The sequence below is a fragment of the Anopheles funestus genome, chromosome 3RL (assembly GCF_943734845.2).
Source record: "Anopheles funestus chromosome 3RL, idAnoFuneDA-416_04, whole genome shotgun sequence".
Classification (NCBI taxonomy): Eukaryota; Metazoa; Arthropoda; class Insecta; order Diptera; family Culicidae; genus Anopheles; species Anopheles funestus.
The window spans coordinates 20,616,261-20,832,144 of NC_064599.1; the positions used below are offsets into that span (position 1 = coordinate 20,616,261).

The 215,884-nt window shown below is 40.1% G+C and overlaps 3 protein-coding genes across 20 annotated transcripts; 2 read left to right on the top strand and 1 right to left on the bottom strand.

Annotated features, from left to right (window-relative positions):
- The first annotated feature begins 9,220 nt into the window (after positions 1–9,220).
- On the top strand, positions 9,221–14,511 carry LOC125772243 (serine protease inhibitor 42Dd-like). Of its 7 annotated transcripts, none has more exons than XR_007419453.1 (6): positions 9,223–9,479; positions 9,590–9,795; positions 9,883–10,680; positions 10,758–10,899; positions 11,531–11,730; positions 14,132–14,256. XR_007419453.1 is itself a non-coding variant. In XM_049443724.1 (5 exons), the coding sequence occupies exons 2-5, from the start codon at positions 9,724–9,726 to the stop codon at positions 11,194–11,196; spliced, it is 1,188 nt and encodes a 395-aa protein (XP_049299681.1). In that variant the 5' UTR covers positions 9,221–9,479; positions 9,561–9,723; the 3' UTR covers positions 11,197–11,262. The 7 variants fall into 7 exon arrangements, 5 of the variants coding, with proteins under 5 accessions (XP_049299681.1, XP_049299677.1, XP_049299679.1 ...); XR_007419452.1 differs by lacking the exon at positions 14,132–14,256 and adding an exon at positions 13,787–13,909; XM_049443724.1 differs by lacking the exons at positions 11,531–11,730; positions 14,132–14,256 and adding an exon at positions 11,021–11,262 and having other exon boundaries at positions 9,221–9,479; positions 9,561–9,795.
- Positions 14,512–38,498: 23,987 nt separating this feature from the next.
- LOC125772230 (longitudinals lacking protein, isoforms F/I/K/T-like) lies at positions 38,499–127,417 on the bottom strand. Of its 5 annotated transcripts, none has more exons than XM_049443698.1 (8): positions 127,286–127,417; positions 94,850–95,100; positions 94,445–94,717; positions 94,174–94,327; positions 92,883–93,512; positions 92,607–92,696; positions 68,387–69,079; positions 60,826–65,801 (listed from the first exon to the last, which is right to left on the bottom strand). In XM_049443698.1, the coding sequence occupies exons 2-8, from the start codon at positions 95,021–95,023 to the stop codon at positions 64,303–64,305; spliced, it is 3,513 nt and encodes a 1,170-aa protein (XP_049299655.1). In that variant the 5' UTR covers positions 95,024–95,100; positions 127,286–127,417; the 3' UTR covers positions 60,826–64,302. The 5 variants fall into 5 exon arrangements, with proteins under 5 accessions (XP_049299658.1, XP_049299657.1, XP_049299655.1 ...); XM_049443697.1 differs by lacking the exon at positions 127,286–127,417 and adding an exon at positions 100,562–100,934; XM_049443701.1 differs by lacking the exons at positions 60,826–65,801; positions 68,387–69,079; positions 127,286–127,417 and adding exons at positions 38,499–41,560; positions 100,562–100,933.
- A 2,068-nt stretch (positions 127,418–129,485) lies between these two features.
- Positions 129,486–210,717, top strand: LOC125770599 (myb-like protein Q). 8 transcript variants are annotated; one of them, XM_049440372.1, is made up of 11 exons: positions 129,486–130,073; positions 131,833–132,587; positions 146,845–147,493; positions 147,562–147,726; positions 199,581–200,363; positions 201,069–201,210; positions 201,611–202,285; positions 202,350–202,534; positions 202,625–203,082; positions 203,181–203,490; positions 204,887–210,717. In XM_049440372.1, exons 3-11 carry the CDS (start codon positions 147,263–147,265, stop codon positions 205,346–205,348), a joined length of 3,411 nt encoding a protein of 1,136 aa, XP_049296329.1. In that variant the 5' UTR covers positions 129,486–130,073; positions 131,833–132,587; positions 146,845–147,262; the 3' UTR covers positions 205,349–210,717. The 8 variants fall into 8 exon arrangements, with proteins under 8 accessions (XP_049296329.1, XP_049296336.1, XP_049296335.1 ...); XM_049440379.1 differs by having other exon boundaries at positions 201,668–202,285; XM_049440378.1 differs by having other exon boundaries at positions 201,069–201,204.
- Positions 210,718–215,884: the final 5,167 nt, after the last annotated feature.

Sequence of the window (215,884 nt, forward strand, 5' to 3'; positions counted from 1 at the left end):
TCGGTATCGTAGAAGCGCGTCACATGGTTACAGTGTGGGTAATAAGTTTATGCGTACTTTCAATACCCGAATTAAATCCATCGTTTATCGGAGACAAACTAGTGGCTTTAAGCTCATTATAAGTTCTGGTGATTAAAGGAACGATAGTGTCGGACCGGAATAAGTTAATTCACCAATATGCCTACCACGGACCAGCCGACTGGTTCCACAGCGTCCACTGGGGATAAGGTAGTGGTTCAACCTGCCCCCATAACGGATCGACAGTTTCGCAGGTTGAAGAGAATTTACAGTGACTGTTTGCGTAGTATCGATCAATTTAAAGAATTTGTGGATGATTACAATGCAGAAAGGCACAGCGTGCAAGTACAAGTGCAATTGGAGCAGCTGGAGGACGTGAGAAGCGAGTTCATTAGTGCGCGAAGACAATTACTGCATGAAGACGATTGTGATGAAGATGCCTTAGTGGAGGAATATAAACAATTTAATAAAACCTTTATCGAAGTAAAGGGATTTCTTAAGAGTAACTTGCATCCGGAAGCTATAATGATGCCAGCAGCTAGTAGCACAATATTGCAAACATCTACGTATCGCCCTAAAGTACGGCTACCGGAAATAAATTTGCCTTCGTTCGATGGTGACGTCACAAAATGGCTAACCTTTAAGGACCGTTTCACATCCATGGTTCATGAGGTGGTTGAACTTTCAGACGTAACCAAGCTGCAATATTTGTTAACAGCCTTGAAGGGAGACGCAGCTACTTTATACGATCACACTCAACTCATAGCTGAGAATTACGATATTACGTGGAAATCATTACACGAACGCTATGATGATTCCAAGCGTATAAAAAGGGAACATTTTAAGGCATTATATCAGTTGGAACCAATGAATGGATCGTCGGTCGAAGAATTATCGCGTTTAGTGAACGAGACAAAGAGATTAGTGAGAGGCATGGAACGAACAAGTGAACCGGTAAAGCATTGGGACACACCGTTAACGTCGCTCGTGATTTATAAGTTTGATCCTAAAACGCTTCTAGCATGGGAGCAACACTCGGCTGACCAAGAAGCTGATTCGTATAAGGAATTAATGATTTTTTGTGAGAAGCAAATCAAGATCCTTAATAGTTGTACTATGCGAAACAAAACGTCAATTGATACTAAACCAGCAAAAACAGTCAGTGGTGTGCGAAATCAAATTCCTCGGTCGAAGAAAGACAATGCAACATCGTTAGCGTGTTCCGTTCAAATGACGAACCCATCAGTAATTGTGTGCCCGGTGTGCAAGGCTGATCATGTGTTATCAAAGTGTAGTTCCTTTTCAACTATGGACCGTTCGCAGCGACAAGAACAGGTTAAGGAACATAGGCTGTGTTTTAACTGTCTGAGGAGTGGTCACAGTATTAGGTTTTGTCGATCGCATTCGAGGTGTGAACATTGTAAAAGAAGACACCATTCGTTACTGTGTGATAAGAATGCATCTGCTGTCAGTGAAACGCAAGTCGTCCCCATTAGTGCAACATTACAGGACGGCAGTAAGCAGGAAAGGAAAATGATTTGGTTATCTACGGCACAAGTGTTGGTGTCGAACTGGAATGGTGAACCTGTGCCGGCGCGAGCGTTATTGGATATGGGCGCTCAATCTAACTTCATAACCGAACGTTTAGCTCAACAGTTAAAGTTGCGGAAGACGCGAGTACAGAAACCTCTGTTTGGAGTAGGAACGGTGGCCTTGACCTCAAGCAGTACAGTTACAACTACGGTCAAATCAGTAAACTCCTCACATGCGGCCACATTAGAGTTCCTCGTGCTAACAAGTGTCACCGCAGACTTTCCTCCAAGGTCAATAGATGTACAGCAATGGAACATACCATCAGGGTTTGTATTGGCTGATCCAGGTTTTAATAAACGTGAGAAGATTGATCTACTCCTTGGTGCAGAGATATTTGCTGAGCTGTTGGAGCAAGGACAACTAAGTTTAGCGCCGAACCTTCCAAGGTTATTGAAAACCAAGCTTGGGTGGATTGTAAGTGGAAAAATGATTACGAACCCCGAAGACACGAACCAATATGATCTTGCCTGCTGTAGCGTGATGGAAGAACGCTTTAACAACTCGATGGATCGTCTCGTATCGCTCGAAAATTTGCCAGAAGAAAGGATTCCGTCAGAAGATGACATCGCATGTATGAAACATTATGAGGAGACAACTCGGCGTAGTAGAGATGGCAGGTACATTGTAACTCTTCCTAAATTACCACAGTTTTCAACATTGCTTGGTGAGTCACGGGAGATTGCCTTGAGACGGTTTTTGGCAATAGAGCGAAGAATGAGAAGAGAAAAGGAACTTAACGATGCTTATAAGGAGTTCATGCAGGAATATATAAGCTTGGGCCATATGTCCTGTATAGGCACATACTCGGAGTTCGAGGGGAAGAGTTCGGAGGTGGCATATTATCTTCCACATCACGCTGTGTGGAAGGCTGGAAGTTCAACGACGAGATGCAGGGTAGTCTTCGATGCATCTTGCAAGACGAGCTCAGGGCGATCACTGAACGATGTCCTGATCACCGGACCTCAGATACAAGAAAACATCATATGCATACAGTTGAGGTTCCGGATGAAGAAGATTGCTGTGGTGGCGGATGTGGCGAAAATGTACCGGCAGGTGCTAGTAGATGACAACGATAAGGCATTGCAGAGAATCCTGTGGAGAGATCATTCTGGAGAACAGCTAAGAGTGTACGAGCTTAAAACCGTGACGTATGGCACAGCATGTGCACCTTTCCTAGCTGTACGTACGCTACAGCGTATTTTTGAAGACCACGGAAGCAAGTACCCAAAGGCGTTAGCATGCAAAAGGGATTTTTACGTTGATGATTTGTTGTCAGGTGCAGATTCCGTTCAAGAGGCTCGAGAAATGGCGGATCAGTTAAATAAGTTAATGAACGAAGGTCAGTTCTGCTTACGGAAATGGGCATCAAATCATCATGGAGCGTTAATCGGTATTCCCAGTGAGCAGCATGCAACCGGCAGTCAGTTAGAACTTGCCACTGAACAAGACTCAATTTCAACACTAGGATTGGTTTGGACTCCAAGCAAAGATACTTTAAAGGTCCAGGTACGGGTACCAAGCGAAGTAGAAGTCAAAACAAAAACACATGTTTTATCATGTATCGCTCGATTGTATGATCCGTTGGGATTCTTGGACCCGGTCAAGATGAGAGCGAAGCTCATTATGCAGACGATATGGGCATTGAAAGATGCGGAAGGAAAACCTTGGAGTTGGGATAAGGAGCTGCCAAAACCAATAAGTCAAGAATGGTCATCATTTGTTACCCAACTGAAGCTGTTAGAAGATGTGAAAATACCACGATTAGCAGTATCCAATTCCGCCGAGCAATATCAGTTGCACATATTCTGCGATGCATCCGAAAAGGGATACGGTGCGTGCTGTTATGTTCGTAGTCTGGCAGCGACAGGAACAGTTGTGGTTCATCTATTAATTTCGAAGTCTAAAGTAGCACCTTTATCGCAGAGAATGACCATTGCTAGACTTGAATTGTGTGGAGCATTACTTGGAAGTAGATTGTATAGTGTGGTGAAGGAGGCGTTGGTAACCGATGTGTCTTGCTACATGTGGACTGATTCTCTCACGACATGGCATTGGATTCAATCGCCACACTCTCGTTGGAAAACTTTTGTTGCCAACAGGACTGCAAAGATTCAGGCGTTAACCAGAGGGGTAGAGTGGAGACATGTTCCTGGTAAGGAAAATCCAAGCGATTTGGCATCGAGAGGATGTGATCCGGAAGAATTCTTGCAGCAGAGTGCACTATGGTGGTCGGGGCCTGGTTGGCTTTCCCAATCTGAAGATCAGTGGCCAGAACCTCCTGTGGGTAAACTGACAATTGTAGAGGAACAGCGTGCAACCACGCTGTTAGTAATGTCCGAGAAAGAAGAGAGTTTCTCAGATCGAATATTTTCGCGATATTCAACATACGCGAAATTGAGAAGAGTGATTGCATATTGCTTGCGTTACATTGCTGCTTTGCGGAAACAAAATCATCAAGGGGAATCAACAGCGCTGACGTCTGAAGAGCTAAGGCATGCAGAAGACGCAATTTGTCGTATCGCTCAACGAGATAGTTTCGCCGAAGAACTGAAGACACTAGGTACGGGAAAGAACATAGCTACAACATCGTTGCTGAAAGGATGCAATGTTACAGTAGACGACAAGGGTATCCTGAGAGTGCAGACCCGTATTGGAAATGCAAGGCTTTCAGAAGACGTTAAGTATCCAATAGTAATCGCCAAACGTCATGCGTTAGCGAAACTGTTAGCCGAACATTATCATGCCGAATTATTGCACGCTGGACCACAATTAATGATAACGACCATCAGACAGCGATTTTGGATCATGGGAGCAAGATCAGTAGTGAGGCGAGCTTACCATCAATGTATAAGGTGCTTCAAGTCCAAACCGAAGTTAATTATACAACCCATGGCTCCTCTTCCGACTACACGTGTGAATAAGGCGCGACCTTTCGCGATATCAGGAGTTGATTATTGCGGACCGGTAATGATAAAGGCACATCACCGACGAGCAGCACCAACCAAGGCGTTCATAGCAGTGTTCGTATGCTTTGTTACACGTGCCGTGCATCTAGAGTTAGTTTCTGACTTAAGTACTGCAGCGGTTTTAGCGGCTCTTAGAAGATTTGTTTCACGGCGAGGAGCAGTATCAGAGATCAACTCTGACAACGGAACAAACTTCAAGGGTGCCGCGAATGAACTTCAGCGGCTGCATGAGTTACTCCAGTCGTCAAACCATAAGGAGGCAATCACCAACTGGACGGCGGAAAGAGGAATAAAATGGAAGTTCATCCCTCCACGAGCCCCGCACTTTGGAGGCTTATGGGAAGCAGCTGTACGTTCCATGAAATATCATCTAATCAGAGTCCTGGGTACAGCTGCGGCAAGCTACGAAGACCTGACAACACTGCTGACGGAAATTGAGGCGTGCCTCAATTCACGCCCACTCACTGAGTTATCTGCGGATTCGACTGATTTAGAAGCCCTTACTCCAGGTCATTTTCTAACCGGTTCTCATTTGAAATATATTTCAGAAATTGACTTGAAGGACATACCAGAAAATCGATTGAATCATTGGCGTGTGATGCAACAAAGGCTTCAGCACTTCTGGTCGCGGTGGCAGCGCGAGTACTTGCAACAGCTAAGAGCAAGGACAAAATGGCACAACCCCGCTGTTCCGATCAAGCCTGGAATGCTTGTAATACTCCATGAAGACAACATGCCTCCGATGAAGTGGCCGCTAGCACGCATAACTGAAGTACATCCAGGCAAGGATGGAGTCGTCAGAGTGGTCACGTTGCGCACTGCACAAGCGTCGAACGTAAAGCGTCCTGTGGTTAAATTAAGCATATTACCAACGGAAAATTAGGGGGTAAAGGGCAGATAGCAGGAACTAGAGCGTCTCGTAAGAGGAATCTGAGTGAATTTAAAATATCGGAAAGGGAATTAGGTTGCAGTAAAATATGAAATTGATTACTTACTTTAAGTTACAACTCGGAATATTAGTTGTTATAACGCCGTTACGAAATAATGAATTGAACTCAAGATTAAGTAAAATTACCACTTAAGTAAAATAACGGATTTTAGGTGGTCGGAATGTTGGATGTTTACATTTATACTAAGTTATGGGAGATGCTATAATGAACTTTGAATTAACGAATAACAAAGAAGAACTAGAATAAGAACAAAATTTAGAGAGAATAAACCAGTCCGAGTAGAGCAATCATTGAAACCACACGCGTCCCTAACAAGCACCCTTTAGAGCTACGAACAGGTCCTAAGTTTACTTTCATATGGGGCTTCGGTGCTGCTAGAGAACTGTGGTAGGTAAACATTATCCTTACTCGGAACATCCGATCAATAAGATATGATTGAAGCCTCAGCCAGGATTTTCCTCTTACTGGAAGTTCAAGCATTTCAAGCCTCTCCAAGAATATATTATGAAGTGGAATGATACTTGTTTATGCTTAGTTCTTCATTTAGAATCTACTATTTAACTACTTATATTCGTTCCAAAGAGAAGAGTAAAAAAAAAGATCTTTTTTACGAGAGCATTCTAGAAGGATGTAAGACAAAAGCTTGTAAAATAAAATAATGATGAATGTTTTCTTAAACCTAGTCATATTGCTTTTGAAGCTCATCAAACATCCTTGTACGTTTTCATGTTTATTACTAAAACCGATTGAAAACAGCTTGTCGAATGAGAAAAGAATGAGAACACTTACAAAACACTCAAACACGCATAAAGTGTGCACTAAAGCGTTTTACACGAAACAATAAGAATCCGGAATAAAAAAAGGCAAACGTAATGCAATCAACGAATGTACCGATACTTGTGCTTATTCTTAACAATGAACTTAAATCACGATGCCATAATATGTAAAATGATTTTTATGTCCTTTTTTTCGTTTCACTCCTCAATCACCTCGCATATCCTTATTGTTTGAAATTTAAAGGTTTCCTCACGATTCAGCATAAACACATTTACAGCTTTCACTCGTACTCGGCTTACAATTATTTGCCAAATTATCGCAATCATCGTGTGAGCTCGTTCGCACGCCGTTTCCCTTGGTTGAGTTTCATTTCCATCACATCAACGCTAACGATACACACGTATAAGCGTGCGTGTAGATGGGGATGGAATAGCCAAAAATCTTGGTCCACACGCGCAAAACGGGAAGCCAATTCCCAACTCCTTTTGTTTGGTTTTAACAAACCAACCCCCGGATGTACGCGAACGAAGATACAAACAAAATTTTGACAGAAAATCGCTTCAAGCCGCATCGCGGCACGCTCGTTCCCTCGGATGATGTCTTCGCTTTCTACACTCCATGGGTAACATTTAATTTTATCTCACTTCTTACCAGATGATCTAAACAATCCAGACCCGTGGTTCGTCTTTGTTTTTGCGCGAATCGGAAAGATCTTTTGCAAACATCCTTTGAATGTGATCCGGCCCCCCTGCCCTCACTGGTGCCTCGGCCGGTTTAACATTCGGCGGTATTGTTTTTGCTCGTTATTCTTCCACGGGGAGATACGGTGGAAAATCGCCACGTTACCGTGACAACCGCACCAGACCATGCGCTCTAGCTGATTCCACCAACAGCAATAACAAAAGTAACGTCTATTGATGCTGTTGGCTATGAGACACAAACGCAAAGCAGTGTAGATAGGTACATCAATTGCTGGCAATTAGGCTGCAAAAGTTCGCTTTGCTAAATTTACAACATTCTTTCGTACGTACGTACATTGTTATAAGCGATATACAGAGCGAAACCGAAAGATTCATCCCTACTTCCTTGTGATAAGTGGAGCAGACAAGAAAAGGTACGGTCTCGTTAAGAAACTGCAAAAACTGCGCTTGTTTTGATAGCGGCGACTCTATTCTGGCCCTTGCCTATATTTCCTGTAACGTAAATTAAAACTTTTCCCAAAACTTTTCTTTTCGCTCGTTTTCATTTTTTTGGTATTGGGCGACACATGTCCTGCTAGCGTTTCTCACATAGGGATACATGTATCTACTTTCATCAATGTGTGTAGAAAATATATATATTTGTACATGATTGAAGTGCAAAGATTCAAAAAAATTTCAAACACATTATACAAATCAAAAAAATATAAAACAAATACGGAATTAATCGTCCTATAGCTTTCTTGACACATAACCAAGCCATCAAATTCGTGACGATTTTTATTTTGAAAAATTGTTGTTAAATTTTATATTAAAATACACTTAATTTTCGAATGTTTAATAGGTTTACAGGTGGTTTGCAGGTGTTAATAGGTTCACCTTTTTTGTAAAAAAAAAGATAAAATTGTAGTCATGAAAAAAGCAGGTCAAATACACCGGCCGATTAGAAAAACCCTCGCAATAAGTAAAAGCATCGTTTCAAAACGATGGCTTGAAAGCTGACATTGTACTAGATGATACCAAATACGTAAGGCTGTCTACACATGAATCCGCGGACGCCGCGGTCCGCGGAAAACACGTATAACTTGTATACCAGTTGGGTCCGCTTGGCTGTCAAATTCCGCGGTGGGCTGTCAAACCTACCGCGGCACCGCGGAAACACAGTTTTGTTGAACATCAACAAATCTGCGGAACAGCAGGCGCCGCGGTAGGTTTGACAGCCCACCGCGGAATTTGACAGCCGAGCGGACCCAACTGGTATACAAGTTATACGTGTTTTCCGCGGACCGCGGCGTCCGCGGATTCATGTGTAGACAGCCTAAGATCTAGATACTTTAAGGCCAGACCCAAAGAGATGGATGTAAAGGACTCAATGTGTGAGCCTTAGCATTATTTTCGAGGAGCTTCAACAGAAATATCGATCACACTGTTAGCAGGACGTTTTCAATAGAATCTATTGGACGAGCCGCATCCCAAATTTCCCTCAAAGGAAGAGGCCAACATAAGCGAAGATTGCGGAAAGCATCCAACTTAGATTCGAGCTTTTTAGTAAATAAACTTTAACAGGCGTGAAGTTACCTTCCATCAAAGGTACTTTCTAAATGTGGAAATGGCTTGAAGAAATCCATTGAAAATGTGTGAAAATCCATGGTAATCTTTGAATAACAATATTATTTTTTAATTCTCAATCGAGGATTCACGTATACCTACATACATAAGTCCTCTCAGTTGCATCAATTGTTCGTTCAATATTTGGAATGATTTGATATCCAATTGTGGAACACCGAAGGGAACTATCAACGTTGCACATGGCAACATGCGATATCTGTTAACATCTCGAACTAAATTCTTTTTATGAGATGGATGCAACCTTCGAAGATCAACTGCTATTTACTAATGTAGTAACATTTTACTTTTGTAGTAACATGCTCAAGATCTTTTTGTATCTTTCCCGTTTGCCATAAAGAACTATTTACATTTCGACATTGTGCATGACGCAAGTGAAATTTTAAATGTTTTTAAATAGATTAATTTCTAAAATATACTTAGTATTTATTCATTTCTACTAAATGTGATTTTTGGAAAACTGCTCGGTGAACGACCATTGTGCAAAATTGTGCAATTTTGGAACCACCGCTATAAACGAAAGTCCCCATGGTACAACATAAGACGTCACATCGCAGCATAAACAACAAACAAACAAACGAACACAGCGCCCGTTCATATGCTGTGCCGCTTATCGCGCCATTCGGCTTTACACAGCTTTTGGTGTGCGTTTGCTTTTAACATCATCCGTTCTTCTTTTCGTTTTCAACATATTCTACATAAGCATAACTCCTGTGTAGCAGTATTGGTGTCATTCGTATACGCGTCCTAAAAAAAGCTGCCAAATTTGCCGGGCCAATCACAAAACCACCGGCATACCAAAATTCGATATCACCAACTCAACCATCGGACCGATGAGTCATCGTACGCAAGTAAGTGAGTGTGCATCTACATGCACACGCCAACTCCCACCATAGTATATAGCGCGTATGTTGAGCAGCATTCAATTCCAGTCCCAAAATAACCTTCAACCCGCTCGCAGTGTACGGTTCACGACGATTTAGATCGCCACTCCAAGCCCGGACTGTGTTGTTACTACTATTGCTAGCCAGTACGCAATCGATTCAAGCACAGTTCACTAATCAACCGGAAGAAAACAACCAATTGTTACACACCATGGCCGATAGCAACAATCTCGATGCGCAGTTTGTCGGACAGTCGAACAGCTTTGCCACCAAGCTGTACCAGGTGAGTCACATTCCGTTTCGTGTGGACCCGTTCTTCCAAACGTTTTGGTGCAGTGTGTGAAGGAACTTTTTGGTTACTGTTTTACAGAAAATAAGTGCACAAAATGCCGGAGAAAATGTGGTCATTTCACCGTTCTCGATCAGTGCGTGCCTTTCACTTGCCGCGATGGGCGCATCGGGCCTTACCGAGGAAGAGATGTATTCCGTGCTGGAGTTCGGCACGCCGAAGGAAAAGCAAACAGTGGCCGACAATTATCGTCGCCTGATGGCACGGCTCGCTACCGACAGTACGGTGAATGTGGCGAACAAAATTTACGTGATGCAAAACTATGCCGTCAAGAGCACGTTCAATGCAATCGCCACGGACAGCTTCCAGTCGGAGGCGGAAGCGGTCAACTTTGCGGAGAGTGCAGCTGCCGCCAAAAAGATAAACGGTTGGGTGGAGGGCAAAACGAACAACAAGATAAAGGATCTCATTTCGCCGGATGCATTGGACGAGCTGTCACGGATGGTGCTGGTCAATGCGGTCCATTTCAAGGGTACGTGGACGTACCAGTTCGATCCGAGCCTGACGCGTCCGATGCCGTTTTGGTTGAACGATAAAGAGTCGCGCAACGTGCCGATGATGAACATTAAGAAACATTTCGCATACAACAACTTCGAACAGCATGGCTTTTCCGCGCTGGAACTAACGTACGGTGGCAGCGACATGACCATGCTGATACTGCTGCCGAACGGACGTATGGGGCTGGCCGCGCTGGAAGAAAAGCTGCCCACCCTTAATCTGGCCGAACTGACCACCCAAATGCACAAGCAGGAAGTGGAAGTTTTTCTGCCCAAATTTAAGATTGAATTTTCACGCGATCTAAACGAGGATCTAAAGGCGGTAAGTGAGAAAAGTTATTGAAAACGCTTCAAAACCAATTTTTTTACATGATTTCTATTCCTTTTCCTATACTACAGCTCGGTATGGGCAGAATGTTTACTGATTCGGCCGAATTTCCCGACTTGTTGGAACAGAACGAACCGCTCAAAGTGTCCAAAGTCGTCCACAAAGCGTTCATCGAGGTAAACGAGGAAGGCACGGAAGCAGCTGCAGCCACAGGTAAGCATTTCGCTTTATCTTTGTCACTTAAAACCCCCCGTACGGTTGCTACACCCATCGCATGCGTCCTCCAGCCATCTCGCTCCTCTATCATTCTTTCGGTGTTCCTTTCTTTTTGTAGTGGCCGTAGTACGCGTCAAGCGAGCCCTCATAAATCGGCTCAAAGTACGCCTAGACCATCCGTACTTGTATGTGCTGCTGATGGGCAGTCCACGCCAGGCAGCTTTTATCGGCCGTTTTATGAAACCCGATCCATCTGACCACGTCACGCGAGTAGATCGCCACGATGAATTGTAAATCGTGTCACCGCGTCCATTCGTTATCTACAACCAGCTGCAACCCTAGGGCTCGATTATTTTTTTTGTAAGAGAAGGCACTATATGCGCCATTTGTTATATTGGGTTGGCTGTTTTATCTGCACCCCTTGCCGAATGCATTTCTGCACAGTAATGTAATGGTTAATTAACAACCAGTTGCTTGTTCGTTGCTGAAATAACACTTTCGTATTTTCCGTCCTCCCGTCCCGTACTAATCCGCTGTGGCATTCGGTTCCCAATCCAACTACAAAAGTTCGTCTTTCTGATCGTTTTCCGTTTTTTTTTTCATCTCTCCCCCACATCGCCGGACATAGGTATGATCATGATGATGCGCTGCATGCCGATGCATCCTTACTTCACGGTTGATCATCCGTTCGTTTACTTCTTGAGACATCAGCAGATGATCTACTTTGTGGGACGCGTCGCGAAGGTTGATGCCTAGAGACGGTTAGCGATTGTACGCTTCTTTTGTTTCGATAGACTGTACGACTGCACAGCACACGTGATACACACAGTTAGTATTAATCGAAATTTTATCTCAAATAAATGAAAACATACAAGTGTGTAAAACCCCATTTTTAAATCTGAAGCTTCTCGTGTATTTGCAAATTGGGGTTGGGAGTTCACTTTGTTGTTATGTACCCGTCATTCCGACGGGTGACTTTGCAGACATTATGTGTTGCCTGGCCCATAAATATATAATCCTTCCCCTCCCAGAAACGGAAGCGTTGTTAAGCGCCTGGTACTTATCGATCTGATTTTTTTACGGCCCTGATTCGGTGGATTTCCTATAAACCCAGTTTACATGTGAGTGATGGTCGCGCACTGCCACAATTGGTGACGAACACATTGCACAACAATGCAACCTGCACGGGGAACGGATGCTTTTTCTTTAATCCACACACGAACGCTTAATCTCGGTTGACTAATGCTTCGGGCTTCGATAAGTCGTTTGTTTGCTGATGATACTAGCTTTGCCGTGTGCAAACTTATTGGTCAGTGCATTTGTTGTCTACCATGTTCGGAAAAATTAACACGATAGAAGATGGAGAACATCACCTTTTTGAATCTGGTTAACCTAAATATGGAACTACACTTTTGATATTAAAATCAAACAGAATGATCTCATTCACCTAAATGGAAAACGAAAAAAAAACCCATAACGAGTTTCTGAGGGCGGTGCAACACATCACTTACAGCTTAATTGGCATTTGAGTAAACAAATAACTCTCGCGCTGTTGTGCTGGTTTTTGTTTAATGGTTTCTCAGATCATTTTACCCCTCTAGGTACCATCCTAAACCTGATCGAGCATTTTATTTTTAGCTGATTTGCTGCTTTGTATGCAACCAATATTCAGTTCCGAGGTAGATCGCGTGTTTTACACTCACAAGGTGATTTGATTTCAACACAAAATCATTGTCTGTCTGGCAAAACAGATGGTTTAAGCATTATCAGCGCTGTGACACATTTGTTATCGTCGATGCTTCACATACACATTCCAAATGCGTCACACGTAATTATAATGTATGAATCAAACAGTGAGATAAGCGTTGTTTTATCAGCCGACAGTTCATTAATTTGCTGATAGAATTTCGATAGTATTCGTTTGTGGCGAAATAATAACAATCTATTTCTTCTTCTTTTGTCGAACTATAACGTAACCTGAAGAGAAGTCTTGTGGCATACAATTTCTAGCTTTCTTTGATGTTATTACCCACAGCAGTATATTCACAGTCCTCTTGTGTAAGCGAGTGCCTATGCCTGTTGCTGTTATGTATGACCTGCTTTTCTTTTGCAAAAGAACCCAGAGAGAAGCAATAGTTCCTTTGGGTATTGATCGGAGAAGAAATTTCGATATAAGAACTTCAAGATATGCAACTTCGATTTTGAGGTATTTCGGGAATCGACCTCAGTGCCGAATCTCACCGATTGCAAATTGTTCCTAATGTCTAGGAAATGCTCCAATGTATCTGTCGATTTGCTATAAGCAGGAATTGTCTTCTTTTCATAAAATCAAATCCCCATAAGTAGTATCGTTGAAATATATGAACTGCAATTCGTCCAGAATCGACTCCAAAGATTGCTGGAGTGGATCACTCCAACTTCTCAGTACAATCGAGATACAAGGTCATTTGCTTTTTTATAGAAAAGATATTATAGGGATCAAACAAAAAAAATGCCGCCCATAATATGGAATGCGGACGTAGATAATTCTAGACCCTCTGAATGAAGTCATATCACCATGCCTTCCAAAAAATGGGTATGCTGATATGCTTAAAGAGAAATATATGGGCGTATGTCTTCTAACATTCAACAATTTAAACATCAGCAATGGATTTTTCCTGAGCATGAAGATGCCTAAAGTTAATAAAAGATGTTTTCTTTGGGGAACAAGCAATAGAACACTAAAAACTTCTGCTTAATGATGCTAATGTCTATCTGTGTGTTTTTGCTTTGTTACTTTTCGCTTTACATTAGTGCATGTATACTTTAGCCATTTTTTTCCAAATGAGCCTCACCTTTGCCGAACGATGAGATCATTATTTCCAAATTTTGTATTTCCTTTTAGGCATGATTATGGCGACTTTCTGTATGATCATCTCCGAACCAGTGAAATTTGTAGCCGATCATCCATTTATTTACGCGCTAATGTCGCCGGAAAAGAGTGTCTTTTTCATTGGAAAAGCATGTAAAATGTTATAAAATAGTTTGTATATAAGTTGCGGAAGTCAATTTTGAGAAGCAATGTTCTAACTGCAGCGAGCAAGTACACGCAAAGAGTGGGACTACTTTTTTGTGAAATTAACTTATAAAACAATATGCGCTAAAATTAAATCAATTTCAAAACGTAATGTACTCAACTAATTTAACCAAAAAAAAACACGCTTTGTGTTTATTTTTATCATTCATACAGCTATGCTCATAATGACCTGCTCGATGATAATACCCATGTCCATAACATTTGCGGCAGATCATCCCTTCCTGTACGCGTTGCGTGATTCACAAGGAACAGTTTTGTTTATGGGTAAAACGGTTAAAGTGTAAATCGAAAATCGCCAGAATTAACTTCAAACTTAGACCAAATATTAACACTCGCGAAACTTGCACAAACGTCAGCAGCCTTAACATACAACACGCTTGAATTTAATGTCTATAAAGCATGGCTCGAAGCCATTCAAAGCTACCTCTAATGTTATATACACGTCACCACAAATTATGAAAGTATTTAAATTGATTTTAATGTGATCATTCTTGTACCAAGCTGAAACGAATAAACACAAATGTTGGACTTGACAGGAATATTTGCTGTCTTACTACGCATGATGACACTCGTAGACTCAAAACAGACAAACATTAAAAGTAAATGGTAAAGGTATAGACACAGGTAAACTACGTTGGAATTCACTATATTTTTGGGTAATAAATTTCAATTCACAACAGTTTCATACATTTGTGTATGCTCCTCTAACGGTAACATAATCCAAAAAGGGGTCCACCAGAAGAAGGAATAATTTTCCTGAAATTGTGATTAATGTTGCGGTCTGGTAAGGGTACAATTAGGATTCCTTCATTTACATAAGCTCCAAATGCTCTCCCCCCTTTAGTCATTCCAGTTTTACTGAGACCAATCGAATATTATTAACATACTTATTCATTTCTTACGACGAACCAAGCTCTGGTTTACTGACACGAATTCGTTTCCGTATACGAGTACGCTTACAGGAAAGAAAAATATTCATTCGTTTATTACTGCCATGAAGGCTCAAAAGCTTTATCATGCCTTTTTGCCTCTATGAAGCAATGACCTATTGATCCTCTTTACAGACAGACGCATTTACGTTAATGAATGTCTAATCCTAATAGTAAATAAGGTGTGTCTACGACGCCACGCATTGCGAAGATTAGCTTTTTAGTTTGATCAATATTATCAGTGAAGAAATGAGGATCTTTAAATCGTAGATAAGGATAAGAGAAACCATCGTTACGTACCTTACGGCACATTCATGCGAAGAACTCATATGTTCTTCAGTCTTCCAATTTTAAGTATGAAATATTTCATTTCCGAAATCTGAAATTGTTTAACAATTTCATAGGAAAAACTTCTAATAACAATTTGATTTAGTATTGGTCGCAAAACAAATTATCCAAATTTCGGATTCTAGTATTTCCACACCTGTGATACAAAAACTGAAAAGTTTTAACACATTCCGCTTGGTTCGGTGGTATTAATTAACTTTTTTGTGTTTTCATTTCGGGTTGTAACCTGTCCATGACAAGTTGTACCGCATTATTTCAGTTTGTTTGGTAAAATCGAATTTACTCACTCCCGTATGCATCGTGACCGTGTGTGACATTAACTGAACCATGAATAAAACTGTGCAAATGAGTTTTCAACAACTTTTCTTGGAATTACATTTCATTCATCGCATGCATTACAATGTAGCAAGGGAAAATTGTGCAACATGGCTGGGAAACAAGAAAAACTGTTTGCCAAAAAAGCTTACACAACGAAGAATATGTGTAATTACTATTTCGTATACAAAAGTTATTTTTAATATGTTTCCAGAAATGTAATAGAAATTTGAATAGAAACTGGTTTATATTTTCGATTACTTCCGTTTTTGAAGTTTTGCTTCCATTACGATGCAAATCTGGGTATTGTTGACAGCAAAGAAATATTCCTTAAAGGAATTTCGATAAGTTTTTTATCTTTGAAAACGAAACACAAGGTCAGAAGGTTGGGAAGATAGAAGTTTGTGGATATTTAGTTTTTTTCCGGAATGGCATACATAATATCCATTATCGAAGGACCTGCGTCCAATAGCTTCGGGGAACGTAATATGATAAGATATGGAACAACAATAATTAGAGAGATTATCATTAGCATTTGGGTTCTTAGGTTCAAAGCTGGTCGAAGATCGGTTACGATCATACATTAAGGAATCCTGAGAAACGTGAAAAGAATTTCAAGTTCCAATAAATAAATTCAGCCATTCGGACATCTTTCGTCTTTTCTCAACCCTGGGTGGAATCGTGTGATATTTTCACATGGGACATATGTTCTTTTCTCCCAACTTAAAACGCATCCTCATCATGGCTTGGTTGAGTTTTATTTTTGTTCGTTAATGTTTCTGCATTTTTCCTGTGCACACAGAATATATAAACCACCTCATGATCGCTTTCTGTTCTTTTTGTTTTTACACGCTGATTACAAAATTTCGTAACCCGAAACCCGGGGATCCCCCTTCGAACATATTTCGAATTAGTAAAAGTGATACAAAAAAAAAACACCTCGCTCGCACCTCTTTTCTTATCTTCATCATTAAATTTGCATCCTCCTTCGTCTAATTCTTTACTGGTACGCATAACACGTGTATTGCAGATGAGTGCATCTTCTAATGCGATAACTTCGCACCGCATTCCTTTCTCCCGTTTAATAATATCAATCCAAAATAAAAAAGACATACACCCTGCTGTGCTGGAAGATCGTCATATGTAGTGGGAACGCTTAGTCGGTTCCTTACATATGTGCTGTTCAGTTGTGCTGTAAATATACGGACTTTTTTCCTACCTCTACTGTGTCAGCTTTTACTGAACTCTGCCTAAACAGTCTTCCGGTTGCAACTGTGAACATTTCTTGTTGTTTTCTTTTGGTTTTTGTTAATCTTTTTTCTTGTGTTTTGAACATTACTGAAATTACTCTTTCCATAGCTGCTTATCGTCCACACTTTGATACTATGGAACTTGTGTTATATTTAGGAAACATTTATATTTTAATTGTTCATCTGCTTTTGAAAAACCGTTTTTTCATGTTTCTGTGTTTTTTTTCTTATGTTTTTCTCTGACAATTGGTTCGATATAGCTTCTCTTTTCTTAAAAACAGCTTATAAAATGTTTAAAAAACACACTTCCAGTTTGATTTCAATTACTTGTTCAATTGTTTTTTTAGCTTTGCCAAAAATTCGTTTCCTGTTTTAGATATATTCTTCTCCACCTGTTCTGTATTCTATTTCTGTGCAACAGCATAAAGCTGCTTTTTGTAGAGTTTCCTCCATTACTTTGTAACGTTTACACCTTTTACTTTCACAACTGCACAATCGATTTCGATAAAAGAAATAACGTTCAGCAGATTATTAAATAGTTTACGCGCAACCCTTTACATTCTCCATTTTGTTTGTGCCTTTGTGTTGCTTTGTCTAACGCTCGTGTTAGCTTATGAAGCTTTTACTTATCTTCTTTCGTTCCTTTCATTCGCTCGCTTTACTGTTTCTTGTTTTCTGTACACTTCTTAAAAAATAATGATGATCTTTCCTTATCATCACACTAGATATTTATACATACAGTTTGCAAACTTCCTGCAATTCGCTTACTTTTAGTCATCCTTTGTAACTGATTGTTGCGATTGTTTTTTCCCTCCCCATCCGCTCCCTTGGGTTTGTAATGGTTTTTTTGTTTTTATTTGGTTTATTAGCTCTTTGTTTAAGTTTAAAAGCTTGATTAGTAGTACTGTTTCCAAAACATCTCCACTAGGCTTTGGTAGCATTGGTAAAACAGGTTGTTGATTGATTGTTTCTTGTTAGACTGCAACTTGTACTTGTGTTATGTGTTACATCGTATCGAGCAGTTATATAGACTAAACGATTAGAAGCACCTGTTTGTGTTGTGAGTGTTGCGTGATGTGTACTGTTACTTGTATATCTCTGCATTTGAAAACTGTTTTCTATTTCATTAAACAAACAAACAAAACAAAAATAAACAGTCACCTCAATCAAACCATCTACCAGGAGACGGCACACGAATAACTTGTAACTTGTAACGATACGATCGTTAATAACGATATCTTCTTTTTCCCTGTGAGTTGGGTAGCACTGTCTAGTGTCAGGTGTGACTCTCTTTCTCTCTCTCTCTCTCTCTTGCCCTATTTATCCACTAATGAACTAGATCAGTTTGTGGTACGGCTTTGTAGTACGGTGTAACACATAATAATATAATAGCAGCACATACCGTGAAACAGCTTTATATTATTTTCCATCTCATTGCTGTCCATTTATTGTTTACCTATTTTTGGTGAGTTACTATGCAATGAAAACTTGCACTTAAAAAAAACGAAGAGATGGCTTTTTCGGTTTACTATTTTTAAAACAAAAATACCTTAACGGTTGTCATACGGTTTTGTGTGTTTGTTTGTGCATATTATACACATTTTGTCGCACTTTTTTCTTTTTCACTGCTCCTCGTACTACCCATATATTAGTTATGACTTTGTGTTATACTTTGGCAACATTAGTAATTGCATTACTTCTAAACAAAACGAAACATTAAAAAAAAACAAATAAACTAAAGATGCATCATTATATTACGCTTAGATAGTAGAAACAGTTAATAGCAAAATAAATGACACTGGATTACAAGGAAATAAATAGTATCCGCTAACATTAGTGAACGTAATTACGGTGCTGCTGGTTCACGTTCACGTTCCCATTCACTCATTCGATTCCATCTCGCATTTTTTTTAATGTTAAATGTGTTAATTTAGGTATATGTATATATATTTAAATGTATACCGATAAATTTTGATTGCCAAGAACGAACATTCATATAGTAAAGTGTGCGTGTGTTAATTTGCCTTTTCATAAAAGATCATTTTCATTCGTTTTGCTGCATTTTTAGCCCCTGTGTGTGTGTGTGTGTTTTTTTTTTTTAATTGATCCCTCCCCCCAATTGGTTCCTGAGTAATATTGTATATATGTAAACCACACACAATTTTGCTTTGAAAACTATTTTTCCCTACCAACTTTTTTTTGCCATATTCAAAATCGTACAATTAATTCTCTTTTTTTCTTCCATCGGCAATACGTATTTGCAACCTTTGAAGGATGCATTGAGTATCGTGTAGTAGTTCAACAAAGATGACATGCGATTTCACTTCCGACAGTACTTAATGCCCGATCCGACGTAACCACTTGCTTCCTGTATCGATTTCTATTTTACTGAGTATATATGTAAGATGCTTTGTACTGTTAATGATTATTGGAACTGGTGAGTGATAGTAAGCTGCTTGTGGAAAACGAGTCTTGAAAACGTAAAATGCTTGAAGGCGTTAAAGAGCACATTTTGCTCACACACCACGAGATGTGCATTTAAGTGGCCACGTTGTTTTTTCATAAATGCAAAAAAAATTACTTTCAGTTTTCTGTGTGTGTGTGTTTTGTAAAAATGGCCAATTGTACAATAAAAAAATAACATTCTCGCTAAGCTTCCCTATTATCGCTAGAGTGTACTAATGATCAATTCTGTAACAGTGGTAGTATTAGTAGTAGTAGTAGAGGGTTACGCACTTTTGGGCATTTTCATTGCATCACAGTCGAATTTGTAATGTAGAACATGTTTAACAATGTTTAAAGGATTCATTTTAATTTATCCTTACGCTATTGAATGGTTTGTTGTGTGTGTGTGAAGGGACTTTCAAAACTGAATTGAACCTAATAGAGTACGGCACACAGTTAACACCGTCTCCGGCCCGTTTCTGATTCGCATGGCACACAGGTTGATGTGGTAGAGTTTACATATAAAATATAGTACACACGCACGGAGTATTCATATTCACCATTTCCCTTTTGCATTATGGCATCATATTACAGATATTGTGGTTATACACCTATTCGCTTTGCTTTAACGTATGGCAGTTCCGGGTTTTTTGTTGTGTAATTGCTTTTCAACAGTGATAAAAGAAACGATTAACAAAACATTACAAAACTTTATCATCCGATCACATTGGTTGGTTATTGTTGTGTGTGTGTGTGCGTTTGGTTTTTTTGTGAGATGTTTCGATTACTTTTCTCTTTCTCTTTTGATTTGAATCCTTTTTAAGAATTAGCTCGTGATCTGATCCTGAACACTACACACAGTTCCTGTGTTTTTTATCATTTGATGAGAAACTAAAACATCCTTGATTCGAAGCTCACAAAATGCTTAATGAATCTATTGAGAAGAGTCATTCATATCTTATATGAAGAGTGATTCGAGTCATGAGCAGACTCTTTGAAGATTCTTTCACCGAACCGTTAGAGATTGATGATTCTTTAGAGATTTACGAATCTATGAAGATTCTTGAATCTTCACAATGGAGATTCAGATGCTCTCCATTCGGGTTTAAAGATTCATTCCGATTCAACACTTTATGTTTGTAATTTGTTTTCCTTTTTTGTCTTCCGCTCTTTTGGCACTCAGTTTCCAATTTCCCTCCTCCCTGTGCAGACAAAATGGTTGCACCTGTTTTTTTTTGTTTAATATAATAATGAAGAGAGAAGAAGAAAAAAAACCCTAAATAATTTCATCCTTTTTTCCCCCACTTAACCATGGGCGCCTCAAAGTTTTCATATCGTGATGTACATTCCCCCCTAACGTGTATATAAAAACAAATATTATTACATTGTACGACCATAAAACTTGTATAGGTGTATAAATAGCAATGTATATAAACTATTGTATCATGACACAACACGCGGTGTTTTTTCCTTTCTTTGTTTTTAGTTTTGCAACATGGGGCGAGTTGTCCCTTCTCGTGCGTCGGCCATCTCTTAGATGCGCACGTGTGTTGTAATGGTCTGTGTGTGTGTTTGATTATTTTTAATTTCAAAATGTTTGCTTCGCATACAAAAACGTTTCCCTGGCCATTTGGTTTGTTAACGTGTGTTTTAATTATTTTGTTAATAGATGTGGTGTTACTCTTTGGCTTTCGGTTGTAATTGTTGTTTATCAGTTTTTTGTTCGATTTGGTTAGTTTCCCGCTGATTGTTAGATTGCAGCATCAATGGAGGATCATGTTGCGTTTGTTAGTAAATCTAGTTGTATGGTCCGTTACGCATACTTTACATTTTCCTTTCTCTTTTTGCTTCTTCTTTTTTTTGTTAATGCAAAAAAAGGACACTTTGTTTAGTGTACTGCCAAAGTTGTTGCAACATGGCGTTTGCTGACTTTTGCCGTTTTATGCTGTTTTTTTCTTCACGCTACACACGTGTTCCTCTTTCGTTATGTTTCGCCTTACCTCCTAACCATCCTAGTGACGATAAATAGCACACTAAACGCTAAAGCAGACACATACACTCACACGCAATGTTTGTTTTTTTTTTAAAGTACGTAACAGCAGAGATTTAAAAAATAAAAAGTTAAACTTACGCACAAATAAGATAGACTAAACCTACACACGACATGGGGCCGCAGAACAGCAGCCACTTGCGCAAACTTGCGCAACTGATTCGCAAATAATGATCTTATCCTTATCTGGAGAAACCTACTAACTCAATGACTGGTTAACCGTTTTGTTTTCTTTTGGAAGCTCCGTAACTGGAAGCGCCATTTTGAGTGTGTTTTTATTCGTTTTGGTGGATTTATATTCAAGTTGTTAGCACCACTTTCATCATTTCATCTTGTTTCACTTAAACTGTATGTTTAACATAGCATATGGCTTTGTTTTTGTTTTTTGTTTTTTAATTAAACCATCCACACGAACAACACACTCGTGTGGCGCGCGCTTGCTTTACACAGGTATAAATAAATAAGAGGAAAATATTATTAAAAATGAAAAATTTGCTAAAATCCTTACGAGAAGGAAGAATAAATAGAACTTTGTAGTACAAACAAAAAAAAACACTACGTAAAACAATTCGAACAAACATAAATACACCCAAAAACGTGATGCGTGAACGCGCTGAAAACGAGCGTAAACGTAGGTTCGTCGCCACGGTTTGTCCGACGATCGGGTGGCGATCGGGTATTCGCCTATCCCACCACTGTTGGTAGTGTTGTACTGCGGGTTTAGGACACAGTTTTACAGCTCCCAACCGTTGCCACTAAGCATTAACGTTGTCTTGGTGTTGTTTTGCTCCGATTCATTCTCTCCAACCCGTACCACCGTCACCGACGACTCCTGTCAATTCCTGTTGGACACTTGCTGTTGACTGGCCTGTTGTTGTTGCTGCTGTTGCTGCTGTTGTTGCTGCTGCTGTTGCTGTTGCTGCTGCTGCTGGTGGTGTAAATGATGTTTGCGCTTTTCACTCATGTGTAACCGCTTGATGTGCTGCTCGAGGTTCCATTTGCGCCGAAACTTTTTGTAACAGAACTTGCACTGGATCTTCTTCTCCACGCCACACTCGTGGTTCATGTGCCGTAGCATGATGCTGCGCGTCGAGTACCATTTGCCGCACTTGAGGCAGGGAAAGTTTTGTCCATTTTTGCGTGCCATCAACCGTGCCTGGTTGAGCTGTCGCGATGGATCACTCCGGCCGTACAGATCGTCCGTCAGCGAACCGAAGTTGTAATAATCACTCCATAGCTCTGCAATTTGTAATCCAAACACACAGACACACACCAGATGGGTGGCCAAAATAGGGAAGAAGACAGTGTGTGTCGGTTGGTGTGATTTTATGTTTCACAATCATAAAAAAAAACATTTATATTTCACATAGGAAAATTTCGTAAAGAGCAGGAAATTGGGAGAGAAGAGAAAAAAGATAGAATTTGGAAGAGAAAATAAAAAGAAATATTCTTTCCATTAGCAAACCATTAATCAGCGTACTGGGTGGGGGTGGTGTTGGGGGAAAAGTGGGGGGGTTGGTTTTCCGGTTGAAAGGTTGGAGGAGCTGAACAGGGGTTTGTATAATCCTTTTTCAAAAATTTCAATGATCAACGAAAGATAGATTGAATTGAAAGGAACGTAAAAATGAAACCAAAACAAAAGAAAAACAGACAAAGAGCGTAAACAAAATGAATGCATTAAGAGTTGCAGGCGTAAAACAGGGGAAGAAAGTTTTTTTTTCAATGTCATTCAATTCTATTAACATTCTGTTGTATTTATATGTATAGATCGTTAGTAGTGTGGTTTTTATTTTAAATTTGTGTTGAAATTTAATCAATCATCATTTGCAATTAATGTTATCTCCATCTTGCATTTGGCATGTTAGTCAACATTGGTGTTTTATGTACAAGAAAAAAAAAGGAAAAATAAAATAAACGTATGCGCTATATGCAGAAAAAAAAATCAAACACACAACAAACACACACGCAGGCAGGCACAGTAAATTTAGATATGATAACGAAAGAATAACCAGTTTCTGTTTTAAATCCGCAGCACAAAAGGAATGATTATAACAAAACAAATAAAAAAAAACAAACAAAACACCGAAGCAATTGGAAAATGCTTTAGAATGAAAATTAAAACTGTCCTTTAAAACATGTTGAGCAATTGAGCAAAAAGGAATATTTGTAGACACCCCCTCAATGCGATTCTTCTAAATCGATTGCCCAATTTCACTCACTCACTCACAACTATAGGTTGCCCCCCTTCCTCATTCAGTGCTGACTGGAACGTATGCTAGCGAAATTAAGGACGAAAGAAATATACATATTTTTTTTAAACATTTCCTTATCAACACACTATCTCCCAATGGCGGCGTGGTAGATGAAAGACATACGATTTAATACCGGCGCGTTTCGACCTGAATGGCGCTGGGGCTGTTTAATTAAACAGCTGCCAAAGCCGATGCATCAAGCATGAACGATTAAAATGTGTGTTTGGGATTGTTTTTTTTCTCTTTTTGATTGATTTATTTTATTTATATGCACACTTAAACAATTTAAACTACACAACAAAACATACAAACACACACAGCAGGACGGGGAAAAACACAGTCACAGTGGACAAGGAAGGGTTTTTTGAAAGAGAGACAGGACGACCAGGTGTACATCGAATTGGAACACATGATATAGACACATTAGATTTCAGCCAATATATTGTGATGATTTCATAAATTGTGATGATCGCTCCAGAGGTTCCATTTAAAAGGGTACAAAATTAAACTCAACTTTTATCTCCGCTCGGTTTCGTTTTGTCCTTTACGCTGTGGGGTTTACAACTGTTCAATCAACCGTTCGTTGAAGATTGTTTTTTTTTTGTGTTGATTTTTGTGAATTATTTCCAGTGCGTTTGTCCACAAGGTTTGCCGTACCACATACCTGTAAGAAAAGAAAAAAGTAATGTTAGTATAATATGAACTTTTTCCTAGTAAATTGTGTTGTTGTGTATGATACATTTATTTACGCCAGCTTCACAAGCATTTGAAGCAATAACGCGGTAAAATTTTACCTGTTTTGTTTATCTCTTGCTGTATCATAAAAGAAGAGAGAATAAGAACCTGAAATATAATTACAAACTACACGTACGAATCCGTACAACAGGAGTAAAACAAAAAGCGACACATGATTTACAAATCTTAGTTATTCTATTTCATTATCGTCTCACTCGCTCACTGTAGGATGCTGCTCATTAAAGTGTGTGTGTGTTTGTTTTGCGTTTTATACGCATGTGTTTCTTACAACTCTGTATCTCTGTCTCTCTGTACAATCCTATACACAAATTTGACGCAAATTTGGTAATGTCTATGTACTGTTCTAAATTCTGTTTCGTTTTTTCAGGTTCTAACACTTTTTTTGTTAACAGCTGTAGGAAAAAACGGAAAATAAGAGCGACTTTTCGCGAGTGAAACTTTCTTAAATTCTGTTCCTTAAATTTGTTTCTTGTTTTTTTCTCCCTTCTGTCAACTTAAGCGATTATCTTGTCCTGCGTAACAATCTTGTTTTGTTGATCAACAATTGTTTACCACTCGGTTTTACCTCTATTCACTTGTGTGCGTTTTAGTTTTACATTACATTTTGTTTTGTTTGCATACTCGAACTTTTTACTTCCTCTTTTTACACGTTTTTTTTTGACATTTCATATTGTAGGTTTTTTTTTTGGAACAAAAATATTAAGATGGAACAAGGAGATAGGGACCAAATAAATGCTTTTACAGTATATGAACGAATTTTACTGACCGTTTTCAATCTTTCCATTTTCCCCTTTGCTGGGAATGGGTTTTGATGATCCCCGTCCCACTCTTCCTTTAGTAGTCGTTTCTTTTTTATTGTCCTCACAATTGAACAAACGATTGGCACAGTATTTGATTAACAACTTATTAGCATCGTTTTGTGTTTTTTTTTACTTTCTATGTATTTATCCGTATGGTGTAGCAACAAACAAACGATCATCTTCTCATGCTCAAAGCATTCGAGATATTTCGATAAAAAAAAACCATCAATCAAGCCAACACTGTCACACTATTAGTCAATTAGAAAAAAATAAACAAAAGTTATATTCAAACATGTTCATCAAAAAAAAAGGAAGAAAGACAAAACAAAAGTATTCACAAGCCGGTTATTCAAACCTTTGCACCTTGGTGGTGATTTAACAATCCTAACACTTCCCTCAAAACACTATAGTTTCAATATAATTCTGAAGTTTGCCACAAACAAACAAACAAAAAGAAAACGTTTCTACATTTGAACGGAACAGACGAGAAAAAAAAGATGCAAATAACACATTTGTTATCGCAATCGGAAAACTTTTTTTTGTTATCGAAAGCACTCATTATCTTCTTTGCCTTGTTACACATTGATATAATACTAAATGCACTCATGTTTACAGTTTGTCCTTTGTTTTTAGTTTTTTTGTTTGTTTTTCATTTAGCTTTACAGCATTCAATCGCTCTACCTTCTATTTCATCTCGTGTACTGTGTGTTTGTCACTTTATTTGCGTAAACCGTTAAACTTATCTTAAACGCATCGTAACAATTGTCTTGTGAGCAACTTCGTTTTGAATGCTTACATGCTAATATGCTCCATTTTTTCCTTCTTATCATACTAACGCTTGCAAAAAAAACGTTTGTTTTTTTTTTAAACGCAGCAGCAGCTTAGCAACTAACAGTAAATTTAATCTGTTGTTTATTTGCCTTCTCTTGTTCATCTCTCACTTGGACATTTTTTGCGTTGTTTTTTTTCCGCCCACGTTGTTATGTCACAGGTTTTCCGTTGCTTATAAACTAAAAGTTACAAAATACAAAACTAAATTGAAAATTTGTTCACTTGTAAAAATCTGTGGTGCACGTTATGATTGAGAGGGTTTGTGGTTTTTGTGTCTGTGTGTGAGCCTTCGTATAGAAATAGTTAAAAACTATGTAGTGTTAAGCTTGCTGCCATTTCCGCTTCTATCACCATGTGTTGCTGAAAAAACAAACAGCATCCTTTATTTTGCAATGGGATTTTCTTCCTGAATCTCGGCGCAATAAGATGCGGAATTTGTTGGCTGCTCTGTGTGCAGAGGAACCTTGCTGATAATTCGGCATTATCGTGCAATAACTACCACAACAATGAGGTAGTATTTAGGAAAAGTAAACTTACATTAACGCATATAAATCAAGCAGCAGAATGTGTTGCAGGATTGTAGAGTAGATCTCTTCCTTCTAACTTAAGAGTGCATACAGATCCGGTTTGGAAAAGAGGGCGCACACACACACAGTAGAGTGGCCCTGCAGATCAAATCCCCTGACACAGAAGTTTTTTTTTTGTCGTTGTTGTTATTGTGTAGCTTTTCTTAATAACAACCTAAACGTACATTAATCATAAATGAAGATTAAGCTACTCCGCAGGAGAAAAGTAGTATACTGTGTCACGCATAAATGGACATTTAATGATGCATCAGCGAATGCTCAGAATCACCTGCTTATGGCACTGGTTAAACTGAAAACTGCTGTTTGGCGTTAAAATATTTCAGTATGAAATTATGCCCTTCTAGGAAAATAATAGTACAGTAAATTCTCTACCATCCAACAGTGGTTTCCGGGAGGCAACAAATTTTCACTCTCGTTGAAATTATCAAATAATTAAATTGGAACTATTTTCACGGTAGTTTTTAAAATGCTTTCTGGATACAGTTCTAAATTATGGACAGAACAAAAAAAAATCCCTTTCACATTCAATCAGTTTTGATAATTATTTTCCCACGATCTGTCTATTTGCACAAGATAAAAAAAAATCTTATTTCAATGGAATCAGATAGCTAACGGATAAAAATCAGTATTAAAAATTGTAATGTCATTGGAACAATTATGTTTTTGCATTTTACAGATAAAAATACAACCTTTACATTCATTTCACAATTCAAGTAATCAGTATTATTGCAAGATAAATATTTTAAAAAGGAAAATTACAATTTTGAGAAAAAACCAGTCTTCCATTTTAGGATTAAAGAAACATGTAAAATGAACCATAAATTGTCTCGTACAAAACTATAGACGGGTTATTAAAAACACGATCAATAAACTTCTTCTTCTTGGCTTAACGGCCTGTACTAAGGTCATGCCGGCCATTTCTGGCTTAGTAGACTTATTTTACCACGTAGCCGGAGAGTCAACTATTTGCTACTTGAGGACGGTCATACACATACACCATCATAGTTGCCCAGTTTAAAAAAAAGAACCCTATTAAACCCTAACAATCATTTTGATAGAGAATTTACCGTACACATATTTACGATCAGTTTAGTTTGTGAAGCGTACGCGCACTCGCGATCATAATTATATCTGTTTTTTACGCAGATCAGTTCTTGCTTACTTTGTGCTAGTAGAGTGTATCGCTTACTTAAGTTGTACAAAAGATCCTTCTCTTTTTTTTTTTGCTTGTTTGCTTTAAACGTAACGCCCTTAAATTCACGCGTGACACTCCTTTGTCGCGGCAGAGATTACCTTATCCGTATCGTTGTGTTTGTATGTTTGTGTACGTGTGTGTGTGTGTATCGCGCATAGATTGTGTACTATGACAAACAGAACTATTACAAAAGGGGGAGGTAGTTTACACTTTTCATAATTATCCTTTTATATTTTCTTTATCGCTTGTCTGCTTTAAATTGTTTTGTTGCTACGCTTCATTTCTTCATACATTCCTTCACAGTGACAATGATATGCGGATGATCTTCTTACCTCGTACGAACAGAACAGATTAAAATCATACCTATTTTCATCAAGTCGCATTATCGGGAGACGCATGCAAACTATCGTCCAAAACTTATTAAAAACAAAAAGTACTAATACTTGGAATGAAAGAAGAAACGTTAATTCTAAGCTAGCAATTAAATCAGTGGATAAAAGACACTTAACACGAATGTAGCAATGCGTTATCTAATTATGTATAAAGCAATTAATAAGTAGGTAAGACGCATTCAAAGTAGGGTACAAAAGATTTAAAAAAAAAATTAAACACAAAATGAAACGTGAAACATAGAGAAAAAAATATAACGCCCATACTCTCGCTCCCTCCCTCTCTCTCGCTTTCTCTTACTTTTATCAGCATTTCAATTGCAACACGTTGCAACAAATCGATCAGACCCTTTTTGCAACGAGCATGCAAACAAACACGCGTATGATTAAAGTAATTTCTTTACGATTTCTGCTGATTACATTCGCTCTTCGTCCTGCCCATCGACGGATACTTCATCACCTGGCCCTGTGGTTGTTCTAACTGCTCAGATGATTAAGTTCATGTTGGTCGGAAAGTTGTCTATGAAGTGATGAAACTCCAGCAAACCATCGCGACGGTGACGCTCCATATGCTTTGGCAGGTTGCGACGTTGCGTGACAATCTTCGGACACAGCGGACACTGCGCACCCTTGCCACATTCCTTCATGTGTCCGCGCAGTGCGCTAAGCTTTTTGTACTTTACGCCACACTGCGGACAGACGTAACGTGTTAGGCCATCGTCCATGATCACTACCTTCGGTTCCAGCAGTTCGATGCAATCTACAATGTATTATCCAAAACGCACGCAACAAAGACACACACACACATATTGGACAAAGATGCCAAACGTTTTTTTTTTTTGTTTTGGCATGCAGCACACAAAAACGCACGCACAAACAAACGTATGAGCAACCCCCCGGTGGTGAATTCGTGTGTGGCAGGAGGCGTAGTAGTGGTAAGCCGAAACAGAGAGGAAGAGAAAAGAGAAGAGAAAGAAAAAAAACGAAAAAGAAAATTTATGATTAGTTTCTGCAAAACACATTCGTTCCATTGCATTAGTGTGTTTGTTTTGTTTTTTTGGTGGAAATATATGAAAAGCTAATGTAGAAAACCAATAATTTTGAACGTAAGAAGAAATTGTATAACAGAAAAAAAGTGATTTAACGGAGAAAAAAATATATATAAGCTACAGAGTACCTCAAACAATAATTTTAAACATCTAAATAACTTAATACCGAAATCATGTTCGAACAGGGATAACGGGAGATAATATTAGAGGGATGATCACACTAGAGTTGATAGATGATAAGAAAAAAAGAAAAAAGGAAAAAAAACAAGAAGGCCAATCGGTTTAGAATGTAAATGTAGAATAAGAAAAAGGAAGATGGAAAAGGGATAACGAATGGGCGGAAATTGAATAAATAAATAAATAAGTAAATAAATAAATAAATAAATAAATAAAACAAACAAAAACATAACAAAACGTAACAGATAAACGACAATAATCATAATTACCTTCGGACTGAAGCACAAAACTACAAGTCCGAGTATAAGGTTTACATTCGTAGCTAGAACGAGACCAAAGCTAGAACAGCGCTACAAAAGACGGGATAAAAGTATACAAAAGAAAAGAACAGCGAGAAACAGAATACAGCATACGGGAAAAAGGAAGAAAAAAAACAATACTGGCTAAAAAAAAAAGGAAAAAAGAAGGGGTGAAATTAAAAGGAAAAGGGGCTAAAGAAAACACATTAAACCAGCAGAAAACCTGGCTGCAGCTACACAGTTAACAAAGAAAATACAACCAGCACACGGTCCCGCAACGAATGAACATATATACGAAATGTGTCATATAAAACATTTGTCATCCGCTTACGAGAAAATACGCACTCTCCCTCTCTCTGTCTCTCTTTTTCTCTTTCATGCTACTAAACGTCCATGTAACGTACTTGCTAAAGGTAGTATCCGCGCACTAATCCGTAGCAGAATCCGTCATGCTCGGACAAACTTTTGATCACTAGTGAGATGAGACGGATCGAAAGATGGCTAAACAAGTGTGAAAATGTGACGACATAATAGAATGAAAAACAAAATAAAAAAAAATTAATAAAATAACTACCACCCCATTAATTTTTTTTCTACCAACTTTCATTCCGCATAAACGAAATGACACACATACACACACAGGTCGTCTGTGTAAAATCTAATGAGATAAAGGTTTAAAGTTTAACAAAAAGTATCCATTTTACTATAATTCACCATCACCAAAAATATTTCCAACTAACAGCATTCACGCAATCGTGTGTTGAGAGAGTAATATGTTAAGCGAACTTCAAACAGTTGGGTCCCTAGAACACAACCCGTGGCACAGAGTATTTTTAAATAAATTTCTATTACTTTTTCCATCTTTTTTGTTGTGTTTTGTTTTTATCAAACACACAAACTGTGTGGTGATCATTATACTTTTATTTCTCATTTCCTTTGCCCTGCATTTTAGAAGAAATAAATAAACCCTTTTCATCCATTTTCATTTAGTTACAGTAGTTTCTGCGGACATCTTATTTAATGTTTCACTTGTATGCTTGTACAAGCAAAAAAAAACGCTGTAAAACGAATAATAGGGCTAATATGCTTTTTGATTAGTAACTGTTTAATCGTATCACATTTTTAGTGGATTTTTCTGATGATTACTGGCCGAACAGAAGCATCGATTAAACCACATCGTTTAGGTCCTGATCTCGTTAAAGCATTAGTGTATGAATAATATGTACATTTTTTTTCTTCGCTATCCATACATAAGTGTTTGTTTTTGGTTTATGTGGAATGTAACAGCAACAAGCCGGATCAAAAAGACAAAGAAAATCCCTTTTCCACAATTCAATCTGCTATTTTTCTTTTTTTTTTTTGGCTAACGTTGTACTAATCCCCGGCTATACACTATTCCTTTTTCCTTTCCCTTCCCCAACAGTCTGTTTAGTAAAAGCCAGGATTTTCCTTGTGCACATTCAGCAGATGTCGGTTCAGTATGAATGCGTAGGAAAATTTCTTGTTACACTTCGGACATGAGTGGCGCCGGTCAGCGTTACATTCATTGCGCAGATGTCGAAGCAGCGAGTATTTGATTTTGTACCTGTAAATAATGAGAATTTGGGGGAGAAAGGGCGGAATGCGCAGCAAAAAATCACATGGCACACACACACACGATGGTACAGCAGATGCGTAAGTAAATGCCGAAGGTTTGTAAAGATGGTGCGCGCACAAGCAAGCAAGCATGAAAGAAGAAGAAAAGATGAGAAGAAGAGAGAAAAAAAAACACAAATAAACATTTACACATTTCGCTGTGAAAAAGGGTTTTGGGGGGGAGGAGGAGGGGACCCAGACCCCCCTCTACTCTCTTTTCAGATGGAGCTGGATCAGCTTTTCCACTCCCAGGGTGACAACCGGTTTTGGACACTGGATGGTTTAAGGAAAATAGACACATTCTTCATCAAAACTCTCGGTGGTGCGCACAAACGTAAGGCCCCATTCATATCACTCACTTCTGCTTCCCACGGCAAGGTTGAATTATGGACAGCTTGCGCAGGAAGGAAGAAGCATGCGATTGCACGGGCACTTAGCAAACGGCGAGTTTTCCGGGTTTTTGAGTGGAAGAATATTTACTCTTTTCCATTTCACATTCCAGTATGTCGACCACCAGTGCACATTGCCCATGTGATGTGGATCCCGCTGGACTAGCTCTTAAGAGGGGGAAGCGACAATAAGAGAGAGAGAGATTCGGGGAGTACTTGGGTTAGGGGCAAAAGTGGGGGATGAGCAACTTCTCTCATACTTTCGATCACAAGAATCCGCCGGACAGTGAAAGTAGCCACGCTCGTCTGGACGACCCACCAACAGGGCAAGATCATCATTTAACGAACTTTGCTGGTGTGGTGGAAGACTTCCCCTTCCGGTCACCGTTGCGATGGACGCATCGTACGAAAGCCCTAACGTTTCCTCACACAGCGCCGACACACCACCGAACTGATGCAAATGGGCACCCAGCTGCTGTTCGAGCGTTTGCGCATCGTCGGGATATTCGCCATCCTCATTGCCGGTGCCGTGATCTTCGTTCACCATCACGGAAGCAGTTATCTTTTCCTCTTCCTTCACTATATCCGATGTTAGCAGCTCGGCACATGGGATGTCTGCAAAAAAGGAAAGAAAAACAATATGTTAGAAAAAATGGTTATTAGATGATAGATGACACTGTTTCCCAAATTCGCCACGAGAGCGATTCCAAAGCCCAGAACAAAGAGAGAGAGAGAGAAGGAAAACAAATGATATCAACATAGGAAAAGCCTATTAACACAAAATATCAAAGTAATATGAATACATTCAACATAATGCTGGGTGGGAAGGTAGGGAGGAAGGGTGTTGGATAAAAGGGTTCATTTTGGCGGGGAAGGGTTGTATGTTCAGGATTAAAGAAGATCATGTGCGTTTGTTGTAGATGTAAATGTTTGGGAGCACTATGGTCGGGGTGGAGTCTTTGAGTCTCAGAATCTGATCTTTAAGAACGAAGAAACACAAAAGACCAGATCACACACACACTCTCACACATACACGCATAACATACTCAGAAATGTTTATCCTTGGTTTTTTTTTTGTTGGTTTCTCGAGGATCAAACATTATTAGCAAACAGTGCTGGGTATGTGTGTTGAAAAACGGCTCACATCATGCGGCAACATTCAAACCATCAAAAACCATTCACAACATACAAGGAACAGCGAAACAGCGGAACATAATCTTGTAGAGTGTATAAGAGTACGTGGGTTTAATGTACGTGATGGTGTTCCAGTTTGGTTTCGCTTTTGTATTTTCCTTATTTATGCTCTCCCGGCGGTCACATTTGGGATTTTTTTTTCCTGTTTGTTGATGTTGTTCTTGTGTTTGATTACGTTACGTTTTTTTCCTCTTTTATTATTCTCTTTTCAACAAATGTTTCAATATCCCTTTTCCAACATTCAGATTCGCACAAGCAACTATATGTATATGGTTTTTTCGCTTTCTAAACTTTTCCACCGGCACTCGATCGTGTTTTTTGTTTCTTCTCCCCCTTTCCGCTAAATGATCTGTCGTTTCCTTTCTCTTCCTGCTTAATATGTGTATATAAATATATAGCTATGTATATATGTATATATATATTTTTTTATTTTTTGTTCCCCCCCAAATCATACATACATATATCTATGCCAACGTGTTGTGATCGATATCGATCGATCGAGGTTTTCACATTCAAAACGTTCTTTTGGTCGACTTCGACTAGTAGTGCCAGTTTAGAGGTCGATCGTTCTTCGCGCGTATGCATGTTACATTCTCTCTCTCTCTCTCGCATTCTGTTGTATGTGTATATATATATAATATATAAGATGTTTCACTTTTCTTGTAATTAATAGATTTATCGTTTAGTTCCTTCTTCTTCTTCTTTTGTATTGTTTCTTCGACTTTTACACGCCCGGCGTTTACTCTTAAAGTCTCGAGAAGAAGAAGAAAAACAACAGGTTAATAAACAAAATTATAAATGATCATTAGTTTTGGTATAAAATGTACACTACTCTCACTAAACCACCTGCCAAGACGCAGGTTTGCAAAAGCGCGCGCGTTAGTTTTGCCGTTTGATTCGTTTTCTTTTTTTTTGTTTTGTTTTGCTTTCTACCTTTTGTTTGCATCAGTTCACAAATTTAAACATATTTGCATGTCTGCCACACGTATCTGCGGTTTCGCTTCCTTTGCTATCGGCCTTTCATTAATAGTGCATCCTTAATGTACGTTTAACTTTTAAGCAATGATGCACGAAGTTATCCCCGCAGACGTATCTCTCGACACTTTCCATCTCTCTCTCTCTCTCTTAGTATGGGTTAATGTTTGTCTTACACATATTTCACCAGATGATAATTATCTTTACCGTAAAGATAGTGTTTAAGCTGGCGGTGCTAAACCACATGATCACGCACAGACAATCGGGTTTCTTTTTTGTTCTTAACATTTTTTCTTTTCTTATTTATTTGCCCGTGTACACAAAATTTGCATATTATGCAACTTTGGTGGCAAATGGCACCCCAAAAGTCCTGACACCCAAAAGAGCAGAAAATAGAAGAAAAAAAAACACATATGGCCGACTTGCTTCATATATCCTCGTCTTTGTGGTAACTTTTGTGTGTATTTCGTTTCACAAGTACACTGGACAACAACAAAAAAAAACACTTAAATTTCGCTGCATGGTAACTTTCCTATTGGCGGGTAGCGGTTATATCGCTATAATTCATTCCCTTCCTTTACGGCAGATAACAGATAACACAGAAGTAAAAGGATAAACATTAGTACTGAATTATTATCCTTTTCTTTTTCGGTAACTTACGGTTCACTAGTAGATATTCTGCATGAAATCTATTTATACTTCCCTCGTCCCCCAAAACAACTAGAGGTCCAACTAGGTGCAACTTATCTGTTATTGGTGTAACACCCATACGGATCCCGTGAGTTGGACCATTTGCTTTAGCATTTAGCGATCTGTCGTTCTTTGCACGACAGTCTTTAAGGAGATCCAATTCGTTGGTTTTCTTTTGTTTTGTGTACAATGGCGTTACTATGTCTGCTGATTTAAGTAAACGTGTCCCTCTCTTCCCAGGCAATGCATGCAAAAACTCAACAACAGTTGATATAGTTTCGTTTTTTGTTCCTAGTGTAAGATTAGTTTCCTTCCAACGCAACATCATACACACCAGCTCTGACACATATTGGTTACTAAACGCAACACTTAACCGCCATAGAAGCGAGCGTTCCCTTGACTGCTACACCTTCTAGGCCAATCGATACAATTCTCTTTACGCGTCAAAAGCGTCACTACGTTCAACCATAAAATGCTTTCACCTTTTTTCGAGGTGAGTAAAACAAGTTTCGCTTTTAGAATTATTCTGCTATTCCGAATGCAACTGTCATAAGATTCGACGGGAAATATGGATTGTGGTGAAATTAAAGTTGACTAAAAACAAAACTGGGGCCTTTTCTTGCTCGATTCACAAAAAAAGCACAACGATCATCACAAACACACTGAAGCTGTTGTCGAAGTGCAATCGAACAATTAAATCGTTCGTGATTTCCTCTTCTTTTTTTTTCAAACAGTTTTGCTTTGTTTTTCCTACTCTACACTCTTAACTCTTTTTTGTTTGTTTGTTATGCTTTCTTGTGCAATATCTTTTGTTTTAGATATGCTTGTTTTTTGTTTTGCGACATGCTCAAAATATACTTCCACATGTGTGTGTGTGTGTGTATATATATACATATATAGATATATTCGTTTTCGTGTATGTTTTATACACCTTTTTACAGATTCGTCTAAACGTTGAAGCTCACACATTTCGGCAATGATTTTGTTCTCTTCCCCTGCTCTATACATATATAATTTATCCTTATGATTCCTTCGAGCCTACGCCTAGCTCCTGTGTTTCACGTTTGTTTTTCATTATTTTTTTTAGGTTTTTTTTCGTAATAACAATAACGATCACAAAAAATCACATCAATATTTCCATTCACAGCGCAATTATTTTTCCTCCATTTTTAACCTTCTTACACTTGTTTGCTCTTTTTGTTGTTGTATATTAACTTCTTTTCAGTTTTTTTTCTCTTGTTATAACCGAACGGTAAGAATTCTTGTTGCGTATCGTTTCGTAACTCAGTATTGTGTTTGCATCGGTAGCATCGATCTCTAAAGTTCTCACACACGATTTATACTTTCCAGCATAAATATTAAAAAACAATACCTGCATACAAAGAGTAAAATAAACTAACAAAACCGAAACACTCCATAACTTTCATGCAAGCAACAAAAGGCCGCCCAAAGATCGCGCTGCTTTGGACAAGCGGATTTGGACGAAAGCATTTCGTTTTGCATCACAATTTGCACGGTAGTTCGTGTAGTTCGTGTTTTAAGTAACTGTTGCATCTACCATGAAGTTTTGCGATAGTCTTACAGGCCTTTCGGGCGAGAACGTGTGTGGCCATTCCGTGGTCATTGAAGTGTGATCTATCTATGGTTTGTCTAGTGGTGTGTATGTGTTATGCCTGGTGGAAGCAGAATCCTGTCCCTGCGAGGGTAGTGATGGTAAGAGAACCCCCCAAAAAACACCATATAAGAAGTTCGAATTTTGTACCGAATTTTTTGTCATTTTCAAACATTTTTGTGGTTCTATGTTGAGAACTAGGATTGGGAACGTCCAGATGTTTTGTTCCCCCCCAGTTCGTGGCAATGCGCTTTTGTGTGTACTTTTCTTCTTAATACACAAACCGCCATTTCTACTGCCGGGAAACAATGATTGCTGGTTGCCCTCTATTTACAACTAATCGAAGTCATTAGTACACATACACACGGATGTAAAGATCGTGCGGGATCGTTTTAATGTCGTATCTACAACAATTAGGTGTCGACTGTTTCGTTTTTTTCGTTTTTTGCTAGTAAGTATTATGCGAGTTAATAATATATATGTATCCCAACCGTGTATACCTCACCCATTAAAGATCACTTCCACTCCTAAACCTCTGACCTCTTTCATTACAAACATGCGAATTAAATTATTGGCGATCGGGTCTAATTCTAAGCTTATCGTGTGTGTAATTTAAAGTATTCCTTCACACATACGCGCACACACACAGACTAAAGTTAACCTTACACCCACATTCGCATACAAACTCTATCTCTCGCTCGAAAAAAAAAAATTAAATAAAGAACGACTATATTCTTTTGCAAATATCACAATCCAATTATTTTCAGTTTTTTTCTTCCTTTTTTCACCATCTTTCAACGGCATCATATCCCTTTCATTCGGATCTTCCCGCTTATTTACCACTAAATAGGGGCCTATGCTTTTCATTCAATAAATGCATAAGCTATCATTCCTTCATTTCGTTATGTTATCTAACAGCTCTTAAACACTACATTTCGCTCAATTAGTAGGACCCGCTCCCGGATATTTTAGAATTCCATTCGAATCCAACATAATTGTGTTTGTGTTGTGTCCTTCCCACCAGAATATAAAGTGCTAACAAATGGTAACCATGTTTCTGTTATTTTTTTTCTTTTACTGTACGAAAGACTTCTATTCGGTTGGAGAAGAAAAAAAACTCTTGGGACATTGAGAAATAAAATTGCAACAGGTGATAATAAGGTAAGGTAAACGCACATAAAAAAACGTATTTTGAAATTTTAAAACTCAAATATTTCAACAAAAATAAAGTGATTTGGCGTTCAATAAAGGAAACAAATGAGAAGAAAATAAAAAAAAAAACAGACCAAGAATCAACCAAGCTACATCCTGATGTATGATGTAAATACATATTTTTTGTTCTAATCCTGTCTCCCCCTGCTTTTGTGTTTCGCTTACATTACATCTTACATCTTCATTATTGCACTGCAATGTTCAAAATCACATGCGGCATTTCTGATTCGCTCCGGGACAGAAAGTGGATTTCCGCCTGATTCATAATGGGATTTTTCCTTTGGTTCTTGGAACGCTGGAATCCATTATGAATCCTTTTACCGAAGCAATTGTGCCCGTGTACATTCAATAAATATCCTTATCCATTTCCACACACACGCGCACTCTCGTCAAACTCAGACTATTTAGCACAGTCTACGTCTAGTATCACTCGCGAAACACAATACCGATTCGATCCGAATTGTCACAAAATCAAAACTCATCAAAACATAAAGGAAGCTGATTTTAAATCTGTACCACACACACACACATCTACGGTTTCCGTAGCTTCGGTAATAAAGCCCTGCCTCTCGTCCTATACCCGCGTTATAGGGACTATGTTTATTAATATTGTTAACCCGTTCCTAATTAGTGTAAGTGCGCGTGTTTTATGTTGTGTAGTATCGTATCGTTTATCTGTATCTATATTATCATTCATATCCTGTACTATTACTATGACTCTCCGGTAACCCTGTTATTGTGCAAACGAGATTAACAGTGATCCAAATTAATCATCCTTTGCCACCACACGTGGTGAACTATGTTGGGGGGGTGTGTGTACGGGGAGGGGTATGTATGTTCTTACTTTGCTTTGCATTAACAATCCAGCCGTAGTTTCACTGATCACCTCACAAGATTATTGGTAAATGCGAGCTTGGCTCGCGCCCTTGTTGTTTTACTTGTGGTTTTATCATTAATACGCTACGCATGATTAATAATAGTAAAAAACAAAACGGAAAGAACCAAAAACTGGAAGAAAAAAAAATCCTTTATCCAAAAATCTTTTTCACTTGCATATTTGTTTTCGACGTGCATATCTGCTCGGTTTTGCCCATCTGATAAAGAACTGATTTAGTGTTTTTTTTTTTGCTCTTGCGGGAAACAGAAAACTCTTACTCGTATATTTTAAAAACAATGACTCGAATTCGTTAGCTTACTTGCCCGGTTGGGCATTATTTTGCATGTCGCGTAACGCGTGCATGTGTTTGTGGGAGGGAGAAGGGGAAGGTAACAATTATTTCAGTATATTTTTATCAAATATAATTCACAGTTTTAATTTGTAAAAGAAGCAAAAAGTTGATACAGTTTGAAACCAAAAAAAAAACGCGTATCCACTGACTTTTAATTTTACGAATAATTCATTACGGTTTGTGCTTGCAAAACAAAAAAGCTCAAGAATGATGTGAAAGCGTAGTATTAAAAAGAAAACGTTTAACTCTTTTAACGAAACAATGATATTCGAAACTAGTACTGTGTTACACAGTGTACATATGGCGGCAAAAAAAGGAGGGAAAAAGCAAATTCACTAGACCTGTTTAAGAAAACCGTAAAATAAGAATGTTAAGTAACTGACCCACCTAAAAATAATGCATATATTTATATATGTTAAACCCCCTGCTGTACTGTTACTAGTAGCGTAATTAATCGGCTGTGGCGACATTCGCTTCATTTTCGCCATCAGTTTTGTCACACTATTTTGTTGATTGTTTAGGCAAATCTGGATGCCTATTAATGTTCGCCTTATATTGCACGGTTAAGTTCATGAAAGATGCGCCTTAATTTTGGTGTGTTTGTGTGTACTTAGTACCAGTATTTAAAAAAAAAGCAGCTCGTCCCAATCACTCAAGTTCAAATTTTCACTTTTCATACTACTTTTATACATTATACATACGATCGTATGTAAACTAAACTCTGTTCACTTCTGATCAATTTTTGTTACTTGTTACTGTTACTTCACTGCCCTGCAGTATACTACCTATTCCTCTCTCTCGTCTTCCCTCTTACACCTAACGTACGATCGTGTCGCGTGTTCTAACGATGCTCTGCTGCTTGGCACATGAGCCCCGGTAGAGCGATGCACACTATTTCCTTCATATACGCACACAGTTCAATAGTTTTCAACTCTCTTTGTCAATCCAATTTGATTAGTTCAATTTTACATCCAGCTAGGATTGTGTTACTTCATTATAATGTGATTTTTAATCCACTCGCGAATCTGACTATAAACACGAAGACGAAGATATCCATCGCTGTCTGTCGGTCCACAAACACACAAGAAAAAAAAACGGATGTTTTCCAATGTGTTACACATCTGGCTTCTCTTTTTTGTCCGTGTTTCGTGTGTGTGTGTGTGCTGTGAACCTTTCCTGACACCAGAATGGATATGTTGGTTTTGGTTATTTCTGACTACAAACAATTTCATGTTACGATAATTTAGATGGTAATAATAATAATAATAATAAAAAAGGGGATGAAATAAAATAAGTAAAGCAACTAAAATATACAACGTTAGATAATGGTAACAACGGTTGCGCAGCAAATAGATAAGAGGGTCGTGGGAGGAAAAAAACCAAGATGGAAAGTTAGGGTCGCGCGCAGGGAGAATAGGAAAAATTTAACACTTATAACATTATTGGGTTGTTTCGCCACTTTTCACCCCGCAAAATTACTAGCTTTGCTGTTGTTTTTTGCGCTTCCATCTTCGAATGCTTCCACCCTGATATTCTACGTATTCGCCCTTATTACACTCCAGGTGTTTAGTGGAATTAGGCTGATAAGAATACAATCCGATCCGAGCTGCAAAAAAAAAAACGTTCGATCAACGTTCTCCCTTCACGATGAAGCGTTTTTCCAGACGGGAAAACCGGGGTTTTGCGAAATGTGACCTCCAAAACATTTCCCTAACACACCCACCCACCAACACACATCAACTTTCCCGCTTGTACAGAATGCATCACAGCATCACCACGCTCAATCATCGATGCTGATGGGTGCGCATATGCAGCACAAGGTTGTGCTTGTGCTTCGACTTTTTGTGACACACGGGACATTCGAACTTTGGCTCGACGCCACACTCGAACCGGATGTGTCTGTTAAGGCTGTGCGGCCGGGCGTACGAGTTGCCGCACCGCGTACAGGAATAGGTACCGCCGACGATCGGTGACGGCATTGCCATCGGTGGTGGCGGAGGCGTCGTCATGCTGATGCCCTTAAACATCGGCATGGGCAATGCGGCGGTCGTACTCGCACTGCCCGTGTTAGCCGTTGCGGCCAGCTTGATCGCTGTCGCTGCAGCCGCCGCAAACGATTCCGGTTTAACGCTGCTGGCAAACTCGCGCAGATAGGTGGCCGGCGTTAGCATGCGCAGATCGCACGGTTGCTCATCGATCGGTGGTGATTTGGGTGACAGCAATGGCAGGGCCGCCGTTTGCGACTGCTGCTGATGGTGTTGCAGTGCCAATGGTTGCGTTTGAGATTGAAGCTTCAGCGATGACACTAGCTGCTGCTGTTTGTGGGATGATCCTTCGCCCGCATCCACACCACCACCACCTCCACCGCCGCTGCTACCGATCGGTGGTGATGGTTGCGTAGCAGATAACGGAAACGTTACACCTACATCGCTCTTGATGTATTCGGCCATCAGTGGTCCACCAACGAAAGCGACTACCGCTGCTGCGGCGGCCGCTGCCGACGATCCGACCGATATGTTAGCGGGTTGCTGCTGATTCAGCGCCATGGCTATTGCTGCTGCCGCAGCATCACTATTCCCGGTGGCGCTGACACTACCGACACCAGCACAACTGTGGCTACTGTTGCTGTTGCTGGCGCTGCTACTGTTGCTGCTGGTGCTGCTACTACTACTCGCACTACTACTGCTGCCGGTGCAGCCCTGTATCAGTGCACCCTTGCTATCAACCACACTATTGCCCGCCGTGCCACTGTTAGCAATGGTCGTGACTGTACCAACGCTACTACTGCCACTTCCGAGGTTGCCGGATGCAGCAGCGTTTGCTAATACAGTGGCAGCAGCTCCATCATCATGACCGGGCTCGTTCCCAGGATCATCATCTTCATCCTGTGCTGTTGCTGCTGCTGCTGCTGCTGCTGCTGCTCCCTCCGTACCACCAACTAACGGGCGGCCTCCATCGATGTCACCGGCTTCACCTACGGGTACAGAAACTGAACAAGTAGAGTTATGGTTTAGGGTCAAACAATTTCTACCGACGTTTAAACATTTTGATTTTGTTGTTTTTTTTTTTTTTAATTTTATCCCTTATCCCGTAGTGGTAGTGGCATATTGGCAATTGCGTAAAAAGTAATTAATGTTTGAAGTTTAATGTGTTTGTGTTTTGAACCATTAAATGATTTGTTTTGTTTCATTTTATCTCTTCCTCTATTTCTGTCCTCTGTCTTTGTGCCTGGCTGTTTTATTAGTGATTTTTTTTTTGTATATTTTTTCATGACACACATGATCTTTTCTGCTTTAAAATGATTTCTTTTTTTCTTTTGTTCACTATTGATGAGTTTTCAATCAAGCAATTGTTTACACAGTTCAATTAGTAATTCCCTTCTTTGTTTTACTTCTTTTTTAGCATTTGCTTATCAATTTTCATATTTTCTTTAATTTTGAAGTAAAAAGTTTGCATTTGTTAATATTATTAGTATTTTTGGTGATTGTTTGTGTTTTTTTTTTGTAATCCAAAATACTTCTTCCATTGTTTGAGAAGCACAGCATTAAGAAAGATTTGATTCGAAACGAAACCACTTCATCGTAAATGGATCATTTGCGTCTTAAATGATATGGCCACGTTTAGTGTAACTTTTGCTAGAGAGTTATGATTTTGATTTCCTAAAGCTAACATTTTTAATACTTAAAAAACACCATAGATACATGTGATTAGCAAAAAGAAGGGAACAATAAAACAGAACAAATAAGCACACATAAAAGAAGGTACATATGCACACAGATATATTTTTTTTTAAATTTTACGTTTTTGTACGCAAACGCTTGAAGGCGTACACACTACGCAAAACAGAATTTAGAAATAGAAAAAAAAACTAATTCTGCGAAACCGGTGCACAGACAGACAGATATCCGAGCACACGGGAAGTGTCTACTGTTATGTTCTTACTCAAAACATCGTTTTTTTTTTTGTTTAATGAACGCATAAGTTGTACATCGCCTTATTATGATGTTAGGTGTGTGCGGGCGCGCCTTATCTATCGTTTATATTTATATTATGTCCAGTTTGTCTTACAACGAATATGTACTGCAATAGTAAAACGTGTGCATGTATACACCTCTCTGCTGTGCCATTGATCATGTGACTAATGCAACATGAAGGTGAAATATGTTCGTTATGCTTCGGGTGCGCGTTTTTAAATGTTTAGGGAACCAAAGAGAGCTTGCAACAAAGGGAACAAATTGCTAAACACATAAAAAGCCACGTGTATGTTTTTAACGCATCCACGCATAAAGGGCAATACACGCGCGCTCCCAATATTTATGAGGTTTTATCACAATTTTGTGTTTAAAAAAAAGCAGTTCCTCGTATTACATCCTTGCCTCTCTTACTCCCCCCATGGGCTTTCTTAAAACCTTGCGCCTTTTTAATCCTTCCACACACACGCACACACGCACACAGATACAGACACATACACATATATAAAACACAAACAAACAAATACATTTATAGCAGGATATTTAAGAGAGAAAGAGAAAACAAAAACTGAGATGTAAACCAAACAGCAAAAAAAAAGAAAACACATAAAAAACTTATCGGTAATACAGATGGAAAAGATCGCCTTTTAGCACGATTAACTTGGACGGGATGTACCCCCGCAAAAGTAAAGTTATTTTATAGTAGGTAAATAGGGAAAACCACATCTTGCCACCACCATTTAAGTTGCGTGTAGATTGCAATGAGAGCAGAAAATGCGATGATTTGCATAGAGAGACGCGTAAAGGATATAATATATAGATAAAAGGACAAAATGTGTGTGTGCGCGCTTGGTAGTGATTTTGAGATGAATATATAGCAGGGTGAATAGAATGTTTGATTTGTGTTGCAACGCTCTTTTTTTTTTTCATTGTATCTCTCTCTAAGTTATTAAACTTTAAAGCAGCTTTAAGTTTGCTTCAATTTTTTCCCCCCGATAAAGCTAATGTGTATAGTAAGTTGAAAAACAAAAGTAAGAAAGGAAAAACGAAAGCGCAATTGTGATGAAATTTAACATTTCACACACATATTCGCTCGTTCGTACCACGTAAAGTACACACAAGTACACGGTATAATCATTGATAAACTGAGCAGTGTTTAAAGATATTCGCAGCGCGTTCCAACAAAAAACCTGACATATTTGTATTTTATATCCCTACCAAAACATCAAATTACCTTAACTTTTCTGTTCTGTACTATCAGCGTATGTTGATTAATCTTTTGAATGTTTTTTTTTTAATTTTCTATTTGAGAATATTTCTATTCACACATTACACTGTTTCTATTAAGCTTTTTATAACACATTGTTCTGTTATTACTTTTTAGTTGCTTTTTTAACTGAATCTGCTAATCTGAACGTTCGCCAAACTGTTTGTTAATAGCTTGCTAATGAATTATGAAATCATATCATATAAATGAATTGCAGACGCACAAATTGCTGCCTGTGTGTGTACCGGTGTCGATTGTATAGAAAATAAGAACAAAACAGGACGAATGTATTTTTATTAAGGAATTCTACAACCAATACAACGATACAGCAATCTCTATAATACAAAAGTTCTCCCTCTCATTACTTCCTTATAACTTTCTTCTGACACTATTGCGACTGTGGCAATGTGTTGCATATTTTATGCATATCTAGCGTAGATCAACACGTTGGCTCTTATATGCTTTGTTTCATTCTCTCTCTCTCTCTCTCTCTCATTTGGGGTTTTCATTAGCATTTGTCCATACACGGGTGTAAACAGCATGCGTTGTTAAATTTTATATATATATTGCAACAAAACAGAAAAATCCAGTTTTCCAAGTACCGAGGACACTCATTTACGGCTCATCAAACATCTATTCTGTCCAGCACCGTTCGGTGACCTAAAATGAAAATGAAACATGTTAATAAAATTGAATAAACACTCATTTTTTTTCTTTTTTCTTCTTTTCACAACAATTACGAAACACAAATGTGGATTTAATACAGCAATAAGTTTTTTTTACCATTTTACCTTATATATGTGCGTTACTTTCCCATACTGTTAGTTAGCAATAATATATCGATCAATACAGTTTAAACGTTTAATTATACGAGACAGTTGCTTATTTGCGCAAAATGAAATGCAAACACTGCACTGTGCTTTACTTTATTTGTTTTATATCCTTTTCGCATCGCACAGTTACCGTTTCTCTATTTATCAGTTCTATGTTTTTGTTTTCTTTTTCATTAACTTCAGCAAACTGAACATATTATTTTTCCCTCCTTTCTTTTGTCTGTGTGTGTTTTTATATGTTTGTTTTCTTTTGCTGTTTTACACTACGATGCCATTTTATTGCTCTCACCCCAACATGCTTTTTTTTGTTCTTTGTTGTTTTCTATCTTCGATTTTCCCATTTCAGGCAGCTGATAAATAGTTCTTATTTCAATATATGTGTATTTTTACCATTTAATATTACCTTGCATTTTGTGTTTTTGTGTGATGTACAGGTGTACGGAATGTTTTCTTCCATGTTTACAGTGGAATGTTTGATATATCTAAGCTGTTTGTTTGTTTTTTCTTCGCTGCTGTGATGTAGCGTTACTTTGTTTTCCCATGCGGATGTATTGTTCTGTCTTGTATTACTCACGAAAGAAAGTTTCAACTACGATAGAGGTGTATCTTCGCGTCAGACAACCTCTTCTTGCATATTACAATCCGTGTTATGAAAAAAAAAGAAATATTGACGTGGCCTAATTACTCTATTTTTCTATACCATTTGTTTTCAATTATTCATCAATAGACCACACACCTTATCGTTCGGAAATCGGAAACGTTACATATTATTCTATGCAAACAATTTGTCTTACTCATTCCAATCTGCTCCTGCTCTTGCACTTGTTCGTGCTGCATGCGTACCTTCATATATTTGTTCAAATTTTTGGTCTACAACAAGTTTGTTTTTTTTTTTGTTTGCAGGAAAAGAAATTGTCTCCATTCTAGCTGCTTTGCTGCATTACTATCGTACTCTATCATACTCTTATGCACTATAATACAGAATACACCACACTTCATATGGGGTGAGAAATGGAATAAAGTTGGAGAAACGTTATCCAACGCTTTTGCTTCGCAGATATTTACACTGCTCTTTCTGTTTCGGTTTGCCGGAATGTGTAGTTACTGGGAATGTGTTTCATATTCACTTAAGGTAGACGTTCAACAAAATGATAAACAAACTAAAAAAACCGCGGGCGCGAAGAAAATACACAACTAAATCACTAAAAGAAAAATAGAACCGATCTTCTTCTCCTACCGTACGAAGAAACAAACAAAAAAAGTACTATAATTACATCATAAAGTTAAGTACATCCGACTAGATAAGTTAGTAAAACTGTTTATAGCTTTTTGCAATTAGCAAACCCTCTCTCTATCTCTCTCTCTCTCTCTCAGCCTTTACTTAGTCAACTTTGTTTTTGGTTGATAAAACAAACAAATATTAGAAATCTACATTTATATATTACGTTCCATGTTTTGACTACAGTCACCACCCAGTGTATGGCACGAACTGGAAAAATAGGGTAAAGGTTTTCCGTTCCCTCTTTTGGTTTGTTCTTTGTATGCAGCGTTACAATGCAATGTAAGTGTAAAAGTCTTCGAGTAATGGCAAACCGTTAATGGCGTTCACTTGTGAATGGGGTAGGGTTTCATCAATCCGACTTCCAACTACTGTCTGATTGCACATCCTGATATCCGATTCTTGCAGGATTACTTATCAATCTAAAAAGTACAACCTGCAAAATTTACTTTGCAAAAACCAATGCGTTTTTTCAGTAAGGAAATTGCTGCATTTTTCATCTTTTTTTTGCGGTATGATAAATTAAAAACTAAACTCTATTTTTTCATTTAAATTATCCCAGCCATAAGAACTAAAAAAATGAACAAAAAACGAGAATCCAATTCTATCGGATTGAGCAATATTTTTTTCCTCTCTCTCTCTCTCTCTGTCCTCTAAACATTTTAACCAAACAAAAAATAAAAGCAAAATTGTACAGTTGTTCGAAAATTAACGGAGCAAATAAATCTGAAATAAATAAGCAAACTAAATCAATACCTAAGTGGGAGAAATAGTAAAAGCCTCTATTATCAATACACAGCACAGCGGTGGTATCAATTTGCTTTGCTTTTCTCCCGTTTCTTCTTCTTGCTTATTTGTGTCCGTCCTTCTTCGCGCCCACAATATACATTACAACACTAGACAAAAAAACCCTTGCTGCGTTTACAAACACTAGTCCTAGTAGAATAAATAGGGCAAAAAAATATATTGAGCTAAATTAAACGTATTCAAATAATGCTAATCAACCTTTGTGTCCCTTTTGCCTCTCCGTCACACATGTTGCTTCGGCTCGCCACAAAATTATGTGATTGTGTAGTCAAATCAAAGCTAATCAAGAAAAACAACCCAAAACCATTAGTTAAGGGAGTTTTTTTCTGTTTCTTCTGTTTTTTTTTTTAGATAAACACTTACAACGTTGCTCGTGTAACATGTAAAAACCACATCACCCACCCCTCACTGTTTTACGGGCAAATTATTTGTAATAATCAGACCGTTTCGAATTGTTGACCTTTCCAATGTAGGGTGTTAAGCGCAAGTACACTGTGAACCGTTTAGTAGTAAATTATGTGTGCACGTTGTCCACCACCAATACCCGTGCCCGCTACCACACGGCGGATACGTCTGCGCGAGAGTCTCGTCCGTGGTGATTGCGTTTCATCATGATCTTCCGTTTCGACCTCCACTTCCGTGATGGCAGCGGGTGCCACAAGAATGGTCGCAGTTCTTGTACCGGACGAACCGATCGGTGACACGAGCGTAATCTCCTCCGCAGCAGATGTATCCGCCACGGTGGTGCCAGTGCTGCTAACACTACTACTGATAAACGTGGCTGAGCAAGGAGCGTACGAGGAGACGGAGGACGAAGAGGACGCCGACGTTGACGACGAGGTGGAGGCAACGGCAGTACCGCCGGAACCGGACGTCGTCGTCGCGGTCGCCGCCAGCACCAGCTCTCAGTTGGGTTTGCAGAACTTCGAGTTAAGATGGCGCTTCAGGTTGCTGTGTATATGCGTCTTGTAGCCACACATGCGCTCGCAGAAGTATTTCGGCGGCACGCCACATTCGTTCTTGATGTGACACTTCAGGCTATTCTTCCATTTGTAGTTCCGGCCGCAGCTCTTACACTTCCACGGCTTCGCATCGTTTTCGTGCTGAAACATGATCTTGTCCTCCTTGCGGCTACCCATCGAACTAGCGCTACCATTGCTGCTGGCACTTCCGCCGCCACCACCGCCGCCGATCGTACCACCGGACATTGTCGTTGCCATCAGTGAGCCGGCGGACGTGAGGATCACGTTGCCGGTTGATTTCAATGGCTTCATGAACGCAACCATACTGCCGCCACCACCCGAAGGGGATGACTTTTTGGCCACCATCATGCGACCGACCGTGGTTACCATCGGGGCAAGAGCTATCTTTGTGGTTGACTTTGATGTTTTGCAGCGCCAGGCCGGAATGGTCGTTGCGTTGGTGGTGGTAATATTTCGTGCAGGTTTCGTTACGATCGTTCCAGCCGTTCCATGGTTTGGTACTGGTTCAGCAAACGCGATCAGATCATTGTCGTGCCAGAAGTTTTCCAGCTTGATTTTGGTAATACCACCACCAAGCGAGCTACTGTCCTCTGGGTCTTCTGCATTAATAATAACGTACAAATACAAACGCGCAACCACACACACACACGCACAGCATCAAAAGGGAATATCATGATCGAATGATTAGTACGGATCGCAAGTAACACATTATTTAGAAACGTTTTATAAGTGCATGTTAATTGTATATCAATATCAATACGTAGTTACAATTTTGTAACCATTATGCGGATTAGTCAATACGTTTGTTAGTTATGTGTGTGTGTTTATATATCCGCGGGATCGCGTGTGTGTGTGTGTTTTTCAACAACATATTAAATATTATTTAATTTTGATGATTTTGTTGTTGTTTCGTTGTTTGTTTGTGCCGCGGCGAAGAAACCGTACGGTAAATACATGTGTTATATCATTTCATACACAAATCGAAGATAAATGTCCACCGGGAAGTGCGTTAACACGGTTTCGGTAGAGATAAATAAGGAAGAGAAAAGAGAAACAGAGAGAGAAAGAGAGAAAATGTTATGGTTAGTTGCCGTTAGTGCCAATAATACTATGTATATATATATTTAATATGTATAAGTTGATTTTACTACAATTATTATTATTAGTACGCATTCACTTAAATGACTAATTTCAGCACAAAAACAAGACAGAGAAGAAAAAAAACCAACATAAGCCTAAAAATGGTCAAACCACTCAAATATGGTGTAAACAATTTTACCAATTGAAGAAGAAAAAAAACACAAAACAAATTGATCATACACAAGGGTGTGGGCAAAACAAAAACACGGAAAACAATAAATTAATGATCACACACTCACAAAAAAACATAAATTGATTGTCGTAGACTGAATACACACACAAAAAACATACAGAATGTGCACAACATGAAACATGAATATGATAAGTAGAGTAAAAATAACACCCGATAATGGAGAGGATATTTCTACTACAGATAGGACACACCAGTCTCTCTCTCTCGCAGATGTTGAGATGATTTCAGTGCAAACGGAACTGCATTGATGCAATTAGATGCGAGCAGGGCAGAAAGCGACTCTGGACTTGCGCAACCGTATGTAATGTTTATTGGAATGGAATTTGATTGATATGATCATACACGATCACACTTTGCCCCTGTTCGAATTTGGTGAAATTTTATACTTTTTTTCCTTAACTCATGAGGATCCATTTTTTCAACCCTTACATAATTCCCAACAAACGCTAAATTTGAACAGTATTACCATTTTCGTTGAGTTTTTTTTTTTGGCTAACCACATTCCAATATGAGTCGGTGTTAGTAAAACAAATCGAGCTAGAGGTAAGCAGTGTGTAAACCGTAACATTTCCCTAGTTTCTTGCTGGTCCAGCAACAAAAAACCGAGAAACCTACAATTTGTGTTGGGGTTTTTTGTTTTATTTTTCAAACTAATTGTTAGCATCAATTACGGCATCCTACTGAACAGATGTGTTAATTGCAGCCACCATATATAGTAGATAAACCATCACTCGCTAGTAATAGTGTTGTTGAGGTTAATTCGGAAGGCAGTGGAGCTTGTGTTAAAATCATTATCCCTTCTCCGTCGACGTGTCGAGGGGGTTTCGTGTATGTTTCCGTTTACCTTCAAAATCATATTTCTAGCGAATTACTTCGTTCGTAGAATGTTTTTTTCCCGTTACGCTGCTAAAGGGGCGGTGGAATGATTGGTATACATTGTGTGCCTTTCTACAACACGTTGAAGATTTTGTGGTCATCCATCATTAACGCTCTTCATATCGCAATCAAAGTATGAACGCATAGTAACAACAGGAATGGAAACGAATTGCCAGGGACACTCCTTCGAATCCAGAGATCACCCAGTTTTCTTTTTCATTCACAAACACTGTTGCTGCCGTTATTCTCATACCTTGACATTCGATTGGGAAGCAATAATGAATGCGTTACTGGCACAAATTGTATACCAATCGCGCTGTACGCGCAACACCCTGATCTCCTTTAAGTTAGTAGCTTTGTTGCACCCCATTTCTATTTTGCACTGACATCTCTGCTGATAAAGATCCGCCGTCTGCCGTACCTGAAAAGAGAGAAAAGAAATATGTTAATAAAAGGAATTAAGAGATAGTGCCTTTAGCTCTGTGTCAAATGTGGAAGAAGAAATCATTTGATTGTTGTAAAAGGAGAAAGGAAAGGAGAGGATTGATGTTTAAAAATGGATTGGAATTTCGTACGGTAAGGTTAAGTCCTTGTTGTGAAAGTATCGTATTATCGTTCTCAATGTTCTGTTGTTTGTAGCTGTGATTAAAAAGTCTATGTCCTATTCGTTTGTCACTGATGAAGTTAATGGATGGATGATAAAAATGACGTTCTAAATGAAACTTATGATCCGGTTTTTCTTTCCCATTTCCTTGGAGGGGACAAGTGTACCTGGAAAGAAAGTTTATTGAATTCATATAAAATTATACATCACGTCGAATGCTTTTTTATTTTACTTTTATATTTTTATAATGCATAAAACAACTTACGGCCTAAAAAATGGTAATGATGTATTACAATTAATATAAAAAAAACATACGATCGTGTCAGTTACGATCGTTCGTTTCACTGTTCGTTTCTACTTTAACTACTATGGCTATTTACGCCCCCTAACGTAATCGTTGTTTGCTTTTAACGGCGCGCTGTTTTTGTATTGTGATGGAATGATATGTGTGAAAAACTTTTCTTTTTCTTTTGCTAATTCTTTTCTGCCTTGCTGGTGGTTTCGATATGGTACGTCTTTTTGCATTTCTGATGCCCTATCGCCCTCATAGAAGTATGGTGTGATGAAGAATTGTTCTGGCGAAATTGTAACCTCCAAAAAGACACTGTTGTTTAAATTTTGTGTGTGTTTCTTTTCCCTAAATAATTATGTCGGTTTGTGTGTGTTGCATTTTGCTCAATTGTTCATGCCTCGATCGACCGTTTTTAGTTAAATTAATGAGTATTCAGAATACGCGTACCTAAAAACAATGAAACATACAATAGTAAATAAGAGTTTAAAAGATAACCATTGCCTTGGAAGCAACCAACTAGAGTAAGATGGAAAAAAATATATATGAAGTAGAGGCACCCTTCTCTGCTGCCCGATACGAGGCATGAATATATTGCTTTACCATTCGTTCGCTTATGAATTATTTTGTTTTACTGTTAACGCAGATGTGTATGTTTTTGTTTCAGGGGTTTTAAAACTTTTCCCTTTCCTTTCTTTTACGCTGTATCGATCGCAACGCGGTTCTGTAACGCGATTACCACAATAATAGGAGTGTATTAAATATTTGTCTTTCGCATCAAATTTTCGCTAATAATAACATTGTGTGTTTTTGAGCTTCTTCAACGGTAAATGGTTCGTGAAATTTTGTTGTTGTTATCTGTAGTTTTGCAGGATAAATTCACAAGACGCAATTTGCTCCGCAAGATATGATCCGCGCATATGAGAAACTGTATGAAAACCGCTTAAACATGAATCCCATTTTACAAGGCCTGATGATCCCTCTAATCGCATAGTGTTTGAGATGCCAATTATTGTTTTTTTTTATTTGTTCCCTTTTTATAGCATTTATCGCACTTTTAACAAATTAAATAATGTGTACCGCTTAATTGAAACGAGAAAATGTCTAGAGGAGAAATGAACGTGATATGTGAAAATATGTCCTATCACCCGTAAAGTGTTAAAACAGATGACAATACTAATAGCACAAACCAGGATCAAAAATCGATCACAAACGCCCTTACAACTGTTCCTTATATTGTTCTGCCTGAGATGGTTTGTGTGCCGACTTTTTTTTATCTGTCGGACTAAAAGCTATGGTGCAAATTTGAAACATTTCTCGGCCGGACTTTTGTTGCGTTTTTGTTATTCATTTTTCTTCATCCCTTTTCTCTACTATGTTTATCTCTCTTCATCCGATCTGGTTTTATTTACAACAAACAAAATAATTATTTATGGCATACAACCGCTCTTTGTGCGTTTTTTTACACACTCGTCGCTTTTTTTTCTCCTGTTTATGCAAATTTTCAATCATTACCAAGTTTTAATAAAACGCTTTCTTATTTATGCAACATGACAGTATAACAAACAAGCAAAAATGGATTACAAAACGACATAAAAGTAACCACAACTGCACGCATTGCCTGCAACAGGACACGCATCTAGCGCGATTACTATTGATACGGGCTGAAGGGGGACATGTTGAAATTGTTGTTCACTTGGAACTGGTATGTTTCAACTACTTTACTCTCTTCGTTTGCTTACTACACACCACATTATTGTGTGTTCTTTTTTGTTCCGGCACGATCGTTCTCCCTTCGAGGGTTTACTGTTTTTCATTGATGCTATATAAAACGCTTCTTACAAATACTTAACACTACGTAACATCATAACGATCTGTCTTTCACTTTTTTCGCTCCCCGAATGATTATACTTTGTTTTGAAGTTTTACTGCACTTTTCTTCGCCACATTTGTGCATTTTGTTGATATCTCGGGAGGGGGGTAGCGTTTTGTCTTAATACTACGTATATTATTTCGATTTCACTGAGTGATGAATAATTGGCGGAGAGGTAATTGTGTAAGTGTGCAACAAAACTGGAATGGAAAATTTTGAACAACATAAAAAATGGAATGATTTTTTTTTTATAAAGGCTACAATCCGGTAGTTCTAGTGTTAGAAGTAAAGCAAAGGAATGAGTGAGGCAAAGCTCGGTCTTGATAGGTTACCCAAGAGGTCGAATTTAAGATCGAAAAGCGAAACAAAAACCACAAAACGTTCCAGCTAAACTACACATTTACACAACTATATATCATGGCAAACAAACGAAACACGCGCAGCGTCGTAACGTTTTCATACAACATCCTCCTCCCTTTACACATATCGTACTTTCTCCCTTCCTGTGTCCAAATGAACACGTGCTTTTCCTTCTTGTTTTTTGTGCGGGAATCGGTTTGGAATCTCAATAACGATGCGTCTGAATCTCCTGCTTAATAGTTGTTTCCGCTTTACTTTTCCACTAACACACCGCTCTGTGTTCGACACCTGAATGTCTATTGTGATCCTCTGTGGCACAACGTAGACTAATGTTTCTAAACATTGCAATGTGTTTAGACCGGTAAATCTTATGTTTAACGTTTTGCAAGGAGATTTTAACCCTTTGTTTTCCCTTAATCCAGATTAACGTTTAGATATCTATAAAAAAAATAAAACCTATGCAATGCAAATAACGAATAAAAGAAAAAAGGCACATATGGTAGGAAACATCTGTATACACATAAAGGCTTACACAAACAAACAAAACACAAATAGATTGATTTGTTTTGCTTAAATTTTAACGTATGTTTTCACACATCCTCGTTGAACTTGTTTGTTCTTAAATTCTTTATCTACTTTGTTTTTGTCTTGTGTTTGTTTTTTCAATTGTGTTCAACTTTTTTGCACTTTCGTTTTTGCAAATTTCCAACACTTTTCTAAACGTTTGATACTAACCTTTCATTTTTACGTTTTAGAATCGCTTTTTTTACATCAATAAAAACTTTCCAATAAACTATTGACACTTCTTACAATATTTCTCTCATTTCATCATCTTTTTTTTTGTTTAATTTGATGCTTTTTTGTTTTTTTTTTTGTTTCTTGTAGTTTAAAAACATTCTCATTCACTCATTGCATAAGGAAGAGGTATATAAAAATGAAACTAAGCCACAGAACTCGTTAATGCGCAAAGTTATAAAGAGCTGATGGAAAAGTATAAAAACAGAACCAAAGAAGAAGAAAAAACAGAGAATGATAATAAGGTAATAAGCCTACTCCATTACATAATTGTTGAGGTAAAACGTTGTTTCTTTCATTTTCTTAACAAAACTTGTATCGCACTATAAATTAATTGTTCGTAACTTTAAATTCCCTCGCCCTGGTTTTTCTGTAGGTTTTTTTTTCTCGTTAATTTGCCGCTATCGTACCGAGAGAAAAGATGTAAACATTATTTTTAAAAACGAGTTGTGTAAAACGGTAACAAATTTTCAACAAAACTTCCTGTGCATCTCTCGGCGCACGCGCGCACTTCCACTCTGATATACTAAATCTAACAGTGTTAATTATCTGAACTAGTGTGAGTTTTGTATGTTTGTCCTCTCTTTTTCTCTTTCTCGTTCAAACTCTGATTTCATAAAATCCACTTTAAATATGATTTAATGCCTATCACAGCGCAGCGCACGAGACTACAGCAAAGTGCGTGTAGCTGACAGTGTAATTTGCGTGTGTTGTAGTGTTTGCAAAAACAGATGGAAATGTTAAACCACATGTTTCACTATTTTTTTATGGTCGGTATATGAACAACCAGCGACCCGTCTTTACTACCTTAAAAATGCTTCCAATGTGCACATGGGTATGAAGTTCTCGAATTTTCGTCTTTGCTTGCTGATATGATAAAAACATATCTTTGTAAATGCATTATCTTCAGTTAAAAAAAATCCGGTACAACTTCATTACCTTTGTATAGTCGCGTAACTGTTTTCCGTAGAATGATTGATTTTCTTTTAACAAAACTTCAACGATTAATTTCGTTAGCTTTCATTGCCCGTTGCATTTGTTTATGGAGCTATATGAGTAAAAGTAGGTTTAAAAATATCTACACTGAATACTAAATACTGATATCATATATGTAAGCAAGATTTCATGCCAAAACTTTACTTTGTTACCCCCGCAAGGGGTTTGATTCAATATTGCATGTTTCGAAAATTTCAACTTAACAAAATCTCTCGTAAGTTATCGTCTTCCAAAGGAAATAAAGAGCGAATTCAAGAGCTTTGTTAAAACAAAAATTGATCAACTGTATTTACCTTCGAAATGTCTTTTCTTTGCGGATTTTTTTTTTGTAACCTAAGCATATCGACATGGTTGTAATAGAACGATTGTCTTGTACATGATATAACGAAACAAGATTAACAACAACAAGATAAAAGGGAATGTATTGAATTGAAAACGGTACCAAAAGTTTCATAAACTTTTCAACTGTAACTGCTGTTTTGTGTCTTTTTTTAATGCTTGTCTTTTTAATAGTTTGTATCATTGATGGTTTATATTTTTGTATTTGTAGTAATATCGTTTTCGTTGGTTCATATCCTATATTTTATGGAAATGGTAGAGCACGATAATATCTTTACAATCAGAAATCTCCATTTGCCAGCGGTGCATTGTTGTCCTATGCAGCTTATTAGTAGTCAAAACTGATAACCAACCAACTAAACACGATATAAAAAAATAATATTGTCCTAACGCACATTCACGCGCACCTCAAATGGTTCATGTTTCAATTTTTCAACTTGAATTACCCAAATTTTCTGAATTCATCTTTTCGTATTCGTTTTTTTTTATCAATCAAATTGCTTATGGAATGATTTAGTTCTTGACACAGAATTAGAATTCTTTACAATGATAACAAATGTAAATGTATACACAACTGAATAATTACAATTACTTAACCCGTAGTTACACACGATGTATGAATTATTTCCATTTGCTTTTTTGTCTTTTATCCCCACCGCGTTTGCTATCTGCAATAAGAAGAGCTTGTCTCAAGTTTTGCACTATCTGGAAGACTGGTGTAAAGTTTAATGTTACAGCGTATTGTGCATTATGAGCAAATCCCTGTTCTGCCAAAAACAAAAACCAGAAGCACTATATGTCTTTTTTCTGAGACATATGCCCTTCTAAAAAAAATACCCCAAAGCACCCACACGCAAAACGGTTAAGCGTGATATGGCTAGGGGAAGACAGTGACAGAGAATTTATGAGTACAGTTCATCAAACCAAACAATATACTGATGACTAAATGCAAACTTCAACTTGAATCCACTTCCTTGCGGATGCGATGTTTTCACGCTACAGCATATTTAGGAATGGCCGTCGACAGTTACTATTCCTATTTGAATGTTTGTTTTGTTCATTCCCTTCAAAATGGCAATGATAGCATCTCCATTACCAACATCTCTCGCAAAGATGTTGCGCACATCCGAGAAGTTTATCGACGATTCGTTCTATGTCGTTATTATTACAAAAAATATATATCTATATATATAAACTTCTATTGTTGCTCTCTCCCTAACTGTAATCGATTAGTAAAATTTTTGTGAAAAGTTATTATGGCTTCCGATGTAGTTCAAACTCCACAAACACACCCTCTTTTTATCCCTGACAAACTTTCTCTCCCGCTTGTAATGGGTGCTGTTTTTTTTCCTGCTGAATCAAAAACAAACATGTTAATGGCATTTTGTTCACTGTTTACCGCACGTCCCGGCAGCAAGCGGTACTCTGTCACTTAAATGTTTAATGGTTGTGGTGCTTGGGTAGCTTTCCTACCTTGCATGTCGCACGTTCCCAGGCGACATGTTCCTGCGAGTTGTTCGCTCCGCGGCCGCCATCCGAAACGCACTTATACACACACTCAAACCGTATGATTGAGCTCCAATTTCAAATTGGCCGGATCCTCTAGCGCTATCACCTTGTCGCCTTCCATCTTGAAGTAGCGCTCCTTGTGCATCCGCTCCATATGCCGGCCAATGTGCATCTTTTGCTTCGCCCGGTATATACAGTAAGGACACTGGAACTGGGGCTCCTTGCCGCATTCCCACTTCTGATGGTTGCGCAACGATGACTTCAGCTTGTACGTACGGCCACAGTCGGGGCAGGCGAACGCACACAGATCGGCACAGTGCAGCGACGAGACGCTCATGCTGTTGCTGCCACTGTTGCCGACACCTTCGCCACCGCTACCACCACCTCGATCATTGTTGTTGTTGTTGTTGCTCGTCGTATTATTGTTGTTGTTCAGCATATTAATGCCACTATTGCTACCGTTATTGCTGGTGCCACCCCCGGTACCACCGGACGATGACGAGGACGATACCGAGGAGAAGCTTTTCACGTTGACCGGACTAACGGAAGGATCGCGGGGAAATATCAACGGATTGGTACCCTCGCGCAGCGTAGTCACGAGTGGCATTGCACCGCCGGCCGCATTCAATAGTGATCCGGACAGACGCGCGTCTAGCTGGTCCCAGGTCAAGCCTGCTAGTTTTGTGATGCTTAAATCTTCCGCTGCGCACGCACACACCCATCCGCGTGATATGCGTAATACAAAGCATTCCAACCAAGAGGCACAGGCAACAATCCAACAGGGCGCGGCCAAAACGGTAACACACAACACAACGTACAAAACAAATATCACACACAAACACACGCACACATAAGGAAAACAATCGACATCACAAACACGCAACAAAAACGGTACAAAAAAAGTAAAAGAAAAAAAAGAAAACATCAATTAGAAAAGGATAATAATATGCTACGGGTGAAAAATGTTCTAGCTAAATTATATCTAACATATTAAGAAAAATGAGAGAAAAAAAGCAAAACTCAATTTAAGTACATCACAATAACACACAAACAAAATCAAAGGAGCAATAGTGAGAAAGAAAACTTAAAACGATCGATAAATTTAAAAAATGGCTCGCATTATCATGAAATTAAAAGAGTTTAATAACAGTTGGATAACCAAACAGAATGTACAACAAGAAAGTATTAGTTGATCATGGAACACCTTACAAAACCGAAAACCGATATAAAAAAAACAATGCAAAAAGCTTCTTCCTTTACTTTGACGATCGGATTCACCAATACACCACTGCTTACCCGCTAAATAGAACATGAAATCAATAGCTATTATTGTTATTGCCTTCATTGCAAAAGCCCTTAAAGTAAGTACACTATATATACAGCTTTGTTGGTTTTGTGTTTGCACACATTAAATGTTTTTCAGAACAATTAATTAATAATGTACATCACCTGAAATTGTAAGCAAACAGTGTATTAGTAAAGTTTTTCGAAAGCACTTTCTAAATGGCACATTAAGTTAGCTTGCATAAAGAAAGAAAAATAATTAAGATAAGCACATAATTCTATTCAGTAATTTAAACTTTTTTTCTGTTTCTATTCCATCATTCAAATTTCATTTGTCCTATCCAAATACAATGGTTTTCTCATGTTTCTTTTCTGTATGTGTATTTCCTTATTGGTCAAATGACTTAGTTTGGTCATATGCCTTACAATTAGTTACTTACATTTAGACGATTAGACAGTCCTTATACTACTGACTAAACAAAATTAAAAAACATACAACTTTTCACACAATTAACTGGGCAATCATGTATAAATGAAGAGTTTTTGCTATTTTTCTTAATTATCGCTAAGACTGTTGGTAGCTTTGGTAACATTACAAACTTATTTGGCACTCGGTTTTTAAACATTCCAATAGTTTGGTTGGTAGAATTTAATTCCTGTTTGGTCTTTTTCTTTTCACCTTAGAACCATTCCATTCAAACAGTTCTTAACCGTCAAAAATAGTGTTATACAAACTATAACTGCACAATTGAATTGAGTAGAAAACAAACATTGAAAATTAAGAATTATTTCACAACAAATTATCACACAAATTTCACAAAAAATAATGCGGTAATGCATTAATTTCTCACGCTTCATATAATAAATCATTATAAAATAGATAAAAAAGCAAACATTGTTGCATTAATAGGAAGAAAAAAAACGTAATAAAATCGAGCACTTTAACAAACTCACGAAAGTATATGTATGGAATTATCTCTGATTAGATATTGACAAGTGTTTGAATCTAATGAAATACTTTGAAGGAATGGTCCTAGATAGCGCGTTTCACCAAAAGCCTGCATAAAAATTAATGCTCCGGTGATAACACTCTCAAATATATCAAAACGATAAGAAAGAAACATGAATATACCTAACATGCGAGTGAGCTAACTATAGAATCTCTAAATTTTACCAGAGTTTCCACTTTTTTTAGAATATTCAACTTCTACTGTTCGAACTAATGTTGCTGCTAACGACACACAAGGCACTAACATTCTCGGACAACACGTCTGCTTCTAACATTTCCTCACTGCTATCATTACTTTCATCCCCAAACGGTACAATGGTGGTAGTAGTAGTAGTAGTAGCAGTACTAAGATCGTAACCTTTACTAACGATCGCTTGGTTACTATTTTCAGCAATACTAGCAGCGACCCCATCAGTAGCACCACCATCACGATCGTCGATGTTTTTATCATCGTTCGCTGAGATGATGCGTATGGGGACCGTCGTAGTATCGCTGTCGATAAGATTCCGAGCATCGTTACTTCTAACATTACTAACGCTGCTGTTGTCACCAACTAAATGGACCGCACTGGAAGATATCGGCTGGATATCAAACTGCAGATTATGCGACTGTGGACACTCCTCTTCGCCGTGCTTTATGCGGTTGTGCGTTTTAAGATTATGTTTGTATTTGGTAGCAAAATCACAGTGCACACAGTGGAACTGGGGCTTAACGCCACACTCTTTGCGCTCGTGCCGCTTCCAAGTGTATTTGGTACGGTACAGCTTGCCACACTGGCGGCATTTGTAAAAGGCCGCTTCTGTTGTAGCACCGACTTCACCAACAGTACTACCAATTCCACTAGCATAAGTGTGGGAATATTTATTTTCTAAATACTTCCACACCAACCAGGGTTGGTTTGTATGCTGGTGTAATGGGTACTGATCATCCTCGTCCTCATGGAAGCTGCTGCCCGTAGTGGTATTCGTTGCGAATGAGGACTTATTGGCTACGGTTGCAAATGCTGCTGCTACTGCGGCTGCTGTCATTGCGGCATTGGATGGGGTTTCTATGAAATGTCCTAGAAAAGAGGATTTATGGTTGTATTGGGAAGTGGGAAATTGGGTAGGAATAAAGGGTTGTGGTAGAAACAGAAACAAACAGAACAATATGAATTAGATAAGAATGGAGAGCATTTTTGTTTATTCCACTGAGCACCGCAATAACGCTGACAACAATATCCGCGATCGCTACTTGTTTGCCATGGTTCTACAACTTATTAAACATCTCTAGCCAGCTTCTCTCAAATTCACTCTTTTCCCCTTGTCTTATGGATTACCTGAAAAAGAAGAGAAAAGATTTATGTTAGTAAAATTGTTTAACAACAGCAACTACGGTACAGATAAAACGTCCAATACAAGCAAATGCTTTGCATTATTTTTCGTTCTTATTTAGGAAAAGGGAAATAGAGTAAGGATGCAGTTGGAAGGGATATATGAGGAAGATGTATTATGTTTCCATCGACACAGGCACAGACGTACATATGAAAAATAAAAACACATGATAAATGATAGCCGAACAAAAATATTCATAGGCACACATTCACAACAGAGCACATTGACCATTTATAAAATGTTTTCGTTCCGTCCTTTAGTCCACTTTGTCGAAACCCGTTTTTTATCAAACGTTAGGGATGTCATTTTGCTGATGATCACTTTCACACATGTTCGAATCCATTCATTCTTGCCATTCAGTCGCACCAAGCACTCACTTCTTCCGCACAGCGAAATGGAAACAAAAGGCTTGTGATATTTCTTCTTCTTTGGCTTATCTCTCTTATATACACACATACACACATTATTATAAGCGATTTTACATTAAAAAACTGAATACAATAAAAAACACACACACACCCCATCGGGTGGCTTTTGTTCTGTGATAACTCATTTTTCAGTTTTTATGTTTTGTTTTTCATATTATGTGTTTTAGGAGCCTTACGCAAATATTTGTTCCATTTCGTTTCTTCGTGTGATTTTTGCTGTACTATTGCGATACACAGAGCAAATCATGTTGCTGCCGTTTTTTTTTTCTTGTGTGTTTATATTACTTCTTGCCTTCTCTATTTAATCTACTTTGCATTCATTTTTGTACTCACAATAGAGTTGTAGTTGGATGTACCGGTGAATAGTATTACAAGATGTATTTTGTATTTCCTCCTAATGTTTTTTTTTGTTTTGTTTTCATATGTATTGTGTATGGTTGTGTGAGCGTGTGTGTGTTTAACTAAATCAGTTTAAATTTTTCATTATGACCGGTGTTTTCTTCTCCATTTTACCATTAATGTTATTACCTTTCTAACATGTTATGAGTTTTAAAATAGCTCTATTCTGGGTTCTTTTTTTTGTTAAGGTTTATTACAACTATTTGCACGTTTTCAATTCTTCCACGTTCGTGTGCCATATATTTCATTGCTGGCCACGACTCGACGATATTTTTGGCTTCGTTTTGCTGTTTGTTTTCTGTGTATGTGTTTTTTTTAATATATATAAAATGTATATGTACGCACGACAATTATTTTATACACAAAATAAGTTTCTGCTGTTCGCTTACAAACACACGTATTTTTAGCTGTGTGTATATGGGACACGAGCAAACAGTGGGACAATCTATAAAATTCTTAACTTTAATGCGCTTTTTTGTGTGAAACTAACAACTGATTCCAACTTCCTTTAGTACATCTCTCTTTGCATCACTTCATAATTTAATAACTGGTGCATTTTGTTTGTGTCCCTCCCTGTCCCTTTTTCAATTCATAATTTTCATTCGGCCAAAATATCGTTCTTTAACATTTTATGTATGTATGTTTTTTATTCACCGTCGTGTGATAAAGGATGATGATTTTGTTTTTCTTCTTTTGTATATAACACTGGCGTACACTAAATGTCGTAAATATTTGTTCTCTGACATCCGCTAAGCATCGCCCGTTACACCTCTCTTCAGCAGAACTAGAATCTAATTTGTATGTTTCCACATTAATTATAGCTCAAATACTTTGTTGCATTACTTTCTGCTCTAAAGTTTGACTGACGTATGAATTACCACAAGTGCTGCACAATTCATTATACTCGCGGTCGCTAATTGTGTATATCATAAATTAACTTTGAAATCAATCAAAACCAGTATTGCGCAAAAGGGGAAGCGAGACAAATCGTTTGTGTAATTGAATGCAACTTAAACATTAAAGATAAAATGCAGATGGCAATAGTATGCAATACTAATGATGAAAAACGAAAAACCTTTCGATAGTTTTATGTAGAGTTATGTTATTTAATTGTGTGTACTTCCTCCTTGTTAAAATGCAGGTTGTGGTGTACTAGTTGTACGATCTTCATCATTAAATTGCAGCAGTATCGGTGTAAGTTGAAATCACACAAACACATAAAAGCAACTCCGATGTATGATCGTCTATGTTCGTGACGTACGGTTATCGTATAACGATAATTAAGACCGTTATTCTTCTTAGCTCACAAAAAGCAACTCATTCAAATGCATTCAAACGATTTTCTGTTAATGCAACACACGCAAAAGTACATATAGAGTAGGGCTACAATTCAATATGGATTACATACTACACTTTAGTAAAAACTTTTATGCAAGAGAACTTCTTTGAAAGCGAAATGTGAGAGCAGCTAGAAATGGGACCGCCATTACATTACTCAGAAAACGCAAAATGGTGACACAAAATTGCATCGCAATAATCGGAAACTAGTAATGTTCCTCCTGTTCATTAGTACTTAGCGCACACTACATTCACACATACACACTTGTTTATACGTATAGAGCAAACATATGGATAATAGCAATCAGTAAAATACTTAAATTATGTTATGCCTTAAACCACTACTCACTTATCGTAAAAGAAAACTTTCGTTTAAATGTAGCACGACTATGACCGGAAATATGACCGCTCTCTTCTTTTGAGAAAAGAAAGAAAAAATATCCCTTCAAAAAGAGCATCCACAAACCAACCTCGGAAACAGTCGCCTTAATTTGGCTCCGCCGTTTTTTTTTTCTTCTTTAAAACGCTTTTTTATAATGATGGCAAAATCTCAAGTATTACACGTAAACATCAAGGAATTTCCTTAACTTTTCTAGGTGCTGCTGTAGCTAACATAAATGATAAGGTGGCACAGATAGGTATCGTATGCATACATATATGCCGGAAATATATAAATAGATAAACAAAAAAAAACTAACAGAGACAGTCGAGACAGAAACAAAAAAGGAGATAAAAATGTATGTTCCATATTTTCGTATGCTATTGTTTCCTCTTTTTTGCGTTAAATACGTAAGCAGTTGAGTCATAATGTTTAAAAACAAACAAATAAAGCACAAATATACTTGAAAACCCATCTTTTCAAAACCAAACAGTTTTATATAACCATGCATTTACTGCGTGGAGACATGGAAATTTTTTCGGTAAGAGCAATGATATGCTCGACTTAACAACACACGGTATCGGTTAAAATCTTGACATTAAGCCATTTCGATTAGGCAGCATCATATGAGAAATTGATCAAAACCGTCAAATACGGCTTGCCTATGACTGCGTACGGTTGAGATACAACATTTTTAACAAAACATTGAGCTTCGACGGAACTTCATTCATTTATCCAAGTGACGAAAGGTGGAATAGGATGGAAAATTTAAAACATTCCCATCAACACACAGAAACCTGTTTAACAGTCAGTTGATGAAGTGCTTGGTTCAAATATCACAGACGTGGAAACCATATCTGGAATGGATCCAACTCTCGTCGTTGCTAGCAAAAATTGTCTGTATGCGAATGCACAATCCTCAATCAACAAATTCGAATATGAAAAATTCTTCCTAAATAAATGAGGAGGAATAATTTAAAAAACCTATTTTGTTTCCTTCCATATTGTTGTTCGTTGTCTGACTTTTAAATGATGAAAGTAATAAATGAAGATGTCCCGACCGAATTCAAATAGGCAGCTCTCAATAGCCCCTTTTCGGTTAAACTCTAACGTGCATCGAGCCGTCCTCCAAATCGCAAATCAACTCGTTAAGACTCAGAATGTCAAGACCGCAAACGGCTGCAGTGCCAAACGAAAGCAAGAATTAATTTAAAGAATGTGTCTGGGCGCACAAAAACAAGACAGATCAATGCATTGATGCACCAATTCCTAAAATTCACTGGGGGTAGTCTCTGTTTATCGAAGGTAAGTAATAGAGATCTGGAAATGGCTTAGCTAAAAGAAGAGGGGAAAGATACGAGCAGACCGCAAAACGAAACATTAGTTGATCGGTTACATCGAATGGCGCGATTTGTTCGATCTGCGGCGGCTTTCGAGCTGCGGCATCTCGGCATGATGTTTGCGTATGTGCACGCCAAGATTGCCGCGCTGCTTAGCCTTGTAGCTACAGTACGGACACTGATGGGAAGCTTCCTTGCCACCACATTCGACGTTTTCATGGCGCCGCAATGTTGACTTCCAGCGGTACCGTTTGCCACAGTGCCTGCACACATACTGGCGTACCTCCCCATCGTCCGTATCACTTACCACCGTCGATTCATTTACCGTGTACTCGAAGTTACGCATAATGTTTGGATTGGCTAGCAGCGCAAATTTGCTATCACCTGCCGAAGCGTTCAGCAACTTTGTTCCGCCCGGCTGGCCACTATCCTTCTTCAGCTTCAGCATCTTAGTACTGTACTTTGTGATGTGTTCGTCGTCATCGTCATCATCCGGACCGAGGTCACCACTACCATCATCACCGCCCTCGTCCATCAGGTCCTGATCGTCGTCGTCACTTTGAGATCCATTGTTATCCACGTCCGATGACATTTTGCTCCCGGTAACGAGAGCCATAGCCGTCGTCCCCGTCGTCTGTTGCTGTTGTTGCTGTTGCTGCTGCTGCTGACCGGAGGACGTCAGTGTGGTAGCAGCGGCAGCAGCAGCTGCAACAACGTTACTAAAATTCGCCGTCACGCCGTCAGATAAATCAATATCCTCGATCACCGAATAGTCAAGATCGTCGATCATTCCCGGCGGAAAGTCGGCACTCTGGGACGTGTTCGATCCGGACGTTTCATACTCATTAACCGTGTACCGTGTGGTGACAGAACTGCCACGCGCACTAGCACTTATTGCTGCTATTGGGATCTGCTGTATGGCCGAAGCATTGATCGCCGTCAAACCAGGTGTTCCCGCACCGGTGATCGTGACGTGTTGCTGCGATGGTTGCAGTTTCCGAGAAAGGGAAAAATTTAAAAGCTGTCTCTCTGTACCGGTCACCGTAGTGGTGGTCGTCGTCGATGGAACTAACTGCTGCGACACTTCCTGCAGCTGTACCGTTGCATTGCTACCGGCGTTAGTATGCGATGGCGTTACGGTTGGGATCGTCAAGATCGGCATCGTTATGGTGGTTGACGTGATGCTAGCATTAGCCGGTGTGCTGTAAGGGTTCTTCGCACGCGAATACTTGATGCGGGGATGGCTCAACGGTTTACCGGGTGCACCGAGCGTACTGTGGGGCGTTAGCTTTCGTACACCGCCATCACTCTTCATTACGGTCGGCACAATAAGCTCGCTGGGGGAAGCATCCAGCTTGTGGATCGCAACCGGTGTTGTTACAATGGTACCGGCAGAATTGACGATTGATGCTCCTGCTACGGTGCCCGACGGGGACGACGAATTGCCGGTTGACACACGCTTGCCAACCAACGCCGTACCTACTGTGCCGGGTGATAGTGTAACGTTTCCTTTCGCAATAGTGCCGGACGTTGTTTTGATCGGCAAGATATCTACATTAGCCGTTCGATCGCCGCATTAACGCAAGGTACACAAGAAGCCAATGAATGATGAGAGAGGAAAAAAGAAAGAAAAAGAAGGACCATGAATATATATGTACTAAACGATATCTTCTCTGGTTTTTGGCTATTTGCTTCTCAACTCTATTGAGGGAGAAATTGAGAAACAAACATTTTTAGCACCATATCTAATATAATCTGAAGAAAACATATGTTACTTTCATGCACTGCCACACACACACACACACACACACACACACATTGCCACATTTTACAATCGTACAATTAAATGTCGAGAATGTTTAGCTCTCGTACACTCCCTGAAGCAACTTGAAAGAGCACAGAAAATGTCAACCGTAGTTTGTAGTGTGTGGCAGGAACAGATTTGGCATAATTTAATTGTGAACTATTCCATTCGAGAATAACATGACACAGAGCTATGCTTTTCGTAAAGCAAATCATCTGTACCAGGGTTCTTCGAAGGAATTATGAATGTACGTTGAAATTGTTGTTTTGTTTTCTAAGCAGGTATCTATATCTATGAAAAAAAAATCATTGTGTACGTGTGAAAAATGTTCTTCGTTTGTTTTAAGTGTGTGAAAAAAGGTGTAAGTGTTCAAATCAAATAAATAAAAATGTGAAAACGCGATGATTCAACAACAGCTTAACAAGCCAACACACGATAACATATGGGAAATAGAAAAACAAAATTATAAAAAAGTCACTCTTAATTGAAAGTTCTAAAAAAAAGATATATATTGATAGCCATATGTTAATCATGTTACTGCAAATACTTTAGAAAACACAGTCAGAGTAATAATAATAATTATAACAATAGTAGTAATAATAGATGTGAAAATAGTTATATAAGGAAAAGAAAAACAAATGTTAGGACCAATAAAGAAAAATCAAACTGCTTGTTTTTCAATTACTATGCAGGCGCCTTAATACAATATTATCGGAAAATCGAAAGAAAGCAAAAAAAATGCACACACCACACGAAAAGATTAATTGCAACGCAAGTATCGCCATCAACATAACCAAATTAATATTAGCAATCGATTTATCGTATCTCAAACATTCACTATTGCATGGCAAAACAACGAAAGTTTTTCTTCTGTTTTGTTAAATAATACTAATTGCACTTATCAGCTAGTAAGTAGTACTCGAGAAAATAATGTATGAACTAAACATTAGAAGAAAACCCAAACAGAGAAAACCCAACCCGGGTAAAATATTCGCAGATAAATAAAAGAACCGCAACACCACAGAAACCATAGAATACAACCCAATGGAAGAAACGCAAAATGTGTAAAAAGAATAAATATAAAACAGAATGCCCCAGCGATGTAATGTTTTATTTGCCCGACACAGGAACACCGACTAGTAAAGAAATTAATGCATTAAACAAATCACCTAGCACAGTAAAAACAGTGGTCAATAAGTGAAGTGCGAAAAACGGAAAACAGAGAACGAATTCGGAAATAACAGAAGGAGAGAAACAGAAAATAAAATACACAATAACGTTCAAGAGAGAAACGGGGGAAACCACCACAAAATTAGTATTAAAAAAAGGGGGAAACTTAAAGTTCCCGCACGCTCGAAACTATTCGAAACGCAAATGATTATATGAAGAGAGTATGTTATGAAAAGAGGTTTAATTAGAATGTTGAAGTACACCCGGCTTTTACTCATCGATTAGTAAGCAATGAGAGTTGCGCGACGTAGCCAAACATCATTAAACCATGATGAAATAACATTCGTCTGCAACCCCGCCACTCACCGATCAATGTATCAAAACCATAAACTGTCTATCCCGTAGGTAAAATTATTGTTAGTGAGAAAAGAATGGCTATCAAACTAGCAATATTAAGGAACATTTGCTTTACACGTTTCTTTATTCGAAACGTTTTGATCTTAAAATCAAAAAAGGAATTATAAACATATACTAGCACGTATCACATCACAATTAACTTCCTGTTCAGAAAGTGATAAAAATGCAATTGCATTTTTTTAAGGAACTTGTTCTCAAATAACAATATCACAAAATAAGGGTACAATTAATAAGCTACAGATGTTGGAAATATTGAAATCAGACAGAACAAAGTAACATGAACAAAACAATAGCTTCAAAGAAAGAAATAACATGATAAAACAATTCGATAAGAATGAAGAATGATATAACGTGATGTGAAGTGTGCTGTAAGTGTATGTTGTTCTTGAGCGGTCGTGTTTTTACCGCAGGAATTAATTTTACAAACAAACTAACGTTTGATAACTGCTAGCTAACGATCAACGATCGCGATCAAGTGTAAAGTGTAAAGAGAGAAAAAATACAGATGATTCATACAAAAAAGTAAGGGGGTTTTGTATGATGTGTAAAGTAAATTATCATACACCGCGTGTATGTCTTCTGGACATTTTCATATAAACCATGTAAGTGTTTCTAAGCGAATCCAAAAAAAAAGATCCAAGATGAGAGTTTATGTGCAAAACGAACGAATATAGAAGAGTATAGATTGGTTTGGCAATTTCGTGTGAGTGTATGTTTTGTGTGGTTTGTGTTTGTTTTGTATTACCGCACTCATCGAATATGTACGTCGTCGCCGTGGTGCCGTCCGGATGTAGTTCCGTCTGTTTGATAATCTTTTCCTTTTTCAGCAGATCCTCTATCCGCATTGCATCGATGATGGTTGCGGTGGTGGTGTTACCAGCCGCCGTAGTTCCACCACCTGTTGCGACTAAGGTCGCACCACGCATAGGCAACATTACTGTCGTACCGGTGCTACTGCTGGTCGGTGGTTCGGGCGAAGGATCTGGATCGGCCGTAAAGAGAATGTAGTTGTTGTCCTTTTTCGTAACGACAATGTTTTTACTCTCCAGCAAACAATCGTTCAATACGACCGGCGTGGCGTGTGTGATAAGTGTTGCAGGTGTTGCACCACCACCACCATCGCTCGGTTCGGCCAGCGTTGCCGTTATGGTCATGGTTGTACCGGCTGACGTACCGGAAGCCGTCGTACCGCACAAAACATTATTCCCCAGCATTTCATTTTGCTGTTCCCTTTCGGGTTGCCGTAATCGCATCTCTTCATGGTGGGTAATGATAGGAATATCACTCTCATCTACCAACAGTGCAGGTTCCGACGTTGTAACCGTAATGGTCTTGATCTTTTTCGCACCGGTCACATTTCCAGTTGTACCGTTTCCAGCCTCACTCAATGAACCACCGGCCAGGCGTTTCGACGACAGTATCACGACTTTGCGTTTGCCTGCAACGAAACAAAGATGGTTGAGATACGTTAGAAACACTTGATGCTTTCTTCGCGCCCATCGAGTATTGTACATCCAATTGCTACTTTCACCAATTCTACTTTATGTTCACTTTGTGTGCGATGTTTTTGTATGTGTTTTTTTGCGGTTTATTAACCGAATTGCCTTAGGATAATTTTTCAGTGTTCCATGAAGGAACTTCCTTTGCTAAACATACATATACTCTGCTTGCATGTGTCAGTTCAATGTTTTCCACGCACTTCACATGCATATGGAAATAATACGTATTTATGTGTTTTTGTTTCATTAAAAAAAAACTATTGAACATTAATGGTACAAAATGAAAATTCAACTTTTGTGTGTAACTTTTAAGTTTCCATTTATAATTTTTTAACATAAAACCACTATTTTCTTTACCCTAATAGTGCAAAAAACTATTTGGATTTGGTAACATAGAATTTGGGTGTTATTATTTATCCAAAAATACAAAGCTAAAGAAGAACGAACCAATATTTCTTGCAGAGCGCACAATTACATGAATGATCAAAAAAAAGGAAGAAAAAGAGAAAAATACGAACAAATTTTAACACAGATCTGGCAAAAGAAGCATATTGTACGACACAAACACCATCATAAATTAAGCTGACACATTTCGTGTATCCATCACATTGAGATAGAGAGCCCCATATCCGCTTGTACTAATAAACCGGTATTTGTATTCTCTGAAATGTAGAATAAAAACTGATAATACTTGCTAATATGAACAAATATGTACATCACAACACCACACACATACACGCCAAACAAGGGGTTTTAAAGAATTAATTTTTATTGCACAGTTTTATGTATCTCAATACTTTCCCCCCAAAATACCTATTTTGTTTGTTGATCTCTCTGCTCTAACTCCATAAACTTTTTTTTAATTTGAAAATTATTTTACAGAAAAAGAAAAATAAATAGCCACTATGTTAAAGTGTTTGGAATTATTTTTTATCAGACGTTTTTCTAGTTGCATTCCCACATTTTAAATCTCACATTTACACCTTGTTACTATTAATATTGCAATATCTAAGCTAATTTTGTTAGGATAATATTCTTTAAAAAAAATTAGTGCCAAACCATTTAAAGCAAAAATATTTCTAAAAGCCAATGAGATGAAAGATACAGGATTTTTCAATTGAATAAGTTAAAAATGTATATACATTAACAAAGAGAATAGAAACTAAATGTGGGCGCAATAATTTTTCATTTTTTAAACAGATATACATAAAAAACAACGATATTTAACAAGCAACTTCCCAGAAGCGATTTTATTTCTTATTAGATTCATTCATTTGCTTTTGAGAAACATAAAAGCTATTTAATATATGGCAAACTGTTTTTTTCTAATTAATCTTTTTTCAAACATCTTGAGAATGCGGTAGTAGCAAAACTAGCTATTAATATTTAAAAGAAAGCATTATAAAATTTGTAATGAAACTATAAGCAATTTGAAAGAATTGTTAACAATTGTATTACAATTTCTGGCACAATTACCTATCCTACCATTGACACAAAACCCGCAATATGTATTAATCTTGCTAACTCTTGGTGCTAGTTGGTGAAAAATGCAACACTTATATAGATTCTATCGGATGGCATTTCTTTTAGCAATATAATTTAACTTTGTTGAAGATCAAAATACGGGTCTGATCGTTAACAGTAAACCTCACCCATCAGAGGCCGTAAGGAACTCTGTTTTTCTTCATCATACCATACATATCAGAAAAAGGCATCAGTTTGAATGGAAAACTTTTCCTTTTCAAATTTTAACAGTAAAATCCAAATACTCCCAATGCAGTTCATTCGTTGAGATGCTTCCGTATACTTAGGAGAAATGTAGAAACGCTTTCCAAGCCAATTATCCTTCAGCAATAGGTTCAATCACACACTCAGATTATGGGTACCGGAAAAGAGAAAAAAGAAAATAAAAATGTTATTTCTCAGCAATATTGCAAGAAGCATAGGAAAATTATTTAAAATAAATAACAAGTTACATCGGTGTCTACAAAACATCTTACAATACAAACCCCTAGGATTCCACGGACGGACATCAGAGTCAGACACGATTCGCTTCGTAACCGATAACCACACACACACACATTTATGTACTACATACAAATTAAACAAAAATTTAAATTAGTAAATAAAAAATTCGTTTTAAGTACATAGCTTTGCTTTTTTTGTCTTTGTTTTATCAGCATCAGCTGTTTCCTGTATTTGAATTCTCAACCGGATGGCACTAATTATTCGACATTATACTATTTTGTTCTAGCTGCCCTCTCTCTCTATCATTCTCTTCATTTGAACGAATCGCGTCGTAATGTAAGTTTCACTTGTTTTTTTTTGGCATCAATTCATTCCCTAACGATTGCACTATATTACTGTGTTTCCTCATTGTTTTTCAAAAGGATGATTATCTTGATTCTACATTATTCAAACGTAACAACAACAACTGTCTGGCACAAATTCTACCGACAAAACGACTTAATGAGGTTTTTTTCTTCTCTATGATATATATCACACTTTCTCTACTAGGTATATCTTTTAAGGTGCGATCTTTCACGCAAGCATAGTACATACTTCCGTAACGATCGTAAAGAACAAAAAAAAACTAACCGTAAACAAAACGCTTCCCTTTTGGCTCTCGACCGTTTGACAATTCACAATAAGAACGATCGACATTTTATGTGCGTAAAATTGGCCGTATTAAACCAATGTGAGACCATTCGCCACCCCCCTAGCTAATGCTGTCTTCTGTTTCCTTCATATCAGTACATAATTGACCTAAACAATAAATAACAACTGTGGGTGTGTTCGCCACAAGGCGCCACCGATCATCCCCACAAATGATATGTAAGTTAACCGATCTTAACCGATGTGTGTGTTTTTTGTTTTGTTTAGTATTTGTTATACTAATTTCAGCACAGATCGAGCTGCTAATCGTAAGTTTACTTTGCAACCAGCAACTAGAACCTAAAACGACTAGAGCAAAAAGGGGTATAATCATGTTAATAATGTTTGCCTCGTGTACAAACTATACGGCCTTTGTCGCATTATTATCAAAACCGAAGTATATAGATATATGTTTTGCTTCCCTAATTTGTTTGTTCATTTTCTCTCGCTAAAGTCATGCTTTGTCCACTTGTGGTTGGCACTTAAACTGAACCCACAATGATCACTTGACGCAGCATGTTGTTGGGGTTGATGGTGCAGATACTGTTGCTGCTGCTGGCGCTGCTGTTGACGCTGCTAGAAGTAGTACTTAATGCAAACACCTGACTCCAGGTGACGTTTCAGGTGCGATCCCTGTGAGAACGCTTTCCCGCACATGACGCAACGAAATTTCTTCATCCCGCCACACTCGTACCTGCGAAATAGACAATTATTCGGCAACGGAGATAGAGACAAAACAGATGTATCACATTCGGTAATTGTTCGCTTATATGCTACGGGTGTAAACCTTTGTTGTATAGGTAGCTATATAACCTGTCCTCCTTCCCACATCACGAAAAGGGACACTCAAAAAACATTGATCAGTCAGGCTCTGGGTCAAGGCTCACCTGATGTGTCGCTGCAGCGAGCTGGCATCCTTGTAGTTTTTATCACAATCACGCCGCGGGCACTCGTAGCGCCCGACGGCATTCAGATATTTGGACAGATCGGAAAATTTGACATCGTACAGGAAGTCGTTCAACTGCAGAAGACTCCGCCGGCCACTGTCCGACAACGATGCACTGGTGGGCCCTCCACTACGACGGGCTCCTCCTGCTACCCCTGTCGTCCCAGCAACAACCGCCAGCGAGGACGACGATGAGGTCGTAGATGACGGTACCACCGAACCACCTGAATAGGCAACAAGAGGAGAAACGAATCCGGAGGAACACATGTTCAACAACTAAACCTTTTTTTTGTTTTGGGCGCAAAACACTGAACGTACACGCACACATACACACGCACGGGGAAAGAGTAAGTGTGTTTTAATATATGAGTTGGTTGTGTGGTGAGTTTTGTCTGTGTGTGGATTTGTTTCGAGACGATCGAATTTTTTTGTTTTTTTAGTTGTTTTCATTTCTTTTTTTTAGGGAGGATCGTGATTGATAACGCAAAAAACGAACAAGGGACACTATGTAAAGGATAAACACATTTTGAGCGAAACACGTGTTGAACACGCAACGACACACACACATTAATAGCACGCTACTTAACAATTAAATAAACACGTAACATATCACACACGCGACACAATGAATGAAACACATTCAAGGATATTAAACAGGGAGTAGTGGAGGTTGATCTTTGCCAATTTTGAACTATATATAAAATTTTGAAACAAAAACAAAATGGTCCCCATTAATCAAACCTCACTCACTATGCTCTTTCGTGTATCTTCTATTGCTCCCGATTATTGGGCACTATTAAAATATTTCTAAGCGTATAAGTGTACAACGTGTGTTTGTTTGTCCTATTATTGCGTCTGGCAAAAAATAATACATATATGCGTGTATATGTGAGAGACAAAGTTTTAATCTTTCATTTTATAAAAGCTACTTGTTATCAAGGGTTTTATGTTGTTGTTTGCTAGCGTATGAGGATAAAACTTATACAAAAAAGAGAGACACTAAATTGAAATGTATTCTTGCATAATGGACAACAACACTCAAACAAACACAAACGCACGACAGATCACATGCGCACCTAAGATCCGAAAACAAAACTGATCACAAATATATAAGTTATTTTTCCACCATTTTTGTTTTTGCTAAAAAGGATTTGCTCCTTTTCTTGTAAGCTTTTCCATTTCTTCCACAAAAGGCACACACACACACGCACACACTAGGCATTTGCATATGTAAGTCTGAGGGCGCGGGAAGGATTTGTTTAGCTTTCACAAAAAAAAAACACACAATAGATAAATCTTGGCTATTTTAATCACTCCACATAAATGTGAAATCAGCGAGAGGATAAGTGCGAGTGAGATGCGCTTGAATACGATTCGTGTGCGGAATACTTTTCTTTTTCAAGATAAATGAAAAATGGTATAAAGAATCTTGGGCGACGAACGTTTCGTATCGGCTGAAACTGAAGAAAGGGTAGATTAGTCAACTACTACAATATACTGCAATAACATTTTTTTCTCCCAGCATTTGCTTTTTTCTAACTTAGCAGAGCGCACGAAGAAACTTCTACGTTCAACACTAGCGAACCACACACACAATGTAGCGAAGAGTGTTTAAAATTAAAATAAAAGTCGGCCTCTGTTTTTCGTTTGGTTCTACTGTTAGTCACAATTTACGTATTATCGTAAAATAATTTGGCTCATATTTATTGGTATGGTTTCTCATTTACGACATTTGCGGAGTAATGGTGAGATGGCGCGGTTTTTTTTATATATGTCTAAGTATCATAAATGAAGACACACCCGAGCATACTGTGTCCAACTACTCTCTACTGCTTTAGTCTCCATTCTCATAGCAACACTAACGCTAAAATATCATTGATTCGTCCGATAGTAAAAAAAAATCTTGAGAACAAAAGATCCTTAAACTTATGACGTGTCTTGGCATTAGATGAAATTATCAAAAACCTTAAGTGGTACAAAAGATGGAAAAAAACGGATAAGATAAGGATAGTTTTGTTCCCTATCTACCTTAAATATAGACTGCTGAATGTTTCTCTCCTGGTACGAATGCTATCCACATCTTTTTCTATTCACCTTGGTGGGGAAGAGTAGTCTCTTCCAAATGAAAAATTTTCAAAGTGAGTTATAAACCTCCGCAAATCACTTGAAGCTAGTTTACCCCTTTCTTCATAACTAGTAAAAAAATATGGCCAACAAACGCGAATGATTTGTTTCTGCATGTATTGATGCGCGTCCTGAATATCTGACTTAAAATCTTATTACGCTAGAGCCTCCAGTGTTAATAAAAGAAAATACTAATATCTACTATATCTGATCACTCCTTCTTCGGTTTGTGCTTTTTCTCGTCTAACTTTTGCTGCTGCGTTAAATACTATTCTTTGATGCAATTCGTAACCCTACACATAGCCGATTGTGGGGGCGCATATTACGTTTAATTTGGTTTCATCAGGTGTCCTAATCATGTGCGCCAGATTACAATCACCAGCAAAAGAGACAAAGTGAGATCAATCTCTCGCTTGGATTGATTGTTGCTGGACACTGGTCCTGGACACCACACATTTGGAATAATGATCGTTTTCATTCAATTTTGGTAAAATTGATATACTGTTCTGCTTGCAAAGTACAATACAAAATAGGTACAACGAGGTACAGGAAAGTTTTGTGCAGAAATAGGCACGTTGGAATAGTAGTAGTTCCGTATCACTTTGGCGACGTGTCAAGTTGTTAAAAAAATGCAATGCGTTGCCTGAACTCCAATGCATTCTCGTCTCATTTCGCAAGACATGCGCGCTTTAAAACATTCTGAGGTATACAAGTTAAAAATTACAATTACACGTTTAAGGACATAATCTTCCAAACTTTGTAATAGAAAAAGTCTCCTAAAGGCTTTCCTTTCTTGGTGATGTAAGCCGTAAGAAAGAAAAAGGGCTTCGAGCATAATTTAAGTTACAGAAGAGGAAAATAAACTAAACGACCGTAAAAAGAGTTGAATAAAATGAAGTACACACGCATTACGTACATAAGAAATTCGCAACGTCCCCCTCCCCAAGGAAATTGGAACGAACGCGAAATAGGAAACACAACTGAAGATAGTAAAGGGGGTCTTTATATAACACAAATGGCACACTGTTTTCCTGGCTGTCCAGATATCTTTCGGGGATGCTCTCTCTCTTTCCTTCTTTTACACTACTGCATCTGGGCAGGTACGTTCTTGAGCGCATAGTCGAAGAAGAGATTCTTAAAGTTCTGGTACATCATCGACTGCGACGAGCTGACCGGTTCAATCTCTTCCTGCTTCACCATAAGCGTATCGACCGAGAACTTCTCATCGAGACTGTCCGTTGTTCCGTTTCCGATCCGATTTCCTTTACCTTTGCCCTTTGTCGTAGCTGAGGCTGCAGCGGCGGCGACTGCCGCCATCGTTGCCAGATCGCTGGCCCCATCATTAGGATCGGCTTCCCGTTTGGAATATTTTACCTCACCGCCACCTTCGTTACCACTGCCCGAACCTCCGCTGCCGTTCGCAGCAGAACCGCCCGGTTTCATCGGGCCCGGTTCCATCTGGATGCCGTGCTTGGAAAGCATGTGGCGCACCAGATGGTACTTGCGCCGGAACTTCGATTCGCAATGGTCACAATGGAAGCGTGGCGGTATCCCGATACATTCGTCGCGCATATGTCGCTGCAGGTGCCGCTTGCGCAGATAGCTTTTATCGCAAACCGCACAACGGAACCGCTGCATCGTTATGTCTAGAAAGTTACTGTACAGGAGGCTTGTCATTTTATAATCTACTTCAAACATACCGAACATTTGAGTGTGTTGTGTGGTGTTTGCGAATATTTTGCAATCAACGAAGACGGGGGCACACGATGATGATGATGATGGTCAACACGAATCAGCACCGACGTTTGATAATTATGCGAATGATGACGATCATGATGATGAAAGATGATGATGATGAGATCATTGTGGTTGTACACACACACACCCGCGTACACATACAAACCCCCACGGCAGAAACAATAATCAAAACAATTTGGTTTTGTTTGAAATGATAACAGGTCACGCGTACATAACCGGAAAAGAAAGATACCGAAAGGAAAGAGAAGAAAAAAAAAGACGAAATGATACCAACGGTTGTTGAGTTGAGCTTACAATTGAAACGAAAACGCAGTTGACTTATTTTATCTCATTCGATCTACACGCGCTCTCTACCCTAATCAAATACACTAAGTAGAGCTGTTCCAAAAATGAAGTTTAAAAAATCTATATCTCTCATGTTTTGCTAACCTAGATTTGGTTCTAGTAACCATCTAGTAACATTCCATTTATCGCAAACAGAACCATTCACAGGGTGGGAAAAATAGTTCCTCAGATAAACACAGATAAAAAAAAACTAAACAGAAGCCCAAATGTAACGGGGCCCCCTAACAACATACTAAACACAAAAGAAAAACTAAACTAAAACATAATCAACATAAAAATGGAGTACGAAACTAAACTAAATACGTAAACTATGGTATCTCCTTTTCATGTCATATACCGATGGGGCGGTGGGCAACAACAGTACGGCATGTATCAACAACAATTTCTCTCGCCAATACATAACATTCATCTTCCGGGCGAGCCAATTCTAGACAACACGATTTCTAATTGACGTTGCATATATCGTGCAATGGGTGACAAAATATAATACAATAATTATATAGCTACTTAATAACTTCAAAATAATAATAAAAAAAAAACAAAAACAAAACAAAAGATTAACATATAATACAACTATTTGATTTGAACGATTTTCACGATATAATAAAAGTGGAAGAAACCTATTGACCCATTTGTGATGTAACGAGTTCAACTTACGAAGACCAGACAAGAGATGAAAAAACGGACGAAAGAGAGAAAAAAGCAATGTAAACATATTTCGATAATAGAAATTTGCGGTGAAAACGATTATACATGTGTGATGTACGTTATATTACACATTTTTACTTTGAATTATAAGCCTATTCCATCGTTTCATTCTTAATTCGAGCTAAACGAATGATTTTATTTAAATTCTTCCTGATGCGCAACTGCATATTTGCGCACAAATTTGTTTTATAAATAGTTTGCTCTAGCTTAAAGGCGAATCCGCACTCGAAACAATTTTTTTTCCTACAATTTTTCACTACTCCTATCTTCGTGGGCTTTTCTTCCTTTCTACTTGAGCACTTAAGGAACAATTAATGTTACAGAAAAAAACATAAATAAAAACAACTGAAAGGTATTTTGTAATACCTTATACATCCATTTTCAATGATAATTAACAGATTTTCTTCACTAGAACCTTCAGACATTCTTCTTGTGAATGCCGTGCTTTTGTTTGAGGTGAAGTTTTAAATCATAGCGCCAGGAACACGAGAATGGGCAATAATCACACCGAAACCGTTTGCCGGATGCCGTACTGCAATCGCTAGCTGCGCTAGACTGTAGGCTAGGCTGTAGCAATAGGCCAGATGCAACCGTTATCCTACCACTGGTAGCAATACGGGCCGACCCGCGTGATTCGCGTTCGTTACGCAACAAACCTCCACGACTAGTAGCAAGAAGTGACGATCGTCCACCCGGTGGTGGTTGTCGCACCAAACTAATCTCATCGTTTTTCATAGACGAAGAGGAAATAGAATATTCGTTTCTTGCGCTTGCTAGTAGCCCGGATTTTCCATGGTTCGGCATGATCGCACGGATCCTCAATGGATCCAAAGCTCGATCACGACCTGCGACTTCTTTCGAGCACATCCAATCGTGTCCCGGCTGCTTCCCGCACTGCCCGTCCGTATGGGCAGACGATGAAGAAGCGCTTACACTAAAGCTACCACTACTATCGACACCTTCGGCTGATAGCAAATGCTGTTGATGCTGTTGTTGCTGGTGCGGTTGAAGTTGCTGCTGTGCTACGGACGGTACCGGTGAGGTAGACAACGATAGCAACAGCACCTCGGCCGGGGCCATTGGTATAGGCTCTTCCGATAATGACGATGAATCGCGATGGCGGTTGTAGGCGGACAGCATCATGCCTGCAAGTGCATCTATCGAAGAAAAATCAAAACAGTAAAAGAACACCCATACAATGGGGCTCGGAATAAGCAACGGAATAAGCACGTTGGGTATCAGAAAAAAAAACGGGAAAAAGGTTGTTAATGGACACCCGCCACGTGTCGGTCAAATATGCAACTTTTTTTTTATTGGCTTGATAACTTTCTCTATCTCTCACACTCGGTTCGGTTCGTTTGCACCAAATGTCCTTTTCGATAACCATCTAAAAAGTAGTTATAAGGCGCTCAAACAAAAGGAGTCGTCAATGTGTAGTGGAACTAGGATAGCAACATTCTAATAGAAATACAGACACCCAGGCGCACTACGTCCTTTTTTTTTAAATGTTTTTAAACAAATTAGATCAACAACAACAAAAAAATAGATATACCAACACAAGTGAGAGAACAGCGAGTGCAAATTATATGAGAAAGAAGAAAGTTCACCATTAAAATAAAAGAAACATTAGCACTAAAACCAAATATATTCATTGATTCATGTTTTAAAAAAAAGCCATAAAACACAAGTGGACACATAGATGGGAAATAAGTTATTCAAAATGATTTGCCATCATTTGCCATCATCCGCCCGCACAGAAGAGGTGTGTTGTGATTGTTTGTGAGTGCTCCAATTTTTTAGAAAACAAAAAAAAAAGATGCAAAACAGTTACGGATGTTCTTAAGCATTACCACCACGAGTTTACAGTATTTGCAAAGCCCTGTTTTCCTATCCTCGTAATTATTATATATCGTTCTTTGTACATACACAAGTATAATTTTTCACCTGTTGTTTTTCTCTATTATCGCATATATTTTTTTCTTGCTTAATCTATGTTGAGACATTTTTAAGGGGAGATTTAAATACAATAAAGTAATAAAGGAACCTTGGAACCTCAACGAAGATTTCATCCAGGGAGAGAGTGACAGGGATTTAAAGAGAATCGACACTAGTGTGTATACCCAAAGGGGATTTACAAATAATTGCTGTATAAATAGTAGAAAAAGAAAAAGACAATCGTTTTAGTGTAACTTCATTTTATTGCGCATTTAAGTCATTACAAAGTGTCTCAGCAAAACAGCTTTCCTTGCTACAGGTAACAACAGTCGAAGTATGAACGGCTATGCATTGAAAACGATAATGCCATAATATGGAATGATTGTTACGACTTTATGTTTTTTTTAAAACGGCATCATTCGCAACGGTATGAAACAAAAAAATTACAATTTTCGCGCGCTAATGATATGCATTCTGCCGGAGCAGAATTCATCATCATTCATCGTCTGCACGAAAACTCGAAGGTGTTGGACTAAGGCCGTCCTCGGACGTAACACTGCTGGCAACTGTCGTCGCCGCCGTTGCCGCCTCTGCTGCTGCCGCAACAGCAGCGGCACAATGTAGCCTCGTGTTTGATATATGCGCCTTTAGGATGTCCTTGCGCGAGAACCGTTTCCCGCATTTGAAGCAACCGAACTGCTTGGCCACACCGCACTCATACTTCATGTGTCGCTCGAGCGTGTACGACAGTGCGTAAGCACGAGGACACCGAGGACATTTAAACGCAGCGGATGCAGACGACGCATTGGTCGAGGTGGCAGCGACAGTCGACACGACCACGGTTGTCTCGCAACTTCCATGCTCATCGATCGGTTCGCCGCTACTGCTGCCACCGCAAATACTAGCGCTTCCGCCACATATGGAATCGTCGCTGTTGCAGCAACTAATCGCCGCAGCTGGATGTAGTGATGCTGTAGACTGGGAAATGGTATTGCTTCCCGAGTTGGACGCCGCCGCAGCAGCGACTGCTGCCGCCGCCCGCAACGTAGCGTCCAGTAGCCGGCGGGTGTTAGTACGCGGACAGACACTACTAAGCCCACAGACGTCGGGCGACATTAGGCAGGGAGTAGCACCATGTTTCATTGATTTGGCCATCATGGTGAGCGCTGAAAGTAGAAAACCATCGACACGGATTTCGCACAACCGATTCCCGGGGCGTGGAAAGAAAGAAGATCGAACAAACGGAATGATGATAGACCTGGGCTGATAACAACCGTAGAGAGAGAGGGGGGTAAGAGCAGCAGAAAACGAAACCAATTCCGTCACACATCGTGTGTGTTTCAGACGTTGCTCGATAATATTTCGCAAAACTTTAAAACAAACCGAAAATAAAAACTAAAAGTTACTTAGACACAAACTATATAGAAATGTCATGAAAAATGTTAGCAAAACGAGGATGTGCAAGACACTTCTTCCGGTGGAAAATGTTCTTAGGAAAATGTTTAATTATTTGTGTGTGCTCTTGATCCTTTAAACCACAATTAGCAATCTCTTCTATACCAAGCCTTGTATGTTTGTTTTCTCTTCCACATAACTAACTTGAGTCTACATACTTGAGAACCTGAGAAGCAATTGTGAAACCCATAATCTTTAATAACTTATGTTGAAATGTTATGAGAACAATACTTGATTTGCCACAAAAAGGAAAACTTTTCAAACAATTAAAAACTTTGAACCAAAAGAAAATATGGAGTGGGGGGGGGGGGGGTGTGACGGAGATGCAAACTGTGTCGAACAAAAACAATTTAAGCTGTAGCGCGCCCTATATACGTGAAGCATAAAAATCTTCAACAAAACATACACACACACAACAGCCAATTTTAACCATGAAAATATTACACCTTTTTCTCTCACGTTGGTACGAAACACAAAACAAAATTATGAATCTATGTACGCGCACCGAGCAATGCTTTCTTTGCACTTTTGTAAGCTTTCTTAACAGCAAATGCTGCTTCACAATTTCAATTGCTTATCTTTTCAAATTTTTAATAAGAATGATAGAATGAAATCTTTTATATGCTAACATATGTTTGAGGGAGCGGAAGGGGGTAGTGTGGGATGGAAACAGTTAACGAACATAAAAGCAACAGAAAATTTTTAAAAACCATAAAATGATCTGAATCACCTTGACCCTTAACAAAAACAAACTGAAACTGATTGATTTTTTTAAGGAGGATTAACGAATTTGGCCAAAACTCTATTCAAGCGGCAGAAATTGGACGAAAGAGAACTCTACCCTGCGATGGAACGAACAATTCAACGCAAAACAAACGAAACGAAAGAATCTCATAATGTGATATTACCTTGCTTTATTATGTGCCATTGAACAAACGCTTTAAAAACTTTGTTTGCTCATCAGTTTACTGAAAAAATCCTTTTTATTTCGATTAGCTTTTAAGATATTCGCACTTTGCGGCTAACTTGTAAGATGACACACGGCGCAATAGAATATTTGGAACATCAAACAGCTTGCTTTTCAAATGTGAAAAGATTTTACACACAAGTTCAGTGATTGTCCTTTCTATCTGTACGATCTCACTACACATAACCGTGTGATTTACGTTTAAATTGTTTGAAGTTGATTAAAACACCTAACTTTATTTTGTTTAGCCTTACACAACGAGGCCATAAACTTTTCTATCTAATGCTTTATGTGAATAGGGAAAAGTTTGCCCAAAGACAGCATCACATTTCGCGCGCAACAACGCATTAAATGACCATTTGCATGTAAAGGGTGTTTGCAATCATACCGGTGGTGTAAAGGCTACGCAAGGTATGAAGATTACATGCATAACTAACACTAGAGATGCAAATTGTCCACACATCGGTTAAACAAAACCACGCGAAGATCATATATATACGCATGTGCGTTCCTTAACCACCCTCCTTTATACTTATGCAAGCTTAAGCCATCTTTTCTATAATGATCAATAAATTTAGTTTCCGTCCGCGAAATGTAATGATCCGCAGCAGAGGCCCAGCAGCATCGCAATGGCCGATCATCGCCAATTACCAACCAACGCACACACCTCCCTGTGGAGGTTGTTCCTTTCTTACAAAGATTTTCAAATAAAAGTAAACATTTAAAGGTATGTTATTTATTGTTTGGGACTGCATCGGGTACTATAATGCACACGGCACGCTAAATTGGCGGGGTCACAACACCATTAGGGAGAGAACCAACCCCTTTTTTTTACTACACTACGCTTCGAATGCATATTTGCATACCTGATGACGCTAATTGAAACACAATTTACGATCGAAAACGGGCATAGTTTTCAAAATAAAAATCTTTTCAATTACCGGCGTCCTCATATTCCAATGAAAGCATTACCACCCCAACAGGTGATCACTGGCAGCGGAGGCAGTCCACTGACATGGAGACAGTGCGCTAATGCGCATATGAAACGCCTAGGCTTAGCGCGACAATTGCTGGCAATAATGAGCACGTCTCAAAAAAAAAAAAACATTCCTGGTGTGTCACCATGCAAAAGGATTTCAATCTTAATAAATTTACTGCAAGAAATAGACATCTGCATAGCGAACGGCTATAAATTCACGTGGATTTATGCACCTGTCGTGCACAACATGGAAGCATCCTTCAACATTAAAAATGTCACCAAACCGTCAACTAAATTGTTGCGATGACACACAATCCAAACGGAACTTAATCAATAGTGTACCTTGCAATTTCATGTACTTAGAAAATAGTTTCAAATGGTTGTGAAATGCATGTTTTAAACGATTTGAAGATAAGATTACAGATATTCATATCCTTCTAAAAAAGAACTTTCTGATTTTCCTCAAGAACTTTTCTTGTGTAAAATCTACAGATATTCGACGAGCTATACTGTTACAGAAGATCACGTATATTTGCGTATCGAGAATTTCTAAGAATGAAGAATCCGAGTGAAATATAGTTTATACTTCAACTTTATCGTGTCAATTTTGATAATATTCTGTAATTTGAAAGTTTGATTTGGTTTTGGACGAGTATTTCATGCGTCAACTTTGCATGTTGTTTCCCATAAGTTTGGTTGTAAACTTTAAGGGAAAAAAATCGATTCGATTCTAGCAGACTATATTGTGATGTCATATGTCCTATTAACGCCCAGTTTAACGGAAGTTTAACAAAAATACGCGCGTGTAAAATCTTCATTATTGCGCAAACAAAAAATTATATATATTTGTTTTTGGCAGAGAAAATGAAGATAAATCTTCAAAAATACCAACAATCATAAACTTTTGCGTAACGCAAAAAATTCTATATTTTTTAAAAATATTCAAAACAATAAAATAATGCAACAAGAGCAATGATTTGCACAAAAATTAAACAAAATTGCACCTGTAACACGAAATGATTGTAATTTTATGGCAAATGCATGGCGCTCTATACTTTGAAACTGATTTTACTTGCAATAAAGACTCTACCACAAATCTTTTCATTGCCGAATAAACTTGATGTTCGAAATATTCTATTGAAATGTGTACCATCGGTAACCATATCCAGTCTCGGTGAGTGTGAGAGCATCATGGTATACTTACATATATTGTGCCTTATTTAATAGATGCTCGTCGTCTAATTCTTTCGAAAATCAGAATCGAAACGGAATCCTCCAACGCCGTGTGTTAAACAAAGCAAAACGTCCATGTACAACGATGAGATCGTATCGCATACCAAACTTGCATTACCACATTCATTCATCCCATACACGCATGTCACCAACAACGTAAGTCACACAAGTCTTTCGTGAGAAGGAATTTGGAAGGAACTCAACAATTAACAGTGTCTTGTCAGTTTGTGGGAGATGCTTGCTGTATAATGATCGGCGACCAAGGTAAACACACCAACCAAATCAAATTGATTCAAGTACAATTCAAATATTAAAATAAACTAAAAAGTGATTTCGTTTGTATCACACAATAATCATTATTGTTCTTTACATTTAAAAGAAATTTAAACATCTTGATGGCTTTAAGTGTAACGAATAATGAATAAAGATTCAAAAGTAATATAAATCTTGAGATTTCATCAGTGTCTACGTCAAGTCGAAAGTACTGTAATATTTGTGCTATGTTTATGAACGTGTGTCCAGTAGGACTTGGAAAAAGGTTTCCAGTTTGAGTCAATTTTAAGTCAAGCAAAAGGAAAAAAATAAGAATGGATGATCAGGAATGGAGTGTTTTTTGGAGGGGAGTAAGGATTATATTTATGGAACAAATATAAATCATAAACTATCTTAAGTTTAATACAATGTTCCCATGCAACGATACTATTGCATCAGGAAGCATACTTACCTGCATTCTCGTTCCCTGTTTTCTTGCCATCGTTCGTATCTGCCGAAACTCCAACAGACAAACACTTTCACAACCTTTCTTTGCGAAGCCACAGAATGGAATTGGAAGGTGTATTCAAAAACGCATATGCCAAATAGAAAGTCGTATATACAAGTAATGCGGAAAGTAGACAAGAGGTTTATCTCTGATTTTTTTTACATACATTAATATTTTTGATTAAGTTTACACATGATTGACTTTAGACTTAAAATGAAAAAAACTGATACAACCGTGTAAAATTTCAATTTCGATTATAATTTATGTCAAAACTATAAAATATGTCGTACATTGTTTTCCCCCATCTTGGTAAAACAAGTAGGTTAAAATAACATGAAGAATACACCTCTTCAACGTCTTCATCCGTTCCGCAATATTTCGTACACCACTTTCAATTTAGCGCAAATCTTACCTTTCTACATCCTTCTTCCACTGTGCTTCCGTCGTATGCAAAGAACCATTTACCTCACTGCAAACCGGGTTTTATGCCGATTTGCAGCTACAAACCATAACCACAGGAGATGAATTGCCGCGGATTCTGCTGAGTAACGTTGATTTTGTGGCTGCATCCACTGCTGCTGCTGATGATGCGATCGATGCACACAACCGGGGCGGGTAAGTTGAATGACCCGCGTTCTTGAAAATCGACTCCATTTTCACCTTCAAAAACAATCACACAACACACACACACCGGATATACAACGAGAGCCACTAACACAATATCACACTGATCACACAGCACACTCTTTAAGGTATCGAACAAAACCAACTCCACAACGAAAAATCACCAACATGATCACTCTTTTCTGCCGATACGCACCAGCAGACACTTGTTTTCTTTGTAACACAAAACCGCACTTGCAATTTATTGACAGAACGATTCACGCGCCAGCACAAAAGCAGCATAAAACGGAAAGACGAGAGTGTGTGCAACACTCAAAATGAGATGTGAACTCATTTGCATGATTTTTTTTTTGTTGGTAGGCAGGAAACAGAAAGACCTGAACGAAGGTACGCGACGCGATCTTGACAACGAAAAAGGCATATGAGGTACCGGGGGTCGCGGAGCACGATCGCGGAATTTCATGATCAACCAAAAATCGGTACGCGATAAATACATTCACGAGTAACGCAAAGAACATGTGAAACGAGACACGATAAACTACAGGGAAATAACCGGTTACCGAAATGAACGCGCATTCGAACACGATCGGATGACCGCGGAGATTTGGGTTTTACATTTTGACAGATTTGACAGAACACAGGCACGCCACGGCGTTACTTACTCTACCACTACCTACACGAGCGACAGAGAAACAATGAAGAAACACAGTGAGAAGAACGACCAGAGACAGAGAAGAAGAAGAAGAAACGTATCCGAAACAACACCCAACGAATAGCGCCAATTCCTTCCAATGAAGATTAAACAACTACGGGAGAACTAAAATGCTAAACAGAATTGCTGCCCATATTAATCACACTCTTTAAACGTTAAAGATGTGGAGGAACATATTATTGATGCTATCACGCCTTTTTTTCTTGTAGGACAATGCCCTTCCTCTACCAAGGCATGCGAAGTGAAAACTACTTGATAAATTTGGTTATGATTATATATCAACCCCGATACTCTTTAGGCACTGAAAAACAATCAGAAGAGTATCGCAAAATACTACTAGCCACTAGGGACAATACAACTGTTATACAAACTGTCATACAACTCTATGGGGAATCGTCATTCGCATGTCAATACATTAAAATGAATGCAACGAAACCCCCACGAACAAGGGGTTAGTGGCTTAGTAAGTAGATAGTGGCTTTTCATCACAAATGTTTCTTTTCCCCACTTCCTCGATGGACGATGCGCTTTTGAAGCAAACAAAATGAAAGCAACGCCAAATAAACAAATTTGAAATCGAAAAACTAGTCAATTGACAACAGTTGCGACGCCGGACTCGAAACAACAATGTAATACACACACGCATACGAACAACGACCATGGAGTGGAAAACCTTACAAGAGCGAAGATTCACATAAGCGCTCCCCCCCAACGATTGCTTTGTATAACACAAAAGCAAAATCAACTAAAAATAATATGCGCTATAGGGAAATATGAACGATAGAATAAAGTGCGCGGAGAAAAGAAGTGTTGGAATATTAAAAAAAAAAGAAAAATAGAAACTAAAACAGATTTTTTTGTAAAATAATGAAACACAGAGACAGTAGTGGAAGAAGTGAAAAACAGGCATTGGGCGGTGTTTGTAATGAAAACAGCGGAAAATGGGATTATATTCGAACAATTAGCTTTAAAAAGAGAACAGATAATCGTGAATACCCTCCCCCTCTTTTGTGCAATTGTAAAAATAAAAACAATAATCAAATAAAAAATTACTCAACATAACACGAATTGCAATTTGTAAAGGTAACAAAAAAAAAGAAACATGCAACAAAACTTTTACAATGACAAGCTACAATATATGAATCAAAACGTGTGCTTTGTAGAGTTGTAAAACAAAAAAGCAATACTAAAACTAAACTACTTGCATGTAAGAGCGAAACAGATCATGTTTAATTTATAGGAAAAAAAGGAGAAGCGTATAGAGGTATAGGCGGTTTAGAAATAATGTAGGAATTAAAAATCATTTTTCAACGGCTCGCTGGGCGACTCTTTGTATAACGTATATCATACGTCGTTTCTACAAGCTATCTATTTTGCTTTACAAAATTATCTACGTATTATCTAAAACATGTTTCAAAATGATTATCTTCTAATCATATAGTTTTGCTACAGCACATTCGGTGAGGAAGCGCAAAAAATCAATTGTAACAATGTTTCCTTTTTAAAATGTTTAAGGATTAGATCATTGCATTCATATCCCAATCGTAATGGTCACCAATACCTTCACAAAGAGAGACCAAAACTAAGTAAAAAGCAATTGAAATTAGCAGCAAGTGCGCGCTCGTGTACATATACTTCCATCATCATATTATATTGTTCTCCATTCCCAAACTCAGATTTATTTCATCTGATGATTGATCTGGCGATAATGTTTTATGCAACAACAACAACAAAAAAGGGAAACAAACAAAACTACCCCGCGCAAGAGTGAGAGAATACACATCCACAACCTGCCAAACGTAGAATGGCAATAAAAGGAACGCGACAAACAGGCCATTTTTGCCTCAGAGGCACAAAACACATCTCGACTCGCAACCACCATCACCACCACCACACCCCATTATAAATAAAACGAATATATGACGCGACAGCGACAAATTTGCATCAAGGCAGGCGCCCCCCGGACATATTTACGATTCACCAATAAAACAAAAAATGCACCAAACGCTAAGATTGGAATTTAGTAAGCTCCCCCCATTCACCACGCCACACAGCTACCATTAGAAAAAAAACATCTCTGCGCTTTAACGAAAGCTTAGCACTAGGGCAAAGTGGTTTTAGAGTTGTGTCTTAAAGCCATATACAAAACATTCAATTAAATTAAAGAAAGCTATTAATGTGATAGATCACAGGACAAAACACGGATGGTGTGCTTTTTTCTTTGTTTGGGTAAAACAGTGCATTAACGGGGGGATATATTAAGGATAAATAAAAGTGTATAAAGGAGAGAGAAAAAAAAGTATAAAAACGAAAAGCATTTTCAGGTGAAAAGGGGATGATGAGTTGTGTATGATGAGAGGGATCGTTTGAATGGGAAGAATAGGGAAAGAGGGATGAGATTCTTAACAAAACACAGTTATACTTTTACTAAAATAATGCATTAAAAAAACAACTTAATCATATCATTAACTAAAATATCTCATGAACTAAAATAAAAACTTTTTCTAGTCACAATTGTGCTACGGCTTAACGGTATTTGCAAACACGGGGGAAAGGGAACAAGTTAACACAACACTACACAACCACCAAAAATAGATATTCATCAATTTTTCAATTACTAAATAAAACATTTTGTTAAAAAACTAAAACAATTACGTAATGTACACGCAAATGCGAAACGAACAGATTTTCGTTTTAGGTTGTATGAAAAAAAATTACAACAATCATTAAAATCTACTGATTATAAGGTTGTTTCGGGAGCATTCATCAAGAAGATGAAAGACCGTATAAAGTAGAAGCAAGAGAATCATTATCATTAGCTTAATAGGGACTGTTATATCCTGGTGTGACAGGAATCTGGTAAATATTTTGTCACCCACATCCTAACAAACAACAAGTGAAAATAAAAAGAAATGGAAAAAATGCCTATCAGGATACTCGGGCACAATGGGCCGGATGAGCGAACAAACCCTCATGACAGATACATCAAACTTTTGTTGCATGGCGCGGGAAATTGATCGCACAAACTTTGTACATTTTTTACAATGAAGTGAAGACACTGCAACGACTCCTCTGCATTTCTTGTTCCCCTCAACCTAAATTTATTGTGCGTCGTTTGTGGCAAAAACGGGAACGGAAAACATCCCCAAAAAAGGAAACATGGCGCCCTATACAAAACACACACCAATTGCAAAAAGTCAACGGGCATCAACAAAACGAAGCCAGATTACGGTTAAACGTTCGGGATTGTATTGCTGATCCGCTTAAGGAGAAGGAAGGACACAACCACTCAAGAATACCACTGAACCTGACATATACTTCCACACAAAGCTCATCTCAAACGATCCCCAATGCCATGTTGGGGATCTCGCTAGTGCAGTAACAATAAATAGCATGCAGTGCACAAAAAAGGGCAGCTGGTAAGTGTCACAAAAACTACACCCAGGAGAATTACATTTTATTTTCCCTCTGCTCAAGAGCAGTGCACCATCCTCATGATCATTCGCTGTTACCATTGTGATAATGATGATCGGATGCATTCTTAAAACGCAAAACTGGCCACACACAGGGGGGAGGAGTGTGAATACACCGAGCGTGATGATGGCCATCATCATCGGTGGGACGTGTATGGATTTACAATAAGATTTAAGCAAAGGAACACACACAAAAAAATCATCCGCCAGCATCAAGGCACGGAAACACACGTTGTGCGTTGTGATGCGAAGGGAAAAAGAAAAGGAAGGACAGTTAGTAGGTACAAGCGCAACTGCAACTGATGTGCGCGTCCGTGTTAAATGTCATTCCTACAGCGGCGATGGAAAATGTGAAGAGGACACCACCAAGGCAGCGCTTGCTATACTCGCTCGGGTGTGATGTGTTTTACTCCTTTCGCCCACGCGCGACCGAAACCGATCGAGGAGTCATAAATACAGTGTTGTTGTGAGGGATCAGACAAAGAGTGCATGGCTGCAAATAAAACACAAACGACAAAAAAACACTATCCACATGTTTTAAGAGCTCTCTAGCCCCCCACTTTCCTGATCGTCCAAAAAAGGTTGTGGACGCGGCGCGGATTGTTGTCGGGAGGTCAGTCATACGCGCGATTTTTTCTACTTCTCATTGCAACAGTGCAATATAAATGCAACGTGCTGTATTTTTATGGATTTTTGACGCAAGTGTACGAACGGACACGAGCGCGTGTGTGTGATGACTTTAACTTAACTTTGGCGAAGGTTATTAACACCGATCATTTATATCGCTGCATCGCCGGCTTGGTGTGAGACACACGCGATCGTCTCTCTTCTTGACGACGTGCGGTTTTTGTGTGTGTCCTTCCTGCTTCCAAAATGCAATATAATTTTTTAACTCGTTTTTTTTTCTCAACACTTTACCCTTTAGCATATTATGGCATGCAACACCAACTAACCCGAGGGTACACACCGGGATGAGGCTTTTTTTCTAAAATAAAAATCCAAACACAGTCATAGTTTGTGTAGTTCTTGCAAAGTAGCATTTGCGCTAGGATATAGACATTTATCTTCTTAATGAAAAAAAACAACAAATCTGCCATCTGAAAGCACACAAACCCCAGTATCATAATACTTGATGCTTTCCAAACGGAACGAGGTTCTTTCTCGTGCATTTTTCTGTGCATTTCGAACAAGGCCACATCTTGCCTGTCGTCGTCGCAATTGTAAGTAGCACAGCAATGTATTGCAACGACGAAGAAAAATCCGTGTAGGTGGACATTAAACACGTATATTACGCGACTTATAAAACATACACAACATTGCAGGGCTTTGGCCGTGCTGAGAAAACCACCATCTCATCATCGTTCTTCTTTGTGCAGCAGCGAGCGAGCGATGACGCACACACAAGCTACGCACCACCAGCAGCATCAATTCAAACTGCCACCCACCTTCGGAAGGGTGTACACCATACCATGTGTACTACACACATCCAACAGAAGGGGGAAACGAACTAAAGCCGATTTCACCCGTAACTAAGGGTGATCATGGAGAGGAGGTGATCATTGTCGTTAAAGAAGTACATTTTCTCGGTAGGTAGAAACCATCATATCGTTCCTATTGGGACATTTATACTCGACTGTCACTTGTTGCTAGTTAGTAAAAGGGGGGTGGGTTGTCCTTCTTGTGAACCATTACTGTGTGTTTGTTGGAAAAGAGACAGCTAACATCTTATTTTTCATAATGACAATTCTCAAAGCTAGCCTTACAAGCGCGCGCGCACACACCCGTCCCAAAGTGGATAAAATAAATTAAAAGCTCCTTAACTATACGCAAACGCTACACCATACACCATAATTGTTCACAACCGTCCACACATAGGCCACTAGAGCTAATGAGTATTCTCTTGCTTACTACTTATTTGTGATTTAGTTAACATTAACACACATACACACAAGGACAACGTTGCGTGTAATAGCAGCTGGAGGAGAGAGCGGGTTGAGAGGATTGTGTTGCAGAGTGTATTAATTTTGTTGGGAAAGGATTAATGTTTTGCATCGTTTTTACTTTGGTCATGGAAAAGCAAATGAAGTGGTGTAGTTTAGTAAAGAGAAGGTAATGAACAAAATTAACATTATTAATACTAAGGGGCAAAGATTAAGATTGTTTGAAATTGCTCTTTTGTTCTATTTTTGCTTGTGTTGTATTGTGATTATACCTTTATATATTTTGTTTAACAACGAAAAAAAAAGAGATCAATTTTGCAAGTAATAATAATACAAAAACCAAACAAACAAACTATGAGAGATAGAGAAAGAGATAACAAATTTACAATGTCTTTTTTTCTTTGGGAGGTTTTTCGGCTTTTTGGAAAGACATACGATCCATAAGACACTATCCAATAAAAAAAAACCACCGGTAAATATAAGCGCCTACCACCGCGACGAGAAATGCATATCGAGAGATTCAAATGCAGTTACGCTTAATAACTTTAATATTTAAATATTTAATAGCTTTATCGAAATTAGAGTTATAAGAGATATATTTTTTCTTTTATTCTAAAACACAATAAGCACAACATTTCTTATTATATTGATTTACAGTTTTATAAACTTTCTTCTGTAAATTTTACTATTTCTCGATATGATTTGCTCACGCCTTGCTAGGTAATGTAAAACGCACGAATATATGCTTGTTTTTAGCATATAGGAATTAATAGAATCATTATTTAGGATAGTTGCACGTTTTATGTATCGTAAATCTTGACCAAATTTGAAAAGATAGAAACGCTCGCTTACCTTGTGCGTCTCGATGTTGTCCACCGACTGCATCCTGTGCGGCAATAAACGCTTCGTTCTGCTCACGTTCCATCGGCCATTGTGCATACCCTGCACGATTATATGGATCCAAATTCATGTTTTCCCCCCGGTTCGTGCCAAGTGTGTAACATTTGACAAGAGTTCATGTTTTCCAGGCCGGATCGAAAAATAGAATAAAAAGTGAAAATTTTCATTAGCTTTACATTTAACGCAACGGTTTTTGAGTATGCGCTTGCTGGCACAACTATACATTACCTTGACTAGATACATCGCCACCGTGGCTCGGTCCGGGCTGGTCCAGTTCATCCATTAAATCTTCATCGTCCATTGTCAAATCCTCCACATTCTCATCCTGCACATCTTCGTATTCGCTTTTCGGTTCGATCATCATTTCGCCCATCGACGAGGTGGATATTTTACCGCGCCGGCTACCATCTCGCAGGTGGTGATGCCGCGAGCCAGACTTTACCGAAGAACCACCATCGCCATCGTGCTCATTGTCCGAAAGATCGTTTCCATCGTCGTGTTCCGTACCGGTGGCAACACTGCCCGGTCCACCGCATCGTTCATCATCGTCGGAGGACTGTGCGGCGGCAGCGGCAGCGGCGGCCGCCTGCTGTTGCTGCTTCTGTAGCTTCAGCGTTTCCGCGGCAGCCTGTTGAACGGTTTCAGTCTTTTTGAGTGCGGCGGCAGCGGCCACGGCGGCAACCGACAGCACGTTAGCGCTGCTGTTACTACCAGCGGCTGCCGTGGACGACGACGAGGACAGAGATGATGCGGCGACGTTGGCGGCGGTGGTACCGGTGACTGCTAATGCAGCCACATTCGCTCCACTGCCGGTGTGCATTGAATGTGATGAGGAATTTGAATGCTGGTCATGATTATCTGTATGGGCGGGAAATTGATCAAAGATGGAAAAGAAACGTAAACATTAGTCTCATGTTTAAATGTGGAAAATCAATGTGATTGAATGTAACAGTGTAAATGATTCAGCCGGGGTAATTCCGGTGTAAAAAGAATTATTTCGCAATTTTCTTTTTGTAGCAATTTTACTAATCGGTGGAAACTTAAGCTCGAAAATCTATCCGATAAAGAGAACAATGACACGAAAACAGCATAGATCTCTTTTCACAAGTACATTGCAGTTCCCTTACTGATATTGAGTCGATTGCAACACATTACTGATGAAACATTTCATCACCACTCGTAATCAATTTCGAAGAACTACAATAGAAGAAGCTGTAGGTAAAGGGTGCGTGTTCAGATAACAACCACAAACCGACATGGTGTTAATAAAATTAGGCTTTTCCTTCTCCGTATGATAGGGTGCGCGGAGTGTACCGAACACAGCATAAGAAACAAAAACCTACAGAGCCGTGAGCTTGGGCTGTGATCGATTCACACAAATTCTCGCAAAAGATAAGATATAAACACCAAACGACTTCAAAAGTTGCATTTGTCTGAAGGGAGCGAGAGCTTGAAACGGGGGGTAGTAGGGGGGGAATCACACACTCCGATTCCGGTGGGATTTTGTTTTTATGCTTACCTATTAGTAAGTTGTTCGTATCTACACTCCGTCTGCGAACTTTTTTACGTTTTCGCGACGTGGGACTAGATGATCCTTCCCGCGAACCGGACATATCGGACTCGTGCAACTCCGACTTCAAGCTCCTTTTGTTCTCAATCGTCAGACCAGATGCCTACAGAAAGAGAAGATAATGTTCAAAGAAAGAAAGGGAAAATATCACATGAGTTTAATGTATTCCTAAGCCAGAAACCTAAGGCGGCGAAAAAGGCCATTAACAACCGCGCTTTACCTTGCTAGCAGGTACGGGAGGCTGAAGTGATTTTACGGCAGTTGCGTCACCTTTTTGCGCACCACCGCCCGTGCCGGCCGACGAGCTACTGCGATTGTCGGACAGACCCTTAATCTGCAGCGATTCGGCCGCCTTTAACAGGGCAGCCAGCTGATCCTGGGAGATGTTTACTTCGCCACGGTACATGTAATCCATCATGGCGCGCAGTTCTTGAAATTTTACATCTTTGAGTATGAAGATTGGATGTTTGTCGTACTGTTGGGAGAGTAGGGTCTAAAAAATGGACATAAACGAGAAAAAACGCGAAGCAAATATTAGTTTAATGTACAACAGAAATATGCTTCTTTTAAACACAGATCACCAAAAATAAAATCGGAAAATAAAGAGAGGCTTAGTTGTACATACCGCAAAGTAGGGACTGCATGCCGACAGAACAACTTTGTGTGCCTTCAGGAATTTTCCTTCGGCCGCCAATGTACAATCGACCAGTGTTCCATTCTCCAGCAGTGTGTCGATCACCGAGATCAGCGTACTCTGGTGATTGTTCCATCGAAGACAAAACTGCTGATCATCGTCCATGGTGTGAGCCTTCTTTCAGCCGTGGACTGTGTTTTATGCTGTGTTAATTTTGTTTGTCTTGTTTATGCGTGTCGGTTCTGTAAAAAAAGACGGAAAAATGAAAAATGCATTAGTTAATGATTACCAGTCACAAAAAAGGTGATATTTGATTTAACAAGTTAAAGTGAGACAACATGAAACATGAGTTTCCCCCTAATTCTAAAACTTCAGAAACTTCGTAGGAACTTATTAAACTAACAAAAAATTACATTTTGCATGGAAAAAATGCAAAAAATGCTCATCACCAAATCACGGCATTGGAAAAAAAACCCTTTAAATAATCAATCGACTTCGAGAAAAACGTTCACAACTATCCCACACAACTTACACCTTCAGTTTGATGGAAAAGAAACAATTTATCTGTCACTCGTCGTTCGAGAAGCTTTTGTGCGGTCTTCCCTACACAGCCTACTTCAATGTGAAGAACGATGGTGAAAAGAAGGTCCAACAGCAAAAAAAAAGCGTCAGACAATCGATGGAAAAAGGGAATCGAGGCTAATGATCAGGATGGAAAGAAGGTTCGCGAAAAAAACATCACACCAAATTTTAATAAGGAAAGCGATGACATACCAAGGCATCGTCGCTGTGGGGTCTGTATACATACACTCAGGCCATTTATTAACGCGTAGGAAACAATGTTAAAGCGGATGGAGAGAGACAGAAGAGACAAAATACAAGTTAGCGATCCTTTTCTCTATCCGTCTCACGCACCTTTCCTTTTGTTTTGTGAACACACACACTCAAACCAATCATTTTCTCAATGCAAAATTTAAACAGACACAACTTCTGGACAGCATATTTGGACAAAAAACAGTGAGGAAATATTCACCACAAAAATGTCCGCCTGCGTTCTTGTGCGTGAATATTGTTAGTAGAACAAAAGGTTTCTTTTCAAGAGCACAAAAAAAACATAAGACGCGCGCACAACATAAACGTTTGGCGCTTTTCAAACATAAAATCGCACAGTACTACACCACACATAAATCATAGTGAAAAAAAGATCCCAACCTTACCAGCCAACCCAAACAGTCTCACCACACCCGTTTTTTTTCTTTTTTTTTCCTGTCAAGTGAAGAAAAAACCCGTGTATTTTTCGATTAAAGATGACGTACGCGATCAAACGAAGAAGAAGAGGAAGAAGCAACCACGTTTCACTCTCTTTACGTCGCTCGCGATCATTCCATCTCACTCATTACCCAACAACGTTCTATAACCCGCGACCATTCGCGGCCTGACACAGACGTGTGTGTGTATGCGTGAAATGAAAGCTTAAAAATATTTACTTGTGACCCACATAAAGGTATTTGATCCAACCAAACCCGATATTATACGCGGGGTGAAGAAAAACACGCACAAAACCCCCTTCCGATTTATGGGCATGGGGTGGAGAGGGTGGAGTTCATTAGCATGGAAGCGCGCACAGTAGAGGCTACCGTTTTTGTTGTGGTCGACGAATGCTCAATGCTGTCACACGACACAACAAAGAAGCGACGGCACACACGGGGGCCAACGCAAATATAAATTCTATACAACACACAATCGAAAGAAGAAAAATACCATTCAACCCTGAACACTGGATCAAGTTGTAACCCTGTATGAACCCCCCCCCCTGATGGATGGTTGTGAAATTGTTACACACGGTCAATTAACTAAACTTTTCCTCCAAAATAAAAAAAAATAAAAATCCGTCTTTAGAAAGAAATTCACCACACACAAATTCCCCACATGTACTAAATGATCACGTGTGGGATGTTGATGGTGTGATGATGAAAGCTCATCACGCGGGATTTTTCCACAGTATAAATGTGACATTCTTCCAATTGCAGAACTCACAAATAAATGGTGATCAACCAAAAATTTGTTCACCATTTTTTGGATCACTTTCTTTTAAAAGCGACTGTGCTCGATACTACTACTACACAAGCAGTGGAGCCATTACAGCATAAAAGTGCGTCCAAACGTCACAACGATGGTAATGGCGGCGGCCTGCATACACATCTGCCGTCCACTATTTCCACATTCTTGTGAAATACAACGAAGCTGTTGTGCGTGCTGCTGCTTCTGCTGGGGCTAAATTGGTAATCGATCGATAAATTATTGCCAGGTATGTGCGCAGCGAGGCGACGAAGTTGATCGATAAGAAATAAGTGCGCTTTTATGGCTCTTTTACGCATACATAAAGGAATGTGTGGAATGGAAAAAAAACATTTACTGCCACAATCGGATAGTTATCGGCACCTTGAAAATGTTTGTTAACGATCATGGTCTTTGTGTTGAATTTAATTCAATTTACAAGATCATCCGATGAAATGGAAATAATCATCGTCACCAGCTTAGTAAAATCTTCACGATCCTTTCGGGAAATCATAATGGAAAAACCCAAACTCACCACACGCACACGCTCGCGGTTATGTGGAATGAAAAGTTCATAAACCAAGAGGCTTGCGCGTGTATGTTTGGGCCGCCATTGTTACTACCTTCCACACACGCATTACAAAGAGGCACTTTTACGATCGAACGATGAAATATTCTTAAGTAAAAAAATAGAAAGACAATACCATCCATGAAGATCTTATGCCACACACACATACGGCGGCATGCATTCGCTTTTCCACACAAAAAGGAGAGTGCAAAATAAAGTGAAAAGAATACGTGAAAATGTACATCTCCCAGCACTTCTTGCTTTCTCGGGGCTACTTTCAGTTCTTCCCCACCATTGTTGTCTTCCATGGGTTGCCGGCAGCACCTTTATTACCGGAAAGAACGCGAAAGCGACTTGGCTCGCGAAAGAATCCCCGCGAGGCTTGCGCGACGCGGGGGGAAAAACCTCCCCCCAATCGGTGAGAGTGAGAGACAAGACAAGAAGAGAAAATGGCGACCCATATTGAAAGGGGTAAAAAATGGGAAAAGACGATAAGCCTAAATACAAGCATGACGACGACGATGATGATACGCAACAGCAGAAGCAGCAGCAGCCATCGGAGGGAAGGGAAGTGCTTCACACCATCCGGACACGCTTTTCCTACCCATCATCGTGATCGAAAAGCGATGCACGGAAACATCACTACTACCAGCAAACACACATGTTAAGTAGTATGTGCAAGAGAGTGACGCGCTTTTCTTCGTTGCCAAAAAAAATCACATTCACAGTTCAACAACAGTTGGCGGCTGAGAGCCAAAAAGGAAAAACCGAAAAACGTGGTCGTAAGAATGAAGGTTTAGAAAATGGAGAATCTGAGCATAAAAAATTACGACGATGATTGATCGCAATGTCGCACTGTCTCTTTCGCACGGTTTCACACTACGCAGCATAGTACACGGGAACAATATGCTGGAAATGGAAATGGCATCATTGTTGCCATGGTTTTTTAAAGGTGGAAGAATATTCATCTGTCAGAATACCATCTGTCAAAATATCATCTGTCACAAATCGACTAAAATTCAAAATTCACTCTTAGCGTCAAGCAGCGTTCATAAAATATTATTCATCTTCCTGTTTAGTGAATATGACGATCATTTTCAAAAAATAAAAAAAATACATTTTAACAAACAGAAAGTTAAAGGGCCCCTTTTAACCGCGAACAACCTTTCCCGCGCGCACACACACACAAAGCAATCAACTTGCAGCACTCTCCACACAAACCATATTCTTTGCTAAAAACAAACAAAACAGCGAAAGGTTAATTTCGCTTTATATTTCCATTTTTCCCCCTTTACGGTATTATTCAACTCAACCACTTTTCCCCTTGCTTTGACGAGTGTGCTTTTGTTTCATTCAAGCGCTTCTGCTGCCACCCGGCTGCTGTTGTTTGCTTGTGTGGGCCTGCTGTTCAATGCAACTGTCCGCTTTTCCTTTGCGTTCACCAAAAAAAAGCAGAAAAATAAGAACGAGAACAAATGAAAGAGACAAACGACGTTTACACTTGAGAAATGAGTTGAGTTGAGTTTTCAAAAAAGGTACCCTCTACACACCACAGCATAGAGTGTGATTCGAAAAGTACGTGGGTCGTCGTCGTCGTCGCGAGGCGACCAAGTCACACACTCTAGTATGTATGGGAAAGACCAGGCGCAGGCACAAACAAGGCTTATGAGAGATGGGGAGAACACACACAAACACACACACACATTCCATTTCAACCCCTAGCGGGAGCGATCGACTTCGTTCAACATCATCATCATCATCACCACCAACACACAACACACGCACCATCATCATCAACGTCGTTCATTCCTATCCCCTTCTCTCTCTCTCTCTCTCCATTGTCTGACCGTTCTTAAATCTGCCCTATTCTTCAATAGTCACCCTCGAGGCGCGCGCGTTTTGTGCCACACAACACACACACACAACCGTTTAACACAGCAGTCAGGCAAGCCCGTGACGGTGAACTAAAACACCACACCACCATTACACGACCGGGCTGTAGTATATATGGGGGGGTAGAGCGAACTACTCTTCTTTGGCCGCGGCACGGCTCCGGGGTGTCATATTGCTCTTGCTACTTCGATTTCTCCCTTGCGCTTGCTTGCCGCACCACATTTTTCCGACTTTCCGACGAGGTTAAAAGCGTTAAATGCGAACACACACACGGCCGCCGTAGGCACACGCTAGCACAAAAACAGCATACACATGCATCGACAAGCTTACCACACACACACACACACACACACACGCGCGCATACACAAGAAGCATAACCTTCTTTTCGAGCTCTATCGTTAGCAGCAACCCCCATTGATGGTGACAATATTAAATGATGGTGTGCAAATTTCTCTTGCCAAAAATACAACTTCCCATCATGCACATATAAAATTGAGTAAAATGTCATCACACAACAAGCGAAAAGAAACAAAAAAAAATCCCCGTATATCTGGTAAAGCACTTATTTTCGACATTCTAAAGAGCGTCATAAAGGAAGTCACGTACACATACTTGATTTTCCATCAAGATCATATCGCACACTATGTTGCTAAGAGAGGCCCACAAGCTTCTATGCTGACGCGACACAGAAGAAGAAGGGACCGAAGATGCAATGTCACTTTCGTTCTAGAACCTTCGCAAAAACGCAGTCGAAATGCAAATGCAAATCACACGTTTGTGTTTTTTCCCGTGCGTCACCATTAAGTAATTTGTAATCCGTATTGAGAGTATAATCCTTCCGATAGTAGTAAAGGCGCCGAAATAAAAATGGCTGTCACGCACACCTCGTATTTATAACGCAACACAAACACACAGTCTGCACTCCACAAAATAGAAAGAAACAATCAAGACGGCAAATAATCCACATTAGTTTTTCCTTTTTACCATGCTTCTATAAAAAAACGGGCACAAAACACACGGCAAGAGACGACCTTTTCTTCCCTCCACAGAGAAAAAAAAACAACAAGAAAAGAACCCACACACCGCATATCTCACAAAACCAGTGAACGTACAACACCTCCACCCCCACACCCTTTCTAAACGAACAACCGAAAATATATTCCAGAACGAGGAAAAACTTTACCTCACACGTTAAATATCGCATACGATCGCTTGGTCGGCTGCGTGCGCTTCCATCAAACACGAGGTGGTACTGTGCGCTGCTAATATACAAATATCGTTTGGCACTCTCGCTCTCGCTTGCAATACACATATAAACACACACACACAAATGCGCGCACGAACACACAACACTCTACCGTGGAGGGTCGGTACAGTTGTGCGCTTTTGTTTCGCTTTTTTCTTCTTCCTTTTTTTTGCTCTCTTTACAAAATATGTGCGCCGCACTTCACACGCCGCTTTCGGGGCCGCAACCACGAACCAAGCGACACGATTTCATGGACGCGCCGATGGCAACTAAAAGCCTGCTGCCCGACAACTCCATACAAAAGGCCCAAAACCGAAACACGCATCGCGCATTTTCACGCTCCCGCTCTCTCGCTCACTTTTGGGAGAGCGAGGCTAGTGCGAGACTAGTGCGTATGAGCGAAAGAGCACGCACGCACACACATACTCTCGCACGAAGGCTCGTTTGCACGGGTGTGAAAAAGATGGCGAACACTAAACGAAGAATGCGACGCAAGCGACGAGCAGAAAGAGAGTGATCAGAGAGAGAGAAATGAAATATTTTACTCATTTGCACACACACACTCTGAAACAACCGCCTACTTAGTGGTGATGCTTGGGCTTTAACAACGAATTGGCTTCCCCCCCCCCTACCAATCAATTTATGCGACCAACGCACACTACTGGGCACGTGAAATAACTACGCGACCTCGACCGCTTCGAGTTGTGCTGAGGGTGAACACCGGACAACACACCGACGACGATGATGATGATGATGGTGATGATGGTGACTATGAAGACGGCCCTCATCCGGCTGCACATATGTTGAAAAAGGAGGAAAATTGTACTAATGCGATCGCAAAAGAAACATTAAAAAAAAGCCTGTAAAGCCCGGCACAGTAGTGTGCGTCATACAAAGCACACGAATACAAAAAAACGCATGAGACGGCCCACGGGTAAGGGAATAACGGCAGGGGTTTTAGGCGAATCGCCGCCGGAAAAGCAGAAAAGTGCGAATACCCCGCATTAATGCTTGACAAACAGACTTACACACAAACACAATCTCCTTTTTGGAGGATCCCGGTACCATGCGAGTGCCATGCTACCACTTCTCGCGCCACTACCACCCTTAAAACGCCCAACAAAAAAAACTTCCCGCGGGCCCTACTAAAAACCACGGACCGATGGAAAAAAGGGTGATCGCTAGTCGTGCACAAACACAACCATACACCAGTTGGTTTTACCCCGCCGTCGATACCCAAATCGTAGTGTGCTTTGCGAAGGGTAGAAGCGCGCACACACACACAACACTTGAAAACGTTACTACGCCATTTTGGCGATATGGACGCCAAGCAAGCCACCTTTTTCGCTAAGGGAAACAGATCCTTCTCAATCATGTCTGCGCTTCAAGCAACCATAGTGTAGTGTGAGTGTATGTGGAAAATAATCAAAAACACACATACAACCCTCAATGTACACTACTCTTAGTACTAACACACAAGGCTAATCGATCTGTTGGTCCTTTTTCTTCAAACAAGTTCAGTCGAAACTACGAGCGAGGATCTACTTTTTAAAAATACAATCACACCTGAAGTTCTTTTCCAAGACTCATTTCCTTTTACGAGAAATTTAATTGGTAAATTGTCATCATAAAGGATCGTATCGCATCGGTAAGAATGACACAAAGAGCCATTTTGTTTCACCCAATACATACAGTAACGCAATTAGCAACCCAACTGCAAAAATTCCTGCCATGCTTAAGAATATTCTCGGTGCAATAATAATGGAGGAGATGAAGAAGTAAAATAAACTCCAACATCTCACACCTTTTCTACGCGTATATTCATTCCTGTAAAGAATTCAAAATGGACACAGCTCGGGACAAATGCTAAACGCAATAAAAGCTACCCATCAGATCCTCAACACATCTTCCCAATTGGATCCCCATTCCACGGTGACAGATGACGCAGGCAACATGGCCCTCATGTAATAATGTCCTCTTCTCGATGTTCTTGCTCATGACGCACACAAACAAACGCTGCTGGTAGACCTTTTTTTTGTTCAGCTACTACAACATCATCAGAAGGCATCATCGGTTCCTCTTCTATCTCTCTCACTCTCACTATGCTTGAGAAATACACTAAATATGCTTATGCGCAGCGTTTAGCGCGAAGTATTTTAAATGCAGTTTAGCGCTCGAATATCTTCTATTCTACGACTGAGATGTTTTCAATTCCAATGGTGCTAAATTCTTCGGCAGTAATTATTACACAAATGGGGAAAAAATTTCATTCATGGCGATACAGTCTTTCAACATCATATATAAGGAAAAACCATTCTAAAGACAAAGCTTTTTGGGGGAAAAAAACACAAAACAAAAGCAATTCTAAAATAACTATCCAGCTTTCTCATTCAAGTAAAAGGAACAAAAGAACGTTTGATCATGCTTGGAGCTTAAACAAGCTTCTCAGAAAGAAGGATTGCCATATTGATATAGTGGCGTAAAAGAACAAGCTTCGATTCAGTATGAAAAAAGGAAGGAAAATCAAATTCCTCTTTGTAGTGTTTCATTATTTCTTCTGTAGGTAGAAATGTACTCACTCACACCTATGTTCACTATACCTGCGCGAAACAACGTTTCGTTCCTTTTCTTCCCTATCTACCGTACTCACTCTCTTTCTCTCTTCCACACGCACACACACAGCCTAGAAGCATGATTCATCCTTCGACCGATCCTTTGTACGTTTCTCGTTTCTTCTGTAGCGCGCGGTTCTCTTCCCTCCTCTCCCTTCCTCTTCATTATCCTTTGCCTTCCTTTGCTTTTCACAACCTTCGACGAACACGTTAATGGTAATGGTGTGCGTGACCATACGCAACCGTACGGGCCCAGCTAAATGCGGCACAGCCATTATGTTCTTTTGCTGATGGGATCTCGCGTAGCCACTTTACTAACACTTTACTCTATTTTCCGTGCGTAACGCTAACGCTTTCCCATTCTAGAAACTGATGAAAACTTATTTGACTTTTGTTTTTGTTTAATAATTTATTTTTTCCCCCAAATGGTAAAGCATAATGAAGCTAACGATCATATACAGCAAAGAGATAAATTATAAATTCTAGTACAAATTTTAAAAATAATTTCAATGAAGTAAAACAAATGCTTTTCGATCGCTCAATCCGGTCATATACACATCCCCATCCAGTCACAAAAACCACAAGATCAACGCCTCTCCCCAATGCGTCCTGCAAAGCAACAAAAACCATCCTGATACAGCCAACAACAAAAAACATCCCCTTTTCTTATGGAAATTTTAAACCAAAAAAAAAACAAGTTGCTTCAAAATTTTCTACCTGCGTGACCCACAACCCCCCTGGTATTTTGCTTTATTTCTCTCCTTTTTAACAGCTTATTCCGTGTGCTGTGCTGCATACGTTTTTTTTTTGGGAAAGGAAATGTGAAACTTGATACGGTGGACCCGCCGCACATCTCAGGTCCAAGTAGTCAAAGGAAAAAACAAAACGGAAAACACACTGAGATGAAGCATGAAACGGAAACCCGGTGTGACAGAAGAGCTAGTGCATCATGCTCTCCCGCTCTAGCATACACATATGTTACTCTACTACTGCTGCTGCTGCTGCTTCTTGCCAAAAACCGACGATCCGCTACCAAACACACATTGGTTACAAAGAAAAGCAGGAAAGGAAAAACAAAACCCATAAATGTGTTTGTGTGTGTGTGTGTTGCAGGAAACTACACCCATCTGGCCGTGTGGTAAGGTTTTTCGTACGTGTGTATGCGTTCATGTTAGTCGATCGTCAGGAGAGAAAGGAAATTTCCATCGAACGTGTCTGCTTCTTAAGCGAGGAATGCGTCGGTAGAGGCTAAATTTACAAAAGAAAACAACAACCAAAAAAAAGCAACATAAAACATCCAAAAACCGAAGCAGAAGGGAAAGGGAAACGATAATATGATGAGCTTTTCATGGAAAGACCCCAAAACCAACCGCCCTCCGGGGGAAACTGGAAGATGGCGCGCGCACTGGAAAACCGCACAGGCACATGGGTAAAGAAGAGGCGAGATGAGGACAACAAAGCCATCAGCGGGTCAACTTTTACATAAGCGTTTCTTGTACCGTCAGGTAAAGAAGATTTCTTGCGAAGAAGATTGCAAGAAAGTAATTGGAAATTGAAAACAAACATGAAAATGTGACAGACAACACAGTTGTAAAATGGAATTATTCATTTCAACATTAACAATTGGAGAAAATGGTAAAACGTACTAAATAATACTAAACAAGAGATACTTTTAAAAACTATAAAAAACTACTTAAGATATAAAAATATTTAAAACTTTTCATATCATCGTCAGCGCCACAGTGAGTCATTATAGTGTCACGATCAATCGTTTATACCTGTAACCCAAACGAGGAAACGAACAGATCCATTCCCCACATTAACCGTTCTCCTTAGTGAACCTACCGAGATGCGGAAAAGAAGGAACACAACACTCCATCTTGTGTGGATTCCGCTGGAAAAAGGCTTTGAAGAAAAGGGGTAAAAAAGGGAAAATAAAGCAAAAAACTGCCCAAAAGTTTCGAAACTAAAAAAAAAAATCGCACACTACTATTTCAATTGACCACACACACTAAAAGATGAATAACAAAATGAAAAGAAAAAACACAAACGCACACACACACAAAAACCAACCACTTAGCTTCGAATTCGATCGCAAGCAGAAGAAAGCGATCCGAGGGAAAAAGGGCGACACAAAGCGAGAGACAGATAAGCAAAACGAAAAAAAAAATGTTTAAGGAAAAAGGAGCGCATAAGCGTTGTGTTTTTCGTTTTCTGCTCGAGATAAAACACAAACCCGAAAATGTATGCGGTCACATAGGCACACCAAAAACCCAAACGGGTGGTGGTGTTGTGCACAGAAGAAGAAAAGACAGGAACACCGAAAGAGAAGGCAAAATGAATACCGAACGAAAGGAGAAGCAAAAACTGCTTCTTAAGCTCTCGTTAAGCTTACTCGCCCAAAATAAAAAAAAATCAACACACAAAGGGGCCGAGACGAAAACAACAACCCACACACGCACATGTACACAGCATAGGCCTCCACGGGTGGGTCATGGGTCGTGGTGTAGAGTAGGGGGTCCAACGTCGTCGAAGTGACAGGACGGGTGTTGCAAAAGGACCGAAACGGGGTAGGTGGGTATGTTGAAGAAAGGAAGACACAGGAGACACAGAGGCAGAGACCCAAAAAGTAAGGATGGAGAGATATAGTATTGCAAGCGATTTGGGACTTCGTTTTTTTTTTTTTTGGTTTTGGTATGCTACGGCAAGATGAGATTTGTGTGTGGGTTGATGATCTTTTCCTCGAAGAGAGATCGATCCACCCTCCGCTGCGCGTTCCTTAATGCGACCACTGTAAACGACATATGACCAAAAAACCAACAACACGGGGTTGGAAAGAGATGTGGATTGGTGCTTGTGGGTTTTTTTTTGTGTACGTTCCCCAAACTTTACCCTCAATACCTTCGAAGAAAAATGACTCGCTGCTGTGCCTTTTTCCATTTCACCCCTTTTTTCCGTACACTACTACCCCACCCCAGCACAACACTACTATATTTGCAGCTTCTTTTCTTCGAACCAAACACGAAAAGCCTTCTTTTCCGCGCGACACCACTGCTTGACCACAAATATTTTTGGGGTCCCGGGGTAAACCGGGAAGCACAACATGTCCCAGAGGGCCGTGAAGTAGGTAAGTGCTGGAAAGGTGATATTTTGCGAAACAGCAGCACAAACCCGGGTATCAACCCGAGAGGTGTGCGCAGGTGTTGTGCGTTGTACGCCTTATAACAGACGAAAGCAAACGAAGGGTAGGGGGTTGAAAATTAAAAGAGAAAACAGACGAAAGAAAAAAAAACCACAGCCCGTCACACACATTCCTCTTTGAACCTCAGTGCTACTTTTGTGGGGAGACTTAAAATTACAAACAGACACCCCGAAATAAGAGTAGTGAAAAAAAGGCACCTGGTTTAAAATCTGGTTCTCTCTTTTGCCATTTCCTCCCGGTTAAAAGACCACACTAAACTGAAATCGATCCATCAATCTATAGCTCGTTCTTCGTCTGTTTCCGTCTTGTATGGCTTTTATTAAATGAAACCAGATTTAAATTTGCACTTGCAAAATTTGTTACCGATCTTAGTTCGTGGATCGGTTGTCTAAAAGGAAATTCCTTCTTTGCCTTTGACAGGAAATGTAAGCTTTTAAGTATAGCAGCGTTTATCCGAGTACGGTTTAACCGGATGTCCGTTTAACCGTGTTACATGGAAATGTCAGTTTCACATGAAGATCAATCCAGAATCTTTTTGAGTCCTGAGATCTCATAATAACCAATGTTGGACGTGGATATCTCCAATACTATTCTGGGAATTAAGGTCGTTTAACCGGACTTCTTTCAACCGGTACGCTGTTTTTCCGTGTTACTCGAAAGTGACAGCTTTGACAGATCTCTGATGCTTTGTGACAGATCATCTCCAAAACCGATGATAACATTCTTGACAAGATAATATTAAATTAGACTTTATGAATTTATTAATTTAAAGAAATCAAATGAATAATGAATTATTCTATAGTTATTCTACGCAGGTCAAAACTCAAAGAAAACACAATTAAAAACGACGTTATATTGTACTCGGAGTATCCTTTATGCCAAGAAAAACAGCAAATCAGCATAAATTGCAATCGAACGAACAGATTTCCTATATCGAGGGAAAACAGATCAACCACCATTATTAAGATGACGACATCGGAAGGACAAACCGACTACCACAAAACCATAATATGTAACCAACACAATACCACACCACCGACAGGATCGGTCCCGTATCCTGTTGATGGTGCTTGCTTGTATTATATGCTGCTGCGCATAAAATGGCTGCGTTTTCATTTTAATCCCCCCACAAACCCAACACGCACCCTTCTCCGTGTGTGAAAGAGAGCGAGATAGAGAGCAAGTAATGGGAAAAATATCATCATCGTCATCAGCGCAGCAATATCACCATCATCATCATCAACAGTGGGCATCGTGTTTCCACCGTACACATGCCATGTTCGTATGCGCATGAGCATTTGAGCGCATTTTGCAATCGAAGTTTGAATGTCTCTGTGTGCGTGTGTAGATCCTCTCTCCCTTTGCATACGTGACCTGATGCACACAAAAGAATAAGAAACAACAAAAAAAGCGATGCACAAGTAAGAAGAAAAGCTCCGGGAGAAGGAAAAACAACCAGCCAAACAACAACAAAACATGATGGAAAAAAGCATTCGTTGCGTATTTGCTCATTTACTGCGACTGTGTGCAGTATATGATATGTTTATTTTTTTATTCCCAACGATGATCACTTAAAAAAAAAGTAAAAAAGAAAAACCGAGGAAATGGAAAAAATAGCTTATCTTGTAGCTCTCTATGTGATCTTTAGCAGTAGATAAAGGTTGATGCGTCATACAGAAAAGGGATATCGCCTGTGCAGCTACACACAACACAAGCGCAATCTGCGTCATTGACCGGACGGTGTAACAAAAGACACACACAGACAAACACGAATCTCCCCCCTAACGAATGAAATTCGCAACACACAGGATCCGGACTTTCCGGAGTACGATCTCCCCCTTGATATTTTTCACTGCATGCGCGACGACGCTACGCACACAAACACGAACGGGGACGGAAACACACTCCAGGACTTGTGGTGGCACGAGGGGGAGAAAAGCTAGCGAAACGGAGGGGTGAGTAATATGAGTGTGTATTTGTGGGGGTTAGGTAAATGGTGGGTAACAACCAGGACGATGGAACAAGATCCAGGATCCGTGTTTTCCCGATTACAAATGCTTCACATGATGATGACGATGTTCGCAATTCAAACGTACCATACACACACATACAAATAAACAAAAGCGTGCTTAGCTGTATTACAGTGTTCCCGCAAGGATTTTTCATCGCTTCAGGAGATTTCCTTTGGAAAGGAGTCATAGCGTCAGCGGGATGCATATGGCTAACGGAGTGCTTGCGTGGAAACGAAAAAGTACAGTACCGACAACAAAACGGAAGCAAACCCATCGTGTCCGTGTAAAATGCTCCCCTATTTTACCTTCATTCTCCCCTTGCGAAATAAACAAAAGAGAAACTAAAACAACAACAGGGAAAAAAAGTAGGTACTTCCCTAGGAAAAGCGAACTCGTATTGACAATGCTGACAAACACAGGATGGGAGATAGACGCATCTGTCGAAAGCCCTTGGGTTTCCCTGTTCTGTTCTTCTTTTCTTTTGGTAGCGACACCACCACAAACCCGTATGGCAACACGATCCAACATCCTTGCGATGACGAAGAAAGCGTCAACTGATGGTTTGGTGTTTGTATGTTCCCCACAAGCACGAAATCAAGCGGAACTTGGTTATGCCACATCCGATCTTTCATCAATTCTTCGTTTGAAACTATGTTTTTTTTTTCAATTGATCTTATAATAATGTGTGTATTATTATTGAAAAAAGGATACACTGCCGTTGCAATGAAGTGGAAAACATTCAGCTTTCAAGAGGAAAATTCTAACACAACCGATCAAGATACATGCCATGGGATATCAATTACTTCTCTAAGAACATATTAATTTTCCAGAATTACTAAAAGTAAAATATACAATACATTAGCTTTGAGCTTTGGTGCAAGATCATGACATACGTTTAAGTCCTTAAGAAATTCCAGTGAACCAGACATGGAAAAAGGTTTGGTTCGGCCGTAGGACTGGTCCGCTGGTAATGAAACAAGTTGCAAAAGAAACATCCAATTACCAGTTGGTGCTCAGTATTACATCCACCCTTATACCACATCCGTTGTTGCCTATTTCTTCTTTAAATATCTCTTCTTCATTAGATCTACTTTTCTCGCTTGAAACTTGAGACTTGCATACTTTTCTCTCTCTCGACTAACTCGGGACTAACTAAAGAAATGAAAACATAATAAATATATTATTCTATTTAATGTCTGTAGTGAATTACTGGCAAGAATTCAAATTTAGTTAACCATTTGAATTTGTAGTAATTGTCGACCTTACAATGTTCAATTTTCTAACATAAATCATCAGAGATCCTAAAGTCTGGACCAACATGATCCATCAGCATAGTATTCATTCGTTCGTCAGTAACAACCAAGTTCACGAAGAACATACCAAGCACATCTGTGTTGTAGTGTTCCTCCCTATGGTTTCCAACGATACTTCATACCAGGTAAGTTCAATTTCACGACCCATTGTGATCCCCGATGCTGGAAGGGACACTCGGAGGAAACAACAAAAGGAACTTTTACCACGGAGCAATTCTCCGGATTTTCTCTTTTGTTCCCTTTTTGTTATCCAGATACCCCCAATAAAACCCAACCCAAAAGAATATACTCTCCCTGTGTTTTTACCCTCTTCCCCTAAACGTCATCCATCATCAGTGTGTGCGAGGGTTCCTGTGAAGCTTTATGAAAAATATAAAAACGAACTTACCAAACAAAAAAAAAACCGGGCAACGCTTACTATTCCAAAGGGGGCAACAAATCTGAAGCTGCACACCAGAAGACTGTGGGTTCTCTGCAACGGTATACATATGCATGCAGACGCACCCGCAGCAGCAATACAATTAGACGACAGGACAAGCAGGAACACGCACCACAGCGAATGGCGCTCCCTCTATTAACAATTTCCAAGAGGATCGTCCCCGAAATTGTATCCAAAATCACGTTCGAAAACGCACTGCTGCATCAGAGGCAAAGTTTTTGGTTGTGAAAGACAGAGAAGCAAACACACATTTTTCGTTTAGGTAGCAAATCTCCGCAACAACAACCCGGCAATATATCCCCCAGGACATATAATGTTCCCTTCCCAAAACCCAAGGCTCCGGATACGGGATCACTACAATACCCAACTGAAATGTGTACCTCTTTTCCCAATTTTTTTTTCGCTGTGTTCGTTTGAAGAACACCAAAACAACCAACAACAAAAAAAGAGAAGCTAAATCTGATATTGAAAATGCACCCCAAAAAGGAAAGCCTCGCTTGGTTCCAAGTGCACCACACCACACCAGACATAAAACGATTCGAACCGCACACTAAAAGGGAATGGAAAAATTTACAAGGGCGAGAAACAGAAAACCCGACCGTGGCAGCACACGTGATAAGAGCGTACATTTTCTCCCCGATCCTTGTCACAAGGATCACAGGACGTGGAACAAGCTAAGGGAAAACAGGGCCGCCATTGGCGCAGCAACGCATTAAAGCTGTGCATACTTCTTTTTTTTCCTTCTTCCTTCGATCGCTTTGTATCCTTCTGTACCTTTTTTTTCTCTTCTTGTTTTTGCTCTCCCGTTTCTATTCCATTTTCCTCTGCCCTGACACACTCCACAACATTGCCTGCCCAGCATTAGCTACCCAACAAAAATTTGCCCTTGGTCTATGCGCTCCCTCCAATTGCCATATGCATCGCAGCGTCCCTTTTAACGATCCATCTTTCGCGTCCTGTAGCGGTGTGTTGTGTCCTTCTTTTCTTCCCCTCTTACCCCATATCCTTCGCACACCACTCACAGAGACGCACAATCTCCGCAGTTACACATTTTCAAAATCACTGCTCCGGAATAGGACTGTGAAAGCATCACACAATAAGGGTGTGCTGCATTGATGCGGTGCGGTGCGCGGTGCAACTGGCTGCTTACGAACAAAGCTCCACAAACAACTGGAAAGGAAATATGCTTCACACGCACACCACCCAAGCTTGGGTTTCGAACCCCTGAAGCCAAAAACGGGTGCCGTCGTTCGTCGCAAACGACACTACACATCGGTACACGAACCCCTGTGTCTGCTTGATGCTCTCTAGCCCTTAGTTCCACCCATAGCACTCCACAGAGCGGAAATGATCCCTCCACGCTTGGAGAACACACACAAGGGATGGAAAAAAAGGATAATGCAGAAAAGGCCGAAGACCAAAAAAAAAACGCACATATGCTGCTGCTCCGCTTCGTTTTGGGCCACGGAATTGAACAGATGTTTGCTTTTCCACACAACAGGATATCGCGCTTGATTTTCCTTCTGACCGACCCCGCCGGGTGTACCAAATGTAGAAGCGGCCAAACGAAATGGTGAAAATGATCGCAATCGACTCAACTAAATTCGGTAGCGGAGGAGCCAGTGTGACAGGGTAACACAGCTGGCATTTGTTGGGAGGAAACTTGTTTTTGTTTTGTTTCAACATTTCATACTAGACGTTCTCCCCCCATTTATTACAATTGTTTGGATTTTTATTAAAATTAAACGTAATAAAAAATCACTTTATACTTCGCATGATGAAATATTTAAAGAATAAATAATAATTAAATCTAATTAAAATTGCAATGTCCATTCGAAACAATCCTGGGTCGGAACCAGTAACTCCAGTTAAAAAAAAAATAATAACAAAAACGGGTACAAATAATAATATTCCAATTCAACTCGAAAGAATGCAGAATTCGAAACCCCTGCAATAGAGCTAATAAGAACTTTGGTCAGATTTTAGCAAAGCTTTGCTAATATTCAAATCGCTTTTGCAAAGCACTCAATTAGGTTTTTCTTTTGTGTGCGTGGTGAGTTGCGATCTTTTTTGAAAGCCTTTCAGAATTTTCGAAAAGCTAGTGATCTTTTGCAATATCACTCAACAAGGTTTGCAATAAATTTTCCTCTTTTTCTCCAGAATCCGGGGATACTTAAAATTATTCTCCATTAGTTAAATGAGAAATTAATTTCGAGGGTTTTTGTTCGAGAAATGCTACAGCTAAAGGATTTTCAAAATTGCTTGACAGGGTTTGCTAGTATATTCTGTATATTTTGTTATTCTCGTAAGGACGATCACATCGTACAACTATGGGGTCTATGATACCTTCCACTAGTTTTTTTATATGGACTTTTACGTTTCGCGGCTTATTTGCTGCATGTTTTCCATACAAACCGCTCAGCAAAATAAGCCTGCGTATTTCAGATTAGAAAATTTTTCTAATGTTAGTTTCGATCAGCTGCTCGACAAATGTCAAAACAAGGCATTTTTCTAGCAGGTCTGAAACAGGTTAGGCCATATTTGATTCGGCTGAATGTTGATTGAATTTGGATTTAAAACAACAATGAAATTACATGAGTTTAATTATGTTCAGCTTTTTATGAAAAATATTACAAATTTTTACTTGTGCTATGCCTTTATTTCGAACTACATTTCGATGCTGTAATTCCTGTTTCGTCAAAACGTGGTTCTACAAAACTGCAGCCTAATGTAATTCTTTATGTCAAAATGCTAGGTCCTTGAGGAATCCTTGCATGATGATATTATTACCTGTCAACAATTTCCCGCTCGATTCTGCTCGATGTTTTGACAGATCCGGGCTAAAAATTTTAGCTTTCTAACTTAAGGTATCATAGACCCCTATATTAGGTATATAGAGAATTTTATCAAGAATCCATCCTTTAGAAAATTTACAAACAAAAAGAGAATTGCTAGACATAAACGACTTACGCAAAGAAAAGCTAAATTACAATCCTTTATTATTACATTCATCATTGACCGTGATTTCAGCGCGTTGCACAAAGAAAAGTAAGGGTGCAAAAAAAAAGCGCTCACACACATACATAAAAGCTCCCCCTTTTTTTAATTGTAAAACGGAAAAAGGCCATGTGTCACGGCAGTGAACGATTTTGCTGGCGTGTTTCGTACACATACAATAAAATCCACCTATCAACCTACAACGAGAACTGCTGAATGGCAAACATAGAAGGGAGAGAAAGAGCAAGAGAGAGAGAAAGGAGAGCTTCACATTAGCAGTTCTCATGAATGTACCACCCCAGAAGGGTGGTTTTTTTGTTGACGGGCGCCGCCGCCGCCGCGCAGGTTTGTTATTTTCCGCTAAAAAAATTGTAATTCATTGCGATCGTCAACGATGTCCTCCCTCCCTTCTAATCAACCTCACCTAGCTAGACTTCCAAGAAACAAGAGAGAGCGAGAGCGAGAAAAGGTGCGCGCGTGCATGAGCGTCCTCGTTGATATGCCAAAACACCCCAAACACCACCAACAGCACTCTGACGAATGCATCCGTACGGAGAGCTGCGTGTGATGCAGTGGCGAGCCTGTTTCGGTGTGTGTGGTTTTTCCTGGCCAAGTTTCCAAACTCCGTCCCCTTCTACGCTCGGTCACCCTACTTCACCCATCGCGCCCTTTTTCTTGCAAAACACACAACCTCTCGCGCTTCTAGAGACATTAATAGTGCAATTCGATCGCTCCCTGGCAAAATGCACTGCACACACACACACAGACACAGATTCATTCCGGTTGGAACGACAAGTCATACAAATTTGCTTTGGATGAAGCGTTGGAAACAAAAAATTAATCATAAAATTCCACTTCCAGCACCGCGTGTATGCTAAAGCGAATGTGAAAAGAAGTCGAAAAAAAAAAATTAAATGTTCCTCCAACCTCTCTCGAATCACCCCTCCCTCGGATGGTTCCCGGTTGGCTTTTTTGTAATGTGTGGTTTTGTGCCCTCGACACACACCGTCCGACTATTACCGATTAACCAAACAGCATAACACGCTAATGCTGGGCGAAGGTCATGCTACCTGCCTTCTCCCCACCAACCCATGATTCCTCCTTTCCACGCGAGCGAGTAGAGGGAGCTCGAGCAATCAGACAAACGTCATGTTTAGCCTTAGCCGTGAGCCAAAATGCACCTCAAACCCCCTCTTCCACAAAACACCCTGAACCATCATAACTTCCACTAAATACTACTACACATCGAGTGAATATTTGCTACCCTGAAAACTGTGGCCAGGCCCCACGGATTCGGGCCAGGCTACAAAATCCGGAGGCAGATGTGGCAAGGAGCCCGAGTACCGATGGAACGGGATCCAGCCAAGCTGCAGCACATCGTCGGCGAACTTTTTCCGGTGCAACCGCCCATGGAATGGCCCACGGCAACAGGATTGACGGACGAGGACACGGCACGGGATGCCGTTACCGAGGACGAGCTGGTGAGCATTGCAAAATCGCTCAATCCCCAGCGTGCCCCAGGAGACGACAACATTCCGAACGTGGCCTTGATTGCGGCGATGACGGCGTTTCCACGCGTCTTCATGAGAACGTTCCAGCATTACATCGATTCCGGCCACTTCCCCGTCGAATGGAAGAGGCAACGGCTAGTGCTGTTCTCGAAGGCCGGGAAACCACCCGGAGAATCATCGTCGTACCGGCCAATCTGCCTGCTGAGTGTTCTGGGAAAAGTATTGGAGCGACTCATACAGCGCAGACTTACGGAGCATCTGGATGCAACGGGCGGTCTCGCTGATGCCCAATACGGATTCAGGAAAGGACGCTCAACCATGGATGCCATCAACAGGGTGATTGCCAACGGAAGGGTTGCGCTCGACAAGAAGCGCAGGGGCGATCGACTGTGTGCGATGGTGACAATCGACGTGAAGAACGCCTTCAACACGGCCAACTGGACAGCGATCGGAGCAGCTCTGCAGCGAAGGAACACGCCACCGTACCTCCAGGCGTTGCTGCGGAACTACTTCACGAATCGCACGCTCCACTACGAAACGGATGAAGGAATGGTCTCGTTACCAGTATCGGCAGGTGTCCCGCAGGGTTCGGTCCTAGGGCCAACACTGTGGAATGTTATGTACGATGACCTTCTTCGTTTGGAGCTGTTCGGAAAGCGTGTGGACATTATAGGGTTTGCTGATGATGTGGCGTTCACCCTTATAGGGAGGGACCCGCAGGAAATCAGCAACCTTGCTACGAGGAATCTGGAGACGATCGAGCGTTGGATGGATGGAGTGGGATTGAAGCTGGCCCATCAAAAGACCGGCTACATGATCTTCTGCACTCATCACAACCCGCAGGTAGGTCAACTACGTGCGGGGGGACACACGATCGTATCCACTGAATCGCTCAAGTACCTGGGGGTCGAGCTCTGCCGCAAACAGCACCACGGTCGGCATTTGGAGAAGGTTTGCAGCAAGGCATCACGTATCACGAATGTCTTGACCGCTCTGATGCCGAATAAGTGTGGCCCAAAAAGCAGCAGAAGGAGACCCTTGGTTAACGTTGGGAATAGCATTGTCCGTTACGCGGCACCATCGTGGGGACGGACGCTTCTTCAGAAGGACGTTCACCGGACCACGGTTCAGAGGACGCACCGCACAGGAGTTCTTCGAGTGGCCAGTGCCTTCCAAACGGTCTCCTACGATGCCGCTTGCGTGGTCGCAAGCACTATCCCGTTAGTCCTTCTCCTAGAGGAGGACATCCGCTGCCACGACGAAAAGGTAGCGAGGGGAAGTCCAGGACCAGACATACGAAAGCGGCAAAGGGAAGAGACCATGGGACGCTGGCAACAACAATGGACAGCCGGAGCGGGGCAGCCGAGATCGCCGGGGATGAAGACGAGGAGAATTATCCCGGACATTATGTCCTGGGTAAATCGTAAGCACGGAGAAATTGATTTCTATCTCTCTCAACTCTTTACAGGGCATGGGTTTCTCCGGAGCTACTTCGTCGAAAAAGGCATCCTCGACGGCTCGCCAAACTGCCCGGTGTGTGAACACCAAGTGGAAGATGTCGACCACGTAATGTTCCACTGTCCACGGTTTGCTCGAACCCAACACGAGATGCAGCAGCAGAGCCACACCCGCTTGACGATAGAAAATCTTGCAGCGGAAATGTGTGCCAACAGCAACACATGGGAAGCAGTCCGGACCGCCGCAAGGACCATCTTCAGAAACCTCCAAGTGAGATGGAATGAGGAAAGTCCACCTACGGCCAGACGGAGACGACAACAACGCCGGCGGAACACGGAACAAACGGGACAGCAACAGCTACCGCCGTAACCGCACCAAAGGATGACGACAACGGAAGCAGCAGCAGCAGCAACGAGTAACCAGAACAGCAGCAGGAGCTAGACCCCACCGGAAGTAGCGGCTACGGACGGGCGGAATTAAGCAGCAGCAGCGGAAGGAAGGCACGAAGCAGCAGCAGCAGCTGAGACAACTAGGACGGATGACGCAGTAGCAGCATTGGAAAGCAGCAGCGCGTCAACAGGATGGGTGCATCGCACAAACGTTCCTGCATGGAGTACTACGCACATCAAGCGCATCGGCAGGGTTCGGATCAGGTCGAGGAGTGGTTTAGTTAGGGTCCCATCGGCTGCCGGGTCCGCTTCTCGGGCCCAGCGTCACGATGAATCCCACATAACCCATCTCGGAGGGATTGGTTTGTAGCCGCAAGCCGCCCTTCGAGGTGGGTACCTTTTGAAGGTTCCCTCCCCGTTAACAAAAAAAAAAAAAAAAAAAAAAAAAAAAAAAAAAAAAAAAAAAAAAAAAAAAAAAAAAAAAAAAAACTGTGGCCACGTTTATTAGTGCCATCAGCATAGAACTGCCCCTTCTCGCCCTCTCTACTTCAATGTTTCTGACGCCTATCAAACACAGGCAACAACAAAAAAAACACACCAAGAGACATAGTGATCTACAGGTATGAAAAGGTGCATACATGTCGGTGGTGGAAGGTTTGTGCGCGTATCAAAAGATCAGCTTTTGCGCCCGCTAATGCAAATACTGTACACACCACCAACGGGGGTAGTAGTAGCACACAAATGCTCACAACATGTCTGGACGGCCAGGTCCAGTTACCAGAAGGCGAAAAGTGTTTTTTGCTCTAGAAGGAACTCATTTGTCCACATACAGGTAACCTTCAAAGCTATATTGCATATTGAGAACGTTTGTGTGGAATTTATTGCTTTATGAGACACGGTGATAGATAAGATGTTTGGTTTAAGTGCACTAAGTTTAGTGCATTTACATTTACTTATCCAAAAGTAGAAACTACGATCTTCAGTTTTGTATGACTTCATGAATTCTGATGATCATCTATTTATGATCACTTGGAGGGGAAATAAATAACAAAATCCACCGAACAGAAATTTTGTTTTTAAAGGTTCGTGCTGTACTAACGCACATTATACACGGCAGGATCGGTATCAAATCTCATTCTGGGCTCACTAAGAGGTTAGTTAGTGAATAGAATTTTTCTTCTTCTTCTTGGCTTAACGACCTTACAGGTCACGCCGGCCATTTCTGGCTTACTAGACTTATTTTACCACGTAGCCGGATAGTCAGTCCTTGCTACGGGGGGACGGTCCGGATGGGATTTGAACCCGGTCCGGCCGTGTGGACTGGCGCCGTTTATCACATGCACCACCGAGCCGCCCCAGGGAATAGAATTATGCCTTGTAATTCAATTATTGCAGTGATCACTTAGAACAGGGGTCGGTAAAGTTTTTACCAAAAGGGCCACGCAGTAAAAAAATTAACCTGAAACTGTGGACCAAATACTTGAAATTTATCTTGAAACATGTGGATAAAGGGTTTACTACGCAAGATATTAGCTATTTTTTTTTTCAGAAATATGTCCAAAATGTTGATTTGGATTCGTAGGACTAAACATAATTTGATATCGTGATAATTGGATTTTGTTATTCGTGAGATCTACAACATTTTTCTCGCGGGCCGTTTCGAATCGTCTAGTAGGCCGGACTTTGCTGATCCCTGGCCTAGAAGGTTATTAGACCAAAAAGAAGAAGACTATCTCTAATCACAATACACAATCAACATATTCGAAATAATTATCATTGTTGTATTGCAATTTCTAGAAGATCGTGATTTAAAAAAACGAAGTCTCAGTCCAATACAGTAGACTCATCGGTAATTGGAAATATCAAAGTTGAAAGCTGAAAATTTATCTTTTTTTTGCAGATGTAAATTTTGAACATCCAGCTAATCAAGCAGTTGAAGATTAAAAAGTTTTTTTTTAATATTTTATTTTAAATTCCTGAGCTCTAATGATTTTTGACGAATAGCCTGAAGAAATAGCCCGAAGCTCCGAGGAAATAATATTGATAATTATTGTTCCTTTTTCAAACATATTTTTACGTACTCTTGATTATGTATACTTTCTCACGAACACTAATGCTAATCCAATAAATTAGCTAGGTGTTTTAAAAAAAATGTTACGAAAAAGATCTGAAAAACATTCCAATTTCCATGTGATTTGAAATGAAAAATATCAAAGAAATTTTTACTTTTTAAAATTACACTAATTTGAACGCAAAACTATTCCTTTCGATTGTTTTTGTTTCATAAATCATTCATTCATCATTACCGGGAAAATACTAACATTGAAAACCCATTTTTAGTCGCTCTTGGTCATGACGCTATTGTAGATCATTCGAGGTGGAAAAACAGGTTAAAACATGTGGCGGAGGCGGGTGATGTAGGAAGAGTAGGTAGTTGATCGGCAAAGGCGAGAAGGCGCAGCAACGCAGAGTTTGATCGTAACTATCCCACCTCCTACCCCCCCTTCCTCCACACCACTCATGATGCCTCCTCTATTCTGATCGGACATAAAACCGGTGAAGAGGCGGGAGGCAATGTACGTACATGTAAAATAATCATAAATATAACATGCAAACAACAACTATACATTTCAAGGTCAACTTCCTTGAGAGCTCACTTCACTACACAACTATGCGCCCCCGAGACCGATATGTGGGGAATCACGGGACAGGGGAAAACTGTGATTGGGCAGGTTTGTGGGGAGTGGGGAGCAGCACTCCCCGAAGCATGTGCTTCATGCTGCATGCGCAACACACACTGTCATTCCACGTGCTTGGTTGCTACCAAGATGCTTACAGCGTTGTGTGTTGGGTTGCGCTCTTTACTGAGAGCTTTTGCTAGCGAAATACATCAGCGTGGACATCAGCGTATAATGCAATAGCATAAAAGGGGTAATAGAACGAACGAAGAAGAAAAAGAGATCTCTGTATTGCGAGTGTGGTTTTTCTGATTAGTAAGCTTTCGCATTCAAGAAAGATGGCGAAGGTGGCAATTAAAATGTGAATACATTCCTGGGAAAAGATTCCAACTAAAATCCTTCTTCTTGCTAGTGCGAGATAAGGGGAAAATTAGCATGTAATAATTTGCAATATGCAGCACCAGAAGATGATAAGAATGTGTGCGATGAGTAATACTGCAAGATGCTAACGAAAGGATGAAAAACGCAAGCGTTTTCAAGCAACAGCAATTGCGGGATTGGAAAAAAAGTTTCTTTTTACAGTAGCAAAATGCTGCCACATTACACGTTAGTATTACGCTCACATTCTCTACCATTCGCACAACTTTTCATTTGCCTTCTATGCATTCTACCTCCACAGATACACGCCGCTAAAACATTATTATTCACCGAAACGACGCACCAGAAGCGTGCTGTGCAAACCAAAAGATACTCCTCATCGGTGCGCTAAACCACAAAAGAGCACGAAACGTGTGGTATTTAAAATCTTTCGAGCAGGTTCGCAGGTATGTATGCTTTTTTTGTGTGTTTTTTTTTTGATGATTTTGGTAAGCCAAAACTCTGCCACCCCTAAAATGGTACAACACAACGCGCACAAACACCTTCTCTGTATGCTCTTCACGGCGCCTTCAAGCCTTCAAAAATCATCGCCCGCACACACACACATGGTGGGTAGTGGATACACGGTGTGACATTGAAAGGAGAAGCTGCTGCTGATTTTTCGAAGGTTGTGCTATGCGAAAAAATTAATTATACCCACAGACTCATTCTCTGCGTGAGGGCACATTAGCGTGCAGCAACTCTGGCTCGGTACCACCAACTAGCGCGACGCGGTAGGAGAGATCGAGCGCAAAATAAAATGTGTGTAATAGAAAACTCACGTGCGCAACAGCATAAATGTCACCACTTATGTTTAGCCAAAATTGTTAAAATGATGGTTTATGTTAGAAAAAAAAAACCCCAAAGAAAATCGAAGCTAACTTCCAGCTGACTAAAGGAAATTCCATTTCCATAGTATGGAGATGACGTCAGGTCTTAGATTAAGTTGTCGTAATTTGAATTCCACTAACCATGATCAACATATGAGTGAGTCATTAATGGGGGGGGGAAATAAAATCCATATTTTTTTATTTATTCATTGATTGTCTGCTTCTTTAATTTTGTTTGTAGAAATGTTTTCCTCTGTTGCTCTGTTCCTGTACATACAAATGTTCCTCTGTTGTTTTCGATTGGGTTTTTGGTTTTCCCCTGTTTTGATGTCATCTTTTTTTCGTTTTTTATGTCTTTCATTTTTTTATTATTAGTGTTAATGTTGTTATAATGTTATATTATGTGTTATTATTAATCTTCTGTTTTTCTTTCTTTTTCTTCAAATTTAGATTTTTCTAGCATGCATTTTTACTATTTGAAAAAAAAATCATTTAGAAAGTCTCTGCCTATCTTATTTATATCTTATTTTGTTCCTGTTTTGTTCTATTCAAGAATCTATCAAGTGATGTTTGGATAATATATTTTCTTATTTCAAACAAACTTCTATTTGCAGGACAGTTCGTTAAAAGAAGCTTTTATAAGTTGCAAAGCTTAAAAAAAATATTTAAAAAAAAAATACTTAAATCTTCTCTTCCTTTCCGAATCATTGTGAAAAAGAATAAAACAATTCTATCATGTTGGTAATAAAGAATTACAACACATGTTGTAATTCACCTGTCGAACGGCTAACCAATACGGACAACTTATCAAACGAACCGTATTTAATATGTTTTTTTCCCTTTGGTATACTAAGCGATCTCCCGAAGATCGTGGACGTAACTCGCCATCTACACACACACAAAGCTAATGTTAAAGTGTAGAGGACATAGGAAACAACGACGCGAAAAGCAAAATATGAAATATGTCGTAGTGCTTATAACTCAAAAAAACCGAAACTCCTGATGGTTTCCTATGGGTTTAGCATTCACAGCATGGAAAGAAAGAGAAACCTACAAACGAAATATTTCAGCCATACAACTAAGCAGTAGGCAGCAACGGGGGCAGCAAAATTGGGGAACTGGGGAACCAGACTCGTACCGAAGCACTCACGCTTTCCGTTGGTGGCTTTTTTCTTTCGTTTTCATCTAATTCAAGAACAACCATAATTGTGAATGTGGGTCTTTCCCATAGAACCGAAACCTGATGATGATGATGATGATGCCCATCCGCAACACTAACCCAACATATGTGTTGGGATAGAGGGGAGGGGGTGTTAGGGGATCAGGGGGGAGCTTCAGCATCACCATACTCCAGGGAGAGAGAGAGCATGACGCGCAACGATCGAACCACACGGGCCGCCGCAGTAGACGGCGAATTCGTGTCCGCAGGGAAGGTATTATAAGGGGGAGCAGAGGAAGAGCCCCGGGAGGCGTCAGGGACCACAGGCAAGCTTGTGTTCGTATGTTTGAACTATGTTTGCTACTTATGTATGTGTTCGGGTGAGGGAGGGGGTTAGTATGTTTTTCTTCACACACTAAACAAAAAAAAGTTCATTCGAGAAGGAAACTCAGTCAGCCGTTTAATGTGCGGCCTACTTAAGGCGAGCGCGAACGAACAGAATATGGATGGGAGCGAGGGAGAGGGTGGGGGTGCTTTTTCAGTCAGTTAATGCTTCCCAATTTCCTCTCCCCTTCCCCCTTCCTCACCCTCTATCAATCCCTCTATTCCTTCGCCTGATGATGCTTTCCGTCGACACATCGTTCCCGTTTTTTGCTTTTTCAATGGGGGGAAAAGTGATTTCGCTCTCTCACACTCTCGCGTTCGCTCTTTATCGCATTTCGTGTTCGTTTATGGCTAACTACTAAGCTACGGAGTGCTACATCAACAGCAAAAAAAAAGCAGCCAAAACCGATTCAGAAGGCTCCCGCTTAACAATTAATGGGGAGAACGGAACGCAGCAAAAGGGTGGCCAAGCAAAAGTTGTTGTTGACTAGCAACCAATCAAGCAGAGAAGCGGATTTTAATGTGTGTGTGCGTGCGTGAGAGAGAGAGAAACGATAAGCTTCACCACAATAGCCACACCAAAAAATATCTGCTCCATTCCGCGGAACAACCCCAACCCCAACTGCTCATAATACATAAAATGCACAACACACAGTGCCGAGTGTAGCACACATTATTAACATAAAACTGTACCTTTTTTTTTTGATGGCACATGATGGGTAGTGGCGGGCACAGTGAACAGGCAGCAGCAGCAGCAGTTAGTAGTTGACGTCGTCATTCTGCCATTTATGTTCCTTCTTCCTGTGCCTTCCCAACTCCCTTCTTCCCTCTCCCGTCACTTCCACCCACCCTACGAACACCTCATTGCTGTGCGGGCTTTTTCCTTCCCCCTTCCCCAGCACTTACAACACCCCATATATTTAATCGAACGCAAGCAAATTCCATACGAGACATACGAGCGAACGTGTGCGCGCGCGCGCGCATACGATCACGCGGCATTACTCACACACAAACACAAGTATGCTCATGGTGTCGAATCGCACCGGAAAAAGGGCAGCTGTATGCGTTTTGAAGGGGTACGGGGGTGGGGAAGGGTTTCCCACCTTCATCCCCCACGTCCCCGCCGCCCGGTGGAGGTTAAGCATGAACTTGCGCGTATGTGACGCGCGCACGCTTCTCGCTGCTCCACTAACTCTAAGAGCCCACATATAATGTAGGCGGTTTAGGGGAGGTTAGCAATAATAGTAATAATGATGAAGAAGAGAAAAAAAATATTCACCACACCAAACCAGTGCGTCAACTACCCACAACAACGGGCGTCTTAGAGAAGGGCATCGGTTAAGTCCGGGGAGAGCAAAAAAAAAAATAAATAAGGCGTGTGCTGCTGCGCCGTAAGCTTTTCTGGGGTGTGTGTTGCGGGGAGTTGTTGTTGTTGTTCGGTGTTTCAATCCGCCTGACAGTACACACTCATATTTTTTCCCTCATTTTGCCCTTATGTGTTCCCTCCCTCCCGTCAATCCTTCCCCATTATATTCACTCCTGACACTCTTGTCTTGGTTAGTGTGTTTGAAAGAAAAAAAAAACGGCGCGCACATAAAAATGAGTTTGCTAAAGCTGTTGGGTTTGCGTGCCGCTCCCTTCATCTTGTACGCCTTTTCATCCCCCCCACCCCCTCCTCTCCCAACCCTCTCCTAGCCTTGTACTTGTACCAAAAACGGTTCGCAATAATATCCCTCCCTCAATGGTAGAAGCTATGTTGCGCTCTGTTGCCTGGTGGCGCGAACTGACTCAAAAGATGACATCATCGTGCGGCCATCCAATATCTACACTTCAGCATCCACTCAATCCCCCGGCGTAAAAGCCTGTGTGTGTGTGCGCACACGGGGGAACGCGTTTTCTCCGGGGAAGCAACCCGCGATCCGGGAGTGGTGGGGATATATGTGGCTTTCATCATTCGGCAAACCATTGGCTTCCTTGCGTCCCGCGTTGTTGTGAACGTGATTTATCTTGCGAACGTGCGAAGGGGATGTGAGGAGGATGGGAGTGGGCCCATTCTGAAAAAAGGGGAAAAGAAGAAAAGCCCAAGCTCGTGGGTGCGGAAAGCGAACGTCTCCTTCACCGGGCGGGCCAACATTCCATAAGCGCAGGCGCACACTTGCGGTCTATAGTCGAAACCAAACAACAACAACAAAAACACACAACGGATCGCCCCACCGTTGTTGGAGTAGTGCCCGATCTTGAAGCAGGAACCATCGAGAGATGGTATGGCTTCGTTTTGAGATTTTGCTTTTCCACTGGAGAGGTGGAAAAATGGTTCTAAAAAAAGAACATTCTGGTATTTCCCGATCTTGCTGCTTGATGCTTGATGTGAGGTTTTTCGTAAGGCCAGGACCTACAGCAGCTAACAAGTAAATGCGCTTTTTTCCTCCCTCGGAAGATTTTTCCGCTTTGTCCGCTTTTCCTTAGTCGAATGTTGGCCTGCGGGCAATACGTATACGGGAACGATCGATTGACTACTACCACTACCACTACTACTATTACTACTACTACTGTTATGAAGCCTCTGTGGCAGTTCTATGGCAGTCTGTGTCGCACATGGGCAGAAGAGCGAATGCTGATCTTCGCACACATCCATTCGTAACCAATTAGAGTAGAGAATATAGTTGTATGGGGTGGTGAAGATATGTAGCCGCTGATGGTATGCTGCCGTTCAAGGGCTTGTTCCGAAGGGCCTCGCGGGGAAGATTGAAGGGAGCTACCATAATGCTAAGTAGTAGTAGCTAGTAGTAGTTGGAAGCCTTCCGATGATGTGTGCGAAAGAGAACACATCTTGGCGGCGTTCGTGATTTTGCCTTGTGCTTGTACACGGGAGAGAACACGACCCCAATGGACACACGGATATAATCTCGAGTATGCGCACACTCCATTTCGCTTTTTTGAAAAACCGTTGATGACATCCTGTGGCTGTGTGTGTTTATGTCTGTGGCACAGCAACAACACGACGGGAAGGTAGAAGATAGAGGAAGGTACAGACAGACCTTTCTGGGGGTGAAAAAGGGCGAAAGAGCAAGGTATGGAAAAGGGAAAGCTTATCTATCTATTTTCTGATCGTTTGTGCCACCGAACATAAAGGAAACAAATCGAGAAGAAAAAAAACACACACACGGTCGAACTCCAGCTCACTTCTGCGAGAATACACTTATATATATACGCACGCATACTAACGCAAGCCGGAAAGGCGCAGGTAATGCGTACGATTAAAGGCTTTCTTTGTGGCAATTTCGATCCTTTCTAGGGCGTGATCAGTCTCGAAAATTCTGTCCTCCCATTTTTATATATCTTAAGTTACTTGCTTTACAATACACGTGCAGTAAACTTCGGCAACACTTTAATATTGTCCTGCCGGTACCTTCGACAGATCACTAATGACAGATGACAGATTTTGTATTTTTTCTTTTCAGGAAGAGCAATAAAAAAACATTGATCAACGTTTGCTATGATGGCGTCAAATCGACAATGTGAAAAGCCATGAAATGGAAGCTTGAGAAGAAGCAAACAAAAAAAAAGTATGACCCTTGTCTACTAAAGAGCAATCTAGCAGCCGTGTGTGTGTGCTGTCTCGCTCACTCGGTGCCTACTCGATGATATTTGTGTTTTCCGACCGATCCTCTATCGTGCCCGCGCGCACAGCTGCGGCACAGAATATAATGCCCGTTTTATGCTAGTGTACGTGCCACGGGAATGCTTTTAACGCGATCCAATCTGTGTATCTATGCGCGTTCTCGACATGCGTATGTGTGTTTTGGATCAACATTACTAATATGCGTACTTAGCCACCACCGTCCGGTTCCTCACCATTCGGGGTTCGAGCAATTTTCATCCATTTACTGAACAATCAAATAGACCCACACAAGAGAAAATGATCCACCGGCCGCTTTTTTTACAAGCCAAAAAAAAATAATGACAAATTTACCATCTACCCCTACCCCCTAAATCTACCCCTCGCTCACCACAAGGGTTCCATAAAAGTGCACTCTCAAAAAGCACACACTCATAATGCGACACACCAAATCAGTATCAGGTCGAAAACGGCGAAAAGAAAAGCTAAAAAAAAAAGCGGCACACATCCAAAATGCGCCAACACACACGAGCACAACATAAGGAGCATAGTACATTTCACATGCACGCACACAACGCTACCGGAACGGGGCTCGTGTGGAATTGATGATGATAACCTACAAAACCAACACATTCGTACCACACGACCAGTCACAGCAATCATCAAGAGAATACGCACGAACCCAAACACACACACACGCGCGCATACACAAACCCCATCTCGAACGTAGCGCGGTACAACTTCTATGTCGCCGCCGCCTGCTGCGATGGCTGATTTTCCGAAAATGAACAAAGCCAACATAAAACAAAATGGCGGTCGGGGGCACTTATTTTCCAGAATATTTTCTCCTGCCGTAGGTGGGACGAATTTTTGTGGTTTTTGGTAGCAAATAATTTTGTAGGCATTGTTACGATCATACTTTTCGTTTCCGAAGCTCGCAGGAAGTGCTTATGTTTTGTTATTAAAATTTCAGTTCGATTTTTCCTTCATTGTCATTGACACTTGTAGCGGTGTGTGATGCGCGATCGGGAAGATTGTGACAGCAACACACAAGAAAAAGGTAGTAATTTTCGTGATTTGTATTCGGTTTCGTACACTGAAATCTGCATCGAACATGACCAAGCATAAAAACGCGACACCCCCCAGCATGTTCCGTCCGCATGGGTAGTGGTCGTAGTAACGTGGTCGCGGAAAAAGGGGTTTACAATAATGCTTCTTGACCCTGTGCATGATTGTGGTTGAGAAATTATTGCGTCTTAAATTTGTTTCCACAGCTTCCGCACACACATTCCCGGGCCGTGCGGCAGATGCAATGACACACACTGGCTGATGCATCATGTTTTTACAGTTTTTCGTGCCAGGAATAAAACCCTTTCAGGCAATACAATACATACAGCCAACTGCAATCAGAACAACGACGGCACAGGGTCAATTGTACGGAGCATTTAGTTTTCTCTCTATCGGCAAGTTTGGCCATGCTCTTTTCATGGTTGCGGCGTCTTTTCAACATAAAACACTACTGTTATCCCGATAGCGCACTAAAAACCTTTCATAGCCTACGTTGCCTGTTGCTTCACATCTCACTTTTATTGTACAATAAGTTAATAAAATAAGAAAAATTATAAAAATTTAAGCGCTTACCTTAAATAGCACAGTCTTCATCGAATATCACAAACATACACAATACGCCTTCGTTTATCCGTGATCTTTTGGTCCCGTCCCGAATATTCAACCCCCACGGATTATGCGGACTGCTCACATTGAACTATGGTAACGCTTTTGGTCATCGCACGTTGAAGGAATGACATTTGAAGAACAGTAACTGAAGTGTGCGTTACACGTTTCAAAAAAATAATCTTTTTTCGACTTTTTCTAAATGACTTTTTCTAAATGTTTCTTCATAGGCATCTAACATCTTGTTATTGACGAGCCATACCATCCCCTCCAGTTTGACGACTATACCTCGACACGCCATTGAGAGCTGCCTATGAAAAATCGTGGTTGTCATTTAGAAAAAGTCGAAAAAAGCAATAATAAACAAGTCAGAAAAAATCCAATTATTTGCCAAAACAAAGAAAACTAATGTATGTAGCTGTGTACGAAATTAAAAATTTTAATATTCAATACAGCCTGAGTTATTACAGTTTTAAGACGAAAAAGTTCCACTCGCCATACAAAATGTATGGCATACCCGGGTATGCCGGTCGTAGACTTGAGGGGTATGAAAAGAAAATCACGAAACAAAAATATTTGCGATTAACATAAAAATAAACTAAAAATGTATTCTATAAGAGGATTAAATTTGCTACAGATAAAAAAAAATCAGTAGGATATCTTTTTTCCGGAAATGGGGTCGTAGACATGACGGTTAAACAGATTTCATTTTTTATTTCTCATTATTCACCTCTAAATTTCAGGGAAATAAAAATATTCTAAACACTAACTAAAAAAGTTTTTTTTTTTATATTTCATCAATGCAAACAAAAGAAAAGAAGATGTTTTCCGATAATCTATTCTAAAATTTATTGAACGTTTTTAATTAATTCTTCTAAAATAAATGTCAACGCGTTTCTTTAATTTATATTTTGCTGGTACAAAGCCATACCGGTTTGTTTTGCCTCATCGTGAAATATTAATATGAGCAGATTATTAAGTGTAAACCTACATACAGCGATAACATTTTGGTTTCTTTTTTGTGACCAATAGCTATTTCATTTGCTAAATAAGTTCCTTTCATTAAATTACATTTAAAATTTCTGTAAAATGTTTTTGCATGTTGATTTGAAATGTAGATTGCACAGCTATGCCATGCCGCGTTGTGTACACGCGGCTTATTATGCGATGAAATATGCGCGTTTACAAACGTTGGTCCAATGCGTCGATATAATACTTTGATGTTCTTAAATCATTTGTCTCTTTCTCACACCATTGTTCGCAACGGGTGCAACATTGTTCTTCGCACATTCGGTACATTCTATTTTCCTGTAGGGTTAATTAGTATAATTATGATAAACTCTGTACTGGTTAATTTGTAGTAATTTACAGCGAAGAATTCTTTTACAACAAATGTGTGAAAAAACTTTTAGCGACAGATATTTTGCCGCTTGCAAAACGGAGGCGCAAAACACCCTCTAGTAAACACTTTCTGTCTCTTTCTCCCTTTTGCTCTTTCTCTATTTTTTCCGTTTTGTTTATTTTTGAGATTCGTTCTGACGGTCGAGAAGGCGCATGTTGCCACTCGCTTGCCCAAGGCTGGCATACTTTTGCGCCTCTTTCTCGGCGGAACGTTATTTTCCTTTTTTTTACGTGGTTTCTTTTTCAGCTTGCTCTTTCACCACCCACCTGAGTGATGGCACTCACTCTCTCACTTACGTGCGCGTATATATTCGCTTCTCTTTCTTGCCTATCGTGCGTTCTCGCTCGTGCAGCACGCGCTCGCACGCGTTGTGATGTGATATCGGTGTGTCTGTGTGTATGTATGTCGCTTGCTTCGTTCAACATTCACCCCATTCGTTCGTCGTCGTTGCCTTCTTCGTTCGCATGCTTAACGGGAGAAAAACACCCCCCCCCGAAATGAAAAGAAGGCGAACAGGAGAAGAAGAAGCAGCAGAAAGGGGGTTGGTGGGTTTGGTATGAATGGAGACGGCAGAGCAGAGAATGCGGCGATGGGTAAAGAGTCTCTAGGCGAATTTATTTCATCTAATCAGCAAACTCTCGTCCGCGGTGTCGTTCGCTACAGCGCTCAGAGTAGTTTCGGTCGCTTATGCTTTGGTGTCTCGAGCTAGGCGCGCGCGCTCCTCTAAGCTATGCTCTAGCTCCGGCTTGCTAGTAGTATACCAGCAACCGCGCGAAAGGAAAGAAAAGGGGATCTATGCCTAGCGCGAGCATAGGGCCATTATCGCCCAACAGCAGCGAAAGCGAAATTTTTAAACAACATCCGAGAAAAGTGTGCTGTGCGTGCGTGCGCGTTTGTGCCCAATCGTCGTTGCCGTCGCCGTCGTCGTCGTCGTGTTTGTCGTAAGGCAGAACCGTAGGATAGGCGTATGTATTTCCAACGGAGCACCGAAGTTGCGCAAAAATAACCGCAAAGTGTGTATGTGTGTTTGTATGTGGCTGTGCACAAGCTCCGGAAGGGAAAAGGGCCACCGTGCTCGTTCCGCTGTTCCTGGAGCAAGAGTGTTCTGGCCATAAAACCGTGGCAAGAAAACGGTTTTTTGTTGTTGTTGCACCAAAACCCATTCTAAATCCGGCACCTGGTCATCCCGCACTACTATTCTATTCTCGCCAACCGGACCAAACGTGGCCAAACAATCAGTGTGCGTTCTGGCGTGCTGTGTAAGTGTGTTTCATCCCCTTTTGCTTCAATTGTGCTGCTCATTGCTTCTCGCAGCTCGCGCTACTTGTTCAATGCGATCAACAGTTTTGACAGGTGCTTTATCGTTTCTGTGTGAGTGTTTGTTTTTTTTCCTCCTCCCACCGCCCTCTGCCTACTAGGTTTTATTTTTTACTTTCATTTGATTGAAAATACAAAACGCGAGCGAGTGTGTGTGCGAGAGAGAGAGGGATGGGGATGATGTGTAAAAATGATACCACGCAAACAAAAAGGGGTTGCAACAGCTAACCATGACAATGCGCTAGAAGTGATGATAGGCCATGAAATTTTGTGCACGATTGTACGACAAAAACAGGTTGAACTAAAGAAGAAAAAAAAGCAAAAAACAGCGAACAATAATACGTCTTCCAATTTTAGCGAGAAGATGTGCTAAAAAGGAATTCTTCATAAGGCAAAATAAACAAAACAAAAACACAAATGCACTTTACATGATGCATCATTGACAGATGGAAACGGAAGGGAAAAAAAAACAACGTGCGAAAACAGACACACACACACACAAACAAAAGCAACACTGCACAACGGTCTGGTCGGGGTCAACGAAAGGACGAACGAATAACGCGAATGCCGCGAAATAAAGAATCATCGGATGACAACGAATAGCGCGGCGCCCCAACGGTTCGCGATACATACTGAAGGGGAAGAAAAGACGGTGGTGAATACTCGCAAATTGTGCGTGTTTGATAGTGAAACACGAGTTTTTGGGATGGACGGGGAAACCGGAAAAAGACCACCGGGAAGAAGGGAACCAGAATTCTTCTGTCCGAAAAATCAACCAATTCAAAGAGAACAAATTCTCGAACAGACGAATGAAGATAGAACAAAGAGAATTTTTGACGTGATTTTTTTGGGGGAGGGATGAAATCGAATACCGAAGGGGTACGGGGAAGCGGATAACAGCGCGTGCCGGAAGAGAACGAGAAGATCTCCAAAAAACGGATGAAATGCACTCAGGAAAAAAGGTTTTTAGTACTGGTGTTGGAGAAAATTTAAATATTCGATGTTCGAATTCGGACGAGTGAAACACGGTGGGGTTGGGAGTAGATCTCATCATATGACGTTTAAAAACGTAGTAGTAGGCTGTATACACGTCAAGTGAAGAACGCATTCGGGAACAACCGAAAAATAGCTCCAACCAAAAAAACATAAAACAAGCTCCAACCAGACGGTCATATGGTGTGAATTGTGAATTGGGACCAGCGCCCTTAGGGTGTCAGATAACGCACCGACAGTGACGACCAATTGTTGCACCTACAACCGATTGATGAAGGAGATGTTAATGATCGCACAGAAAAACCCGAAATCATCGCAAATGTGCGTTGCAAAGTGATTTCAATTCGAAATATTCACCTTGAAGCAGACTTGATTCCATTCCAAGGCGGTGGCGGCACCTAACGCACTGAAAATCGTCTGTTTCTGTATGTGTGTATAGGTGTTGGTGTGTAACACACACACACGGTGTGTTGTTTTTATCCGCTTTTAAGGCCAAATGGAAATGATTATTGTGTTTTCGTCCGTCCGTCCGTCCGTTGTTGGTTGGCGAACGAAGTGAATAAACGTGACGAAGAAGAAGGGGAGAGAAAAACGAGTTAAGGGGAAAAAGGGTGACGGCGCTAAGTAGGGCAGCAGTGTGTGTTTGTGCGCGAACCTATCGTCCCATTTCCGTCTCCAATTTCCACCCCCCGTTCCCCCGCTAACCTGTGCGTGTTATCATCCGGTACCATTTATTACACATTTCCCTTTCTTTCTCACGGCTCTATCTATCTTACTCATCTTTCATATCTCTTCTCTATAGGTACGTGCGCGGTTTTCCATTGTGGCAGTGTACAAAAGCGATAGGGGTTCGGGGTGGGGGTGCTTTGCTTGATGTTGTGTGCGCGTGCTACTTAGATGGCGAAGCGAGGAAAAAACATCGCGACCGTGTTGCGCACGCGCGTCTCTCGCTGAGTGGTATATGCGCGCTCGCAATGTGTGAGTGAGTGAGTGAGAGGGGTGAGCAACAGATCATCATAACTGGCGCGAAAAACGGTGTTGTGACGTAACACGTGGTGTGTGCAATAATCAAATGCTTTTGATGCTGTGCCATTGCACATAGTGTGTGCGAGAGAAAGAGAAAGAGAGAGAGAGAGGAAGGAGAAGATAGTGTTTGTGTCTAATTGTGTGTGTATGTTTCGTTTGCAAATGTGTGTTTTGTGGGCAAGACACATTTTGCCCGGTGCAGCAAATGCACAATAAATTGCGTGCGTGTCGTGTATCATCGCGTTTTTATCAGTGTGTATGTGGGTTTGTGTGTGTGTTTACATGTGTGTAATTTGAAGGGAGCTGTGATCGTGGAATTTAACCAACACAACTTAACAATGTTACCCGATTGCCATATGATTTGTTGATTAGAACGGGTGGCTGCTGTGTGTGATAGAAGGGCCGGGAGTTGGTGGGAAGAGTTTTGCATTTGCAAACAAAGCGAATGTGCCGTAAACCTCGCGAGGGTGAGGGGTGTACACTGTTTTATGGTAGTAAACACGGTGGAAAAGGAAGCATACAACTATTAAGGTGAGTAGAAGCAAAGTGTAAGCATATGGGAAACATCATTATACTTTATGTGCCTTTAAAAAACAAAAACAAAAGCGTAGTATTATCCACAATTTAGCAATATTTTTATTTTTTTATTATAAAATATTATGAAAGTTTAAATTATTTGTACAATATATAATTTGTACTGTATAACTTAGGAACGGCTCGGTGGTGCATGTGATAAACGGCGCCCGTCCACACGGCAGGACCGGGTTCAAATCCCATCCGGACCGTCCCCCCGTAGCAAGGACTGACTATCCGGCTACGTGGTAAAAATAAGTCTAGTAAGCCAGAAATGGCCGGCGTGACCTGTTGTAAGGTCGTTAAAAGCCAAGAAAAAAAACGTATAATTGGTCAAAATAATTGGTAAACTAAGGCAGCGCGCTGTGAACAGCCAAACAAACCAGACAAACACGACACTTTTCGAAAGGTGCTCTGCCAATTGTCGTGCAGAACTGTCACTCCATCGACAATTTCAATGCCTAGTACTGTCGCTAAGCAATCTTTTCTCGTTTAGTTCCAATTTCGGTCAGTTTATGTATGCTAAAAATCTGAAATTCTTTGTTTCACAATAACTGTTACCAAAGCAATCCAGCACACAACCGCTTCTGTGAAATTTGACAACAAGCTATAGAAAGTTTCAAGGTGTGACACAGACATGCAAGACAAAATCAAACTGTTTTGTTCTATGTCGTGTTTGTCTGGTTTGTTCTATGCAGGTTGACAGAGCACCTCCATATGATTGCTTGGGTTTGTTCTTGTGGTTTCGTCTGGTTTGTCTTGTTCGAGAAGTGACAGCGCGCTGCCTAAGTCACTATAGCATTATAGACCAGGGTTTCCCTAGTCAGGAATCTGTTCAATAGAATTTTGTGACAATAAATTTTCAATGGTAATAGCCTGTTGCTGTAATTAGTTTCCACAAAGGCTTAAGCTTTCTTAGTAAGAAAGCTAAAAAGCAAAGGATTCTCTCTCATAACATTCCCACGTGACATCAAACATTTGCACCTTATACTAAATTTGGACGTTTGACTAATTTTTGTATTTTTTTTATTTGTAGAAATTTTTGGAGAAAAAAAACACATTCCAAAACGTATTCTAATACACAGTTCAGGCAGTACTCAGTCGTATACTACTTTTTTCAAAATTTTTGTATGGGATTTGACAGATAAAGTCGGACGACGATTTTGGGCGTACGACCAAATCAAAATAATTTTATTCTGTCAGATGGTCGTGTACGACGTCTTCCGTCAAGTTGAACTCCCTTGTATAAACGCAAAATTGCCCGATATTAATGTGAACAAATTATTTCAATATTGTTTTAACTGCCAAATAAAAAAAAAGTTGTACGAACAAATAGGATGAGCAATGACACCGAAGGGTTTGGTCGTTCGGTCGTTGGTCGATGAAGATCTCCAACGCTACCTTGCTTGGACATACCAAAAAAAGGATATTTCGGGGGCAATATTATGATCATCTCCCATTGATTTACTGGCATTCACAAGATTTAGGCAGAAGATTTAGAATCACCACCCCATTGTTGGTGACTTAGCCAATAGCCTTCATCCTCTTTAAGGCATTCATCAGCTTTCAATGGAATGAGGATAAATTCTATTTTATCTAAATCGCTTTCATTTGCTTGATTCATATTAGTGTAATGTGTTTTTTGGGAAACCCTGTAAACAATAGAACAGACAAAACACAAACAACGAACCAAAGCGATAGAAAACTAAATTAAATGCTAGCTTTAAAGAGGATGAAATTAATTTCACTACAAAACTGCACACTTTGTGTGGAATATTCAACGGATGGTAAAACCATTGGGGCTGTTGATGTGTTTGTGTGTTTGTGTATATATTTGTGTATACATAGTGCAACACAACTGAATGTGAAGTGGAAGATTGCTTTTCTCGATCACTCGACGAGCTCGCATTAGTGGGGTGGCTGGGGCTCGAAATAAGACAAGTGTGCGCCTGGTTTTGCCTTGTGTACCGCGGCATCGAATAAAAGCGGCGCTTTAAGTGTGTGAGCGAGTGAGGGAGAGAATGAGACGGAACGCAGAAAAAGCAGAACGACCTCTGTGAAAGAAGGGTGGCTTTTTCCAAGGATTTTGGGGGGGGGGGGGGTGGTAAAAAGGAAAACGAAAAACGCAGCAGAAAAGCTTACGCGGCGACGGAGCAGACCGAAGGAAAGCAGCAAAACAAGCTAAAAATCGATATTTTATGGGCAAACGGGCAAAAAGGAAACGGTTTTTGCTGTGAAATACCTCCCAAGGCAAGGGCAAGAGAATTTCCGAAGGTTGCTCCACAAAGCACCCCCAGCGGGGGGGGGGGGGGGGGGGGGATGATGGGGGAGAAGAGGATCTATGGAAGAAAAGCAACACAAAAACGGTAAAGGACTGGCTGGTGAATTTTCATTTCCATTTGCCTGTTGTTGTCGTCGGTTATCGTGCCGGCGACGAACGGTTTTTGTGGGGAGATGGCACAAGGGTGGCTCCTCCGGGCCTCTTATGTGTGTGTGTGTGTGCGGGACTGTTTTGCTGTACATACCAACTCACGTTTGCTGTGGTTCCCCCCGGAACACCCAGAGCTTCATCGTTCGTTCGTTCGTACGGTAGATAAAACGGCAAAGCAACAAACAAAACAAAAGCCAACACCGAAAAGAGCCAATGGAAACGGTCACAAAACCCTGCGTGGGCGAAAACCCAACAGCAGCAGCAGCCGCTGCAGACAAGGTTCCCGGGGCACTGGGGGGGGGGGGTGAACATCAGAAAAAGATACGAAAACAGAAAATATAGAACGAATGGCCAGGAAAAGATGGAGCACTGATGAATTGGTGCAAGACACGGGAGGGTTTATGTGTGGGTTGTTAAAATACGTACATACTTGTTTTATTTCGTTTTTTTACTGTTTTCCTGCAACGAAGAAAAGCTTGGAAAATGTCGTAGAATGGAGATTGGCAAAAAAATAGGGACCGTCAGAAACATGAAGCAAAACCGGGAGAAAGAGAGGAATAGAAAGGAAAAAAACACACATAAAAAATAGCTAGTTTTGTGAAGCTCTCGAAACCAGCAAATGCGCTTTTACTCACTTTTATCGCAATGTACACAATAGCGATATTCTTCGTATAGTCGTAAAAGGGGAACTAAAGGAAAACCAGCAATAAAGGGGTAGGGTGTAGCAAGGGGAATAGAAAGGGGTGGAAAGGAAGCAAAAGCGAATATAGCAAACGACAGCATCACACAGCAAACACACATTCCAAAAAGGGAAGAGAGAAGGCGAAAAGGCGTTTCGCGCAAGGTTCGCGCGCTCCACCGCTCCGCCAGCTCCCTTTGGTTAGCGCGCGTGCTGGTGATTGCGTCAAACGCAACAAAACGGAAAAACAACGGTGCCGATGCATATTTGTTTGTATGTATGTGTATGTTTGTGTGTGTGGGGTAGGAAGCAGGAACAACCGGTTGGGCAGAAAGACGGACAGAGCAACAAAAGCGAGATGAGCCGTAAAAAGTAGTGCGAACGACGAGGGGGAGGGATCTGTGTGTGGTGGGGCAAAGAACACTAGAAGGCGAAAGCAATGCCTAGTGAGAGCGAAAATAGCAAATGTGTGTGTTTTTTTTTGCTATGTGGTGGAAGAAGCAGGTTGGAATGGATGTGAGGAAATTGTGAGGAAATGAGGAAAAAGTAGAACGATAAAATACTACACTACGTTGCAAAGTTTTGTCTACAGTAGTATTGCTTTTTTTGTAAAAAAGAATTTTAATCTAAAATATCAATTTCCAACACTTTACTAGAAGGTTTGCTTTTTTGTGATGAAAAATAATTTCATCAACGTTACAATTAAATTTTTAAATATTTATGTTGTTGCTCTACGCGATCTCTAAACTTAAGATTGCTCAAAAGTGAATAATCAGTTCTTCTTACTACCGCAATTCAATTGCAATTTTAATTCAGATCTGTGTTGTTGTCCCGAAGTCATAGAATACAGACCAATTTCATTTGTGTTAAACAAATTAAATAAAAATAATTTCATTTCCAAATTATTCCAAATTAACAAGGATTGACTATTCGGCTACTTGGGAAAAATAAGGTTAGTAAGCCAGAAATGGCTGGCGAAACCTTAAAGGTCGTTAAGCCAAGAAGAGAGAGAGAAAGAGAGTGAGAGAGAGAGAGAGAGAACTTCTCTGAGGAATGTCGATTTAATAAATGCCGGAAGGAGCTTTTACAGCAGCGAGTTGTGTTATTAGTTTACAAAGTTTTCGATATTGTAAAAAATATCCAATACATCTTTATTGGATCCATTAGCACATGTTCTATCTTTAGTAGCTGGGATATTTGAAAAAAAAAAATATTCACAATTTACATATAAGAATCTTTTATTAATTACTTCAAGAACGAACTGAAATGGAATTGCTCTAGATAAAGTTAATATGACGCGTTATCTAAAGCTGTTAAATAATTTTTAGAATTAGACAAACGAACTGTAATGAACTGAAGAAAAAAAACAGCTAGAAACAGCTTAAAATTCTCGATGATTCTCACAGAAGGTTTTAACTTAATATCCAAACAAATGATTCTTTAAGCACGGTTGACTTATTGAAGTAACGATGTTTTTCTTCTACAGTTAAACGAATGTTTCAATAAATACATGCTTTTAATGTATGAATTAAGTATGTAATAATACATCAGTTGTAATTCTTCAAATAAACACATTTTCATCACATCATCGTGACAAAACTTGGAACTCACTGTACACTGTTTCAGAAGCAAACCATCACCGCCCCCGCCGTGAAACATGTGCTTTGTGTTGCCACCGATGGAAACGTGCCTGGCCTGTTCTTGGTGGTGCGGACTTTCTTAAGCAACCCAAAAAGAAAACAGGAAGACGGCAAATGTGTGTACCTTCCGCTTTGAGGGTGCGCTGCACATCCAGCGGCGCACTGTCCGCTACCGGTGACGCCACCCCGTGTGGAAAGCTTCATGTTCTTCACCCTTGTGGAAGAAATAACGTTCTTGGGCCCTATCTTTACCCATACGTTCTGTGTCGCTGGTTTGAGGCTGTGGGTGCGGGTGTGTGTATGTATGGTTAGAACGTGGGCTTAGACCCGTAGAAGATGGAAAAGCAACATTAGGATATACACATTTTCCACACAGATCCTCACTCCAAGACATCCCTCCTTTCCTTTTTCACCCAGTCACCCAAAATTGCGTTCTTTTCCTCAATTTCGTCTTTTTCTTCCCATTTTTTCGTCATTCCATTCCATAAGCTCTCGAGCGCGATTTCTCGCATTTCCTGTCACATCCGACGACGGCTTTTTTCCCCCCATTCCGTTCCCATTTTATTCCCACCGGAAGGGGCGATATTCATGAACAGCGGCAATGAGAGAAGTGAAGAAAATTGTAAGAAAATCCTTCGTTCGGCTTTTCCATTCTTGAAAGCAGAAATTTGCTTTTCCTTTACCATTTTGTCGTATTCTCGCTGTTCGATCGATCTTCACGCTTGTTCCATCCTTTTCTATGGTTTGTCTCTGCTTTTCTTTCTTACCTTGTTCTGCTCCACGCTCCGTTGCATGCCGCCAGGACCCCAGTTCTGTATACTTATAAGCGCACAATTTTCATCCCAATCGCGTTCGTGCAACATTCCTTGGGTTTCCAAATTGCAGCTCCACCAAACCTTCCACTCAACCCCCCCCCCCCCCCCCCCCCCCTCCCCCTTTTTCCTCTTAGTAGTCCCTTTTTAGATGCCACTGTTTACTTCGCTTTCTGCTCCGAACGACTTTCTTCCTTCGCACTACTTACTTTTCCTGCGGCCTTTTCCCTCTCATCGTGTTTGCTATATATGGTTCCCTTCACGTTGTTTGCCCGCGAAAATGCATGTATGTGTGTATTGTTTGTGTGTGTGTGTGAATGTAGCTGAGCGTATGTGGGGTGGTATATTGGAGGATCTCCCCAGCTCACCCACCTTATAAAACCTCCCTTATTTGACCGGTTCTACGAATTCACCACCCACTCGGTTTCTTTGTTTGTTCTTTCGTTTGTTTCTCTCGCTCTCTCTCTCTTTTCGCCATCTTAACACACTCGTCAGCCCTTCGGAATGTTCCTATTTCCCTCTATCTTTTTCTTCTTCACCCATCGTTCTCTGTCTCTTTGTTGTCATTTCATTTTGATTTCTTTTGGTGATGTTTTTTTCTTTCTTCTTTTTTTTAACATCTAGCTCGAACTGTTTTCCTGCGGTCGTAGCGTTTTTTTACAACATTCCCTCCCCCCCCCCTTTTAATCTATTTCATGCGCTTCTTTTATTTTTATATATTTTCCTGCTCATTGTTTTGTTGTTGTTGTTGTTGTTTTTTTTCTCTCTTCTTTTTAAATCAACAACTAGCCCTTTTTTGTTGTTGGTTGGTTGGTGTGGTTTGCTACTCGCGGGACCGTTTTGGCCCAAATAACTGCAAACACAGCTGGTAGTAAAAATAAACGCGTTTTAAATGCGCATTAGTTTGCGTTTGTGGTTTGTTCAAGCCCTCATATGCACTTCGTTTATTATGGTTATTATTAAAATAAAAAAAAAAAACAAGTTACGTTTGATGTTGGTTGGCAAAATCAATCATTTTTCATTTACGAGGTACAGTTTATTCAGACAAACATGTTTAATTATGGTACCAATTACTATCTGGAAGCTTGAAAAAAAACATAGGAAAGATAAAAATCACGAAAGATGCTTTAAAGCTATTTGTCTGTACAATAGATTTAAAATTTTGTACTAATAATAAGGAAAAATAATTCAAGCCACGATCCAGCAGTTGTACACATGTCGCCTCTGATTAAGTTCTTGTCCTTTGGTGAAAATAAATTTAATTTATTGCTTATGTGCATTCATTTCTGAACTCTTTGAAGTAGATGATTTTCTGTTAAATGTATAATTCTTCCTAATCTTGTTTGAAATTAAATCTTCCACTGTGTACACCTTTTCACTACTGACAAGTCGTTAAGTTGCTGAAAAGCTTCACAGCACGGTGTGTAAGTTAAGGAAAGATTGCAGAAGAAACTTGAAAAAGTTGAATAAAATAATAAACGTAACCATAAAAATACATAAAAGCATTGATAAAAAAAATGCATTTAAAAAGAATAATAAAGATAGAAAACAACCACAAAAAAGAACATTTTCCTTTGTTTTACCGTTTGTTTAATGGAAGGGTTTGCAAACATGCTCTCACAATTACAATGCAACCAAAAAAGGCACAACAGGACGAGAGCTTTTGGTTGGGAGAAAGGGACATAGTAAAGGGAGTGAATGGAAAAAGGCAAAAGTAATTTTAAGTAACATGTCTTTTACAAACAAAGCCTCTTTGTTGTTTGTTACATGAACAAGCCTTTTAGAAGACATACACCCCTCCTGATCTCTTTCTTTCTCTCTCTTACTTTCATCTTAACACTACTACCATAAAGGTAGTAGAAATATAGTATACTAAACGTTCCAAATACACAAACCCCCCAAAAATACACAAAGCAACACCACTTGTGGAAGAAACATGGCAAAACAAATAAAAAAAAATGCGTGCATGGTGTATAGAAGAAAGATAAAATATCGAAGATTTTTCCCCGCATCGACACATTGTATTGAATTGGAACTATGAGAAATTGTGGGGCCCCCGGCGGTGTAGTGAATGCAGTACGGGAGACGCACGTTGCGCTGTCCAAGTGTTTAGACAGAGCTTGGAATATTTGTTCCAATCTGTATTATGTTCCACGAAACCAGCGACCATGCAACCGACACTCTTTGGACCCGTACTGCACCTCTCCCCATCCCTCCCACCACCCCTTTTTCTTCCGGGGGGTGTCCACCCCTCAGTGCCCCGTAAACTTTGCCGTACTAGGCCCTTCGCATATCGCGTTTCATCTTCCCTTTCTGTGGGTGATCCTCGATCTTGTGTATGTGTGTGTGTGTTTTGTTGCGGTGCTGTTTCCGACAGTCCTCGAAAAGTCCGCTGTTTTACTAGAACCACCTCAAATCCTCGCCTAGACCAAAACCGCCCACCACCCCCCTTTACGCGGACTCCCTTTTCTCATTTGAAGCGCCCATTCCAAACATCTCGCCGGCCTATTTCTCTCGCTATCTCTCTCTCTCTCTCTCTTTTTCTCTTTTGCTTTCCTATTCATGCTCGTTTTGGCAACACACCGTTATCCGTTTTTCATCGTTTTGTTTTTGTTGTAACTATACCTTTTGCTGGGTTAGAAGTTGTGGAAGCTTGAAGAAGGATGCAGAAACTAGAGGATTGGCCAACTTAGTCGGTATATGATTGTATGTGAATGCGTATGGTGGTCTCACCCTTCCCTTCTTTCTTCTCTACACCATTCTCTTCATCAACTGCAAGCTCATTCCCTCTCTCTCTCTCTCTTTCTCTTTCTATTTCTATTTCTCTCCCTTCTCGACCCTTTTTCCACCCCATACTTGCAGCAGTTTGTTTTGTACGAGTAGACAAGCGCAAGGTGACAAAAGAAAGGGTAAAAAGTTGGGAAAATGGTTTGCGAAGGTGGGAACTGCTCTTGGAAGATGTGGCCGATGGGAAAAGCCAGGGGTTTTGGGGGGCGTTCTATTTTGCACCGCGTCTCCTATTGCTGTACCGTTCACTCGCACACACTATTCACGCAATGGTTGGACCAACTCATACACACACACACACTAGAAGGGGGATAGAGAATGGGGGGATCTGCACACCCAGGTCTCGGCAAAAAGGATCTCGTGGCTGAGAGTTGTTTAAAAACCGACTGAAAGCGTTGAAAAACAGTCGCCGTGTGTCGTTGGTGCAAAAGTGCAAAGAAATGACGCTTGGCGCTGTGTTTCTGTGTCGCTATGTGTGTGTGTGTATGGGGCTAAACAAGGAAAATTATGCGGAAGGTGAGGGAAAGGGGGTTTTGGGGGCTGGGGAGGGGCTATTTGTCGTCCCAGGAAAAGGCAACCGCACGGGGGATGGAAAAGAGAAGCTAGAGAGACTAGAAAATTTCGGTTTTTCTCCGGGCCGCTGGCCGCTGCACAACAGTGTTCCACCGAAGGTTGCATGGTGTAGGCCATGCTGCGTTGTTTCCTCCAAAAATTTTCAAACAGACGAAAATCCTTCCCGTTCTGCTGTGTGCCATTTCCTTTGTTCTATGATTTTGCTTATGCTCTTTCCCTTTCTCGCCGTTTCGTTTTGCTTACTTGGTCGCATGCACATGAATCTACCACCTTGTGTGTGTGTGTCGTTGTGCGTGCCATGGTGTGGCGGAATGTTTCTAATGTTCACTTTGCATATAACGCCGTATAACGATTGCAGTACGGAGTATAGCGCGTCGCAAGTGAAGTTTTCCGAACGAAGAGTTATTTGCAATTGCAAAAAGGCCATATGCACATGACTGCTGCTTCCCCGGACATTCTTCCTTCCACGATGTACTGGTTTTCCTAGTGTGGCCTTACATATGGCAAATATTTAACGAAATGTGCCAAAAGATGAAAATTATGATATTAAACACAATGAATGAGTCAATATCTATTATTGCATAGATAGGTTCATATTCTAAGTTTTGTTTTTATTTGGATTTTTTTTGTATTAAATTTTCCTTTCGTTGCAATTGGATGGAAGTTTTAAACAACTTTTCCGTGCAGCAAAAAAGAAATGTTCGATCGTTTTTCCATGCATCTGTTTTCTTGCTCAGACAGAAAAGGTAAAAGGCAGCAAACATTCCTTCGAAGTAAAAGGCGGGTGGTCTATGATGGGGGCTCGCCAGTTTTTGTATTAGTCTTGACGTTTGGAAGCTAAAAAGCTTTCAATAGAATCCTTTTTCATCCAACAATAGTCAGAAAACTGGTTAAAAGGTAAAAACGGAAGAATGGAAATCTTCATTCATTCGTTGATGGGTAATGAATTCTTTAAGCTTTTAGTGCTATTTCACAAGTTATACTGTAGAGTTTAAATTTTTGCTATTAATTTTAGTTTTATACGATTGAGTATCTTTACAAAAATAGTTTTCGTCGAGTCTGACCAAAAATATAAATTAAAATGTATTTTATACTTAATACAGTCTTTAAAGAACTTTTTTTCACATTGTATCACTACTCGGACATAAAAATAATCTCATTGCAAACATAATATTCGATGTCGATTTAAAAACTGTTGAAAAAATATGCTTTGAAATCGAAATATTCATCGATTATTCTAAAAAATAATTTGTTGTAAATTCTTTAAAAGATATCTTCCTTTCCCATGCTGTTTTCATGGAAATTCTTCAAGAAATTGCTCGACTTAGGTGGTATAGCATTATAGCAAATAAGATAGAACTCCTTCAGGATGATATTGAACAACATTCGATTAACTTAACCCACAAAGACTGACTTTTCGGCTAAGTATTTTTAACATCCATCGAAGGCTTTGACCTCCAAATGATCGATTCTACTCTTCTCCAAGCTATCGTTTAAAAGCACTAAGTGAAGGCAATTTTTCATTCGTATCTCATGTATTAATTATATCGTATCGCGTTGAGAAAAGAAAGAAAGAATAATTTAAATGTTTCTTACACTCTCCATTCGTAGGGCCAAACAACGCCCCCCTCTCCGATGATGTAGGGTGGCTCTACGAACGGTAACCTACTTTTAAAGCAAACGCTCAAAATGCGTGGCCTAGTGTGAGAAAAACAAAGCAACACACAGCGCACACACACAAAAAAAACAACGCAAAACAAAAAACAACATCATCGGCGGTTTGCTGCTTGATGGAAGGAATTCAGAAAAAAAACAACAAATCACCATTTAAGACGTGATAGTCTAACGAAGTTAGTAGGGAAGCAAAAAAACAGGCAAACAAACGGCTAGAATCATTAAGTTATGGGTTAAAACCAAGGTCTCGAAAAACGACGGTGAGAGAGAGAGAGAGAGGGAGCAGAAAAAGGGCACGAAACATACACGGTTGGGGCAAGCAACCACAGCCTACTTAGGAGAAAAATAGAAAAATCAAAAGTGTAAGCAAAACGCTATGTCGCGCTAGAAAATCACTGCGTGCATGATGAACACACACGCACTCAAACATAGCGTATCGGAGTAGAAAGAGAGAAAGAGATAACAGTATTCACACACATAGAAATTAGTATCTTGTCGCTCCCCCCGGGGGTGGGCTATGCTTCGCGACGTTTACCGGAATCGGGAGGGGGTTGGAATATATTATCAGTTTTGTTTTTATTCGCATGTTTATTTATTCGCTTCTGTTCTCGGAGCGCGCACACGTTGCCCGTGTGATGAGTTTGTATGTGTGTTGATGTATTTTTCCCTACTCTTTGGTTTTATTATTACACCCCTTACCGGACAACCTCGCTCGTTCTCTGTGTGCGTGTGTAAGCATCTGTTTTGCATCGCTTTTGAGACGTGAAATTGTTTGTTGTTTTTCTTTTCATTAATTTGTTGTTCTTTTTTTTGGTGGTAGTTTATAGATTCTATTCCACCACTTATCGAGCGAGATCTTTCTTTTTTTCCTTCTTTTTTTGTACTATTTTGTATGTATTTTTAATATTTTTGGTAATTGTTTTGTTTTGTGTAATTTCTATTATTTCTTTATTTTTTTGTATTCAACCACTCCAAATTTCGTAGTATATGTGAGTAAATGAAATGGAAGAACATAAAAGGGATGAGTTTTGTTGTTGTTATTGCTTCAAAAAACATCGCAACACTCATGCATGGCTCTAACAAGTGTGGAAGAGAGAAAAAATATCGTTACCGCGAATAAAAGAGTGCTCGCGATGAAACGCGGTGGTCACTCATCGCTATACCGTCACTCACCGCTGTGAGAAAGAGAGAAAATGTGTGTGTTAAAAATAGCGAAAATAAATGCGCTTTTTGTGGGAGCATTTTCTTTTAAAGGAGAGCGAGAGAGAGAGAGAGTGAGAAAGAGTGTAATTTTCCTTCCACGCAGGTCTACATATGCGATGAGAATAGAACAAAATAAAAAAGTAATGTTATTTTAAAAAACAAACCAGTTATACTAAAACACACACACACACATGTACAGAAATTCGATGAGCATGGCATAAAATGTACAGACACACACATACACACACCGTACGGCGAACGGTGGTTAAAAATAAAGAGCGAAAAAAACATGCTGTTTTTCGGCCTCGTGGCCAAACCCCTGTTGCCCGCTCACTCGCTCACCGGTGCCGGCATTTGGTTGTCCTGCTTTTACGCGCATTTCTAGCGTGTTCATCCCTTCCGTTTTGTGACGAGTTCGCGCTTTGGCGGAAGCAAATGCCGCGACGTTTTATAGACTGTTTTCTGTTCGTGTGGGTGCGCCTGTGTTGTGTTGTTTATGAGCGAAGGAAAATGATTGTCCGTTCAAAAGTGTAGGGTGGTTGTTGCTGCTGGGGGGTGGGTTGGTGGGTGGAAAAGAAGCAGGGAAATTGTTTGCCAATGGAATGTTGGGTGTGGGTGTTGCGCTGTGTGTTCTATATTTTGTGTGTTTCCGCGAAGACACGCGGTCGGTTTGTGAGGAACTTTGGTGGCAATGGAAAGGAGAAGTACGTACAAGAGAGATAGAGAGAGAGAAAAAAGACGATAGCAGTGAAAGATACAAAATAATGTGCAATCTTAGTAAATGGATGAAAGTAGGAAAATGGGAAAAATCGTTCATTTAAAAGCAGCCCAAACAGCAGCAGCTGCAATGGTGAAAAACGCTGGTGGGAAAAGACGTAAGGCGTTTAAATTTATCCCGTGCATTGGTGCTATACTGTAACTTGTTTTGTCATTTGCTTAAAGAATGATTTTAAAATGTTCTTCAATATTATTATAAGTTTTACAATTTTATTTCTAATTGCATTGTAATGCCCATTTAATAAATAAAGAATAATTATTTAATTACATATTTTAATATGAAGTTATAGAACATATTTTCAAATTGATTCCGATTTTATCAAAAAATATTTTTAAAAAATGTATGTAAGAAGTGAGTACAATTTCACTTTTTCGGCAACATTTTTCAGTAGTATTTTCCAGATTTCACCAAAAAGAATTTTCACCGACACAGGTGTTTGTGTTTGTACTGTGAAATCTTATGCGGTACAGGTTGCCGTTGCAGGAGGCCCGTTCAACTGAAGTGGCTCAAGTAAAATAAATATTTATTAATGATAAGTGTTGTGTGCATAAAAAAACAGTTGATAAGAGAAGGAACTATTATGAAATGAACTTTTATAGAGTAAAATAGTTGAAGGGTAAAATGTGTAAAATTTTTATGTAAACTTTTACATATTTCTTCTATGGACGAAAACACTCGAGAATCGAAAATTAAATAATATAACAAATATTTTGTTACAAAAAGTTATTGACCTTTTATTTATATTACCCACTGTAAAGTAAAATTTTTTCCAGCTTCATAATTTAACATCTTTCCATTCGTATATAACTATCATTAGTGGGTAGCCTTTTCTTGTGCCCATCTAATTGTATAGGAAGGTTTGTTCTGCTTCGTGTTTAATTTTGTACTACTATTTTTGCATCGTCCCATTGTGGTATTATCAGCTCGATGCCACACCGGTTTGCGTAGGGGGTTTAGGGTTTGGTCCGTTTGCTTGAGGTATTTAGAATACAAACATACTGCTCTGGTAATGCTCTACTGTACCCCGGGTTGTGTCGTTACTAATTCCAGTGGCATATAGTAATAGTATACCTTCATGGAACACCGTCTGAACCGTTTGTTTGCCTTGGCACCTTCGAACGCACCACCGTGTATGTGTACACACATTGGCAAGGTAAAGATACCGCGCGCTGTTGCCCACCCCAAAAAGGAACCGTCCGGCACTGAAGTGTATGTTTCTACACGGGCTACTATTTCATTTGCTATTTATCTATTCGATGACGTACTAGAACGCGAAGATGGAAACACGATAGGAATGCAGACGATGGCAAGTAATATGTTGTGAAATGATGTGCAAATTGAAAGGGCTGGTGGGTTTTCCCGTCTGTTCTTACCATTTCATATGTTGTTTTTCTTACTTATTTGTAATAGCAAAAAAATTTACTTTAATTTCTGTAACTGCCTACAATCACAACGCGAACGATTTGCATATTCGTCGTTTGTGTTAAAGTAAGGTTATATTTAAAATACTTGAAGTGTATCAAATTCTGCCCCCGTGGGTAAAAACTCGAGGTTGAAACTTTTAACATTACCCTTTTTATATCATTTGGCAAATAGCAGAAACTAATGAGCAATATCTGTTTCATCTTCTATTTCCAGCACCAAGGCCATAATACCACTGTTCACCGCGCACACGACGGTGCACGCTGGAAACTAGATAGTCAATCGAAGCCATTCAATCCATGTAAACCAACAATCAGTTTAGTCAAATCGTAGTCAAAACCAAAAATAACCAATACAAAGTAAAACATAATAGTCAGTCTGAAAGACATTTATAGCAAAGGAAGAAAAGAAAATTGCATAGCAAGCATAGAACAAAACGGAGATATAAGTAAAACAAAAAAGAAAAAGCCACGGCGGAATAAAACAAAACCAACAAACAAAAGAAGCAACCCCCTTTTTTGCAATTGACACCAAAAGAATAGAAGCGCAAAGTAAGAGCAACACGTTTAGAGGAATAAGCTAAAGGAAAAGCACGAAATCAAAAAAAAAAACAAACAAACAAACAAACGAAACAATGGATACCAAAGCAGCATCAGCGGGACCCGCTCCGACGCATTTACCCTCGTCCACATATCCGGCGACGTCACCGTACTCGAAGGGTGCCCGGTCGTCGCATCAGTATTTTAGTCTAAGATGGAACAACTACCAATCCAACATGACATCCGTGTTTCACGAGCTGCTCGAGTCACAGTCCTTCGTCGATGTAACGCTAGCCTGTGAATACAATTCACTGAAGGCGCACAAGGTAATGGCCGAACGTTTGCTGTCCTGCGACTGGTGTTTCTACTAACTTAATCACATCCCATTCAACAGGTGGTGCTGTCGGCGTGTTCGGCATATTTTCAAAAAATTCTCCTTGACAACCCGTGCAAGCATCCGACCATTATACTGCCGGCCGATATCTGCTTTTCCGATCTGCAGTTCATCATCGAGTTTGTCTACCGTGGCGAAATTGATGTATCCGAGGCAGAACTACAGGTACGTGTCTATGTGATTTCTTTTTGTTGAATTATATCGTTTTTTTTTTATCACCGATAACAAGCGAAAATTAGGGTTCGTATAGCTTGCCCGTTTTTAATACCGGCAGTATAATGTTTGGTTCTATTCCACGTAGGACTGAGCTGTTTAATTATGCCTAAACTCTACCGATATTTGATTGTCTGGTTGAATCATTGGAATTGGAAATTGAGCTAACTAAGATCTCATTGAACGCTTCTACCCTTCAACCCATAATAAAGGGAAGATCGTTTAAGCAAATTGTATACAGCGAGCTTTTCATTATTATAACCAGGATCTCGAAATCAGTCAACCGATTTCCAACCCTTCCGAGAGAAACTTTTCAAAATTCTATTTCTGATAATTCTTATGTAAAATGTAGACCGAACAATCAACCCTCCCTACCTCGACAACGTATGCTCTGCTAGTGATGAGTAACGATCAGCCGCAGAACTTTGCTGCTCACTCTAGGGTTTGAAACCCTACAAATGTGGAGGCTTATACATTCCGCTCAAACAGTCGCTGCTGTGTAAAGTGAAAGCTCAGCTTAAACTTTTGAACAGCAAGCTATCACTAGGTGGCGCTAGTGTTGATGTGCAACCGATGCTTACGACGCATTCATCGATAAATGTGTCTCGGGAAAATGAAAGTGGGAAAATGAGGTGAATATGAGCCTTCGGCTTGAAAGCGCTGCATGCATTCTGGAGTGCATCGTATTATAGTGCATTCAACAATCAAAATCAACGGATTGTTGATTAAACGGTAGCATGTACAAAAAAAGACGTTCTATGTATGAATTTTTGACACAACAAAAAGTCACAGTAAATCGAATCATCGGCTGTTTAGCTCTGTCAATATTGTTTAAAACGTATTTATTACAACCATTTGATCGAATAATTTAGATGAACATGAGCATTTATATGTGTATTTAGCTTGGACTTCATATGTGGACGATGATATAAACACATAAATGATCAGGATCGTGTAATTGCCGCAGGACGGAATGTTATACGTTTAACAAGGGAAGTTACAATAACTCTTGAATTTTGAATTCTTGTAATCTAAGGACACGGATACGTCATTATAAATACCCATTACAAGCACATGAGTAGCTTTATAATGATAAGCTTAGAAGAAAGATTTTTAATAAGTACACCAGGATCTCGAAATCAGTTTCCCGATTTCCAATCCTTCCGAGAGAAAATAGTAAAAGATAATTACGTTTAACCTTCTGATTGAGTAACGGTGGAGGAAACAATCGACCCTCCCTATTACAACGTCGTATGCTCTGCTAGTGATGGATAACGAACGGCCACACAACTTACTGCTCACTGTACGCTGAAACGCTACGAATGTGACCGTTTAAGCAATAATTGCAAAGAAAGCTCCTCGCACAATCTAAAGCTCAGATACCAAAATTGTCACTAGAGGGCGTTAGTGTCGTTGCGTTGAATGATGCTTTGGCATTCATTGCGTTCATCGACAAATGTGTCTAGGATTAAATGCGGAAAAGCGTGGTGAAATTAATAATCACCTCTAAAGGAAGCTTAAACCGAAAAGTAGCGCATTACAGATATTAGTTAGATATTAGTTAATTTAATTATAAAAATATATTGTTTTGGTACTTCAAATAATTATAAATTAAACTAATCACATTGAGTTTTGTTTGTAACCTGAGAATGGAAACAAGAGCTCTTTCCCTTTGTACATGTTGGAAGGTACACAATGGTCCCCAATCATTGTCATATTCAAATAAATTAGCAAATGATAAAAAAAGAATTTAAATACCAACAATCGCATACAGAAAAGCTACTGCTGAAATCGAAAGCATTTGCCCCTTTTTTGCTTCTTTTTTTACTACAATCGTCCCTGTTCAATCGGATTGTCAGTGTTCTAAGGTTCCTTTTTTGTTCTCGCACTTCCTCTTTGTAGCGGCATGGTATTGTTGTGTGTGTGGTTGTGTTGTGTGTGTACAATAAACGATTGAGCTGTTTGCTCGTGCTCGTTTCCATGTTTTTTTGTTTGTTTTTCTTCTGTCCTTTTTCTTCGGTTTCTACTTTTACATCTTTTTTTACATTACTTTTTTTCTATTTGTTTTTCTCTCTATTTCTCTCATTGTTGTTTGGTATGATCTAGAATTTGTAAAGCTTTTTTGTATAAAAAAATGTTAATTTTAACATATTTTAATACTCATTTTCAAACCCCTTTCACTAAAGCTTGTAATTAAAAAACCATTTTTGCACTTTGCGGAAGTTGATCGATAAATGTTAGGCTGTTCGCTCGCTTGCTCTGCAAGAAGCTGTGCCTCTTTTAGAAGCCTTCTTACTAACTAATGTCCCACGTCCGGCAGACCGGTGTCATTGACATCGACAAAGAACCAACGGCGCAGTAAAAGAAAACTAACACCTCATCACAAGCGACCGTCATCGTCAAACGCGGTCGAGTGTGCAAATGAGCATGTGTCCAATCCGCGACCACTTCTGCTAGCTTACCCACCCCACACGGCCACGCGGCTACACTAGCGAGACGAATCGCAAACACATATCAAACAGCCGTTGCGAACGGAGAGTGTAACAGAAAAAAAGGTGCAAAAGAGTGCGAACAGCTTAACTTCTGCACGCGTAAACATAGACGTGAAATCCGCAATTTTATCGTGCCGGAAAGCAAATATTTTTCTCCATGTCCAGCACACGGTGAAGATGGGTTCGTAGCTTCACCCTTTAGCATTGAACACACAGCTAGTCGTGTTTGTGTGCGTGTGTGTGGGCTTAGTCGTAGAGAGAACGCTGCGAGAATCCGAAAGTGCGTTTGATACGGCCCAGAGCAGATGTTCCTCTCTATCGGTGTTGTTGAGGTTAAGGTTTTGCTCCATATCATCCGCTCGAATTACGCAAAAGCAACCAAATATGCAGCAGCAGTAAACAGGGAAGGATGGGAAAAGTGTTGCACTCTTCTGTGTTCTGTTTTGCTACCATCGATCGTTAGTTAACAATGTTGCGCCCGTTTCTTTCCGTACCTCTTCACAGAACAAATCACCTGAAGTGTTTGTGGTGGCTGACATTGAAATGTGGAGTACCACCCGCGGCAGCAGCAGCAGCAAGTAGGCATCTTTATTTACTACATGGCAGAGCTTTCGAAAAAGCTCCAAAGCTTTAAGTGGGCGACATTTTTAGATGCGGAATTTTGTTCCATTTTGTTTTGTACCTGTGTTCATCGCATTTGTGCACTTGTTTCGGTTTCTGTTACAAAACGTGTCGGTCTGCTAAGGGGGTGTGGTATACTCTAGCGATTGGAAAATGAGATTTTTTTTATTTAAAGTTTTGTATAAAAGGGACATGGAAAACAATATTTACTCTACTATTTTATGGATACAAAAAATATGTTTTTAAACTATATTCTTAAATTTTAAATAAATTTTCTTTCTTTGTTTTGAAAGGTAAAAAATTTAAAAAAAAATTAAGATTTGGGAAAATTAAGCTTGGGTTTTCGGGTTTACTTTGGGAAAACAATTTTCTTGAAAATCAAGTAAAGTTTGCGACAAGGTAGACACTCAAAGTAATTAAAAAATATATAGTTTTGTACACATTTTTTTTTTTGTAACTTGTAAAGTGTACTACCCCCTTAATTCGATGCTGTTCGATATATTCAACACTTTGAAGAGCTGATGCTTACGGGCCCCCCGGTCTTTCTACACAACACTAATCACCCCAGATGTGTGCAAATTTTTTAACTAACATAGTAAAACAAAACAAAAATGCGTGGGGAATAAAGCACAGTACATACCAGGAAGCCATCCACATCCACATAATAAGCACCCCCCTTCCCCAGGGTTGGTATTGTGGGGGAATCACACAAAATCAGTATCCAATGCCACCGCTTTCAGTATACCAATTGGTGCCGGTATTTATTGCCACCGGCAGTGTCCGTTTGTTGCTGTGTGTTTTGCTTCACTTCACTTTAGAAGTTTTCTCTCTTTCTCACTTAAATGTGTTTGTATGCGCCGGTACAGTGGTGTGTGGTTAACAATTGTAAGTGTGTTTTGCAAATGCAATCGTTTCCATTGTTGTGTGTGTAAGCTTTTTTTTAAGCTTTGATCAAATATTTTGATATTACCGGCTTCTGCAATCTGTTTTATCCTTCTTCTGTTTGTTATGTTTTTCGCGATGTTTTTTCTTATCTGTTTTATTTCCTTTCTTTACCGGTTTCTTCTTTTGTGATTCGTTATTTGATGACGTAAAAATCTATTGGTTTTGTCAGTAACTGTTTGTATGTGTGTTTTTTTGTGCCCCACGTACTCTCACGCCATCGTTTTCGTATCGTTTGTGTGTGTGTGTGTTATGTGGAGAGATTTTTAAAAATGTGGAGATCACCACTAACCTTCCTAGCAGAGCAGCATTGACATCCCATTCATGGATTCCTTCATCTGTCCGCTCGTCGTACACATCATCGTTGCCGAAATGGGGAAAATGGCTTAACAGCGGGGAGAAAAAAACCCCCCCTAGCGATACGGGGTTGTACGAGAGAAAGAGATACGTAGAGAAGTGATAAAAAAGTCGAGCGCAAACTCCTTGTCTGCATGTGGCTTTGGTAATTTTTTTTTGTTCATTCTTTCTTCTGTTTGGTTTTTGTGGTGCTTTCGAACCTCGGTCCAATCCAGCAGCCGGTGCATCATCATCATCATCATCATCGTCATTGTTCGGTCGACCACGTTCCCGTAGGAAGGAAAGAGAAACAATACCGCACCATTTTGCTGCTTGTGGTGCGTGTATGTGTGTGTATGTGTGTGGGAAAGAGAACGGAACAGCATCGGCCGTGGACGCTGTGTGTGCGTTTTAAATGGTTTCGAGATCGATCATTCGACGCTGTGCGAAAAAGTTTCGTTCTTCATTCATTTTGCACCAGTGCTCGTGAGTTTGTGGTCTGTGCGGACACACACGTCTCTTCTGCAAAAGGCTCGAACATTTTGCTCGAATACCAGTGGTGTAGTAGTCGAATTTGGTCGAACCGGCTCCAAAGCAAAGCACGAACCCGTCATCCTTTCTTTCCCCAAAAAAAAAAGAATAATAAAAAGCCAGCCAATATACATAGTGCGAGCATTTTTGTTTGTATACGTTAGCGGAGTTTTGTGTCAATCGGTTACGCTGCTCACTATTGAACAGTAGCGGGTGTGATAATATTTTTTCTTATTGGAAAAATAATGTTTCTTACTGTTAGTGTGTAAAGATTTATTGTGAATTTTAAGAATTTTTATTTTTTCTTACTAGACTTCAAACGCTCTTATGCGTACTGGCGATGTTTTCTGTATAACATTCATGCAAACGTCTTAAGATATGATATTTCCACAAAAAAAACCCAATTTTTGTTTGATAGTTTTGTTTGGAAATTCAATTGCTTTCCTTTAAATTCTTCTTATATTTTTATTATTTTCTTTTCATTTTCTAGTAGAAGACGATCTGTTCTTAACCCTCAAATTAAAACGAGAGATTCAATAAATCATACTTTGTACCTTGCACTTGTAATGTTTTTACATCTCTCTTTGTCTCTCTCTCTCTCGCTGTTCAATGTAATTATTCCAATATTTGCAATCTAACTATCGGAGATCAACCAGTCCACCAGTCTTTGCCAAAAACCGCTTGAAGCTTTGAAATATATCGCCTTCTAATCGTGCTACCGGCACATCGTAAAACGTCAAGTGGCAAACAGCAACAACAAAAAAATAGCACCCGAAACGACACACGACACGTCGAATTGTGCGACTCGCGTAACTTCAGCCGGGGACTGTGAAAGTGGACCATTTATCCCTGAAGTGTTTACTGTGACGGTGGTACGCCCGTGTTTCGCGTAAACTACCACTACGTGGCCACTGCAAGCGCTTTCCTGCAGAAAAGGTTTACGGTGTGATTCGATTGCAAATTTAATTCGCGCTCACCAACCATATCGATGGGTTCTCAAAGTGATCAGTTGTGTTAAATTCATCCACCACCAAAAACAAGGGGGTAAAAAGGTAGACCGGCACTGAACTGCCTCGTGCAAAACAGTCCTCCATAATAAACTGAACATTATCTTGATTGTGTTTGTACGGACAAACTCCTTCGCAGCCAGGTAAATATACTTACTTTCGTTGTGCTACTAGTAGAAATTATTAAAAATTCTTCAATAAAACAATGATCTGTATTTTGCACACAATTACAAGCAGTTATGGGCAAAACGTCAAAGATGGCCCCCTTTTTCATGCCCCGATCGCACTGTCACGAAACAAATTCAAAATGGCGATCGCACCGCACCGTAATGCTGGTAGAACGCGATCATCGTTGGAGGGCAGAACTACATGTTACGGGGCCAAGAAAACCTAAACTTCATGGGCTTACGAGGTTTGGTTTTTTTTGGAAGTTATCGGACATTGTGTTGCTAGTGTGTGCGTGTAATGATGGTGGTGGTTCATTTGTGGTCCAGAAGAAGGAAGCTGCCGTGTACTCGTGGTCATGCCCACATTAAGCTTTACGTTTTTTGGTAGTTTTTGGACTGATCGTGTTAATTCTTGATGGATAGATGGCAGAACGGACAGAATTAGCCGGGGGACCAAGGTGATTTTTTGTTGTTGTTGAGTCTAATACACCTGTCACGGATAAGATCTAAATTTAGATTACATTTGAAGCCTTTATTGAAGATCGAGATTTAAATTTAATCGACGAGAAAGAATTTATTTATGAAAAATTGTTAATATATCTTTCAAAAACTCGAATCTTCTTATAAATTTACTTTGAAAATATTTTTGTGAACATTTTTTTTAAACTCATGATCTCCCATTGTCCGCTCTTGAGCTGATGAAACGGTATCCTTGGGATATTGGACAGGTAGCAGTGCTGCAGGTTACGAAAAGCTGTTACAGACCAGTTTTCAGCTAAACCTTCCTGAAAGGGCTTGCTCAGCTTAGTGAAGGTTTGTATCGCAGGTATCCAGGTAGCAAACGGATCACAGCGATGATCCTTAGCAAACCTGATGACCTGATGACGTTACTGCCGCAATAGGAAGAAAAGATCATTTTTAATGTCGGGTCGAAACACTTTCCACTATGTGGTGTGTGGTGCGATATTTTGGGGGAAAACAATTTTAACACCAAACTGTTTGTGATCATCAAAAGTACCTTTATGTGTGTGTTTGTGTTGGTTTGAAGGGTCTCCCAATTTCCGCAAACGAATTGAACTGAAACAAGGCTTATTTTCTCCGTGTCTACAGTGTACAATCATGTCATTGGCTCAGACGATGATGATGATGACGGTGAAGACGACGGTGTGTGTTTTGTGCAGGTTGTGATCACACACATACAGAGCGTGCATCACCGAGGGTGTACGCACTCGTAAATCTGCACGATCGCTTCCACTGAGACCCTTGAGGGCACAATTCTTCGAAGGGCACAAGTGTAATTGCAACTTGTGAGTTCGCCTTCATCCGTGAGGCTGTTCTTGGTTTTGTTCTTCCAAGTTTGACTTTTCTCAAACGGCGGACATCTGGACGACTCCTCCTTGGGGTGGGGGAAACTTTTCGCCCCCAAAGAGCGCCGAACGCGGCGAAACGCGAAGGTTTGCCTGTCTGTGAAGAAAGCGGCACCCATCCCAAGACCGGCGACAGAAGAAGATGATTGGTGGTGGTATGGTCCGTGGTAACTACCGTGGTTGACTGGTTATTGCAGTCGAAACCGGCCGGCACCTGGGAACCGAGTACGGGTAGTTGTGTCTAGGTGTCTTGATGCTTGATTGTGTGCCTTTTTTTCTGCTGCTCTGCTCACCAACCATACGGAGCGAAGTTGGCAGCATATGGTACATGCACTGGTCGGCATCTTCCGAATCGATCATCCAATCAAGACTTTTTTCTTCTTCTCTGGGTTGCTGCACACCACGAGACACGGGAGCAGGTGTTACTTGATTTTCCTTCAGCTGCTGCGCCGATCGATCGGCATCGGAAGAAATCGGGTCGCTTCTCCCCTAGTCGGTTTGGAAATCGCGGCCCCCAAAGATGGTGTGTATTCCACCGGCCCAGGGTGTGTAAAATCGCGTTCAAATACACACTGAAACACAAACACACACACACAAAAAGGAAAACTGAACCAAAATTCAATTTTATGATGGGCTATTGGAAATTGTTAATTTTCGATCCATTGTCTCGTTTGCGCTCTTTCTGTACCTCTTTTTGTTTGCTGTACCTGGTGATATTAATTGACGAATTGTAAATGTACACTGTACGGTGAAGAGTATAAAATGTATGTATTTTAGATATCGTTTCTATAGGGAAGAAAAAATTGCAATCAAAAGCGTTTAAGAAAGAAGTAATAAGAGTTTCCATTCGGTTTGACAACATTTCTGATTTCAGTTTGATGTAAATTGATATTAATTAGACTCGTCAATTAATATTTACGAGTTATTTTAAAGAACATAAGCAACAATTATAGAAAAAAACAATACAGTGTGTAATACAATTAAAAGCACACGAGGACCAATAGCAGATAAAATGAAATAATTATTGGGATACATCAAAATGAAGTCCAGAATATTATAATACATTTTCTCGTATCATAGAATTTTCTAAGATTTAAAGATTGATAAGAAATAAGACATCAGTTTTAATTATTGAGTCGTAAAGTTGTATGAATTAAATATTTTTGAAGAGTTTTATTCAACTTCGGGTGATCCTTTTATTTTGGTACTGGATTAGATCTAAAATATTTTTGTCTTAAATAAATAACCTTTTCGAATGTGTATATATGTACATTATTAATATAACTTTCACAAGATGCACTAAATCATGATATATTGCCCTAACTACGATGTTAGAATGAAGATTATACATTGTATTTCGTACCGCTAACATTGATTTGAGAAGGACGGAATTACCTTTGAGGTATTTTAATATTTGTTTCTTCTATTCGAAATGCGGTGACATCGAAGAATGCTTCAAAACAACATTGAAAACTCTCACCCTCTTTTTATCCAATTGAGTTGTAAATTGAGCAACGGCTCAGTTGAGTTGTTGTACAAATATAGGTTCGTATCATGAATTATCTAAAAAAAATCTATAACATAACGGAATATTTCTTAACTCATAAAGGGATATATTTCTCCATTGTAAATAACTTGCATGAACATCATATCTTTTGATTTCTTAAAGTTCTACTTTAATTCTTAAAACATCAACTAATTCTATAATTTTGTTGAACAGTGTATTAATGCAAACACTTCACTCATTCATTTATCATATCTTGTTGATTTAAAAAAAATCATCATTATTTGCGTTCCTGTTGACTGTGCTTTTGTAAATTTAATTTTTTCCATTATCGTATTACACTGTGATAAATAAATGTCGGGCTTTACATTAATTGATTCTTTGTTTACTTATTTTCCACATTAATTATAACCGTTGTTACGATATCGTTCAACAGGTAACAGTGGCAAAGTGCTTTACATAATACCTACATCCATATTCCTTTGCTTTGTGCCTTTACTTTTATCATTACTTGCCACTGCACACCTCAATTGAGCGCGAGGGCTGCATCTATGTTATGAATGAAATCTATAAAATAAAGCAAAACGGCAGACAACCAGACCAGTGCAAGGCATATTGGAAAGAAGGAGCGAGTGTGTGTAAGAATAGGTACACCTTCAACCGGGTGTATACGATACGAAGGGATTTGTAACACTCTCACTTCTTGATTCTTTCGAAGTATCTTTTCATGTTTAGCCGCCATTCTTTCTTCCCTCCCCATGCCCCGATCCCAGTAGGTGGCATGAGTGGAGGGCCACTGTGTTGATACGTTCAGAAGACGTTCTGTTTGCTTTGCCGTTTCTTATACTGTGCCAGAATCACCCACCATCACCACCCAAGATGATGCTGCTGGGGCCGTCTCTTGCTGTGGTATAATTTCACTTTTATCAGCTCGTTCTCGTTTCCATTGCGCTTCGTTGGTACTGTTTGTATTCGCGGTTTCCCTTCCTTTTTCTTGTTGTTGTTGTTGTTGCGCAAGTAGCCCCAGCATCCCCGGCAAGCTGGGTGGTGGCATTGATGGTGCATTCACAGCAGGATGCACACAAACTGCACATGACGATAGAGATATGATTATTTTTATTGCATCTTGGATGGTTTGTGCGGTCCGAAATACCACCATCTTCACGCTGAGTGCTGAAGTGCTAAATGTGGAAGTATTATTATGCTTTGTTTATGGTTTTTAGCTTAAATGGGTATGATAAAGTTTTATTATCTTTAAATATGTTAATTGCTAATTCGGGATGAATCAGAATCAATAAAGAAGGTAGTTGCAAAAAAGTCTTTCCAAAGGTTTTTTTTCTTGTTGGAAGTTGATCCTCTCTGGGCCGCTTAAGATCCGTTGCATTTATTTAAGCAGACAGATCAAACGAGCCCCCCCCCCCGCTACCCTCTCGGTGTGTGTGTATGTGTGCGTTTTATTGCCTGTTGTGTAGTTAAGCCGGTGGCAAACGCGTTCAGCTCTACCGGCGGACAGGAACCGGTGACGCACACATCATTGTACCGTCGGAACACACTCACACATCCGGGGCCCCATCCGTGTGCCAATCGCGATTCAGACAAAAGAAGCGCCAGCAGAGCAAGAGCCGGCAAGAGCTAGAGAGAGAGAGAGAGCGAACGAGGTTGTTGCGCGCTGCCGGCTCGACAAGGTTCAAGGTCTAAATATTCAAAGCCATCGTCAAACGTGTTTGACGGCTGCAGCCGTCTGGCTCCTGGCGCATAGTGTGCCCCTATATGTGTGTGTTTGTTTCTGTGGTTGGTTTGGTGTGCGTACAGCGATCAAGTCGGCGCGTCATGGAGCGCGAACGGCAACTGCAATACCGCGACGGTTAGCTTTTTTATTTCTTCTTGTGTGCAGACTTTATGTACTTCTGCTTTGTTCATTGTACACTTCTCACATTAACTCTTTTCCCATTCGCCCTTCCTTTTTTTTCCTTTCCTTTTATTCTTCGCGAAACTGTATGATTAGATGGGGGTGATACTTTTGGGGTTATCCAATATGTTGCTCGATTGAAAATTGCGACGAATTTGCCGGTTTCTACCATTCGGTACGCACTTCTAACGGCTTCTCATTCCTCCACACTGAGAGAGAGAGATTTGATCTAAAAAGCATAAGTAGGCTGCGTTCGTTTGCTGATCAACGTATGCAGCCCAAAATATGCTTCTTTACATGAAAGCATTGGCATTCACTTCCGGTGAAACAGAAATTTTGATTTTATTATTAATTTTATTTAGTTCATTGTTTCTTTTATAGTTTACACAAATTTTGTAAAACTGCGAAAAAATAAACCATCTCTTGTACAGCTTTTAATGATCATTCACACCAACATGCCAGCACTGTTAGCACGTTGGTTTCCACGTTAGCATATACATCAACGTGATTTTGCCATTCATTTTCGCGTTCTTTCACGGCTACCAAAAGCAAACTCGTAACCGACTGAGGAAGCACACGATTCATGCCTAATGATGGCAGGTTGTATCTTCCGGTTCAATAAACTTGTGGCAAGTCTGGCCGTGGTTTGTGGATGTGTGTGTGTTTCGTCAAAAGCATTCGATTGGTGGTTAGATAGTAATGTTATATGCGGACAACGTCCGGCAGTTGATTCTTAGAATTGGCCGAAGGTGTAGTAATGGAGAATGTGCAATTTTAGATCGTTTTTTCATACTTTAATTGTACTCAAGTATTATAAAGATCAAGATTAATTTTTTGTGACATAAATAGAAGAATAATAATCTACACTTTTTTTTTGAATTTTTTTATTATATTTATTTTGTTGATGTAACGTCTGAATAGCGAGTTCTTCGTACGATTAAACGATCCGCAAAGGAGTTGTAGCCATCCTGTTATGTGAAAATTAGAGTTGAGTGACAAACTTAGTACATTTGAAGCGGATTTATGGTACTCAGAAGTGACAGTTGCAAACGCAATTTGACAGATGAGGGCAAGTAGTAAAGAATTCAAGCCAAAATATTAAAATAGACATTTGAAGAAGCTAAAGCTAGTTTCAACAATCTGAGATCCGAATGCTCTAGTACGTTCCATTAGTAAAAAGGATCCAAATTCTAGTAAATATATATATTGAGCGCTCCCGAAGTATTCCCCAAAGATCTTTGGATCAATACGCTGAAGGCGTTGTGTTGGTTTCTTGTTAAAACTGACTCTCGATAAAAGTAAAAGATTGGTGTGGCAGATCGATTTGTAACAAATAAAAGCCAGATTTCCATAGACCTGTATTTCTATTTAAAATTTTTAAAACTTTAAAGATTTCAAAATAAAATTCTAATTTAGAATTTAACTTATTCTGTTATCTTAAGTTTTAGTAGTCGATTTCCAACCAAAAAAAGAAACATTGCTCATATAATCCTTTTATATCCAAATAAATAAGCAGCTGGATGCAAAATCACATGCTTCACCGCTGGCGCAACCAAGAAAAAAACGATGGAGCACATTAAAACAGAGCATAAAAGAAAACCCAATCGAGTTCCTGCCCTGATCGATTCGTCATCGGTTTATGGGGTGTATTTTCCTCAGACTCTGCTGGCAGCACACTGGCCGGCCCTTGCAGTGCCTGCGATGGAAATATAGACAATCCACACAACATATGGTTGTGTGCACATACACTCGTGAGCAAATACAGGAAGACACCCAAGTATGAAGTAGACTCTGAACTTTGGTGGAGGAAAAGGGTGGTACGAGAGAGGGGGGGGGGGGAGGAGGAGGGGGGGAGGAGTAGCGCAAGAAAAACGCCGTTGCGCCTCTTGCGAAAAAGCGATGACCAACCCCATGTGTGTGTGTGTAGAAGCGTCGTCTTCGCCGGAAGGAAATGACTGACAGAGGACGAGATGTCTGCCGATGTGCTCTTTTTTCTCTTTTATTTGTCATCTGTGTTTGTTTGCCATCTGCTGCTGCTGCCTGGTACCCCGTATCGTTTGCTGACCGTTTGCTGATTGGTGGCCAACACTCGCTGTTCAGCAGGATGACAACTCGTTTTGCTCTAATATATCCCAGCAGTGTTTCTTTTTTTGTTGGTTCCTCGTTTAAATGCCCCAATCTCTCGTTCTCTCTCTCTCTGTCTCTCTCGGTCTTGTTCAATGTTTTTTTTGTTATTTGCCGTACAGGTTCTCTTAGGAGTAAGGAAAAGGTTTTTCCTTTAAAAAAAATACACGGCTAGGAACTAATCGCACCACCACCACGACCGTGAAGTGAAGCTGTGGCAGGAAGTTCCCGCGCTTCATCTCGACCAAACGACTTGTTTTGGGGGGAAGATGATCATTAAAGGAACGCAAGAGCGAAACAGAAAAGAAACCGGAACGAGCGCACAAGCATATTGGGCCTTCGCGCGAGAGCAAGAGATAAATTGTACCAAAAAGGACATAACCGAAACCCCGACTAGCAACAACAAAAAAAAAAAGAGGAAAGAAGTGGGAATCAGCACATAAACATTTCTTCCCTGTAGTGTACTACGGTGGCTCCACCGTATTTCACCGCCTCCTCCCACCCCAGCAGTCATCTTGCCTTTCTTCCGCTCGTTTTCTAATGATGTCCCTTTTTTTGTACACCACTGTCTTATTTCTCTGAATGGTGAAGGAGGGCGGGGGGGGAGGCGTCCTGGGGAGTGTAATTTTTTTCCTGGTGTTTGGCTCATGCCCGTATAGAGTATATCCTGCTCTGTTCCATTTATTTGCTGCCCGTTTGAATAGGGGGTGGTGGTGGGTTGTTCCGATTAGTAGGGGGGAACGGGAGAAGGTTTGGAGGATTTTTTTAATTCCTCCCCATTGCTTCCTGAATGTGTGCGTGTATGTGTGCGCGTGCGTTTTCAGTATGCATTGTGTTTAAATGGCCACCCCCCCGAGAGGGGGTTGAGGGACCGGTGGTGTCGGTGGTGCTGTCGCGACGCAGCAATTTTCGCGCAATTTTTTTTCTCCCCCCTGTTTTGTTTTGCCATTGCTTAACAAATGCCACGAGTCCTACTGCTTTTTGACTAATGATAAAAGGCATTTTGTGTCGGTGTATGTGTGTTTATGTATTATTTCACGGCTTGAAGTCTGATCGACTGAACATTGAAGATGAAAAAGAGGAGTTGGCACACTGTGACGCGATATAAGAAAGGAAAATACTTTCATCCTTTACCTTTGGCCCCCACCGCCGTGTGCATGTCATGATCTTCTGCTTTTAAAATATTTTTTAAGAATGCTTTGAAAATGATAAGCATATTTAATATTCTCTGTTTTACTAATCGTCAACTTCAGTTTCGATTTTTCTGTTGAAGAAAACCAAAAATAAATTATAAACTTAACACAGCTTCCAACAATACAGTTTAGCATGCAAATCAAGAAAAGGGCGTCATTCTATTGATTATTTATTTAAAACACCCTTCCCACCCGACTCCCACCCACCGGTTCATCGTTGTGTGTGTGTGTACAAAGGTTGTGAAGCGAGGAAGGATGATTCAATTTTTTTCTCTTCCATTTGTTGTTTAGTAGCTGCAACAACAACAAAAAAATCTGAGGATCGGGTTCAACTTTTCTTCTCCAATTGCACAAACACTGGCACAGGATGGGGATGAGGGATGAAGTGAAATTGCAAGACGAGAGCGAAAAAAAAAAAATTATGCTGGATGCTGGCCATTCCCTCGTCCTTATAGTGGGCAGCCGCCATTTGTCGAAGAAGTGTGTGTGTGTGTGCGAAGAAAATAAAAATCTAATACCACTCATTGGGCGTGTGGAGTGTGGAATCCTTTTCTCTCACTTATGTTCTCTCCCTTTTTCGCTCGCTGTTTGTTTCCTTATCATGGAGCTTTTTTTTCTTTTTTACATTTTCCAACGCTTTTTTTTATTGAGACGCGGAAAATTTTTCCAAACCGTTGTTGTTGCTTTCTCACTTTCTCCTTAGTTTCCGTTCACTCACCATTCTCGAGTTTTGCCAGCGCTTGAAGTTTTGCTAAAGATGTAGTAGTAAATTTTTACTTTTCACATTAGAGTAGGAGGGGGTAGGGGGGAACTGATGAAGTAAGAGAAGGTGGGGGTGCTGTATCATTCTTTTTTTTTAATGCCATTTAAAAGACGATTTTTTCTTCCACCCAGTTAAAATGGAATGCGTTTGAAATCTTCCCGCACATTTCTCTTACGGAGGAAAAAATTTGTTCCACCCTTCCATCCGATTTTCCTTTTTCTTAGCGACAGTCTTCTCATTTAGAGCTCTCGGGGTTGGCCCCTCACTGAAACTGTACTCGATTAAACGGGTATAAAAGAATAAGAAATAAGCTAAAAAACCTGGGGAAAACTCGTCCAGTACGAAGAGGTCCTCTGGACATTCGGGATGCGAGGTTCTGAGCTATGTACGGTCCGGTATTTGCGTGGTCTCGGCGGAAAGAAGTACTGGGCATTGCATACTGGGTACTACAGTGGGGAACGAGGGGGTGAATGTTGGTACAAGGATGGCATGAAATATGTATACCATGCTGCCTGATGCTGGACTGCATCCGGACTTGTTCCGGACTATCAGTGATCAGTGAGAGAAAGAAAGAGAAAGCAAGGGAAAAGGAGTTAAAAAAATTGAAAGACAGTGACGGGGGGGGAGGTAATGCTATTGGTCAAAATGAAGGGCGGTTGGAGAAAGGGGTAGTAAAAAGGGGTGTAGAAAAAGTTTTTGGTTAAATTGTGAAACGAGCAGGAAATTAAAACAAAAAAAGGCGCGCGCACACACACACACACAACAAGGATACAACGAAACCGGAGCATCGCCATTTTTTTATCCTTTCGGGTGTGTGTGTTTTTTTATTCCTATAGTAATTAACTTTTTTTTCTCTCTACCAAACCCATGTGCAACGGGTTCTCGGGTTCCGCCCACCCCCACCACCACCTGGAGGACCTCTGTCCCCCCCTTCACAACCCAACCATGTTGCTTTATGTTATCATCCATTTAACGCACTGCTCCACCATTCTCTGCTGACCCCCGGGGGGCGGTGTTGAAGAAGGGGTTTTTTCCCTACCACCCCCCGCCCCATTAACCACCACCAGGGTTTTTTTTTGCCGGTGAGTGGTTTGCCTTTGAGATTTTCTTTTTTTATAATTCGTTTCATTCGCCCCGCTTCCACCCCATCAGCCTCAAACGGGTGTGGACCATCCTTTCCCTCTTCCCCTCTTCCTTCCAATTCTGCAGCCAGAGCTGGGGTTTGTCCAGCAGCCCGGTATAAAGTTGAAATTGAAGCTCTTTCTGCTGACGCTGGGAAACCCCGGGAAAAAATCATCGATCGATAACCAGCAAACAGCATAACTGGTGCGCGAGAAAGGACCAAATAACAAAAAAAAAAGATATGCAAAGAAGCGAGAGCAAAAAAAAAACGAAAAAAAGGAATGCACAAAAAAAGGGATAAAGAAATGAATGCGCCATTTTCCATACGCGCCCCATCTCCATCCCGAACTGCGGCGGGGGGTGTGTGCGCGCGCTCCTGCCGGCGGTGTCAGGAAACATTTTTTAATTTCCCACCCGTTTTACTAAAGCACCAAAGTTTTCCAATGATAGCGTAGTGCAGTAGTGAGCAAAAGTAAAAAAATATATACTTATATATACATATAGAGAGAGAGATATAGAGAGAGAAAAACATAAGAAAAAACGAACACTATAAGGGCGTTATGTTGAAAGTAATTTGCATTAATAAAAATGCTTAAAATATAAAAATAAAAGCGAGAAAAAGGATCAAAAGCGTAATGCAATTACGCATCCCGAAGGCTGAAGGGGTTTTTGGTTATATTTATCAGTATTATAGCATTATACTAGCCCTGGACGTAGTTCCGATGTATGAAATATGTGATGAAATATTTGCATCGCTTTAGCAGTGCTAATTAATTTTTGGTGCTGTAAAAATTTAATTATGCTCATGGGAACAGAAAAAAAACAAAAAGAAGCAATAAAAGTTAAATTTTTAAACATAAAAAGCCACTCCCAAAAACACATTCGTTAATCATAAAAAACACACAGACACATCTGACCATGAATGTATGAATGGAAATAAGATGTAAGCATCAAAACGACACTTGGATGTACAAGTGTAAAAAGCGGAAATGTAAAAACAGCTGACGGGTTCATCTCGTCGCTTGTGGCACGCGCAAAGAATGGTACGATAAAAACAAAACTAGCAAATTCTCCACATACAAATACACAGACACCAAAACACACACCCATGGAATATGTGGGGGTGGAACGTTTTGTTTATGCGTGAGCATGCGTAACAGAGCAAACTTAAGAAACTAAAAGTCAACGGTTGTTGTTACGAAACAGCGTACGAAGCGCAAGGGCACTAGAAAGAAAGATGATAAAGTCGTACACAACCAGTCGCTTCTCGTACGAATGTAGCATTGAAAGTGAGGAGGGAAAATCAGCAGGAAAGGAAGGAATCAAAACAGAAAACACGATTGTACACAGGAACGTATACGGAGGGAAAGAGAGACAGGGTGGGAGCAGAACAAAACCGGGAATGATAAAAACACAAACTCGAGACAAATTTCATCACATCCGCACCTCCCCCGGTGTAAGATGTTAATATGTTTCAGTCTCTATACCATCCTTCGTCCTTTCTATATGTGTGTGTGTTTTTAAGTACGAAGGAAAATGGAAAGTAGGTGAAAATTGTGAAAAACGAAGGGTTTGTTTTGTTGTTGTTGTTCTCGAGCAAACCCCTCTGAGCACCTGTCCCCCGCCGTACCAGCAGCAGCACGCAACAACAATGTATCCAATAAGTGTTGCCAGACGGACGCGAATAGGGGACGTAAAATAAACTGAAGATAAAGCAAATATAAAACACTCATCCCGATGTTTTCGCCCACGTGCGGTCCAATGTGATGATCAGAGTAGAAAAAAAAATAACGCGTCTGGGAAAGGAAACGAACGGCTAAAACGGGGCTAAAGAAAAACAATCTAGAACAGCGCTAAAGTAAATGCAAGAAAGCAAAAATCGTATAGAGAGAAGTGAAGGAAAAAGCACGCGACTTGCACGCATGAAAGTAACAGTAAAAATGAAAACACACAGCAACAGATATTAACACCATATGAGTGGAGTAGCAAACTTAAAGAAAAGGGAATAAAAGATGATACAAAAAGAACAGAAAACAAGACCAGCTTAAAGGGAAAAGATGAGTGTGTGTGTGTGTGTGCCAAATTTTAGAAAATCTTAACCGTTTGTGTTTGATAAATATGGACATTGCAACGAAGGAGGAGGAAAAAATGTATTGACCTGTAAGTAAGCTGTAAGTGAGCTGTAAGTGTGGGTCGGGTATAAAAGTGTGACCTATTGGAAAAGTCACTTTGGTAATGAACTTTATTGAAGTTTCTGAAGCCACTCTGTGCTGTAAGAGGTAACAGTGTCGGGTTTTCACATAAAATAATTGATATGAAATCACATTCGGATCGATTCCCTTTCAGCAGGATTATAGGGCTACGAGTTAATAAAGTCAAAGAAAGCTAAAAATGGTAAGCCAACAACTTCGAAAAAGCGATACTACATACAAGAAGATAAAGTGCAATATTTTTCTGTAAAAACTACTTAATTTAGTACGTTGTTGGATTATTCGTGCTGCACGGAAATGACATCCGCAAAAAGGTGATAAATTTGTCAAAGCGAAATTTTTGTCACTTTTTTGAGCTTTTAAAAATTGTGTCAAAAATCTGGAATATCGACGACAATAAGCTGACAAAAAATTTAAACTATTACTCAACTCAAATTCAAACAATTATTTTGGCATGTTTGTAATTAGAAATGTTACTAATTATAATCAAAATATAATTTTTAACTAATTATGCAAATGTTCGAACGGCGAACACGAGATTATCAGTGATTAGACATTGCGTAAAAGACGGAAATAGCAATTGTGTTTTTTGCTTCGAAATATTCTTATGGAGTCATCCCCGATTATTCGGGGAAATTCATTCAATGGATAAAAACAGTTGCGTGGATCGTCAATGTTCTACTACACTGCTATCCATGTAAAAAATAATATATTTGTGTTATTCGTGTCGTTCGATCATCCGGCTACGATCGAGTTTTGATGAAATACGCCAGAAGGAACCTCTACTGTCAATTTTTGTTTTGGGTGAGTGGATAATAACACAAACATTGTCAACCATCAGCGCTTAAAATTTCACCCAACGATTTCGTGCTAATCTGAATTGCGAACACTTTGAACAATTGAAAGTTCATCATCTTGTGTCCATCGTGTGTCCATCGCCAATGCCCACGCAACAAAACGTCCAGAGATCAATTTTGATTGATGGTCGTTACAGACGTGTCAGTAACCTTCGCTTGCAGGAAAACCTTCAACTGCTATGTAAAGTATTCGTAGTTTGTACGTATGATGTGGACAATCGAGTCGTGCAGTTGCTCACAGGCACAAGTGCTCGGTTGTGGCGTCATCTTCGGGGAAGCATCCAGCGAAACGGTTGAAGATGGAACGGATGGAGGCCAAATTGGTTGTCTAAGAGAAAACGGTGAAAAACTCTTGTCATTTTTACTTGGTTGGTTCTTGTGTAATTGAATTGTTAAGTCCGAGTCCGGTTTTAAGCCTAGGTCGACGGATAGAGAGCGATTTCTACCATATGCTCGATAATTTTCGCATCGTTATGTGATTTATATTTCTAGCCGGTCTTTCTTCGTGTTCTGTTGCGATCCGTTCTAGAGTTACTGGCTAGATAATTCAATCAATTCTTAGCACGAGATGAGCTAATATTTTGGAGTAAGAAAAATGTATTTAATTGTAAAGAAAAGCATAAAACAGTCAAAAACATTTTCAACTGTAGAGAATACCGAGCATTGGAATAAAATTGGAATTTCGGGCTCGCGATCGGCCATATTCAATAAAGATTATATCGCCAGACGTGTATTGGTTGCCGAGCAAAGCTATTCTTGCATCCCCTAACATCAACCCCAAGAAAGAAAAAAAAAACAATGGGGATATGCTGGTAGGTTCGATCGATTTTTCTTGAATTTCAACACTTTCCTACAACGAGTTGGCCTCATACGCCTGGAAATCAGGACGCCCGAAAGAGGAAGGATAAATCAAAAAGGGACATACATTCATTGGATGAGGGTTGATTTTTTTCTGGTTGGCCCTTCTTCTTCTACCTTATTAAGCTTCAGGAGTAAAGGAGACGATTAGGCGCAAAGATTGCAGCTTATAAGACTGTGTGTGTTGGTTTTTTTTTTGGTGTGTATTCGTATTCTTCGGGGCCTGGGAATCAGTATTTAATCAATCATGCAACCCGCTCTGCCTTTCCTGTTCTATCTCACTCTGGCACATTTAACCACCTACCTTATATCGTATCATCCCTTACGCTCTGTCAACCAGATTACATCCAGGCAGCAGCAAACAGCTAAAAAAAAAAGAACATAAATGCGGCGGAAGCAGAAACCGGTTTTTCGGCTCTTCTTGCGTTCTTTACTTGGCACCGCATTCAACCTCCTTTGTGCCGCTTCGCGCTTCACTGCCATCCCGGCACGAATCCAACGAAGTGCCAGGAAACTGGATGGTTAACTTCCAAGTGTGACGAGTCGCCGCGGACAAGCAGTGACCGCAGGGATGGAGGGAGATTTTGTGGCAGGGTAAAAAGGGGGGGGGGGGGGGAAAGGAAAGGAGGAAACGCGTTCGGCGATGTGCGTAAGAAAGAGAAATCGCCGCGGCTCAAGACGCACCCGCTTCAACGCTGGACACCCGAAAGTGTGTTTATGTTAGTGAGTAAAAAGTGTCTAGAATGTATGCGTATGATTGCGATGCTGCCAGCAAACGCTTGAACAATTCCACTTCTATGCTATAGTGGTTCGAGAAACTCACATTATTACTTTTTGGGGTGAAACAAACCCCTTTGTACACCTGTAGCCCGAGCACGTTGATTGTGCAGTAGAATGGTTTCTGTATAGACGGGAGATTTAATCTTTTTATAACATAAAAAAGCATAACATTGCATGATCATTTGTTCGTCGAAGGGTTGGGGTTTTTTAAAAACGAATAACATCGATTAAATTTATTTCTTATCGAATTTCAAAAAATATATAAAAAATTGGATTTTGTTTGTGGGGCCTTTGAAAAAGTATATTTCGAACGGATTAGACGTTCCGATGTGCTCGATCGCTCGATTAATGTAGGCTGATTTCAGCTTGTTATATGCGATCGATTCGGTATCTTATCGCACTTGGAACGCGCATGAAATCTCCACAGCTAAGAATTAAACGATTTCTTCCAACTTGTGTGTGTGTGTATGCTACACTCTTCGTACGAACCAAATCGAATCCAATCCGAATCGTTTTGTACGATCGAATGCGTAAGATCGATCTTCCAGTATGGAAGGAAGGTAACCGATTTTTTTTCGTCTCCTTTTTCTTCCTCTTCGTTCAGCGCACGTTTGGAGTTTTGGTGAGGAATGTGTGTACCGGGGTCCGAAGGATGGCAAATGGGCAAATGAGAATTTTGGTTTTAATCCGAAACCATTCAGGTTTTTTTTTTGGTTGGTTGGAGATCGATTTTTGGTGCTCCATTACAGACGTTCGACCGCAACGGAACGTTGGCCAAAGTGCTGTTCCCGTGTGATGTGGTTTTCGTCTCACTGTTATCACGGAAATCGGAAGTTTTGACTTAGCATTACAAATTTTACTTGCGTCGAATACGTGGTATGTAAAGGTTTAAGTTTAAATATGAAAAAAAAGATTATTATTTTAAGTTTAATATAGACAGCTCAATTCTTGCTGTGTTTTAAAACTCTAAAAAAATTCGACCAAGGTGTTGTTTTGTTCAGGCTACCTCAGTGAATTATTAAATTGTGCAGACGATGGCGTTGAAATGTTCAACAAACCTGGTGACCAACAAAGAAACCTGGAGCTCAAGCTAGAAATAAAAAATATGAGCCTAAAACATTGGAAAATGTTTTACTATTTACCATTTGGTCTTTGTTCTGATAGCAGATTAATATCTGTCTCGATTCACCGATAAGCGAAATCAGTCCGAAGCGTCAGGCTGTAGAAAAAAAACTATTAATAACCTTCTTGACAAAACTGTTTTACCTTTATATTTGATAAGAAATTTTGTGCACTAAACACAGAAAAGCAAGCTTTATACGATTAGTAAAAAGTTAGAATACTTGTGGACTTACCGCAAATAAATAACGGTTTTTAATGAAGAAGATGCTTTAGGAATTGACGGTCTTAACCGGGTAAAAATGGTATCAAATACTACACAAAAGAATCATCTCTAAATCATCCACTATTAAAGTCGATGAGTAGAGTTAGAATGCTACCCGAACAATTAAGACGTCATTTGTCAAACAAACGATTTCTAAAGATTTATTTGTGCTGACTGTCTTAGGCTTTTTACTTTGAGCGATACATCTTGAATACATATCTGTATTCTTTTCAAGTTGAAGTAAAATATGTGGAGGTTGATCTGGAATCTTGCTTATATTCTAGTATTTTGAGTTAAAATAATCAAACAATAAAAATAAAACTCCTAGAAGGATTGTTTTCTCGGAAAGATTTTTGTTTTATTAATACCATGATAAGCTCATGTTTGATGTAACATTTAATTCAATAATAGTAAATACAGTGCTTACCCGCTCATGTATAATTGTTAACGGAACTTTTCTTTGTGGTGAAACGTCGTGCTGGCAACCCTGCAATGAAAGCAATTATTAATTAATTGACAATTGAAAAACTTTGTAGTTCTTTTTCGTACAGTTGTTTATTTCACTTACAAACAAGTCTCAACATAATATTGTTATTTGTTGTGCTCGAATACAAGCACAAAAATCTTCATTAAAAGGCTTTTACAGGACAACGATTTAATTGTATTCATTTACGAAAAATCGAAAAGGCCGATATTTAATAATCTACTAATTTCATAACTATTCACGTGAAAGAAAACTCAAAGATCCATGTGTAACCAAAAACCGACCCTATAACCAAAACCCCTCCCCCCTCTATAGCCCAGTACGTTAGCCACTCTAGATTCATTCATGGAAATGGGAAACCCAAAAAAACACATGTGGCGCACTTAGCATTGTTATGAAAATGGTGAGCAAAAGAAATGGGAAGAAAAATGCGTATTCACGAGAGCATTCGTACACACAACGTAGTAAAACCACTTTTGTGCACTTACACATCCGCATCGCGGGAACAACTTTTCGCTTTACGCAATATCAAAGTTTTTCCCCCCTTTTTCCGATTGTATGCGTTTTGAAGTTAACGAAAGGCCAATGTAAAATGTATCGCGTTTTTACCACATTCTGACCCGGGCTGGTAGACTTTGCTATTTGACTTCTAACATGTATGGTAACCACGTGGCGCGCTGATGATATCAAAGCGGCACGAGATGGAGACGCCTGGTGTTTATGAGAAACGTACGCGAAAGCCGTCCAAAAACGCGTGCCTCTAACGAAAGGAAGGATAAAGCGTGTAAAAGAAAAAACAAAGAACTTCTTCCTCTTTTCTCTCTCTCTCTCTCTCTCTCTCTCTCTCTCTCTCTACACCGTTACGAGAAAATATTTCGCGTGTATACGCATCCTCGTGTGTAGATTTTTGGGGTTTTTTTTCTAGTTTTCCTACACACGGCCAAATGTACGCATTTTCGCGACATGCAAACACAGAGCGAACAAACGATAATACCGGTTACGGGGCGAGCGTGCGTGCGTATGCGTGGCCACCGTCGCCTTTATTTTCCGATTCGTGGGTGGCACGTGGACGAAAGACGCGCATCGAAAAACCGTTTGCTCCATGTGCGTTTTATGTATCAACCGGTATGTTTTGTCTACTTCCCATTTTCTATACATTTCTCAATCTCTCGCAAACGCCAGCACCCGCCCCCCTCCCCCCCTGCATTGGGGGTGGGTTGATCTTTTAACGTCTATGTCTATTCAGAACAGTGTGTTTCGCATCCATTTCATTCTCTCCATACGGTGATCTAATATTCATGTTTTTAGAAGTCGCTCCTATTTTGGGTGTGTGTTTTTGGCTCTCTTTCGATGTCGTGTGTACAATGATTTTACGTTGACGAACAGATGTTCATGCACACTGGAAAATGTTTGTGTTTGTGGGAGTGTGTCACGTGGGTTTTAGAGACAGATTTTTAGAAAGGTCAATACCACATAAAAGTCTGATCTTTCAATTCTTATGCAAAGTATTTCTAATTTCTGGTAGAATAATATTCTTTTTAGAATATTGTAATCAACAATACACGCAAAATCACATGCTTATTTTACACGATAAATATCATTCAAAATTTGAGCGCTGTTTTTGTACACTTTTCCAAATTTTTTCGTAACAAAAAAATGTTCTACTTGAACATGAAATTTTCCACAGAAAACCGTCACACACATATGCCTCAACACATCACCAACACATTTCTATTAATTTTCAAAACACGCACTCACACGTGAAACGTACCAGAGCGTGGCGAAGAGAACGTTTCGCCCTTTGTGTTTCCTGTTCCGTTTTTCCGTGCCATTTTCCTTCCCCCTTCTACCATTTTCCTAGTTTCATTTGCTTTTCCGTACAACTACCACCCTCGGTTAGTCCGGGGGTGCACTTTGCCGTTTAGCCAACCGTTTGCCAATATTTTGCGGCCGGGTGCGATGTTGTGGCCGGTATCAACCGGCGTTTCGGTTTTATGAGGGCTACTGCCAGCACATTCTTGTTTCTGGCCTTTTTTTTGGTGGGTCCTTCTTACCTTTCGTCTAACAGGCTGGTTGGTACGCTTGATGCAGAAAAGTGGTTCACAGCTGTTTATGTTTTATTATTTGTTTTGGGCCACGTCGGAGACGACGACGACCGTGAACGGTTGGATGTCGCAAATAGTAAAAAAATAAATTTCATTCTTTTCTGCTTTTCTGTGTTTTCCTGTACGCGTAAGCACGATCACATTCGTGTGTGTATATATATAAACGTACGCCCGTTTGTGGGTGTATGGATAAATGGCTATCTTTAGCCATGGACGTGCGTGTTCACTGTTATCTATAAACCGTGGGTTAGTTTGGGAAATGTATTTTTTGTGTCTATTTTTAGACAATTTTTTTGAGATGACATAGTTAGATAATTTATGTAGCAGATTATTTGAAATTTTTTGTCATTCATTAGAGTTTTTTTTATTTATTATTTTATTGTAGCTTAGACAACAAACTGCCAAATTATTTAAATAAAATGCATTTAGGATAAAGTAGTGAATTTTTTTTTCAAAAATAGTGAAAAGAGGGAGCATTGAGTTCCATTCATCCATTGACAGCTGAGAACAAATTAAAAAGTCAGGACTATTGCACATTGCATATTTAAGTTTGGATGTTTGTTATGAATTACGGATATTTTACACGATTTGGAGTTTGTTCTAAAATTTTTTCATGTAATCTAAAATTACTTATCACTTGAAAGATGTGTTACTTAAGATTTCACATTTCTAAGTTGTGGAAAACATGAATTAATGTGACCAAACAACTTACAATAATGCGATTATTTCTTTGGGAACTCCATTATTTCTTTTTACCAAAAATAAGGAAAATAATTTTCAAGGAAAACCTAAACAAAAACAAAAAAAAATGATAACAAAGGGACAATTCCACTTGTTGGTTTGGGCCAGTGTAGAACAGATTTTATTTATTAACCATTCAACGCGCCCTATTCCTTGTGCTGCGGATGCTCCACGCTTTGGCACTTTTCCAATGCAACAAATGCAAACGTAGGGCAAAAGGAAGGGACAGAAAATAAAATGAATGACAACCGTGAGGCGCGTGAAAACGGTGATTCAAAACAGAACGGACGGAGACCATGGTCTAGTCAATTCCTTGCTTTAGTTGTTCCACATCTTCTCCTTGTGCGCTATATCCTACGCTAGCGTATGTTTTCCTTTCTGGCACACGTTTTATCATGCTTTCCGGTGCAAAAGCGAGAGTCCACGATGAACCAACTGGAACCCGAACCTAACCTCCTAACCTTGAAACCTTGGACGAGATGTTCTGCTGTTGAACGTGCGTGTGTTTTTTATTATATTTTCTTCGTCTCATTTTCCCCTTTTGCCACAAAAACGCGGCTGCCCACGCACCACGAGCGCGTTGTCGTCGTCCACGGCGTTTTATCGTTTGTGTATGTCGTGCGGCGAACGGTTTATGCAATGGACAATCGACGATTGCAAGGCGCACACCGTTGGATTTAGATACGAAAGATACGAACAAAACTCTCACACAGCAAAGTCGGCAGAACGAGAATACATATAATAATAACAAAAAAAAAGAAGCAAGACGAATGAAGATGAGCAAGTAAAGCAAAGCAATTCAAAAAGCAATCCAATCGAAATCGGGGTGAGGGAGGAAAAGGCAAAACAAAATAAAGCGCGAGATGGAAAAATATGTTCTCTGTACAAAAAAAAAAGACGAACACGATAACAACATGCGTCGTGTGAATGTGAAGATACATCGTTGTGTAGGGCCAAACGCCCGCGAAAGGGAGAAATTAGAACGTTAGGAAAATAAAATTGAAGGAAGGCAGACAGACAGCCAGGGGGATGGGTGTACGGAAAAAGGGTGGAAAGGGGGAGTTCGGAAAAGGATGGAAAAAGAAGAGCAGAAAGCACAGAAAGAACCTCGAAGGGCCGCGCGTGTGTGTATGTGTTTTGATGATTGTATATGTGGTGTCGGGAGCACGGGGTTAGGAGCAAGGGGTGGCAAGGAGGGTGGCAAAAGAAATGAAAATGTGAAATGAGGATTTTCCTTTCTTTTCGGGAAGCTTTTATACTTCCTTTTCCTTGACCTAGAGACCTGACTTTTCACTTGTTTTTTTTTTCTATGTTCGGTGCTCTTGCCATTTCCCTGCTTCGCTTCATCTCGTTCTCTGCTTCGCGCGTTTTGTTTCCACCTCATTCGTGTTCTTTTGCGCCGACAAACGGTCGGGCGGGACGCGTATTATGTTATGCTGTTTTGATGTTATGCTATGCGCTTTATGTTTACGCTCTTGCCGTTCCCCTTTTCATCCGACCATCACCCTGGCGTTTTTCCCAACCAATTCTGGTCTGTGCAGTGTTGTTTGCTCTGCTTTCGATTTCGCTTTCGGGTACGTGTGTGTGTGTTTGTGGTGTCCCTTTTTGGCATTTTGTTAGTAGGAAGGTTGTTAGTGTTTGGTATTTGTGTATGTTTGCTGTACGAAGAAGATGGACCACGTGGGCCACACCATTCGGGCAAAACTGCGTATACTCCCTTGTGCACGTGGCACGTGGTGAATGTTTTGGTTTGTTTTTCCTTCTACCATAAACACATTAAGATTTTGTTTTTTTTCTGTCGCTTCTTTCACACATTGCGTAACAAGGTTTGGTAACCGTGATCAGCTGATTCAGATCGTACATGTACGTCTCAAAATGGAGTTAAAGAGTTTTCTATTTCTTGTGTTATAATTATTCTATTATAAAGAATTCATTTTGCTGATATTATTCCTTTTTAGTTAAACATAAAATGGCTGCCCAGTTTTTTTGTTGGTTCGCATCGAATATTTTTATTTTAATATTGGCTCGGTGCGCTCTCCATTGGTTCTCCATGTTTATACGGAATACATATCACAGCGGCACCATATTTGCACTAGCTGAAAAATGCATCCCACCCCGAACGGGGTGCATTGCATAAATACTGTGCTACATAAATAATGCTATTGCATTTCATCCCCATTTGCCCGGTTTGTTATTTTAAATACTTTTTTCTGGCCAAAGACAATATACCAAAACAGCAAAAAAAAGTAGTTTATTTTATCATAAGCTATGTATGCGTGGACGCTATCATACATTCAGTTGAAATATCCTGAATGGAAAGGAGGGAGGGGGGGGGAGTTGGGGGCTTGTGTCAATAAGGACTGGTGCAAGGTTGGGGGTGCATAAAAAGGAAAACATAACTGTCATTTTGACCATGCCCAGAGTATTTTTTTAACCATGGCATGAGAATTCGCGATGGGTTTTGTGTTGGTGATTTTTTTGCGTTTTTTTTGTTTTGTTTTTGGGTGCCTGTCGATCAGCTACTGTTTGAAAAAGTTAAAATAATATATTCCATAACCAGCAACACACACTAACACAAAAAAAAATCTTTAACAAAAATAAAAATATGCGCTGGGATGCGCGAGTTTCATTTATATATATGTATGTGCTCCACCGAGAAGTAAATCATGCTTGGGGTGCTTTGGGGGGGGGCGGAAAAAAGCACCTCCTTCTCGCTAGGTACACAAGGCTAGGTCCGACAGCTCTCCCCAAAAAAAAGGTATTAGACGAAAAAAAGTTTTCTGTATAATGGTTGTATTCCGCTGCTACTGCTGCCTGGAAGCGACCAAAATCGATAATTACTACAGGCCAAACCATCATGAAGCAATCTCGCCTTTTTTTTCCCGTTCGGTGGTTTGGAATGTATTCTTTTTTTTTTGCTTTTGCTTGCCGGTACATACATAAACATTCGTACATAATGGGATGGTTCGGAAGTAGTTTTTCCTAACAGCGACCGGAGCGACCCATCAAGAGAAGACTAACAAAAAAAAACGGGACGAGTTATATGAGCAGCCAACCAGTAATCAGGATCTGCTTTTTACTGCATATCTTTTACTATTGATTTAAATCTTTTGGAGAAAAAAAGTATAATTAAATGGTCTCGGTTTTTAGGGAAGTAAAATGTAAATGCTCACTACTTTTGAGTTAAACAAAATCATATAAAATACTTCCAAAATAAAAAAAAATAAAACAAGAAAGTCTCAACAACATAACATCAGCTGATAACAATCATGTGTAACAAGAGCTGGCACGAAATGGTTTGAACTTCCTATAGCAATTATTTTCAGCTCCCGTTGTACAGATATATGGCCACCGTCGACGGGGGGTCCATTGACATATGGACAAATCGGCAAACGTGTTAAAATAAAAATTCGGAAAAATGAAATGACAGTTTGCTTATGGTTTTTTTTCTCTTCCTCATCCTGCTCCATTCGGCACAACGATCCCTGCCGTTTTCCCTGCCTTGAATATACTTGAATATATGGAGCTGTCGTGCATTTCATCCCCCCACAGATACACACACACACACAAGCGAGGGACGGATTCGTGTCTGAGGGTATTGAAAGGATGGCTTACTAAGTATGTTTGCTGAACATTTTGTGTCTGTGTGTTCTGCGCGTTCCTCTCTCTTCGTGTGTGTGCGTGTGTCTGTTTTGGGGGAGGTGGGAGGGATTTTTTTTCCTCCCAAAAGGTGGGGATTTTTCTTCTTTTCGCCATGCTTTTCCATTTTTCCATGCCAACCGCGTTCACTCACTCGCGGCCAAGTTTTCTTTCCTTGTGTGTGCGGGTTTTTTTTTTGTTTCTTCTGTTGAATGCTAGAGCACTGTGCTTTCGGTGCTGCGGTTTTGTAGTGGTGGTGGTGGCGTGTGGAAAACCATGAGGAAGGGATAGCATTTTTTTTCTTCTTTCCATTCCTCCACTTCGCTCCCCATCTTCCTTTCATCACCATCACTTTGGGAAAACTCGTCGAATCGGAAACGCTCGGCCGGCTCCGGCTTTTATGGATTGGGGTCGGTTGAAGTTCTCCGCGGGCCGGCAAGAAAGGGTGGTTATGGTCCGATGCAGGTTAGTGTCGCAGGGGTGTGTGGGGGTGAGGGACGGAAGAGATGGAGTCGAAACCGAGGGTGTCGCAGGGAGCGAGAAAAAATTCAACTGTTTCGTTGCCACCACACCACACAACGCCATCACACACATTTCCTCTCTCGAAAAAAAAAACAAAAAAAAAAGTTCGGAAAACCCCAGTAGCGACGACTGTGAACGGCTTTGGTGAACAGAGCAGGAGGAGGAGGAGGTGGCGGGGTAAAGAAACGGGAAAAAAATTCTGCACCAAAGCAAGAAAGAGTGCAGCGCACTAACAGCAAATACTGTGATTTTTTTCTTCTCACATCTCTTTCTCGCTTGCTCACACTGTACTGCTCACCTTGGTACACTCTCTTGCATTTTCCAACGCGAAGGGGAACACGCACAACGAAACCAACACACTCTCACATGGGCTGGCGAGGAGGGTGGCTAAAGTGGGGGGGGGGGGGGAGGAAGAGAAAAAAAATACATAATATATGTGTTTTCCCAGGGTGCGCGAGAAGGGGGCGGGGGAGGGGAGAGCGAAAAAAAATGTAGTAGCCAGGGGTAGGATGAGGCAGGGTTTTCCTCCCCAATATCTCCCGGCGGTGGAAATTGTGACTCTAACGGTGAGAGGGGAGAAAAAAAATTGCCAACAGAGCGCAATGCTAGCGAAGCAGGGGTAGTAGTGAGTGGTTCGGAGGGTGGTGGATTGAGGGAAAAAAAAGAAAACTGGGAGAAATGCTTACCGGACTGTGTCACCGGGCAGGAGGAAAAATGAGTCCGCGCGCACGAGCGAGAGAGAGAGAGAGAGAACGAGTGAGAAGCGAATGGAGGTGTGGAAAAAAAATCCGGAAGGTTATTGATTTGGCTCATCTTGTAGAGTGTTCTTTTTTTCTACAGTGTGTATCTTTGCCTTCGACTGTCTTTGCCTTATTATTTCATCGCCAGGCCATAGCATCTTTCGGTCTCTATTTTACCGCCTGCACACGCACTATCTTACTCTTGCTAGTGTGGAGTTTTTCTTCTACCACTTTTTTTTCTCTCTCTCTTTTGGGCAACAAGGGGGGAAGGTTGGAGGTAGGTGAATGGTTTGGGAAAACCCAGAGAAAAAATGCACACTTTTCTGATGAGTTTTATTTCTCGTTTCGTTGGGTTGACAGGTTGGGAAATAGATAGGGAAAACCGGGGGGAGGATGGTGTGTGGCAAGTACGTCAAACTTTTGCCTGCGCACGTATGTATGTGTGTGTGTGTGGGTGGGTGGGTGGTGGCGAGCAAGCGTGAAAGCGCACCGAAGGAGAAGAAGGAGCAAGCAAGCAAGCAAAAAAAAAGGCACGATAAGGAAAAATAAGTATAAATGCTATCGATTTATGTACACATAACTCACACGAAGAAAATGCGCGAAAACTACAACAACGACGACGACGATGGCGACGATGATGATGTTGGTCCGATGGTCAGGCAAAAAGATTTTTCCGGCCGGTTAGGAAAAGCCGTCATCGTCGCCGCGTTGTGTTACAAGAGTGAAAGAGAACCTTTCAAACTCGATGTCGATGTCTTAGATATCGGGGGGGATAATCAGTAAGACGAACCAAAAAAAAAAATAATTCCCCCGTCTTTATTGGTGTGTTTCGCGCATTGTTAGTGAGTGTGTGTGTGTAAATTGAAGTGTTTTTTGATGCAGTTAGTGCGTGTCCGTGGCAGAGAGTCGCTAAATTTAACCTTTCTTTTTATCATCGACCGTTGACGCTGGTGTAATAAGAAGTAAAACTAACAGCTTGGTGGCTAATCAGCATGAAGCTTCGTTGGCCATTTTTGTGAACATTTTGCTATTAAAATCGGTTTAATCATTTCAAATGTATAATGTTTATAATAGTACTTATTGGAAAGTAAAAAAAAGAGACAAGAAACTAATTATATTAACTTGTTCTTAAAAGTAATCGAAAAAAGGAGCCATATTTAATTTTTTCTGTCTATTTGCGCAAGCCTTAAATAGACTATTGTGCACAAAAAATACCTAAACTCGCTATTTACACCACTAGAAATAAGGCGCACAATCAGTAGCAAAAAAAAGGACAACTTGCTCCTTTTTCCACAATTCCTTTCCACACACAAAAACCCATCCTTCATCGAGCGGTCGAATACAGTTAAACAAAAAAAAAGCAATTACTTTGGGAGCAAATTAGTACACAAGCGGCACATCGCAGATGAAAACCTGTTTCAGTTCTAGCGCACCGGAAACATCCCGATCCATTCCAGCCTCGAAGGAAATACTTACGTCGGGCACTTTTGAAAGAATCCTTTGATATTTGAAAAGCAAATGCCAGATGGATGGGAAAATGGTGACAGAATAAAAGAAGCCTTTTCCACCACCTACTCCATTCACTCCATTGCGCATCATTAAGAAGAAAAGGACACGGCGTCTTACAACAGGGCAAATGCTGCGTAAAAAAAAGATAAGAAAAGGGAAACAAAAATAACTTTACGTGAAAACATTTGATCGACAGGAAAGTGCCTTCCTTTTGGTACAATCGGAAAACCGGAATTTTGAAGAGAAAAACAATTTGTTTCAGTTCATTATTGAAGGAAACTCTTTCAACGTGTTAATTGTCGAATTAATAGTATTAATCTAAAAAGCGCTTATTTCTTTAACTGCTTTTATTTTCCCCAAAGATGAAGTACCATTTCCATCTTGAAGTACCAAGATGATGAATTCTTCTGACTAAACCCTTTAACTCTCAACTCCATATTTACTCCAACATTCCTGGGCAACATTTTTCCTTCAGCTAGCAATAAGGGAGCTGGTTGCATATTTTCCCATTTTCTTCGACAATATGGTGCTTCCTGGTGCGGGGTTGATGGGTTGGTTGTTGTTAGATTTTTTTTTACTGTGTGTTGTATTTCGATCTTCCAACACTCGATGCAAATCGGCCAATCGGGAACAGCATGAAGTAGTTAGCTCACTCTATCGTTTGATTTTATTTCCCTCTATCTCTATCTTGCTCTCTCTCTCTCTGTCTTGCTCTCGTTTTGTCCTCTTATTAATCGCACTCCATCAATTGATCGATAGCAAGACAGAGAGATTATAACCACCTTCTGGTTCAAAGGAAGAAAATCCCTCCGGGAAAAGCGGATGAAAGCAGGGAAAAAAACGGTGGCTGTAGGAAAAAATGTAGGAAAAAAAACGAGTCCTGCATTAACCCTTCGATGGGTGGTTGCATCTTGCGGAAAATTTACTGTATTTAAAAAATATATATAAAGGATTCCATAGTCATATAATTTGACACACTCCAAAAAAGTATTTATTATTTATTTTATTTAAAAAAAAATGCAACTTTAAATTTACACTTTTTTGCTAATCAGCAAAATTGTTTTTCATAACTGTCTCCAATTTTATCGAAAATAAAATATAAACATTTTTATATGTTTTTTTAAACACATTTAAAATTTGATATGATAAAATATTCCAACCATATTCTCAAGGGTTAATTTTTCACCAAGGAAATAAAAACTTGAGTTGAAATACATTCCAAATTTAACTCATTGAAGCAGACAGAGAGAGATACAAAAGAAGAGATTGATAGGCGTGAAAGAAAGCAAAAACCCCAGATGCGTATGCAAAAAAGTATTTACGTCATCGAGAAAATAAATTATAATGACAATCGCCCTCGAGGCGCAAAAATAAGACAAATCCATCCAACTTTTTTTTTCTTTTGATGATTGCGTTCCGGAGTGCAAAAAGGAAGCCGGAAAAAGGAGTGATACTCCCTTCCCCATAGGCACACACACACCCATCAACCGATAGTGTGCCGATCTCTTGATTTTGCTTTACCCAATGCCAATGCAACCTTGCGTCCGATTTTCCATTTTTCATCGTCACAAATCGCATACACAAAGTGAAAAGAGAAGAAATAAAAAAACAAGCATCAAAAGAGAAGAAACGTTGACTGATCTTCCATTCCAGCGGGTTGTTGGTAGTAGTGGCTCCCGACCACACCAGTTACGAGCGGGGCGAGAATTAGTTGATAAAAGATGAAGCAAACCCAAGAAGACATCCTTTGCGGAACTCACCGGGTGGAGTGATGGAAAAGTTAGGTGCTTGAAAGGAATTGCTGTTTCATTGGTGAAACAGAACAGATACCCGCGAGTGAGGCTCATCCACCATCACTTACGTTTTGTATGTCGTTTTAATGCAAAATTTCTGCTGAACTGATGTCGGGAAGGTAGTAAAGGGGACAAGGTTTTGTTGCTATACTAAATCATTTTATTTGTGTCTTAAAAAACAACTTGAAATAAACACATGAATGGTGTCATTTACCCAGATAAAATAAGAAAGGGAAAAAGATAATTAAAAAGAGAAAATCACCTCAGGGATGTAAGCTCCAGCTTCTCCAGTAGAAGAACATGACATTTGATCAATGTTTTTCGTTGTTTCACCAAGTCATCAAAGTTGTAAACATTTTGTTCTTACAATCAAATTTATAATCCTTCTTTTCATGGAAAAATAGGCTTCTCGAAATAATAGTATCCCTTTCAGATATTGGTCGAATAAACCTTCCTTATAGACGGTTAATGTCTTCGTTTAATTTTTCCGTTCACAATTTGTGTATGTTACATTTTTTTTTAAAGACTGAATGCAATTGTTTTAACATTAATTTTTGTTTTTTCTTCTTTTAATTAAGCACTTTTAAGTATGGTTTTACTGCTTTTGTTCCTTCCATGCATCCAAAGTGCCAGCGCTCGAAACCGTTAGGGTTGGGATGCAAATTTCATTTCATTTGCACATTCCGGCATTGGGAGACGGAGGCACATGTTTCCGATTGAGAGCACTTTTTTTTGTTTTAAACAGCTTTGTTGGTGCTGCTATTTTGCCTTTCCATATAGTGCTTTTGCGGTCGTCGGCACCAGCACCGGCACCAAATGGATGGATGTGGTTCGGTTTTTTGGCAATTTTTGGTTTTGGGGGCGAGCCTGTATTGCTGATGGTGGCTTACGTGTACAAGGAAATAGTGAGAGGGAAAAAATGTAGCAACTGTGCCTGTTAACGTCTTGCTTTTCACGCTCATTGCCTCGTAGGTCGTAGTCGACTCGTTGCTGCAAAGATATAAGACATTGGCAAAATGTTTGAGGCTGCTTGCTGTGCGAATTCGAGAGTCTTTTTGTGGCGACCATATGTGTGGAAAGGTATGGAATTTTGGGAAAAATGGACATTGGAAATTGTTACCTCGTAGAAGCAGTCTCATTTCTTGCGCAAGAGAACAAATTGGAAACCAAACACAAGGATAATAATGTCTCTACAGTGTCGAATCTTTAATGGGCAAATTATATAAAATAGCTTCCAATTGTACAAATATTAGTTACTTAAATGCAGAAACATCAACAAACAGATGAAGATTTTAGTCCAAATTTGTGTCTGCTAATTTATGCAGATTGATTTTTACTGGTTTAACAGCAAAATCCTTGCTGTGTTCCTCATATTTGTGGACTATGAAATATCCGCTCCGTATTCTCTAATACAATTTGGCAGGCAGGGTTGTCCGGTGTCATCCTAATGACATTACCGCCCTGTTTCGTTGCCCAATGTGTGGGTCATTGTTGGATAAATGCCTGATCTTTTATGCGAATGTCCACGTCAATTTTTTTTTTTGAGTATTGACTGCAGACTCTATATTTGAGAAATTTTGAATGACTTCAAAGGTGTAATCATCTACTCAATGCTATCCATGATTTCCGTCAAGATCTCAATTAATTTATGGAAGGAGTTTATCCGAAGTGTGCATCCTCGAATTTCGGAACGTCCTCTACGATGCGAGTTTGAAGAAGATCTAAGATAAGTCTTCCTCCCTGGCGCAGAATATCTTTAATAGCAAAGAGATATGGCACAAATTCTTCAAATAACTTTGTGTTTCTGTCATGATGTGTCTTACCGTTCATTAAATGTCAAAGGCTATTGAATAGGAGTCGACCGTTGATTTCGTATTAGTGTCTTTGCACGGCAAGACCGGTACCAAATCCTATCCAGATCATTTACTGCTTACGACTGATGAATAGCTCAATTCAGACATCTAAAACCAAGAAATGGTAGATCAAGATCTCCGAAAATTGATAGCAGACATGATATTAGTGAATTTATTTATTCATAGACAAACAGTCGATCGAGTTAGGGAGGAGCATGTTTCAATCGAGATTTGAACCAACACTTCACGTGTTCTTAAATTTTCCCCTTACCGAAACTACTATTTGATCGGTAACTCATTTATACGACGAGAGCGAAAAAAAACCTTTTATTTACGTACGAATATTTCGAACTTTGAAGATCAAACGAAAACCTTAACGAAATTACATTGTTAATGAGAAAAAAGAAGGGAAGTTAGTAAAGAAAAGAGCAACACAAATTATTGCTATACCTTTCTCCCCTGCAGTTATCGCCATAGAAAGGACATCGTCCAGCGGAAGGGTGTGAAAAATGGGAATAAAAAAATTATATAAAATAAGCTTCGTGTTCGCTTCTTGTTACCGATCGTTTATCGTGCACTTGAGTTTCATATCATTTTTTTGCACTATCGCTCATTTGGGTGCGCTTTACTTTAGTTTCGAAATAGTTTTTTAGTTGTTAAAAAAGGATGCTTTTTAACAGATTTTTTTTTGTTTTTTCTTTGTTTTTGCTCTTATTGTATGCTTTTTGTTTCATCCTGTGCGCATATTCATTGGCGAACTCGCTCCTCTGCGATATCGTTTATTTAGGATGGAATGCGCTATCTTTTGTGTGATGTTGGTCTTTTTTTTCGAATTCATTTTTCCCCGCCACAGTCCATGCGCTGCGGCGACCATACGTCCTTCGGGTGTCCCGTTCAGGCTTTTTTAATTTCGCTAGCAGAAAAGTTGAACAAAAAAAAACGGAACAGCTTTCAATCGTGCATATTATATAGAGTAGCAGCGCCACCACACAGACACAGAGGCACGCGCAATGTGTCAAGTGGTGTGTGGCACCATTTTCAGGACGGTGAAGGAGGAACATGGACGGGGGGGGACGAGGTAGTACCAACCCAGCCCCGGGACCGAAACATGGCAACTCCTTGCCCTGATGATGATGGTGGCGTTCGCTGTTTGTTGCTGAGAACACACTCACATACATATTCGCTGTCGGATAGCGTTGTGAAAAATGTATAAAAGCTGTGTTATTTTTTAAAAGTATTTGCATTTTTTGTTGTTTTGTTTTAGCTTTGTTTTTTTAATTTCCCTCAAACTCCTCCATCAGGCGAGGGTGCGCTTATTACTCCATTCAATCGCAACAATTTGGTGTGTTTGTGATTTTTTTTTCTCTCTCTCACTCTCCTCTCTTTTGCACTGTACAGATCGTCCTTTTTTGCATGTTTTTTTGTTGGATGTGGAGCTGGTTATGGTCGTATTGGTGGGGAGGGGGCTAGCTTTTGCATTACGAAATCGCATCAGGCACACAGAAAAAAATAACACAAAAATAACATAACAAAAAATCAATAGGATGTATAATTGAATTAAGTTAGAGTTATTTTTTTGTTGTACCACTCCCCTCCTTCATCCCTCCTCTTTTTTTTCGTTGTCTCGTTAGTATTGGACGGTAATGGGATGCGCGCGGCCTGCCGTGTTTTGGGGGCGGGGGTGGGCACACTGGACTGCTCCATTATTCATCCCTTATCCGCGTATCGATTCAATGTGGCCACGGGCAGGGCAGGGCCAATGTGTAAATGTGAGGATGAATAATCAATAAGCACAAATTGTGCAAATGGAGCAGAATCGAGTGGGTGCGCGAGTGCGTACGCGGGTGGTTTTGCGGGGGTGTTGGTGTACGGCGAGGGGAAAAGGGTGCGGAAGAAAGTTAGAGAAATTGCAATTAAACCAGAGAAGAGAAGAAAAAAAAAGATCTCTTTTCCATGCACAGGGTGAATACAAAAAAACAAAAACAAAAAAGGTGCTGTTGGAAACAATGGCAATGTAATTTACTTTAGGGCGGATGGTTGTTAAAGTTAGAAATTTTCAGTCACTTATTATAGAAACTTTGATTAAAAATTGCAATGTTAAAACTTGTTAGGAACTTAAAACACTTTCCTTAATTTCAATCAAAATTTTACAAACTTCTGGTTGGTTGGCGTTTGCCCTCTTTTGCATTTTGTTTCTCATTTGCTTGTTTATTTAACGGCAAAATTCATTTTAATTTATCCTACGAATTAATCTAGCTATTGTTCGTATCATAATGTTAATTTAATTAAATAATTTCTGTTACTAGATTCAAATGTTGAGACTTTAAAATTTAAAATTAAAAAAAAAACCTTTAAATTTTCAATATAATAAGATGAAATATCGATGCTAAAAACAGCATAATTACAAGTTCTCATACATTTGTCCAATGACCGTTTCATCCCTTTTACTGTCGGTACAACTTACCTACCTGGTTGCAACGAGTCGATAATGTACCTAAACTCAAAATATCCCACCATAACCATTTACGAACGGCCGTATTATTAACAGCTGGCAGTTAAAATTATTTACCTCCATTTGGTGCGCTTTTACCTGAAGCTATTTAATTTACAATGGCCAGAACGATCTTAGCAGAAGCTTAAGAGTTGTTGGGTAAATTAAAACGGTACCAATTTGAAGGGAAAAAATGTTAATTACCCTATATTGATGTTTTTTTTTATTCCAAGGTGTAATCTCGCCATTAGTTCAAGTTCAACTGTTTATGTTAAACGATAAATTCGGTAAATTCGGCAACGATAAATATGTGTCTGTAATTTTATAGAAATGCAAAAAAAATCTAAATTATAAATGTAATACAATAAAATAAGTCACCCAACTTATCATCTACAGCGGAATCTAATTGTCTGTAAACTTGAATCACGATCACTCTTCATCGTGAAGAAGAAGAAAAAAAATAACAAGCTTTCAAATCGAAAAATCTTCTATCCCCCTGTTTTCGCCCTGTTTGATCATTTCGAAGAGGAAACGTGAAGATAAAATCTTGGCCACGCGTAGTGAATGTTCTCCTTCGTCAGGTTTCTGTTCTATTCTGCCAGCAATTTGGCGAATGTGAAAATTTAGCTAGTTTTCTAATGTGAGTGAAGCAGGATGTAAAGGAGGGTGGGAGGGAGGGAGGAAGGAAGGGGGAGGGAAAGGGGGATATTGGTTGAACCATTCCGGGAGTATTAAGAACGGGCGGACATAACATACCACACAAAAAACTACAAAAGGCCAATGCCACCGCGCGTGTGTGTGTGTGTGTATGCGTTTCGTACTTTGGCGGGTAGGCTCCAAGATCTACGCCTTGTATCATTAACCTCGGTCAAGGTTAACATTTATCTTTCAGCCATTTTTTGTTTGTTTGTTTCACTTTTAATTCGCCTCACCTCAATCATGCGTTTTGTGGCTATTTTATTTGACGTTTAGTTTTATATTAGAAACTAGTGTTGATTGGGATTGACTTCTCTAAGTGTAGCTTGCTATAAAACTATTAAATTAAGTATGTTTTATAGCAAATTAAATTGTCAAGCGATTTTGACAGATAACAAAACTCTTCAATTATAGTACCAAAATCTTACTTTTTCCTATCATAGAGCGTCCGTTTCCTTTCCGTGAATCAAATCAAGGAAAGATATCAAATTTGCCATGCTCTGGTTAATAATATTGCTACCAAAAACAACAACAACAACGAAAATCCACTCTTGAAGTTTCAAACGCTTTCAAACGTGTCAGGCAAAAGGTGAATGTCCAACATATGCAAATAATTAAACTCGTTTGTCGTCTCGGGACTCTCGGTTCCCCCATCCCCCTCTCGCTCTTGAAACCATTTCGGTTTTGCTTGGAGGAAGCCCAAAAACCATTAGACATCCGGTGGTGTACGGTGGCCAAATCATACGCATAAGAACACAAGCATGCATGCAAGCAGCAGCTTCTAGTCTATAAAAGCATGGCGCGATTTGTCGCCGCCGCGTAAATATTACGCGCGCGCGCGCGCCCTCGTTCTCTCTTCTCTAAGCTCCCTTCGGTCGTTATGCGTTATGTTATAGCCTGGCTGCCTGCACATCTACCCAAATGGTTTGCTGTACCCTGCCCCCTTTCGTGATTGCTGTCTGTTTGCCCTTCAAGAAGAAGGAATAAAGGAACGACGTAACGAACGAACAAGCACAAGAAAATCCAAAATCAAGGTCATTGTGCACGTTTCGCCGGTCGAAAAGTACCCCCCTCCCACCGCCCTTCCCAACGATGGGCTTTTGCGTGTGTACGCGCCCGCATGTGTGTGTTGTGTGCGAATCCATCGTGCGTGTGTGTGCTGAGCGAGCAGCTCGCGTATCGCGCGAGTGCAGACCAGGCACAATATTATATGTGTACGTACATATCCATCGTACAAACGGGGATGTGTGTGTGTTTGTGTGCATAAGGGAGAGAAAGCGTGTGTGAAGTTTTTGTTGCTTCTTTTTTTGGGGATGAGGCATGAGGGTTGTTTCCTTCTTTTTGTTTTGTCTCCTCTATCCATAGAGAAATTTCGTAGAAATTTTTTGACAATCTTGTCCCCGTTCGCTGTTGATCCTATACCCTGTGTTTGGTTTGCAGGTGTATGCGTTTGTCTCTTGCGGCATGGATGGCTGTGTTGTGCAAATTGATGATTTGTTTTCATATCTTCAATTGAGTAGGCACAGACATATTAAATTGTGTACGCACAATGGGAAGTCTGTAGGAAAGGATCGAACGACAATTGGGTTTTTGCGTGGGGTGAGGGCCGGGGGGAAGGCAAATGCAGCAAACACATGTGTGCAACATGTGTACGAAAGCGCATCCTCTCGGTTTTTTTTGCAGAGGTTCAATGCGGCCGGTTGAATGAGCCGGCCGGCTGGCGCTTGTGTGCGACCGTATGTAATAAAGATGGAGATACTTTTTTTTTCTTTTAGAAATGCTTCTTTCTTGTTCTTTGTTTTAAGAAATATGTCGTTGATGTCTAGGAAACTACTAATGATGATTACTGTTCAATCAAAGTAAGCGCCGGTATGATGTATCAGACGCGAGAAAGAGAGTTTTTATTGGAGAAAGAGCGTTCTTTAAAAATGTTCAAACTTCCACAGGGAACAGAATGTTTCGTATATCTCGTAAATGAAAAGACGGATGTTTTGGTGTACGAATTTTCGAACGAAAAAAAACCATCCCGATCGCTCCAAGTCCGTAATCGTTACGATTACGACGCGTCGCTTGCAAATATCCCTTAAAGTCACTCCCCCTTCCACCGGGTGTTGTGTGTTTGTATTTGCAGATTTTTTTTCTGTTTTACATTTCCCGACAGCAACACGAACGCTTATGAGTGAAATGTATGTTTTCTTTCTTCTTTTCGGGTGCGATTTCGTTGATCATTTCATTAGAGGAATGCCTGTACGGTTTTTTTTTTCAAATGTACGACGCACAAGACGCCTATCGCTGTATGCGTACGCGGGAGGTGCGTTACGACGTCATATGTCGTTGCGATGTATAGCGATGTACCCAGAAGCACCCTCCACCCGTGTAAGCTGACGGGTGTTTGTGTTGGGGTAGTTTTTTTTGGGGGGTTCAGAATACCACCCCCACCCTCCTTTGTCGTCGTTGGTGGGTTTTTGGTTTTTTTGCAACAAAAAAAAAGAAAACCTCCACACGACACTGATCAGTGTGTGCGAATGGTAGCGAAAGACGACGCCGCGAAAACGTTTGTGTGTGTGTGTGTGCGTTCTTTCGCGCTGCTGCTGTTTGAATGTCGCTTCCTGTGTGATGGGGTGTGATGATGGATCGCACTTGCAGCATGATAAATATGTGGTGCAGTTGTTCTCTGCTTCTTTTTTCCTCTTCTTACATGATTTGTAAGTAAAAAGGATAATACACACACGATGCATTAAAAGCAAGCAAGGGCAATCGTTTTTTTTTATTATCGCACACATGTGTGTGTGTTTGGTTGTGTGTATGCGTAAGTAGCTCGTGGGAAGTAGGAGGATGTGTGATGGATTGTTGTGTCTGTCCCATCCATCCGATCCGATTTTCCACCACACCCGTTCGCTCCCTTCCCCACCGCGCATTCAAGTCGTCCGTTTCGCACGGTTGAAGACGACGAAGTCGATGCGCGATGTTGGTGGATTGGATGTGTGTTAGTGGGGCGCACAGCGCACCAACACACACCGTTCCCGATGTTAACGCGGACATGGCAGTACGATTTTTTTTTCTTCTCTTGTTCACCAACCGGCATATTATACGGCCTCACGGGTTGGTCAGGTTATGCGGTAGAGCGGATGTCAAGTGCACGGCGCGACGTAAACACACACACACCACCATCCCGCGCTTCCCGGTGTACAAGCGCGTATGTACAAATGAATGCGTGCGGCGAGCTCCCGCGTGTGTGTGTGTGTGGGGGTTACATTTTTAACTTCTATCTTGCCGTCTCGCTCGCTCAGCGTGTATATCTGTTGCTCTCGCTCACCTCATGAGCTATGTTGAGCGCGAGCTGTATCGCGCGCATCCGGTAGATAGACGAGTGTGAGAGAAAGAGAGAGAGAGAATGAAGAGCTATGGGAGGAAGGGTGTTTTTTTTCCTTCCTATGCTATAAACTATCCATTTAACGATAGAGCGAGACAGCACGAGGTGTGCTGTGAATATAAAAATTGTATGTAGAGAGAAAAAATGCTCGCCTTTGTTTGTGTGTGTGTGTGTGTGTTTATGTGGCAATTTTTTTCTTTTCGTGCGGGGATTTTTTCCGTGGCATACCAATACACATTTTTTTCCACGACTCCCAGCCTCCTAGTAGTAGACACACGCACACACACAAGTATTCGCATTCAAGCCAAAGGCTTAGCGATGCTCAAGCGTGTATGTGTTTGTAGTGGTATGCGTGGTGGTATGTTGTGCTGCAGCCAAAGCAAAGTATGTAGGAAGGGTGAACATAGCCGGTGCTGGCCGGTCGTTTTCGAATGTGTCGTTACATGGCGGGGTATGAAGGAGGAGCGCACACGCATTCAACACCCATACACAATGCGCGATTGAGGCGTGTGTGTATGTGTGCTTGTGTTGGTGGGCTCAGGATAGATCGAGCGCACAACACGGTGGAGCATGGTAAATTTTTTTCGGCGAATTCAGTTTAGTTTTTCGACTGTGGCTCTTCGGTTCGGTGCGTGGTTGGATTCTGTTTGGTCCCCGGGATCGGTGCTCTCGTGTACCGTCGCACGCGTGTGTTTATGTGTGTGTGTGAGTAGTGTATGTATGTGTGTGATTGTGTGTGTGCGTGTATGTGGGTATATGTCACTGCAGGTGGTGTGTGCAGTGTTGGCCGGTTTCCTTTAAGGAGCCGTAGACGAGAGAAAGGAGCAAAGAAAAAAAAAGCGAAAAAGTTTTTAAAAATCGACAGGAATACGAATTAGCCAAGACGGACGCGCGCGCGCTTCGTCTGCACTTGTTCTCTCGCGTTCGCTATACGCGCTAGCTATAACGTGTCCTGCCAGAGTGTCGCACTGCCCCTTGTGCTGCACTTTTTTTTAATTGGATCAACGCTTTTGCTTGATTGTCCGCCGAAGGAGGAGCAATTTGCAGCGTGCGTGCACAAGCAAACAGCAAATAGCGATCCCCCATTTGCCAGTCACCGAGTGTAAAAGGTACGTGTTTGAAGATCGTCATCAGCATCAGCAGCACACTGTCCAAAAGGACGGAAACGTTCGTCAGGTATCACCATCTCTAATCCACGGTCCACGGTGAAAGGTCTAATGGGTGCTAATGATATGCGATTCTCGCAAGGTGATATTATGCACCGTTTAGTGCGTGGGATCGAGTGATCATCCAGAACGAAATGGTTCAGAGGCGAGTGCGAGTGGCATAAAGGATGAGGGGTGGAAAAGAGATCGTACACTGCAAAACAAAACCAAAAAAAAAATAGATAGTGTAACGCATTTCGTGACAGTTTTCATAATTGAAATCATCACTACTTTTCCATTGGCAGTCACAGTTTTTTTTAAAGGTTACTCTGGAATGATAATTTTCACGAAAAAAAGGGGAAAAAAAATATCAAAAGCCCATACTACAGTGCTACAATAAATCATTAGGAAGAATGATAAGCTTCGGTGCAACGAAATGTTTTCTTTTGCAAAAAAAAACCCCCGAGATAAAATGAATTAAATTGTAGCAAAATCCCTGTTTCATTTGCTTGCACGATCCATATGTTTTGTGAGTAAGTGTGTTGCCCTCTTTGGTATGTGAATTCTTCGAGCGTTTAAAAGTGTCTATGGATAGTGTATTGAAACAACCAACAACAACAAAAAAACATGTTAATTGTGTCCATTTTCTGATGCGAAGAACTCAGTTTGCAGAATAAAGTTGAAATATAGTGATGTGCTGGCGTTATTATGAAGCGTTATATGGCGTTATAACGCACGCCGTGGAACAGTGTTTTTTTTCCCGAAAATTTTAACTATAGTGTAAAATGTAATCAAATGTTTGTGTGAAATTAATGTTTGCTTTGTGATCAATGTCGATCGGAGTAAAACATTCTTTATGGCATGTTTCATGAGTACAATACGCGATTCTGTCAAGTGACGTATGATTTTATACAAATTGGTTTATTAAACTTTGAACATTAAGTGTCTTCATTAAGCCGTAATTTAAATAATATAACACAATCGTGTGGTATTATTAGGTGTACTTAGTATTAGTTTTGCTCTGCATATGTGTTTATGATGAAATTTGCTGAAACTTTATGCGAAATGTTGGATTTAAATATTTTTGTTCACGGTTTGTCACTCAATGGAACAATCAATACCATCCACCCCACGCGTAATGTGAGCCAAACGCACACATCTTATCTTGTGCTGTGGTAGAATATTTTTTTAAAAATCCCCTCTTATAAAAAGAGCGAAAAAAAACAGACATGTAAATGGTTTGCGCACAGGGTGATTCTTGCTCTGTTTTTTTTTTTTGGCAACTTGACCCGCACGCGAAGAGATACACGCCTCCTCGGATCAGAAAGTAGTGTGAGTGCGCGATTTGGCAAGAATTTTTTTTTGGTTTGATTGGTTGGATAAGGGTGGAAGCTTGGTGGTGTAGCTTCCTGAAGCTGTTTGTTGAATGATGGTGGTGGTAGTGGTCAGCTTTTTGGTGCGTTCTTAAACAGTCCGAACGCGCGTTGGCGTGTGTTGGTATTTTGAGGCAGCATACTTTTTTTTCCTCTCCTTCTATTTGGCATGCTTGTTGGTTCATTTTGGTTTTTTTTGTCAAAAAAAGGAAGAAAACATTTTGTGATTGTATCGTGCAGGAATGTGGCGATTTGGTAATGTAACATACGAAGGCATATTGAGCTAATTGCAAAGCAGTATACTTTCTTTTTTAAATTATTTACGATTTCTTTTGTAAAGAAATTATAAAATTCAACTCTAATCCAACATCGTATTTAAGAGTTAGGAAAAAATTAACTGTTTTTTCTTAATTAACTAATTTGAAAAAAAAAATTCTTACGATAAATTAATTTTCATAATGATGCTAAAATAAAATGAATCATACCTATAGGTGAAGATGTTAAGTAACGTAAACTCTACTCTGTAATTGCGATTGTAATCTATTTATGAAGTTTTAGTCAAAAAAAAAGTTAAAAAAAATTTCTTCACGATCATTTAATGTTTATCCGCTTCGGATCTCTCCTGCTCGAATGGTTCAGATCCGTTGCATTTTTGCTTCGAAATGAAAAAAAAAAAATAAATTGTTATTCCTTCTACTTCAGGCTAGGGCAGAGAGTTTTGGAACGAATTAAAAATTGCCTGTCGATGATCACACACAATTGCCTCCGCTGGAACGAAGCTGGAATTATCCCAACAACGTCCAAAAAACAAACTGGTTCTTCCAGGAAACCATGCCATCCATGTTGTGTTATGTGCATGGCACGTTGTCGTCCACTGTCGCCGTACTCGTCATCAGACTCGGTGCCGTGTAACCACCACAGGTGATGTGGACCTGTGCGTAATCGGTTTCAGTTGTTGACCAATTTCTAAGAGTGGCTAAATATTTTCATGAAACATGTTTGAATGAAAGTGCTTTATCTAGCTGATAGTTTTGAAAAAAAAAATCCTTTTTTGAAACATATTTTTTGAGTTTTGATAATTTTGCCTTCTAAAAAGATGCTTAAATATTGCTCTTGCTCTATACGCTTTACCAACATGATAGTTGAGCAAAAGCTTAAACTCCAATAAAAAAGGTAAAAAAAAAATAATGTCGTTAAAAACTATCTGTCGCCTTTACCCCGTCACCTGCTATTTGCTTATACACAGTCACGTTACACTCCCGTTACGCACCCGTTACCTGTTCGGCGTAGCATATCCTTTATAGAGAGCGAGAAGAAAGAAGAAGAAAAAAAACAACAGAAACGTCACATACACACCAGCGCGCGTGATTGCGCGTAAGCGAGAGACAAAGAAAAAAGGATAGCTACAGTTGGCTGCATATTTTCAGACTCCTGGTGCTTGTGTTTTTTTTTCGTTCCTGCGACAGCGGACGGGCTCACTTTCTGGAGCAAGTTTTATTTCTTTCGAACCGTGTTTTTTTCCCTTCGGGTTGATTTTTTTCTCTCACTTCCTTTCCACCCCTGTACACACTGCTGGTGTCAACGACTACTACTGGCCTTCTTGGATGGGAATCATCACATAGGTTTTATGTGTATAAAGGAGGCGATGGTTGAGAAGACTAAAGGGAGGAAGCAAAAAAAAAACACCTCCATCGGGTCGCGGCTAGAAGAATGGGTTTTTGTGTGGGGTTGGGAGGGTGGGTTTGCGAGAGTTATGTAAAAAGTTGAAATAAAAATTAAGGGGTGGCACTAATCAATACACAACCTGATATCTCTCGCTTTTCTTGGGCAAATGGGAGTAATGCTAGGGTTTTAGTGTACTGGAAGGTTGGAGTGGAGCAGGGGAAAGGATGCATCGGGAAGGGTGGTGTGATTTTTTTTTCCTCTCCTCATCAGACTTCGTTCGTACGTTGAAGGGAAGCATTGGGAAGGGTTGTTTGTGGTGAGTGAGGATAAAAAGAGAAGTGGTTAAGGATATCGGAATGGGCAAAGACGATTGGGCAGGTAGAAGACAGAGAGAGGGAGAGGTGGTAGCTGAGATCGTTGCAGAAGCTCACGCCGAAGGACGAAGCGAGATACGCTGTGAAGGGTGTACAGAACGAAGGAGAAGAAGGGCACGGGACGAACACGGGAACTCCGAAGGATAGCGCGCGCTGTGGGCACGTTTGGACTTGGGCAGCTTTTCGAGTGGCCGTTTTTTTTTCGTTCCTTTCGCTCCATCGCTATCTACCCTCCCAACGGGTAGAGAGATTCCTTCGCTTCTTTGCCATTCTCTGTGTGTGCGATGGTGTTGCAGGATGGGAACGAAAAGAAAAAAAATACTGACGAAATCGGGATAAAAATCACAAGTAGCCACAGGCGGCGAGCAAGCAATGGTGCGAGCAAGAAAAAAAAATTGATGTCAGAACGAGACAGAAACGTCACGAGATGCAGAAGGACGTCAGCAGTCTTGTACAGGTTTTTTTTCGTCCGTTTCTTTCGAGACACTGGGAAAAATACACGCGAAAGCTGGTTGTGTATTGTGTTCCTGATGATGATGATGATGATCATGATGGGGGGAGAAAAAAAAACCTCTACATAAGCGTGAAAGAGCGAGATCGTGGTTTAAAAAAGAAACGCAATTTAATTGTTCAATCGCGTGCGCGCACGATGGAAAGAGAAAGATATAAATCGGAATAGTAAAGGAATTGGGAAAAAAATCCGACGATATTCGTGTGTCACAATTTTTTTTTCTTCTTCCTCCCTCGGTCAATATCAGTCGGTACGGAATCCTCGCGCCTTGAATGGAAGGGCTTTTGGGGCGGGTTTGGGGAGCATAAAAAGGGAAACGCTGAGCTAGAGTCGTACCAGTAAGAAGATAGACTCGCAAGGAAGAGAGCGAGAGATACAGCCCTTTGAAGGGTTGCTGGAGAAAGGAGGGTGAGTGGCCGGTGGTGTAGAAAAATGGTTGGGGGGGGGGGGGAGGTTTGGAACCACAGAAGACGAACGACGACGCTGCGAGCCCGCAGACCATGACGTTGGTAAGGCATTCAACATCTTCTCGTTCCCGAGACACACAAGAACGGGACATTCGAACAAATATTCGAACACGCACACACACACACAGAGCCACACATAAACGGTGCACGCGGCACAGCCCTCGAGGCACATAAGTTATGTGCAGGAATGAGACACCCCTGCAAAGGAACTCTGGTCGAACAGGGAAGGAAAGAAGAAAAAAATCCCAAGCACCAAAGCAACCATTGGCAAAACACACATATGCACACATAGACACACACACACATTCGTAGAAAGAAAAATACACGCTTCATCAAATAGTGTACGGTTGTCAAGTAGAAGTGAAGCGGTATGTTGTGGGGTGGTGTAGGAAGTAGCAATAGGGGGTTGTTTTTTTTTCTTTACTTTCATGATCCGAGATGAGGAGGTTCTTGATTTTTTCCCCTCTTGTGTGGCATTTTTTTTCTTTCTTTGCAAATACCACTACAAACACACACTCCACAGCGCGAGGAAACATGCCGATGATGTGCGGCGGTATAATGCTGTGTGAGGAAAAGAATAAGCAAAACGGGAAAAAAAATTTTTGCTCTCCCAAAACCCCGCCATCCCTCTCCCACATTCCGTTTTATGCTGCACGGGCGCACACTATCGTTTATGCTGTGTGGTCGGCATCATCGTTAGCAGCAGCAGCACAGCCTGCTGCATCCTCTGAACATGAAAAGCGCTCCGTACACGCACACATGTACACATGAGCGTTGTGAATAATCTTTTTTTTTCTTCCTTCTTTTATTTTTATCTCCTTCGATAGTTTCTTCAGTTGTTTCCTACCGCCGGATTGTATCCAGCGCTTGGCATTTGTATGCGTGTGTCACTACTGCTCGCAACGTTGATATTCCTTTAGCTTTCTTCTTGCGTATGTTGGTGTTTGATTGTTCTGCATTTTCTTATTGTTGTTTTTGCTGTCCCTTCCACTTGTCGTGTCGTGTGGTGCGCTTCCATTTTCCATGCTGCAGTTAGAAGTTTTTGGTGCTCCGTTTGCTTCGGTGTAAGTGTTGTTGTGATTTTTGGTGCGTACCTTTACTGTGTATCCTTTTTTGCTTTTTTGGTATATTTTACCACCATCGCACAAATGCACTCCTGGAAAATGCATTTGTGGTAAGGGCGAAAAAAAGGAAATCGAAACGTTTATTTTTGTGTTTTGTAAAACTCGATCAGCACAAACATGGATTTAAACAAGAATTTGTTGCTCTTATATTTATTTGTAGCATTGAAGACTTTCAGAAATTGTTGATCGGTTGTAATCTGGTCCTCCTTGAATTTATTTATCGGATTAGATACAGGACTTCCCGTGTAAAAGAGCCGAGCTCCTACCTTTTCACTTATTAGCGTCATTAAATATAGTTGATCGGTTCGGATCGGATCAGTTGATCGAAATCAAATTATGTGATCGTCGTCGTACGCATTGAGTTTATAATGGCTTAAGTTGCCAATTAAGTTTGGTCGATAAAAAAATCGAACAAATGATCTAAATGATAAATATTAAGGATCGATAATTTCTAGAATTTGGAAAACTTAAGGTTTATCTCGTCAAAAAAGGATATCTTTGAGGAGGTGGTCGATACTTTCGTTAAAATAATGGGGTTTGGTTCGCCAAAAATTATACTTTGTACAGAAATCGTCCTACGCATTCGGAATCAGAACATCGTGTAAATCTACTGAACACTAAGTCATTATTTTTATGTTTCAGAATTATTTCAAGAACTCCCAAAACCGCTCTTATTACGAGACCTGTACATTCAAAAGATTTTGGCCTTGGGGTATAATGTTACCAGAGTTGAATATCTGTAATGTACTTGTGTTGGGTTCTAAGAATGTCAAGAGATGATTTGAAACCAGTTCAAAGGCTACATCAGCTTGTGAAGAGTGTGTTTTGTATTATTAATTAAATAATTTGCACGAATAGAACCCAAAACTGTATAAATATATATTTTTTTCAATAAGGCAGTCACATTTAAGTTTTTTCTTGGAAAAAACCCTGTATAAGTGCGCACACAAATGCTTTGTTCTGATTTTGGACCACCGGCAGAATGATGATTACTTGTGGAATTTTGAAAACAAATCCCAAAGCATGACTTCAGTCTGTTGCACAGAACACTCCGGTCGCTTATCAGTCAGACCGAGAAAAAAAGAGCAAAATAAAATCCCGGGACGGAAACAACATGCAAATGATAGGAGCAAATGAACGAATGTTGATTGTTGTGTTCTATTTTTAAAAAACTTCCAAAGATTGGACATGCCAAAATAAGACCACGAAAAGACAAGCTTCCACTCAAGAAAGCACGAAGATACAGCATCGCCTACTGATGCTGACCTTCAAATGTCAACAACAATCTAACTTGCATGTTGGTGCATTCTAGACCCACAGTAGGCTAGGATATTGCTGCCTGTTTTTTTCTGCTAGACACCGGGCACTGTGGGTGCATTGGCAAAACATGTATATGGACTAGGGTGGAAGATGGAATTGAACTAAAAGCAACGATGCTGGGGAATCAAAACAGAACTGAGCAATAAAGAGAAAAAGCAAGGCGCAACATGCAATAAATATTAAAAGAAAAAAGAACACTGACCAGCTAACAAGAAACGAAAAGAATGGGTAAAAAAAAACAGGCACACTCTCACACACAGTGGGAAGGTCGCATGAGAAGGTGTCTCGTCGTCGTATGCCTCCTTCTCCTCCTCCTCCTCTTCTTGGGTTGTGTGTTTAGAAAGAGAAATGGGGAAGATTGCGATGATGTGTTGTGTTGTGAGCTCTGGGCGCTTATGCGTGACAGGCGCGAGAGGGTGGAGAAGGAGGATGAAGGAAAAGGGGGAGTGCGACGAGATGGCGTTAAAATGAAGATGAAAATGAATGAATGAATGGCGTAAAAATATGGGGCATAAAATGTGTGTTGTAAAAACAAGCCGCTCATTCTACTCCCTTCACTACCACATCCGTCTCCACTGCTTCTCTGCTGTCATTTTGGGGGTGAAGTGTGTAAAACCCGGGTGGGGGGAGAGCGATAGAGGAGCGAAAAAGGAAAATAAAATAGGGAAAAAAGCACGTGTATGTGGAATCGGTTTCCTTTTGGGTGGTATATACATATATATGCGCACATGTTTACTGTTTTATTTTGTTGTTGTTGTGTTGCTTTGGTTCTCCTTTTGTGCTGCCGGTTTCATGACTCGGTGCCGGGTTCGCGTTTCGCTTTTATTGTTTGTTGCTTCTGCTTCCTGTTGTGTCCTGTGTAGGTGCACTGTAGGTGTATGAAATGTGTGTTTGCACTTCTGCGTTTTTTTGTAGTTGTTGAAAACGAAAGGTACAACACAGGATGGTGTAAATATTTAGCCGGGTCTTTAAACGATGTAAAGGGAACAAAGATTCAAGGTCATTTCTTGAAGTTTGTCGCTGATATTGGGGTCTATGAGGGTTTAAGTTAGAAAGTTTTAAGTTGCAGACGGCATCTATCAGACATCTGATGACGATATGAGTGAAATGTATTCTTGTTGAATCCTGCTGAAGGATTTTGTTCGGTTCTGCTCAAAACTTTAAACAGGAATATTTTCTTGAAGCATTAAAAAATGGAAAACATTACCTCATCTGGGTTAACTCTTCTTCTATTTTGTGAGAAAGGAGATATTCCCCTATGTTTGTTCGGACTTTAGTCTAAGTTCCCATATTCAGTGGAATAATTTCTCTATTAATCTAATCTAATCTTCATTTTAAATGTTTGTTGGTTATATCCGTGTTACTAGCAATTGACAGCTCCTCAAAAATTGTTGAGGAATTTTTGGCATTTGACAGATCAACGGCTGGTATTTGACAGATCAAAGCCGATTAGTTCAAATAAGTGTTGGCAAATTGACAGCTCGGAAAATATGTACCAGTCGTCCAATTTTCTGAGACAACCATCGAGTCCCGATGAGACAACTTTGTATCGCGTATATGGAAGAGCATTTACTGCCGGATATTGATCTACCATTACTGTCCTTAACTACTCCGCTAATTGCTATTCGATTCGAATTTATTTTTTTTAATCTCATAAAAAATATGTGGCTTATACTAACAGCAATTTATTTTTCTCCTTTCTTTTGTTTTGTAGAGTTTATTGCGGACGGCAGAACAGCTCAAAATTAAGGGTCTGTGTGAGGTGGGCGAACCACAGTACGAACAGGATTATTCGCCCGCGCTAAAACGTTACAAACCGTACCGGTCACGATCGCCACCGGATAACCGGCATCAGCACCATCACCATCAGCAACCACCGCCCCCACCACCACCACCGTCCGGCTCATCGGGCACGAGTAGCGGTGGCCGGTCTGGCAGTTCTGGAGCAGTAGGAGGAGGAGGAGGTGGTGGAGCAGGATCGCACGGGAGTGGTAGCGGTGGTGGCAGTAACAATAACAGTTCGTCTTCCTCCCAATCGACGGGATACAGTGAGAACGGCAAGGGCTGCAGTACGGGCAAGGGTGGTAGTGGCGGAGGTGGAGGAGGAGGAGGAGGAGGAGGCGGTGGAGGTGGAATAGGATCGGGAACAGGGCGTAGTCTGTATCATCCTTCCCAGCATCATCACCCGCTGCACCATCACCATCATCATCACCATCCGCACCTGCATCATCTGCATCAGCTTCCGCACGGAGTCGGTGACACACGAACGTCTGGCGGCCATATTGTCGACGAGGACGATGATGGATCACCGTCCTCGGTGTTAGTGGTCGAAACGCACGATCTAAGCACAACTGGTTCGAAGGATAAACATTATCAGCAGCATCATCATCAGTCGCAGCAACAGCAGCACCATCATCCTCACCATCCCCATCATCAGCCGTCGCAGCAGCATCCCCTCGGAAGCAAAATGGCCAGCCTAGGGATGGGCGTTGGAATAGTGAGTAAAATATCAACAACAACGAAAAAAGAAGAAAAGAAAGCTTTTGGTTTTCGTATTAAGAAGATTGCCCAATGTTTGGTTAAAGATGTTTGATAAATGTTCCTCGATCGTTGCTCCTTATACGATCAATTCCACTTAACAAGAGTTGTGTAAAATAAGCTGCATTTGGTAATTAGAGAAAGCTTACAAATTGTGCTAGGATCAAATCGCTGTCTGCATCCCAATTCAAACGGGTCCTTATATAATATTTATTTCTCAATAGAATTGAACTAAATCAAGCATCGAATAATGAAATTGAATAATTATATTGTAAAAAACAAGAGTTTTGCTAAACTATAATTGATTTAACTAATTTAATGAACAAACTTCGTTAAATCAAGAAAAAATCATTGGTTTTTCAATACCAATACCAAAACATTAAAAAACTATTAGTGAAGTAGTAAATATATTGAAATTATAATAATTATTTTAGTCCACATTCATAGTACAAAAATGTTTCAATTATTTACAATTAGGTAATTACATTTACTACGATTCAGACAGCGATTTGACAATAGCAACACTTTGTAACGCATGTAACGCCTTCAACGTTTAAATTTCAATTTAAAAACGATCGACTACCGCCGAGCATCTTTTGCAATCTTCTATGAAAGAGAATGGACTTTTGACTAATCTACTTCTTCTCTCCGTTTTCTTTTCCAGAATGGTTCCGTTATGGGCGTACCTATGGGTTATTTGGATTTTGCACCAGAGCCTCCAGCACCGACAGCGACACCAGTGACAGAACATGTGGACATTAATTGTGCGCCTAGTAGCCACGATACACGTGATCTGTCCAGTAAGTGTTAGTAACTCTTTTTTTATTATTTCATTCCCGTACACATTCCTGTTCCTTCCTTTTTAGTTTTAGTGCGCCGGTTTGTCGATGGTCATTGGGTTTTAATTTTTTTTCAAACAAGAAATAGTATTTTAATTTTTTGATAGTTTAATGCTACAATTGAAAGTTTATGATTTTTTTTCAAAACGATAAATAATGTAAAAATATTTCGAATAAATTTTTTATTATTATTTTTAAGGATACTTTTTTCATAATTAACTTTTTGATAAAAGGTTTGACAAATAAATATGAAGTATTGTTTCTTAATATCGACAACCAGCGCATTCCCGTAGCATTTCCCTCTAGAAAGTAGAAAGGAATACATGCGAATAAACTAATCGGAAGTTTATTCCTTGCTTCCGAACAGATTCTGTGCCAAACGATGGTGATTTACGAGTGAAATTCGAAACGTTACGTTCGCTAGATCCTCCCAATGCGGTTCAACTGGACAATCACGCTGTCAGCCATCAGCAGCAGCTACACCATCAACAGCAGCAAGCGCAACAGCAGCAAGCGCTTTTGCAACAACAGCATTTACTACAACAACAGCAGCAGCAGCAGCAACAGCAGCAGCAACAGCAACAAAGACAGACACCTCAGCCAACGGGAGCTCAACAGCAGCAAAACGATCACCAACGGCACTCGCCACCGCACATGCAGCAGCAGCAGCAACAGCAGCAGCAGCACGTGATGCTGATGGATCAGCAGCAACAACACCATCCAACTACGCATAGTCCGGCATCGAGCGTATCGTCCTCCTCATCCAGCCAGCATCCGGAGAATTTAGTAACCGGTAGTGGTGCGGCCGGATCCGTCACACCGGGCCCGCCCACCAACAATAGCAACGGCAACGGTGGTGGTCCACCGGCAGGAGGTGCGGATGAGATGAAGCCCCGACTGAATCTGAAGCAGGAAAACCTTAGCGATGGTGGTGGCGATCAGCAACATCAAACGATGGAGGTCGAACAGGATCAATCGTCGATGCACGGTATGGTGGTGACACCGGAAATTTCGGGCATCATGAACCAGAGCCAAATGAGCGGTAAGTAATGCCGGATTGTTACTGTGCAGTCGAACAAAGTATTAATTCTCTGTCCTCCCCACAGATATGTATCAATCGGATGCAAGCGAAGACTCGAAAGTTGGCATACTGGATGGATCGTCGATACAGTACACAAACCTGACGAGTCCGAACGAGGCGAAAACGCCTACCGGGCCAAAAACATGGACTGCAGAAGATATGGAATCGGCGCTAGAAGCGCTACGTTCACACAACATGAGCTTGACGAAGGTATGTTCGTATGTCGGATTGCTCCCCATATCGATCGTTGATCGTACGATGTTCTAATCAAACGAATTTTTCGCCGCGTTTTTTCCGCAGGCATCTGCTACATACGGTATTCCATCCACGACACTGTGGCAGCGTGCCCACCGGCTCGGCATTGATACGCCGAAAAAGGAAGGTCCGTCTAAAACGTGGAACGAAGATTCGCTCAACAGTGCACTGGAAGCGCTGCGGACGGGTACGATCTCCGCCAACAAAGCCTCGAAGGCGTTCGGCATACCGTCGTCCACGTTGTACAAGATAGCGCGCCGTGAAGGTATCCGGCTGGCGGCACCGTTCAATGCGGCACCCACCACCTGGTCCGCGGAGGATCTGGACCGTGCCTTGGAAGCGATCCGTGCCGGACAAACGTCGGTGCAGAAGGCAAGTACGGAGTTCGGCATCCCAACCGGTACGCTGTACGGGCGCTGTAAACGCGAAGGGATCGAACTGTCCCGTTCCAATCCAACGCCCTGGTCGGAAGATGCAATGATGGAGGCCTTGGAGTCCGTTAAGTGAGTGTCAATTGAAAGCTGCCATTTTGTTTATTATTGAATTATTCAACGATATATTTACTTTTTCCTTATTTTTGAATCCACTTTACGCCCATTAGGCAAGGACACATGTCGATCAATCAAGCCGCCATCCACTATAATCTACCGTACAGCTCACTGTACGGTCGATTCAAACGGGGCAAGTATGATACGCCCAGCTCGGGAGGCGGCGGCGGCGGCGGTGGCAGTTCGTCTAATGCTGCTGCTGCTGCTGCTGCTACCGGTGGTGGCGGTGGCGCAGGCAGTGGCGGCAGTAATGGTGGCGCCAACGCCACTAGTGCCGGTACAGGTGGCAGTAATGTTGGCGGTAGTCCCCAGATGGAGTTTAAGATAGAACCACAGCATAACGATCATAGTCCAGAGAACACGGTAAATTACAGTTATTATTAAAAACAAAAAACAAAACAAATCAAGCAAGATCTGTCTGTATAGTTCTGTCCAAGCCCTATGCTTTCGGTAGAGTTTGGGTTTGTTTTTTAAACTAGTGAAAAAGGAACTAGGTGATAAGAGGGAAAATGATAGGTAGTTTAGAATTATGGTAGAGAAGCGCTGAAAAAAAAGAACCTGGGGGAGTTTTATTCGGCGCACATCCCGTGTAGGTTGGAATTTATTTAATTTTAGTTTAATATCGGAAAATGGGAATCCCACAATGCCTATTATTGGTGTTGTTGTTCATGTTTCGTTTTTCATTCTTTTCACTCTAACACTCTAACACTCTTTGGTGATGGTACTTAGATAACAACCGTACAGCATGCATCATCTTACAATGGTTTTTTGCTAATCTATTAACTACTAAAACAAAATGGTGCGAATTAACTCATGTTTAGGGTGGTTTTATTTTGTTTTGATTTTTTTAAATTAATTGTTTTACTATTTTGAGCACTATCCGATCCTACCCGAGAGCTTTTTAGTTTAATTGTATAATTTTTGTTTAATATTGTTTTGGTTTTGTTTGCTTTTTATGTGTAAATTATTCTTTTTAGCTATTAAACGCTAAATTATAATATGTGAAACATTGTTTTACCTTTTTGAGTTAGCCAACTGTACAGCAATGAATGGATCAATTTGCATGATTGTAGGCTCCTTTGTGCCTGGTTAGGAAAATGTTATTAGCGTAATTAATTTTATCAACGCTATGTTTGCTATTATTCCTTTGGGGTTTTTTGTTTTCTGTAAAACATTTTGTTAAATGTAAAACTGCTATAAAAGAATCAATTTTACGAGATAAACATTCGAAGTCATCCTAGCGAAGAAGAGAGAGAGAGAGTCTTAACGTAAAGCTCACTTAATGACATGTGTTGTCACCAGAGGACGGATCAAATAGTACGGAAAGGTTTATGTACCCAGCCATTGGTTAGTAACGCGGCGGCATGTAGCCTATCCCATCTAGAGATACGTTAGTCTAACCGCTGAACTTAGTTAGTGCGTAACAGTGTTATGGTTTACAAACAAAACACTACCGGTAGTGGAATCCAACGGAGAATGAGGGGGATATTTGTAGTAAAGTACACACCATAATAGCAATCATACCGTGCAATGCTCTGTTTCATATGTAAATGTAATATTCATCGTAATGTCTTTATCCTGCTACTATGTATATCTAGACATCTGTGCATACCAAAACTACATTCATATACATTAGGGTAGTAGTGATTAGCGCACACCAAAATAAAATGCAACCATCCACCAAAAAAAAAAAACAAACCAAAATGATCGGAACGTGAATGATGAATTATGAATCCATAAAACCCCCCCGATATTCCAGCAACATTACAATCCTGCACTATCGGCTTCCTCGACGCCTACAAGTAATACGCCGACGCAGCAGCAGCAGCAGCAACAGCAGCAGCAGCAACAGCAGCAACAGCAACAGCAGCAGCAGCAACAGCAGCAACAACTTACCCACCATTTAGTTCAACAGTCTTCATCGGTACTACCGGTTAGCATTCACATTGTTGATGCGGCCCATCATCATCTTTCGCATCCTCACCAGCAACTGCACCACCAGCAGCAGCAGCAACTAACGCAACCGCAACACGTGGTGGTAGCGCAACATCAGCAGCAGCAGCAGCATCATCATCTGCACCATCAGCCACAGCTAATACAGCATCACATCATTCCGCAGCAACATCACATCATCTATCAGCAGCCGCTGCAACCGATCCAGCAGCAACCGCAGTATCATCCGATGTATCACATCATCAAGCAGGAAAATGATAGAAGTTGAAAGCACCGGCGCACTCGCCAACATCATCGGTATGGCGGAACGCATCACCAACAGCAGCAGCAACAGCAGCAAACGCACGACGATCACGATCATCGTCAGCATCAGCACCATAATCTGCACCATCAACAACAGCTGTATCATCATCATCAGCAGCAGCAGCAACAGCACCATCAGCATCAGCCAATGCATTACGACGATGGTGCATGATTCGACAGACGACTGAACAGGGAAGAGAACATGGCATCAGAACTGTGCAAAATGACTGTAAAATGAGGAGCAGAAAGCATCCATTTTGTCTGCATCACTTTTGTTGATGGATTGATCAGTGTAGCGTAAGAGGATAATAACCATTTTGCGTTATTTCTAGCGTCCATGGAAAAGCTGCAATTTGTAGGCAAATAGTCTGAGTATGTGTAAATCAAAACAAGATCAAACAATTCCCCGCACGTAGGAGAACAAAAAACACACACAACCGTAGTGGGATGCGAATACCGCATGTTTGCGATGAGCAGAAAGGTGCATTTTGAATTGTGTAGCGTGTTAGTAAATTCAATACTAAAAATGCTCTTATACCTCTTGTTAAGTGAAACGTTTAGTTCTCCGGTTTTTGCGAGATGTAATGTACAGAAATGGTAAAACAACAAAAAAAAAGGCTTGATTCTCTACGGGCAAGGCAAAGAGAGGACGATCGAATATTAGGCGATGCGTGTGATTTACGCTGATAATTGACGTGTAGCAAACAATGAGTCGAAACAATAAACATTTTAGATACAGCTCGGTAGGGAAAGAACAGAGTAAATGTGTGCGTGTGTGTGTGTATATGGGGGGTTACGAGAGGAAGTCACTGCGATCGCCGTTAAACCATTTATTCGCCTTAAACAGTGCAGGTAATCTACGTTGCCGGATCTCCTTTCGCCATCCGTCAGGATTCAGGAGTTCGATGTCAGTGAGAAAAATGTACGATCAGTTGAATCGTACGGGATAGTGAGAATAAGCAGCAGAGATCGTGAATGTAGGATGTTTGTGAAAAAGAGAAGAAAAAAACGCACCGCTAGAAAACACGTTACACGAGGAGGCTGAGGATTGATAACTTTTGTTGGAAGGTTTTTTTGTTGTTTTTAATCGTACCAACAAATGAAGGATTTTGTTACTTACACGACTGGCGCATTCCATATCGACTAAATGAAGATAAACAAAAGAAGAAAAAAAAAACACACACACACACGAACCGAGTACAGAGAGATACACTTTAGATAACGTTTGTTTTTAAAATAATAAAAAAAGGAAAACATATGTCCCTTTGCATAGTTTGGAAATTTGGCCACCCGCGAGTTTGTTGTTTCCATTGCTTCGACAATTTGATTGCCGATGCGCAATGGTCAAACAAATTTTGTGAGCACGCCCTGAGCCACGTAAAAGAGGAAGCGATCCACACACACACCCACACACGAATGGCAGTTTGCATGCGAAGTATAAAATCAAACGAAACGGACTGAATTATTATGATTTTTGATGATTAGACATTAGTTGAGGTACGGATCGGAAAGGAAAACAAATAATCTCATTACACGGCACGTTAGGTTTATTTGTGTTGTGTCAGGCCAGAAAAGGTGCACATCTGGGGAAAAAAAAGGACGATGACTGGAGAATTGTTTAGTTTAATGTAAGAATGCTTCCGGAAATGTGAAATACCTCCTCGCTAAATGCTACCTTCTGGAGGAAAGGTTTAGTTTTGGTGTTGTTTCTTCCATTTCGTACTGCAATAATGGTTCCGCTCACTGTAGCGTCCATTTTTTTTTAAATGCAGTTTGTAATACATCTCTTCCTGTGTCTTCATACGTACGTGAAGCAATTTCTCATCGAATGACAATGAAAAAAAAACAAAAGAAACACACACAAACACGAAAAAAACAAGCTTAAAGTGTCTGATGTTATTATGTATACATATTCTATTTGCTACTATTATTGCTATTATACGAATATACTATTGGTTTATTATATTACACTCTTTTTTTTGTCATTATTCTATTATAATTATTAGCGTGCGCGTGATTGACTGGAAGCAATTGGTTTTGTAACAATGCTGACAGAAGCCGTACGATTATTTGAGATTAAAAGAAAGAAGAGAAAAGAGCAGTAGATAACGTCCGTTTTATGTTTCTTCCATTTCATTTTATAAAATCGAATGCAAATGTGCAGAAGAGAGAGAGAGAGAAGAAAAGCTTCCGAAGAACATTAGTAGCAAGTGCGTTTGAAGTTAAGGATATTTAGTTTAGGCGGGTTAAAAATCGAACAATATGTCCTGCTGATCTGGTTACGAACAGGAAAGGAGAGGCGGAGGGACGGGAAAACTCGCTCGAACGGTAATTGTGTGGAAAACCGAATAAGCGAGACCGCAGAAGTGTGTGTGTGTGTGTGTGTCGAGTTAGGCGCGGATTTAAACCGTAATTGAAACAGATTTCACAAACCTGATCGTGGAGACAGGACACACACACACACACAGAAATACGAAAGTAACAATAAATCGGAAAACATCACGCAAAAGTATTAACAACAGTTTGCAGTTGTGTTATGATTTTTGTTTTATTACTCTTTGGAAACAAAACAAAAAGGGTTTTATTTATCACGCGAGCGAAGAATCCGATGCTGTGCTGGCAACAAACACTAAGGAGCAAATTGAACGAAAGAAAAACAACTATAAAAAAATCGAAACAGTGAAGTATAAATGATGGGAAAGCCTAAAGAACGGGATGGTTTATAATTTGCTCATAGGTCATAGCATAGCGAAGACCTTTTTTTGTTGAAAGTTTAATTAAAAAAACCTATCACAAGAACCGGCTAGTATCGAGGAAGGATACAAGGAATAAAGAAAAAAGCAAGGATGAGATCATACTCTTCCAGTAGTCCAAAAACAGAAGATCACAAACGGTACTATTGCTGAGTGAAACGGAAAGACACACTTGAAGCAACGTCCTTTCTGCAAAACAAAAGGAAAATTCAAAACATACAGGGATATTCGAATGTTTATTCGTAAAACAAAACAAATAAAAAACACACACACAAAAGCGCTGCTGCTGTGTCTGCTGAGCTGTCTAGACTTGGGAAGACAGTAACCCATCTGGCCGTTCGTAATTAAACACGTTACGTCGCATCGTGATCGTGCTTTTACGCAGAGGAATGAATGAATATAGCAGCAACATGTAATAGGGCCTATCGGGAGTGTGGTGGTGTTTTTTTGTCTGCGAATAGAATTATAGCAAATTACCGTAAACAAACAAAAAATAAAAGAAAAAATCCGACGCAGTACGCACGTCGTGGTAGGGTTTAAAGGAAAGTGTAAAACCAACGCTACATAATTCGTCCTTTAGGCAAAACAAGCGATATATAATGTATATGGGGAAAACATGATGAGATGATTGTAGGTAAGCACTAGGAAGAGTTGGTAGGGTGGCATTGTATTATATGTAGGAGCAGAAATGATAAAAAAATGTAACACAATAAACAGTTAAAAAGGAAGATCTGATGAAACAAAACGTGAATAAGGCAGAAGAAAGTAGAGCCAAACAATTCCTTGCTAAAGGGAAGTATGTCCGACTGTATTTTTGTGACGGCATAACACACAAATACGAAGGTAGATAAACGGTTGCATCAAAATTTAAATGTGAGTAAGCAACCAAACACACAGTATACATACACTACTACTACTACTAGTACTACCGCTATCACAAGGTATACTGTCAACCGGATGGCCGTGTCCGTGGAAGTTGCTTCTCAATCACAATATATTCCGACACAACACGGTGTTCACTAGCAAAAAAAAAAAAAACAGAAATGATTTTGAGTGTGTATGAATTATTCATACACCGGCATGTATTACAAAACAGTTACTTACAAACACACACACTCATGAACGTTTGTTGTTTCAGTGTATTGTTTCCGTTAAACAGCAGCAAACGAAACAAAACGGGTTCTTTTCTAGTATAATAGGCTACACACAAACAACACAAACAAATGTTCTTATCGTGCGGAATGAATTGAACAGAATTTGAAGTTGAATTTGTTTCCGTTTTGTTGCACTGTCAAAGAATGTATAGTATAATATACAAATTTTACCATTTTTTGTTTTATACGAAACCATTTTGTTTGTGTGAAAAAATAGTAAAAATACAAACCTCCAGTCTGCCAGTATAACGAATACTTTAACGGTAGCCAACAATACAGCATTTAAGGGTTTGTTTTCCGGACTTTGTCCGTAGATTTATTGCCTGTGTTTGTAGGGATCTTCCTTAAAGTTAGCTGGTTCTGGTTTAATTTTTTCAGCAATGTTATCCACAAGTTATTTCTGTTGTTGTTTTCAATTTTTTTTGTGTTTTGTTTTCCCATTGCCAGAATACACAATGATAAAAGATAAATCTTCCACCAAAAATTTGAAATCTTCTTCTTATGATTGTTCAGTATAGCGAGTATGCCGAAACCTTTAGCCGCCGGGATAGTATGACAGTAAATTAGTAAGCCAAGTGGTTGACACACAGCATAAAATCAAATGAAGCTAACGCGAACGAAGCTATCCGTCTGGTACAGCAAAAAAACCCAAATAAAGTAATATCTATCTAGCGGACAGTTAATGATTAGTTGTGCAATTGTAACATACACAACACACGAGCGGAAGGGAGATAAATAATAGTAAAAAACCAATACAGGATAGCATGAACTAAACAGACTAAAAACTAATAGACAGTAAATGGCAAAATCAAAGGAATCAAAAGCAGTTTGTTTAGCGAATGCGGGGAATGTGTATGCGCATAATTGCGCCTATATCAACGTTCATTCACGTAGAATATATATGAAGAACAAAACAAAACAAAAAAAAACAACATGCAAATCATAACAAATATACGCTAAAAGTACTAGAACCACTAGCAGCGCCACTGGAAATTAAAAAAAAATCCTCTCGTAGACACAGATGCCACACAAATCAAACAATACTAATCTAACGCGATAGAAAGTGGACACAACGGTATAGGAAGGAAATACGTGCGACAAAGTGGAAGGAGAGAGAGAGAGAGAGAAAAAAAAATCACAAATGCAAAATGGTACGTCACAGTACTACTCCAGTCGATGCAAACTCGTAAAAAAAAGAAAGCAGCAACACGAGCGAAATGCAAATGAATACAACTGATATGTGTACAAACTGTAAAACCAAGAATTAAAAAAAAGGAATATATACATGCAAAAAACCAATATATTATATATACATACGTACACACAACCACACAAACATAATACATATATATACATATATATGTGGCGATATAAAAAGAACAGAAACAAAACAAAAAAAAAACAAGGACGGATATTTTAAAATGAAATTGTGTTGTGTTTGTTTGTTCTTACTTTTATTTTTTCTTTTGTCATCCGAACTGGGTTGGTGTGTTTTTGATGTGCGTTCAATAGAGACGAATGATTTTTATTGGTTCGTGGAGCTGTTTAGTAGATGAATTTGTTAAAAAAATAGTTTATCTAGTGGTTTAAGTATATATATTATTTTAAACATCGATTTCTATTTGTCTTTTTTATGTAAAGAATGATAAGATATTTAAGTTTCTTAAAGAACTGTAATGTACCATTGTATTGAAATGGTTGAATAGTTTTTAATCTTGATTTTAATATTGTTAAAAAATCCCTCATCAATACTGTTTTTTAATATGTTAAAAAATTAAAAAAATGTTTCCCTGTTAAAAAACTAACTTGTGTTTTTTTAACAAACACTTTTTTGCTTGAGACATTTGATATCAATGTTTAAAAAAAAATATAAATTATCGAAATAAATGTTAATATTTAAATCTTTAAAAAGATTGTTTATTTATGTAATAGAAAGAGAGAACGAGAAAAAGAGAGCATGTAACCGGATTAGAAAAGTCGTGCTCTAATAAAACCACTAAACCTAAAACCATCTAGCACGGTGTGTGAAGTTCGTTGAACCATTCGCCTATAAATAGAAGATGTTGTAAGATGTTGGAAAACGCAATGGAATGCTTGGTTTGTCTTGCATCCAAGCGACATATACCTGTAGCCAAGCTAGTGCACTGCGTTCGTCAGCAAATGACCGTTTCCAACTAGGAACGGGTCTAAGCTTAAGCTGGTGATTTGAAACATCTGCTAAATGGCGCGGTTGGTTGAGTTGGAAATGGTGTAATACCCGAAACATATTAGTGCTCGATGAATTATTTATCCTCAAACCGATCAACAATTTGTTACACTTCCGCCATCTGACGGTGGGTGTTAGTAAGTATGAATGTAATGGAGGCGCATGGTCGTTTTAATTACAGCAAATTAAGTTGTCTAGCCATATTAAACGAAATGGTTGCTAATTCGTGTTGATGCAAGCGTTGCCAACATAAATGCAAAGATTTTATTTTTGTGCTTAGAAATAAGACAGGAACGGACACAGAAATTATATGATTTCAGTATCGAGATCATTATTTCAGTGTGAAGTAAAAACGGTTTAAAGATATTTTTATTGCACAATGAGCTGTTGAGATTTGCTCAAAAATGTTTTTAAATTAAATTTAAAACATAAAACAAACGTTCAATCAAATTGTAAACGTTTAAATTCATAGAAACTAGAAACATCATGTAATGGAGGCGCCTTGTCAATTTTGCGCAAGTAAAGAAATATTCTGCTTCAGCGCTAAACTGCAACCACAAACGAATCCACCGGACGGGAGCAACCGCTTGCAGCATTAGATTTATTTTTTCTTGCACCCACAGTTGTTGGCGCATTTGGCAGTTCAATTAGCAGCGAACGATAAAAGTTTAATTGCCAGCGAGAGTTGGCGTTTCGTTAGCACAACACCTCGCGTTGTGAAAAAACCTTTGTAGTGTGTGCAAGCAATTATTTCGACAAGTATAAACATTGGCTCGCTTGCTCGAACGGAACGAAACACCTACTACAAGAAGAAGAAAAAAAGCATCAAAATGGTTCTATTTTCTTTTGGAAGGCGCCAGATAACGTTAACACTTCGCAGTCAATTGGTGAAGGTGTGAATAAAAAGGGTAGAAGATAAAATCGCACCACACAACTCATGGTGAGGCGAAAATTTCCAACACGATGCCGGTTAATTCTCCAGGGCAGTGCATTTTTGCAGTTGCCACAAAAAAAAACACTTGCTTCATTCGCCATCGTTTGGTGAGATATTAAAAAAGGAAACCTTAAGAAGAATAAAAAAAGAAAAAGAAAGATACATTCAGCCCACAAAACCGAACGATGAGAAGGTGATTAAAAGTCTTTTGCACACCTCATACCCCAGCACCGTTATCAAGAATTTCGTCTATCCGTTTTGTGTTTTTATGTTCCGTGGTTTCAATGTGGTGCTGCCGGATTTGAATTACAAACCGCAAACGGATAAGGCCAACACGCAAATTGCTGAACGAATTTAGAAATCGACGAATTTTGAGCTTTGTTTACGCAAGCGTTGGCCACCGGTGTTGAACGGTTCAAGCGGGTGGTGGTAAATGGGTAAGGGAAGGGGGGATGGGTGGAGGGTTTTTGGTAAAATCGTGTTTTTATGGGATATGTAACGGTTGGCACGAAATTCGATCATCGCCAAACCGCGCGGCGACGGAAGACGGAGCTAATTAATTGCTTCTTGAGCAGGGAAACAGTGGGTGAGAAATTCGCGGGTTTTATCTAACTATTTAACTTACTTTCTAAGATATTTAAAAATGTTTATTTATGGTTTGTATAATTAGCAGTAAGTATTTCAATGAAGTTTTGATTATTAATTTATTTTCTGTAGAACGCTTGAAAGCAAAAAATTATATTATTGATACACAATTCACTTAGGTAATTCACTTATATTTTTTTTCAAACCTTGGAAGGACAACATATTTAAATGAAAATTAAAAAAAAGATTACAAAACATTTATCGTCTATTTAAAGAATACAAATAAAATATTTAAAGGAATACCTAATTAAATAATTATTAAATTAAATTCATGCAATGGAGACGCCTGGTCGTTTACTAGAACCGCACTATTTCCAACGTTCCAATATTTGTTAATTGTTTCCTAGTGCCTCTTAAGTGATGTAGTAATTGTGTTTAATGGTAACATAATTATATACACGATACGAAAATATAAAACAGCAGGATAGCAAATGTGGGTAGCGTATAATAAATCGCAATGTCCTTCCAGGGCCGTACCAAGCTGACCCGGTAAATCGTACGCAATGAGAGAAAGAAAGCGACTATGCTAATCTTTAGTTGTTCCTTAATATTTCAAACCGGTATGTGCGCTTACAGTTGGGTTGGATCTTCCTTTTTTGCGATTCTTTTCTCCTTCCTATCCATACACGCGGCGCTTAGGGCAACAAACATTTGGCCAAATGGCCGTGAATCCGACGCCACAGAGGCTAGAAGCGCAAGGGAAGAATGGAAGGTAGGCCGGTGGGTAGGTGGGTATGTTTTAATTTTTACGACGTTCCTTCATCTCAACACCTTCCTTGACCCAGTCTGAGGAGTTTGAGCCCGAAACGATGGCAAGGTTTTGGGGGCAGCGTGGTTGTCTTAGGCGAAGAGTAATGAACGTAATGAAATGGAGACAAGCAGCAGTAACAACATACACGCTCCACAACCAGAAGCAAAACATTCACACACGGTACACGGTCGGTACAGCACGCATGCAAAAACATGGCAAGGTCTGCACAATGTCTGCGGCCGCTCGCGTTGATTGTTTACACAAATGGCCTTTTCTTGTTGTTTTCTCGGCGCGTTTGTGCGCGTTGTGTGAGGAAATATTAATAAACCCAACGGCAATCAAACCCCCGTCGACCCATGCTCGTCACCAGCGGGGGGTCGGGAATGAAGACTTATTCTCGTAAATGACCTTAAAGACTTCGGGAGCGGCATTTTTGGGGAGAGCTATTCCGGTTTTTTGATGAGGTTGTAAACGAAACCATTCATATGAGCACACGGTGTGCCGAATGGTGTGGATTAAGCAAAGTTTAATTGTTTGCTGTTGGTTGGGCAATGTCGTTGTTACAAACAAGAAATTGGTTAATACTCCTAACGAACTTCATTAAATATTTCATTCTAATGTTACAAACCGAAAAGTGAACCGGTGTTGAAGTATTCCGAGCGAAGATTTAAAACTTCAAAGATGGTCGACATTAATAATTAAGTACCTTTATTCCAAATGGAACCGTATCCAAATTTTTGCTAGTTTTGCAAGTTTTCTTGTCATTTTATATATCCGTTTTTCGCTAACTTAAAAACTATCTCTTCTATGGAAGCTTTTAAGTCCATTTTTGCGTCCGACAATATGTTTTTTTAAATTAAATTAATTTTAATTTAATTTTTGATTTTCAACATCATCAAAAATCCTATCTACGATGACAGGAAAATTAATAAAAAAAAAATATTTGTTTTATTCAGATAGAACGGCCTGGCTGATTGATAATGAGTTAAGAAGTTACTCAAGACAAAAAAAATAATCTCAGTTTTCGCCTTAAGTTTTCCACCTTTCATCCTTAAATCATAAAAAAAAGAAAATTTCCATTTTTATTATTTCTAACACTTAATTCAATTCTAAACCCAGCACTGAATAAATCATGTAAATAAACACACAACATGATTTATAGGCTGAAAAAGATGAACAGCAACATGAACTTAATTTTAGCTTAAATAAAATACTTAAATAAATATGCCTACGAACTAAAAGTTACATTTTCTGTAAACTATCACCCAAAAAATAAAAAGAATTTTGGGATATTATTCACTACTTTCCGTACCGACAATCCAGCAGGTGGTTTCTGTAACCATTTGTTGTGCTTGTTGAACAGGGCAGGAATGTTTAGCTTGGCTTAAGGCACGGTAAAAAATAATAAATGATGATAATGGTGTAGACGCGTAAAGTACCGTGAGGTTTGAACAGTGCCACTTCAAACACCCGAAGATAGGTAATACTGGGAAATACTGAAAAATTAATAACGAGAAAAAAACAACAACGAAAGCACACGTAGTGAAACTCCCTCGACCAATTTATCAACCACTGTCAAGGAGCTTAAACCCCCCGTTTAAACAGCCGTTGCTGGGAGTATGGGAGTTTTATCAACGATGGCCTATTTTTTCTTCTCTTTTTTGGTTCTCGAATTTTTCATCCCCTTACTGGAGTGTCAAATGCACTCACTAAATGGGAAAGAAGAAAATAAAATAAAAAACTCATACACACTGTCCCAGATGCCATTTCCGCCTTATCCCACGCAACAGCAGCCACACGCAGACGGGCAGTTTGTTTACGAACGTACGGCACCAAAAAAAAAACAAGCAAAACACCTTTTTTTTACTACAAAACTGTAAATGTGCCGTGTTAGCTTTACGCATTTCCCGTCACACGCGCTCGGGTCAGTCATAGTTGTTCCAAGATTTGATGCCTTTCAATGATTCTCTGGAAATAGACGATTCTCCGAAAATGGATGTCAATTCCAGGTAACCTTTTACTACGTTTACTACGCCACGCTGAACGGTGTTTCCTGCT

What these genes read in the sequence shown, in the direction of transcription:
- LOC125772230 (XM_049443698.1), bottom strand. Translation starts at nt 95,023, where the DNA reads ATGGACGATGATCAGCAGTTTTGTCTTCGATGGAACAATCACCAGAGT. An exon ending in CATGCAGTCCCTACTTTGCG is followed by an intron (nt 94,718 to 94,849) that starts GTATGTACAACT and finishes TCCATTTTTTAG; the next exon opens with ACCCTACTCTCCCAACAGTA. An exon ending in GTACATATTCGATGAGTGCG is followed by an intron (nt 65,802 to 68,386) that starts GTAATACAAAAC and finishes CGGCTAATGTAG; the next exon opens with ATATCTTGCCGATCAAAACA.
- LOC125772243 (XM_049443720.1), top strand. An exon ending in TTGCCACCAAGCTGTACCAG is followed by an intron (nt 9,796 to 9,882) that starts GTGAGTCACATT and finishes ACTGTTTTACAG; the next exon opens with AAAATAAGTGCACAAAATGC. An exon ending in TAAACGAGGATCTAAAGGCG is followed by an intron (nt 10,681 to 10,757) that starts GTAAGTGAGAAA and finishes CCTATACTACAG; the next exon opens with CTCGGTATGGGCAGAATGTT.
- LOC125770599 (XM_049440372.1), top strand. Translation starts at nt 147,263, where the DNA reads ATGGATACCAAAGCAGCATCAGCGGGACCCGCTCCGACGCATTTACCC. An exon ending in ACGTGATCTGTCCAGTAAGT is followed by an intron (nt 201,211 to 201,610) that starts GTTAGTAACTCT and finishes GCTTCCGAACAG; the next exon opens with ATTCTGTGCCAAACGATGGT. An exon ending in ATCATAGTCCAGAGAACACG is followed by an intron (nt 203,491 to 204,886) that starts GTAAATTACAGT and finishes CCGATATTCCAG; the next exon opens with CAACATTACAATCCTGCACT.